We start from the raw sequence: 233056 nt of genomic DNA, 5'->3' as shown, positions 1-233056 counted from the left end.
TTGTCTTGATTCCCACTTCTCAGAGCTGTAACATGCCCATTTCATGCACAGGTGCTCCTTAGTTGCTCCCAATCACCTTGCTAATCATGCTGGTCAACAGCCACTGGGTCTGAGAGTGAGTTTTTACTTAGAGATAACTAAATAACTTGCATGATGTAAAATATGAGGGGAGCCAAGGCACTTTGTTTTTTACCTCTAGTGTAGCTAGTTGAGGTCAAACACATAATGCAGGAAATAGGATTGACCTTGACTAGTTACGTCAAGGTAAAACTGACTTGTGCCTTGTCAGCCCTGACATTTTATCTCCGTGTAAAAAGAATGAAAATATAATCAGAAACAAGTGAGGCTCAATTTTTGTATGTACCTGTGCATGGAATTCACTAGTGAACACTGTTAAAATAGTCTTATCACCAAATGTAAGTTGAGCTCCTCACTCTTCTCTTCCAACAAGAGAGAGCTTATCAGCCAGGAAACTTTCTAGAGTTTGCTGATGGAGAGTCCTCTGTTCTCCCATCACACTGCATCCATAGTACATCCGTTATCCCATTATACTCCTTCAGCCATACTCTCCATGGAGTTCTCCCTTCCTACCATATGTGCCTTCGCTGGCTCCACCAATCGTTTGCCACCATTTCTAACTCCCTAATTTTCACAGCTACTTCACTCCTCCAGGAATCGAGGCAAGATGAGTGGCTGAATCTTTGGCCGTTGTAATCTTTGGCCATGCTTATCAGGTGGCCTGCAATATGCATGCAGCTGCATCACTGGAATGTTTCAAAAAAGCAAACAATGTTAGGATTCATTAAGAAAGGAATAGAGAATAAGACAGAATATATCTTAATACCTCTATATAAATTCATGGTACGCCCATATCTTGAATACTGCGTGCAGATGTGATCACCTCATCTCAAAAAAAGATATCTTGGCAGTGGAAAAAGTTCAAAAAAGGGCAACAAAAATTATTAGGGGTATGGAATGGCTGCCATATGAGGAGAGAGTAATAAGAGTGGGACTTTTCAGTTTGGAAAAGAGAGAACTAAAATGGAATATGATAGAGGTCTATAAAATCATGACTGGTGTGGAAAAAGTAAATGAGGAAGAGATATTTACTCCATCCCATAGCACAAGAACTAGAAGCCACTAAATGAAATTAATAGGTAGCTGAAATTAAATGTGCTTCTGAAGAGTTTGGAGTTGCTCTCATTGAAGTGAAGTGAAACAGTTATTGCCAGTGTTTTGAAAGGAAAATGTAGGATGTACTTGAATAATCACTGAAATGTGTCCTTAAAAGCAATGAGAACATTTTCAAGTTGTTTGTTTATCTGTGGTGAGGTAAGCTCATGCCTTCTGGAAGGATGAGAACTACCAGAACTAGGAAGAGAATTCTTCTCTACCCACAGTGGATACGGTCAGTGCAGCTACGATTTCATTTTCTGTACCTTTGTGACTCATTCAAAGCACATTTTTAAATGAACAAAAGAGAACTGATTTCACCTCTGTGCTATGTCTCTGCTGGACTTTTATTTGAACAGAGAGTGAATTTTGTTAAAACACTGCAAAGTTAGGTTTGGCTGTGTGACATGGTCAGATGATTCTTATCAAAATGCACCAAATATCAGACTGTAAATCAGGCAGAATTAGGTCACCTAGTATGAATGTAAGATACTCTTGTCCATTCTGCTATTCATTACACAAAACCATTCACTTCAGTCATTTGTAAAGAGGAATTATAATCTGAACATTTATTTTGTAGAAATATGTATTATTTGTTCAGCACCAAGAGTGTATTTGGTACAGTCTGAAACTCTCTTAACCCGGATTCTCTGGTCCGGCATGGATGTTGCAGGACCAGAGATTCCCAGTAGAGGGCCAGCATAATGATCCCTGTGGAGCAGAAAGGCAATGGGCTGCCCACAGGGAGCTGACAGCCTGACTGCCCAGCAGGGTTGGGAAACCTGGTGTGTGGCTGGCCAGCGAATTTGGGGGTGCCAGTGTGAGGCATATGCGGAGCTGCCCAGGGAGTCCTGGCATGCGACGCATGGGGCTACTCAGGACGTCCCAATGCGTGGTGCATGCTCAGCTGCCCAGGGAGCCCTGGCGCACATGGCTCCCTGGAACCCCAGCACTGGGCTGCCCGGCAGAGCCACAGCAGTGATGGCTGCTCAGCAGGTCGTTAGAGCCAGGCCCTCTCAGAAAATGACAGAGGTCTGGGCCACATTGAGTTTAGAGGCCCCAGCACTGCCACAAGCCCCTGACATATCTAACTTCTCATCCACAGAGTCATACAAAAACCAAAAGAATATATGAAAATGAACACTCGAGACATTTATTTATTAACAATTAAGTCATTATACCTATAGGAGATATATAAAAAATGTAACGTTAATTGTGAGTTTCCACTGCAAGCAAAACTCTTCATTTTAGGAATGCTTTTCTGGCTTTGTTGTGTGCAAACTCACTTATAACTGAAGAAAAGAAAAACCTAATTGATATGCAACATCACTGTTAATGTTAAGCATTGCAAGCCCATTCAAATACTCTTGACCCATTGTGGAATGATGTTAGTTCTTTACTTGCTTTAACATGTTGAATGTGCATTCACCTGAAGCCACTGATGCAGGGAGACTGCCAAAAATACATAATGCAATTGTGATATTAGGAAATACAGTCAACAGGCCAGGGTAGAAAATTTCTTGAAGCAGTTCTTTTGGATTATCGTCCGATTTAAAGTTGATGTAATGTATACATTTCAGGAAGATGATTTTGTCACAGACATCTCTTGAATTTTCATTGTTGTAACTTTGCTGAAACTGTTCAGCCTCTGAATATAGATCTTCATCACTTAGTTTTCTGAACTACTAAAGAAATCCAAGAAGAGTACAAGTTTGTCACAATGATTCAAATCAACAATCTACAACCTATTCTGGAAAATGACCCCTCACTTTCACAGGCCTTAGGAGAAAGGCCAACTCTCACCTACAGACAGCCCCCTAACCTAAAAATAATTCTTTCCAGTAACCACGCAGCACACCTCCATCATAATCAACGAGGAACCCACTCCTGCAATCAGCCCCAGTGCAAACTCTGTCCACACATCTACACAAGCAATTTCATCACTGGACCCAACCACATCAGCCACTACATCAGGGGCTCACTTAACTGCACATCCACTAATGTGATCTATGCCATCAAATGACAGCAATGCCCCTCTGCCATGAATATTGGCCAAACTGGACAGCTTCCATGGAAAAGAATTAATGGACACAAATCACATATCTGAAAAGGCAATGCACAAAAACTTGTTGGAGAACACTTTAACCTTCTCCAGGCACTCATTAGTAGATCCCAAAGTCATCATGTTTCAGGACAATTCCACAAGCCAAATACACAGGGAAGTGTTGGAACTTAAGTTCATTTACAAGTTTGAGAGCCATCAAAAAGGTGTGAATAAAGACATTACCTGCACACTGCCTTCCACATCCTAATTACTTAACCAACTAACAATGGGTACTTAAGAACAATTTGCACCTTCTCTATCAGCTTCTTGTAACTTGAACACTCTAATTCACTATTTTTCCCCTTGCATTCTGCCCCTCCCCTCCATCCCGTATTTATTCTTGGATCTGGACTTTTTATACTCCATTCATCTGATGAAATTGGTTGTTCCCACAAAAGCTCATGATACAATCTACATGTTTTGTTAGTCTCAAAGGTGCTGCTAGACGGTTCGTTGGTTTTTAATTTTTTTTCAAAGCAACATGTAAGACCAGGTTTGATGGAGTCAATAATAACAACCACAACAAAAAAAACAACATTGACTCAATAGTGCCTTTCTGTATCAGACTGAGATGTTAGGCTGCACTTGGTGAAAAACTCAGATAAAATGTCAATATCCTGTGCTATTGATATGGAAGTGTCTCATTGATCAGAAAGGATTGCATCCCATTGTTGCTCTATCAGGAGGCTCGGATACACTCAGTGAAGCCATGCTTAGTGCATAAACATAAGAGGTTTTATTGCCAAAGCATATTACGCCTTACAGCCTTCACGCATTCCTAAATATGTGCTTCTTAGCGCAGCGAAGCAGGCAATTAAGCAAGCAAGCGAGCAAACAGTCAAGCAAGGATCCAACGCTTACGCCCCTTTGGCTACCGCCAGTCCCGGGCCCTTCTATCCGTGCTCTCGAGGGCTGGTAGCGGGTGCTGCTCCCGCACGGGGAATTCCTGGGCATCCACACAGCCTAGATCCACAGGTGGGACTGACCATTCAAGCAGTGCCTTTCAGCTGCTTTATAGCTCTTTCTTTCTGAGAAGCACAAACATTCACAGGCAGATTCTAGCAAGAAGCACCACAGCTAACCCATTCCCACACATATACTTGGTCTTAATTATCTCACAACTTGTTTATGCAGCTAAGGATGCCTTGAGCCAGCTCATCACTGGTTAGAACCAGCTCCACCGGCTCCAGCCGAGCCACCTGCAAAAAACAGCAGAAGTAACTAACGGTCACCCCTGACGCCCATTGACCACAAATCTTTTGAATATCTTTAGGAAGTTGTTCAGTGTTATCCCTCTCAACATCTAATGTAGCATAGTGTGCTTCAATTACAAGATTAGTTTCGTAGATCATTTTTAGCAGTTTCATCCACATGGATGACATTAAAATGCATTCAAATTTGAATGTATACTTCTGAATTTACTTAAGTTCAGTGTGAGCCTGTGCTGTAAGAGTAAGAGATTCAAGCTCACTTAAAGCCTTTCCCAAAGTCCAAATGCTGTGCAACTGGTTTAACGCCATCAGTTCATGCTGACCATCTCGTTGTTGACATGCCATGAAGGGAAACAGGCAGATGCTGCTTCAGAATTTCCCACATTTGAGGACTGCTATTAAAGAGGTTGTACAACTGCTGGATTGTTCCAAAGTATGTGATTGCTTCCTTGCATCATCATCATCATCATCATCAACAACCATGGGCTCAGTGCCCATTGGTGTCCGATGCCTCCCTCACTATTTCCTTCCATCTTTCCCTGTCCAGTGTGGAGTGGCTTAGTTTCTGTAGACTAGCTCCACGCCAACCTACTATATCAACTAACCATTCTCTGCGGGGTCTGCCTCTCCTATTTGGACCATCCATTATGCCGAATACCAGGGTCTTAATTTTTCGCTTGTCGTTCATTCTGCAGATATGCCCAAATAGCTGTAACTTCCATTGTATAACTTTCTGCAGTAGGTTCTCTTTCGGCTGTATCTTCCTATATAATTCCTCATTGGTAACCTTCTGCATCCATCCTATTCTCAGAATCTTTCTATAACAACTCCTCTCGGACGCCATGCTGACAAGATTTAGTGTGTGGTTGCCACAACTGGAGAAAATACAGTTGAGTTTTTTCTCAAGAAGGACTACTTGTATTCAGTTGTACTTCCCATCCATATTGGATCCACTGTCATAGGCTTGGCCAGTGCAGATTTGAAAATTTAATTTGAAGCCTTTCAGAATTTCTAATACACAAATGTTCATTTCTTTTCCATTTTTTCATGATATTAGCAAACAAAATGAATTGTTCTTCAGTTGAAACCTTTGAACTGCTTGCAATTTTAACATATTGAACAACCAAGGTAATCTGTTCTTTATGAGAACAGTCTGGAGTTGCATCAATAATAATTGAAAGGTACTTCATATATTGTATCTCTTCAAGAACTGTTGTTTGCACAAATGTCCCACACAGATCAATACACTCGTTTTGTATTCTGGTAGACAGATAGTGGACTTGCATGCATTTTCCACTCACATGTGATTCACGAACATACTTAATATGGCCTGATAAAAGTGGGTCAAACTTGCTAAGAAGCTGAAGTATACCAAGAAAGTTTCTGTTTGTAGGGTACCGATACATTGACTGGAACCAAACAAAGCTAATCCCTGTTCAGAAAGAAGAATGACATTCAGTATGTGCTCAAGGAGGTTTTTTTCTAGTTATTAGTTTCTGGGTTTATTTCACTTAGGAGTACATTTTCAACTGAACTGTCAGCTAGTGCTGCTCTACTAGTTGATTTCCATGTAACATAGTTATCTTTATGCAATTCTGAAGTTTCATCTGCAGGTATTTGGTCTTTCAACTTCCTACAACCTCTACTGAGGCTCCAACCAGGTGGATCAGATGGTATTGATGCATTTAAAGTATTACAGTTAAAAATTAAACAGAGTACACAGTGTAGAGCCTGCCTTTCCATGCTCCAGCAGAGCTACTCTCTTGTAGCTCTCTCAATTTGGAAGAGTTTTTGTCAGCAGACGAGTGGGAAAAGCATGATTTTTAGCATCTTTCGGTATATTACTTGGAATGTGAAAACAACTAACTGCAAGAAGTCCAATATCAGGTTCTGATGCCACTGTTATTACACCGTGTCCTGTGCTAGTCATAAGTTCTTTTTCTTAGGCTGTGTCTAGACTACATGGCTCCATCAACAGAGCTATGTAGATTAGGGTTGTAGGCATAGGGAAATGAAGCAGCAATTTAAATAATCACCACTTCATTTAAATTTAAATGGCTGCTGTGCTGAGCCGACAAACAGCTGATCAGCTGTTTGTCGCTCAGCATGCTAGTCTGGACATTCCGCGGTCGACATCAAAACCCTTTGTCGACCTCCCCATTATTCCTCGTGGGATGAGGTTTACCGGGGCGGTCGACAAAGGCCTTTGATGTTGACCGCGGAGCGTCCAGACTAGCGCACTGAGCCAACAAACAGCTGATCAGCTGTTTGTTGGCTCAGCGCAGCAGCCATTTAAATTTAAATGAAGCGGTGATTATTTAAATCACTGCTTCATTTCCCTTTGCCCAGTAAATAAATCTTCATGGCTCTGTCAACGGAGCTATGTAGTGTAGACATACCCTTACTGTGCAGCATCTCCGAGGTCCTCATTTTCTGCCTGAACAGTCTCAAAATTGAGCATAGATTCTGCATCTATTGCAACTGTTTAGATTTCTCTGTCTTGATTAATGACTCCTCATTTTTGAGGCAGTGGCATTGAAATGTCATTTGTAGGTACAAAGTTTTCATCATCAGATCTGGAAGTGTCACTGTCAGTATGGTCACCATCTAATGGCTGAGGCATCTTTTCGATGAGAAATGATTTTATTAGCTTTAAACTCTTAATTGCTGCTTTACTCTGTTGCTTTTGCCATCTCTTATTTGTATCACTTTCAAATCTTTACTTCATTTTTATAAAGGGGTTCTTTTAAAACAAAGTAATACACCATACATTAATTCACTAAATTCCTCTAATAACTGGTGCATTATTATCAATATGAACATGGGACAATTGCCAGATTAGAGATAAAGTTTATTAAACAACTAGAATTAAAAATTTATTATCACAAAAAAAGCCTTTAAAGGTGAACTAAACGAAGAGGTGGCTTACAGCTGAACCTGATATAGTTATTGCATATGAAGAAACATAAGAAAAAAGCAGGAATATGAAAATCTCCTATGCAGAGATAAACATCTAATTTAAAGGTTAAACTCACCCTCAGACCAAGCAAAATGACTTTATAGTAACAGAATTAATTACAACTATCAAAACCTCTAAACTATTAAAAGACTGTAAGAGTCAATGGAGACCGCAGAGGCAACTGCTGCATCAGTCACAAAAATGTTACAAAGTGCATAGTGTTTTGCAAATGTACAGTCCGAGAACCATGTGGCTGCACAGCAAATGTCCTTGAGAGGAACTCCCTTGAGGAAAGCAGTGGAGGATGCCATTGCCCTGGTAGAATGGGCCCTGATAGTATGTGGAAGGGTTTTGTTTTGTAATACATAGCACCGTGTAATGCGGGAGATGATTATCTTCGATATACATTGTGCTGATAATGGGAGACCTTTGGAACTATCGGCTATGGAAAGAAGTAGACACTGAGACTTCGGCAGGCCCGAGTTCTTTTCATGTAAAAGGCCAGTGATCAGTGGACGTCCAGGGAATGCAGTCGAGCATGCTGTTCTGAAAAATGTGGTTTTGGTTAGAATATGAGAAGGAATATGGGCTCGTTTATGTGAAATTCCAAGTTAACTTTAGGTAAAAATGCTGGTTGGGGTCATAATATGACTCCCTGAGGCATAAAGACGGTATAGGGAGGTGTCACCGATAGGGCTGCCAACTCTCCCACCCTGCGTGCTGAGGTTATTGCCAGCAAAAATATAACCTTCATGGTTAGAGTGGGTAAATCACATGTGGCTAAGGGTTCAAATGGTGGTTGCATTAAGGTATCTAGAACCAATTCCAGATTCCATGGGTCTGGGGGTTGCCTATGGCATGGGAAGATATTGGCCAACCCCTTCATGAATCTTCTTGTGATAGGGTGAGAGAAAACAGCATAGCCGTCCACAGGTTGTCGAAAAGCTGTGATTGCCGCTAAATGGACCTTCGGAGAAGAAAGTGTGAGGCCCAGGTGTTTGAGGTAGAGAATGTAGTCGAAGATGGATTGCACAGGTAGCATTGTTAGGGTCTAGCTGCCTGTCTGAGCACCAAGGCTATGTCTAGACTGCAAGTCTCTTTCGAAAGAGAGCGTCTAGACTGCACGTTGAACTTTCGAAAAAGCGGCTTGCTTTTTCGAAAGAAAGCATCCAGTGAGTCTGGATGCTCTCTTTTGAAGAAGCCCTATTTACATTGAAGAACGCCTTCTTTCGAAAGAGGAACTTTCGAAAGAAGGCGTTCTTCCTCGTGAAATGAGGTTTACCGCCATCGAAAGAAAAGCCGCGTTCTTTCGATTTAATTTCGAAAGAACGCGGCTTGAGTCTGGACGCAGGGGAAGTTTTTTCGGAAAAAGACTACTTTTCCTGAAAAAACCCCTGAGTCTGGACACAGCCCAAGAGTAGAACTGGTGCCATTTGTGTTAGTAAGTGGTACATGAGTTACATCTTCTGCAATGTAGGAGAACATACCTGACAGCCTGCGAACAACTCATTTCTCCTTGTTGGAGCCAATTAGGAGACATGCTGTCAATGTGAGGCGATTCAGCTAAGGATGTAGCAGGTGCCCGTGGTCCTGTGTCAGTAGATCGGGTCATCAGGGAAGATGAAATGGAGGATGGAGAGACATGCGGAACAGGTAAGGAAACCACGTTTGACATGGCCAGAAGGGTGCCACTAATATCACTCTGCTTTGTCTATAGCTATCTTCTCCAGAACTTTTGGAATCAAAGGAATGGGAGGAAACACGTATAAGAGGTAATGACTCCAACTGAAGAGGAAAGCATCTGCCCTGGATGCCAGACCGATGCCTGCTCTTGAACAATATTGAGGGCGCTTTGCATTGTACTGAGTGGCGAAGAGATCTATGTATGGATATCCCCAGCGGTTGAATAGCACTTGCAGCATGTGTGGATGTAGCTCCCATTCATGCTGCTGGGTAAAATACCTCCTGAGGGCATCCGATGTGGTATTGTACTCACCAGGGAGATACGCCTCCATAATGGCAACTTCGTGCCGGTTGCACCAGTTCCATAAACCTATGGCTTCTATGCACAGGGAACAGGACCGAGCTCCTCCTTGCCTGTTTATATAGTATACTTTTGTCATATTGTCCATGAGGATACGCAACACGTGGCCATGGATAAGAGGAAGGAAATGTTTGCAGACATTGAAGACAGCTCTCAATTTGAGAAGGTTTATATGTTGAATGGACTTCTGTGCAGACCACCGACCTTGGGTCTGTTTATCGTGGAGATGGGTGCCCCAGCCAAATAAGGATGCATCGGTTGTGATTTGCATGGTTGGTTGGCAGGAGCGGCCCAAGGCCGGCTGCAGCAGCTGGCGCCCTGGGCGGGGCAGCGCAATCACCGCCCTGCCTGCACGGCCGTTAATGGCCGTGATGTCATCACGGGGCGCTAGGGGCAGCGGCGCCCTAGGCAACTGCCTAGCTCACCTAGGCTCACGGGCTGCCCCTGTTGGTTGGGGTCAGTGGAAAGGTATCCCAGCCAACATATTGCAGGGAAGGGTCTGCCATGTTAGCAATTCCTTGACCATGCGTGGCACCACCACCATCCTGTGTACATTATGTTTGTGTGGCACGTACACTGTCGTCATCCAATGCTGGAGGCATCGAAAGTGCAGTCTTGCATGTGCCACAACATACGTAGCCGTCATGTGTCCCATGAGCAGGTAAGTATGGAAACCCTTGGACTAGTGGTGAGAACTTGAACAAGGTCTCAAATCACGTGGAATCTAGTGGTGGGCAAGTATGCATGTGCCGTGAGTGAATTGAGTCGAGCCCCTATAAATTCTATGGACTATTGTGGTGTCATGGATGACTTGGGAACATTGATTATAAGACCGAGTGTCTCGAATAGTGCCCTTGCCATGTTCGTGGCACGGAGTGCTTTGTCAAAAGAAGGCGCTCTGAGGAGACAATCGTCTAGGTAAGGGAATATTATGATTCCCAAATGTCGGAGGATTGCCACTACTACTGCCAGCATTTTCGAGCTAAAGAGAGGCCGAATGGTAAGACCTTGTACTGGAAATGCTCGGATCCTACTACGAAACATAGGAATCGCCTTTGTGCCGGATGGATATTCACATGGAAGTAGGCGTCCTGTAAACTGAGGGATGCAAACCAGTCCCCTTGGTCAAGTGCCGGAATAATAGTTGCTAACATCACCATCTTGAATCGTTGTTTGCAGAGGTACTGATTTAGCCGACGAAAGTCCAAAATTGGCTTCCAGCCCCCTGACTTCTTTTGAGTTAGAAAATAGTGGGAATAAAATTCCTCCCCTTTGAATTCCTCTGGTAACCTCTCCACTGCGCCAATATCCAGTAGATGAGCCACCTCTTGTCTTAGAGGGGACTCATGAGAGGGGTCTCTGAAGAGGGACGGGGAAGGAAGGGTAGGAGGAGGGGGCGAAGTGAATGGAATTGTGTAGCCTGATGTGATCAGCTGTAGGAGCCATGGGTCTGTGGTTATAGCAGCCCAACGATGTTGAAATGGCCTTAAATGATGGTGAAAGAGTCTGGTGGTGATGTCTCGGCCAGTTGAAATTGGAATGGCTTGCAATCCCTTGATTGACGTGTCAAACCTGCTGCCTGGTGTTTTGCTGATTGGATGGCTTGTTTGCTTGCGGTCTCTGTCTCTGTTGATGCTGCCTGGGACGCTGCTGTTCGTAGTGTCTGAACTGTGGTGTTGAGTAAAGGAAAGGCTTCTGTCTCTGGTAAGGTGTATATCTCTTGCGACGGTAGGGCGGCATGTACATGCCTAGCATCCTAAGTGTTGTATGGGAATCCTTATCCGAGTGTAATACCTGGTCAGTTTTCTCAGTGAACAGGCTGTGCCTATCGAAAGGCAGATCCTCTACCTTCAGTTGAAGCTCCTTTGGCACTGCTGCCATGTGGAGACATGAGGCCCTGCGCATGACCACTGATGTGGCTGTGGTCCGCGCCGCCGCATCCACGGTATCAAGGGCAATGTGCAGTGCTGATCAGGAGGCCGCGTAACTCTCTTGCACAACAGCCTTGAGTACCTGATGCTTAGTGTCCGGTAAGTGTTTGAGGAGGGGAACTAATTTTGAATAATTATCAAAATTGTGGTTGACCAATAATACTGCATAATTGGCCATTCTCAATGTTAAAAAGTGGCCAATGAATAGACCTTCCTCTCCAAGAGGTCCAGACGCTTACTATCCCTGTCTCCAGAGGTATTCTTATATTGTGGCACTTTGGCTCTTTGTTGTACCATGTCAACAACAAGGAAGTTAGGCTGTGGATGGTTAAATAAAAACTCCATGCCTTTTGTCGGTACAAAGTACTTTTTGTTGGCCTTTTTTATTTGTCGCCAGAGTGGAGGCGGTGTTTGCCATATGTCGTTGGCCACTTCTAGGATTGCCTCGTTGAGTGGCAGAGCCACCTTTGAAGTTTGTGAGGGCTGTAGATTTCTTAGGAGATGCTGCTGCTTCTGCTGGACCTCTGATAGCTGTACCTTTTGGCTGTCGGCAATCCTTCTAAACAGCTCCTGAAATTGGCGTAAGTCGTCAATGGGTGAGGAGTCTCCAGGGAAGACAGCATCATCAGGTGAAGAGGAAGAGATGTCTACAGGAGAACGGTCTCATGGTTCATCTCTGTCTGACAGCTGTCCCTCTTCTGGCTCAGACTGATGTGTTATGGTTGGCTGGTTTCCTGTGGGTGTGGATGGCCTCACCATAGAGGGAGAGGGAGAGAGTGTTTTGTCATGGGTCGTGTGTGTCCGATGATAGGACAGTGACTTGTGAGAAGTAAGATCCGGTGAGTCTGAATATGGGCTGTCATGATGACTGTGTCTATGCCAATGGTCGTAGTAGTGCGGGGAGTATCTGTGGTGATGGCTGTGTCTGTAAATCTCTCGGTACCTGAAGCTAGTGGGTGACCTTGGTGATCTGGATCTACCCAGTGAGCGCAATGGAGAAGGTGACGGATAACGGTGCCGATGGTGGTATCTTGAAGAAAGAGAGGCACTTGGTGAGTATCGGTGGCCTGAACAGACTGATGAAACTGGAAGAGGTGAAGGCGATTCAGGAGAGAAAACAGCCTGTTCCGGACTTGGTGATGGGGTTGGTAGCTTGTGCATTTTCCAATGTTCTTTGGTCAGTGCCAGAGAGTGTTGTGTTGGTGATGATGGCAGTGTCAACGTGGGAGTTGGTGCCGCCTGGGGAATTGCGCAGGATAATGGTGCTGTGGTGCCCGAAGTGCTTGGTTTGTCTCCCGTTCTCACGCGGATTGTTGGCATGAAGCGAGAGGGAGAAGGCTTTCTCTTAGAATGCGTTGCCTTTGGAGAAGATCGATGCTTGGCTGCTAGTAGCGATTGTGAAGGGCCAGGGGAGTCCATTTGTGGCTGGAGAGCCTTATCAAAAAGCAGCATTTCAACTGCATCTCCTGGTCCCGTTTCACTCGAGTGGTAAGCTTCAAGCAGTGGGGACATTTCTGGGGAATATGTCCCTCGCCAAAGCACCTTATGCACGATGCATTACCATCAGACATGGGCATCGGGTCATGGCATATGCCGCACTTTTTGAAGCCTGGTGATCCTGGCATGGTGTCATGAAGAATATCCTTGGTTTTTTGGGGGTTTTTTTTTGTTTTTTTTAAGCAAACGCACTGAACTATTATACACAAGTACTAACTAATAACTAGGTGACAACTGCTAACTATTTACAATTTTTTTGTCTCTCGATTTCTGACAGGATTAACATGAGAGGGAGTTCTCTCTGTCTGCGCCCAAAGACGGTTAGGAGGAACTGGCGGGAGCTGGACCGCATGACCAGAAACCGCGGAAAAAGCCGCGAGATGACCGATGCGCATGCGCAGTCTGGCAGACGACTGCTAAAAAATCTCTGATCTGCGGTGCTGGGACAAGCCCAACACCAACAGTGGAGCACCCATGAGGACACTACTCAAAGAAGAATTGAGAATTTCTGAAAAGCAACATCTTTTAGGAAGGGGGAATTGCTTGTCTTTAATTATGTGTGTAGAAACATTTTCTACTCCTTTCAGAGATCTGTAGATTTAAAGCATCAATTTTAATAGAACTGGCCAAACTCAATTCATGAATATTTTTGCAAAAAAAATACAGAGTTCAATTCATGGAGTGATATTTATATTTGCAGGTATTCTGGCAACCGCCATATAGCCGGTGGTTAATCATTTTCTACCCAAAAGTCATGCTGGAAAAATATTATTATTCTTTTTAAAAGGTTGTCATCCAAGCAGGAGCAAAAGCGTATAATATTACTTCAAGTGACCAACCACATGCCACAAATCATGACCCGTACAATCAATAGCTAGAAAATTATGTATCCAGGATATTCTGTAAATGTATTTAAAGAATGTCAGAATCAGTTCTGAAATTACTATTAATAGAGAAAAAAGGGGTTTCAATTGGGGCTAAATTCATAGAGGATGGCTTGCTCTGGTCCAGTTGTTTTTCCAAACCCTTATTCTTACAAGGGAAGGACAGTTATGTAATTTGACAAAGATAAAGAATTACAAAAGTTACTTTCTTCTGACACCAAACAAAGAACCTTCAGAATAAGTGCATGTTATCTCTAGCACTTCTCTCTACGGCTATGTCTAGATTGGCCAGTTTTTCCAGAAAATCAGCTGCTTTTCCGGAAAAACTTGCCAGCTGTCTACACTGGCCGCTTGAATTTCCGCAAAAGCACTGACTTCCTACTGTAAGAAATCAGTGCTTTTTGCGGAAATACTATGCTGCTCCCGTTCGGGCAAAAGTCCCTTTTGCGCAAAAGGACCAGTGTAGACAGCTGAGATTTGTTTTGAGCAAAAAAAGCCCCAATCGCGAAAATGGCGATCGGGGCTTTTTTGTGCAAAAGCGCGTCTAGATTGGGCAAGGACGCTTTTCTGCAAAAAGTGCTTTTGCAGAAAAGCGTCCGTGCCAGTCTAGATGCTCTTTTCCGAAAATGCTTTTAACGGAAAACTTTTCCATTAAAAGCATTTCCAGAAAATCATGCCAGTCTAGACGTAGCCTACTTGTTTCACTGTAGTACTTCTACCAGAATCTTCAATAGCTTCCTCCTTCCTGTTCTACCTATTTTAAAGACAACAATATGATTTCTACAATATCCCATGAAATTCTGCATATCTGAAAAGGCTTCATTTTAATGCAAGAGGACCAGGAGAAAATGAGAGATCCAATTAAATCCTAAATGTCTGTTATTCAGCTCTCATGATTCTCTTTCATCACCTTACCTGCTTACTGTATGTAGAGTGCTGAGCTACCATCTAGTCGAGGTCCCCTCCCCCCAATCAGGAAGCAGCTCAAGGAAGACATCTGAGCAAGTAAAATATTAGTGAGGTAAGGCACTTTATGACACTTCTGGGCATGGAAATTATTTTCATGTGAGCATGAAGTATCTGTTTTTACAGCAGTAAATCCAGTAACACAGAATTAAAATTAAATAATTAAACAGTCTAATTAGGAACCACACCCCATCCCCAGCATTTTCCACTTCTTAGCTTACACAGCTTGCTGCTGAGTGTGCTGGCCTTCTGGTTTGTATTCTAGGGTACTTCTTTCCCCCCATTCATTGTATAGGGACCCTTGTTACCTAACTCAAGCTTTGTGGAGCTCAGTGTTGTTCCTGTGATTATCTAGATACCTAAAAGTCCCCTTGTGGATCCCGGCCATAGATCCTGTTTCTGCTGTTGCCAGCAAGTTCTTTGTGGTTATGGTGTCCTGTGTAGGGAAAACCAGTGAGCCCCAACTGGCCGTGAACTTGCTAAAGTAAATGGATGAGAATAATGGTACCGTTACAAAATAAGTCATGGCAACACATTTTCTTTTATAAAAATTCAGTTTAGAATAGGGTTACCAGATGGTTTCAACAAAAATACCAGACACATTTGACATTACATCACAATCTACATTACATCTTATTTGGAAAATACCAGACATTTATATTTTCTCATTTTTTTCCCGAACAGAAAGCTTAAATACTGGACTGTTCAGTTCAAAACTGGACACCTGGCAGCCCTAGTTCAGAATAGTGAGCAGCACCTGAAATAGGCCTCATGGAAGTAATTTTCATGTAAAAAAATTAATGCAGTGCTTGGGCAGGATCATGCCCTTAGCTTTGACAATTAAAAATGAGTTAAAAGTACTTAATAGAGTCAAAACTGCTGCTGAAATGGCTGGCACTTTGTGAAGAGGAGGTAATTTAAATCACGCTTTTTCTTACCTCTCAGTCTTTCTTCCATATAGTCCCAAATCCTGGCCATTGATTCTGCCATTTAACCCCAATAATTGTGGTAGAGTGCTGCTATGGCATGGTTACAGATCAGCTGGAATGGGAAGAACAAAGTAACAACTCCCATGATCTGATCTGTGCCCCACTCTTTAACCAGTCTCCTGATTGCTGGACCCCAACAGTTCCCACTCTTTTACAGGAGAAGGCCTATGGCCTCCAATACTCTTGGGCCTTCGGGCCCCAGCAATCCCTGTCACTCTCTGTGGCTGTCTGTAGCTGGTCCAGCCAAGCCAGACTCCCGTGAGAGAATTTTTCCTCTCTTCAGGGTACAGTGTTCTTCAGTCTGTAACTACAGTGACATCAGGGAACAATGTATTAGCTACCTGGAATACAAAATCTGAAAGCCTTTAGGATATCATGAGAAAGGCAGACTTTGGATGGAGTTCCTGTGGGTGGAAGCTAAGACCTCGGTAAGCCCTGCTTTCTTGAGCTTCATCCTCATTCTACACCCCCCACAAGTCTCTCAGTCCCCACGGAACTGCTGTGAGTTGGCACACTCTATTTTTATCACAGGTTCCTTATGTCTCCAGTCCATTTCCCCCCCACAGCAAAACATGTTGAGTTCACATGTTCAGCTTGCCTGAGCTGTCCCCACTAATCATTTGATTATTGAAGTTTCCATTGTTTTCTGATCCTTCACTGATATGTGGAGGCGGTAGCCTGTTGCTAAGAGCAAACATTCATACTAACCCAGATACAAATGATGTGACAGAAATACCTCATGCCTTCCTCTCTGTCCTATGAGAAGTATTTTGACTCATCTGCACCCACTGAGTAGTAGTACCAAGTCACATGGGTCCAGTAACATTCATATTGTAACCCTTCTGCCAGGTAGGCCTGGCAGTAACCAGGGCTGGGTTCAATCTCTTGGGGTCCATCTCACATAGAACCGGCTCGAGCCCCCACCCAGTAATCTGGGAAATTCACGCACCCCTGGGTGCCTCTGAGAGGCAATGCTTCCCCATTCGCAAGCACTGAGTCTGAGTGTAGGAAAGAAACATTAAATGAAACAGAGAGAGAAGTCATACGGCATTAACTTGGGGAAAACACCACAAACAGAGTTCATAACCCAAACATGAGCCAAGCTCCCCTCCCCCAGCCAAGAATCACTCGAAGTGCAATGAGTCCGACACCCCAAAAGTCTCTGTCCCTGGTCCGTGCCACCCAAAGTCCCAAAGTTCACCCGCAGGTTTCACCTCCCAACCTGGGTAGAAATGGGGGTGGGGGAATAGATGGGGGCACCTTATATGAAACGCTGCCACTCTCCACCAGCTGTCTCGTCCCACACCACTGGACGCTCCGCTGGGCGCCTGCCACTGCTCCTCGTCTGCTGCCACCGCTGGTGGCCGCTCCTCGCCTTCTGCGGCTCCACGCCACGCCGCTGGTCGCCGCTCCTCGCCTTCCGCCGCTCCACGCCACGCTGCTGGTCGCCGCTCCTCGCCTTCCGCCGCTCCACGCCACGCTGCTGGTCGCCGCTCCTCGCCTTCCGCCGCTCCATGCCACGCCGCTGGTCGCCGCTCCTCGCCTGCCGCCACTCCACGCCACACCGCTGGTCGCCGCTCCTTGCCAGCCGCCGCTCCACGCCACGCCACGCCGCTGGTCGCTGCTCCTCGCCAGCCGCCGCTCCACGCCACACCGCTGGTCGCCGCTCCTCGCCAGCCACCGCTCCACGCCACACCGCTGGTCGCCACCACTTCACTGGCTGCAATAAGCCTGGCTCTCAGCCGAACCAGTGATTTCAGCTCTCAGTGATTTCAACTCTTTAGCCACCAGCTGGACTGGCAAATGAATCCAGCTTCCACTGGACTAGCAAAAGAAAAGTCTCCTCAGGGAGTCTGCTTTAGGTCTGTCCTTAAAACAAAGGAGCTGCGTCTAGATTGGCATGATTTTCTGGAAATGCTTTTAACGGAAAAGTTTTCCATTAAAAGCATTTTCAGAACAGAGTATCTAGATTGGCACGGACGCTTTTCCACAAAAGCACTTTTTGCAGAAAAGCGTCCATGCCAATCTAGACATGCTTTTCCGCAAAAAAGCCCCGATCGCCATTTTCTCAATCAGGGCTTTTTTGCAGAAAACAAATCTGAGCTGTCTACACTGGCCCTTTTGCATAAAAGGGACTTTTGCCTGAACAGGAGCAGCATAAGATTTTCACAAGAAGCACTGATTTCTTACAGTAGGAAGTCAGTGCTTTTGCAGAAATTCAATCAGTCAGTGTAGACAGCTAGCAAGTTTTTCCAGAAAAGCGGCTGATTTTCCAGAAAAATTGGCCAGTCTAGACACAGCCAGGGGGAAAGGGGCAGGCTGGGCCGGTCTTATAGCTCACACCTGGCAGGTGTGAAGCAGGCTGACTCAAGCCCTTTAAACCTTCTCCCCAGCTCACTTCACTCAACCCTGGAAGGGGGGAAGCTTGTTCTTCCGAGACCTCTTACCGTGATGGTGGTGTCTCTCCTGCAAGCACTGGTGGCATGTTTTACAGTTCTCACATTTAGGGGTAGCATGATTAGTGACCCCCAGGACAGTCCCAAATTATATGCAATTCTCCACATTCCATTCCAACACTGACCTTCCATCAGCCATGGCTGAATGGGATTTACATAGCCACACCTCGGATTCTCTCCTGAGCTGTATTTACATATCAGCAGTTAACAGTTAATTACCTTGCAGAGCTAAACAATTGTAGTGGGCACACCCACCCCTCCTTTTAGCTGGCTGATAGCAAGCAGCAGTTCAGCCCCTGCTTACATCATTGTTCATAAAAGTGTTACAAAACATTTCCTCTTTCATCAAGTCCTGCCCTACCTTTTAAATAAGCTACAGAGACATAAACTTCCGTCTCGGATGTGCCAGTGATGCCAATCTTCATCATCCCTTTAAGAAATTCTTGAACAAGCACTTTTGTACTTTCTTCAGTGCTGCCCCACATGCTTTGGAGGAGCTCCCTATAAACCCCTGCCAAGTCACTACATAGTCCTCCTTCAACTTCTTTCTTAAGATTCTTCTGTCGTGATACATATAAAAAAATGGTGGTCAGAATTTTTACCACAAAATGTGCCATCTGGAAAATGTGTTTTTGCCATTTTGAGTAAGGGTGTGTTTAGACTGCATCCCTCTGTTGGCAGAGGGATGCAGATTAGGCAGGTTGACATTGCAAATGAGACAGGGATTTAAATATCCCATGCCTAATTTGCATAAATATGACCACCATGTTTTGCCGACTCAGCACTTTGTTGGCAAAAAGTGGCAGTCTAGAGGGGGATCTGTCATGAAAGAAAGCCTTTTTCGACAGATCCTGTAAACCTCTTTGCAGGAGGCATAAGGGATCTGTCGAAAAAGGCTTTCTTTCTTGACTGATCCCCTCTAGACTGCCGCTTTTTGCCGACAAAGTGCTGATTCAGCAAAACATGGCGGCCATTTTTATGCACATTTAGGCGTGGGATATTTAAATTCCCTCCTCATTTGCAATGTCGACCTGCCTAATCTGCATCCCGCTGCCGATAGTGGGATGCAGTCTAGACATACCCTAGGGCTACGTCTACACTGGCATGATTTTCCGGAAATGCTTTTAATGGAAAAGTTTTCCGTTAAAAGCATTTTTGGAAAAGCGCGTCTAGATTGGCAGGATGCTTTTTCAGAAAAGCACTTTTTGCGGAAAAGCGTCCGTGGCCAATCTAGACGCACTTTTCCGCAAAAAAGCCCAGATCGTCATTTTTGCGATCAGGGCTTTTTTGCGGAAAACACTATTGTGCTGTCTACACTGGCCCTTTTCCAGACCAGTTTTCCGGAAAAAGACTTTTGCCCGAACGGGAGCAGCATAGTTTTTCCAGAAAAGCACGGGATGATTTTACATTAGATCGTCAGTGTTTTTCCGGAAATTCAAGCGGCCAGTGTAGACAGCTGGCAAGTTTTTCCGGAAAAGTAGCGAATTTTCCGGAATAACTTGCCAGTGTACACACAGCCTAAGTGTTTTGATTTTCCAACTGGAAAATTTAAATTGGAAAAAAATTATCTCTGATCAACATGTTAAGTGATGTGCAATTTTAAATTTCACTTCTACTTGAAACTGTGGTTTTGGAAAAGGAAAAATTGTTTTTGATTTTCTTGTTTTTAGATTTCTTCATCTCTCTCTTTCTTTTACTTCCTCCTTTGTACCTATTGTAAAAAAGGAAATTGGTATAGTGTGGGTAATTTTGTGGTATGGTAGGGAAGAGATAAGGATTGATAATGACTATAAAGGGGATTCTTTATTGAGTGTACTGACCACAGACAGGGGACAGTGTCTTATATTTTTCCAGTCTCTCTTGCGCCAATATAAGCCAAACATATAGGCTATGTCTAGATTGCATCCCTTTTTTGTAAAAGGGATGCAAATTAGACATATCGCAATTGCTAATGAAGCGGGGATTTAAATCTCCCCCGCTTCATTAGCATAAAAATGTCGGCTGCTTTTTTTCAGCATGGAGCTTTGCCGGAAAAAAGCTCCAGTCTAGAGGCGGATCTTGCAGAAAATAAAGTCTTTTCCAAAAGATCCCTTATCCCCCTTAAAATAAGGGATAAGGGATCTTTCGGAAAAGGCTTTATTTTCCACAAGATTCATGTCTAGACTGGCGCTTTTTTCCGGCAAAGCTCCGTGCTGATAAAAAGCGGCAGCCATTTTTATGCTAATGAAGCAGGGGAGATTTAAATCCCCGCTTCATTAGCAATTGCGATACGTCTAATTTGCATCCCTTTTACAAAAATGGGACGCAATCTCGACGTAGCCATAGTATCTATTGCTACCATGCAGAGTTTCCCTACATTTTGGCTCATATTCAGTAGTTCTGGAAAGGACTGTTGAATACAGTATTTTATGGTAAGACCTGAAGCCCTTGTTGACATTTGCTAGGAGCTAAGGAGGAGTATGAGGGAAAAGCTGCTAATGTTGCTTCATGTCCTAGATTCTGGTTGCTCTTGTGATATCTAGATGACTGTAACTCATATTTAATATATCATTCCTCTGTCAGTAAATGTTTTATTTTTGCACCTGGAATTAACTTGTTCTGAGTCATCTGTTTGTAGGTCCTCCCCAAGTCACCTGGCTTGTGACACATGCTGTTATATCAGTAGCACTGCGGTTATGGTGCTTCCTCAATTTAATTTGTGAGACTAATTTGTGAGGAGCTCTGACTTTTCAGGTAAGTTTTTATTTTGTCAAAAAGTGTGTGAGAGAGTGCAATGGTTTATTGTGAAGCACTCCAAGTAAGACAGAATAAAGAGTTGTGGGAAATGACATAACAGAAATAGCTAACCATTTTCAAACACAACTTTGTGTACTTGGTAAGGCGTTCCTGACTCTGTTATAGATAGAGATAGAAGCAAGATCCAAAAAACAGGTTATTTGTCTATGCTACCTTACACCAGAGAAAAAGTAGATTAGCTACTTATTTAGCCCCCACTTACATAGTAAGTGAGCACCTCATCTTGCTTAATGTATTTTTTCTCACAGGACCGCTGTGAGGTAGGGAAGACCCCATTTTTCAGACGGAGCACTGATATGCAGAAATATTAAGTGACTTGCTTATGGTCACATAGGAAGTCTGTGGTAGAACAGACACTTGAAACCAAGTATTTTAAGTCCTAGGCTAGCACCTTAATCTTTGAACCATCCTTTCTCTGGCTTGGTGGAAGCATCAACTTACTAGAATATGAGACAATCATACCAAAAGCAAAACATGCTCCTTAATAGGTCTTAGTTCTGCATAGCTAGGGGTTTTCCAGTTTGGCACAGGAAGGTGGAGTTTAATGGGAATCCACTCCTTTAAGATCTTGTTATTTAAATTATGTGACATGACATAGTTATTTTTAAGGGTGAGAAAAGAGAAAAATGTATGTACAGGTTTTATGGGTTCTAATTTATAAAAGCCAATAAAAATTAATCGCATTATGCCTGCTGTATTCTTAGTGTTTCAATGGAAAAGAATGAGTGCCTTTGATATGCTTACTATATATGGGTATGTCCAGGGCTCGACAAATAATACAATCTACTTGCCTGTGGCGAGTAGATTTCAGCCGTGCGCCCCATTAATTTGCGGCACTCGCATGCGCAATATGGCTCTTGTGCATGTGCTGTACGGGGCTGGTGAGCAGTTTTCGCCACCATTTGTCAAGCCCTGGGTATGTCTATACTACAGCATTAATTTGAGTTATCTTAATTTGAAATACTTAATTTGAATTAATCTAATTGAATTAACGCGTCTACACACAAAATGCAGCTCGAAATAGCATTTTGCTAATTCGAAATACTGCATCCACACTGACTGGATCCAGCCAGAAACAGGTCAGGCAGGGCATCAGGTCAGGAGTGTCTGTGTGTGGCTGCTGCCTGAGGCTATCTGCCTGTGTTTAAAGGGACACCTCCTCTCCCCCGCCTCCCGGGCAGCCGATTCTCAGGTGTCCCTGCTTGCTTGCCTGCCTCGATGAGGGACAGCAAAGCATTTGTGACTCTGCATGCTCTGGCTGCCTTCACTCAGGACACCACAGCACTTTGTAACATGGAGCCGGAGCTGCCCTTGGGCACTCTGGTGCTTCTCGTGGATGTGTTGCTGCAAGTCTGGCTGCACTTTCTGCAGGCTGCCATCCTGGAGGTCCGTCGGGGGGCTGTCAGTATCCAGGAGGCCCTGCAGAAGAGCTTCCACCCTGAGGAGCACTAAGAGCCTCCCTAGTGTGCCCCACTGGGGGCTTGTGCCTCATTCCTCCCTCCTTCCACTTACCCTTCCCTAACCCCCCTTCCTGATGTCAAATAAAAACACATGTCTTGCCAAAAACAAACTCTCTTTAATGATCGAAACTGGGGTAGGAATGAGGGTGGAAGAGGGGAGGGGGAAACCTGGGAGGAGGAAGCTGGAAGGGAGAGGCAAGGGGAGGAAGGAGGAGAAGAAGCTCAGGGTTGGGGGTCTTGCCGGACCAGCATGATTTTTATGCAAACCTGCTCCTGGGTTCGCATGTGGTCTTTGGTGACTACGCTGGCAGCTTTCCTGCCATAGACAGCTGCGTTCCTCTGTCTAGTGCGGAGATCATGGACCTTGGGGGCATCCCCCCAAACCTGAGTATGGTTCACCCTGATCTCCACCCTGGACCAGGAAGGCGCCCGCCTTCTCCGGGCCCTGGCAGGCTCCTGGGAGCTGGCAGACTGCTCCTGGGGTGCAGTGGAGGGCTGGCTGCCAGTGGCTTGCTGGCTCATGTTCTGGGGCCACTGGGTCGGGCCGGTGACTGCTGGCTGTGGGTCGGCAGGCTTGGAGCTGGCACAGACACTGTGGCCAGAGTCTGCCCCTTTAAGGGTTCCAGGTCTGGGGGGAGAGAGAAGAGTTTTTCTGGTTTGGCCCAGAGTGGCCACCGGGGGAAACTGGGAAGGCTGGAGGCCAGCTAATTCGGACTAAGCGTCTACACTGCACTTATTCCGAATTAGCTAATTTGAGTTTGGCGTTACTCCTCGTAGAATGAGGTTTACCAAACTCAAATTAAGCTCCCTGCTATTTTGAATTTAATTCGAAATAGCGGTTTGCTTGTGTAGACACTATGGAAGTTAATTCGGAATAACAGCCGTTATTCCGAATTAACTTTGCAGTGTAAATATACCCTATGTTACTTATTACATATATTACTTATATGCTATTATTTATGTTTATACATTTTAATCTGTGATGGGCTCCTTCCTCTCCTGGTGTTCTTCCCCCAGCTGTTCAAAAGGACACTCAGCACTTTTAAAAGCCAGGTCACTTATTCAGGTCCTAAATCTGGATTTAGGAGTCTAACTTTAGGCACACATTCTTGGAAATCATGGCCTGTATCTTGGATCTAATACATGGGCACTCACCTGAATAACTTAGCAAGGTGTCCCCAGTTAGAACCTACTGAGATTAAACATCAGAGGGGTAGCCGTGTTAGTCTGAATCTGCAAAAGCGACGAAGAGTCCTGTGGCACCTTATAGACTAACTGAAGTGTAGGAGCATAAGCTTTCGTGGGCAAAGACCCACTTCGTCAGATGCATGTAGTGGAAATTTCATTTGAGATTAAACAGACTCTTTGAATTATCATCAGTCAGAACAACCATCTGGAAACTCATAAGTCTCTGCTTTCTCTGGAAAAAACAAATTAACAAACTTGGAATACTCTCTTAAGTCACATGCACCAGCTTTTGACTCACTGCTCAAAACAGAATTATTCCATTTGGAAGACCCTCCCCACACACACAAAAGAAATACTTCCTCACACAAAATGCCTCATGCCCTTCTTTCTCTTCCAGAGGAATGTGGATGAACTTCTATCTTCATTTGTGCACATTGTGGACTTCCAAACACAACTCACTTTGGTGGAAGAGAGTGGTCTGTGTTAGACTGCCTGGATAGGGCATAAACACTCCCCTGCAACTATAAGGGGAGGAGGAAAGGGAGAGAGAGACATTGAGTATCATTCTGTTGATACTTTCTCTTCACCAGTACATATAACAGGACCAAGTTCTGCCCTGACTTAAGACTTAAAAACTAGAAATCATCACTGAGGTTGCGTGGGGTGGAGTGTTGAAGAACTCGGCTCTGGATATCCACAGGAAAAAAAGCCAGATTCTTAATCCTGATGGTCAGTCTCTGGAATCATTGAGGGCTGAGGGAAAAATAGAACCCCAAAGCATTCACCCCATTGTTAGCTTAAGAGATATACTTTCATGGAAACCACAATAACTGAGTTAATGGCAAATAAATGAATTCTTTCAAAGCTCTGCCCATCTTCATTTCTGAGAGGCGGTGTAAATAGTTTCTCTCTGTACCAGTACAATTAACCTTTGGCAAATATTGATATTGTAGGAGTGGAATCTCATAGAGAATGCAGCCATGCCAGCCAAGATGCAATGCAGATTTTTAAATGAATGGGTAGCTTAAATAAATAACAAGCAGACATTCAAACTGGGAGAGAAGGAGCCAAGTCCATCCCATGGATGATATAATTTTTATTTTTTAAAGTTAAACAACAGAGTAATTTTCTACATCATATTATGTGTTTTCACTGGCTTCTTATGGCTGCTTTTCAAGTAATCAAGCTTGCAGTTATACTATACTAGTAGATCTACCCTGAGTTTCCTGGGTCTGGCTCGGAGTGGGGGAGGAGGGTCTGGGCCTCTGCCCGCTGGCTTGATCCCAGAGACAGGACAGGGGCAGGGGGGAGAAGACAGAAGTGGCTCTCTGGGGCCACCCTGGGTTGTATGCCCAGGAGATGCTGGCATCTCCTCTGGAGGTTGGGGGTGGCAGTTCCTGCCCCCACCCACCCAATGTCTCTGGGGGTTACTGGGAGGGCTGCCAGGCCACAGTTCTTGGCCCCCACCAGTATTTTGTGGATGTGGGGGGGAAGGGGGCACTGAGCCATAGTTCCTGGTTCTCTGGAATCTAGTTGGGGCAGGGGGCTTCCAGGCAGTGGTTCCTGGGCCCCACCAGCATCTGCTCGGAGTGGGGAGATATTGGGCGGCAATTTGCAGCTTCCATAGTCATGTATTAGGGTGAGGCTCCTTGGGGCAGAATATCTGGGCCATGGTTTGTGGCTTCTCCTGGTGTCTCCTGTGGGAAGGGAACGTTAGGGGGGCTGCATTCCCCCTAGCATTTCCTGGAGGTGAGGGAGGTTACTAGGCTAAGGTTTGTGGCCCCCTCCCACAGTGGGGTGGCTGGCTGGCAAGGCTCTGCCCCTAATGTGGTTGAGTGCCTGGGGGGAGGGGTTTGAGAGAGGAGGAAAATGTACCTTGTCTGGTGGGCAGCCAACCAGAGCCCCATCCCCAACCAGCCACTCCCTGCCCTGTGTGGCTGCCCCCAGCATTATAGCTGTCCCTGTGCTCACTACCCACAGTGGTCACTCTCAGTATAGTGTCCCTCCTCTCAGAGCCTTCCCTTTCCATGTTAGAGAAAGCATTCCCATTCCAGGCTCTTCCAGTGTTCTTGGCATAAGCAAACTCTGGCCTTATTTTAAGTTAGGATGAAAGGAAGCTGCATACCAAATGTGGTGATCCTAGCTTTTTATCGTTTAGGAGGAATTCTTGAACAAACAGACTCATGGACAGACAGACAGACATTTCTAAAATATATAGATAGATTACTAGAAGATTTACCCATCATTTCCTGGGTCCTTCATGAAGGGGCTGATGGTGTGTGTGTGTGGGGGGGGAGTCAGGACAGAGCCTTGGAGCTGGGGGGGGCTGGAGGCTGGGGGCATGGGGTTGCAGTAGTCAGAGTAGGGGATTGAGGAAGGGTTCAGGGCAAGGGGCTAAGAATGTGGGGGAGGTGCGAGAATGAAGGTTGGGGAGCAAGGAGGTGCTCATAGCAAGGGGTCCCATCTGGTGAGTCTTTTTCTGCTCCCTGGCCAGCAGGGCCTTTTTTTTCGCCCTCTCCCCCGCCCCTCTGGCCAGCAGGGGAGTTCTCTTTCCCTCCAGCCCACCTGAGCCAACATGGGCCTTCTGTCTCTCCCAAGCTCCCTCCAGCTAGCAAGGGGCTTCTGTCTCCCCACAGCCATCCCAGCCACTAGGGGCCTTCTGTCTCCCACATCCTCTCAGCCAGAAGAAGCCTGTCCACCCCAGTCCCCTGGCTGGCAGGGGCCTTTTCTCTTCCAAGGACCGGGGAAGGAAAGGGTGTGGAGCAGAGGGATACTTACCGGGTCTGGTGGCAGGCAAGATAGCAAGCCCTGCTCCAGTTTGCCACTTTCTTGGTGGTGTCACTGCTCCCAATGGTAATTCTGTAGTATAGCTCTCCCCTTCATTCACTGCCTCCGGCGGCCACTCTCACAAGATCTCCCTCCTCTCTGTGCTCCCTCCCTTTCCATGCAATGGAAAATTGTCCTATTCCCGACTCTTTCCATTTTCCTGGCACAACCAAATCCTGGCCTTGCTTTAAGTTAGAATAAAAGGAGGATGCATACCAAATTTAGTGATGCTAAAAGGAGTTCTTGAACAAACGTAGACAGACAGACAGACGGATGCATATTTCTAAATATATAGATACATCCAACTTAGCCACATAGGGCCTTTCTGGCAGGCCCTTTAGTGTAATTCCTAGACTCAGGTCAGGCCAGAACTTGGAAGTGAAACCACAAATTAGAACATAGCTGCTGAAGACAATAGGTACATCTAGAATACAGAGCTTTTCTGGGATATCGGAGGTATCTGCCGCGTCCAAGGAAAAAGCAGACGTGTTTTTTCGGCCTTCCTGTATACCTTGTTCTACGAGGAAGAAGGGATGGTCTGAAAGAGGTTTTTTTCTGACATTTGGCTCCATGTAGATGGGGCAAATGTCAGAAAAGCCTCTTTCGGAAGAAAAGCAGAAAAAATACGCAAATTGAGGCTCACAATTTGCATATCTTTTTCTGATTTTTCTTTGTAGTATAGACACAGCCAATGGTGCTGAAGATATGATAAATGACTCAGGGTATGTCTACACTACCCTCCTAATTCGAACTAGGAGGGTAATGTAGGCATACCGCACTTGCAAATGAAGCCCGGGATTTGAATTTCCCGGGCCTCATTTGCATGAAGCCGGCCGGCGCCATTTTTAAATGCCGGCAGTTCGAACCCCGTGCTGCGCGGCTACATGCGGCACGGAGTAGCTAGTTCGGATTAGGCTTCCTAATCCGAACTAGCTGTACTCCTCATTCCACGAGGTGTGAGGGGTTCTGCGCTGTTTGTCAGAAATGTGAAACCAAGTTTCTGATCTGTTGTGGTTATTAAAGATACTAGTGTACTTTGCATAAGAATAGTGGTCTACTCTCCTGTTCCCTTTCTAACTTGAATGACTAAATTTGATGTACATAAATCTCTGCTGGAGTTTCACATACTTATGTGGCATTCTTCTTTTCTTCCTGTTCTAAATTGCTGGGGACTTTTGCTCCTCCACTTCATGCCAAAAGCAAATGCATTTCAGTATTAAAGATACTAGTGCACTTGAAGTGAAGCAATTTTTGAAAGTGAAGCAATTTTTGAAAGTATATTAGGAACAAAAAGAATCCTAACAATTATTAAGTGGAAATGGTAGAACTGTCAATAATAATGGAGAAAGGGCAGAATATTCAATAAATATTTCTGTTCTATATTTGGAAAACACTAGATGTACTTATATTGTATGATGATACAACACTTTCTATTATACTAGTACAGGCAGTCCCCGGGTTACGTACAAGATAGGGACTGTAGGTTTGTTCTTAAGTTGAATCTGTATGTAAGTCGGAACTGGCGTCCAGATTCAGCCGCTGCTGAAACTGACCGCCAGTTCCGACTTACATACAGAATCAACTTAGAACCCCAAGCGTCCCCAAGTCAGCTGCTGCTGAAACTGATCAGCAGCTGATTCCAGGAAGCCCGGGGCAGAGCAACTCTGCCTCGGGCTTCCTGTAGTCAGCGCTGGTCAGTTTCAGCAGCAGCTGACTTGGGGACGCCTGGGGCAGAGCAGCTGGGGTGCTGCTGGGTTGCTCCATTAGCGCCGCTCCTCGGTGCTACTGGACCAACTCAGCAGCACCCCATCTGCTCTGCCCCAGGCGTTCTGATTCAGCCGCTGCTGAAACTGACCAGCAGCGGCTGAATCAGAACGCCTGGGGCAGAGCAGCTGGGGTGCTGCCGGGTTGGTCCAGTAGCGCCCAGAGCGGCGCTGTGGGACCAACTGGCAGCGCCCCAGCTGCTCTGCCACAGGCGTCCGGAGAAAAGCCTAGTCTGCTGGGGAGGGGGGGCGTACTAGTTGCGCCCCCCCCCACCCCAGAAGACCAGGAAGACGCGGGCGGCGGACCGAGACGCACCGCGGTCCCACCGCCTGGGTCCTCCGCGGCTTTGCTTCCCATCTCCCTGGTCTGCTGGAGACCAGCAGACCAGGGAGACGGGGAGCAAAGCCTCTGAGGACGCCAGCAGCGGGACAGCCGCGGGGCGTCTGGGCTGTCCCGCTGCCGGCTTCCCCCGAGGCTTTGCAAAGCCGCGGAGGGGCTTGGGCAGCGGGGCAGCCCAGGCACGCCTGGGCTGCTCCTCTGCTGGCTTCCCCGAGGCTTTGCAAAGCCGCGGAGGGGCTCGGGCAGCGAGGCAGCCCAGGCGTGCCTGGGCTGCTCCACTGCCGGCTTCCCCGAGGCTTTGCTCCGCGTCTTCCTGATCTGCAGACCAGGGAGACGTGGAGAAAGCCCTGAAGTACACGGGCGGCAGGACCGCGAGGCCATTTTTCTGAAGAAACTTCACTTACTTCCACACTGCAATCGCATTCTTTCGAAAGAAAATCGAAAGAACAGAGGGGTTTTTCCGACATTCTCCTCTTTCTATGAGGAGAAGCCTTTTTCCGAAAGAGCTCTTTTGGAAAAAGGAGTGTGTGGACAGGGAAGAGGAAGTTCTTTCCAAAGAAGAGGAAAGGGGAAAAAAAACAGGTGCCCTGGTGGTCACTCCATCCATAATAATCACAGCTTAAATGTGAGATACCGTCCATTCAGTGTGGATGCTATCTTTTGAAAAAGCAAATTATGTTTTCGATGAGCTTTGGCAGTGTGGACGCTCTTTCAGAAGAATTTTTTTCTGAAGATCTCTTCCAGAAAAGCTTCTTTCGAAAGAAGCCTGTAGTTTAGATGTAGCCCCAATGGTTATCTGGTTTCACAAACATAATTGTTAGTGGGGCATTTAGTGCCCTGGTTGGGGTACACCATATGTTGTGATAGCCATGTGTAGGATCTACGGATTTTGAAAGGTGTCTTGTACGGGATGGGGTTGTTTCAATGGAGAGATGTCTGCTAGTTTTGATGATGAATCTGGGGAGTTATCTGAAGGCCAGAAGTGGGTATTCAAGAAATATTTCTTTCTAGTTAGGGTCCCCGTTGAATATGGATTATAGTTGCTTCATAGTATCCTGTATGGGTTCCAGTGTGAGGTGGTAGATGCCAAGTGTGATGTGCAATCAAAGGGATTTTATTTCTGTAGTGATGCCAGTTCTCTTGGGTTATTTGGGTGGCCCAGTCCATGCCTAGAGATTTTTAAGTCCTGGCTTGACAAAGCCCTGGCTGGGCTGATTTAGTTGTGGTTGGTCCTGTTTTGGGCAGGGGGTTGTACTTGATGACTCCTGAGGTCTCTTCCAGCCCTATAATTCCATGGGACTGTGGTGGCAGTGGGGCAGGAGGGCCTTCTCCACACAGTGAGTGTGGCCAATAGGAGTCTGGAAAGGATGGGGGGCAGGCAGGACAGAGAAAGCAGCCCTGCTGCCATTGGCTGAGACAGCAAGTGGGGGAAGGGCTGGGCTACAGAGGAGCCAATAGATGGCAGTCAGAGCCAGCGTAGGCACAAGTATAAATGGCTTCATAGGGGCACCTGAAAATGTGGGGACCAAAATTTTCAGGTGCGCTATTCAGCCACGTATGCGATAGGATGGCCCTGATGATGACAGTACAAATAATACATTTCCACACTGGCACAAGAGTTGGGTTGGGTCTTCTTCCCTCCTGGGGATCTCTGCTGTGAATGGGGCCAGAGATTCCTGCCTGGAGAACAATTCTAACTTCCTGACTGGTGTCTGCCACTGCTGACCTCTTCAGCAAATCCCAAAAACGTCTGAACCCAATTTTGGCAGGTGCTCGTGGTTGGCCCCACAGAGGGGTGGGGGTGAGGTACTGAGATAGGGATTTGGGGAGCTTCCCAGGGAGAGGCAGGCTCCCAGCAGAGCAGCTGGGAGATGAGACGAGATGGCTTTCGAGATGATATTGTCCACCATAAAAAAAGGGGGGCGGGGTGCACAGAGCTCCCCACAGCCCGGCTACTCGAATGGGAGCGGATTGTCGCCCCCTCCCTTCCGCTTGGGGCGGACCTTGGCCAGTAGCGACCGCGCGGAGCCACCAGGGGGCGCCGTTTGAACGCTCACGCGGCAGCGCCGCAGCAAAGGGCGCGCAGGGGCGGGGCGGGCTGCTGTTGCCTCAGTTACCGGGGAAGTTTGGGCTGAGGAGCCCGAGCGAGGCCGGCCTCAGAGCTCAGGAAAAGGGGCGCCCCTGCCGGCCAGGCCCTGGTAACTGCCCCGCCCGTTGAAGGGAGGACGGGGGCGCGAGTCGGCGGGTCATAGCAGCGCCACGGTGGTAGCGACCGGGGTACAGGAGGGTGACAGCAGTGAGAGTGGGGGCGCAGGAGGGTGATAGTGGGGGTGCGGGTGGGTACCGGTGATAATGGCTGGGGGTGCAGGAGGGTGATAGTGGGGGTGCGGGTGGGTACCGGTGATAGTGGCTGGGGGTGCAGGAGGGTGATAGTGGGGGCGCGGGTGGGTACCGGTGATAGTGGCTGGGGGTGCAGGAGGGTGATAGTGGGGGCGCGGGTGGGTACCGGTGATAGTGGCTGGGGGTGCAGGAGGGTGATAGTGGGGGCGCGGGTGGGTACCGGTGATAGTGGCTGGGGGTGCAGGAGGGTGATAGTGGGGGCGCGGGTGGGTACCGGTGATAATGGCTGGGGGTGCAGGAGGGTGATAGTGGGGGCGCGGGTGGGTACCGGTGATAATGGCTGGGGGTGCAGGGAGGGTGATAGTAGGGGCGCAGGTGACCTGCTAACCTGCATCCTACTTCAGAAGACATTCAAATCTGCACTTGAAAGGGAATCCTCTGAACTGGCATTCATGCTAAAATTCGACACTCTCCGCAGGGGAATTAACAAAGACTCCAACTATCTTACCCATTACAAAGATAGCTTCCCCAATTATCACCTCTAATAATATTAACTCACAGACATTTCCCCTTCCCCACCTCTAATATCATTAACTCTCTTGCATTGACCTTCCTTACCCCCCTCCTCCCCCCCACATCCCCCTTCTGTTCTGTAATGTGATTTGTCCTTTTCATGTGTGTTCATTTTTTTTTAAATTGTATCCTTTGGTATATATGGTTGTGACTATTTTCTTCCACTATTTGATCTGAGGAAGTGGGTCTGGCCTACGAAAGCTCATCATCTAATAAACCATCTTGTTAGTCTTTAAAGTGCTACATAGTCCTGTATTTTGTTTCAGCTACACCAGACTAACACGGCTACATCTCTATCACTATTCTAGGTGGGAGATAGGAGCGTCTCAGAGGGATAGCTATGTGAGTCTGTAACTAAAAAAAAAAAATCTTAAAAATCAACAATGGTCTTGTAGCAACTTAGAAACTAACCAGAAAACATATTGATCAGGGTTTCCCAATCTATGGGTTGGGACCCAAATATGTGGGGCCATTACATTTCAAAAGGGTCGTTGTCAAGTGTCTCCCCAGGTGGGGCTCTTAAGGAGCCATTCACACATTTGAAAAGGTCTTAGGCTGGTCAGCTCCACAGCTGGCTTAGTCTTAAGGAGCCAGTCACCTGAAGTGGTACTCAATCTAATTGGTTTAACACTGTTCATGCAGTTAAACCCATCAATTGAATTGAATACAATTTCAGTGACTCAGAGCAGAGTAAGGCAGGGGTCTCCAACCTTTTTAAGCACGAGATCACTTTTTGAATGTAAGTGCAATCTAGGATCTACCTCAAACCCAAACACCTTTGCCCTGCCTCCTTCTTGCCCCTTCTCCTAGGCCCTGCCCCTGCTCACTCCGTCCTCCCTCCCTTTCACCAGGTAGGGGCAGAGGGTTGGGGCACAGGCTCTGGTCTTGGGTTAAGGGATTTGGAGTATGAGGGGGCTCTGAGTTGAGCCTGGGGCAGGGAGTTGGGATGGAGGAGGGAGTTCAGGGTGCAGGCTCTGTAAGGGAGTTTGGGTCTGAGGGGCTCAGGACTAGGGCAGGAGCTTGGGGTATAGAGGAGAGTACATGACTGGGGGAGGGGTTTGGAGCTAGTGCCAGCTGGACATTGTTTACCACAGGTGGCTTCTGGGTGGTGGTGCAGTGGGGCTAAGGCAGGCTTACTCCTGCCCTGGCCCTGCACCACTCTCAAAAGCAGCCAGCAAACTCCTTCCATCCCAGGCCCTGTTGTCCCTCTCTCCCCATTCTGTGGAGATAGAGTACATGATGGAAAAAGGGGCACTCTGACATCCTCTCCCTTCCGTGCTCTGTACCACAAGCAGGAGGCTTCTGAGGGGTGGGAGGAAAGCTCCCAGGAAAAGGGCAGGAGGTGCTCAGCAGCAGTGGGAGGGGCAGCTGAAGTACCTACACTTGATAGCCTCTTAGCCAAACCAATCAGGATCACCTGTCAGAGGCTCCAAGATCTACCAGTAGATCCCAATATACTGGTTAGTGACCACTGGAGTAAGGAAATATGCCTGGACATGGGGGAAAATAAGCTAGAATGCTAGGGAATGCAGAAAAGAAGCAGCACCCAACTCAGGTTGGATGTCCGGGCATCCAGTTGAGAGGGCCAGGTGTCTGGGCGTCTGGTTGAGAGGTTTCCAACTGCCCTGGCCGGGATTCCCGTGGCTGGTATTGGCCGACAAGGGCAGAGTCCTGGCCAGCTTGCATCCCTGGGGGATCAGGGTGGGGGCTGGGGCTGTGTTCGGGAGCCTGAGGGGAAGAGGCTGGGACTGTGCTGGAGGGTACCACAACAATTCTGAGGATACAACAGTTAGCAAAGCAAATGCAAGCTCAGCCATCCCATTAATTTAAGTTCAGGTGAAACTGTTTGGTAAAATACTAAATTTTACTTGTTTTTTTTGAATGTGTATTATGTTTCTAATATTTTTGGAACACCTGTGAGATTCCCAGGCCCAGAGTGCGTCCCCCAGACCCTGACTCCCAGGCCCTGACTCCCAGCCCCTGAGTGTGACTCTCAGGCCCCTGAGTGAGTGTGCCCCCTAGATCCCTGACTGTGAGACTCCCAGCTCCTGTAGCCCCTGAGTGTGACTCTCAGGCTCTCCAGCCCCTGAGTGTGACTCCTCCAGTCTCTGAGTGTGGGGTTTAAGTCGGGGGGGGAGGGGTTTGGAGATGAGTGTCTTTCCCCCACCACAACCCAAATAAATGTAGTGTTGTTATTTTATTATTAATGTATTTTCAGTTTTTCTATGAAATAACTACTATGAATATATAAACAGGAGGGGCACAATTTCATATTCTTGCCTCAGGCACACAATTAGCTAGTTATGCCTCCCCCTCCCCCGTTTTTGAATTGCCTTGGGTCACCAAGTCTTCCCGAATTGCCAAAATGGGTCCCCATCTGGAAAAGGTTGGGAACCGCTGATAGAGATAGTATCATGAGCTTCCGTAGACACAACCCACTTTTTCAGATGACAAATGTGGAGCAACAGGCACAGAGGTTGAATTATGAAGCACAAAAAGAAGGTAGGAAAGGAGGAGAAAAAACACACAACCCCCACAGTCAGTTAAAGTGTCAGTGGTAAATGAGGCTAATAGAGTAGGCTGTGAGTGCCCAGTACTTAGCTTTTGATGTCATTTGGACTTTGAATAAAACAGCCCATCCAGTTCATGTCTTTGTTCAAGTTATGCGAGATAGGATCAAATTTGCATATGAAGGCATTCTGTAGACTCTCTCTAGTAATTGATTCCTGAAATTGCTTTGTAAGAGAATAACCACCTTTAAATCCATTAATGAATGCCAGGGCAAGTTAAAATGTTCCCCAACAGGTTTCTGTGTGTTACCATTTTGAACATTTGATTTGTGTCCATTCATCATGGTCATAGAGACTTGGACAGTATAGGTGGCAGAGGAGCATTGCTGGCACTTGATGGCATATATCATGTTAGTGGATGTGCAGTTGTATGCAGGAGCGGCCTGAGGCCAGCTGCAGCAGCTGGCGCCCTAGGCGGGGCGGCGCAATCGGCGCCCCTGCCTGCACAGCCGTCAATGGCTGTGATGTCATCATCGGGCACTCGGGCCAGTGGCGCCCTAGGCAGCTGCCTAGCTCGCCTAGGCTCACTGGCCGCCCCTGGTTGTATGAGCCTCTGATGTGGTGGCTTATGTGGTTAGGTCCTGTGATGATGTTGCTTGTGTAGATTTGTGGATAGAGTTGGCACTGGGGTTTATTGCAGGGGTGGGTTCCTAGGTGAGCATGTTTGAAGTGTGTTGCGTGATTGCTGGAAAGAATTTGTTTCAGGTTAGGGGGTTGTCTGTGGGTGAGGATTAGCCTGTCCCCCAAGGCCTGTGAGAGTGAGGGATGGTTTTCCAGGATAGGTTGTGGATTGTTAATGATTCACTGGAGGGGTTTAAATTGGGGGCTATAGATGTTGACCAGTGGTGTTGTGTTATTTTGTTTGTTGGGTCTGTCTTGAAGAAGCTGATGCCTGGGTACTCATCTGGCTCTGTCAGTCTGTTTTTTCACTTCCCTGGGTGGGTATTTAAGTTTTAAGAATACCTCATAGAGATCCTATAGGTGTTTGTCTGTGGGTCTGGAGCGAATACGGTTGTATATTGGGGCCTGGCTGTAAACAATTGATCGGGTAATGTGTCCTGGATGCAAGCTAGAGGCATATAGGTAAGTATAACTGCTGGTAGGTTGAAATGTGGCCATCATTGTACTGTAGTGTCAATTTCACAGGAATTTCAATAGCTTCCATCCCATCATCAACCTTAGCCTGGACTAGTCCACACAAGAGATCCACTTTCTTGGCACTATAGCTTAAGTGCTGTCCTGAGGAGGTATGGACTTTACCATGTGCTTAAGAATTTTCCTGAATTGGGGGTCATAGATCCCTACTAGCATAAAGGACCTGATCCTGAAAGCATTTACAACTGAGCCTAATGCTTACTACCATCATTTGTTCTGCGGAAGTCAGTGCAACCCCTCGTGGTACTAGCAAAAGTATATTTTTTCAGGGTTTGGCCCTTACAGGCAGTCCCCGGGTTACGTACAAGATAGGGACTGTAGGTTTGTTCTTAAGTTGAATTTGTATGTAAGTTGGAACTGGTACATATTGTAGGGGAAACTCTAGCCAAACATTTCTCCAGAGCTCAGTTTTATTCTCCCACACCTCACTTCCCTCAGTCCTTTATTCTCAAGCTGAGGTGTCTGCTGAGAAAAGCCACTCCGCGTCTCCCTGGTCTGCTGGGGGGGGGGGGGGGGGCTAGCTTTGCGTCTCCCTGGTCTGCTGGGGGGAAGCAGCTAGAGCGGGGTTGCCTCACCCCGTTTGTAAGTAGGGATCCGATGTAAGTCGGATCCATGTAACCCGGGGACTGCCTGTATTTACAACTGTGACAGTGGGCTCAGTCTTGTAAGCTTGTCCGGGTTTAGGTTGAATAAATAACCCCTTGAGGTTCTTTTGAGCTCTACTTTTCCATGATTCTACGACTGAACTGAGGTCCTAAATTTAAACTGTAAAAACAGGTGTTTTCAAAACCTAAAATAAATAGAAATATTTCAGTTTAATTATTTCTTTAAAATTATAGAATCACAGAAGTGTAGGACTGGAAGGGACCTCAAGACATCATTTAGTTCAATCCTCTCTACTCAGAACTACGTAACAACTAGACCATTTCTGATAGGCAGGGCTCGACAAATAATGCAATCTACTCGCCCATGGCGAGTAGATTGCAACCCGGAAGAGCTGGGTTCAGGCAATCTGCGCATGCGCAGATAGCCGGACAGCGTGGCTCGCGAGCGGGGCTCACTGCGGTTCGGCGAGCCCTGCTGATAGGTATTTGTCTAATCTGTTCTTAAAATCTTCCAGTGATGGAGATTCCACAACCTGTCTAGGCAATTTGTTCCATTCCTTAACTACCCTGACAGGAAGTTTTTCCTAATGTCCAACCTAAGCTTCCCTTGCTGCAATTTAAGCCATTTTTCCTCCTCCTTCTTGTGCGCCTTTTATGTTCTTGAAAACTGTTATCATGTCCTCCCTCAGACTTCTCTTTTCCAGACTAAACAAACCCAGTTATTTCAATCTTTCCTGTTTTCTAGACTTTTAATAATTTTTGGTTTTCTCCTTTGGATTCTCTCCAGTTTGTCCAAATCTTTCCTGAAATGTGGCGTCCAGAACTGGACACAGAATTATGTCTTTTCTCTTTCTTATAATACTCCTGCTAATACATTTTAAAACGGGCCGGCAACCTTTCCGAAGGGTTGTGCCAAGATTTAGCCCTCCTGCCCTGGGCTGAGCCACTCTCCTGGGAGGGGAAGGGGCTCTCTCCACAGCGTGCCCTGATTAGTCTCCTGTCCTGGGGTCTGCTCTAGCTTTTCCTGTGGGGAGGGGAGGAGCAGCGCGTGTGCACTTCCCCACAAGCCAGATCTGGCACAGAGCCTAGGGGTTTCCCAGGCCAGCCTGAACTGCTAGACTTTGGCCTTCAGTGCAAATGCATGCAGATGCCGCCTTCTTCCCCCCTCCACCATCCCCATTGGCTGCAACTGACTAGCCTGGAACATGCCTTGAAGTCATCACCCAAGTGGAGAAAGGGACAGGGCCAAACTGCTGACGTATATCTTTTCCGCTTCTGCAAGCAGAGACAACGCACACATAACGCTGTGTCACATACCCTGTGGTGTGCGAACGTGCCTAGACCCTCTTTCCCCCTTGCTTAGTCTCATGTCTGCAGGGCATGCACAATGAATGGGCTCCCGCCCCGCAGGAAGCCACCGCTGGCTCCAATCTTGTGGGAGGCACGATGCTGGATCACCTACATGAGTTCCCTATTGTGGTTGGGGGGAGTAATGGGGAGCCCGTTGATATTGTGCGTGTCACTTATGACATGGCCGCACGTTGCTGCTTCCTGTTCTAGAATGGTGTTTCCTTTTTTTTTTTTTTTTTTTGCAACTGTGTTATAATGTTGACTCCATAGTTTGTGATCCACTTTAACCCCCACATCTCTTTCTGCAGTGCTCTTTCCTAGGTATTATGTGTGATTGTTATTTCTTAAGTGGAGTACTGTGCATTTTCTTTTTTGAATTTCATCCTGTTTACTTCAGACCTTGCTGCTCCTTTGTATTCACAGGTAAGGAATTTTGTATTCTAAACTTATTTTAAACATCACCAGGTAACTTTATAATATTAGATTTTGGAGAAAATAACCAATCTGAAATTGGAAAGATTTTTTGGTAAGTGATTTGGGTTAGCCTTTGATTTAATGTTTCACTATTTCTCCCCCTCCCTCATAAAAAGATCACCTTTTCAGAGCTCACTTCAGTTAGTCTATAAGGTGCCACAGGACTCTTCGTCGCTTTTTCAGAGCTGTTTGTTGCAGGTGCCACAGCCAGGTAAGAATGTGTAGATATAGAGATCATTAATTTTCTTCATTTGTTTTTCTTAGATATGTTCTAATATCCAGAATAAATACAGCGTAAACCATGGGGAAGAAGAAGAAGAAAAAAGAGAATCAGGTTGGGCAGTTACAAGCTAGATCATCTTTCCCAGAAGCCTTGCTGGCATTTCAGTATGTTTCATTAATTTAAAATCTCAAGTTGTATAAAATGCTTGTCACATGTAAAACAGACAGCAAAAGGCACTTACCATAGCCAGTCAAAATATTTGCTGTTATAACATGGAGAAATGTGATGATTATAATTTATTTTTTTGTACTTTTTTGTGGTTTTTATGGATATTCTAGAAATATGCAAATTATAAACCTGTGCATATGGGAGAAAATGTTTAAAATGGGTCAAACATTTTAGTTTTTGCTCGGGTTAGGAATTAGGAATTCCTCTTGCTTGAATTTTCTCAAAGTTTTTTTAAAGTAACGTATCTATACACTTGTACAGAATGGGCCTTTTGTCTATTAATAATAAATATCAGACAAAAAAATTTGAAGTTGACATCTGATTCTGGTAATTGTAGATTTCTAAGATTGCCTAGATTTCACATAGATATGAAATCACTGAACAAGATACTCAGGGCTAGCAGTCTGGTCTGCTAGTGCAACTCGGGGTGGGGTGTGAAGTAGACTGAGAAATACTTTTACAACCTCCAGATCCTCATTTTGCCAGGCACTAGTTTGGTTTCAAGAAGTAACAGAGCAGCTTCAGGGCTGCTAAAAGTTATGTCACTGCCCAAGATCCTGTGGGGCCATTCTGTCAGCTGGGAATCTCATGAGTACAACGGTGCTCTCCCTATATCATCATTAGGCTACCCATCGAAAATCCCAGTGACTTAAAAATAAAAAGCAGCCTTAATAGGGTAAATATCCAGCCCACAGACATTGTTCATTGAACATAAAGGACCCAATTTTCATTTCACAACAGTGTAAATTAGAAGTTATGCCATGTAAGATCAGTAGTTATGCTGGCCCAGTGATAATGTTTTGTGAAAAGTTTCCAAGTTACCTATCTCTGAGATCGAACTGGAATTCTAGTAAGTTTAGTGTGACTTTTAAAAAAGCATTTTTAAAGTCATATTTCAGAAAGCTTATCAGGAGAAGCCAGTCTTGACATACTATGGATCCCACTACTTACTCCTTATTTTCATTAATTCAATAGGAGCAGGATCCATGCATGATATATGACCACAAAAAACCCCAAAAACAAACAAACAAAAGCTGGTGGATCCATTGGATCTTACAAATATATCTCCTGAAATAGATAATCTAGAAATGATCTCCCCAAAATCATAGACTCCATCCTTTCTTCTCCTGGATTTCTTGTCAAAGATAGATTCGGATTACTGGTTACATAGTAGTTACTGAATCATCTTTGCTTCAATGTATTAACAAAGATCAGAAACAACAACCAAATAAAAGTCAGTGTTATTTAGTATCTTTGGTAGAACTAGCACATTGGGCAAAATTGCAGCTTTAACATTTTATGTAGCTATATATAAGCATCATTGGCCTCATTCCAGGATTTGCAAACTGAATGGAAAGATGGTTACCAAAAGATAGCATCTTTGGCCTTGCTCACACAAGGACTTTCTGTCAGGTTACTAATGGATTAGTGGCACATGTGGCTAAAGGAATTATTTATTTACATTCATCATGCTGTTACTAATTTGTTACTAACTGATGTATCTTAAGCATACAATTCCCCTACTAAAAACAATGCTCAGTTCTTATAACTGGTTGGGAGCACATATTTTGTTGCCCCAACTGTATCTTTCTAACTAAGTTGAGTCCTCCCTCTTTCAATAGCTACATAATCAGATACATCACAGATTCATGTCAGAATGTAAAATCCCTGGTTATTATAAATAACACCTTCTAATGGCACAAAATCCATCAAGACCCATAGCCGATTAAGGGCCCATCCACACTACAACTTTGAATTGTATCTCTAACTGGTCACTGGGAGGGTCGTTTCTGAAGACATATCTCCATAGGATTAAAGCTTAGTTACTCCGCATGAGAGTTAACAGTATTTTGTCCCTGCTGAAGGCATATCTGGCACTTGGTTCCCTTCTTGTAAATAGTTCAGCACACTATTCTATTTTTCACTGGAGATGAGCCTCCCAAACTGTATTTAAGTAACCAGTTTGACTGGCCTATATGCAGGAATTTCTGGGGGGGGGAGGGGGGGAGGTACTTTTTTATACCTCTGAATGCACCCCCCATGGCCCTCCAAGCAAGTGGGGAAATCAGCCCCAGCCTTCCCCGGCTAGTCAGAGCATGAGGGAAGAAGGCTTTGGCAGCGCAACACTCCTGCCTTCCCCTGGCTGGCTGGAGCATTCTTGCTTGGGGGATCACGAGGAATGTTTTCACACCCCTTCACACCTCTTCTGCATATGGATCTGTTTTACTTCCTGGGGAAGGCATCCCAGCCTGTCTTGCTCTCTGTGTCTGCTTGCATGTCCTTGAGGCAGTCTGTTCTTTGTTGAGGCAACAACAGGTAAGCTGAACATGTTTCTCCAGCATGCACTTGTATGGATTCAGGCAACTTCGCTGGCAGGTGTGGCCACACAAACATAGTTGTCATGATGGTAGAAAAAGCTGCTGTGTCGACACAAACTGAACAGTGTTGTTTGGAACCAGTGTTATGGTGACTGTGTTTCTAAGTTACACAGTCACGGTTAAATATTATAGTTGTGGAAATGGCCATATGGAAAGTTCTTTCATTGTAAACTATTGGCACTGGGAAAAGCTACATGTTTGACAGTCCACTGATGACTGAAAATAATGGAGGGAAAGCCCTAAAGTGAAAAAAATGTTAAAGCAGTGGAGAAGGGAGGAAAGAGGAGAACATATCAATATGTTATTGTATAATTTGATTTACTAGCTATCTGAATTTTTTTAGCTCTGTGACTTTTATCAGACTTAATTTGGAAAGAAAAAGCCCCCAGCAGCGGGCAAATATTCAATAGTTCACATGAGCATTTGAAGGATAACAAGTACTAGCTCAGGCTATGTCTACACTACAAGGTTTTTGTGCAAAAATGGCCGTTTTTGTTCAAAAAACAGCAGAGCATACAGACCTCAGGCGCGTTTTGGCACAAAAAAAATAATACAGTAAATCGACAGGACAGGAGGCTTTTGCCGGTAGAGTTATTCCTCTCCCCATGAGGAGTAACTCCTTTTTGCGCTACAACTCTTGCGCAAAAAGTCATGTGTGGACGGTCTGCAGGGGTTACTTGTGCAAAAAGAGCCTATCTGAAAAAGCACGGGTGCTCTGATGGTCATTCTGTGAATGGCAATCAGAACTTTCTTGTACAAGAGTGTCTGTAGTGTGGACACTCTCTTGCGCAAAAGCACATTGCTTTTGCAATGTGCTTTTGAGATGTGGATGTGCCTTTGAGCAAGAAGTTTTTGCAGAAGATGTCTTCTGCAAAAAACTTTTTGCATAAAAGCCCTGCAGTGTAGACAAAGCCTCAGTGTCTGGAAAAGGAACACAAAGCCAGGCAGCAGAATAGAAGCTGCTTACAGATCAAGTGTATTTTGCCAGAGTTTTCAGGATTTTGTGTAGTGTTTCTGTAGAACTGCATAAACTTTATTTAACATTTTGCAAGAAGCACACTGTGCGCTCCCATAGAGTAATCAGATTCAGCTGAGTTAAATTAGGGATGAATATGGCTCAATAAATCAACAAAGAAAGTGATACATCATCCCATTGCAAAACAGTCAAACTGTGTTATTAAGCTGAGAAAAACAATAGCTTTCTTGTCATTTCACAGTTTTGGCAGTTCCAGCATCTCAACAGATGCCTCATTTGTCAGGAGAGTCTTCTGATGATATGGGAATTACAATAATTTATTTTTAATCTCTTAATACCATAGTGGAAGATTTGCATATCTTATTTTTTCCCTCAGGACCTCTGTAAATCTCTGTTAATGTTAATGACCTCTATTAATGTTTGCCTCAGTTTTCTTATTTGTACAAATTAGCAAAATAATACATATGAACCTATCTCTCAGGTATATTTTAAGGATTAATTTGGCAAGTACTAAAAAAACTTCCATGTCTGCTTTTTCTCTCTTGGTTTGAAATTTCCTACCATTACTGTTCATAGATTTTTTGCTAGTTTTTAAATCATTAATAGAATTTCCTAATGCAATGTTTGATAGTATAGGTTGAACCTTTAAACTCCAGGATTTCTGGTCTGGCAGACCACAGATATTGCTAGACTAGAGAATCCAGGCTGCCCAGTTTCAGAAGTGCAACCCATGCTAGACTGGTGGTGGGGAGTAGATCCTCAGGTGGGGAGTGAAGCCCATCCAGGGCTGGTGGCAAGAAGCGCAGCCCCAGCCGGGGCTAGAGGCAATGGGCCCAGCAGTCAGGAGCATAGCCTCAATGGGGCTGGCGCAGTGTGAAACACAGCCTTGGCCGGGGCTGGTACAGTGGGAGAGCGCAGCCCCAGCCGGGGCTGGAGCATCAGAGCCGGCAATAAGGAGTGCAGTCCTGGCTGGGATTGGCAGTGGAGAGCACACCCCTAGCCAGGGCTGGAGTCAGCAGTTCCGGCAGCTAGGTGTGCAGCCTGGGCTGGCGCTGTGGGGGGTGCAGTCCTGAACAAGGTTGGAGGTAGCGGGGCTGGTATGATAGGGAATGCAGCCCCAGCCAGGGCTGGCAGGGTGGGGGGCTGGAAGCAGCAGCAGGTGACAGGGAGTGCACCCCCAGCTAGGAGCAGAGCCCTACACCTGGATAGGGAGCCTTGATCTCCCCTTGTCCAGCAAACTCTGTGGTTCATAACCACTCAGGTTCCAAGGGTGCCGGACAAGGGAGGTTTGACCTTTATCAACTCATTTGTGAACTATGGTGATGTGCCACAATGAGTTATCAAATTATTTTGGTACTGGATTTTAGTCTGATTTAAATATTGCATGTGATATTCCAGAAGAAAACAGTACCGAAGAGATTGTTAATCAAGCCTGTTCATTGGCTGTTTGAATCTGACATAATTTTGATAGTGCTTTCAGGATAACGAAAATCCCTGAGAATGTATTCTATATCTATGTGCTTTTGATACTGAAAAACCAAAACCAGAGACATTAATATCATCAGATGGCTAAACCTCAGATTCCCTTGACACTTCCTTCACCCATTATGATGAAAGTTAAGATCAGCATCAATGTTCAGAGTAGCAAAATAGACCAGAAGAATTTTGATAAAATGAACGCAATTTAAATAGCAGCAAATTAGTAAACATTGGGCAAACTACTGAACCATAATGTCTTTGATCGGTAGTACATTTTTACTGTAGCCAAAGGCTCCTCCATGTCTTCAATCTATACTTTCCTCTTAATAACCTTAAAATCTTTGAGAGAATCTAAAGAATGCCTTGGAACAGATATCCAGAATGGCATATTGATAGCAGAAGATGCAACACTGATAACTTGCAACTTACATGACTAAATCCCTGCATGATCCAAAGATCAAAATTATTGAGAAAAAAAATCTCTTTTTGACTCAATTCATGCTAATAGGAATGGGGGGAAGAATGATAATTGTTGGAACAGTAGAGGAACTAACAGTAATTGGTTACATATGCCTTTATTGGGCCCCAGAATAAGATAGTTCTAGAAAGAGGTATGAAGTAGATTAAGTATGGTTTTAGAAACTGGCATAACTAGTAACCTAATATATTTAACTAGCAGATGTTCCCGGTGTTGCTTGGGTCTTTAACTGAAGTAATTTTTTTTAAATAAATGAAAAATATACATGCTTTATTTCAATGACTGTATTTTTAAAAAATGAAGGAAAATGAAGGCTGGAGTGAGTTTCGAGGTGAGGAGGGGCAGTGGGCGGGTGGCTTAGGGCAAGGGGCTGTGGTGGGGTCTTACCAGGGCTGGCGGTGAGGGTGGTGCTGCTCCAGTGGTGACTCCTGCCAGGAGGCCAGGGCTGCACTCCCCTGCCAGCGGGTCCTTTCCCGGTTGCCTCTGGAGGTTGCTGTGCCCTCTAGCACCGCCACCTGGCCTGCAGGCTATCGGGAGGACAGGTTCTGGGGCTGCCTGTTCAAGGGCCCCCCTGCAGCGTTCAGGCTGTCTGGGGGAGACCAGGTTCCAGAAGCTGTCTCCAGCCGCCCCCACTGCAGCTAGCAGGTTGTGGGGGGCAGGTTCCTGGGGTTGTTCCTGACCTGCATCATCCCTTCCAACCTGCAACCTGCAGGATGTTGAGGTGGTGATGAAGCTCTGGGGGCTGTCTCCTGCCTTCAGAGGCACTCTTGCAGCCAGTAAGCTGTGTAGAAAGAGCATGGTTCTGGGGGCTTCCGTCCCCCTAGCACCCTCCCTCGCACAGCCTGCAGGCTGTTGGGGGAGGCCAGGCTCTGTGGGCTGCCCTCGGCCTCCAGCGACCCCCCTGCAGTCTGTAAGCTTTCTGGGGAGCAGGCTCTCCTCATCCTCCTACCCCCCAGGGCCAGCAGACTGTCTGGGAAGAGGCCGGGCTTTGGAGCGTCAGAGGCTACTGCCTCCTTCAGTTGTCTCGCCCTGCGGCCTGCAAGCTGCCTGGGGGGACCAGGTCCTAGAGGCTGCTGCCCCCTCCAGGCTGTCTGAGGGGGGCAAGATTCCTAGGGCTGCCTCTGGCTTGCAGCACCCCCCCCCCCCCATGGCTTGCAGGCTGTTGAAGTGGGGGCAAGGTTCTGCAGGCTGCCCTGGCCTCAGTAGCCCCCCTGTGGCCTGCGAGTTGTGGGGGAGGGACGAGGTTCTAGGGGATGCCCTCCTCTTCAGCAGCTCCCCCTCTTGTGGCCTACAGACTGACTGGTGGGGACCGGGCTCCAGCAGCTGCTCCTGGCCTCCAGCAGCCTCTCCATAGCCTGCAGGTTGTTTGGGAGGAGCAGGCTTGAGAGGCTGCCCTTCCCAGCAGCCCTCCCTGCAGCCTGCAGGATGTTTGGGGAGGTCAGGGCTCTGAAGGCTGACCCCGGCCTCCAGCATCTTCCCCTTGTGGCCTGCATGTTTTCTGGGAGATGAGGTTCTTGGGGCCTGCCCCTGAACTCCAGCAGCTCCCCTGTGACCTGCACTGTTCACACTAGACACATTTTCCTTTTTTACCAAGGAGACAAATTTCTTCAAAATATTCCCAGGTAGGGTGTCTCGTGACAGTTTTTCTGTGGGAAAAGTGTGGGGGAATATAGGAAGTCGTGTGTGTGCTGAATAATGTCTTCCGTTTTCTTGCCAATTTACTGTATTGTTCCTTTCTATGCTGCCCCCGTCCTTTCTTATATATTATCTCTGTCTTAAGACAATATCTTAACTAACTCCACTGCTGTGCTTGACCTATGACCACTACCACATAGGCACAGAACAAAAACAATCCCATCCCGCATGTTTGTTTCTTTGCACATGTTACTTTTTAGTCTGCGGAGAAACAGATATTGAAAGTCCAGAACTTTCAGGAAGCAAGAGTTAGAACTTAGGCTGGACAGACTAGAGCAGGCCTGGGCAAAATACAGCCTGTGGGTTGGATCTGACCTGCCAAGCCACCAGATCTGGCCCGTGGAGGCAGTGGGGAGCCCCACGCAGGCTCCCCGGCTTACCCGCAGCCCTGCATGCCACTCAGAAACGCGGCTGCAGGGTGTTTTCTCTTTAAAAACCGGAAGGGAGGAGGGATGATTCAGTCGTTGCTCCCACACCCAGCACAATCCCATTGGCTGATTTCTGGTCAGAAACAGGCCAATGGAAGCTGCCTGTTTGAATAACAGGAAGCCTTTCCACACTGTTGTGGAAGCAGCCTTTCTGCAATACAATTATTAAGGGCCAGTTCCCTTTTTTTGCTGTAACAAGTTGTATGCATATGTGTGTGCACGTGCATATATTTGTGTGTTTCAGTATAGCCCACTAGCAGGGAATGCATAGTGGAAGCCAAATCTCCAGATATTTCTGTAGGGAGCAAACTCCAACCTCTGTCAGGACAATTTAGTGGAATCTGTGACTAGAGACCCATGGAATTTCCACCTCTCATTCAAAATTGTGCATTGAAGAGGCATTGGTTGACCTATCAGGGAGACAGCATGGTCCTGGAAACAGGGCAGCTGACAAAGTGGAGAGATCTGAGTTCTACTCTTGACTATGTTATTGGCTCACTGTGTGATGCTGTGCAAAGTTACTTAACTGCTTTGAGGCTTAGTTTCCCCATGTATAATATGGCAATAGCAATGCTCACTCACCTTAGCAAAGCAATTTGAGATCCATAGGCAAAAAGCATAACTAGTATTTGCATCTAAAAATAACTACTCCTTCCCTCTCTCTTCCATAGATGTATTATGACTCTTTCTTTATATGCTTCTTTCTCTTCAGAATTCAGTTAAAAGAAGAGGCAATTAATCAGCTTCTATTTGAACTAAAGCAACTAAAAGAAAAGAATGACAAATATCATGAAAGAGTAAGTAAACATGCATCTCTTTTCCATCTCATACTCTTTACCGTATTTACCTAGTAAAACTAAATAATTTATCATTGTAAACTAAACATGCTTATTGTAACTACAGTATTAGTAGCAATTAATATTTTGCAAAGCCTATTTTGCAAACATGGTTAGTGAATTATTTTATATGCTTAAGGAGATATAATTTTGTCACCTAGATTATATGTAACTTAAAGTGCTGGTCTGTTCTAAAAGCAAGTGTAAAAATGGGTTGCGTGGGAATAACAATTTGGACTGTAGTAAACAATTCTTTGGGTGCTGAACAAAAAGAAATGGAATCAATTAGCATTACTGGCTGGGCAGGGCTAAGAGGAATAAATAGCAGTATGATCTTATTTCTGTCACTTAAGTGAGCAGATAATGATTCAGAGATTTGTTGAATAAGAAGATGCCATTTAAATAATCACTTCTGATGTAGTGGGTGTTGCACTAGTGAAAATGAGGGAGGGACTAGTTTGGCCTGTGTAACCTCAAATATAGTGAAAAATGAGAAAAAGAGCCCAGCTCAACTTTGCAGGCTCAATTTGCAACATTGCCAGGTAGCAGTCTGTCTTCCAACAGTGGCCAGTGCCAGGTGGGCCAGAGGGAATGAACAGACCAGGCAATCATTCCCTGTCTCTCATTCTCAGCATCTGGCATACAGAGGCCATGGACACCATCTGCCCCCATCCTGGCTTACAGGCATTGATGTACCTATCCTCCATGAATTTAGGTAGTTTATTTTTTTGAACCCTTGACATTTGCAACATCCTCTGGCAAGAAGTTCCACAGGTTGACTGTGCATTGTGTGAAGAAATACTCACTTTTGTTTCTCTCTCGCTATACTTGAGAGAATTTGTCTGTATACTTGAGTGAGCAAGTCTGTCTGTTCGTCCATCTGTTCAGGAATCCTCCTAAAGGGTAAGAACAAAGACCACCAAATTTTGTATCCAGGCTTCTCTTATCATAACTTAAAGCAAGGTAAGGGTTTAGTTGTGTGGAGGAGGGAACTGAAGTTCCCCTCACCCCCAGTTCATACGAAGATGCATAAAAAGAACTCTTCCTAACCTGTAAGAAACTTTTAACCCTCCTTTTATTATATATCTTACTGTTGTTCCTCTCATAGAATGACTGTCTGAAGGCAGAACAGCTGGGACACATCAGGGATCTACTAAGCGATTTGAAAATACAGGAGAAAGAACTAGAGCAAAAGGAGACTGTAACCAGGGATGATGTAGAGGCAGCAATGAGGGAGAAATGGCAGTATGTTAGAGACCAAGAAATGCTTCTGAAAGGTGAGTAGTAAGTTAGTTATGGGATGCTGTTTCCCGTTTTTCATAGTTAGAGTTGAGTTCAATTTTGTACTAAAAGTAGTACTACCTATCTACCTGGTCTGATGTCAGGCTAGTGTCTCCCTAGGTTTACCTCAGTCAAGTTGCATCTCCCAAACTTTCAGTCTGGTTTGGTTGCTACAGTGATTTGGATCTCCAGCAAAGTCAGTAAAGAAAAATTCCACTCCTTCTCGAGGATCCACATTGAAAAAACATACAAGTTGTCTTCCATCCTCAACTAAGCTGGGCACAGACCCCTCCATCCTGAGGGCTTGTTGTCTTGTCTGATTTCAGAACTTTTCAGTCTGCCTTCTGGAATCAGGTTTCAGATTTTCCTGGTCTCTGCTCAGTCTGGGTATGTCTACACTACAGAGTTTTGTCGGAAAAACAGTTGTTTTTCTGACAAAACTTGCGGAACATCCACTCTGCAATTGCGTTCTTTCGAAAGTAAATCTAAAGAATGGAGGGCTTTTTCCTCTTTCTACGAGGAAGAATGCCTTTTCCGAAAGAGCTCTTTCGGAAAAAGGTGTGTGTGGACGGGGGGAGGGCTTTTTTTTTTTTTTTTTCAAAAGAAGAGGCCTCCAGGAAATAGCACAGGTGACCTGGTGGCCACTCCATACAAAGTAATCACAACTCTATAGTTCCTGTCTCTTGGTCCCCTTTCAAGCGGTAGGCATCCTGGACAAGCCTTGTGGCAGGAAGCCGGCTGTGGAGCAGCAACTCACCACTCTGCTCTCCTTGCCACAGGCCTTGCCACCCATGGCAGAGCCACAAGCCCCCCGAGACTCCTCTGGCCATTGCAGGGAGCAGTCCCAGAGGTTCCAGAATCCACCCAAGGGGACCAAGAAGCAGGCACCCTCCTGGTCCAGACTGGAGATCCTGTCCCTCCTTCAGCTGTGGGGTGAGGAGGAGACCTTGCAGGATCTCCGGTCCAAGTGCTGAAACGTGGACACTTATGGCCAGATGGCTGAGTCTCTGGCCGAGTGCGGACACCCTTCCTGGACCTTGGAACAGGTCTGGAGTAAAGTGAAGGAGCTCCGCCAGGGATATCACCTGCCTCTACTTTGACGAATGGCACCGGATCCTGGGGGGTGGGAAAATATCTTCTCCACCTGTCATTGTGGACTCCAGCCTGGAGACCCCCATCATCACCTGGCCAGAGGTCTCAGTGAAGGAGGAGAAGGAGGACCAGCGCCAACCAGAGGCGGAGGAAGAGGAGGAGACGGACATCGTGACCCTGTCCCTGGAGCCGGTGCCAGTGAGCCAGGATGTCTCCCAGGGATCTTCAGGTGAGTGGTCTCACTGTGTCTCACACACAAGGCGGGGGAGGCAGGCGCACAGGGGGCAGGAGGCGAGTGTCACTCGGGCTGGACATTGTGCTGCGGTCCGTGCCCGTGCAACCGTGTGCAGTCTTAGTATGCGGCATGTGGATGCAGCAGGCAGCCGCTGAACACGGGTGGGATCCTGCTGGCAGGCTCAGGGGAGGTCACACACATCCTGCCACAGCGGGGGAGCCACCAATGCAGGAAGCAGTCTAGCCTCAAGGGTGCAGGCACGACCCCAGACAGACTGAGGAGTGCCACACGCAGTACACTGGCATGCCACACATAGCCTTGCTCCCGGAACATCCCTCTCCTCTGCCCCAAGGACTGTTGGTTGCTGCTCACAGAGGAGGGCCTCAGGGACAGTGTCTGCATGGATGACTGACCACCTCTCCCTCTTTGTGTTCTCCATAGCCAGACCAGCTGGGACTGAGGGTTGAGCCACATTACTGCAGCCAGCCTCCAGAGTCTGGGGACCCAAAGACGCGCCAGGGTCCAAGAAGACCTCATGTGCCAGCACATCAGCATCCTGCGTGACATGGAGCAGACTCTGGTGCACAAGATCTGCGAGGACTTGGATTGTGTGGAACCATGCATGGTGCCAGCGGTCCCCGGACCCACCCAACCCCAACGAGGTCCCCACACTCGAGGTGGCACATCAAGCCACCCCCCCATGACCCTCACAACCCTGAGCCCCCCGCTCCAGGTTATGAGCCTTCCCTCCCCCCCCCACCTTTTCTTAAAGTTACATCAATACAGATTTTGTTTTTTTCAAAACCAAACAGGAGTGTTTATTGAGAGGTCAGGGAAAGGGCAAAGGGAGGGGGTGTAGTGGGGAAGAGATAGGGCTGCAAGGGCCCCTGTTGGGGAGACCCTGGGGAGAGTTACTGGGGTCCTTCAGAGAACCTCTCCCTCAGGGCCTCCTGGATGCACACTCCCACCTGATGGGCCCGTCTGATGACAGCTGTCCTCGGCTGCTTGAATGCTCACCCCTTGCCGCCAGTGTCAGTCCCCACCGCACCCCAGAAGGAATGCCTCCCCTTTCCTCTCCACAATGTTGTGGAGGACACAACATGCTGTGACCACCTCGGGGATGTTATGGTCCCCCACGTCCAGGTGGGTCAGCAGGCATTGGAAATGTGCCTTGAGGCGGCCAAAGGCACATTCGACCTGGATCTGGGCCCAGTTCAGGTGGGCATTGCAGTGGTCCCTGCTGGGGTCCAGATGGCCAGTATACGGCTTCATAAGCCATGGCATGAGGGTGTCGGGGAATTGTACCCGGATGGCCTCCGTTCGTTGTCTGACCGCAAAGAGACAGGCAACACCAGCAAGATCCAATCACAAGCTCTTTATTGAATAGTGTGCACTACAATAGAGAGCAGCCCATCTCCCAAGTGAACCAGCCCTGATTTCAGTAACAAGTAAGATTATATAGACAGTTCCGTCACGTCATAAAACATTTGCCCAAGCATCTCAGCCCCCCCTTAATTAATTAGAAGCTTCTAGTGTTAATGCATATACTTCATGGCTTTAAGCAATTCGGGTCAACAGTTTTCTTATCAGCCCAGAAGGCAAGTACCAAACAACAAGGAGACAGGGAGTTAAAACAAACAGAGGGCAGAGACAGTTCGTTAAGATCAGGGTGAGAACAAAAACAAGGAGTTACCTTATCAGTTCTCAAACTAGCTGTTCCCATCACAACCGGTATAGGAATGCAGCCTTTCACTTATTTTACTTCTGCAACTCAAGCAAGCATGTAGGGAGGTCCCCTTGCTTGAACCATATCTCTAGTTCTGCTCAGGGACTACCCAGAAACCTTTGTTAACCTCTTTCCTTGATCTGTCTTAACATAACTGCACTAGGCCCAATTCTCTGTCTTAACATAACTGCACTAGGGCCTAACAAGGGGGTGGGCACATCCCTCATGATGCACAGTGGCATCTGCACATCTCCAATGGCAAGGTCTCAGCAGGGGAAAAATGTGCCCATCTCCAGCTTGTGGTACAGGCTGGAGTTTCTGAACTCTTGGGCATCGTGTGCCCTGCCCGACGATCTGACAGAAATGTCTGTGAAGTGTCCACAGTGGTTAGGACCTGCAGCACCACTGAAAAGTAGCCCTTCCGATTTATGTACTGGGCCGCTTGATGGTCCAATGCGTGGATCGGGATGTGGGTCCCATCTATGGCTCCGCTGCAGTTTGTGAACCCCAGGGCAGCAAATCTGCCCACAATTGAGTCCAGGTCTCCCAGACTGATGACCCTCCACAGCAGGATTGAGTTGATGGCCCTCACAATCTGCAGAAGCAGACAAACACACAAAACAGAGAACGAGAAAGGGAATGCCTGAGCCCTTGAGAGATGCCCGAACCCCTCCCATCCTTCCTCCACCTCAAACACCCCAGGAGCCACCCCCTATGAGGTCCCCCCCCCCAGCAGCAGGGCTGTGTAAGGGCAGAACGGCACAAGCCCCTGGGGACAGGGCTTTCCCCCACCTCCACTCCACCCCCCACAGCCCCCAGCCCTCCTTTCCCGAGGGTCCCCCTTATGCAACACTCTCCCCACCCCTCTGCTGGGACTGCACCCCAACAGTGCCTTATGTCCATGAGGAGGGCCCTGATGGTGGACTTCCCCACACCAAACTGGTTGCCTACCAACTGGTAGCTGTCGGGGGTGGTGAGCTTCCAGAGGGCGATTGCAACCTGCTTCTCTCCAGAGGGCAGGGGCAAGCCAGGCACATAGTTCCAATAAGGTAGTCTTTCGCATGCGGAAGTTTTGGAGCCACTGCTGGTCGTCCCACCTCTCCATGACCAGCTGGTCCAGAATGGTGTCAAGCCTCCAAAAATGCCTCTCCACAGTGGGTTGCAGTTGCCAGAATGTAGCTCCTGTACCCAGGGAGAGGGTCCCCAGAATGAGCTCTGGATCCAGCTCTTGCGGGACTAGAAAGGCAACTGGCACAAAGTGCTGCAAAAACTGCAGCATGACCATGTGGGGCCATTGCATGCCCAGGGACAGCTCCGGCTCCATGGCACAAATAACAAGCATGGTTTATGGCAGGGATGCATAGGAAAGTGGGCTGTGCCCACGAAAGCTCATGATACCATCTATTCATGTTTTGTTAGTCTATAAAGTGTGACCAGACCATTTGTTGTTTTTTAAGTTTATCCTGTACAGACTAGCTCGGCTACACCCTGAAGCATCCAAATAAGGTTATTCTTTATTTAAATCATTGTTCTGGGGTAGGAGATGAGAGGTTCAGATGCAGGCTGCACTGGGGAGAGAGGACAACTCCAGCTCTCTCTCACTGTAACAGCTTCCGGCCAGGTGAGAAGTGCTGTCCAGGGCCACTGTAACTGCAGTGGGCACAGCCAGGGGAGGGATTCATGTCCCCCAGCTGGGGGACAGATAGACACAGACAAACAGAGAAATTATCTGAAAAATATAGTAGCTAGCTATCCCCTTTTCCACCCCTGCCCCTGCTGGCTAAATGGGGTTATAGATGTTTCAGTCCCATCTCTGCATCTTTGCTGCTGGTCCTAGTTCTTACCTTATAGGAGGAGTGCTTGAAAAAACGGACTCACAGATGGACAAACAGACCGGTGCAGTCACAGAAGACCCCCTTGGAAGAGCTGCTTCCCGGTGTGCTGACAAAGCCACTGACACTCACTTCCTTGCTCTCTAAGGCTATTCGCTACCCTGTCCTGATGGGCCAGATCTCCTGGTCTCTCCCAGCCAAGGCCCAGAGCTGAGATGACCGTCCCGAAGAGCAATACAGATCCTGAATTAATTCAGCTCTGAGGAGAATGCAATTTCAGGCAGGGGCGGCCCGTGAGCCTAGGTGAGCTAGGCAGCTGCCTAGGGCGCCACTGGCCCGGGCGCCCTGTGATGACATCACAGCCATTGACAGCCGTGCAGGCAGGGGCGCCGATTGCGCCGCCCCACCTAGGGTGCCAGCTGCTGCAGCCGGCCTCGGGCCGCTCCTGATTCAAGGCACAGCATCCAGGAAACCAGCCCCCAAACGGGATCAGAACCCCTTTAACAATGAAAGGAGAATGTACACACTGATTGCTCCCCCGGGTAAGAATAATTTACATGGGGCTTGATAGTAAATACAAGTAATTTTATTGCGTACAAACAGTAGGATTTAAGTGGTTGCAAGAGAAAACAGAGAGAATTACAAATTTAAAAATAAAAGAAAACAAATAGCTTGTTCTAACACACTAAAACATATTGCAGACACCCTAAAAATGTTCTTATTTCAACTAAAACTCCAAGCCAGGGAAGATCTTTTTTCCTGGGGTCTCTGGTTATTCTCTTGGGTGTGTCATGCCAGCCAAAGACCAAGAGCCTGAAAACTTTGCATCCTAAATAAACTTCCTTTTGGGCAGAAATTTTTGTTTCTATAGTCCACCCTTCCATGGAAAATTACCTGGTTAGACCCTACCAGTTAGGGTTGTCACATGGCTTCCTAAGACCAACCACTGCTTAGACTGAAAAGATAGAAGAGGCTGTTTACAGGTGATCACCCAGACATTGAGGTGGTTGAGCTTTGGAAACACCCTTGATGGCTTTTGTTTGCACATTTAAAACCATAAACCAGGGATGGGGAACCTCAGGCTGGCCCCTGCTTGCCTGGATCCATGCCCCGGAGGCTCAAAGCCCCCTCAAGTACTGGGGAGTCTGTGCTGTCATTCCAGTCTCTCTACTGCCCACCCTGGGGTTGGAGCACACAAAATCTACTAGGTGGGGCCCCCCAGGGCAATGTGGGGAGTGTCTTTCTCCTTCTTAGTTGGGGGGCCCACGTCAGCGAGAAGTGGGTTGGGTGGTTTTTTTTTCCCTTTTCACTTCTGCAGCCCCCGACTTGATTTTTCTGTGGGTGAGTGGCCCCCAACTCAAAAAAGGTTTACCACCCCTGCCATAAACCATTCTGTACCCAATACCTCTAACTTTACATACAAAAGTGATATATACATCAAAATAAGATATACAGATCCAGCAGATTATGACATTAAAATTGGTAAGTTACAAGTGGCATTTTGTTGAAAGCATCTTCAAGTTATGCATTTTTGTATACATAAGACAATTTCATACAGCAAGGGGTAGGGGGTTCCTATCACATGCATATTTCTAAAATATATAGTCAGAAGATGACGATAACAGTACAGGCATACATTATTAAGCAGAATTGAAAGCACTGTTCCATTTATTTGCCTTGGTGAAATACATATAAAGAGACTCGTTCACTACAATGTTGAACTCCTATGGTTTGGCAAATTCTCTGGTTCGGTACCAGTCAGGTGCCAAGGTGGTCGGACAAGAGAGGTTCAACCTGTAATAGCAAAAAGGACTCATGCTTCTAGTTTTGTTATTTTTTATAGAGCTGCGCTCCAAGGTAAAGGAAGTTGACCAAAAACTAGTGATAAAACAGGCTGAGAAGGATTACTGGTTAGAATACAAAAATGTGGGAAGTGGAGAACATGCCAAACAGATCAAGCTTCTAGAAGAGAATATCCGTGGACTCAAAGATGACCTTGAGCAAATGACAGGTCAGTTATGGCAAGGTCAATACAAGTACATATAGTGCACAAATAAGCTACAGTATTCATTTGCAGAAAATAATTTGTGCTTAGACTACGTCCATTTAAGCCAAAATATTTAAACTTGTATGTCTAATGTTGGGCTCTGTAATCTGTTTGTAGGCAACTAAAAAAAAGCAACTTACTGTTCTGAGGTGTTCCACAGAAGTCAAGGTGGTATTGCACGTTTGCAATAGGTTTTAAAAACAGGCTGCTTTTACATGCATCTTTAAAAACAGATTGTGGGGTCAAATTTAGCTACCTAAGTTTGCAAATGTTGGACTGTGCTACTTTGGTGAGTGCTTGCCATGTACCAAACTTCACAGTTTCCATTTGAAAGCTATGTGAATATAGGAAACATTTTAGATCATTTTTGGGATTGGTGAAATTCAGACCTAGTATAACCAGGTGCAAATGAAGCTTCATCTCGTTATGCAATAAATTAATTGAACTTAATGGTTACAAAGTCCCAGTAGTCATCCCCAATGTGCATATTAGCAAATGCAAGACACAGTTGCAGTTCTGACGAAGCAACGGATCATATGCAAGAGCTTGGATATAGGGATGACAAGTGTTTTATAAAACCATTAGATAGATTCATCTGTATAGAGGACTTCAAAATAATATGCAAATGTTATTATTTTTAAAAAGTCCCGATTTTTCCCTCTTGCAACACTTTTAGAATTCATTACCGCAGCCAAGCAGCTGCTAGTGACAGGCAGTGACACCATTGTTAGAATGGTCCCCATACAGTTGGTGCCAGCCATTGCCAAGCATCAAGTGCTGCAGATAAGAAATATTCACTTTTCCTGTTTTCCTCAGGGTAATTGTTCTGAAAACATACTTTATTTGTTTTTCCTATTGCATATCAGCCTGTCAGTGTGTATTTTAAGTAACTACCAAGGAAAGACTGGCATTTTGCACTCTGGAGTTTCCCTGTTTTAAATCTGTTCAAAACTGTATTGTGCCAAGATGTAAATCAGAAAAAAGAAGGAACATTTATATAAATTCATAGATTTTTAAGGCCAGAAGAGACCATTATGATCATCTAGTCTCTCTCTTATGCAATGATTCTTGCATTTAATGTAATAATGTGTTTGAACTAAAGCCTGCTTTCAGAAAGATTTATTATTTATATTGTTATAGCATTTCAGAGCCCTAGTCATGGGCCAGAACATTTATCTAACCTACTCTTAAATATCTCCAGAGATGGGGATTCCACAACCTCCCTGGGCAATTTATTCCAGTGTTTGACTACCCTGACAACTAGGAACTTTTTCCTAATGTCCAGCCTAAACCTCCCTTGCTGCAGTTTAAGCCCATTGCTTCTTGTTCTAGCCTCAGAAGCCAAGATGAATAAGTTTTCTCCCTCTTCTTTATGACACCCTTTTAGATACCTGAAAACTGCTATCATGTCCCCCCTCAATCTTCTCTTTTCTAAACTAAACACACCCAATTCTTTCAGCCTTCCTTCATAGGTCGTGTTCTCTAACCTTTAATCATTCTTGTTGCTCTTCTCTGGACCCTCTCCAATTTATCCACATCTTTCTGGAAACGTGGTGCCCAGAACTGGACACAATACTCCAACTGAGGCCTAACCTCAGAGTAGAGCGGAAGAATGACATCTTGTGTCATGCTCACAACACACCTGTTAATGCATCCCAGAATCATGTTTGCTTTTTTTGCAACAGCATCACACTGCTGAATCATATTCAGCTTGTGATCCACTATAACCCCAAGATTCCTTTCTGCCGTACTCCTTCCTAGACAATCACTTCCCATTCTGTATGTGCGAAACTGATTGTTCCTTCCTAAGTGGAGCACTTTGCATTTGTCTTTATTAAGCTTCATCCTGTTTACCTCAGACCATTTCTCCAATTTGTCCAGATCATTTTGAATTATGACCCTATCCTCTTGGTATCATCTGCAAACTTAATAAGCGTACTTTTTATGCCGATATCTAAATCGTTGATGAAGATATTGAACAGAGCCGGTCCCAGAACAGACCCCTGCGGAACCCCACTTGTTATACCTTTCCAGCAGGATTGTGAACCATTAATAACTACTCTCTGAGGGTATGTCTATACTACAGCACTAATTCAAACTAACTTATTTCGAATTAGTTAATTTGAACTAAGCTAATCCGAATTAGCGCATCTAGATTTAAAAAACTAGTTTGAATTAGCGTTTTGCTAATTCGAACTAGCATGTCCTCACTGAGTGGACCCTGAACCGAGGTTAAGAATGGCCGGAAGCAGTGCCGGCAGGGCATCAGATTAGGACTTAGAGCGTGGAGCTGCTGTCTCAGGCTAGCCGAGGGCTGTGCTTAGAGGACCCAACCCCCACCCCGGACAGACAGTTCTCAGGGGTTCCCCGCTTGCAAAGCAGTCCTGGCTTGGAGTGCCCTGAGTGCCCACACTCGGCACATCACAGCACTCGGCCATCAGCCCGGCTGCACTTGCCGCAGGCTGCCATCTGGAGGGGGGGGTCAATCAAGGGGCTTCAGGAGAGTTTCCACCCCGAGGAGCCCGCAGAGCCAGCCCAGTCCTCCCCATCGGGGGCTCGTACCCCATTCCTCCCTCACCTCCTTCCACTTACCCCTTCCTAGCCCCCCTTCCTGATGTGCAAAATAAAGGACACGTGTGTTCAAAAATAGAAACTCTCTTTATTGAACAAAAGTCGGGGAGACTGGGAAATGAAGGTGGGAGAGGGGAAGAGAGAGGGTGGGAGAGGGGAGGGCAACTAAAATGATCAGGGTTTTGAAACAGGTCCCATATGAAGAGAAGCTAAAGAGACTGGGACTTCTCAGCTTAGAAAAGAGGAGACTGAGGGGGGATATGATAGAGGTCTATAAAAGCACGAGTGGTGTGGAGAGGGTGCATAAAGAAAAGTTCTTCATTAGTTCCCATAAAAGAAGGACTAAAGGACACCAAATGAAATGAATGGGTAGCAGGCTTCAAACTAACAACAGAAAGTTCTTCTTCACAAAGCAAATAGTCAACCTGTGGAACTCCTTGCTGCAGGAGGCTGTGAAGGCTACAACTAGAACAGAGTTTAAAGAGAAGTGAGATAAAGTCATGGAGGTTGGGACCATGGAGTGCTATTAGCCAGGGGGTAGGAATGGTGTCTTTGGCCTCTGTTTGTGGAAGGCTGGAGATGGATGGCACGAGACAAATGGCTTGGTCATTGTCTTCGGTCCATCCCCTCCAGGGTACCTAGTATTAGCTGCTGTCGGCAGACAGGCTACTGGGCTAGAATGACCTTTGGTCTGACCCAGTATGGCCATTCTAAGCTTAGGGCTCAGGGTCGGGGGTCTCAGTGGACCACCTTGATTTTCATGCCAACCTGCTCCTGGGTGGCCAGGCTGGCAGCTATCCTGCCCTAGACGGCCACTTTCCTGTGCCTAGTGCGGAGGTCGTGGATGAGGTCCACAATGTCTGCACTAGACCAGGCGGGCACCCGCCTCTTGCGGACCTGGGCAGGCTCCCGGGAGCCGCCAGCCTGGTCCCGGGAAGAGGCGGAGGGCTGGGTGGCAATGGGTGGCCGGCTCGAGCTGTGCTAGGTGCAGGGTCTGCTGGCTGGGTGCTGGCAGGCTTGCACCTGGCACGGGCACCGTAGCCAGCCCGTGCCCCTTTAAGGGCTCCGGGGCTGGGAGGGGGGCAGAAGAGTTTCCCTGGTGTTGGCCAGAGTGGCCACCAGGGAAAGCTGGGGAGGGCTAGCCTCCCACTAGTTCGAATTAAGTGGCTACACAGCCCTTAATTCGAACTACTTAATTCGAACTAGGCGTTAGTCCTCGTAGAATGAGGTTTACCTAGTTCGAATTAAGCGCTCCGCTAGTTCGAATTAAGTTCGAACTAGCGGTTTGCATGTGTAGCGCCTACCAAAGTTAATTCGAACTAACATCTGTTAGTTCGAATTATCTTTGTAGTGTAGACATACCCTGAGTACGGTTATCCAGCCAGTTATGCACCCACCTTATAGTAGCCCCATCGAAGTTGTATTTGCCTAGTTTATTGATAAGAATAATGATGCGAGACCATATCAAACGCCTTACTAAAGTCTAGGTATACCACATCCACCGCTTCTCCCTTATCCACAAGACTAGTTGTCCTATTAAAGAAAATTATCAGATTGGTTTGACATGATTTATTCTTTACAAATCCATTCTGGCTGTTCCCTATCACCTTGCCACCTTCCAAGTGTTTACAGATGATTTCCTTAATTACTTGCTCCACTATCTTCCCTGTCACAGAAGTTAAACTAACTGGTCTGTAGTTTCCTGGGTTGTTGTTATTTCCCTTTTTATAAATGGGCACTATATTTGCCCTTTTCCAGTCTTCTGGAATCTCTCCCGTCCCCCATGATTTTCCAAAGATGATAGCTAGAGGCTCAGATACCTCCTCTATCAGCTCCTTGAGAACATGAAGACAGTCCCTGCCTGAAGGAGCTTACAATCAAAAGAGGAGATAAAAGACAAAAGATGATGGTTCTTTGAATGATTGCATGTGTCTGTTCCACTGGAGTCAGTTCAAAGAGTTACAGTCCAATAGAAAATACAAGTGTAGATTCCATTTAAGTTCTTCCATGCATTTTCCAGTGTATGCCGAATAATTATTTGGAAGATCTCCATCTTATGACTTATACTTTACCTGTTCAAAGTTTAAGCAGCCTTGCAATGAAAGGATCAGGCCTAAAGCTTTCCTTTGTAGATCTTCTAGCATGATGGAAAGGCTCCTCACACATGTTGTCACAGCAGAGCCTTCCCCCGAGAAAGAATAGGCAATGCAGATCTTTGCTTTGAAGTTAGTCTTCTAGTTCCTGTGCACACAGAAGTGAACTAGTTATATACATGCACAGAATCGACAGGCAGTGTCAGTGATTTTGGTCACAAACAGGCCACAGACCAAGGTGTCTGATGGATGCTTTCCTGTTGCCATGGACAGACAAGCTTTTGTACAACCATTTACCATTTACCCCATGTCACTCTGACCCAGACTGTTACTGAATATCAAGCAGGACCACGCTCTATTGATGCTTATAGCACCAGTGTGGCCTTTTTAATATTGGTTTTCTACTCTGTTCAGCTGCCCAAAGTCACTTAAGGGACACTACTAATATTTAGACTTCTTAATGGTTTGTATGGTGCCTAGTACAGTGTGAGACTCCTACTAATTAAGGTATTTTGGTACTGCTATAATATTAGTCAGCTGTTAAGAAGAGGACTTACCTGGTTGGTGGAATGTCAGTGAAGTATAGATCAATCTCTGGGTTGGCCAGCAGTACAACCTTTATCCCCTGCTAGCTCAGCACTGCTGGCAGAATTTACAGCACAACAGGGACACACACCTGTCCTTGAAGCTGCAACCACTAGTGGACATGATGGCTCTAGACCAAAGGAATCTGTCCCTGGTCTCTTTCCAGGGAGGGTATTGCAAGATCCCTGTAGCTGCTACTGGCCCCCGACCCTTCTTCAGCGCCCCTTCTCTCAGAATAATGGCTGCAGGGATGGTTACTCTTTAACTGTTCCTCCCACGCTCAGTGCTCCCTCCCTCAGGCAACATCCCTATGCCCTTACCTCTCCCTTTCTCTGGATATTGATTACCCTTTCCCACCCAGGCTGCAATATCCCCCCCACACTGGTCCCCTTTGCTCTCCCCTACTCATTCCCACCACAAGGAACCCTATGCTCTTCCCTTCCACTGTGGCTGACCCATTCCTTGCCTGCTCCACTCCCACAGTCCTTGCTCACTGCCCCACTGCTGTCCCTTATGAGGGTTGTCACTCTGTAGAGTCTCAGCTGCTGATTGGTGGAGGTTCTTTCCAATCCTAAGATTCTGTGATTAATAGAGCACATGTTAAATGGATTAAGAACTGGCCAACTGACAGATCTCCGAAGGTAACAGTCAATGAGGTAATAGTATCAAAATCTTAACTTTGGTACCCAAAAGGTAATAGAGCAAATAAACTAGCAATGAACTTGTAAGTATCTAGGAGATAATAACATAAGTGACAGTCAACATGGATTTGTCAAGAACAAATCATGTCAAACCAACCTAATATCTTTATAAATTTGGGTGTGACGGGGAGCAGTAGATGTGATATATTTTGACTTTCATAAGGCTTTTGATATCCTCTGTCATGACCTTCTTTTAAGCAAACTAGGGAAATATAGCCTAGACTAGTGGTTTACAACATTTTTTGTTTGTGTATCCCTAAGAAATTTTGCATAGATGTGCTGACCTGCTTGGAAATTTTAAGATGTACAGGCAGTCCCCGACTTACGCGGATCCAACTTACGTCGGATCCGCAGTTACGAACGGGGCTGCCCCAGAGTACACGGACTGCGGGACCTCGCGGTCCTGCCGCCCGTGTACTCTGGGGCTTTCTCTGCGTCTCCCTGGTCTGCAGACCAGGAAGACGCAGAGGGCAGCCGCGGAGGGGCTGCCCGGGCCCCCGCACCCACTCCCCCCCGCGGCTTTGCAAAGATACGGGGAAGCCGGCAGCGGAGTAGTCCAGGCGCACCTGGGCTGCCTCGCTGCCCGAGCCCCCCCGCAGCTTTGCAAAGCCGCGGGGAAGCCGGCAGCGGAGCAGTCCCCCCCGCAGCTTTGGGTTCAGAAAAGGGCAACTAAAATGATTAGGGGTTTGGAACGGGTCCCATATTAGGAGACGTTAAAGCGACTGGGACTTTTCAGTTTAGAAAAAAGGAGACTGAGGGGGGATATGATAGAGGTCTATAAAATCATGAGTGGTGTGGAGAGGGCCGATAAAGAAAAGTTATTTATTAATTCCCTAAATAGAAGAACTAGAGGTCACCAAATGAAATTAATGGGTAGCAGGTTTAAAATGAATAAAAGAAAGTTCTTCTTCACACAGCGTGTAGTCAACCTGTGGAACTCCTTGCCAGAGGAGGCTGTGAAGGCTAGGACTATAATAGAGTTTAAAGAGAAGCTAGATAATTTCATGGAGGTTAGGTCCATAAAAGGCTATTAGCCAGGGGATAAAATGGTGTCATTGGCCTCTGTTTGTCAGAGGCTGGAGAGAGATGGCAGGAGACAAATCGCTTGATCATTGTCTTCGGTCCACCCTCTCTGGGGCACCTGGTGCTGGCCACTGTTGGAAGACAGGATAGTGGGCTAGAAGGACCTTTGGTCTGACCCAGTACGTCCATTCTTATGTTCTTATGTATGACCCCTTAGATATAGCCTGTAGCCTCCACCCCTCTAGGGATGTGCAGACTCCTGGCTGAAAACTACTGGTTTAGATGAGTCTACTGTAATGTGAGTACGCAACAGGTTGGAAAACCATACTCAGAGGGCAGTTATCAGTGGTTTACAATTAAGCTGTAAAGTGGGCATCCTGCAGAGATGTGTTCTGGGGTGATCTTTGGATGTATAAATGAGTAGTGAGTAAGATTTGGGAGGTGATTTAACCTCTGGTTTTGGCATCAGTGAGACCAATACTGGAATACTGTATATGGTCAGTGTTCACATTTTAAAAGGATGTTGAAGAATTGGATAAAGTGTAGAAAAAGCAAAAAAATGCTGGAGAAGATGCCTTAGATTACAGTTTATAAGTATCTTCATGGAGAGAAAATTATAGAGCATTTTAAGTACTATTTAATTTAGCAAAGAAAAGCATAACAAGAAATAATTGCTGGACACAGAAGCCAGACAAAAATCAAGTTGGAAACTGCACAAATTTTAATGGTGGGAATAAACTACCTGGGGAAGTGATGGATTCTTCATTTCTCAATGTCTTCAGATCAAGGCTTGATGGCTTTCTAGAAGAGATGATTTAGCCAAATATACATTATTAGGCTCAATATAAAGATAACTAGATACAATTTAATGGCCTGGGCAGTGGAGAAGATAGAGTAGAAAATCCTATGGTCCCCCTCTGGTCTTGAACAGTGAGAAAATTATAATTTTTATTTCTTCTTCGAGCAGTGTCCCGTGGGTGCTCCACTATACATGTCGAGCTTGTCCCGGCGCCGCAGATCGGAGAACTTTTGTAGCCGTAGTCTGCCGGACCGCGCATGCGCGAAGCGCGACTTGTGCTCTTTCGCGCCGTTTGTATTCGCGCAGTCCGGCTCCCGCCTGTTCCTCCTGACCGTCCTCGGCCACGGACGGAATATACGTTTCTCCTCAGCCCTGTCAGACTGAGAGAGAGGAAGAATTCGTTACATTTGGTTTATTTAATAGTTAGTTCTCCCCAGTTAATTAGTTAATTAGTCGTAGTCATTCTAGTTTAAAAAAAAAATTTCCTCAAGTTATCTGTAAATAGTTTCTCCCCCTGACTCAGTCAGAGGAAGACAGGGGCCATCATGCCGGGTTCACCTGGATTTAAGAAGTGTGGTTCATGCCGGGAAGCAATGCCTGCCTCCGACGGTCACGCTCTCTGCATCAGGTGTCTGGGTGAGGGACACATACCCCAGAAGTGTCCTCACTGCTCTAAACTCACCGCAAGAGCGAGGAAGGACCAGGACATGAGGCTTAAAATGCTCCTGTTCGACAGGGCATTACAGCCACAGGATGGAGCAACTCCCGGATCCCTCCCTGCTCCTTCTCCCAAGCCGTCGCCACAGAGAGCCAAGAAAAGACCTTCGCCTTCTCGCTCTCTACCTCCGACGTGGGTTAGTGTGGGGGACAAACCGGGCACCTCGGGCATGCATGCCCCTTCTAAGGCGAAGCACGGCCGCAGCACTTCGGCTCCACAGCCCGCAACTATTCCTGCGCCTAAGTTGCCGTTGGCACCGAAGCCTTCCCCGGTGCCGTCTGTACATGCGGCACCGAAAACACTCGCTGCTCCGGCACCGGAAGTGACCTCGGCACGGGCTACTCTAACGGCACCGGTTCCCACCTCGACGCCGAGCGAGCCCACGGCATGGAGCGCACTGCCGTCACGGAGCGTGCCGCCGGCACCGAGTTGCCACTCGGCACCATGCCCTTCAGCGGCACTGAGCAACTCGCCGGCACCGAGTGACTCTTCGGTGCGGGAACTTACCCCGGCTCGGGAGTCTCCTCTCCCACAAGGCTCTCCGCTTCCCAGCGTGGCACCGCCGGCACCAACCCAATCTCATGCACAGCCCTCGCGACCCTCTGCAGGGCAAACTGCCACAACCAACCAGGTCCAGGAGAATCATTACACCATCTCCCACACCTGAAAACATCCAGTTTTCACCAGAACCGCCTTCTCCTTTATCAGGGCTCTCAGCCCAATCCATTAGACACATGCAGAGGTTCTACCGCTCTCCTCGTATTTCACCAAGACACCATTATCGCAGGTCACCTTCACCAGCTCCGAGATCCAGGGAACGGTCCTGATCCCCTAGGTCTCCATCAGTCTCCGGTCGCTACAGGTACTATACCTCCCACAGGACCCACTACTATAGCAGATCACCTCATCGCTCACGATATTACCATAGGTCTCCGGAACACCACCGGTATTACAGGCATTATTCTCACTCCTCCACACGTCGTTCCTCAATATCGTGCTTTCCACACCGGTCACACACACCACCCAGCAGGGAGTGCCAGCCTTTACCATCAACCAGACCACCAACTCCATCGGGTATTCCGCCTCCCCAGCCGCCCGAGCCACAGGTCCCACAACAACATACTGTTCAAGACCAACCTCAGGATGAATCTCCCACAGATCAATCCTCTTCCTCGCCGGATGATGCAGTGTTCCAGGAAGATACATCACCATCGGACGATCTCTGGCAATTTCAGGATCTTTTCAGGAGAGTGGCGGCGTCACAGAACGTGCAAATTGCAGAAGTCCAACAGAAGTCCCATCACCTCCTCAGGAACCTTCACCCTTCACATCAGGCTAAGGTGGCTCTTCCATTCGATAACGCCATTCTTGAGATTGTTGATGACATATGGCAGTTACTGGCTTCTACACCGGCCACTAACAAAAAAGCAGACAAAAAATATTATGTCCCGGCTAAAGGAATGGAGTTTCTTTTCTCTCATCCCCAACCAAATTTTCTAGGTGCCGATGCAGCCCAGCAAAGAACGAGGGGCCCGCAACAAAGATCAAATATGCCGGACAGGGATATGAAACAGCTAGACCTCTTTGGTTGAAAGGTCTACTCGTCTGCTACCCTTACGCTCCGTATGGCAAATTATTCCTCACTATTAGCTAATCATAACTTCGATAATTATGCTAAATTAGTGCCCCTTCTGGAACATCTACCTGAGAGCAAGAGGGAGGTCCTCAAATCAGTAGTCCAAGAAGGCTATGCGGCTTCCAGAACAGCTCTCCACATAGCTTTGGACACGGCAGACACTGCAGACACATCCGTGGTCATGCGCAGGGCTTCTCTGCTGCACCAGGCAGCAGTCCCTAAAGACCTTCTCACCAAGGTCCAGGACTTACCCTTTGATAGACATAATCTCTTCTCTGACAAAACCGACCAGGTTCTTCATTCGGGTAAAGATTCAAGAACCACACTCAAGACCCTAGGCATGTATACTCCTCCCTTTCATCGGAAGAGGTACACTGCCTATCAGAGACAGAGACCGTTCACCTTCCAACCATCTCAATATAGACAGCAGGACCAGCAACGCAGCCGGCAGCGCCAGCAGAAAAGACCACTTCAGCCAAAAACATCTGGCCATCTAAATGCCAAGCAACAAGTTTGACATCCCAGTCCAGGGACTGTGCACCATTCCGCTAAACACCCATCCCAACCCTCAACAGGCATTATTCCACCATCGCTTGAGACCCTTCGAATACCGATGGTCTCACATCACCACCGACAGATGGGTATTGCAGACAATCATGCTAGGGCATACCATTCCATTCACCGCTCTACCCCCACCGAACCTCCCCACCCCGTCCCTTTTCAGGGACCCATCTCATGAACCTCTCTTACAACAAGAGATCGATCGCCTCCTCACCATCGGAGCAATAGAAATAGTACCAAAAGAGTTCCGGGGACGGGGGTTCTATTCCCGATATTTCCTAACAGAGAAAAAATCAGGGGGATGGAGACCGATTCTCGACCTCAGAGGATTAAATCGGTACCTTCAGGATGGTTACCCTAGCCACTATCATTCCAGCCCTTCACAGCGGAGATTGGTTCACGTCCCTCGATTTACAGGACGCTTATTTCCATGTAACAATACACCCGGCTCACAGATGCTTTCTACGCTTTCAATTAGGCGCAGGCCATTTCCAATACAGGGTCCTGCTCTTTGGTCTCTCGTCGGATCCCAGGGTTTTCTCCAAAACGCTGGCAGTAGTAACGGCGTACCTACGACGTCTCGGCGTAATAACATTCCCCTACCTAGACGACTGCCTAATCAGGGCGCCTTCAGCGGCAGAGGCTTTACGTGTGACACACCTCACAAAAACAGTTTTCGAAACCTTGGGCCTGATCATCAACATCCCAGAGACGGCCATGACGCCGCACTAATCGATACAATTCATAAGAGCACAACTCGACTCAACCACTGCTCGTGCTCTCTTACCAATAACCAGATTTCAAGCAATCCAAGATCTTATACAGGCCATCATCACCAGTCCCAAGCCCTCAGTCCTACAATGTCTCAGGCTTATGGGGCACATGGCAACCACGACATACGTCATCGAGCATGCAAGACTGCACTTCCGTTGTCTCCAGCACTGGATAGCTACTGTTTACACTCCAAATGTTCGAGACGTCCACAAACGAGTACCATTTCCTGCTCACGTCAGAAATTCTTTAGCATGGTGGACAGTTCCCAAAAATCTGATGTCGGGTGTTCCATTTCATCGCCAACAGCCGACAACACAGCTGACCACCGATGCATCGTTACTAGGCTGGGGTGCACATCTGGAACACAATCAGGTACAAGGGCTTTGGTCCCCTCGGAGTCGATGATGCATATCAATCTCCTAGAGCTCCGAGTGGTGCGCAATGCCTGTCGTCACTTTCTCCCAAAGATTCGTACTCAAACTGTCCGACTCCTTTCCGACAACATGACCACAGTATATTATATAAACAGGCAGGGCGGGGCCCGATCCCGGTCACTTTGCGCTGAGGCAATTGCCTTATGGGATTGGTGCATCCTCCACAAAATCTCCCTGATTGCAGAATACTTACCTGGTCAGCAGAATTCTATGGCCGATGCACTGAGCAGACACTTCTCCCTGAAGCACGAATGGGAGCTCCAACCGGAAGTCCTCTCAACCATATTCCATTACTGGGGATTTCCAACAGTGGACCTATTTGCGACCCAAATGAACGCCAAATGCCCCCAATACTGTTCAAGGGCAGGAATGGGTCGGAACTCCAAGGGGGACGCATTCCTATACGATTGGAGCCATCAACTGCTGTATGCATGGCCAAGACAAACGTGGTTTCCTTACCTCCATCAAATGTCAGCGCGTCCTCCATTCCCTCTGCCCACAAGGCGCGACCTTCTTGTCCAGAACAATCAACGTCTGTTCCATCCCCAGATCGACCTACTGGCACTGACAGCGTGGTTCCTAGTTGGTTCTAACAAACAGAAATGATCTGTTTGCAGGAGGTCAAGCACATTCTCTTACATAGCAGAAAATTATCTACGAGATCCACTTACCTTCACAAATGGGCACGGTTTTCAGCATGGTGCTCGTCGGCATCCCTGGACCCCATTGTGAACTGCATAAAGGAATGCTATGCTCTAAATAGCCCATTCACCGTATCCTAGACTACCTCATGCAGCTCAAGAATTCTTCTCTCAGCTGCGCTATTAAAGTGCACGTTACCGCAATCACTGCGTTACACCACGCTGTAGATGGTTATTCAGTTTTCTCCCACCCGATGATGTGGTGCTTCATGAAAGGCTTGACTAATCTCTTCCCACACCGAACACGGCCAGCGCAGCCATGGGATCTAGAGCTAGTTCTTAACACGTTAACTCAAAAACCCTTTGAGCCCTTAGCCACATGCGACTTGCGCACTCTCACAATGAAAGTTACCTTTCTCATTGTGATAACTTCTGCAAGACGGGTTGGTGAGATAGCTGCCTTATCCGCTGTACCCCCATACACAGTGTTTACCGATCAAGGAGTCATTTTACGTCCTCAACCCACTTTCCTTCCGAAAGAGAATTCACAATTTCACATCAATGAATCAGTAGTACTTCCCACTTTCTATCCAAAGCCCCATGTCTCGGCAGAGCAAACTCGGTTACACACTCTGGATGCCAGATGTGCCCTGGCTTTCTACATAGACAGGACTAGGTCCATCAGGAAGACAAACACGCTATTCGTGTCTACAGCCGACCGCTCTAAGGGTCACCCGTTGTCAGCTCAACGCATTTTGTCAATCATTGTGAACTGCATAAAGGAATGCTATGCTCTAAATAGTAGACCACTGTTGCAGAATCCGACAGCTCATTCAACACGTTCAGTTGCTACATCAACTGCGTTCTTAAAGGGCGTCCCTTTAAAAGACATTTGCAGGGCTGCCACATGGTCGTCAAACTTCACCTTTGCCAAGCACTATGCCATTCCCAACCTTCACCTTCCAGAGGGAGCAGTGGCAACAGCGGTGCTGCCCACAGGTGCAGCACGATAGCTCCGAACCCCCCTCCTTTCAGGGGCTACTGCTGCATATTCACCTATAGTGGAGCACCCACGGGACACTGCTCGAAGAAGAAAAAGAAGTTACTCACCCTGTGCAGTAACGATGATTCTTCGAGATGCGTGTCCCGTGGGTGCTCCACGACCCGCCCTCCTCCCCTCTTACAGAAATATCATTTTGTCTTTCAGACCAAGAGGATCAGGAGGAACTGGCGGGAGCCAGACGGCATGAATACAAACGGCGCGAAAGAGCACGAGCCGCGCTTCGTGCATGTGCGGTCCGGCAGACTATGGCTACAAAAGTTCTCCGATCTGCGGCGCCGGGACAAGCCCGACACCTATAGTGGAGCACCCACGGGACACGCATCTCGAAGAATCATCGTTACTGCACAGGGTGAGTAACTTCTTTTTATCAAGACATGACTTGTTTTTCTCTGTTAGAGTTCTATTAGCAGAACAGGTTACATAATTCTTAATAGCAAGATATTCCCTACTGAAGTTTCCGTATCTGTATATTCAGCTGTTGTATTGCCAAAGGAAATATATAAGTTACTTGCACTCTGTCCTCTAGTTTTATACTTAATGCTACTATAATTTGGGCTCGAGAGAACTTTTTGTGGACTGTAGTCGGCTTGGCTTCCCGAAGGGGGATTCCTCCTCCGCATCAGTGGGCGGCCATTCTGCCCCACTACACTGTCCCTTTAAACCAAGCCCCCATGTCACAAGTCTGTGCCTGACCTTCCTTCAGGTGGGCGGCACACAACAAAGTCTGCGGGGATAGGCGGGCCCAGCCCTAGTTCAAGGAGGGCAGCAAGACCCCAGAAGTCCCCCTTTGGGGTTAGGCTAAGCCCTGGTTCTGGGCGTGGCAATTCAGCAATCAGTTTACTGGGAGGTCAGGCCCTGGTTCAGGGATGGCTGCACACAATCACAGAGTTTATAAGCTCAGAGTCAGTCTTACCGGTACGCCAGGTTCCTTGTTCAGGAGGAGTGCAGGCCAATTGCCTGTGGTAGTGACAAGAAGGGGGAGACTGCCACCCGGTAGGGAGGTGACAGGGGGGGCACAGGCCCACCGACTCCACTGCACCCCGGACCAGGGCCCTAGGAGTAGCAATGCAGGCTGCTACGGGCTCAGCGGGGGCTCCAGCCCAAAACGCACCGGCCTTGGGGCCTTTAACAGCCTCCACTAACCCCTGGGCCACTTCCTGTCTTCCCTTCAGCCGGTTCCTGGCTTTCTGGCTGGGTGCTCATGGAGTTCATGGCAAGTTCGTCCCACTGGGGTCCTGGCAGTCCGGCCCAGTCCACTGCCGCCCTCAGGTCAGCTGGGCTCAGCTGGGCTCTTAGTGCTGGCGGCATCAGGCGTCCAGGCCAGGCCACAGGGTCAAGCTCTGTCAGAGTCCCGGGCCGAGCCTTTGGCAGCCGCTTCTCTTGGTTTCTGGGCAGGGGCTGGAGCACGGGATCAGGCTGGCCCTCTGGGTCCTCCGCAAGGTTGGCGAAGGTAGGTGGGCTGGGCCAGGCCTCAGCTTCCCATGCAGGGAGTATGTAGTCAGCCTCTGGCCCCAGGAAGGTTGCTGGCTGGGCTTTTATAGCTCTGGCCCCTCCCCCTGGCTTCCAGTCAGGTGACTGGGTAGGATCAGCCTCAGCCCCAGCCCAACATGATGACCGGAGGGGCTCCTCCTCTTCCACATCAGTGGGTGACCCACTACAGGACAAAGATATCCTGAATCTGCTACTCAGGGCAGTGTATTATACAGTTAGTGTTCTTCCCATTTGTAAGACTATTGCATGCAAACCACTGCCCACAAAAGTTGGCATGGAAAGCTTGTAGAAACATTGTACTGTATTTGCCTAAAGCAAAATACCATCAGAGTGTAGGCAAGAGTAGCCTCTGTTGTACCCTTTTATAGAGCACAACATTTCCCCATGTGCACCAACCAGCGCAGGGCAACATGTCTTCTTTTTGCTATGTCTTTTCCCCACCTGTCTTGGAGAGAGTGTGGTGTTTCAGAACTAACCTTAAAGATGTTGCACTCATGGAATGAAAGGACTATAATTAGCCACAGCACAATGAGAAGAAAGTTCCTTCCATCCTTGCCTCGTGAAAGGATTGTGATTAGCCACAGCACAATGGCAAGAAGGTGTCTTCCATCCCTGCTTCTCTTACATACCAGCACAGGACAGGGTCCAGTTTGGGTGTGTCTAGACTACAGGGTTTTTTCGAAAAAACTTCCTCTGCATCTAGACTGCTGCTGTGTTCTTTCGAAAGTAAATCAAAAGAATGCGGCAGTTTTTTCGACCACGGAAAACCTCATTTTATGAGGAATAATGCCTTTTTTCGAAAGTGCTCTTTCGAAAAAAGGCACTATGTAAAGCAAACTGTTCTTTTTCCAAAGAGAGCATCCAGACTGCCTAGGTGCTCTCTTTCAAAAAAGCAGCTTGCGTTTTCCAAGGTACTGGTTGTAGTCTAGATGCTCTTTTTCGAAAGAGGCTTTTTCTAAAGTATCTTTCAAAAAAGCCTCTTTCGAAAGAGGCTTGCAGTCTAGACATAGCCTTTGAGTTATGCTTTAATGTTAGTCAGTATACACAATACACAACAATTGTGCATGAAGAGCACTTGCATAATTCACTTGAGTATACTCCCTGAATACGTAGTTTTTTGGGCATGAGACATCTTTGGGATACGGTGAAGGGGTTATTGTAGCATGGTAGGTAGGGCCGGCTCTAGGCAGCAGCAAATCAGGCAGGTGCTTGGGGCGGCACTTTGCCAGGGGCAGCATTTCAGGTAAGCAGCCGGTGCCGCCACTAGCAACGCCTAGCCCCGCCCCAGGGCCAGCCCGAGGCATTCTGGCACCCTGGGCACGGGCATGCAGTGCTGCCCCCGGGCGCACAGCGCATGCGCGGGCCCGCCCATGGGGAGCGGGCCCACCCCCCTAGGGTGCGCAGGCCCGCCACCAGGGCGCATGGGGCATGCGCGGCCCGGCTACGGCCATGTAGGGCCCTGTGGCCATGGGGGGAAGGGCGTTGCTGGCTGGCGCCGCGGGGAACCGGGCGCGAGGCGCCTGATGGCAGCTGTAAGGGACGCCGCACTCCCATTACAGCTGCCATCAGGCGCCCCCCATCAGTTGGTGCCCTAGGCAGCTGCCCGGCTCGCCCGTGCCTCCGTCCGGTCCCGCCCCGCTAAACCGATTTAAAGGGCCGCAGCCAGGAAACGCCAAGAAACGCCGCGGCTGCGCGCTGGCAGCACCAATGCGCCCCAGAGCCTGCTGGCTGCCCCTGTCTCCTCTCCTGCTCCTCCCCTTCCCTGTCAATGCCTAGCCCTGCCCTGCCCCGCCCCGCCGATTTAAAGGGCCATGGGAGATGCGGCGGCTACGCAGCCAGCACTGGCACCATGTGCACCTAGCCCCGGAGCCTGCTGGCCAGCCCTGTCTCCTAGTCCTGCTCCTCCCCGGCGGCTGCTACCTCTAAGAGCCTCTCCACTCCAAGCCATCAGCCACCCCTCTGCCTACATAGTATGGAAATCCCAGGTAAGATGCCCCCTCTCCGCCTAGGCTTGCCATGTATCCGGTATTTTCGATTCCTGTCTGATAAAAAATCAGAAAATACTGGACACCTGGCAAACCTACAAACACTCAGCCTGCTGACCCAGCCCCTGGCCTCTTCCCCAAGCCCCCGACAGCCTCAGCCCCATGGACCCTTTGAAGTCTGTTCCTAGTATATTTTTCTTGTTCATGTTTGTAGTAGAAGTAGAACCAAACAAGGATCCAGCACACAGAGAGAGAGAGAATATTAACTGTTCTACTCTCTTCAAAGAACCACACATGCTGTTTCATAGATATTTCTTTAAAGAATTAAACTTCGTTGATCTGGGTAAACTTTTGTGTTTGATGTCTCTAAGGAAAGCTTCATTCCATATATAGTTGTATTGGGCACATACAGCAAAAAATCTAGAGCCGGCCCCGATGGTAGGCATAACTATGCTAGCTTTAATCTAGCTAACAGGGGCAACAAAGTAGAGAAGGCAGCATAGGCTGGTCATCTGGGTACTTACTCTTGGGTTTGTACATGTGTTGCTAACCCAAGTTAACGCTTGTGCTGCCACATCTATACTACTTCTGTTATCCATGCTAGATAGATTTAACTGAGCCTGGTATGACTCTCTGTGCTGTACTCACATTTTCACAGCAATATTTACATGCTCTAAAACAATACTGACTCTGGTGTCACATTAGCTCAGTAACCCCAAGTTATCTCATCATCTGCAGAGGAAATCAGTGTCATCTAATGATTTCTGCTTTGCTTTTGAAAGAGTATTATAGATACACTCTGGGAGCGACAAAAGAAAAAATGGACAGATTGGCTGAGAAACAAATGAACCAAAAGAAGGAATGGGCTACTGAGGTATTTTTTCTGCTTTTATACTGAGTGCTAATCAGGTCTTGATTACAAATACTCATTCTCTTATTGATTTTAAACCAGATTTAAAAAAAAAAGGCTGATTTGGGCCTTCTTTAGTGGAATGACAGGATATTTTGTGGGTAGGAACACAATAAAATGAACTGTAAAATATTTTATTGACCAATATTGGAGTGCTGTTTATTTATATAAATATAATATACTGTGATAAAAATAACACTTAGCTGCTATATAGTGCTATTCATCAGTAGAGCTAAAAGTGCTTTTGCATAGGTCCGTACCATCATCTCTATTTTACAGTGGGGGAAACTGAGGCAGTGAAAGCTCATTCAAGAACTTTACATTTTTACTGTGAATTTAATTTTGAAAAATAAGAATTCATGTAAGATTGCGGGCTTTACAATAAAATGTTGTCTCTGTAACAAAAATACCCAGAGTGGCATGTTTTACATTTATACACAAATGTTAATATTCAGATGTTGATATATCTTTCAATTTTAAAAAGTCAAACAATAAATGTTAACATGAACATACAAAAAATGATTTTCCACAAATAGCTTTTTACATTTCAGAAAATGATGAAAAAGTATTTTCCCAAGGCTATCTTTGCAGAAACAAAACCAGCAATGATCAAAGCCTTGTTCCTGCAAACACTTACATGTGTTCTTAGTTTCAAACATGTGAATAGTCCCACTGAAGTTAAACATGTGCGTAAATGTTTGCACGTTTGAAGCTGTAGTACAGTGAAACCTTTGTTATCTGGAACTCTGTTATCCAGAAAACTTTGTTAACTGGCATTGCCCCCAACCACAATTCTGTCACATCTTCAGGTGCACAGGCCTGGCTTTACCATGATTTGCTTAAAAATTTTTATTTAAGTAGTACTAATAATCTTTAACTCAAAATAGAAATGTGAGACCAACTGCCTCACACTACAAAACTACCAATATTAAAAACTTGAGTTTTACTATTATTGTCCATTGGTTTTTCCTAGGTTGATGGGACCCTCAGATAACCAGAATTTTTAGATAACCGGAACGCCCTAATCCCTGAGCATGCCAGATAACACAGGTTTTACTGTATGTGATTTTCTTGAGATTTTATATTATATTGTTTTCTCACTCAAGAATTAAGATTGATCCAATAATGGACCAAAATGGTCAGAAAGTTAGAAAAAAGATACTTCAGTTTTCTATAGTCCAAAGACAAACTATTAGAGTTCATCAATATATATGGGATCTGATTCTTCTCATTTATACCAGTGTTAGTATTCAATCAACAAAGTGATCAGTGCTGATGGATCTATATGTCTATCACCAGAAATCCACACTTCATTAGATCCTTTCAGAGATTAGGGGTTTTGCTTCACTGACTTCAGTTAAATCACTGAGAAGAGAGTGAGATCCCTGGATTTTAAACATATGATGCTAAACAAAGGATTGCTCCTTCCTGCTAGTTCATTTCTTATTTGTGTCAATAAGGAAGACAAACCTCTGATCTTGCAATCAAATTCACTAGTACAGACCTTTGTCCCTGAAAGGAGCCCCAAAGGATCAGAGCCATAACACTAAATTTGTGGTATTACCTTCCTTCCTTTGCAAAAGTCTGATTTCACACACGTAGGCTGTGTCTACACTGTACCCCTTTTCCGGAAAAGGGATACAGATGAGACAAGTCGGAATTGCAAATGAAGCGGGGGATTTAAATATCCCCCGCTTCATTTGTATAAACATGGCTGCCGCTTTTTTCCGGCTCGGGGCTTTGATTTTATACTCTTAAAAGCAGGAATAAGGGACCTTTTGGAAAAGGCTTTATTTTCCGAAAGATCCCCATCTAGACTGGCGCTTTTTTCCGGCAAAGCCCCGAGCCGGAAAAAAGCGGCAGCCATGTTTATACAAATGAAGCGGGGGATATTTAAATCCCCCGCTTCATTTGCAATTCCGACTTGTCTCATCTGCATCCTTTTTCCGGAAAAGGGGTGCAGTGTAGACACAGCCGTAGATTGTAACATCAGTGCTGGATAAATCAGAAATAATAGATAGGAGGGAGGGACAGAGCTCTTATTTAGGGAAACTCATGTCAGAAGTAATAACTGGTGACAAATTGCATTGGACTGGAACAGCTGATGTGAGCGATAACTCCGCTTGCATCCCATGGCAGAGCCACTACACATCCCCCAAGGGAATGGTATAGGGGAATCTTTCACAGTTTCCATTTCCCTGTGTGGATATTTCCTGCCTAGAGGACTAAACAGCCTATTAGAAATGTTTTCCTCAAGAATGTGTCATTGTAAAAACCTGTCTTCAGAGAAGATCTAAAACTCTGTTTTCTCAGAATGCTGTAAAGCACATTGATAAAACCAGTCACAGGGAGATTGAAGAAAATGAATGGCTGAAAGAAGAGGTAAGAGGAGTACTAGTTTTTTTATCCAATTATAAGTTTTGAATTTAATGGTGGTCTGTAGTCATCACTATGCTTCTTATCATAGGCCTCTAAGGACTGCAGAGAGAAAGGTGACCAGGATGTTATTTTAAGTAGATCACAGTTGTGTTGGAAAAACTACTTTTCAGTTTGTGACATCAAGATACATGTCCTGTCACAATTGCAATGACAAGCCAAAACTTTGTCTCTGCTAGTTACAACACTACTCTATTCGATCGGCTGTTTAATAAGTAGAAATGTACAAGATTATCCATTATGCAATTTTACGGCTCAGTCTTTCAGGGTATGTCTACACTACAATGTTAGTTCGAACTAACGGACGTTAGTTCGAACTAACATTCATAGCCGCTACACTAGCGCTCCGTTAGTTCAAATTTGAATCGAACTAGTGGAGCGCTTAGTTCGAACTAGGAAAACCTCATTTTACGAGGATTAAGCCTAGTTCGAACTTACTAGTTCGAATTAAGGGGTGTGTAGCCCCTTAATTCGAACTAGTGGGAGGCTAGCCCTCCCCAGGTTTCCCTGGTGGCCACTCTGGCCAACACCAGGGAAACTCTATGCCCCCCTCCCGGCCCTGGACCCCTTAAAGGGGCACGGGCTGGCTACGGTGCCCGTGCCAGGTGCAAGCCTGCCAGCACCCAGCCAGCAGACCCTGCACCTGGCACGGCACAGAGCCACCCACCCGATGTCCCCCAGCCAACCCCCTCTTCCCGGGACCAGGCTGGCGGCTCCCGGGAGCTTGCCCTGGACCGCAAGAGGCGGGCACCTTCCTGGGCTAGTGCGGACACAGTGGACCTCGTCCACGATCTCCGCACTAGGCACAGGAAAGTGGCCGTCTAGGGCAGGAGAGCTGCCAGCCTGGCCACCCAGGAGCAGGTGTGCCGTCCTGGGTCAGACCAAGGGTCCATCTAGCCCAGTAGCCTGTCTGCCGACAGCGGCCAACCCTAGGGACCCTGGAGGGGATGGACCGAAGACAGTGACCAAGCCATTTGTCTCGTGCCATCCCTCTCCAGCCTTCCACAAACTTTGGGCAGGGACACCACTCCTACCCCCTGGCTAAGACTACTCCATGGACCCAACCTCCATGACTTGATCTCACTTCCCTTTAAACTCTGTTCTAGTTGTAGCCTTCACAGCCTCCTGCAGCAAGGAGTTCCACAGGTTAACTATTTGCTTTGTGAACAACAACTTTCTCTTACTAGTTTGAAGCCTGATACCCATTCCTTTCCTTTGGTGTCCTCTAGTCCTTCTTTAGGGGAACTCATGAAGAACTTTTCTGAATGCACCCTCTCCACCCAACCCCTGCTTTTAGAGACCTCTATCCTGTCCCCGCTCCATCTCCTCTTTTCTAAGGTGAACAGTCCCAGTCTCTGTAGCCTCTCTTCATCTGGGACCTGTTCCCAACCCCTGATCATGTTAGTTGCCCTCCCCTCTCCCAGCCTTTCTCTTCCCCTCTCCCACCTCCTTTTCCCAGTCTCCCCCAGTTTTGTTCAATAAAGACAGAGTCAATGTTGGAAGAAACGTTATCTTTATTTTGTACATCAATAAGAAGGGGGGCTAGGGAAGGGTAAGTGGAAGGAGGTGAGGGAGGAATGGGGTACGAGCCCCCGATGGGGAGGACTGGGCTGGCTCTGCGGGCTTCTGGGGGTGGAAGCTCTCCTGCAGCCCCCCGATTGCCCCCTCTCCCCAGATGGCAGCCTGCGGCAAGTGCAGCCGGGCTGATGGCCGAGTGGTGTGATGTGCCCAGTGTGGGTACTCCGGCACTCCAAGCCAGGACTGGTTTGCAAGCGGGGCACCCCTTAGAACTGTCTGTCCAGGGTGGGGGTCGGGACCCTTTAAGCGCAGCCCTCGGCTAGCCTGAGACAGCATCTCCACGCTCTAAGTCCTCCTCTGATGCTCTGCTGGCACTGCTTCCGGCCATCCTTAAGCCCTGTTCAGGGTCCACTCAATGTGGACTTGCTAGTTCGAATTAGCAAAACACTAATTCGAACTAGTTTTTAGTTCTAGACGCGTTAGTTCGAATTAGCTTAGTTCGAATTAACTAATTCGAACTAAGTTAGTTCGAATTAACGTTGTAGTGTAGACATACCCTCCGATATTTACAGCATAGGTCTCAAACTCATGGCCCTTGAGCCATCTACAGTTCTATGGGATATCTGTACCTTCCTCCAAGTCCAGCCCCATCTCTGCTACCATCCTGCCTCTTCCTGCCCCAGCTTCACCCTCTCCCGCAGTGCACTTCTTCTCCCAAGCCTTCAACCCCGAGGAACAAGGCCTCTAGGATTACAGGCGAGCCTGGCGTGGGGTGGCAGCAAGGGTTGGGCCCCCCCACACCCACTGCAGTGGTGTGGAGTGATGTAGCAGTCTTTGCTCTGCTGCCATCTCACAGGCCAGACTGGTTGCTCTGCTTCATCTAGGCATTGGGAAGCAAAGCACCCAGCCCCAACATGGGCAGCTTAGCAGATGACGGTGGAGTAAAGCAGATTGCCCAGGGTACTATGGACTACCCTAACCTGAGACAGGGATGTTAAATTGTCTTTGCTCAGCTAATTGAGTAGTCGAAATTTCCATCAACTACTTGATTAGTAGATAAGGGGGGAAACTGCAGAGCTGCAGCAGGGTTAGCTCCCAACCCTGGGAGCTAACTCCACGGTGGCTCTGCCATTTAAATGTATTAAGAGCCACAAGCTCTTAATTCATTTAAAAGGCAGAGGTGTAGCATCTGGGACTGGGCATGAGCCGGGACAGCTGATTCCGAGCTTGCGCCCAGTCCCCCTGGCTGCACCTCTGCCTTTTAAATGTAAAAAAGCAGAGGCAGTGTCTGGGATTGGGCATGGGCCGGGACAGCTGATTCCCGGCTCATGCCCGCTCCCCACACTAAGCCTCTGCCTCCCCTGCCCCACTGCGGAGGTGCCGCTGGGGGTGAATCGGCTTTTAAGCTGGCTCCCCCCAGCACTGACTCCTGCTCCCCCCCTTGCTGGCTTTCTCTGATAGAGGCAGCAAGGGGGGGGGGAGCGATTAGTCGAGTCATTACTTGACTGCCTGATAAGCATAGGCTAATCAGGTAGTCAACTAGCCAACTAACTGCTTACATCCCTAGTATGAGAGACCATCCCATCCATAGGATGGTTTGGGCAGCTGCTGTGGTTCCCAGAGCAGCTGCACCAAACCGTCCTATGGATGGGATGGCTCTGCACATACCTCCTAAAATCTGGCTGAATTATTGAAGTCCTCAAATCATGCTTTAAAGACTGCAAGTTACAGAAAGTTTACCATTTACATTAGTTTAAACCTGTAAAAGACCCTTTCCCATGCTTCATAGGAAAACAAAAACCCCCTAGTGTCTCTACCAATCTGACCCGGAGGAAAATTCCTTCCCTGCACCAAATACGGTAATCAGTTAAACCCTGAGCATGTGGGCAAGAGCCACCAGGCAGATACCTGGAAAAAATTCCTATTAGTAACTCAAAATCTTCCCATCTAATATCCTGTCTCCATGAACTAGCAGTTGCTAATGGGCCACATGCCTTTTAGGAAGCCTCACCATACCATCCCCTCCATAATCAAGCTCAGTCCTACAAGTTTTTTGTCCTCACTGATTCCATTGTTCCGGAACTTCATTCTTCTGATGCAGTGTTTCTCAAACTGTGCTCCACGGAGCCCCAGGGCTCCACAAGACATCTTCAGGGGCTCTGCGAGGTTGACAAACTGGAAACATCGATAGGTACAAAACGTACAATCAGTGGACCGCTGGGGCTCCACATAAATTTTTACACATGGTAAAGGGCTCTTGAGCCCAAAAAGTTTGAGAACCACTGCTCTGATGGTTAATCTCACCTAATTTTGAGCCTAAACTTGTTTCTGGCCAGTTTATATCCATTTGTTCTTGTGTTCACATTTGCACTTAATAAAATAACTCCTCTCCCTGCCTGGTATTTAGCCCTTTGATGTATTTGTAGAGAGCAATTCTATCTCCTCTCATTCTTCTTTTGGTTAGGCTAAACAAGCCAAGCTCTTTGAGCCTCCTCTCGTAAGGCAGGTTTCCATTCATTGGATCATCTTAGCAACCCTTTTTTGCACTTGTTCCATTTTGAATTTATCCTTCTTAAACCTGGGAGACCAGAAGGAGACAGTGTTCCAGATGAAGTCTCATCAGTGCCTTGTGCAATGGTATTAACACTTCTGTGTTTCTACTGGAAATACCTTTCCTGATGCACCCTAGGACTGCATTAGTCTTTTTCACAGTTGCATGTCATTGAAGGCTCATAGTCGTAGGTGCCGGGTAAAACAGGCCAGGGCAGACTAAGCATCCCCTACTGCAGCTGCAGCTGCCTGTTGTGGGGTTTGCATGGGGAAGTTTTTCCTTATTATTATGCCCCATGCAGGTTCCGGGGTGATTGAGGTATGTGCTACTTAGCTTCCTGGATTCATCAGTAATCTCCCTCAACTCCAGCCTCCTCAGCTGCCCTAGAGCCAGCATGACACATCTCACAACTCAGATTATCCATGGGGTGGCTTGTGGTCTTAAGAAAGGAGGTGTTAACTACAGGGTGGAGGGCCTCTGGCCAGCACAGGGAGTCTCGGGGCTCCAGCTGTCCTGGGGGTCCTCTGGCTGTGGGGGGGAGGAGAGAGAGCCTTCTGGTCTTCTTTAGGGAGCCCTCAGGTGGAAGAGGTGGGGGCATGGGGGTTAGCCTCTTTGAAAAGGGGCTCCACCTGCTGCCCATGATAGTTATCCTGTGTTCAACCCATCTTTTTCTTTCTAGTCTGAAAGACCAGATCAACCAGTTTTTGTTTGCTTGACCTTCTGTGTTGTTTAAGGCAACAAAGGGAGCTAGTATGAGACCGAGTAAGAACTCAGAAGCTCCTGGATCATGATCCTTTTTTCAGGTCCCCTTCTCTCAAACATTACCGCATGTCTCTCTCATCTGCCATAGGTTGAAATATACCGAACGGAAGTAAGTGACTTGGAAGAATCTGCTCAGCTACTAGAAGAAGAAAATATATATATGATAAAGAGCCTGTTTAACTGCAGACTTAAGAACCTTAAAGTATCCAGGTAAGAATGGTTCTACTTACAGATGTAGTCCCAGATCCTCAAAGGTATTTAGTTCCTAACTTCAGTGAGCATTTGAATCCTAAATGATTCTGAGACCAGAGGTGACTTGTCAGGGGCAACCCATGGGGCCACCTGTCACATCACCCCCCAGCCTAGGGAAGGGCTCGAGCAACCCCACCCAGGCCCTTCCTCTCCCTGCCTCTGCTCCACCTGCACCAGCTCACCTGCTAGTCCCTCATTGGCTGCTGGCTCGGCCCTTCCCACCCAAGCTGTGGGGAGCATGTAACCCCTTGTGCCCCACCTACATGCCACCCCGTCTGAGAATCTGGACCCTAGAAACTACTTCTGCTGCCTCCACAGTCAATCAGTGTCCCTGGGCAGCAGAACCAATACAGCTTTACCATTCAAAAGAGACAGGAATAAGGGTGTTGGGGGCATGATGTGAAGCTCTGTTCACTAGCACATAGGGATCGGGCTGTGGGGGTGGCAGAGCTGGATTATCTCCTGCTGTACAGAGTCTCCCATTCACTCCCCTTCTTTCCCCCAGGCTCACTCTTTTAGGGCTGCTATCCCATGGAGTTGGGAGGATGAATTCCTCCTTCCTGCCACCTCTCTCTTGTATCAAGCTGTGGAGGCTGGACACTAGCATATGGCTCTACCCCTTATTGTTAGTTCAAATATTTGAGAGCATGAAGGGTAACTTGCTAATTCAGTTTTTTCAGTCCCAAGTACTAAGCAGAACTAAGGAAGAGATTCCTGTATAGCCCTGTAAGAGTACATTGCACAGCATGATGTTCTTGTTCTTTCACATCTAACGGAGCTAATTTGTTTCTCACAAGGGGATTGATTGAGCACATGTGATATCATAACCCCTGGTGGTACATGCTATGTTTATCACTCCTCTCTTTACTGTCACTTTCCCGTAATTATAGCTCTGTTGTAGCAGTCACAACTTAACACAAAAGGGGGTCTTTAGCTCTCCTTGTTAGAAGAACCTTGGACTGCTGCTAAGTGCAGACTGTCAGCTGCAGTCTAGACCAGCGTTTTCCGTGGACGGGGCCCTGGGAAAAAAATACCGGGCCTCAGCATGGCTGCCGGTAGGGGAGCAAAGCGGGGTGGGCTGGGAGGAGGTGGCGGCGGGGGAAGGAAGAACCAGTTGCCGGGCTGAAGGGTTGGGAGCAGCCGGGCTGTCCTGTGAAGATCAGGGCAGGCAGGTGGGCGGTCGGTGGAAGCAGGGTTAGGGGTAGTAGGGCTGTCCCGTGGAGATCTAGGCGGGCGGGCGGCAGAAGCAGGGTTGGAGGCAGCAGCGCTGTCCCGTGGAGATCCAGGCGGGCGGGCGGCAGAAGCAGGGTTGGAGGCAGCGGAGCTGTCCCGTGGAGATCCAGGCGGGCGGGCGGCAGAAGCAGGGCTGGAGGCAACGGGGCTGTCCCGTGGAGATGGGGGGAGGAGGAGGCGAGCAGGCGGCGGAAGCAGGGTTGGGGGCAGCAGGACTGTCCTGCGGAGATGGGGTGGGGCTGGCAGGGGGTAGAAGCAAGGTTGGGGGTAGTGGGGCTGGTGGCAGATGGGAGATGGGGGGGGGGCAGACGGGCAGGCGGCGGAACCAGGGCTGGACTGGGGGCGGAGGGGCTGGCCAGGGGAGAACAGGAGGAAGAGGACGGGAGAACCAGCTGCGGGAAGCAGGGCTGGATGGGAACAGCTGGGTTGGTTGGCGGGGGGGGGGGGTTGTTGGGGGAGAAGGGCTGATGGGGGAGATTGGTGGGAGGCGGGGGGAACTGGCTGCTGGAAGCAGGGCTAGACGGGGGCAGCAGGGCTGGCCAGGGGATATCAGGAGGAGAAACTGGACACCTGGCAACCCTACCCTTCCTTGCACCCTCCCTCTTAGACATCTACCCTACCCCAAGACTGCTTCTGCTCCCACCTACTGGAGTGCCCATGCAGCGCCGGGTCCCCCAAGCCTTGGCCCAGGCTGGGTGGAGGATGCAGCCGGGTGAAAACTGAAAATGTATTCATTTTTATTCTTTTTTTAATGTGTGTTTATATTTTTGGGCTGCAAAAAACTGTACTAAAAAAACCAGGTTCCAACTAAAGTAAAAAGTTTGGGAAACCCTGATCTAGCCAGCTTTCTATCCATCTTACAGTCCATTTATCCAATCCATATTCCTTTAACTTGCTGTTAAGAATATTGTGGGTGACTGTATCAAAAGCTTTGCTAACGCTGGCACTGGGGGCTTTGGAAGGACCAGAAACAACTTATTTAAATATTTATCATTTGCTTAATGAATATGCAAATATACAAATGAATGTTACTGGTCCTCCAAATGCTCGTGAATGGATTTACTGGTCCCCGTGTCAAAAAGTTTGGAAACCCCTGGTCTAGACCATGTACTAATCTGAGACTATATTTGTATTTTTTTGTGTTTTATGGGCATTTTGAAGTAGGAATACAAAAGAGCATAGTCAGTAAGTTACCTGGCTGCCTCAATCACATTTTTAAACTCTTGCACTATTCTGAGTTTGTGGTTAAATGTCAGATAGCTTTTCGAGCATATCTTTTCTGAAAACCTGGCACAGATAATTGTTCCAGTTGCTGGGGAAATATGTACAGAACTCTAAAGTCATTTATTTATATTTTATTTTCATAGGCATTTATTTCTTACCCAGGGAGCTGGCCTGCAAGTTCAGGGAGAGGAATTGCTTAGTGAGGACTTGGAAGGACTACAATGTAGAGATTATGCAGGTAATGCACATGTCAAAAAGTCATGGAACTTTATAAGTAATTTTTCAGTAAGTACTTTTCTACGCAAAGACCTTTGGGAACATTCTACTATACATGGTGATCATTTACTCCGTCACTGAAATGTAGTTACCTCAGGTTTAGCAATCTGCACAGCAATTCCACATCACAGAGCAGGACAGGAGGAAAATAATACACTGTTGTGTTAAGTGAAATAGATATTTAGATCTGTGGAAGGTAGTTTCCCAAAATGGAACAAGGCCAGGCCAGGATGCTAGGATCAACTACATTGTACAAGAATACATCTTAGATTTTTACTGCCTATGAATTATTGTTAGGGTCCTATCAATTTCATGGTCATAGGATTTTAAAAATGGTAAATTTTATGATTTCAGCTATTTCAATCTGAAAATTCACAATGTTGTAATTGTAGGGGTCCTGATCCAAAAAGGAGTTGTGTGTTTGTGTATCAAGGTTATTGTGTGGGGGTTGTGGTATTGCTACCCTTACTTCTGCTGGCAGCAGCATTATCTTCAGAACTGCATAGCTAGAGACTGGTGACTGCTGGCCAGGAAACTAGCTCTAAAGGCAGAGCTGCCACCAGCGGCAGCATAGAAATAAGGATGGCCTGGTATGATATTGCCACCCTTACATCTGTGCTGTTCCCTGCAGGGCTGTTAGTCAGTAGCCACCACTCTCTGGCTACCCATTGATAGGCAATTTCCATGGTAAACCCTAATTTAAACTTCACAAAGCATAATCCCATTGCATATCATTGTACTTCCCCCCAAAGCAAAGACAGATGCTGGAGATGAAAGCCCCGAGAGCACAGTCCTAACCATAGAGCAGAAAGTGTTTTCAGATACTCAATCTGAGACAGAAGCTGAGAAGCAAGAATACAGCTATGAGGATCTGTGGGGACAGCCAGTGTCTCCTGTTTTCAGCTCCATACTGTATGAAGATGAAAAAGATTTCCAGGTAAAGGTTTAAAATCAATGGGGCTTCTTTCATTTACTGTGGCACTACCTTTTTGTAGTCAGGAAATGAGCTACCAGCTGCACTGGGTCAGCTTTTAGTACTGTTATGGTGAAAGGTGCCGTTGATATCCACATTTGGCAGTATAGCAGTGAGGATGAAACTCCCCATGCAAAGAGTTGAAGATGCTGCCATAGAGACACTGCACCCAGAGTGCCAGTAAGGGTACTATGAGGATTCCAGTGCTCTTCTTTGTCTGAGCCTTATATCTTTCCAAACTTTGTGTTGGGAAGGGTAAATGGCCAGGCCACCTCTTCCAGACGTCACCCTCTGTGGGGAGCCTTGGGCTATGCACAGCTCTTTTGTAGTTAAAACTTGTGTTGGTCAGGGTTGTGAAAATAAACCATACACACCTTGGACTGACAAGTTTTAATGATGAAAAATTCTGGTGTGGAGAGTACTGTGCGGCAGGAGATGCCCTCCTGCTTACGAAGCTGCTTCCCCTTGTTGGAGGTGATTTTATTTTGTTAGCAAGAGAGCGGCTACAGTGCCTGCCTTACAGCAGCAAAGCTTTTGCTGAAAGCTGTGCTGCGTAGACACAGCCTTGGACTCACGCTTTCCAGGGACCCAGAGCGTATTTCAGGCTATGGAATCCCAGCTGAGCTGGCAGTTGGAATGACAATCTTTCTTTACTTGTAAACTAAGCACATTTGATACGGAAATTGTTGAACACGGAACCCCTGGAGCACATCTTTACCATGTCTCTTTAAAAATTAAAACAGTCATCTTCCTAAGAGCCTCTCTTTTGCTATGCAATTGCTGATGAACAACAATATTCTCTCTCTCTTCTGTATCTCCAGGAATACTTAAAGCTGGGTCCCCTAGAGACGAAACTAATGAGTGCAGTGGGAACAGCCATGCCTATTCATGAAGAATTGAGAGAAATGCCAAGCAAATGCCAGTTTGAAGACAGTTTTGAAACCTATAAATCAGAGGGCCACATCACATATCGCATGGTCAAATCTGTATTTAATTAGGAACAGAAAGTCCTGTTGGTTAAAAATAGATTAATATATGTTGGTCATTTAGACATGTAATTTGCAGCTCATTAAATCTTTGATCTGTTTTCCAGGTAATTTGTGACACAGCGCTTTCTGGAAGTTCTTTTCTTAAGTACCTAAAGCATTCGGGGACTGCCTGTACTACAAACTCCCACTAACATAGATGGGATGGAGCTAATGCAGGATCAGGGTCTATATTTGTCGTCTTTGGCCCTTACTTGCAGTCTCCCAGATAAAGAATTCTAGTTTGATTAGACATTATTACACACAGATAAACATAGCGGACATAAAAAGTGGAAGTTACTACTCGGTTTAAGCAAAATACCATGGGTTGAGAATAATCCAATTTATCACCGAAATACTTGGTTTAATTATTTTCTTTTCACCTCTGGAAATAAAAGATCAGCTGCATATAAATAAAAGGCAATGTGGAAGAAAACATTGTCCTCTGCGTTTGTAAGCAACAAGTAGCTAAAAGCAGTTTTATTACAAGCTGCAGCAAGGGAAAAACTGGTTCGGGCGGGGGGGGGGGGGAACAGTTTATATACTGTCCATTAGATATAATAACAATAACAATTAGTCTCCTTCCCATTACAAACACCAATGGCTAACAGTTATTTTAGTTCCACCCAGATGCTCCTTATCTCAAGGTCCCTGCCAGAGTCAGCATTCTATCCTTATCTCTGTATGAAGCCAAGCGGCAAAGAGGGATAGCTTAGTAGTTTTGAGTATTGGCCTGCTAAACCCAGGGTTGTGAGCTCAATCCTTGAAGAGGCCATTTAGGGATTGGGGCAAAAATTGTCAGGGATGGTACTTGGTCCTGCTGTGCAGGCAGGGGACTGGACTCAATGACCTTTAAAGGTCCCTTCTAGTTCTAGAAGATAGGCAATCTCCTTTAATATCTAATTACAGATCTCACGTTGTCAGGCCACAGACTTAGCCTGACTCTTGCTCTCTTGTTAACAAGATCAAGATGGCTGCACACAAATTCCCTTTTCCTGCCTCCACAGCAACAAGTAAGCCTGTGGCACCTTAAGAGACTAACAAAAATATATATTATATAATATAGTATAAAAATACAAAAAGTATATTATGTTAGTCTTTAAGGTGCCACAGTACTACTCATTGTTTTTAAAGATCCAGACTTACATGGCTACCCTTCTGAGATATTTTAATAAATGGCATTAAATTCAACCACAACGCCAAAAGTGGATTTTAAAATATATATATTCTTCCATTAAAATATTTAAAAACATGCTAGGCATATTGTTCAGACCTCTCATAGTTATGAGGCTGGCTGTGTATCTGTCTCCTTCCTCACTCTGAACACCTTAGGTCAGTGGTCCCCAACACGGTGCCCGCAGGCGCGATGGCGCCCGCGGGGGCATTTGTGTGTGCCTGCTATGTGCTCGGGACTGGCCTGGCCCCAGACACGTAGCACATGCATGGTGCCGGAGCCGGCCCCGGGCGCATGGCGCACGGTGAGCGCCGGCCCCAGGAGCGCCGCAAATTGGCTGCCCGCACTTTGGGCGTGCGGCACTTGGGGGGGTGCGCCGCCGGCCCCGGGCACATGGCACTTGAAGGGGGCGCCGGCCCCGGGCGCACAAGTGTCCCCACCCTCTGGCGCCCGGCAGGCGAACGGCCACGCCCCCTGGCGCCCGGCAGCCTCAAATGGTTGGGGACCACTGCCTTTGGTTATGTGTGTAGTAAATTGAGGGTCAGTAACACGGAGTCAGCAGGCCTAAATAGAGGCCTGTAACATGAAAACAGCAACAGGCTTGCAATCTAGTGAGCAAGACTTTGGTTCAGTAACACAGGAGCCAAGAAAGAGGCCCTATTGGTAATTGTGTAAGTTAGGTGGAGCATGGAAGGACACAGGGAGGCACCAAGTACAGACTGTAAGCCAAAGGGGAGTAGTGGAACATCTTAATAAGAAATGTCTTGGTACAAAGACTATCCAAAAACGAATGCACATACCGACCTAGGTTCAGAACCGGGTTGAGATTGACAGCATGAAGGATAAGAAGTAAGCCCCCCTTGCATAAGGTGAGGGGTGGTAACTAGGCAACAGAGGGAGGCAACCTGGTACGTAAAGAAGTGATGTACGTTGTTTGTACCTGTCTATAAAAGGACACCGCAAAGGGTACTCTCCAACGAACAGGGGGGGCGCACTAGGCGCCTGAACAGCAGGTGTCATTGCCTACACTTACAGAATGCACAGTGGCTTAACTTTGACTAACCGCTGTTACTATCTGCTATTTGGTAATAGGCCTGCTATGTGTTGGTACATTGTCAACATGGACCAAATGTACAGTGGTGTAGCGTTGAAAATTTCTGCTACCAACTGTTAGAGCTTCACATTTGACAATAAACCTGCTAGACTAATTTCAAACCTTGCCTGCATCTGTCATTTCTGGAAGCTCTCAGAGATCTCCTGTGTTGACCAAAGTGCATGGGGTCTAACACGCTCGATAAAGGGAGCATTGTTACGCAAGCAGCTGAAAGTTTATCATCACTGACAGATTGGAAATGATACACTGAACACTGGCAGTACGGACCACTGAAGTACAACAATGTACATACTATTACTTAGGGAAAAGGTGCATAGTTATGGGATGTGAATATTCCACACACCCCACTCCAACATGCTTCACAGGCAAAAGCACTCCTGCCAACAGCTTGTAGGGCGTGGATTAATTACATGGACAGGAGAGCTCTCTACTGTTGGCATAGAGCAGATACACAAGAAATCTTACAGCAGTGCAGCTGCATTGGTACAGCTGGGCTGCTGTATGCTCTCTGGGTACGTCTAGACTGCGGGTTTTTTTCGAGATACCAGCGATATCCAGAAAAAACTGTCGCATCCAGAGAACATGTTTGCTCTTCTGCTTTTTTTTGGCAGATGAGCAGATGTGCTCTTTCCGAAGCCCCTGTCTTCCACGTTCCACGAGGAAGAAGGGCTCTTCTGAAAGAGGGTTTTTTTCTGAAATTTGGCCCAGTGTAGATGGGCCAAATTTTGGAAAAGCCTCTTCCAGAAAAAAAAGCGGAAAAAGGTTATAGTCTAGATATAGCCTCTATTATAGACATATCCTTACTGATTCATCTGCTATTTGATCAGGACATGGGTCCGGTACCTCCTATCACACTGCAGGCTTAACTCAACTTTGAACATCTGTGGTTCCTTTCTTCAGCAGCCTGTTACGCTGACCAACAGCCTGGTTAGAACAAAGTGGCTGTGTCTAGACTGGCCACTTTTTCTGGAAAAGTAGTTGCTTTTCCGGAAAAACTTGCCAGCTGTCTACACTGGCCGCTTGAATTTCCGCAAAAGCACTGACGATCTCATGTAAGATTGTCAGTGCTTTTGCGGAAATACTATGCTGCTCCCGTTCGGGCAAAAGTCTTTTTCCGAAAAACTTTTGCGCAAAAGGGCCAGTGTAGACAGCAGAGATTTGTTTTCCGCAAAAAAAAGCCCCAATCGCGAAAATGGTGATCGGGGCTTTTTTGCGCAAAAGTGCGTCTAGATTGGCCACAGATGCTTTTTTCGCAAAAAGTGCTTTTGCGGAAAAGCATCCTGCCAATCTAGACGCGCTTTTCCGAAAACGCTTTTAACGGAAAACTTTTCCGTTAAAAGCATTTCCAGAAAATCATGCCAGTCTAGACGTAGCCAGTGTGTTTTATAGTTGGAGCCAAGGACTGGAGGAAAAAGGGCTTTAAAACAACAAACAGCTGTTGTACGTATATTAGTCTGAGCTAATCTTACACTGCATGGCCAGGTAAGTTAGACAGGCTTTCCTCTTAAATTGCAGGAATAGAACCAAAGCAACCTACCACCTCACAGCCGGCGCTGAGCTTCCTATGACCTACTCTGTTTACCACTTGTGTGCCCTGCTTCCTTGTAGGCTTTTCTTCACTGCAGGTGTAACTCATACACCTGCTGGGTGCATTTCAGTGTCCCATGTTGTGACACTCAGACCACTTACATAGAAAAAGAATGAGTTTCTTCCATGGCCTTAGCTGAGAGCCAGCTGGTTTTTAGCTGAAGCTCTAGAGGCTCGTGCTAAGCTCCAGATTCAGTTCTGCCTTGTCAGTGTTACCTCCTACCTAGGCAACATTCAAAGTTAAGGGTGCAGTAGTTAGGAAGCATCACCCAAAAATCCTATCCACTGCCCTCCTACCACTGCTGGTCTTTCCTCAATGCACCAGGAGTGTCATATTAATAGGCACATTCTGATCAGGACTAAAGCTACGGAGGGAAGTGTAAACATCTTGAATCCACTAAAAGCCTCTTTATCAGTTCAGCTCCTCAATGTGGTAAGTACTTTGGCTCTCATCCAGAAAAGCCCATATGCTCATGCTTAATTGTATTGCAGCCAGCCTGCTCAGGATTGAGTCTGCTTTGTATAATTTGCCTGTTGTGGATTACACAGCTCTACAGCTGGTTTATGTAAGTAGCACTCTTTGGGAGCAAAAGTCCCAGGAGTGTCTATCACTTATTTAATTTTTGTTCTGGTTTTCCAAGGGCTTTAGACTCAACTATAACAACTGTGTTGGGTAACATTGCAGCAACACTTACATGGCCATCCCTGTGTATTTTGGGGCCATGTGCCCATTGGGCCACCTCACGTGACGGTATAAAAATACAAAAAAGGAGCAGTAGTTTTTTTCCAAAGTGATGCAGACACAGAGGCAAATTGATTTATATACTACAGTAGCAGAAAGTAGCAATAGGAGCAAGGTTAGCTCATGTCTCTCAGCATGCTAAGTCACTGGGGTGATAAAAGACAGGACTATGCTTTGAAGATAGGATTGGCTTTTGGTTTTCGTTCCTCTCTAGTAATGCTGTGTATGGAGCAGAAGTAATGTGGTTTGGGTGCACATCATGATGCACTCCCGTACTTTGTCAGTTTTTGTTTAACATAACACGGAATTCCCAGTCTAGAATTTGTTATTTTTGTAAAAAAACATTTAAAGGATTTCAGGTGCATGCTGTTTATCACCTTAATGCCTACTCAGTGCTGGGGTTTGCCTAATGTTTCTCCTGTAAGAATTACTCAGTGACAGGAATCAGTGCTACAGAGCTATCCTAGTGGGTTCCTCCCACCCTGTCCAGGGACATGGTGTGGTACCATCCCACCATGCAGCACCTTACCTCATGCTTTTGCTGTCATAGTAGGCAACGCTGCAGCATGCTATTTGGGGCTTGCTATTGAGCGAGCACTTTCTGGAACACTAGATGGGATTTCTTTCCTTCCCTTTATGCTTTTGTGTCTGTCTGTATTCATCTCTTGGCCCCTCTCCTGCCCAGTGTGAATCCTGCCCTGTGTTGTCTCTCTAGTTCTCCATGAGGAGCTCCTAAGATCGGTCCCTACTACCTCAGCTCTTTCCTCATAAAGACAATGAAGCATTCCAGCTCTGTACAGAAGCTATCATTCATAACATGGCTAACAAATTCTGCCAATAGCCCCACCAGAACTATAATCAAAAGCAGGAGTCCTTGGCAAAGGCCCCAGTTTTGGCTGAGTTTCTAGGCAAAGCCATCCTGGAGTTAGGGTGAAAAGACGCAAAGGAAAAGCTTGTAGGAGACATACAAGTGAGCCGGTAGTTGCTTGAGCAGAGATGCAGCTACATCAGCTGCAGACTTGCCAGAAAATAAAAACCATCTAGGGAACATGCAGGTGTGTTGGGTTGGCTCAGGGATGCAAGTCACCACTATTACTCCAGTCTTGTTAGTGTCTCCATGAAAACATATGGCACACATGCTGTCACTGCAGCAGCAAGACTTGGATCCTATGGTTAGAACAGAATGTAACATCAGTCCCCCAAATACACTTCTACACTGAAGTGACTAAAAATGGCATCTTGCTCACTTTATTTGGTTACATTCTGGCTTATGGATTGTTAGCACAGGTAGGTAACTCACTGGTGTGCGCGCTGTTTCCCCTTCCTACAGAGAACAGGAGTTATTACTGACACAAAGCCTGGTGTGCATCAGCTCAACCTGTGACAGCTCATGCTTTTCTTCTATAGAGTGCCAACCTGTTCACCTTTGCCCCAAGATGTTATTGTCTTTGGCCCAAGACACTGGGTGAGGCAAGGGTGCTCAGTTCTATTCTCAGCTCTATCATTGACTGGGCAAATCACTTAATCCCCATCCCTCAGTTTCCCAGTCTGTACAGTGGAACTAGTGTTTACTTGCCTTAAGTTTTTCAATCCTCAATAAAAATGCATAGCAAGCTAATACCAGGGACATCCCAGCTTCCCCCAAAGTAAATTACCTAGATATGGGGGTGTCATCCTCACAGCCTATCAGCACCAACCAAGGAGAGGCCCACTCACCAGTCTTGCCTATTTTAGTGCTAGGAAGACATACAAAGGTCAAAATACAGCCCTTCTTAACTGATGACAGGCAAGGAGAAATGGCCTGAGGTAAAAAGGATGAAGTTTGATAAGGACAAATGCAAAGTACTCCACTTGGGAAGTAACAATCCGTTTCACACATATAGAATTGGAAGCGTCTGTCTAGGAAGGAGTACTGCAGAAAAGGGTCTAGGGGTCATAGTGAACCACAAGCTAAATATGATTCAACAGTGTGACACTCTTGCAAAAAAAGCAAACATGATTCTGGGACGTATTAACAGGAGTGTTGTGAGAAAGACACAAGAAGTCATTCTTCCGCTCTACTCTGCACTGATTAGGCCTAGGTTGGAGTTTTGTGTCCAGTTCTGGGCACCACATGTCAAAAAAGATGTGGAGAAATTGGAAAAGGTCCACAGAAGAGCAACAAAAATGATTAAAGGGCTAAAACATGAGCTATGAAGAAAGACTGAAAGAACTGGACTTATTCTACGTCTACACTGCAAGCTTCTTGCGCAAAAACAGTTTTGTGCAAGAGTTCTTGTGCAAAAGTTTTTGCACAAGAGAGCATCCACACTGCCATGTGCTTTTGTGGAAGAGATGTGCTTGAATACTCAAGGAGCTGATAGAGGAGGTATCTGAGCCTCTAGCTATCATCTTTGGAAAATCATGGGAGATAGGAGAGATTCCAGAAGGCTGGAAAAGGGCAACTATAGTGCCCATTTATAAAAAGTGAAATAACAACCTAGGAAACTACAGACCAATTAGTTTAACTTCTGTGCCAGGGAAGATAATGGAGCAAGTAATTAAGGAAATCATCTGTAAACCCTATCATCTTGCCACCTTCCAAGTGAACAGCCAGCATGGATTTGTAAAGAACAAATCATGTCAAACCAATCTGATAGCTTTCTTTGATAGGATAACAAGTCTTGTGGATAAGGGAGAAGCAGTGGATGTGGTATGCCTAGACTTTGGTAAGGTGTTTGATACAGTCTCGCAGCATTATTCTTATCAATAAACTAGGCAAATACAACTTCGATGGGGCTACTATAAGGTGGGTGCATAACTGGCTGGATGACCGTACTCAGAGAGTAGTTACTAATGGTTCACAATCCTGCTGGAAAGGTATAACAAGTGGGATTCCGCAGGGGTCTGTTTTGGGACTGGCTCTGTTCAATATCTTCATCAATGATTTAGATATTGGTATAGAAAGTACGCTTATTAAGTTTGCAGATGATACCAAGCTGGGAGGGGTTGCAACTAATCTGGAGGATAGGGTCATAATTCAAAATGATCTGGACAAATTGGAGAAACAGTCTGAGGTAAACAGGATGAAGTTTAAGAAAGACAAATGCAAAGTGCTCCACTTAGGAAAGAACAATCAGTTTCACACATACAGAATGGGAAGCGACTGTCTAGAAAGGAGTATGGCAGAAAGGGATCTAGGAGTTATAGTGGACCACAAGCTGAATATGAGTCAGCAGTGTGATGCTGTTGCAAAAAAAGCAAACATGATTCTGGGATGCATTAACAGGTGTGTTGTGAGCAAGACACAAGAAGTCATTCTTCCGCTCTACTCTGCATTAGTTAGGCCTCAGTTGGAGTATTGTGTCCAGTTCTGGGCACCTCATTTCAAGAAAGATATGGAGAAATTGGAGAGGGTGCAGAGAAGAGCAACAAGAATGATTAAAGGTCTAGAGAACATGACCTATGAAGGAAGGTTGAAATAATTGGGTTTGTTTAGTTTAGAAAATAGAAGATTGAGGGGGGACATGATAGCAGTTTTCAGGTATCTAAAAGGGTGTCATAAGGAGGAGAGAGAAAACATGTTCATCTTGGTCTCTGAGGACAGAACAAGAAGCAATGGGCTTAAACTGCAACAAGGGAGGTTTAGGTTGGACATTAGGAAAAAGTTCCTAACTGTCAAGGTGGTCAAACACTGGAATAAATTGCCCAGAGAGGTTGTGGAATCTCCATCTCTGGAGATATTTAAGAATAGGTTAGATAAATGTCAATCAGGGATGGTCTAGACCCGTGGTCACCAACAGGTCGACCAGTCGATCGCGAGGCGTCCTGTCTGCCCCACCCCCATTTTCCTCCGACCACTGAGAAGCCCCACTACCTACCTCCAGTGAAAATGGAGGTAGTGTCGGCTTCCTGGGAATGGACAGAAGTCCTGCAGCTTAGCGCCACTTCCGGCAATCCCGGAAGTAGTGCTAGCTGCTCTGCCGGGTGTTCTGTGGGAGGGAGCATCGGCTCCCTGAACTGCACAGGAGGGGTGAGTCAGCCCCGGAGGAGGCGCGCGCAGGACTTCTCTGCGCCGGGAGAGGTCAGCCCCCTGGGCAGGTGCACACGTGGAGCTTCCCTGCGCAGGGGCGGGGGCTGGCCCTGGGGCAGGCGCATGCATGGCTTCCCTGCACTGCAGGGGGGGGGGGTTCGGCCCCGGGGCAGGCACGCACTGGTTTCCCTCTGGGGGGGAATCCTGGGAGGAGGCAGATGCAGGGGACTCTGCCTCCACTGGCACCCCACTCCCCAGCCACAGAACTCTGTCCCCACCTACAGAACTCTGTCCCTATTCCCATCCCCACTCCTCGAACTCTGTCCCCACTGGCACTCTGTCCCCTGCTGCAGAACCCTGTCCTCTGCTTTCCCAGCACCGTTCCCTCTCCTCTGCCCCCAGCCGCAGAACTCTGTCCCCACTGGCACCCTGTTCCCAGCTACAGAACTCTGTCCCTATTCCCATCCCCTCTCCTCGAACTCTGTCCCCACTGGCACTCTGTCCCCAGCTGAGGAACCCTGTCTTCTGCCCTCCCAGCACCTGTTCCCTCTTCCTTGCCCCCAGCTGCAGAACTCTGTCCCCACAAAATGTATAATTTTAAATGCTTCATTTTAGATTTAAATAGCATGAATAAAAAATAGACCATTTATTTCATAACTATAAACACGTGATGATTTTAATTTTATATATCGCATAATTTAAAAATAAACTGTTTATCAGAGTGTGTAAGTAAGGGCTAGGGCTAGCCAGTGATGGACAGGAGGAGAATAGAAAGAACGGGGCTTCAAGGAAGGGGTGGGGCAGTAGATCTTCGCCTACTTGGCTCTTAATACACTTTAAATGCAGAGAGGCAGCAGGGGTAAGTCCAGGACTCAGTGCAAGCCAGGACTGAGCCAGGCTCCTGGCCAGCCTGCTAAAAAAGTTTACTGGGAGGGGAGAGGGAAGGGGAAATGTCTGTAGTCTACAGCAATGGTGTGCAACCTTTTTTCATTTGCCGAATTTGGTTGAGGGGAAAAAAAAAGGAAATGGCCCCTTTAATTGTCAGGCTGCTCTCCTGCCACTCCCCCACCCTTGCCACGTGTACATCGAGCGCCAAGCCAGGAAGCCAGGAAAAGTGGCCGGCCAGATCCAAGCACTGCAACCTCTCCAGGAAAGCATCCGCAACCCCCAAGGGAGTCATGACCCATGGGTTGCACACCGCTAGTTTATAGCATTAATCAATAAGCTTTTGCTCATTGGTTAATCAACTATACTACTACATCCCTAGTCCATAGCAGTAGGGGCTTTTTGCACCTGGCAGGTTTAACCATGCTGGATGGGTCTGTGGTGGAAGGGGCCAGACAAAACAGACACTTTGATCCTCTAGCTTGGGTGTTAAACACAGGAGGATTACTAGCCCAATAAACAAAATGTGATAGAAACAGCAACCGAGAAACCGACCATTAGTTTGTGCCATGGTCTTCAGGTGTCAGTGACCTACCTGTTCCCTAGTGTCTGCATTTTCTTAAGACCTTTAGATTGATCATCATCCATGCAGAGTGCTCTAAAAGCTTAAATTTACAAATACATGTAATGTCCACTATTTCTCAAATTGACACCAGTGACTGAGGTTCTTGTGATGACTTTGGCCAAAATATATTAAAATGAGAGGGAAAGTTCCATTGCTCTGACTGCTTTGATTCTCTAATATACACCATAAGGTTTTATTTTTTTAAATTCCCCACCCTGGTTTGCTTGCTGCTTTTCCGTTTTTTCAAATAGATCGATCTCTATGATCCCTCTGCAATAAGATCTCCTCCTCCAGTGCTCATTAAAGGTGTTGCCATGATCATGAGGGTTAGCCAGCAGCCTGGAGACTAAGGGGTTAACTATGTCCCTCACCTAGCCAGGTGGAGTGGCCAATAGGAAGGAATTTCAAACTGGAACAAAGGAATTTTTGCTTTTTCCCTCTCTTTGGTCCTGGGCAGTTCTCTCCAGCTGCTGAGGGGTATAGACACTGTCTCCCTCCGAGAAAAGACCTTCTTCACTTTCTATAAGTAGGGTAAACTTTAGATAAATCTGTTTAATTGTTTTATGGTTTGGGTATGGGATCTGCTGTCTGTGCACTTTTAAAAAGATGTTTTGGCTTTTCTTTGTAATTAAGTTCTAGGCCCATAGAGTTTCTCCATGAGTATATTTTGTTACTTTTCCATCCGGGCATTATGCTTGCAACAGGAATATTGTAGTGATAAAAGTTCTCTTTTCCTTTTAGAAACCTGGTATTGGTTAATGGTGGTATCCTGCTTTTTACTTTAGGGGTGAGATTTTCCCAAATGGTCTCGGCCCGGTTTCTTTTTTAATTTGGGTGGTGGCAGCGGAAGTTTTATTCCCAAAAATCTAGGATTTTAAGATTTTGGGGGGAAGTTTTATACCAAAGCCTGGTAGATAAGGTTTTAGGGTACACGTGCTGGCTCCCACTTCTGCATTTATTGTGCCAGAGTGGGAAAGGAGCCATGACAGGTGTACAGAACAGCACAGAGAAGACAGCACCTGTGCAGGAGTTTCTGCTTTTACAAATATAACAATCCAGCCTAAGGGAATCAGGCACTCACTCATAATTGAAAATTCACAAGGTGCTTACTTTGGCTTAGGTGCCTTTGGAACTCCCAGCCTTAACAGCCTATGGACATGAGAACATGTTACTCCTGAAGGAGAGCAGCCATGTGGGGTTTTGATGCACTGGTGTGCATTGATTGCACAGCTTTAGTTGACTTGCCTTAACTTTCTTGAGTGACCCTGGCGCAGGTAGACATGGCCCAAGGAATGCCAAGTTAGGTGGTATTTTGATTGTCAGGACAAACTGCGGGGAACCCACCTACTCCTGCTAACATTAAAACTACCACTTGCCTTATCACTTGGATTAACTACACCTTTTGCATTTTACACTATGTTCTAAACCTGCATTAAAATAGCAATAAAAATATGCCAACTTCTTTTAACTCAGGTGAGCAGCTCAAGAATCCCTGTACAACATCCTAATGATGACCATGAGCTGCTCTCAGGCAGGACTAGCAACAGACTTTGCTGGGCCCTTGGCAAGGTAAGGGAGGCCTTCCCTTTAGGCCACCCTGAAGATGAAGCTAGCCTCCCCCACCCAGTTCTCAGCATCACATAGGGCTCGGGCTGCTGCTGCAGCCTGGAGCCCCCAGCTCTTTTAAATTGCCAGGCTCCAGGCCAACTGCCCCTTTGCCTCCTCATGTGTAGCCTTGCCCTCAGCTAAGCTGCTGTGTCTTCACTGTTATTTTAACCTGTTGGGTAGCTTTTGTGAGCCAACCCACTTTAACATACCTTTTATTTGCAATCAAGATGTAGCTGTGGTCCTACCAGATTCATGGTCCACTTTGGTAAAATTTCATGGTATAACACTACAGGTTGTGGGAGGAGTCGCAAGGCAACTGTAGAGGACTGCAGTATTGCCAACCTTACTCTTGTTGCTACTTGTGGTGTTGCTATCCTTTGGAGAGTGGCAACTGCTGTCGATAAGGCCAGCTCTCAAGGCAACAATGCAGAAGAGAGGATGGCATGGTATGGCATTGCAACCCTTACTTCTGTGTGAACATCAGATGTGGGTCTGACCCAGCCCCAGAAGAGGATCTCTGCAGGAAAAGAAGTCCAGTCCCTCTGCAGCCTGGCCAGGACTAGTAGCTGGAGCCCAGCACCTGGTAGGAAGCCCAGCCAGGGCACCCCAGTCCTCCTACTCCCCAGTTCTCAGAGGTAAAAGGGGCCTTGGTGGACTGTTTGAGGGATGTGGGAGCACCCACAGTGTGCTCCTTCCCCCTGACTACTCTGCCCATCCATAGAACTGGCATTGCCTGCCCATACCATGCCACCCTCACTTCTGCACTGCTGCCTTCAGAGCTGGGTACCTACCCAGGAACCACTCCTCTCCAAATGCCCAGCTGTCAAGGCAGCATAGAAGTCAGGGTGGCAATATTGCAACCCTCCTACAACAGCCTGATTTCATGGGGAAGTCTGCTATGAATTTGGTAAGGCCCTACTTATAAAACAAGGCCTTCACCACATCAGAGATTCTTCATTCTAAAGATTATAGCCCTTTGTTGGTTGCAAACATACTTTTCAAATGAATCTGCGAAGTAGAAGATAGCAGCCTGTTAGAGCATTAGTGGGGGATACAATAGGTTCCAAACCTTTTACCAACCTGTACAGACAATATGCCCATCTTACTTTCTACAGAATAGTGGCTTGGCCCTACTCTCACATTTCTTTAGACAGTCCTTAAAGTTACTTGTGTAGTTGCCATTTGACAGTGCATGCCAATATAGTCAAGTTTTAAGCATCCCAGCAAACCTCTGAACAGCTGAGAACAGCCCTACTAGATTTCCCTCATTATGAATAGGAACTTACATCCTTCTTCCTGGACTATGCGTAAGCCTTTTGCTTTCACGATGGGAAGTGTCTCAGCAAGCTGCTTCTAGCTTGTCAGGCTGGAACATATGAGGCAATCATCTAAGGGAAACTGGTACATGTCTGTTCATGTTTCTTTCTATGTTACTCAATGACAAACGCCAAGTTGCCTTCTATAAGCATTTTAAGAATGTTAGCAGACACCAGACATCAATGATTTCAAGTAACAGATCCAGCTCTTGGCAAGAGGCTAGATTCGCTTGCTTCAATAAAACCAAGATGCTGTACCACCATGGGGAGAGGCACAATACAAAACATCTAGACTGATTCACACTGGTACACTTCCTAGCATGAAATATACGCATAGACCTGGTACCCTAAGTAACAAATCCTTGCCTATTTTAAAGACAAAAAGAAAAAAGCACTTCAGACTTTTATACAGTAACAAAAGTTCTGTGGAAGCTGCATTTTATTTGAAAATCCACCCATTTCTGCTAACATACATTTTAATATTTTAAACAAAAATAGAATCTGCAGAGACAATGCAGCAAGTATGCTTAATTCATGTACAGAATTGCTTTCATATCATTGACTATCCTTCTGAAGGCCCCTTTTCACCCAAAAGTTATGATATATTTACACAAAGCACCGATCAACAGTGCTGCTTTAAATCTTCATTAACTAAATTCTTGCTAGACATGTGTAAAGATGCTACTTCCCTTATTTTTTTTTAAAAGGTATATGAACAATCATGGCATTAGCCAAATAAAAAAAAAATCAAGTCTATTTTCACATAATTCCACCGAGTTTTTTAAGAAAAGGAAAGTCTTAAAGTGAAAGCAATTCCTCACATTCATTCTGGAAAGGCCTTATGTCAAATGTAAAATAATGACATGCCAAGCACAAAGCAGTAAAGTTCCTTCCCAATTCACTAATGCTGAATGAAAAATGTAGTGCTTCCCCGTGTCAGTTAACTGTTCCCTTGCAAAATCCTAGGCACAGAATTGACTATAAGGATTAATGCATTTTTATTAACTTTCTGGATTCCCACAGACTGAGAATTCATAAGTTTCAGGCTTTTAAAATAGTTAGTGCTCTATATGTGTCAGCTGAAAAGCATTTTGAATCAGAATCATTCTTATGGATAAAAATCAGACATACTGTATACATCCATACTCATTTCCATAAGGAGTTTGATACAATATTAATATTACTTAACTTGATAATCATAAATAAATACAAACAATACATAAGGAATGTCTACTGCAAACTGAATATATAATTTTTTTTTTTTAAAGAAAAGTTAATTTTCCTTATTGTGTCTATATTTTGTGAGGACTGAAGAAAAGATAGCCACAGAACAAAGTTAGGATTTGACCCCTCCCAAAGAAAACCTTGTTTTGAGTTTTGGTAAAGGACACACATCTTTTCCCCACAGCATTTCCAATACAAATCTTACAGTTTCAGAGTAAGAGCTTCTCTTCACATGTTACTGATTATGGATATTAATAGGAGTTGAATGTACTGACGTGTTAGTCACCAGAACAAAAGCTTAAATCAGAGGAATTCTTGGCTTTATACCATGTATTGACACTTTCCTGAAGAGTTGTTCCAGTTTCCTTTGTGAGCCTTTATGATTTTCCTGCATCATTTTAAAGGAAGAGGAGAGTTAAAATACAGCAACTTGGATTTTGCTGGAAGTAGGGGGTTTGCTGTTGAGCACTTTTTTTTGGAACTGTTCCTTTCTCTTCCACCTGGCACGATTACATAAACTGAATCTAGAAAGACAAAAATATTAAAAGTTAATTTTTCTTTACCCATTATAATGAGACTAACTTACGCCTTATCCATACTTAACAGAGATTGATGCTCTGGAGATGGATCTTCCAGTGCACGATTGAACAGGTCTAATAAGGACCTGCTAAGTCAACCTCCGATGGTGTCTCTGTCAGCCCAGGTACTCTATGGGTCATGAGAAGCCAGGTAAGTTGATGACAGAGTTTCTCCCATCAACCTCCTGCAGTAATAGGGACACTGCAGAAATTCAGCTGAAGGGAAGTGGACTCGTTACGCAACTTCAGCTATGAAAATAATGCATCTTAAATCAACTCTCTCCCCTAGTATAGACCTGACCTCAGAAATAAAGGTTTCTCTGATCCCTTAGCACTTGGACATACAAATTCCTCCATATCCAGACTATCAGAAATAAAAGTTTCAAAGATGCTGATCAGGATAAAAATTTACAGCAACAATTAAGATTCATACAAGCCCTTCGGATTTCTTCTGTATATTATTGTGAACTGGTTGCACTATTTGTCCAAAAGACAAGAAAAAATGAAGTAGCCATCACAACATGGTTGCTGTCTAAGCACTGTAAAAAATTAATCCACCACTAAGGGCTTGTCTCCACGATGCAGTGGATGAATGCTACAGCAATTGATGTCTTGGCCATCAATTTAACAAGTCTACTTAAACGCGATAAATCGATCTGAATGCTCTCCCATCGACTCCAGAACTCCGGCAAGATGAGAAGAGCAGCCCCGCTGACCTTACAACACAGAACATGCCACCATAAGTATGTCAATGTCAGCTATGCTATTTACATAGCTGAAGTCATGTAGATTAGATCAATAGTGGGGGTTAGTGTAGACAAAACCTCAGACATAAAAGGAAAAGCTCGAAGTACTGTTCTCTTCGGCCCAGAAAGATAACCTAGGGAAAACAGGTAGTCCTGTAGCACCTTATAGACTAAACAGCTGTATTGGAACATAAGCTTTCATGGGCAAAGACCCACTTTGTCAGATGCATGTAGTGGGTCTTTGCCCACGAAAGCTTATACTCCAATATAGCTATTAGTCTATAAGGTGCTACAGGACTACTTGTCACTTTTGCAGATCCAGACTAACACGGCTACCCCTCTGATACAAGGGAAAACAGAATACTATGCACACTAAAATCAGTTCTTTTGCAAGGTACTAGGGTGCTGTGCCCCCTGCTCGCTACATTTGCCCACCCCCATTCTCTCTGGGGGTAGGCAGCCCCAGTGCTCCCCTCAGGCTGTGGGGAGGACCAGGCTGAGTTTGTGCCAGCCCTGGGCTTCTGGGGAGGCTCCAGGGCTGAGGCTGCAGCATGACAGCCCTGGCTCTCCGGCTCCCCCAGCCACTGGAGCTGGAGTCTGGCAGCAGATGGCAGAGCGTGGCGCTAGAGCCACTTCCCACAGCTGCTTCTCCTTTCAATTCTGCCAGGGATTGGGGGGGGAGCAATACAGAGAGACATGATGATGTCACTCTGTTGTCCCATAGGAATTTTTTTTATAGAGAGATTATTTCCAAAGTAGTTTATATTTGCACACACATTATATACATCTTTACAAACATTTAAAAGCAGAGAAATTAACATCACTGCTGATGGAAAAGAAAACTCTAATGCTATTACTGTATAGTACCAGCCACTTTGTGTGTTGTTTGAATACATATATATATACACACACACACACACACACACACACACACACACACACACACACACACACAGTATCTCACATTTCTTCAAAATTCTATTTCCCCAGAGCATACGATAGTTTATTTCTCCCATCATAATGAGGAGCGCAATTAGGTTGTATGCCACAGATGATAAATATTCACAAAACAATTGTGTACATCTGTACACAATTAAGATATCAATTGCGAGGTGGTCTCCGCTCAATGAAAACAATTGTCCCTGATTTTTTCAGCCAGGGAATTTGGTATGCGTGCTGCCAGCAGTCTAGTAAGTAGCCCAAAACAGGGAGAATAATAGGGTGTTTCCAATGGACAGAAGCAAAATTAGTAGTAATGGATTTCAGCAAGCTTTGTAACTGCACTGCTTCAGCATAATTTCTGTGAATCACTAATTTTAGAGTCACATCTTCAGACAACCCTCCGTCCCCCCGTCCCCCCAGGTTACTTAGGTGTAATTGAAAAGTTCTTTGAGATGCATGGTCCCTGTCTGTATTCCACTAAGGGATTATATGCATGTGCCTTGTGTCAGGAGCCAGAGCTTTTGAAAGTACTACTGTTTGATACTCTGCACATGTGTCCTGTGTCACCTAATGGTCTCATGTGACATGATAAAGGATGTGATGGGCTGTTGGAATTTGCAGCTCTCTCCACTGCAGAGCAGTTGACTGCAACAGATGGGAAGAATGGGTTTCAAAGACAGACAACACGCCTCAAACAATGTTCAGTTACAGATAAGTAATCTCATTTTCGTCAGTGAGTCAAAGTCCCTAATTGTATTCCACTGAGAGTGATGAAGAAACAGTACTTATGTGAGATCATGATGCAAGGAGACAGTGGAATAGAGAATTGCTGGTCTGAATGAAGCATCAGTCGCAGAATTATGCACTAGAACAGGGGTGGGCAATAATTTTTGATTGGGGGGGCACCAAGAATTTGGAAAGTGTTCAAGGCCCGTAAGCTTCCATGATATTAATGGAGGTGGTGTGGGGTCTGGGATGGAGGTTACATGCAGAAGGGAGCTTGGGGTAAGGGACGGAGTTTGGGTGAAGGAGGTAGTTGTGATCTGGAGTATTGGAATGGAGTGCAGGGGGTTGGAATGTGACCTAGGGCAGAAGGGGACTGATCTGGGGCTGGGGATTGAGGTGTTAGATATGAGGGGGGATATTGGTGTAGCAGGGGAGCAGAGGATTTGGGTACGTGGAGTTGGGGGGCAGAGGATTGGAGAAGAGAGGGCTGGGGTACCAGAGGCAGGCTCTGATCAGGAGATTTACCAGTCAGCAACCCATTCCTGAATCAGCCTGCTTGCCCTGCCCTTGCACAGGCTGCAGCCATTATGCTCTGTGAATAACGACGAGTCCCTTGTGCTTTGTGGCTGCCTGTTATCAAAACAGGTAGCTCCCACTGGCCAGCTTCTGACCAGAAGCTGGCCAATGGAATTGTACTGGGGGCAGGAGCAGCTCCTTTTCCCCATCCCTCCAGGCTCAGTTTTTAAAGTGAAATTGCCCCACAGCTGCGTTCCTCAGCAGCGTGTGGGTAGGGTGAAGCACGCAGGATCCCCACTTGCCTTACCCCACCTGCATGCCACGCAGGGGGCATGGGTCCATCTGCGGGCCAGATCCAGCGGCTTGGCAGACTGGATACAGCCCACAGGCTGTATTTTGCCCAGGCGTGCATCAGAACGTAGAAAAGCATGTATACGCTCCATGTGACCAACTTTCATGTGTCGTGTGAGGCACGTTGTGGAGTGTGGCTGTTGCTGATATTTACACTCCGTGGAAGGGGCCCAAATCCTATCAGACAGAATTTGTTCTTGATAACAGCATGGAATGCACTCTGAGACCAAATTGGAAATTCTCTAGGTGAAAATGGCTTGTCCTTCCATTCTCTCCACTGTGGCAACAAAAAAACCCTGGGAGATTTATGAAAGGGATTGCTTTCTTTGCTCAAGATAAAAAGCCAATGCTCTTTGAACATCTGATGATTGAAGCCTTCTTTCCTCTATTCAAGATGTGAGGTATGGGAATGATGTAAGTGTGTTGGTTGATTTGAGATGGAATTAGATAACCAGCTTGGGAAGGAATTTGGTTGGAATTGTAAAATGACCTTGTCTTTATAGAAAGTGGTGAGGGGGCTTAACTATCATGGCCCTGTTTGCCAACCCTCCTCACAAATGTAATGGCAACAAGGAAGGCATCTTTCATGGAAAAAAGAGATAGCGAGCACAGGTTTGAAAAAGTGATGGTCATCAGCAAGTTGAGGACTAGATTAAGATCCTACTAGCAGGTGGAAGATTGAATGGGATGCCATTTTCACAGAAGACTCTTTTGGAACTACACAGTAAAGAGGAGCAAGCATAGACTGAATGACTGTCCACTGGTGGATGAAAAGCACGTATGGCAGCTGCATGAACCTTAATGGGATTGACTGACTGTCCTGAGACTTTCAGATAAAGGAATATTCTAAGAGCAGTGGGATGCCCATCACTTCAGGGACAAAGCCCTGTCTTGTAGCTCAGGAAGTGAAACATGCCCACTTGACTTGATATGAACACCTTGTGGACATCTTGAATCACCATAGAGCACTAGCGGAAGACTCCACCCAAAAACCAAACCATAAAGTGAAGCGTATGTGGGTGGAGTGTCTAAGTTTGCCATCGTGTTGAGTCAGCAACCCTGGGAATGTTCAAAGCATACAAACGTAACAGTCAAGCTGGGTCAGACCAAAGCCCATCGAGCCCAGTATCCCATCTTTGGAGAATGGCCAGTGTCAAGTGCCTCAGGGGGAATGAACTAAACATAATCATCAAGCGATCTGTCCCAATATCCATCCTGGCTTCGGGCAAACAGAGGCTAGGCATCCTGGCTAATACCCATTGATGGATCTATTCTCCATTTATTTAGTTTTTTCGAACCCTGTTAAAATCTTGGTCTTCACAACATCTTCTAGCAAGGAGTTCCACAAGTTGACTGTGCATTGTTGAAAAAACACTTTTGTTTAATATGTGCTACCTATTAATTTCATTCGGTGACCCCTACTTGTGTTATGAGAACAAGAAAATAACACTTCCTTACTCATTTTTGTTGTCATTTTCGGAACCTTTTCCAATTCCAATGTATCTTTTTTAGATGAAATGACCACCTTTACATATAGTATTTAAGATATGGCTGTACCATGGACGTATAGAGAGGCATTTTCTGTCTTATCTATCTCTTTCTTAATGATTCCAAAACATTCTGTTTACTTTTCTGACACTGCACATTGAGTCCTCTAGTCATTTGATACAGAAGCGTATTTAAAAGATAGGTTACAAACAGTTTGTATAGTCCTACAATTTCACATTTGAGTTCCTTCAGAACTTGAGAGAATACCATGTGGTCCTGGTGACTTATTACTGTAATATGCAGAGGAGGAACAGAAACCACAATTGGTGAGGCCTGAATGGGCTATGAGGATGGTTGTTGCCGTCTATTGTTTGATCTTGTGAATCATTTGCAGTAAGAAGAGTAAGACATGATTTAGCTGGTCCAAGCAATTGAGAACTAGGGAATCCTGTGACTGGATTCCAGCTCTTATCCTCCAACAATCTTGGATGCATTTGGTTTTGTTATGCGGTGCAAAAAGATCCGTCACCAGGGGTCCTCACTGCTCTATGATCATGCAATTCCCTTTCGTGGTTGGTTGCAAAGTTTCTGCTAACAACATCAGTAAAAGTTTTTTGGCAGCCCATTCCCAGAGGTCTATAGCTTCTGCACACAAGGCTCAGGATCCTGTCTCCCCTTGTTTATGTAAAAGGCTGTGGTGGTAGCATGAGGCTCTTAGGACTGGTACCAGCAAAGAGTGATGGGGGTTCAATGGCAGAGGAGCTCTCTTCACTTGTTCAGACCAAAGTATGGGGCAGAAGGGGTCTCCCAGCCTTGACCTGGGTATCAATCCCATGGAAGCCTCTGTATGATGTTTCCTGAAGTGGTGTGTCCAGTTCTCCTAAGTAGGAGCAGGAAAGGTGAAGTAGATACTGCACCTGGAGGCAATGTGGGCTTCCCCTAAGCAATACAAACACTGCTGGTGCTCTGTGTAAGGGCAGGAAGAGGAGGTTTTGAATGCAAGAGTCTTTGGCATAACCCCAGACCCAGATCCAAGTACTAGGGGTAGGTGGAAAAGCAGAAAAAAGAGATCAGGTTTGGCAGGGAACACTGCTGAAGCCACATTCAAAGTCCTAAATTTGGTATTAAAGGAAGATTTGAACAGAAAACAAAAAAGTACATGCAGAATGCCTAAAATCTAAACTACTAACAGTAGGTAAGGATAGTTTTGAAAAGTGCATCATGGGGGCAATAAGAGCAGATGCTCTGTCTTGGACCAGGCAGCAGTGAGAAGGAATTGGAGACACTGGAGATATGCCATGTACTTTATCGCCTCAGGCAAAGCCACAAGGCACTATAAGACACATGTGAGGTCTGTCAGAGTACTATTTACAAAACCTCTGACTTGGAGTGTATGTGCATAATCCCTCAGTGGAATACAACAGAGGCCATCACTTGAAGAAATCATATTGTTAGGATTTCCAGTCACAGTGTAAAACTCCTTTGATAATAATATGGGTCAACCATATATAGTTAATTAAGCTGCTTTATAAGCTCCAAGAAATAAGCACTGCTCTGGCAAGGTTAGGGTGTGCCTGTTAAGTATCAAGTGTGATCTGTTTTTGTAACTGATTCTTCTTGGTTTTCCCCTGAAAAAGATAAGTCACATCTAACAAAAGCACCTAGCAGGAGAACACCAAACATTTGCTACTTCCACAATGCCCCCACTGTGACACAGTACCTTTCTTAATGTATTAATGAGTATCACTGAAGAGCTATATACGTTTCCCAGAAAATATAAAAAGGAACTCTTTAAATGATCTTTCACTTTATAAAAACCACCATCTCCCCAGAACAGTGAGCAATACCTAGTTGTTCTACAAGAAATCCTGGAGAGAGAGTTCTGCAAAGGGATCCTTTCCTGAGGCTCTGTGAGGACTCTGACTGGAAGGGCTGGATGCTGCAGACAGCTGGTAGAGAAGACGACAGAGAAAAGGAAAGAAAGAAAAAAAGGTCTCAGCATGACAGAATATGAAAGCAGAAAATGTAATGAAGAGGAAGGGATCTAAAAAGGCATCCTGGACAGAAATGGATCATTAAAACCAGACACCCTTGGTTGCATGGGAAGCTGAAGGCCTGTTTGATGGAATGCGTATTGTGGAAACAAGCTAGGTGTTATCCTATTAGTGGTAAAGGGGACATGTCTGGGTGCAGAGTCAACCGAGTTCAGGATACTTCACACTTATTTTTCTTCTTCAAAGCCCTTTGCAAACATTAGGTCTAATGACGCCAGCATTCTTCCTATTTTACAGCTAGGAAAGCCAAGGCAAATTATTTTCTCCCTCAAATACTCGGCTTCCAGTGTTTTGGCTGATGTCAGAATTTCATACCAGTCACCAGAATCTTGCAGGGAATAAATTATAATTTTCTAAGAAAAGGTTTGTGGTAGAGAATAGCCCCCTCTCCTGCTTTGCTTGTTTTGCTATTTCATCTAATGGTAAGATCAGTACTATTATCTAATTAAAAACAAATATTTTTGTTAATGGGCCAATAATGAGTTAGGAATATTATTCAAACAATTCATGACTGAGGGGCTTTATGGTGACTAGTTTGAAGTGATTTTCCAAGTGCTGTATAGAAAGTAAAAGCCAAAAGAGATATTTCAATCAGGGTGCTTTAAGGGAAGAGGGCTGGAGGAAGGAAGAAAGGGGTGTGGATAATGAATATACAAATGGAAAGGGAAAGCTGGGAGCAAAGTGTTCACAGCATTAGTCTAATACATCTAGTGACAGAAGACATTAGTATCACCTTCATGGCACTGTGCAGCCTAGTATGAATCAACCATCAGCTTATTTTGCAATACAGGCAGTCCCCGAGTTACGCGGATCCGACTTATGTCGGATCCGTAGTTACGAACGGGGCACTTCCTCTCCCTGGTCTCGAGCAGACCAGGGAGAGGAAGCAAAGCGGCGGCGGAACGCGCGGCCAGCTGACAGCCCAGACGCGTCTGGGCTGTCAGCTGGCCGCGCGCTCCGCTCTGCTCCCCCCCTCTGCAGACCAGGGGGAGGGGGAGCAGAGCGGAGCAGAGCAGAGCGGCGGAACGCGCAGCCAGCTGACAGCCCAGCCCGACCCCCGATTTTTGGGGGATGTTTTTTAACTTCAGAGGTCGTCTTGTACGCCGGAATATACGGTAAGCCTCACTTCAGAGCAATCTAATTGTGTAGCTCAGCTAACAAGACCACTGCCAACTTACTACAAAAAAGAATCTTACGTAAACTAAACCCAAGTAAGAAATGATCATTTCTCAATAGACAATTTTTCTAGTGTTACTGACTATTATAGTCCAACTCAGGAATAATTTAAATATCTATAGCCAACACTGTCTCTGTTTAGCATGGTGAAACAGCTCTCACAATATTCCTTTGTTTTCCTTCTAAGATTTTACTGATGTCAGACATTTAAAAACTCAGTTGCGGCAAATAAATGATCGGGCCAGTGTCAAACTCTCCTTGGTGGAACAGTAAATGCCTAACAAAAGGATGTGTTTCCAGTAAAATCAGTTTCTCTCAAGGAAGTGCAAATCCTGAAGTTTTTTCTCTATGACCCCAAAACACAAATGTAAATAAAAGATTTAATGACAAACCTATGCCTCTTCACATCTTAAGTAGTCTCAAATTAGGATGAGGTCTTTCTGCATTTATTTGATCACCATACATGCTAAGATTTCATGAAAAAGGTCAGTTAGATTCTTCAATGTTAGTCACTGAGGAAAATGAAAGTTCTACATTTCCAAGGTCTTTGGGGACCTCTTGGACTCTAAACATGTACCGAAATGCAAGTAAAACATAATAGGCAAACCTGTGCCTTTTCTTTCCTTAAGGATTCTCAAACCATGATAAAGATAACTCTTAGCATGGGTTTTGTCTGCATACCTGTTGTGATTTTAGTGTAACAAGAGTCACTCAAAAGGCTTTTAAAAAACCCAAGTGGTCCTGTAGCACCTTAGCGACTATCAAGTGCGTGTGTGTGCACATGCATGCATGAGTTTTCATGGGCACAACCTACTTCTTCCTGTGCCTTTTGTTCCACTCATCTGAAGAAGTGGGTTGTGTCCACAAAAGCTCATGATACAGGTTGGACCTCCCTGGTCCGGCACTCTCAGGACCTGACCTGTCCTCAGATGAGGGATTTTTCCAGACCAGGTGAGGTAATTTCTGGACCTCCTGCAGCTGGCTCCCCCTGCCTGGCTTGCTGGCCTTCCAGCTAGCTACTCACCTCCTGCTGGGCAGCCATCGCTGCCCTGGCTCCAGGTCCCCCAGACAGCTCTGGGTCCCACTGGGCAGCCACACACCGTGGATCCCTGCCCCACCGAGCAGTCATGCTTGTGTCTCACAACCGTGCTGGGCAGACCTGCTGCCATGTGCTGACAGCAGGCTTCCTGAAGGCATTCCACTGTCCTGCTGGCCCTGCAGGGATCCTTGCCACTGGCCCTCCACCAGGATGCTCTGATCCTGCAACATGCGACCCAGACCACAGATGTTGCCGGACCAGAGAATCCCGGTTAAGAGAGTTTCAACCTGTACTGTATATATTTTGTTAGTCTCTAAGGTGCCAAAGGACGACTCGTTTTTTAAGTTACAGACTAACATGGCTTCTCATCTGAGACTCAAAAAATTATTAGGGTCAGACCCCAGATTACATCCATCCATACAATCCCAACTATACATACAAAATGATGGGGACTAATTCAACTACAAATACTCAAGAGATCTAAGAGTCATTGTGGTTAGTTCTCTGAAAACATTCACTCAGTGTGCAGCGACATTCAAAAAAGAAAGAATAGAGAATATCTTGTTGCCTCTGTATAAAACCATGAGATGCCCACATCTTGAATACTGCGTACAGATGTGGTCTTCTCATCTCAAAAAATATATACTGGGATTAGAAAAGGTTCAGAGAAGGGCAACTAAAATAATTAGTTTGGAACGGGTCCCATATGAAGAGAGATTTGAAAGACTTGGACTTTTCAGCTTAGTCTCCTCTTTTCTAAGGGGGGATATGATAGAGGTCTATAAAATCATGACTGGTGTGGAAAAAGTGAATAAGGAAAAGTTATTTACTTGTTCCAATAATATAAGAACTAGGGGTCACCAAATGAAATTGATAGGTAGCAAGTTTAAAACAAATAAAAGGAAGTTTTTCTTCATGCAGCACATTGTCAACCTGTGGACTCCTTGCTAGAGGATGTTGAAGACGACTAGGATTTTAACAGGGTTCAAAAAAGAGCTAGATAGATTCGTGGAGGTTAGGTCCATCAATGGCTAGGAATGGTGTCCCTAGTCTCTCTTTGTCTGGAAATGGATGACAGGGGAGGGATCACGTGAGGATTATCTGTTGTGTTCATGCCCTCTGGGGCATCTGGCATTGGCTACTGTTGGCAGACAGGATACTGGGCTAAATGGACCTTTGGTCTGACCCAGTATGGCTGTTCTTAAGTTAATTAATTATGCAGGTAATTAGAGCATCAGACTGTTTTTATTTTGAGACTGCAGTTAGGATACGAGTTTATGAATCTTTCAGCACTGTCTTTACAACAGCTTCAGTAGTTTCTGGTTTTCAAAAAAGGAACCAAAAGGGTGTTGGGGACCTGTATCTGCCTCATATTTTGACCCATTATCTTAACAGACCAGCACACTGGGTTTCTCTGAATAGATTATCAAACTGATCTTCTGGGAAGTTCATGCTTGCTAAGATGAGTTTCCTGAGGAAGCCACAATTGTTGAAACTTTGTAAACTCTCACCACTTGGCAGATGTTGCTGGGGCAAAAACTCACTGTTGCATTGCACACTGCAAGTCTGAATACACATATTGTTTGGATTTTGCTCAATCACACATGGCATAATACATTTTTTAGTAAGACTGGGCCGTTTCTCAGGAACCTGGGTACCGAAATGGTCAAGACCCAGGTGCAGGTAAGGATCACTGCAGCCTTGCCTCAGAGCTCTAGGGAAGTAGTGGCTAGCACGGTGATCACTGACCCAGAGTCTGAAAAATAAGGAAAGTGTTACATATTTTCCAGAGAGGAAGACAGAAAAATATAAAAAAAAATGTGCAACGTATAAAAAACTTCCAGGGGTCAGTTAAATCCAACCCAAGTGTTGTGCAGTGTGTTTCTGAATCTAGGGACGATTTAACTTAATTTTATAGTTCACTGGTTATAATGAATCCAGTTTTAAATGAATCCATGTGTTTTCCTCCTCGCTGACATTGGGGTCTTGGAGACCCATAATATATGGAAAGAACTGCATGTGTGTAGTCCAGTATGAGGGTTAAAGGAAACCTACATATCGCCAGATTAAACACACTGCCCACTTCAACTGCACTCATTTCTCCTCACATCATCCCTATTTTATAGCCCTAGTTGGGTTTCAATCTAGTCCTACCCCCTACAGTGTCTACAGGAATGGGTGGATTGTAATTTTAAGCATTCACAATACATCTAAATGCATATTTACTCTAGAACCAAATTCAATCAAGTGACAGAATAAATATCAAGTAGTAAAGTTTGCCTCTTATTAAAAGATAGTCAATTTGAAATTTGGTGAAGTTTTCCTATATTAAATAAAGGCACTTTCTGCCCTTAATGCTGCATGGAAGATCCGTAAACTAGAGATGTTGACTAATAGGGATGTTAGCATATAGATGTTTAAATGATAAGCCTGGGCTTATTGGTTAATCCAAATGACTACACACAACCCCACTCCCCCCCTTGCTTCCTCTTTTAAGCCAGCTCCTTGCGTGTGCTGGTCCCTGTGGAGCCACCTGCCCCCGTTGCTGCCTCCCACAGAGGCAGCAAAATGGGGATAGGCAGAAGCCAGTGCATGGGGGAAGCAGGCATAAAAACCATAAAAACCCATGAGCACCAGCTCCATGGAGTTTCCCAGCGCACGGGGGGCAGGTGAGGCTGTCAGAGCAGCCTCTGTCCACGGCAGCCTAGCAGGATGATGGTGGCCCTAGAGAGAGGCCGAAGCAGCCACTGTCTGTGGGGAGCTGGGCACAGAGCTCGGAGCCCCACAGACAAAGGCTGTTGCTGCCCCTCGCTGCCGCCTCTGTATCTGAGGCAGCAGTGCAGGGGACTCTCTGGGAGTGGGGCCAGGAGCACACTGGTTGCTGGCCCCATCACTGGGGACCATTTCAATCACCAAGTAATTGTTAAAAATTGTTGCACAATCACTCACACACACAATATCTAACATCCCTACTAACTAGATGGGAGATAAGAGACAGTGATTCTACACAGAGGGCTGTTATATGCCCAAACGAAACAATGGAAAGGAAAAAAACCCCTATGTCTTCAGCTTAAAAAACATTTCTAGCTGATAGAAGACAAGATGATCTGCAAAAGATGCTATCCTGAAGTCCCCACTTTAAAGAGGTGAGGCTCAATGTGGACACAACTACTCTGATCAACCTGAGATGAGGGGCAAAGCACTGCAATATGGTGAGAGGACTTCCCACTTGATGCCTCTGCAGAGTTGTAAGCATAAGGGAGTAAGCGAACCAATACAGTCACTACATCAGCAGTATTAACACTGGCAGACCGACAGACGTCTAATAGCTTTCACTTATAAATATGGCTACTGTGTGTATATGTACATTTTATTTACACACATTTCTCTGTATATGGCCATATGTATTAACCCATGTTATACAATATAGCGCATCTATAGTTAAATGGCCCATTATGATCAAAAGTAAAAGGCAAAGCTCTCTGCAGCAAAAGGAGTATGCGATATTCCAGGGGTTGGCAACATACAGCACGTGCCATAAGTGATACACAAGATTTTGAATAGTGCATGGCTGCCTCCTGCTCTGAAAGCCACATGCAGCCAGGCTCGGCCCTCTCCCTGCCAGCCTCTGGGGGGTTGGGCCAGGCTCAGCCCTCTCTCCGCCAGCCTCCTTGCCCCAATGCTGCTCCCGGAGGGCTGCAAGTCTCAGTGCTGTTGTCTTGCCAGTTTGTGCGCTGGGGCACAGGGATGTGGGGGCTGGAGGGAGGTGAAGGAGGATGCGGTGCACACTTGAGGCTACCGAGAGAGATTAATGAAGCTGCTAAAATATAAGTAGGACTATTAGTGACTTTAAAAAGTATCGATGACACACAGATCATAAACAGAAGTGAATACATTACATCTTGGCATGCCACTTCTGAAAGGTTGCCGACCCCTGCTATAGCCCCTTTGTCACCAATACTTTCAGAAGAGAAAAACTAGCATTGACGACAAAAACCTCATTTTATTGGAATGTAAAAATTGAGGGGTCATTGTTTAATCCTATCAGCCTGTGAAGGTCAGACATCTATATATTTCGATGTCCTCTATTATGGAAATGAACATGATTTCCTCAAAGCAGTCTCTCTTGTTTTAGAGTCCTCTCAAAAGGTGGGAAAAAGAACACTGGAAAACCCCTCTCTTTAGAATCTCTCATTCAAAATTCTCTCTCAAGAGAAGACAACAAAGAAGAGAATGAAAAAGTGCTCTGGACTAAACTAAAGATGAGGCAGAGATCAGAGGAAAAAAATGTTATGAATCCAACTGCAATACCTATTGCCCGTACTCACTTTTTAAAGTGAGGCTTCCATCAAACAAGCCAATACAAACACTGAAGGGGATAATAAACTAGTTTCCTTTTCACTCAGATGTTGACAACGGAGTACAGAACATACAGAAGGCAGTATGAGAGAAACTATTAATCAGAGCCTGCCCTGACTCTACAACCCATTACTCAAAATTGAAATAATAATTATTTTTTTTACTGCCAACACTAACTAGGTATCCTTTATGTATGTACATACAATGCAACATGGATTACTTCCCCTGGGCAATGAAGGAGAACAAAACGTGGAACGATATAATGTTAGGCAAAAGATCCAGACAGACTTAAAAATGTTGTACATTAGCTCTTTGAATCCAAGGCTGGTTTACAGGTGCTGGCCAGCTTTAAACCCTGTAGGGACAGTACACTCAGGAAAGGGGTAAATATAATCTCTGGGCGGCGTGAGGGGAGTGTGGTTCCTAGAGTTTGCAAAGTCAGGACTACACGGTCATAAGATGCTGAAACCTTTCAGAAGATTTACACAGACCATACTTGGTGCCCAAATTTGACATCTGCAGGAATTACCTGCAATTTTGACATACAGTGCTATAATAAAAGGGCTTATGGCTGCATAAGCCTTGGGGTATTTTACTTTGGAAAAGTATGATTTTAGGAGTATGAGAGGTAACATTGCAATGCAATTCAGAAGTCTGGCATGAAACAAATTTGCATAATGATGTGCTTCTGGGAGAAGCTGCAAAGAACAACATGAGGGTAAGGTACAATGAAACACAAGTTTAGTGATTAAAGGGGATGCATGAATGTCAGACTAAGAACAGTCTCCCATCATTATTCAGCTAAAGCAAAAGGGAAGAAAGCCAACAACCACCTCCTCCAGGCAACTGACCCTTGAATTTGTGGGCATCAAATTGAAATAAGCAGCTGAGAACCAGTCCTTTTTCCGTCTGGCACAGTGGAAACTGACTTGACACGTCACCACATAAGATAAAACCATCATTAAAACAAACAGTGAGGGTGAAAATAAGAAAACTATTTGTAGCTTGGCAACCAACCAATTTTCAGTATCAAGTATAAATATTTTAGATTTACACTCACTTGTGCTCCTGAAACAGGGCCAAAAGGGTTTGGTGGTCTCATGATAGGTTGGCTGTATATTAATGTTGGTTGTGTCATTAATGGTACACCTCCCACCTGTGATGGCTAAAAATAAACAAAGAAAAGCACAGAATTACAAATCAGTCAACACAAACACAAAGGGGAGGATGGGTGAAAAATGACTCAAGCATTCACTTTGATCAATAACAGAAAAGGCTTCTGAAACTGGACAATAAACTAAGGGTCCCTAAAAATGACTGCTGCAAACCTTCACTTTAGAGAACATGTTTATGCTGGACGGCAGATACTGAAGCTATTTCTATGTACTATGCCCTCAAAACATTTGAGGCTTTAAGCAGCTGTTTATAATATATAAAGAACTTGAGTTAGTACCACAAACATATTGACCACAAACACTGACACTTTGATAAGATCTCTCCTCTCTATGGCTGTCTAGACTACAGGCTTTTGTCAACAGAAGTTTTGTCGACAGATACTGTCGACAAAGCTTCTGTCGACAAAAAGCGTCTAGACTACATCTAGTTCTGTCGACAATGCAAGACGCTTTGTCGACATGAAAGTGTAGACGCAAAGGACAGTGTAGATGCAATAATGCCTTCTGTTGACAGAACTGTTGACAAAAGGCATTATTCATTGTAGAATGAGGTTTACAGCTGTCGACAAAACTGCTGAGTTCTGTCAACAGAACTCAGCAGCAGTGTAGATGCAGGTATAGTTTTGTTGACAAAAATCCACTTTTGTCGACAAAACCCTGTAGTCTAGACACACCCGATATGCTGAAGGTACAAGAAAGCACAAGTTACATTACATAACATGGGTATTTAACATGCCATCGTTGTAGCTATACTATACTTTCAAGAACTGATGAAATATGCATATAAAATCAAGATAATGGCTTAATTCCTAATTGACAGAGATGTCTAGATGTTCTTAAGGAGACTGTCAGATTACTGTTGAGATTGAAGACCCATACAAGTAACACACTTAATTCAATTGTATTTCCCCTTTCCATTCCCTCTCCCAACTCTGAGTGTTTGTGAATTTCACTCAGCCCTCATAATTAAAATGTGGACCAATTTGGCTTTTTTTTTTAAATCATATTGACCCAGCTATAGAGGTTTACAGGCAGTCCCCGGGTTACGTACAAGATAGGGACTGTAGGTTTGTTCTTAAGTTGAATCTGTATGTAAGTCGGAACTGGCGTCCAGATTCAGACACTGCTGAAACTGACCGCCAGTTCTGACTTACATACAGAATCAACTTAAGAACCCCAGGCGTCCCCAAGTCAGCTGCTGCTGAAACTGATCAGCAGCTGATTCCAGGAAGCCCGGGGCAGAGCAACTCTGCCTCGGGCTTCCTGTAGTCAGCGCTGGTCAGTTTCAGCAGAAGCTGACTTGGGGACGCCTGGGGCAGAGCAGCTGGGGTGCTACTGGACCAACCCAGCAGCACCCCATCTGCTCTGCCCCAGACGTCCTGATTCAGCCGCTGCTGAAACTGAATAGCAGCGGCTGAATCAGGACCTGGGGCAGAGCAGCTGGGGTGCTGCCGGGTTGGTCCAGTAGTGCCCACGGGCGCTGCAGGACCAATCGGCAGCGCCCCAGCTGCTCTGCCCCAGAGTCCAAAACAAAAGCCTGGTCTGCTGGGGGGGGGGGGGGGGGAGCACACTAGCTGCGCCCCCCCCCCCCCAGCAGACCAGGGACACGGGGAGCAGAGCTGCAGCGGCAGCGGGGTGCCGCGCCTCTGAGGCTTTGCTCTGGCAAAGCCTCAGAGGCGAGGGACCCCGCCACGGCTGCGGCTTCAGTCTGGGTGCCTGTGGTCTGCTGGGGACGGTCCCCAGCAGACCACAGGCACCCGGACTGAAGCCGCAGCCGCGGGGGGGTCCCGCGCCTCTGAGGCTTTGCCAGAGCAAAGCCTCAGAGGCGCGGGGAACCGCCGCTGCTGCCGCTCCAGTCTGGGTGCCTGTGGTCTGCTGGGGACGGTCCCCAGCAGACCACAGGCACCCTGACTGAAGCCGCAGCCGCGGGGGGGTCCCGCGCCTCTGAGGCTTTGCCAGAGCCAAGCCTCAGAGGCGCGGCACCCCGCTGCCGCTGCGGCTCTGCTCTTCAGTCAAAGCGGCAGCAGCGGCGGTTCCCCGCGCCTCTGAGGCTTTGCTCTGGCAAAGCCTCAGAGGCGCAGGACCCCCCCGCGGCTGCGGCTTCAGTCAGGGTGCCTGTGGTCTGCTGGGGACCGTCCCCAGCAGACCACAGGCACCCAGACTGGAGCGGCAGCAGCGGCGGTTCCCCGCGCCTCTGAGGCTTTGCTCTGGCAAAGCCTCAGAAGCGCGGGAACCCGCCCGGTGCCCCTGGTCTGCTGGAGACGGTCTCCAGCAGACCAGGGGCACCGGAGCAGCTTACTAACGGGGCTTTCTCGCCCCGACTTACGGGGCGAGAAAGCTCCGTTCGTAAGTGCGGATCCGACGTAAGTCGGATCCGCGTAAGTCGGGGACTGCCTGTACATTACAGTTCAGCTACTTATTTAGTGGAAAAACCTGGTACTATTAACCTCAAATTGCAGCACAGTGCTATCCTAGATAATTTGTTTACAATGGATGTTTAACAGGGTCTGCTGGATGGCAGATACTGCTTTGTCAACAAAACCCTGTAGTCTAGACACAACCCTACATGCAATAACACCTTCTGTCGACAGAACTCTGTCGACAAAAGGTGTTATACCTCATAAAATGAGGTTTACCAGCATCGACAAAACTGCTGAGTTCACTTTTGTCGACAAAACTCTGTAGTCTAGACACAGCCTAAGTAATAGCAGCTGAATACAAGTGATGGAGAGTAGGGTCCCATACAGAATTTTTGTGCAATTCTTCCTTCTTTGGTAGGTACTTCGATACTTTGGTAACGGGAATCTTTTGGTGGAGTTCAGCAGGAATTAAATTGAGAAGGGTTAAACAAATTTTAAACCTGAATTAACAATAGTACCTTTGTAAATATAGTCATTGATTAAGTAGTGAGAAAAATGTCAACCATAACAGAAGCATTATTTTTAGATGTTTTTCCCTCCATTCAGGAACAGGCTAAGGTGCACTTAATTCTTTCCTTAAGTAACATGGTGCTCATTCCTCTTAAAATCTAGATAGAGTTATTCCATTCACAGTTAGATTAACTGGACAATTAGAAGGCTCCACATTTTACTGTTAGTTCAAGGAAGTACTTGCTATGGTAGCACTTGCACTAGCAGAGTATAAATGTAAGTTAAAGGTCTATAATAAATGCAGATTGTAAAATTTTCACCATTAGACCTTTTTGTGCCATTAATTATATGGCATGCAAGTCTTACGTAAATGGTGGGCTGAGGAAGGAGATGACCTCTCGAGGTTTCTTCCAGATCTAGTATTCTATGTTTCTATATATTTGTGTTACTACTCCAGATTTGAAGTTTTAGAAACAAAGATCTGACCTACATATAATTATATTAGTTTGCTTTCTTCATGATGTTGAGTCGTCTGAAATATAGCTCTAAAAAGTTCCTAAATAGTCATCCAATAAAATTCTTGTATGTCAATAAGGACCTTAAAAAAAGGGAAATGCTAAGTCGACCACTGCCACTGAAATTACGGAAAGATGAAAACCTGGGTGAGATTCTAGTAAGTAAGGGTATGTCTACACTGCCACCCTAGTTCGAACTAGGGTGGCTAACAGTCATTCGAACTTGCAAATGAAGCCTGCCCGCAGCTACACACGGCACGGGCTACGTAGTTTGAATTAAAGCTTCTAATTCGAACTACCGTTATTCCTCCTGCAATGAAGGTGTGGGGGGCAGAGGTAGGCTCTGGCCAGAGACTTACCAGTGAGAATCCTGGCCAGCAGCCCAGCACATTTTTCAGGCAAGAACCTTGCCTGCCCATGCACAAGCTGCAAGGCCACGTGCTCTGTGAGTAAGAGCCAGAGGGAAGTGGGGAGTGGTTTTTCAAACAGACAGCTTCCATTGACCAGAAACTGGCCAATGAGATTGTGCCATGAAGCACCACTCCACCTTCTCCTCTGGGCTCACAGTTTGGGGCACACAAACAGCCTAGCACCTGCTTTTCTGAACTGCATGTGGGGGCAGGGCATGCAAGGGGGTCTGCATGAGACTCCCCACTGCACGAGCAGGCTAGAGCTAGTGACTTGGTGGGATGGATGCAGCCCATGGCAGATGTTTTGCCCAGGCCTGTTCTAAGATGTCCAGATGTCCCATTTTTAAAAGGGCAGTCCCATATTTAAGCCCTCCTGCAAGTATCCCAACTTTTTTTTTTTTAAAGGGCATATTGTCCCATGTTTTCTGTCTCCCTTCACCATCCCATCAGTACTGGTGGGTCCAGCTGCTGGTTGGATCCCTGTTCAACCACCACGCACCCAACTGGGGCGAGGCAAGATGCAGAGCATAGAAGGCTGGCCGCTCGCTCTGCTACTCAGTACACTTCTGACCATAGGCAGAGGCTATAAGGCTTCCAGGCCACGTGCTGAGCTGTTTGTGTTTGAGACAAAGGAAGTAGAAGCCTCATGGCAAAAGGAATACAAAAGGCAGCTGCATCTTGGCCCTCCTGTCTTCATTTCTGCTTCTTACCTTTGGATTAACCTTTCTACAAACCTACCTCTGAACAAAGGTCTGAATGACTCAGTCAAGCTGCGGATGTGTTCTAGAGGGACTTCCAAGCCAGCAAACTCATCAATACTACTTGGAACCTGATATTTGGACTTTAAATTATTATGTGTGTGAGATTATCATCATTTAACATCTCTCTTCTTGTTCTTTTTTCTTTATAATAAACCTTTTCGTTTTAGATACTAAAAGATTGGCTGGCAGCATGGCATTTGGGTATATTGACCTGGAAGTGTGGCTGACCCTTTGGAGTTAGAAGAACATTTTGTACATGTGGGCAGAGTTTTAACACAACTTCTCACTGTACTGGTTCTGGGTGTTGACTGGGAACCAGAGAACTGGAATGCAATAAAGGGAGCTTTGTGATTTCTTTGTTGGCTTCTTGATAATCAGCATGGGGGATCAGAAGCACAATGTGTGACTGACTGGAAATTTAACTTCAATGTTAACTAGCAGTCGTGGGAGTATCTGCTCTCCATTTTGCATCCTGCCCTGACACTGGCATTGCCAATGAGGACTGCCCCATGCACGCCTATAGCATAACTACTTAATGCAATATGCACTAAATATCATCCAGGGGGTAGGTGAAGAAAAAAAGAGTAGAGGTGTGTTTAAGAACCATAGTTTATTTTCCTGCTGAAAAATAAGATTCAGTTATTTAGTGAAGAATGAACAAGGGGGGCTGATATTAAAGCTACTTAACATGTTCAGGTCAACTGACATATTGCTTCTACAATGCTTTATGTTTGCAACTAATTCTTAATAAAATTAATAAGGAAACCATGTTTATGGCAAATTAAGTTACAGGAAAAGTCACTAACCATTGCATATCCCATCATTCCTGTTGGTGTTGTAGCAGGATAGGCCATTACAGGTGGTGCCTAAGACAAAAAGAAATAATACTGAAATGCATGAAAGACTGATTGAGTTGTATATATGATAATAAATTGCCTTAAGGAGCATTGGCTAGACAGCATATTAATATAGCAAAAGAGATCAACTAACACCTATTAGCCTTGGTAGGTTGGTGTTAAAGTTTATCTGATTTTAGATCAACTGCAAAACTTATGCTCAAGATTTGTAGAAAGACTCGATGTGCATAATTACTGATGAGACCAAACCTGTTAGGGTTTTGGCTCAAGGTAATCTAAATGTCCACCTATAGATCTCTCAGTCTCCACTCCAAAGAATGTGTAGAGAGATAAATATATGCATGTTGAACTTAATATGAAATTCAGGAAATATTTACTTTATATACAAATAAAATCAATATTACATGATAAACGCGAATGCTTCCCAAATCCACTGAAGTACAGAACTTAGTACTTATTTTAATGAACTGTTCCCCCTCTAATTCTAAAAACTGAACCAAGTATATAGGCCATACTACTACTACTACTACTACTACTACTAGACTAAAACCACCCAAAGTTCTTTCTTTTCAAACTAGGTTACATATACACTAAAGTTTTTAGGGGAATGGGGGTCTCCATTACCTCAGCACTAATACAGCTGTGCCAGACCTACCAATGGTGGAAGTTCTAGAGCAGGATGAATTTCAGTGTTTTACCACCCAGTTGTCTAACCCCATTCATAGTGAGTCTACATGACATAGTACGTCAGTGGCTGATCACTGGTGGAGCAGCACCTATGCTAGAGCAATGGTAGGAGATAGCTCTAAAATCTCAGTGTGCAGACACGGTCCCACAATATTTACAGAACATTGATCAGCCACAAAGTTTGTTTCTCTAAAACTGTTAGGAATATCCTAGTTACTACAATGAATTAAAAAAGTGGTAAGTCACTACTATTATTCAATACATATAAACTAAAGTCACTACATGACAGCTTTTGTGAAATGGAAGAGTGAGACTAGCATCCCTGCTCTAGGCTTTAGCTCCATCAACAGAAAACAGACAATATATCCCCTATTGTTTATAAAATGCAATGCATATATAAAAGAGCCTCTGATACCACTTCATCTTTCCACACTCCTGATCCAATTCATTAGGACAGACTTTTTGCATGGAGACAAGAACTGTATCTAGCTGAGTACTTAAGTATCAATTGACTGATATCTAGGGATCTTTATCAGCTCCACTTCCTGTTATTCCCTCACTTAAAATTAATAATGCTTTGCTTGTGATAGCCTAGTTGTTTTCTGTGAAAATTGTAATTCATGATACTACAGACAACTGAAGCAAACTTCAAGATCATGGATTCATACACGTCGCTTGCATTAAAGGTTTTATTTTGCAAGAGTATCTCAAAGACAGTGATGGAATCAGTATTACTTATGATATTTAGAAGATAACTGGAGAAAAGATATGTTGTAGGGAACCATATTTCACATACAGGTCATTTCACCTTCAATCAAGTCTTAAAATCTTGATGTAAGGAGGTCTATTTCTAAATAGAACCTTTCTTTGAGGTATCAGCTGCTCTTTAATATGCACTAGCCAATGGTAGTCAGCACTCTAGCAGCTATTATAACAGATCACTATTTTAAAGAATTAGCTAGATTGTTATTACTTACAGTTCAAGAAGCTCTGAACATTCTTTTAGTCATTCACATTATATGTATGCACACACATACATATACATACAAAAACTGGATAACTATTTTTGCAGTGCTTCAGTACAAACTTTATATTTGCTATTGTTAAAATTATCCCCCAATGAAAACTGAATAAAGGGAAAGACCAATATTGTTGAAATACAAAAAGATGATCTGTGAGTAAGATTGCATTCCTCTAAGAAAACAATGCACAAGTTATGGCTTGCCCTTTATAAACTTAAGCATGAACTGAGATTTTCTCTTTGTTTAGTTGAATATTAATATACTGGTCTCTCCCTACTTGAAAACAAGATCTACAATAAAAGTGAATAAAGTGCCAATTATAACAGAAGCCTGTGAGATATCATGCAGTTATTCAAACACAAACAACTTATCTTCATTCAAACTGTACCAGATGCATTGAAGGCAGCACAAACACAGACCCAGCTATCTGGCAGCAAATGGCACAATTTAAAGCAAGGAAAAAAATCTCCATATTTCCCATGCCATCCATCGATTCAAGAGCCTGCAGAACACCCATGAGAATTGAATATGCTAGGAAAAGCTCAAATTTTCTGCACACCAAAGATCTTAATATGAGAAATGTGTAATAGCAGGAAGGTTATGAGATTCTGCTACAGCAGTGGTTAATACAGCATGCCAATTGATTGCAAAAAGGCTGGGTTTTTTCACTTACGTATTGTGGAAAATGCATGCCATTCTGTATTTCCCAGGGAGAACAATTATATAATGCAATAACACTGAATTAGAAACAAGTATTTACATAACAGAATATATATATATAAAGAACATTTTAGTTCACAAGTACACTTCATGTTTGCCCTAAAATAAAAATTATTTTTATCCAAGTGATTAAACTATACTGTCACAGCTTATGGGTTTCATACTTGTCCACATAATCCATTTATTTTTGTGCATTTATTTTCCAAAAACACATTCTTCCTTTTTTTCAAAAGCTTATGAAGCAGCAGCACAGCACTTGGTTTACTATGTGGACAAGAATCTGATGAACAAACCAATTTCATCCTAGTTTTTTCCAAACAATAGTGAAAAAGGTTTTCTATACAGCAATATGCCTTGATGTTGTCTTTAAATATTAATAAAAGAACTATTTACAAATGCAATGTTATATTACAAGCTGCATACAAAGATCTCACATATTTTGCTATGAGAACAATTAAGTATCTTCAAGCACAGGAGAAATCATTCAGGTACTAGATTACTACTACAGCAACTATCATCCACAACAACTTTGACCTGCATATAAGACCTGAGTTGGCAGCTGCCACCCAAAATGACAGCAGGCAGATGACCTGAAAAGACATACTGTTTCTCTGTCCAAATCTGTAACAAATCATGTGTTACATTATTAAATCATGAAATCATGTAATACTGTTTGACATAAGAGATCAAAACACTTGCTTTGTTAAGTTTATTACACTTGTATGTCATTATCCAATTTACGTTAAAAGAGTAGGATTTAGTGATGTTAGAAAGCACATAATTTGGTAATCATGTAGCAGACAAAAGTTTTGTCCTTTACACAATTAACCCAATAAGCAGCTCTGCATTTAAAGGAAGTTGATGACTCAATCCTGCCTTGCACCAGGTCCTGGCAGCTACCCCACCTGATGCTCTAGATTTAATGCAGAGCAGCAGCAGGGGTAAGATGCTGGACCAAGTGCGAGCCAGGACTGAGGCAGTGTGCCAGTCTACCAGCTCTCGAGCCACAGGTGGGGGGGGGTGTGGGGGTGGTGTGTGTGTGGTGTGTGTGGGTGTGTGTGTGTGTGTGTGTGTGTGTGTGTGTGTGTGTGTGTGTGTGTGTGTGTGTGTGTGTGTGTGTGTGTAACTGATGCACCTTTAGGACCCAGGGGATGCCGGATTATCAGATATGCCAGAGTACCGGAAGGGGAGCTATGAGGGGTCTGGGGTGGGGGAAGAGGGGGGGGAAAAAAAAATCGGCAGGGAACTGAGCAGCGTGGGAGAGGATGGCACTGCAGGACCAACCTGGCAGCACCCCAGCTGCTCTGCCTCTGGCTTCCCCAAGTCAGCTGCTGGTCAGTTTCAGCAGCGGTGGACTTGGGGAAGCCGGGGGCAGAGCAGCTCCAATTGTCCAGCTGGCCGAAGCATTTCTGGGTTCCAGTTGGTGCCGGACTATCAGGAGTGCTGGACCACTGGATGCTGGACAGTTGGAGTTGTACTGTAGCTCCCACCAGTATTATTAGGAGCTACTTAAGTATAGCTCCCTCTCTCAGACACATTAATGGATGGGAGAACAAACTACTTTGATATACAACCCAAAACGCATGCTATCTGTAATGGAGCTGCAAACTAGAGAAAAATCTGATTGGTCACTGAAGGTTTTAAGTTAGACCTATTAAAAGCAAGCATACACTTCAGGCTGTGTCTGTACTAGTTGTAAACATTTCTAGGACATCTCTATCTCTGTAATATCCTTCCCGCATCCCTGGGTAGCCAAAGGTGCACTACTTGCTGCCTCATGTCAGGAAGTAGTCTCAGTGCTGTGGTCTATACCAGTAATTTTCAACCTGGGGTTTGCAGACTATATCTAAGGCAGCGGTTCCCAACCTTTTGCAGATGGGGACCCATTTTGACAATTCAGGAAGACTTGGTGACCCAGGGCAATTAAAAAAAATGTGAATGGCTCCGTAAGAGCCACCTGGGGAGACACCTGGCGACCCTTTTGAAATGTAATGGTGACTCATCCTGACCCATAAGTTAGGAAACCTTGGTCTAAGGGGTCAATGAAAGGTGTTTGTTACCATAGAACAATGGTTTTCAACCTGTGGGTCTGTAGACTTGTCTAAGAATTTCAGGAAGATCCTCACCGTAATTTGAAAAGGTTTAAACTGACTCAAATAGGTTCACCACACAGTATTGTATCAAGAATATTTCCACACTTTCAACAGAATTCAACAGTCCCAACAATCACCACCATTTTTAAAATGTCAAGTCACTCTACTCAAATAACGACTCAGAGTTTGATGTTCTACAACCTAAGATTCTGCTCTAGCAATACTTTCAGTTTACAGTATTAATTCACAATCATATTACAAAAGATGTCATATACAATGAAAAAAGTGCATCTGACAAGGGGAAAATGTAAATGACATTGGCCACCCAGTTACTGTTACAACAGCAATACTCATTCTCAAATTAACCATTCATTTATCATTCAATCTTCATAGCCTATCCAATGTAATGACTCATCACCTCCACAACTTTTTATTACATTTGTTTATATTTTATATTACACACGTCTCACTACTTCACTTACAATTGTTGGAGCATTCCATGCAGTTGTAGGTGCAACCTTGGGCTGCCAGTTGGAACCACCAGTTAATTTCTTTTCGCCTGGCTGAGTCCAATTTACATCACTTCAAATAAATTTTTAAAGAAACATCAGAAAACAGATTTTCTTTGCACCATCCTCAGATATAGTACATTAGTCAATTAAGCTTGTCTATTTCCATAACCTTTATGCGTTTAGTCATCAAATCAACCTGTACAGTCATAATATGCCTGGTCTGTAAAATGTAGATCTGATTCAGCTAACAAACTAGCTAAGAGTGACTTAAACACAACTACTTCTCTTTGCATAGACACACTGTGATACTCTTAGCTCATTTTTTGCAGGTCAAATTATAGCCTGGGCATGAGCAGATATGTGTAAGTTTCTGGATGGTTTCAAGGCTAGAACAGTGTTTGTGTACAAAATGCACTACAGCAGCTCTGCTTGCATTGACAGGATTCTTTTGTTTGAAGTGGTGCTGGAGTTGCTGAAACATACCGTGCTTGTTAAATACAATAATAAAGCTGATTATAATTATTCTGGATAAAGAGTTCACTTTTCTCCTACTGGCCCATTACAACCCAGATTTCAACATCATGGAATAGTACAAAGATAATTTTATTTCACATCTTTGGAAAAAGGATGTGCTGAGGTCTGTTATGGGGCTGCTTGTTATTGCTGGCATGTACTGTAATACTAAAAAAGCCACATACTGAATGACCAATAAATTATGTATTTTGTGAAGATCATTCACTAAATAAGATTAACAGGCAGCAGGATCCAGAGGAATTAACACAGCAACAACAGGATTTAGCCCTGAACTCTAATCCCCGGTTTGTTGCTGCTGCTGATCTGCTCCTATGCCATACGCAGCTGTGGGTCAAGTCACTTCACCTATATTTCAGATTGCTCCCCTATAAAATGGTGATAATACAGATTGAACCTCTCTAGTCCACAGCACTCTCTGGTCTGGCATGATTTTAGTTAGCTGGATGTCCACTTATCATGGGTGTGGCCAAGATTCCTGTGGTCCTATAAAGTTTGTTTATGGCCACCAGTCATAGCTCTCAGTGTTCTGTGCTGTTTAGTTCTAATTTATCCCTAAATGTCTTCTAAGAGCCCAGTAAACAATGAAAGTGTTGGCAATTCTGCTAGACAATAGTGACCTCCTGCGCATGGTTTGGTAAATTCTCTGGGCTGGCACTGGTCAGGTCCTGGGGGTGCTGGACTAGAGAGGTTCAGCCTGTACTGATTTCCTGTAAAGATTAGCATGCACACAATGGTTATGAACATGAAGTGCTAAGTACTATCAACAAAAGCTATTAAAAATCCAAGATTTGCAAAGTTTGATAAACTCACTTTTTAGTAGTTCCATTTCCAATGCCCAAATCTGTCATAGAATGATAAAAACATTATTTACTAACTAGCCTGTTCATTTCATAGAATTAAACTCACATTTATCTTGAAAATTTCCAAATACTTACTTCCTACAAGATTGGCTAAGGATGAATCCAAATCATCTGATACTAACTTGTTAGGTGGCAGCTTGGCAACCAGAAGATTCTGGTTTTGAGAGGTTATTGTTGGTTTTAGGAGTCCGCCTAATTCATCAAAGCCTTAAAATGATAAAACATATAAAACAGGTCTTAAATTTGAGGCTCCCACTGAGGGTCAGATTACACACTTACACCGGGGGAGGAGGGAAGGAGTCCAATCAAACATTGGTTAAAAATATGGAAGACTGAATCAAGTGTTGCATAAAACTGCAGTAATTTAAGGGAATAAAGCCATTATACCTCAACTGAACACACAGATATTAATGACACATGAGAATAGCTGCTTTGGAGAGGTTTGCTTCAAATGCAATGAAAATTTCAAGTATGGAAGGTTTTCAGGATAACATGTACAATTTTAAAAGTCAAGATGCCTCTAGATTTTCCAGTTGCAGAAAAAAAATATTTTTAAAAGCACAGGAATGCTAACCCAAATCTGTATAAAATCCATCAAGCAGAAAAGGCTTAACTTCTGGGTGGTCAGAAGAATTAAAGCTACTCAATATAAGCCTAATTTATCTGTGAAGTGTGTGCATAATGGGGCTTTGGCAATTTACTATCCTGAACTTGAAACAATCAAACCCTAAAGAGAAGATTAAGCTCCAAATTATTTCAACAAAAATAAAAAAAATCAGGAATTAAAACTTTATCCTAACTATTAAAAAAAGTGTACAAAGGAGCTGTGACCCCCTCAAGAAAGAAACTTTGGTGTCATTGTGGATAGCTCTCTGAAAACATCTGCACAATGTGCAGCAACAGTAAAAAAGGCTAATAGAATATTATGAACTATCAGGAAAGGGATAAATATGACAGTAAATATCATAATGGTACACCCAAATGTTGAATATTACATACAGTTCTGGTTGCCCCAACTCCAATTATAACCTATCTTTTCCAAAAGTAGTACAGCAACACAAATGAAGAGGAATAGGGAAGGATTTCCATAGGAGGAGAGATTAAAAAGACTGGGACTTTTCATCTTAGAAAAGAGACAACCAAGAGAGTTTATGATAGAAGTCTAATAAAATAATGAAAGGTAAGGTAATTTACCCCTTCACATAAGAACCAGGGGTCACCTAAAAAAATTAAAAGGCAGCAGATTTAAAATCAATGTAAAGAAGTACTTCTTTACAAAATCCAGACAGCCAGTAGAACTTGTTGCTAGAAGAAGCTGTGAAGGCCAAAGGTATAACTGGGTTCAAAAAAATAATTAGGTGAATTCCTGGAGAACAGGTCCATCAATGACTATTCGCTAAGATGGGATGTAAACCCACGTTCCAGGTGTCCTTAAGTTTCTGACTGCCGTAAACTGGAATTGGAAAAACAGGGGAAACCTCACTTGATAACTGTCTTATGTTAATTCCTTCTGAAACATCTGGAATCAGCCACTGTTTGAAGACAGGATACTGGGTAGACAGACTCACTGGTTAATAGACACACTAAATAAACGATGTAGAAAAAAGCCTTTTAATTTCACAGCATTACACAGTAAAGACAGAACTTTACTTGATATTTCATGTAATATATTAAATCGTCATATATCGTTGTGATCAGGTAAGTGATTAAAGCCAGTTGTGCAAATATTTAAAAACAACAGTATGGGCTTAGTCCCACTGAAGTTAGTAAAAAAATAATCTGGGTGAAGTTACTTGCATGTGTAAGTGTTTGCAGGATCAGAGTCTCAATAAAAGGAGTGATCCAAAAATACTATACAGCAATTCCATCAGAAATATTCATTAGAAAGGAAAAGCCTTTTAGCAAAATACAAAGATGATATACAAAGGAAGTAAAAGATGCTGCTATTATTAGTTTAACTCCCCTTTGCTTTTACCAGCAGGAGTCTCACCCTAACAATTTGCATTTCATAGAATCACAGAATATTAGGACTGGAAGGGACCTCGAGAGGTCATCGAGTCCAGTCCCCTGCCCTCATGGCAGGACCAAGTATTGTCTAGACCAGGGGTCCCCAACCTTTTTGTGACCGTGAGCCCGAGGCGGGGGCTGCACCGTGCATGTGCTATGCAGCCAGGGGCGCACATATGCTCCGGTGGGCACCATGGCGCCCATGGGCACCACAGGTCTAGACCATGCCTGACAGACATTTATCTAATCTACTCTTAAATATCTCCACAGATGGAGATTCCCCAACCGCCCCGGGCAATTTTTTCCAGTGTTCACCCCAAGAACAAATGTGCCTAACCTCTGTTTGCCAGACTCTGGAAATGGGCAACAGGGGGTGGAACACCTGATGATTACTTGTTCTGTTCATTCCCTCTCCGGCACTGGCATTAGCCACAGTCAGAAGACAGACTACTGATCTAGATGGACCTTTGGCCTGACCCAGTATAACCACTCTTATATTCTTCTGAGATCTACCTTCCACAAATGCCAAATGATTAAAGCACATTTGTTGCCTACATTAATGATAGTCCGTCTTACCACCAGAATCTACGACGACATTAGAAGATTTGTTTCCAAACACAGACTCAAAGTCAACATTAAGGCCAGCTGAGGACTGTGGTTGAGCAACAGGAGAAGGAGTGAACCCTGAACAAAACAGAGAATAAAAATGGATTATATAACACTTGTTCCACAAATCCACTCTGAAATATATACCAAACCATGTGTACAGATTGCAGCTATTCAATAATACTCAAACGACTGAATAAGTGAGTATATGAAAAAAGGCCCAGATCACTCCCTGAAGTAGAAATGCACACAAGATACAATTTGCTTCAATTAGTCTTTTTCCAAATCCATTTTCCTTCTTATCCCAAACAAATCCACAAGAGACAAGGTCAACAATATTTAGACACAGAATCTCAAGATACTGTTAACTCTTTTTTGGTGAGACTTAGAGCACGTTTCCATTAGGGGCACTATAGCAGCACCACTGTAACATACAAATGCTTTCCTACATCTATGGAAGGGGCTTTTCAAGGTAAGTAATCCACCCCCAACGAAGAGCATCATTTAATTCCTTGTGTAAAATATGACTAAACTATGGGGATCAAGGATGTGAATATTTCACTACCCTGTGCAACACAGCTAGATCCATCTAACATTTTTAGTGTAGATCAGGGCTAAACAATATGCCTTTTTCATACCCAATGCTCACAAGGTGTGCCACTATCACACCTTCACAAAAAAGGAAGATGGGCTCCTGAAACTTAAATCTGTGCATATAATCTTCCCTGCAAATTCTCCCATGCCTTTATGCTAACAGGTGGAGTGCTGCTACTTAATTACTTATTTTTATTGCAGCATATCACAAACCTAGGACAGATGTCTCACCAATGTACAAAGACGATCTTCTGAGAGGTAACTGAAGCTACTTAGACATTTTAACTACCAATATTTTTATAATGCCTGTTCAGTATAATTCTATGGGGAATGCATTAGTAGTATGTCCGGTAATTGAGGCATGGGACAAGGACTCAGACAAGTTCTAACATTCAGTTCTTTCACTAATTGTTGGCTTGTCAGAAGTTGTACCACCTTATTTTCTGTGCATCTGTAGAACAGACAGGCAGTCACCATTTCACTGGTTGCAAGAATTACTGAATGCACACCACCATTCTGGAAGTATAATATATTATTAAATACTAGATAAGTGAAAGTTTATGACCCAGTTCATTATATTAAATAAAATAAAGCCAAAATTAATACTGTATATTATTTGCAGTATATATTGCAAATGTTGCCATTTTACTTGAGCAGATAAATTAAGAACATTAAATTATTTTATTTTGCCTATCATATAATAGAACATTTTAAAACTGGTTTTCCTGATCAGTGAAACAGTAGCAGCTCTGTTTTTTATATCACTGAGTGAAGAAGTAGTGATTAAACAAGATCAAGTTCACCTGGAAATAAAGGTATCTTAATCAAAATAAACAAATGATTAAAGACCAAACTTTTTCTTTTCTTTCTTCTGTTTGCTAAAATGTTTTCCTACCATGGAAAACCATTTTACCTCAAGAAAATAAAGTTCTTTTTAACGGAGACAAAATACAAACCCCTTGGCAATAACAATTGTATTTCTTCAATCACACACTTAAATGTCATAAAGTAACAGTTGAGCTGAAGCAAAGCCACTAACGATGAGCCAAAAGCCTGCAAGACAGCTAATTATTATTCCTTTTTGTTACACAGAAACTTTGAGTAATGGGTTAATGGCAAGATAAGGGATGCAAGTGCATTTCAGAGATTTCAAATTTACTGAGGAATCCATCTGGTAGGATATAATGTGGCTTTTTAAAAATAATCATTGCATAAACAGAAAGATTGATTTACATCAGAGTCTATGCTTTCCTCAAAAAGTCTGCTTCTGAAACCAAGCCTCCTGTTCTCATACTTTTGTTTTCTACATCTGAAAAATCCTAATCAAGAGAACAGCATTACGGACTCATCCGTTTGTAACTGTGTAGCGGGGGAGGACAGATTTACTCCTGGGTTTTTGTCACCAACCCAGGCAATTATTCAGCCACAGGTTTATTCCAAAGATTTTAACCAGTGAGGAGGGGGGGGAAAAACCCTTTAAGTTCTTAAGTGAGTTTGTGCCTGGCAAATAATTGATTTGGAAGATGAGAAAACAGGAGTGAAGAACCAATGATTATGCATGTTTTTCCTCGAAAGAGTAAGCTTCTTTGTTTTCCATTGCTTTTTCATCAGTCTTGAGATGTGCATAGAAGAATTCTAATTAAATGGATGAGGGAATACATACTGGGAAGCAGTGACTGAAAAAGATTTGGGGGCCAGAGGGGATAAACTGAAAATGAGCTTCCAGTGTGATGCTGCAAGAGCCAACATGATCCATAGATGGATAAACAAGGGAATGTCAACTAGGAGTATCGAGACTATTTTACCTCTGTACAGGTTGCACCTCTATAAACCAGGACTCTATGGTCCAGGAACATCTTTGGTCCGGCAGGAGACTGATGTTCCAGGATCAGTGTCCTGGCATGCTGTGGGAACTTGGCGCACAGCTCAGCAGGACTGCCGAGGAGAGGGAGTACAGGAAGCCCATCACACAGCACTGCTGGGCTGCCAGCGAGAGCCAAGAAGCCTGGTGGGGCAGCAGGGCATGGGTAGGGGCAGAAGAGGGGATCTCTCCTGGTCCAGCAAAATCCCTCATCTAGGATCAGTCAGATCCAATCAGTATTTGGCACTGGTGGTACTAGCTAAGTGATTTGTGGATGCAGTATTCCAGCAGCTAGTGCCACCAGTACCAAATACAGATAAAAATGAAGAGGGTTCACAGAAGAGCTAGAAGAATAATTACAGGTTTAGAAAATTTGCCTCATAGCGATGGAACTCCAGGAGCTCAATTTATTTAGCTTAACAAAGGAATGATAAGGGATGACTTGATCACAGTTTAAGTATCTACATAGAGAACAAGACTCTTCAGACTAGCAGAAAAAGGTACGACAATCTAATAGCTATGAGTTGAAGTTAGACAATTCAGACTAGAAATAAGGCATATATTTTAATGGAGAATAACCAACCACTGGAACAATTTACCAAGGGTTATGGTGAATTTTCCATCACTGGCAATTTTTAAATCAAGACTGATTTGTTAAAATATGCTCTAGGAATTATTTTTTTTTTTTAAAGATTTATGGATTGTGGTTCATAGGTCAGATGAGATTATGTAGCCAGACAGCCACCCCCCATATCATCCATCTTATTTGCCTCTCTGAAGCATACAGGGCAGAGAAGGAGCAGTAAAATCAGCATAGTCTATGCTGGCTCATCTGATCCTGAGAAGCTGAAAAAACAGATATGTGGAGAGAGAGCGATTAAGGCAATCAGCATAGCCATTAAGCTTTGATCTGCTTTGATGCGAGATCAGGATATGCGAGAGTGCCCGTCTGGCACCTATGTTGATTTGAACACACACAGAGTCCCTGGGAGAGGAATTTCCCACTGAGAAAAGAATGCCCAGTACTTCCAATTTAGTTCTCTCTCTTACAAGTGTAAATTAAGTTCACAACTCCCTTGTAAGAACTGGTCTCACAAAAGACAGACCAGCCCCATTTGGCATGACAGATAAGCAAGAGAAATACGTGACCCCATGAGTATAAGATAGGTCCAGCACACACTCACTTTGAGTGTCATTCTACCCTCTACCTGCTGGTCGGGTTAGGTGTTTGACCTCCCGAGGTTCTATGGGGACGCCCACCTCGTATTTTCGTCTTTCCTAGGAATTGAGGGACCGGCCCTGGCCTGACATGCTGGAGTCGAGAGGCACAGAAGGGGGTAAAAATTGTACCTGGATGTGGTCCTCTGTCTTAAGTGTACACATAGAAAGAGTAAGCTGTTACTTGGTACCATTATTTTTATTTTTCTATCTTTATCTTCTTTGTAACCATTTTTAAGATCTATATTTTGCTAGTAGTTAAGAAATAGAACAATAGCCATTGCAACCATATGATTTATAAGCTTCCTCAAATAAACCTGTAAGGGTATGTCTACACTACCCCGCTAGTTCGAACTAGCGGGGTAATGTATGCATACCGCACTTGCTAATGAAGCCCGGGATTTGAATTTCCCGGGCTTCATTAGCATAAGCGGGGAGCCGCCATTTTTAAATCCCCGCTGCTTCGAACCCCGTGTAGCGCGGCTACACGGGGCTCGAACTAGGTAGTTCCGACTAGGGTCCTATTCCGAACTACCGGTACTCCTCGTGAAACGAGGTGTACCGGTAGTTCGGAATAGGCACCCTAGTCCGAACTACCTAGTTCGAGCCCCGTGTAGCCGCGCTACACGGGGTTCGAAGCAGCGGGGATTTAAAAATGGCGGCTCCCCGCTTATGCTAATGAAGCCCGGGAAATTCAAATCCCGGGCTTCATTAGCAAGTGCGGTATGCATACATTACCCCGCTAGTTCGAACTAGCGGGGTAGTGTAGACATACCCTAACTGTTTAAACTTTAACCTGACTCCTTCAGTTGCTGTAATAGAACCAAGCACAATTTAAAAGAACTTCAGCTGGTCATTAGGGACAGATATAGGGAGAGCTTGGGCGTTTGGATTTGTGTCACACCCAGGTGGCAAAATTCATTGGGGCGCTTCTCAGCCTCCCCGAGGCTGCCCGCTGTGAAGGAATTGTGAATTCTAGCAGCTGAAATCTGAAGTGTAATAAGCTCTCTCTGTACACTCATTGGGGCGCCCTTCAACCTCTTCCAGGTTGCCCACTGCAAGGGACCCCGGTCTCGGGTGTATAGTATACACACACACACACACACACACACACCACTCACTGACCTGACCGTCGGCTGACAGATTATCACAATGGTCCTTTCTGGCCTTGAAATCTATGAACTAGATTTAGTTGACTAACCGCATGAATTCTCAGCAGCTAGTAGACTATTCTATAGTCTCCAAGGGGCAGGGCCAGCAGACAGTGTGCTCTGAGCCCAATCCCGGGGAGCCCCCGCCACAACACACTGCTGCCTCTGTATCAGAGGCAGCAGCATGGGGTGCCAGGTAAGAGCCAGTCTGCAAGGGAAGCCAGTTAAAAAACCAGCAACCCGCGCGGACCAGATGCCTGCCACCCTGAACACGGAGGTCCGAGATCCCCCCAGACAGAGATATGGGTGGGGGTGGGGAGAGAGGAGGCAAGGGAGGCTGCTCTGGCAGCAGTCCCTGTCTGTGGGGGTCCAAGCACCCCACAGACAGAGGCTGCTGCCACAAAGCAGCCTCTGCCCGTGGTGGGCCCATGCTCACCTCAGGCAGAGGCTGCTTTGCGGCAGCCTCCCCTGCTCCCGCCATACTGCTGCCTCTGATAAAGCTGGTGCAGGGGGAACCGGCTTTTAAGCTAGCAATGGCTCTTGCTTCCCCCAGCTTGCTGCCTCTGATACAGAGGCAGCAGGGGGAGAGGGAGGAATGGGAGTAGTCAAACAGATTGGTTAATAGTCTAGTTGACATCCCTAATTACCACTGAAGAGATTAGTTTAACTTTAGCAATTCCTGTAAACTTAACTGAAAAACAATTTCATAGTGTCTTCAAACACTAACTCCTCTATAAATTACAGAAAATACTCCTTAACAGCAACAGGGCTACTAATGTATATCCACACCAGACTATGTAGTGACTTGCAGATACACTATATCACTGTTGGGGCTGCACAAGTATCAAGTTGCTGTGCTGATATACCAACCCTGCAAGCCCAAGTGGAGAAACCAATAATTTCATACAAAAGATGTCCTTATGCAGTGGATTCACCTAGCCCAGAAGGGTCCACATGACAGAAACAAAAACAAAACAAAACAAAAATTGAGGAAAACAGAGATGCCAATAATTACATCAATCAGCAGAAGACAAAAAGACATCTTACCAAAATTAATTGTAAATTACCAAATTACCCTTCCTCATCTACCTTAGAACTCTGGGGTAGGGTAAGATCATTTATGAATAGGGCTCTATGTAAATCGCTTCATTTTTTAGAAAACATTGTAAATGGAAAAGTATTGGATTTCATGGAGTTGTGCAGAATGACTTACACAACTATATTTAATTAAATTTACAACTAAAATCAGCAGTAAACACAAACACATGAAGTTCACTAAATGTTTACTTCTTTCTATCGCATGCACACAGCAATTTAGTGTTCCACACAAGTTTATACAATTTACTCCATCTTTGAATTTGAGGTCATTTTTCATATTAAAAGACTTTATTGTAGACATTCTTGCCTTTTTTTTTTTTACACTACACAAAAGGCATTTTCACAGTTCCTCTGTCCTCTCTGAAATCATGATTTACACAGGGCCCTGCTTAAGAACAAACTAAATTAGATCCTGCTGTAACAGTTGCTTTTCATAAGGAACTGTTCAGTGTAAGATGTAGCAATGTTAGAATATTAGGAACAGAGGAGTGTCCTTGAAACAGAGGAGTTTATTGCACATTACTTCAAATAAACATGCAGCACAAATTTAAAACATAAGGTCTTGTCATTCACTTGACTATCTGCATTGATGCAATTAAGTAATTGGAAATTTTAAACCAATGTATCAAAATAATGCAGTTTTGTAAGCCAACTAATGCACCAAGAGGTTCTCTTTTTTCTAGGCGCATATCAAATTAATTCAAGTTGCTGTGTGTGACAAAGCCATATCATACCACCTACCTCCAAATAGACCGGCTACAGTAGAGGGCTCATTGCGGAAATGAGAAGCATTAGGGTAAGCTTGAGGACCACAAAATGAATCTGATAAGTCATATCACACAATAGAAAGAGCAGAGAAAGAATAAGAGAGTTACAGAAAAGAAAAGAGCCAAAGCATACTATTTATTTTGCCAAATACTTAGAACTGAAATTAAAAAGACTACACCCGTCCATAATCTAATCATAAAATGGAACCAAAAGTGGCAACATAATGTATCAAACACTTTAAAAAGGGAAACATAAGTTTGATATTATCTAGAACATGAAGAGAAAGACATTGTTGCAAAATTATAACTAAAACATACATTTTTTGCTCAAATATCATTTTTTACATCTTTGCAAGACAAAAATGAGTGTAAAAACCTTAAGTGTCAACTATTTATGCTAAACAATCTGATCTACCTTTCATTTTGCTGCAATATTGGAAGTTGTATTTTTAATTCTTTTAAATAGTTAACTGCATTCTCCACTTGGAGAAATAATCCAATTACTATGTACTTCCGCTAACACAAGTTTTAGGAGGATTTTAACATGGCAATCCTGATGTTTCATCTACAGTAGCTAAAGTTGAGTTGGGGGAGGGGTGAGTGAGTAGCGAGCGAGCGAGTTTAAGTAAGTTATCAATGATAAGTATCAATGGTAATTTACAAAGTTAGAGTACCAAAATATTGTAGATCAATGTTGTCAATATTAATGTTATCACTACAATTAAAAATTATAATTTCTAAACAAAAACTCCATGCCACCAAAGAAATTCAGATTAAACTGCCATGTTTACAAGCTCATGACAATCAACAAAAACAAGTGGCATTTTCATCTGTTCTCATTCTTGCATGCCTACAAATTATATTAAATATGGCCCTTAAATATATTTATTACGCAGCCCTTCATTACATAAATATACTTTTATTGTGCAAACAAAAGATCAGCCAATCTGTTAAGGCAGTCTCTTCAATTGCTTTAAACTGAAGCATGCTTCAACTACTTTGAAATGTCTGACAACTACTTTTGTAAATTAAGCAATGACTTAATATAGCTATGATAGAGATAGAAGTACTAGAAGTTAACATAAAATAGTGAGCTCACACCAATAATTAAAACTAGAACAGATTTTAATTTGCTTCTGGAAAAATATGTACTTGCTTAAACAATGCAATTTTTGAAATATCTTACAGCAGTTATTTAGCTAAAAGGTACATTACCAACAAATATTTCATGGGTGGGTGTCCTACTGGTGAAAGTAGACACATCAGAAGAAACAGACAGATGAACAGCATCATTAGTTTTGGTGAGGAAAGGATTTAGGCTTGGAATGGCATCATCAACAGCATCAACAGTAGCAGAAAATGGATCTGTGTAATGCCAGTGAGTAAGAATAAGAAGAAAGGGGAACTGAATTAGTAAAGAATTAAGGGTTAGAAACAGCAGAAGAGATAACAATTCACATTGTTTTATTCAGTGGGCAGCAACTGTTTTAGTCTGTAGTGCATCTTGAACAACAAACAGATCCTGGTTCTGAAAAGATAGTCCAATGTGTTACCATAATACAAATTATTAGTTTACAAAGCAGAATTGTTATCCAGTAAACCGATAAGAAGAACCTAAGACATGTTTATAGCCTTATACCAGTCTCTGAACACCATGTCCTTTTCTAAGAAGGATGTATTTAGGGACAGGATCAAAAATACCATACAAATCTATGATGCTTCCTGTTTCTAGGAAAGAGTCTCCCCATTGCTTGGAACAAAGACAGTAATTAGCTCAGTAGGAACATAGCATTGGCCACAAAGCAAAGGCTGGCTGCTTCTGCTTCAAGCAGCAGCAACCAAATTTGAGACTGCCCGCCAAAAATATCCAAGCTAGGACTGGAGTCTGAAAGTAACAAATATATCTGGCTAATAGAGGTCAGAAATGGACAGGAGAGAGCTCCTATTCCTCCTGAGGTGGGCTGGTAAACTAGCGTATTCTCCTTTTTACCACTAACAGCAAGAAAAAAGAAAGGCAGGCGATCTAGTCAGCACCAATCCCATGGATCAGCAGATGACAGAAGGCTCATCATAGTGGGCTTGATTCACTGCTGCCTCAACCCTGTGTGCCACTGAAATGAGGGGAGAGTTAAACTTGGCTCTTTAAGCATGACAACTATACGAGTGGACCTCACACCAGCCGAAGCAGCCTGTGGGCCAGGGGACAAGCTGCCCAAAAGGCTGCGGCCAGGACCCTTAGGAGGCAGAATCTGCCCAGGCTGAGCTGCCAGGCCGCTTTGCTGTTCCTGAACAGTGTCCAGACAAGAAACATCACTCTGTTTCTCATTTTATTTTTTTTATAATAAAAAAGAAGAGAAAGAGAATGAGAAAGAAAACAGTTGCAGTTCTGCTATTTGAATAGTCATGTTCAATTTCTGGCATTTTTACACTTGCTGAACAGAGAAACTGATTTCATACCAAGATCAAACTAAGACTTGTAATGTTTCAAATGCAACTTGCAAAATATTATATATTCAACACAAATATGAATTAATTCATGTCAATTTGCCATAACAAGTACTGCACAAGATAGGGCTAAGTCATAGCTTTCAGTCTCACCTTAGCCCTGAGCAGTATGAAACTTCAGAACAGTGGCTGCAATTTTTCTTAGAGGCATTTGGCTTTAGATATGAACTATTGTACATAAAAAAACATATAATCTTCATTTGCCCCAGATTCAGTTTGGCTCATGTGCAACAGTGGAGTAGCTCAGAGAAAATGCAAAAAGAAAATGAGTAGCAAAAAGAAAATGTTTTTAGACCAACTACTTGACAAACCATGCTTTAGTAAAAGATAAACACTATTAAACAAGACCATGATTGTTATAAAATGGTAATAAGAAATCCTGTGCCCACATATCTTACCCACAATTAAGGCTTTAACATTACAGCCTTGTAATTATGGTCTACAATGAGGGCTATACAAGAAAATTTGAGCACACCGATTAAAACAGTGTAAATGAAACTGGATTTTCATTTGACATTCTGCCCTTCCAAGTTTTATCCTCTCTTGGTTGTATTTTCTTCCCTTGTAATACACAGAAAATAGTACAATTAAGACAAGTATGGTTAATTCCATATTTAGGGACATTTCAAAAATACAGTTGGCTTAAGGTACAAATTGACACTTGGCAAACAAAGCACACACACAAATCAAGTATCAGAGGGGTAGCTGTGTTAGTCCGAATCTGAAAAGCGGCGAGGAGTCCAATGGCACCTTATAGACTAAATGACGTGTTGGAGCATAAGCTTTCATGGGCAAAGACCCACTTCGTCAGATGCATGCATCTTAAAACCTGAGGGGAACAAAGACCCCACTCCCAAGTAGCCCCCTGCCACTCCACGTTGCTGCCTCTGTAACAGAGGCAGCAGCAGGGGGTGCAAGGCAGGAGCTGGTCCATGAGGGAAACCAGTTTAAAAACCAGCTGCCCAGACTGGCAGCCTGTCACCACCTTGTGCTGCTGCCTCCAATACATGACCTGGAACTGAGCCAGGCTGCCTGCCCACCTGGCTCCTACTACACTTTAAATGCAGAGCTGCAGTGGTGGTAGGTCCCAGACCTGGTGTGAGCCAGGACTGAGCCATGCTGCTGGCTAGCCTGCTAAAAATTTACTGTCAAGGGTGGGAGGAAATGCATATAGTTGATAGCAAAAGCTTATCGGTTAATCGACTGCACAATTACATCCCTAAGAGGAAATACAGATTAATTATCCTATTTTTGAAACCATCATCACTAGTTAGCGAAGCACCAAAGAATAAAGAAAAACTTCTAGAGATCTCTGTGAAACCTGAAATCTTAGGACTTAAATAAGCCACAGCAACTATTCAGTAGCAGATCCACCAGGTACTACCTGGAATTTTCTGTAAAGCTTTACTGCTCACAAATGTAAATTGTCAAGGTTATACAGAAAGTGCACACATGCATGCCCACAGAGAATAGCAAGTAACATATATACAGTATCTCATGAAAATTTACTCAAGCAGGTGGAAAAATTAGTTGAAGTAGACCGAAGCTCACAAAATGAAGAATGAGGTAAGTTGAGTGATTTCAACCTGTCAAAGAAAAACCAGGAAATAACACTGTTCTAATGCCTTTATTTTCATTAATCCAAAAGTATTCACATAAAATATTCCGACTGTTTTGAAACCAAGTTCTTTTCTCAATTTTAAGTGAGAGTTTAGTACTCAGGGTTCATTTGGAAAGATAATGTGTATTTATTAGATGGTTTTATGGAGTTAAAATGTTACATCAGATAGCTCACCATTGTACTTAATCCAACATCTTTATATACAAACAAAAGAATATATACCACTTCCTTGAAGTTTCTAGTGCTCTCCTGATACCCACAAATCCAACAGTGAGTTTATATATCAATTACATGTTTCACCATGATCTGCAAAATCCTAGAACACTCTTAAAGGAATAGGTGAAGAAACATGGAAGGTGCAGCAAACCAAGAAATGTTTAAATATGCTTATACCATATTGCTAAGCATCTCAGAACTGAATACTCATGAAGGAAAATGGTTTAATGTGTTTAATTGTGGAATGGTGTTGGCTAGTCAGGAAAAAAAATTGATGTGCACAAGTTTACAACATAATATGCATCAGAAAAGGCTTCTCATGGGTCCAGACCACCCTATGCAATGGAGTGAAGGGATAATTTTACTATTAAACAAAACTTAAGATCAAGTCAGTTCTAATATTCATTAGCTTCAAAGTGCTCCAACACTCCCATGCAGTTTTTTTCTATTTCTTAACTGTTCTTTAGTTAAACATTTTGTTAATATTCACCCAAAATTCTCTGCTCCAAAATTGTAAGCATGTGCCTTTGTAGTTTGTATTCCTTGCCTAACTGGAATCCTTGTTTTATATTACAGACTGCACTGTCTTATTTCAGCGTTCTCTCTCTAGAGAAGATGCCCAATTCATGGTTATCTCAGATCTTAGTTTCAAATATTTTAAATAATTTGAACTGATCTTTTCTGCACTATTTCAAATTCATTCATTCATTCACCTGTGCTCAAAACTGAGCGTCTCTTATATTGGGATGTTTAGCACCAAAAAATTTGACAACTATCTGGAAGATTCCTCCCAGCTGTGGATGAAGCATCTCTTCAATCTCTGGACTGCTGGATGCCCTGGACATAAAAGTATTACAGTGCTGACATGCAATTTGTCATACTAAATTATTTTACCAGTAGCTCCCTTAGATTCTGCATCCTTCTAATTTCAGTGAGTGTCACAACCACCCACAACTGAAGAGGGCCAAAACCCTATTTTAATGGGGCCACTAGAGCTGGTGTTAGACTTGCTGGTGCTCAGGACCAAAGCAGAATCCTGAGCCCCATTGCTGTGGGCTGAGCACTTCATCTCTGAGTGACAGGGCTGAAGTTACAGATCCCTTGCTTGAGCAGAAGCCCTTTGGTTTCTTCTTTGGCCCTCTACCTAGGGCTATGGTACTCAGGCTTTGGTCTCCCCTCCTGGGCTTGTGTAGTAACTTTTGTTGTCAGAAGGGGGTCACACTGCAGTGAAGTATGAGAACCCATGCTCTAGTTTGTACCTATGTTTGCTCCTTCCATCACATATAGCTCTTACATTTAACCTTGCTGAATTCACTTTAAAGATTTCAGAGAGTTTCCATATTTTAGCAAGGAGGACAGTCTAAACTCTGGAGAATATCAGTGATGGGAGAGTAGCTATACAGAAATTAGAAGCATGATATATTTTAGAATTCTTACCTCCCCACGTACCTCCTACTTGTGGCCCAGTGGACACAGGAAGTACAGATGGATGAAAGGTTGGCTGCAAATCAAGGAGATCATTTGGTAGCTTTGATGTGCTGCAGAGACAAATTAGGACAACTGTTTCAACTGTGTCAAATAGTTTTCAGTACAAGGTAGTGTTTCAGCTATTATGAACTATTAGATTAAACAAACATTAAGGGGGCACAGCTCTAGAAGTTTGTTTTTAATTTGATGTGGAATATCTTTGGATTGTAAACATAGCAAGCTCAATTCTCTGCTATGCTAAAGCCCTTCTGTGCCAATCCATCATATAGCAAGCATAAGCCTGGTGGTCTTAACCTACCAATTTTTCACTCTTTCCTCAGACCCTAATGTCTAAGTGTAGTCAGAGCAATGCCTTCAATTATGCCAAGCATATAAAATGGCCTCCCAGAAGCTACTGGTAGCCAGTGGCAGCTCTAAACGTGACAGAAAATCCAACAGACAGGGAACTTGTCCCAGACTAGAACTAAAAATAGCTCCTCTGATCACTCAGCTACACTACTGAGCCAAATTCTCCGCTGTATTAAAGGACGGTAATAATGATATACTTTGTTAAAGCAAGTTCTTTAAACACTGGCCAGAGCTGTACTGTTGTCAGTAATGCTGATGCATAAAAAAGGTACATTTATTTACCTCTGCACTGGAAACAGATCCAAACCCAAAGCACCAAATCTCATTGAGAGGAAGAGGTAAAATTTCCATGGATTAACATATGGAAACGGGGGGAGAAGGACACAAGTCATTACAGCATTTGTGTTTGTCAAGTATCTTTCAACAATGGTGAGGAAAAAAAACCAAGATTTAAAAGTTATAGAAGATGTCTTCAAAATCTGGAGTATTGTGTCATTATATTTTTATAGATAGTACATCAAGTTATATAGTCCTTTAATCACCAGCAATATAGAGGACAGCCTCATACTATATATTTTAGAAATGGGAGGGAGTCAATTTGTTCAAGAATTCCTCCTAAAGAGTAAGAGCCAGGACCACCAAAATTTGTTATGCAGCTTCCTCTTATAACACAGCAAGGTCAGGGTTTGGTTATGCCATGACAATAGAAAGTGCCTGAAATTTGATTGTTTCTCATAAAATGGAAAGGGGAGGGGTGTAGCAAGAGGAACAGTTATACTGCAGAATGACCACAGAGGTCCAGAGATGGGGACTGAGACAGCTATAATTCCATTGGGATAGCATGGGGCAGGAGGTAGAAGAAAGGGACAGGTATCTACTTATATTTCTAAGAGTTTGAGTGTCTGTCTGTCACCCCCTTCTCCAGATGTGCCCACTGTAGCTGCCTCAGCCATGGACAGGCGCTTCTTAACCTTGCCCCAAGCTGCAGCAGTGAGAAAGGGGTGGGGTTGTCCTTTTTCGCTGGGGAAGCTTGTATACTGATTCCCACATCCCCAGACCCACCCCAGAGTAACGATTTAAATGAAGAAAATCCAATATTTATTTGAGTTATGGACCTGAGCAACACTGGGTTAATCTTCTAGTAATAAATACTTCATACCCAGTGCAGAAAAATCTCTTAAATTCAAGTTATGTTGGAGGTGAAAAGGTTAATATAACTTATGTGTTGGTGCCCATCACTGTAGGATCTCAGGCTGTCTAGACTATACCTCTCTGTCGACAGAGAGATGTAGATTAGGCACGTCAAAATTGCTAATGAAGCAGGGATTTAAATATCCAGCGTTTCATTAGCATAAACATGGCCACCGCTTGAAGACCCTGAAAGTATCAGCATAAAAAAGCAGGAATGGCATTAGCACCAGGAAGAGGACTTGGCTGATAGGAGTGATGTTTCCTCAGTCTGACACGCCCGTTCATCTTGCATCTCTTCGTAACCAATGAAGTAGATGCTGCCAGAGGATGGTTTCTCAGAAAATGATGTGGCACCAGCAGATGTTGAGTCATCTTTTTGGCTGGTACCCTAAAAAACTGTTCACAAGAGTGTCCCCAGAAGATCCAATAAACCCCACTGAGGAGGTGGCTAGGGAAAATGTCCCAAAGTGTATTTACACTGCTAGATCTAGGATGTCTAGGGGACTCTAAGATGACTTCTTCTGTATAAGGCAGGAGTGGGAAACCACACTGTGTATGGAAATTGTGTGGAGAGCCAGAGAGGGAATGCTAGAGGAGGCTCTGTCTCCCCAATAGCCAGGCATGGCCCAGCCCCTGCTCCCTACCTCATATCCAATCCCACACCACTCCCCTTCCTTTGACCAACCCAAACCCCCACTCCCTGCCTCTTCACCTCTCCCCCAAGATCCCTGGCCTCTGATCACAGTGCCAGAGCAGAGGGACTGGCAGCGCTATAGCCACACAGCCCATTGTTGCAGCCACGACGCCTGGAGCATTGGGGCTAGCAGCACAGTGACTGTACCTCCCAGGTGCTGGGAGATCTGAGACTATAAGAGAAGTAGATAAAAGGGGAGGGGTCAGGGACTAGCCCCTCTTATTCACAACATTGCCCTGAGGCTGTGCTGATGCCTCCTGGCAAGGCTGTCCTAACCTTGTTCCTTGCCAGGAACTCAGGAGCCAGACTGAAGGGCCTGATAGTTCAGATGTGGCATATGGACTGCAATTTGTCTCCCTCTCTGGGCAGCCCATCAGCTGGGAGCCAGGAGCCCCAAGTGTAGGTGGGGGGCAGCTTGTCTCTAGCAGGAGCCTCACACCCATCCCAAGGTAATAGCCTGAGCTGTGACTGGCCTTCCTGACAATGACTGCCAAAAGCCAATGTAAGTAATCTGTAGTGTCTGTACAGACACTACATGCATCTGACGAAGTGGGTCTTTGCCCATGAAAGCTTATGCTCCTACACTTCAGTTAGTCTATAAGGTGCCACAGGACTCCTCGTCGCTTGTACAGACATTGTTTCACCCCAAGTCTTAACCCTCTTGTGGAGGCAGTTAAGTCAGTATAAGGGGCACTTATATCGGTGGGAATAACGCTGTAGTGTGTACACTGTCAATTAGGTTTACATAGGTTGCTGTATGTCCATCTAACTCTATTGTGTAAGCCAGACCTAACAGTATGTTTTCAAATGAAGCCCAGAACTGAAAGAGCAGAACTGTTGGTATGGGAGGTCAGGACTGGCATCAAGTAATTCACAGAATTTGCATAGCTCCCACACAGAAGAGAGATTAAATTAAGCACCATCCTCTGGACCTAGTAGTGATAATATGATATCTCTCACCTTTGCCAATCTATTTAGTAAGGTCCTTGAGGGCAGAAAGTATATGTGCTGGGCATAATTAGCATTTAGACTAAGAACAATGCAAGGTAATTATGCAACTTCATCTAAGAGAGGAAGGACTATTCTTTCTAATGTCATGCTTATACAAATGGACTATTCTCAGTGAAAGGACTATAAAAAAAAATCGCTTCTTACGTATGGACTTTAGGTAAGAGTAAGTTTTTCCAAACACACAATGGCAGAGCAGCTGGAGCGAACTACTAACTTAAGTGAAACTACTGAAGCATACCTATTTGAAGAGCTAGGGGTGGAAAAAATATCAATGCCTGGGGTGGTCATTATGCTTCCCGCTACAGTAGACACAGGAGAGGCTGCTGTCGTTAAAGAGGTATGAGGTTTCTTTGCAAGTTCTTTTAGACGTTGTTCCTGTTGGAAAAGTGAGCTGGCATAAGAAATCCAGAAACATGAATTGTTTATATGGCTTCTGAGATAAGTAAAACCTTTAAAAATTCTCTTGACTTCTTTCATACAATACGATGGCAGTCACATATGAATGTTTATTTTATATATAGAAAACTTGGTACATTTATACATATTTATTTTAAAAGCCCTTCATAACTGATGAAGGGACCATCCACAACTTTTATGACATACATGAACAGGGTGACCATATTTCCCTATGTAGGGCTGGATTAAGGGGGGGGGGGCTAGCCAGGCAGCTGCCCAGGGCCCCAACCCAGGGGGGGCACCCTTCAGGTGCGGCGTGGCCCTCGGCCCCAGGAGTGCGGCGCTCCTTAGAGCTGCAATTAGGTGCCGCACACCCAATTGCAGCTATAAGGTGTGCTGCGTGTCACAGGGCGGGGCCATGCATGCACCGTGCACCCGGGGGCGGAGCCGTGCATGTGTTGTGCGCCTACTGCCCGGGGCACATGAATGGCTCGAGCTGGCCCTTTCCTCCTATGCCATACAGGACATCTGGTAAAACCGTTCGAGTTTAAACAAGTTCAACAGAAATCAAGGAGAACATTTGTACTGCATAGATAATATGAAGTTGATTAAGCAACCATTAAAAAGAAATACTGCATGACTATGATTAATAGGAGGTAAAAATCTCACACACACACACACACACACACACACACACACACACACACACACACACACCCCCCCCCCCCCCCCGAGGACCAGTCCTGGCTATGCTGCTGGCTCAGCCCAGAAGACACAGCTGCTTGTCAGCAGTGTCAGTAAATGCAACCAAGAGGCAGGGTGTGGAGGAGTGTGTGTCTAAAGGGCCCTGGTGGTAGCTGAACTGTAAGGTGGCAGGAAAGATGTGTGTGTTGGGAGACTAAGGAGTGAGGGTTCTGGGAAGTTGTAGTGGAGCTGTGGGCAGGTGGGTACTGGGCAGGCGTGCTGTGTTTCTGGAAGGGCTGTAAGGTGCGGAAGAGACTGGCAATAGGGAGTTAGGGGGCACGTTGAGTCAGGAAGCTGTGGGACATGACATGGCCCTGCCCTCAAGGGAAAGGCTCATGTTGGTAGCACAGGGCCAGGTGGCCCACTTTGTCTGACAACTACCAATTTGTAAATAATGTCCTAACACTGGCCTTGACAGAGTAGACCTGTCCCTGCCATGACATGGCCCTTTGCCTCTAGCTGGCCCCTTCCTCTGTGGACTGACCTCTCTGCATCATGCTTCATTTCCCCCTGAGGGCCCCACAAAGTTAATCCAGACCAGACTCTGCCCAGAGAGTACTGGGCATGCAGGATTAAGCCCCGCTGCTCCAAACTTGAGCCCCACCACTCCTGACTTAGGGTGTGGGAAGAAGTATGGATCCAGTAGGTTATAGTGAGTGTGTATGATGGCCATTCAAGGGGCACTGCAAATCAGGGCATCAGCCAGGAAGGGGGCATTTAGCCCCACAGGTGTGTGGTGAGGGGGGAATTTCGGCTTCGCCCCCTTTCCGCCCCCGGAGAGGGGGGTGGGAAGGCACTGCAGCTGTTCTGACTGCAGCCTGATCAGACCAGCAGGAGGAGTAGAAAATAAGGGACAATTTGCCTGGTTTTTTTAAAGAAGGCAAGACACCTGCAAGAGGGCTTAAATAAGTCACTGTCCTGTTAAAAACAGGACTTATGGGCACCCCTATAAATGCATGTAAATAAGAGTTCTATATTATGAGGCCTGTAGCCTTTGTAAACATTGCACATTTAATACGAAGTCACTGATCACTGTTTTTCTGAAGACTGTAAGACACTAACAAGATGCATACACACAATGTGTGAGTACAAAAAAGTGACCTTTACTTTTTACAAACAGTAAAACACCTACCTTTAAAGCTTTTAAACGAGCTTGCTCTTCCTCTAATGCAGCTTGTTTTTCCCTTTCATCCACTTTAGTGAGAGACAGGCCAGTGCTTGCAAGGGAAGAGACTGCATTGGAAAGTGTGGTAGCCCTGATAATTGGACAGGGGAAAATTAACCGGTTGTTAATATACATGTCACATGAGGCGAACAGCTGATATAATACTTTGCTTGCTTTTTCTCAATCCCTTTATAGAATATGTAATCTTAGCCTGTCTGACACACAAATCTGAAATTATATAAACCAATGTTACTTAAATAAAACTATGTTAAATAAAATACTGCAGTGCAAAATTTAAGTGCCTATACTGCAAAGCAGGAACATCGAAAAATGGTGCTGTCTACTTGCTTGTACACTGGCTCTCATCACACCCCTTGCCTATGCCCCTTCCAAGCTGCTTCATACGAATTGATGCTGATTTTTTTTTCTGGTCCTCTGTTAATTTCTGGAAATTGAACTGAAAATGAGAACTTGTACATTCTGTGGAGGAATAGAACTTCTGGTAAGTAATTTAACTGTATTTTAAAGTAGCACATAAAACAAGCCATCTGGCTCAAGCACTTGATTCAATTACATTCCCAGGGAAAAGAGTTTTCACAGTTACAATGCAAAAAAGTCTTTTTTGATCATTTAGGGTAACTTCCTGTTTAACACAAGCCATAGAAGTTATATTCCAGAAATTATTTTGGGTATTTTAGAAAAACATCCAATCATGAATTAAAAATCATCAGATATAGAGAATCCACTCTTGATAAATTGTTCAAAAATCAATTACTCTCACCAATCGGAAAGAGGAACATCTTTCCAATCTTGATTTCTCCAGATTCAACTTCCAGCCACTGGACTATGTTTACCTCTTTTCACTACACCGAAGTGCCCATTATTACCTATCTGTTACCCATGCAGATTCTTATCAACTGTAATCAAGCCACCATTTGTTAAGATGAATAGATTGAGCTCTGAATCTCTCACTGTAAGGCATGTTTTCTATCTTTAATCAATCCTGTGGCTCTTTCAAATGTGTGATCACATTTTAGAAACATGAGAAAATAAACAACCTTTAGAAAAAAATCTGCATAGACAAATCTGCTTTAATTTTAATTTAAAATAAGAAAATGTTATTTTAGTCTAAGTACTCAGTAAAAAAATTAACCTGTTTGATTTACTTTACATTATTATACTTTTGATAACACAAGTACAGTAAGAGAAAAAAATCATTCAAGACTGGCACTATCCCACTAAAATTTAGTTTTAAAAGTTAGTCTTATATTTTAATGTCAATGTGTTACATGGAAATGTATTTTTAATTAAGTTTTTCTTAATTTTTAGTAGCAAAACAATCACAAGTGGATATCATGATTTTAAAACCAGGGACATTCCCAAATAAATCTCTAATTCCAGGACTTGATTTTGCATTTTAGTGCCTGATCCAACTTATGTATTTTGACTCTATTTCAGACTTTTCTGAGAAACAAAAGAACAACATGAGATATTAGAAGACTAAATGAAGAACATGCATATTGTTAAGCCTTCTCCCTGGGAGCTGGGCCAGCAGGAGCTGGGGGCCTCGCTCCTGGAGAGGCTTTGCAACAAAGCTTTATACTGCAGAACCCACAGCACATGTAACCACTAAGATTTTTAGCGAATACACTGTTACCATATTAAACACTTTTTAATATCCTACTTATGATAACAGACTGTGCAAGCATAGCCCAGAACAAGCTGTAGTAATGCTGATATCAATAAGAAGATTGCTTGGGGGATGCAAGGGAAGGGGTACAATAGAGACCAGAGCAGTGCTGTGTGAAAGCCAAGGAACTGAAGCAGACATACCAGAAGTCCAATGACGTCAAAGTCGACTTGATGCTGAGCTACAGACCTACCTACCACTTTTATACTGAACTGTACGTCATATTTGGCCGACACCCCATCATCACCCTGCATACCACTGGGAATACCTCCTAGAAGCATAAGTTACAGGCCCATGCAGTGACCAGCACTGTGGATCCAAATCTGCTATGAATCAGGACCCATTTTTTATTTCATTGTGATTTAGTCAGGCCTAGCAGGCGAGCCAGATACAAGAGAAAGAACCTTGGGTAACTGTAAATGCATTTTCCATTACAGCAGTGGGACTCCCAAATTAGCAAGCCACAACTATCAATTTTTAATTAATTTACTTGCACTAGAAGTAGTAGTACAACAAAAAGTGAACTTGCTATCTGCTTTACATTCCTCTCTAGAATTAGGCAGGGCAGTTTGTTACGTACACATTGATATCCTTTAAATCAGTTTGAAAGATGGTGATGAAACTTCCATAACTTACACTGCTATCTGCTCTTGAAGATTTCTAGGGATGGCAGACTTATTTCTTCCTCCACAAAAGAAAGTTTTCCTGCAGCAATTACTGCAATGGAGCCTACAGACGTTAACAGGTTACTGGCATAAGAGGACGGACCTCATGTGATAATTGTTGTGTCTGGCTGTTCAAGTTCAGCAGACAGCCATTGCACTCCATCTTTCACCCCTTTGACAAATTTTCTCCTGTGGCTTCACAAATATGCAGGACATAACAGGTAACTATAGCCACGGGAATATATTTTTCACACTAAGATCCAATTTAATGAGTGAACAATGCCAATAACCCTTCCATCTGCCAAAAGCTCATTTAACTATCATTCTTCACTGGCTGAGCCTTGAATCTTTCCTTGCCTCTGTCCAGGTGGCTGGTGTATGGCTTCATAAGCCAGGAGAGTTAAGGGATCGGGTGGAGGATTAAGGAGGAAAGCAGCAGACTCGAGGAGCCAAGTACGCACACAGAGAAGCAATACAGTAACAGAAGCAGCTGTCTGCTGATGTAAGGAATCTAACATTTGATTCTTAACATAACTGTATAAGAGGACTAAGGCACATATACCTGCTTGCAGCTGTGGAGTCTTTGATTTTCTTTCCTTCTAAAGAGGCTAAATGTTGTTCCAAAGCATCAAGAAGACTGCTTGGTGCCTACAAAAGGGCATAGATATGAAAAATCCAAGACAAAAATCAGGCACCAGCTAAAAAGATAAAAAAGAAAAGTAAGATTCTGTCACCACAGTGCCAGAGAATGCAATTGAGGGTAACTGGACACCACAGTATTTTGGTGCTAGGAACATAATAAACTGAGCAAAATATTTTACATCATCAGGTGATACAATATCATCCACTACCATACCAGTTCTATTACTCATCTATTACCCATCAAAAAAGCAATCCATGAAAATATTGGAAAAATAAAGATTCAGAAAAGGTATAAAGAAAATGCACAATTGAAATGAGTAGTTTAAGTTTAGATTGAGATTAAAAAGGAAGCTGTATGCATCTGAAACAATACACCGACATGCTCTCAAAATGACATTAATTTGACAACTAATATATTGCAACTGTAATTAGTTTGCATTTTCATAAAGTAGGATCTTGGAATTTGAGAGTGAAAGTCTTCCTGGTTGGAGTTCAATTTAGTGACAACTCATCTAATAATTTAAGAATACGGTAATAATGTATGCAAGAAAACCAATATACGACTCCCAATTTTCTAAACATGTAACAAGAACGGAACAACATGCATTCACAAATGCATAACAGTTTTATTTACCTGAGAAAGATCTGGTATGTCTCCTCTGTCAATTCCAACTTGCTGTAACAAAACAGATTCATGAGCTTTAGAGGTGACCACATATGCTTATTTAAATATTACATTGCTAAAAAGGAGAATTCATGAAAAATCGTGTATATACTTTTTAGATTATATCAATTAGTTAAGTTTTTAGAATAAAACAAATATAAATGAAAAGAGAAGTTACTCACCTTGTGCAGCAATGACAGTTCCAAATGTGTCCCCCCCTTAGGTGCTCCATTTTTGGTGTTGGGCTTGTCCCGCACTGCATATCAGAAACTTTCTAGCAGTGTCTAGTCAGGCTGCACATGCGCGAGAGTGGCAAGTGTCATTCGTGCCTTTGGAGTTCGTGTGTGTGGCCTGACTTTCCTCAGTTTCTTCATGAACGCCCTCTTACGTGAATGTCAAACCGAAGAAGAGGGTGGCTAGTGGAGCACCCATGAGGACACACACATCTAGAAGAACTTTTGTTACTACTCAAGGTAAATAACTTCACTTTCTTCTTCGAGTGATGTCCCCATGGGTGCTACACTGTTGGTGACTACCTAGCAGTACCCCAAAGATGAAAGGTGGGCTTTGGCTAGGTTTCTTTATGCAGGTGAAAGGATTACACAGGTGTTCACTTGTGCAGAAATTGCATAATGCCTCATGAAAGTGTGGTTAAAGGATCAGGTAGCAGCATCGCAAATTTCCTTAAGCGGAACTCCCTTCAGTAAGGCTACTAATGTTGCCATTGCTTGAGTGTGCCTTAAGGCACATATGAAGATGTGTGCCATTGAGGGAGTAACGTTGGCAAATACAGGATGTTACCAGTTTTGAGACCTGGTGCCACAGAAGTGGCATTCCCCGGAACGCTCTACTAGTGAAATGAATAGGGTCTGTGATTTCCAGAAAGGCCATGTACAGTCTATGTAAAATGAGAATGCCTTTCGGAAATTCAGGGAATGTAGAATAGCCACTTCTTGAGAAGCATGAGGTTTTGGGCAGAAGGCCAGAAGGATGACAGGCTCGATATGGAAATCAGAGTAAACTTTAGGCAGGAATGAAGGGTGGGAGCAGAGAATGACTTTGCTGCTCTCACATCTCCTCCCTACACAGTATTTCACAGAGACAATTTCACTAACTTGTCTTGCAGAAGTGATGGCTGTTAGAAACATCCTCTTTAGTGTTAGGAGGTAGAGCGAGCATTTGGCCATGGGCTTGAATGGTGGTCTGGAAAGTGCACTGAGTACTAATTCCAGATCCCACATGGGAGAACAGGTCTACACAGTGGATTATGCTTATGTAGCCCTTTGAGGAATCTCTCTGAAATAGGGCGAGCAAAAATGGAGAAGCCATCAATTGGAGGGTGGAATACAACAAGCACAGCTAGGTGAACTCTGACGGATGAAATGGATACACCTTGTTGCAAAATGTAGTCGAGGATAGTGTGGCGAGGTATGGACAAGGGTTGATGATCTCTGGGACCCAGCAGTCTGTGATAACTGCCGCCCACTGGCTGTAAAAAGGGCGCAAATGATATTGGATTATGGAGTGTTGGGAAGGCACTGGTGGAGGGGAGAGGTAATGCAGGCCCTCAACCAAAGCCTCAAACCTGCTACTTGGAGTCTTGATGCGTGGACGAGTGAGTGCTATGGCTTGTCGGTGCTGGTTTCTTGGCCTGAAGCAATTGTTGTTCAATGGACTTTGATGTTGTTGCCTGCCAAATGTAAAGTTTCTATGTCTCTGGTAGGGAGTATACCATCTCCGACGATATAGGAGTATATACATCCCCGAAGTGCATAAGGCAGCATTTCTTAAACTATGTTCCACGGAACACCAGTATTCAGTGAACAACTCGCGTGTGTGCCGCAACCTTTTATTTGTTTTTGTTACTTCTTTTTTTGTCTGATTTTTTTTTTTTAAAGAAAACTTTCATAGGTGTTCTGCATAAAAAAAAATATTATCATTTGGTGTTCTGTGGTCTCAAAGTTTAAGAAACACTGGTGTAAGGTGTTCCATGAGTCCTTACTGGAGTGAAGGACTTCCATTTTCACCACAAAGAGCTTATTTTTGTCAAATGTTAGGTCCTCTACTTTGGTCTGGAGCTCTTTGGGGACCCCTGCTGCTTGTAACCATTACATGCATCTCATGACAATAGATGTTGCAGATGCTCTTGCAGCTGTGTAAGAGGAGTCGAGAGCCACTTGCAGCACTGTGCAAGATGTAGTATAGCCTTCCTCTACTATACATTTTAATATAGGTCTTTTATCATCAGGAAGGTGTTGCATTAATTCTGTCAGTTTAGAATAGTTATCAAAGTCGTGTTTGGCTCACAGTTCTGTATAGTTGGCTATGTCAAGCTACAGCATTGAGGAGGAATACATTTTCCCATCAAACAGATCTAAGCACTTATAATCCTTGTTCTGTGTAGCAGATCTGTATTATGGGGTCTTAGATCTGTGTTACGCTGCATCAACAAATGGAGAATTTGGTTGCAACTGAAGGAATAAAAAGCCCTATTTTGGAGGGGACAAAATATTTCTTGCCTGCCCTCTTGTTGGTTGGCGGATCTAGGTTGGTGTCTGCCAGACCTCGTGCACTGCTCCCATAATTGCCTCATCTATGGGTAGTGCGATCCTTGACTTAGTAGGAGGAGGAAGTTTCTTCAAAAGTTTGTGTTGTTCTTCTGGCACCTCTAATAATACCACTTCTTGGCTGGTAACAACTCTTTTTAACAAGTCCTGGAATTGATTCAGGTCATCTGTTGCTGACAGGTCATCAGGGATAACTACCTCATCTGGTGATGAGGAGGATTTTTCAGTTGGTGATACATCAGGTTGGTCGGCATTAGGGCCATTGATAATTTGTCCTTCCTCTGTGTCCAGATCCACCATTGGAGAAGAGAGGCATGAGGACATGAAGGAGGTACAGGCCTGTGGGCCAACGTTGACAGTCCAGTAGACCAGTACTGTGTGGGTGCTCAATGACTGTATGGAGATCAATGGGATGGGTAATGTGGGAGATATGACCACTCAGGATACCACAGAGGATGGTGCGAATAGTATGATTGGTCTATAGTGTAGGATGAACAAGCTCTGGTAGGAGATGACTGTTGGGATGAGAATACACTTCGATGAGCCCCTTTGTAGTTGCCATACTGTCACATTATAGCAACTGTGATGGAGAAGGACAGCCATGAACTGAGCAGGAGGATCGGGATCAATGCCTCAAGGAGGAAGCAGATGGGGATCTAGATCTCAGTTCCATATGTGGCACCATTGTGCATTGTATTCTTGTCTGCATGCAGCAGGATAATGACAGCTCGGTGCAGGTTCCTGAGGTGCCATGGAGTGCAGTGCTGATGGAGGTGGCATTGGCGACGATGGTGATGGCACCAACTTTGGGCTTGGCGTACGTAGCACTAATTTTACTGATTTTGATCTACCCTTTGGCGGTGCCAAAGTCTTATCCTGTTCCCTGGCACTGGTCTCTTTGGTGCCGAAGTAGTGGATGCCGCAGATTGTGATTTCAGGTCTGTCACCAACGCGGCATGGGGGCGTGCGGTGCCTGGCTTGTCTCCTGTACTAACCCTTGGCGGGAGGGAGCAGGTTGGAGATGCCCTTTTTTTGGTCAAGGGCTTATGTGAGGCAGAGCTTAAAGTTTTCTTCTGCTTAGTAGAAGACTTCGACTGATTGGTGTCATCACTGTCTGCGAATTGAGCACCTTATCAAATAGCTATATGCATAGCCTGAGCTCTCTGTCCTTGCAAGCTCTGACTGTAAGGCTACAGCAATGGATGCACTTCTGGGAGACATGTGCTTCCACTAGGCAATGAATACAAGACCTATGGCCAGCTGAAGAGGGCACTGGGTGTCAGCAGTTTCCACATTTCTTAAAATCAAACGAGCCTCGCATTTTGCTGTTCCGCCACTTTTGTCCAATCCTTTTTTTTTTTTTTTTTTTTTTTTAAAGACATGTCTGTAGCTATACACCTAGCAGGTCTTATTCTCTGAAATTTTTCCAAGATAATCAGTTTATTCTGTTTGTCTTTTCTGTTTGTTCTTTTAGTTCTCTCTCTCGACAAAGTCGAGGTCTGAGGGTAGCAGCGCACTGTCACTCAGGGGCTGTGCCTTAATTATTTACAATAATTATGAAGAGATTTTTTTTTCTTTTTTAAAGTAACTAATACTAAATATAAAATTAACAAAGAACTAACACCTTTAACTAAGTACAATTAAAATCCTATCTACAGAGAACTGAAGAGGAGAGGAGAGGGATTGAGCTCCATCTGCAATCGAGGGTGGTCAAGAAGGAACTGAGGGAAGTCAGGCTGCATACGCAAACTCCAAAGGTGCAACCAGCGTGCACCATTCTCGAGCATGCGCAGCATGACTAGACACTGCTAGAAAAAGTCCTGACCTTCAGTGTGGGACAAGCCTGACCCAACTGTGGAATACCCATGAGGACATCACTCGAAGAAGAATAAAAAGAAATCCATGTACAATATGTGTATATACAGTGAGTTTCAAATGTTAGCACACCTAAGTTTGGAGTGTCCTCCTTGATGGTGCAGAGAAGAATTGAGAATCAAGCAGGTAATGATTTGTGTTAGGAAGGGAGATTCATAAGATCATTTCTCTTACAAAATAGTTTATAGACTGTTTACTGACATAGTCTGTATCTAGAAGTACAAAAATAATATATTACATTGATACAGCCCTTTTTATCTTCCACATTCCAAATCACTCTACAAGCTATACAATACAGACATACCAGAATTGGTACCAAATGAGAAAGGGCTAGACATTGTCTCGTGGAAAGAAAATAAAGACAGCCTCACACACGCTTTTTGTCTGCATAAGTTTACTTTTTAAAGAAGGCGTGGTGCAGCTACATTTTATGCATGTATATACTAAGGATGTTAAATTGTAGTTAATTTACTAGTCGAGTAGTTGATGGAATTTCCATCGACTACTCAACTGGTCAACAGTAACTTCCACATTCCTCCTTTGAAATGTACAAGAGCCCCCGCTGGGGATATACTGTATAGTTCAAAGCTGGCTCACCCACATGCAGCCCGGAGTCACTGCTGGGCCTGGGCTACACGTGGTGTTCCGCAGTCGTCCAGGTGGCATTTCAAAGGGGCAGCGCCACAGAGCTGAGCCCAGGATCAGCTATCAGCTGTGTAGTGCTGCCCCTTTGAATGCCACTTGGGTGTTTCAAAGGGGCAGCATCGCACAGCTGAGCCAGCTCAGCTGTGCGGCACTGCCCTTTGAAGTACCCCCTTTTCCCCCCACTCCTTTGCTGCCTATCTAATAAAGGCAGCAACGGTGAGGGGGAATTGACTAGTCGACTGACCATCTGATAAGCACTAGCCTTTAACATCCTTAGTATATACACTAACATGTAATGCTTCTCTAGACCACAGCAACCACTAGCCTCTTCTACAGTAGGACATTTTTAAGTTTGTTCTTATAAGCTTCTTCTCAACAAAAAGCAGCTATTGTCAACTCAAAAAAATGTTTTTCAACCATCAGGTCCTTAATAAGCTGGTCCACTTCATATTAAATTCTGATAAAATGCTACTTGATGGAAATTAAATGTGCCAAATGGAAAGGAAACAATAGCTGCTTTGTAAGCCTTAAGTATTTTATAAATTATTTGAACATGAGGGCAATTTTGACTCCAGTAAGGTTTACCTCTGCAACTTTGAGGAACTCTGAGATCCTTGTCATTCTAGTGAGGAACTTCTTATAAATGTCAAGGCCTTCTTTGCACTGGTTTTTTTTCATGTCAAAGTATTTTTCTGCAAATGGGAAAGTATTCAAATCACATAAGAAATAAATACACTATATACACATGCTATAAACAGAGAGTGCAAGTAATTATATCATGCAAGACTAAAGTTACTTCATTCATTACTGAGGAAAAAAAGTTCTCTTCATTCAATTTTCCATGTTCACAGCAGAGATTCTATGATACTACATCATAGAACCTTCCTACAGATGGATCCTTCTGACATACCCAGACTCCAACTGCATCTTGCTCCCAGAGCCCCCACAGAGCCTCCACCTCCTATCTCTCCACACCTAGACACCCCTCTCCATTGAGCACCAATCTCCATCACCTGGATTCTCTGCAGAGACCCAGATTCCTCCAAAGAGTCCCATGCACTCAAATCTCCCACTGAAATGCCTGCAACAATATTACCCCACACAGAAGCTCTCTCTCCCCCACCCAATACTTGGATCGCCACACATTAAACCCCTCCACGCTTGGACTCTGCTGTTCTGAACCTACCTAACCACACTTGATGCACTTAGCATAGAGGGGTAAGGCCCTGGCCTTGCACTGTGTCAGGGACAGGTGCAGCCTCATTGCTAAGTCCCTGTAGCGTGAAAAGTGGGGGTTTCAGGGTGATCTCCCACCTCCATGTGGCCAACAGCCTGTGCTCCCCACTGCCATGCTGGAGCCACATTTATTGACAAATAACATTTACAGAATTTTGCAGAATATTAAACAGTATGTATAATAACTTATGACACAGAATTCTCTTGGAGTAAATACTGTTACCTTTACTTCTGTGCTCCTGCAGGTAGTGTTACTGTCTTCAGGGCCAGGCAGCTGGAGAGCAGTGGCTACTGATGGGGAGCCCACCTCTGAAGACAGCAACACTATCAGCAGCAGCACAGAAGTAAGGGTAGCATGATACTGCTGGCGGGGAGCTGCCTTCAAAACTGAGCACTTGGCCAACAGCCACGGCTCTCTGGCCGTACACCTCTGAAGGCAGCACAGAAATAAGGGTGGCATACGGCAATCCCCCTAAAATATCCCATCCCGTCATAACTCCCTTTCAGGTCAGAACTGAGTTTGAGAAATGACCATCTTCACCATAAAATCTGTACAGTATAGACAAAAGCACACACAAGACTAGATTTCATGGGGGGAGGGAAGCCTGGATTTCACAGTCTGATTCATTTTTCATGGTTGAGATGACCCTATCTATGTGACATCATGCTACAGTTGAAACCACATACTCATTTCACAGAGATTGGCACCAACATAAAAACCTTCGTAGCCAGTCAAATATCCAAATATAATACATATAAAAAGATTAGCAACTTGTTAGAATTAAGTTCTAGCTACAAAAACAAAACTCTCTGTGCTTCTGTAACAATTTTACTATCTGACTTTGAGCAACGGTTCAGTGACAAGCAAAAAAAAAAAAAAAAAGACAGTTCAAGGAAAAACAGTTCTCCGTGCCAAAAATTCTTGGACTTCATTTTTAGGAAATTGCATACTTTTGATTACATGTAAGGAAAGTACTAACTAGGCAAAAGAATTTTTGGTAACAAAACTGCTGCAAAAAATGAAGATTTTCTTGAAGCAGTCCATGAAGATGGAAGTTTTTATCCTACTTCTTTAAGAGCCAAACTGCACACAGCTAATGCTGTAGAATAATATTTACCCAAAAGGTTAATAATTCCTTCATTATATGCTGCAAAGAGTCTAATGGTATCTTTGAAGAGGAGCATGAAGGCGGCATTTATTACACCATTTGTAAGCTCATTGCTATTGACCTAGGGAGATAAGAAGAGAAAGTTAGCTCATCAGTATTGACATCTTATTAGAAAACTTCCAGTTAATAACTAAGTTTCAATATTCATACCCCAAAACATGATTTCCACTGACAAGAGGACTATGCATATAATATGGCAGCCTTCAAAGTTAATTGGAAGCTCCATCAGCAAAGATGACACATTTAATATATAAAAGAAAAGCAGATCAACAAAAATACATGACTAATATATCACAGACTAAGAAGGGACAAAAGAATGAACGGAATACATTTGGTTTATTTAAAAAAAATCTTAAACACATGTATCCCTAAAAATGAACAATGGTCGTCTTATTGTGGCATCAGTACTTCATGTTAAATTTGAGTATACCAGATAGATATAAAGCAATATGCCTGGTATATTTTGCTCCTCAAACTAATTATATAAGACAGTTAAAAATATAGAAGGGAGTTTTATTTTATACATATTGTATCACTTGTCTTCTAAGATTTTCACAAGCTATGAAAACAAGTCCAGTTGTTTTAAAGGACAGACTCTGATGGGTGCAGAAATTAAACTTACATTGAAGTCAAGAAGTGCATCCATCTGATTTTGTATAATTGGTACAGTTTTGAGGAGTTTTTCTGTGTTCATTGTCCTCATGACTCCATCAGCCCTATTATGCAAACAAAAGAGAAAAACCACCAACTGGATTATGAAAGAATCTTTTTATTAGTTAATATGAAATTAGTTAATATGAAGCATGCGAAACAGATCAAAAGAATAGCAATGCCAGAGGCAGCATATTCAGATGACTGATGCAGGGGCACACCTTATGATACTCAAGTTGTCTGGCCAAACGAATAGCGATTGTCCAGAAGAGGCACATTCAGCTCTTCTTGCCTAGAAAATAGTGCCTGTGACGGGATCTTCAAGGATTGGTGTTTATTCTCTAAGAAACTGAAATGGCCATGCTCAAAACTATTACACTTTCATCTATGATGCAGAAGATGGTTATAGAAGTATTAGCAATTTAAAAAGCATGTTTCAAAGATAGATTTTCTAAAATTCTAAAAATCCTTTTCAAATAAACTTTTGAAATCTATTTCTGAAACAGAAGTTGCCTAAGCTTTTCCAACTGCCTAAATGTAATTTTAACTATAAATCTAGAGTTATTAGTAAAACCTAAAACAGTAGTCAAATCAGTATGACAAGATCTTTTAAAGCTTGTGTCTCTCATGAACAAAAGCTGGTCCAATGAAAGATACTTCCTCGCCCACCTCATCTCCCTAAGATCTTTTAAAAGTATTTGTAAAAATATACTGTATGTGGAAATCTGTAGTTACAGGAATACCGAACATGAATTTACAATTATATTTGACAAGGCTTTTTTTTTTTTTTTTTTTTTTTTTTTAATAAAATTGGAATTTTTTTTTTGACAAATAATGTTAGTTATCTAGATCTAACTTTCACATTTGGTTGATGTGTTCAACTAGATGTCCAGAGAAGACACAAAGGATAACACAAAATGAAGGTGCCCTAGGAGGAAATAAACAATCAACAAAAATTACTGACATTAAACATTTGCTTTCTACACATGTAAAAATACTTGATACCCAAGTAAAAACTTCAACTTCTTAGAACCTCTTGTTTGTTGAAACTAAAAACTTGACACACTGTAGCACAAAAAGCTAAGGATTCTTACAGATGGAAAAGGAAGATGTTCAGGAAAGACCACCAGCAATACCTTCCTCCTGTTAACATAATTATTTACAATTAAGTATGAACCTTTTGACTCTCTATAAGAGGCTCTCTTGGAGAAGATTGGTCAGGTGGTGAAAGAAAGCTTAATACTCTTAAAGCAGATGTTTTTCTTCAAGAGCAGTGTCCACGTGGATCCCACTCTTGGTGTACCTATGCCTCAGGTGGTCAAGAGTGGGTTCTTTTCACTAGTAGTGTGGTTGGGAGCCACAGCTGTACCACAGATATACTTGCCCACCCCAAGGACATAAAGGACTGATCAGGACCAAATGTCCCTCAGTTCTTTCACCAATACAGAATTCCAGAGGAGTACAACTTCATAATAATAGGAAAGGAGCACCTGAGAGCAGGTCATGGAATCCACATAGACAACAACACATCCCTAAAAATCACAGGTGCTGTAAGTAATCATTCTCTCAAAGTAACTGTCTATAGTGATTCCACCATAATACTATTAGATAAAGTGCATGAATTTTAGCTTTTTCAGAGCTTAAGTGCAGCTTGTGGAAGAAAACAGGGAAATGAACCAACTTTTTTCATATGAAACATGAAAAAAAGCTTTGGCCAGGAATATAGGAAGAGGCTTGGGAGTGACCCTTTGCTTGTGGAACCCTGAAAAAGGGAAATCTGTCCTGAGTGCCTTGAATCTCTTCTACTCTTCAAGCTGATAATGACAGTATTCATTGAGGTTACAGATGAAACAAAGGAACAGGGAGTAAAGATCTCAAAGTGGAGGAACCAAGAACCCTGACAATACTGCAACTGAGGACCCAGAGGTGGGGACTACAAGCTAAGGGAGAAACATGAATAATGCACTTAAAGGATCTAGCCCATTTGGAGCAAGAAAATACACTGCAGTCCTGGAAAAAGGTAATTCTCAGATAGTGCTACCAGATGAAGTCTTATGAAACAAACAAAGTCCACATTATTTCAGGACTAGTGTCTAGTCCAATACTGCTGAATGGATGTTGACGGAGACAGCTAGTGACAAGATGCTCAACTAAAAAGACTTTTATTTATGAAGCTAAATCAGACTAATTTGAGGGTAGGTTTTTTTGTTTGTTTGGTTTTTTTTGCTTTGGAACGCAATAGTCTAAATTTCAGGTCAACAAATTCTTTTGGGGGTATGTCAGTCAGGTAGGATCTAGGCTTTTAGATATCACAATTGGCCAAGCTGTAGAATTGGATGGTTCTGCAAGGCTACTGGGCAGAGAAGGCAAAGTGAGTGCAGGCTACAATGAGAGGTTCATCAGATCAAAATGACAGAATTGCTGGCTGCCATTATAATCATCAATCCTGCATCTTGCCTTACGACCTCATGACTCTGACACGCAGGGTTAAAAGAAAGGCATACATCAGTCTTGGTGCCTGGGGATAAAAAAAGACCTAGGACAGGGAGCCTGCACTGGAAACCCCCTGTAGAGCGGAACATTTAGCATTGCTTGTTTGGTCTGTTGTGAGTTTAGATATCCCCACTTGCGAAAGCTGCTCTCCAATGCTGGGTCCTTCACCAACTGCTTGTGGTTGTCTGAGAACTGTGTGTTGAAGAGACCTGCTAGCAAACTCTGAACAACTGAAAGATGCAGGGCCAGTGGCACAATGCAGTGATGAACACATGGAACCCAAAGCCAAATGGTCTGTCGACTGACAAAATATATAGTTGTGGTGTTTTATCAGTCCTCAGATGGTAGATCTACACTGTTGGAACAGAAATGCCCTGCATGGAAAGTGAATGGCTCAATTATAGAAGGTTTATGTGCAGATGAACTCCTGGAAGTGACCACAGGCCCTATGTTTGAAAGGGATCTAAATGAGCCTCTCCTAGAGGTGCAGAGACAAGAACTACACTGAACACCTGCAGTGGGTCTTTCCCAGTTAATGAGGACAGAACTTCTTGTGGAATCTTGACCATCATGGCTATAAGGGGATCTGCTACATGGATTTCAATTGCCCCTGCCTGGAGACTAGGCAAAATATGTCAAGCTGCCTCAGCAGTGTAAAGTTCACAGACGATACCAAGCTGGGAGGGGTTGCAAGTGGTTTGAAGGATAGGATTATAATTCAAAATGATATGGACAAACTAGAGGAAAAAGTCTAAGGTAAACAGGATGAAATTCAATAAAGACAAATCAGGGTCCTCTCCTTAAGGAGGAACAATCAAGTTGCACACATACAAAGTGGGAAATGACTATGTAGGAAGGAGTACTGCAAAAAGAGCTCTATGGAGCATAATGGACCACAAGCTAAATATGAGCCAACAAAAGCAATCATAATTCTGGGTTGTATTAAGAGAATGTTGTAAGCAAGACACAAGTAGTAAATCTTCCATTCTAGTCCATGCTGATTAGGTCTCAATTGGAGTTGTCCGAGACAGAACATCAGAAATGGCTGCCCGTCGCAGGGAGCCATAGCCTGTAATACCTCTGAGGCTGGTATAGGGGGCTCTGTCTGTGAGGTGGAGTGTTTTCCATATAAGGGCATGTAAATTAATAATCTTCCCCTGCTCGCTCCACCCATTGCAGTAACAGATCAGCCAGTGGGCTGACTGGTGCTCAGTCCTGCTACTCCACCCACTGCAGCAAAAACCAACCTATGGGGTGATAAGTTCACAGGCAATAAAACAGGCAGGCAGCCCCTCTCTCACTGGGGATTCGCACTGAGTGAACGCCTGGCCTGATCACCCAGACGCCTTGCACCCCCCGCTCTTGAGTCTTACTGAGCGTACTCCAAGTTGGTCGACCCGAGTGGAGACAGTTTATGAGCGTGTGACCGGTACTTGTGTTCCTGCTGTCTCCAGAACTGGTATAACACCCCCCCCCCCCCCCCATCATCCCTATCCTAATTGATTTTTTAGTTGTCCTTATTGCTTGCCAAGTGACAGTGGCTAAAAAGTTACTAAGTTAGTTTATAAATAGTTGTGGTTTAGGTTTTTTACTGTTTCCTTGTATAAAGTTGTGTAAATAATCAGCCCTATGGATAATACCAGTGTTAATTCAACTGTTCCTAACCCCTGGGCAGTTATTGGGAATTATTGTGATTTAGAAAAGCCTCAGGGAATTGTTTTGTGTTGTCTGGCAATCTGTTTAATTTTTGTTCTGATGATTGTCTGGCGCCATCAAAATAAAATCAGTTTGTGCTTTTTGAAACCCCCAGTTGTGGTCTCATCCTTTCCGGCATCCCTTCGAACCTCATGTATTACGGGGACTGACAGGAGTTGTGCCCAGTTCTGGGTGCCACAATTCAGGAAAGATATGGACAAATTGCAGAAGGTCTAGAGAAGAACAATACAAATTAAGAAAGATCTAGCAATCATGGCCTTCGAGGGAAGACTGAAAGAACTGGGTCTGTTTATTCTGTAAAGACAAGAATGAGATGAGCTTTCAAATACCTAAAACAGTAGTGGCCCACATGTGGCCCACTGGGGTGTCACCTGCAGCCCACAGATCCCTGTTTGCCCAATGTAGTAAGGTGAGAGCCTGAAACATAATCCCAGGTATCACAGGCTTGGTGTAAGGCCTGAGGCCTAGACAGCAATGGTGAAGACTTTGCTAATATAATGCAAAGTGAAACTGAACAAGAAGCAGGCCCCTGCTCATAGAAGTTGGCAAGAACAGGGCTGATATTACAGAAACTCATACCTAAGAAGTACTAGGCATTCCATAGCGGCTGTAACAGAACACCTTGGAAGAAACAATATATACCTCATATATAACAGGAACATACCCACCCTGGTTCAGGACAGGGTCTAAATTGACATCATGAATGATAATGACTGAACCCCCATATACAAGATAATGGGTCAATCTAGGGGTGTCAGAAAATGGCAACCTGATATGTCAGGAGTGATGCGTAACTTGTTTATACCTGTGTATAAAAAACGTACCCCAAAGACCTGTCTTTGGTCCAGCCAAGAGGACAGTGTCGCATTTCTGGCACTGACTAAGCTGAGTCCGCTGTCAATATGTGTAATGGTTTGGTAGAGTTGACTGACAACTATTATTGTACTTCATTTGACAATAAACTTGACCTGGTACCTTCTATCCTTATCTTTTGGAGCTCCCCTGGAGTCTGCTTTGTCAACTACTTGTGCAAAGTCAACAGCGCATACATACAGGAGGAGCATATACACACAGATGAATGGTTTATCACTGACTGAGCAGGAGACCACAAATGGTGACATCTGACTACTACACCTTCCTCAAAGTGGCAGCGCTGCGTGAAGCCCAGGTTCTGGCCCTGGGTTCCATGCAGCATTGTTGCTTTGAAGCACTCCTTCCTCTCCCCCACTCTTGCCTGCCTCTTTCTGATAGAGATAGCAAGGGAGAGGGGGAAGGAAGCGACTAGTCCATGAGTGTGTCGACTATCCGGTAAACATTTGTTTAGAGTCAACTAGCCATTTACATCCCTATTCCTCCCCCACGCGTGTCTCGTGCACTTGGCTACTGGACTCCTGCACTTCCTACTCCTCCCTCTCTTTCCCTCAATGCTCTTTTGGAGCACCAGATTCGGGCTCTGTCCCTGCTCCTCCCCCACTCTCCCAGAGCTGGAACGCTGCACATCAGCTGTTTGCAGCTATTCAAGCTCTGGAGGGGTGTGGGAGAAGGAGCAGCACCGTGTGTAAATCAGGCAATTTGTGGCATTCAAAGTGCTGGGGGGGGGGGGGAGGGAGTAGGGAGTGTGGTGCTCTGGTACCCCAGTGTACATGGGGAACATGGTGGTGGGAGGCAGACAGGAGGACCGCAGGTCTACAGGTGGTACACACAGTGTGCCACGGGCTGCTGCGGCCTAGTAAGACAAAGGAGAGCCACTCATGTGGCCCACTCACTGTCCTTGGTTGCCCACTGCTGACCTAAAAGGTTATAACAAGGAGGAGGGAGAAAAAAATGATGTCTGATAAGTCAGAATTACAGCAAGAGCTGTTCAGGTTGGATATTAGGAAAAACTTATTAGCTGTTAGGGTGGTTAAGCACTTAGGAATGTTGTGGAATCTCCATCATTGAAGATAGTTAAGAGCAAGTTAGACAAATACCTGTTCGGGTGGTCTAGGTGGTGCTTGCTCCTGCCAAGAGTGCAGGGGGATTGGATTTGACTTCTCAAGGTTCCTTCCAGTTTTGAGATTCTAAGTATGAGGCCATATGTGCCAGAAGTTTGAGTCATGGTCTAACTGAAGTCTTTGACTGAGATTGTAGTTCATGAGGTCCACTATGGACTGAAGTTTTGTAGAAGGTAAGTTCTTACTGACACTACTTCTATGACCTCTAAGTGTTGAGAAAAATAAGTGTGGGTATTTCTCTATTGATTTTGAGGCCCAACGTGGCAAAGAGTTTTAAGATCACATACAGAGACAATACTCCCTGGATCATTCCATTGTTGAAGTAAGAGTAGACTTGGAATCCTTGTCTCCTTAAGCAAGCTGCTACCATTGCCAAATACTTAGTAAACACACTTGATGCTACAGGGAAGACCAGTGTCACCATCCTGAGCGTGAAATGATGAACAAACCTGTTGAGACGAATGCCCAGAATGGGACACCAACCTTTTTTTCTCTTTGGTATGGAGAGTTCACGATCAAGGAATTTTATTCTCATTATTTTAAGGAAAAGTCCACCACTTGCCTCAATATTATCTTGGGTGATTGAAGAAAGAAGGTGATGCATACCAATCATGAAAAGTTAATTAAAAGGGTAGTCATTTTTTCTTCTTTAAAGCCTACAGGCAAACTAAAAGTTAACTATTTAAGAGCTACACTAGTTGCTAACATCAACTGTAAGTCACAGAGAAGCAAGGCTTTCTTTTTGCCACTGTTGAAAGAAAAAAAACCTGAGGAATGGCTGGTCCCATCCTTTATACCATGAGGGTGGGAGTACAAAGACATTTGTGGAGTAGAGAGGGTCCCAGCAAGTACTGCTAGCCAACAGAACCAAAACTTGAGGAAACAGGGAACATCACCAATGGCAGAAGTCACATTAAACATTCATTTAAAGAACGTTCATTTTATTGCTTCAATATTAGAGCCACTATAACTTTAATGTATGCCATATCTAAAGAAGTTGCTTAGCGAGCAGTTACCCACTGAATGCCATAGATGCATAAAGTGATTATGTAACTTCCACTACTCTCCATCCCAAAATGGACATGATGGTCATTCTAATTACCCCAGTGCATTACAGTACAATGGGCTGTAAACACAGCCACTCTGAGAACAGCACAAAGGAGGACGATAAAGTACAGTAAGGTATTTCACATAAACGCCTATCCCCGTAACTTTCTTAAATGAGAAACATATTTAAACACCAATGGTGCCAAACAAAAGAATAGCTTTCTGGAATATCAAGGAAAAGCTTATTGGCCAGATTAGGTAGCTACCACCAGTTGCCTCACAGATTTATTTCCATTTAATATTTTTCAAAAGACAAGGTGTTCCCCAAAATTTCTGAAATACAACACATTATAACTCAACTGCACTGACATTTTTAGTGCATAATGCACAGAGTATATTGATCAATACAAGTGAAAAGACATCCAACATGGTTATTTGAGCATAGCTTGTTAGTATGTACTGCAAGCCAGATGCTAAAAATAAAAATAAGTACAGCTCTTACCCTCTTTTTACTTTTGTGAAGTCAAAAGCCACTTGTCTGTAAGAAACTGCTTTTTCATTCAGATACCTACTATACCGTTTGATAAATGTGGACATGTCATACCCTACAAGAGAAAAGGTTAACAGCTTATCCCTCGTCCAGTCAATTCCTGTACAAAAAACAATTATTTTGAGTAGGCAATGAGATATACACTTAGGCTGTGTCTACACTGGCGTCCCTTTCCGGAAAAGGGATGCTAATGAGACACATCGCAATTGCAAATCCGCGGGGGATTTAAATATCCCCCGCGGCATTTGCATTTACATGGCTGCCGCTTTTTTCCGGCTTGGGGATAAGCTGGAAAAAAGCGCCAGTCTAGACGTGATTCTCCAGAAAATAAGCCTACTTTCAAGTAGGAATAAGAGATCCTCCGGAAAAGGGTTTATTTTCCGGAGAATCACGTCTAGACTGGCGCTTTTCTCCGGCTTATCCCCAAGCCAGAAAAAAGCGGCAGCCATGTAAACGCCGTGGGGGATTTGCAATTGCGATGTGTCTCATTAACATCCCTTTTCCGGAAAGGGACGCCAATGTAGACACAGCCTTACAGATAGCTTGTAAACAAAAACAAACATTCTCCTGACCCACCAATATACAGAAATGGTTACAAAAGACTGGTCTCAATTTTTTGACAGTCAAAAAGTTTGGAATGTAAAGAGCTATACATTGTACTGTAAACATCCTGAAAATATGATGCAACATATATCCAGAGATGTCACAGGAGCTGTGAAATTTCTTTTCTTATCTGAAATTAATAATCTCCTGGAAGTCAGTGAGCAGATTAAGTATTTTTATATAACGTTGTGGATACCACCATATAAAGTGCCTATTTATGCTTACTGATTTATCTGTAGTAAGATTTCTTAACTAGCATACAAGTATGTACAAAAGTCTTATGTTTCCAGAGCCAATCTCACAATTCACATGTACTCTTTTGGGTGTTAATACAGCAAAATGCACTAAATTAAAATTAATCAGTGGCAGTTTGCACATTCGAAGACAATAAAATTAGGCTGACATCTTAATCACATCCAAAAATATTTCCTACAGGTGCAGATCAAGAAATCCTATCTTCCACTTTATTCTCAAGAAATAACAGAGCTAGAATATGGAAATAGTGGCGTTAGATGGTGACTGTCTCTTTCCGTATTCTATTACCAGCCTACCTTTGAAAATTAAGTTTCAGCTTGACAATTTGGCATCATTTACCACAATGAAAACTGCAGTTCATAGCCATCAGCAGAGTATGTATACTACAATTATGGCAAAACAAAATTTAAACAGCTATAAAAGTGCAAAGTTGGAGACAAAAACTGCTATTTCAGTACAGGCAAATTAGTAACTTGAGAATAGGTCAATGCATCAACAATGCGCTACAGGGGGAACTGTGTAATAAGGATCAGAATCTTGCCTCATGCCTACTCCAACAAAGCCAGACATCTAATTGAAACTTCTGTTTCAAGTAATTGGTCCCTACTACAGCACGTACAAGAGTTAGATTTTGTCCTTGTATTTTGTTATGCTTCTCCCAGACTTAAAGAATACACAAAAAGTGAACAGCTCAAGCACAAAGCTGTGTCTCTCCACCCTTTACCATGACAACAGATAATCATTATTTTCTTGTTCATTCCCATCCCCCTGGGGTATGTCTACACTACCACCCTAGTTTGAACTAGGGTGGTAGTGTAGACATACCCCTGCTTTCTTTGTAATGCGTCAAGAAGAATTTTGCAAGATAGAATTTAATCATTTTCAAATAAAATAATAATAATAATAAAATGAAGACCCCAGTGTGTGATGCTGGAGCTGTGAAGTTTGTTGTAGAAAACACAATATATTCTGAGCTGATAAAATCATTATCTTTGGAGTATGACCAGTCTCCTACTATATGCTTGTATACAGTGCTTAACACAATAAGATTCCCATCTCAGTTACACCTCTATGCGGCACTAATATTAGTTTTTTTAATTGATTTCTTCCTTGGTAGAATACATTTCCAACATAGAAATTGAAAATTTTATTTTGTATGCATTCATTTAATTAATCCTACATAGGACCAGGGGTAGGCTGGATGACCACCAACTTAAATAAAAATTAAGTGCTACCTGCCCCTCTGTTTCAACTAATAGCAGCCAGTATCAAGAACAAATCTCTTCTGACCAATGATAAAACTGAAACGCATCATGAGAGCTTTAGCCTAATTTTATCTGGTATCTGCAACTGTTGGAAACTTGTTCAGAACTAGAATAAATAGCATTATTAAAACCAAAAGCATCTTATGTAAGATACAAAATTGTATTTGTTTTTTTTTCATGTGGCAATATTTTCTACATTGCCGCAAATGTAGTCAGTTGGAAGATTTTGAATGACATCCACGAAAAATGTACTAAAATTCACTTCTTGGAATTATATGTAACTTTAACTACTGCAGTGAGGAAGCTCACTATAACTTGTGAAAATACAATGTTAATTATTTGCTAAAATACTAAGTTAGGTTTTTATAACGAAAATACCTTACCTTGCAATCCACTTTTGTCTAGGAAATTGCTCAAATTAAACAATGTGTTTCTGGAAGCCAGATACTGGATAAAACGCTACATGGAATAAAAGAACATTTTGAATCAGATTTTTCATCAACAACTTATTGCTTTGCTAGAATTTTATTTAATTCAGCATGCAAACAGTTTAGTTACTTAATTCAATGCTATCAAATTTTTTTAAAAAATTGGAGCATAACTTGCAAATAGGCAAATAACCCATATATTTCTAAGCAAAGTCATACAGCTTGCATTCATATTATTTGGACTCAGATACTCAGTGCCCCTCAAAATCAAGCCTTTAATTATGACAAATACAGGTTGGAGCTCCCTGGTCCAGCACCCTTGGAACCTGACCTGGTCCTGGGGATGTCATTTCTGGACTCCCTGCTGCTCATCACCTGATGGCCCCATTGCTCTGCTGGGCAGCAGCATGCAAAACACTGGGGTTCCGGGTCCCACCAGGAGCTCTGGGTCCCAGCAGGCAGCCACATACCACAGATCCCTGAGCCACCAAGCTACAGCAGCTCGCAACCCCACCAGGCAGCCATGCGCATGTTTTCAGACTTGCTTCCACATGCTAACAGCAGCCCACTGCCCTGCCAGCCCTACAGAGATCCTTGCCACTGGCCCTCCACCAGGACTCTCTAGTCCTGCAACATCAATGCCGGACGATGGACATTGCCGGGCAAGAGAATCCTGGTTAAGAGAGTTTCAACCTGTAGCAGAAGTGCATATCTTAACAATACATAATCCTGTGCTTTCCTGCTTTAGTAGAAATGACTCAGCAGTAAATGTATCAGACATTAACTCTTCAGTTTCTCAGTTGCTTTGACTCATTTTCTGCACAAGGAATTCTGGTTCACAAGACAAGACCTCTCCCCCATCTCCACACAAACAATGCCAGATGTCCTGAAACTACAGTTTGTGCCTCCCTTAACCGGACTCTCCAGTCTGGCAACAAATGTGGTCCGGCATGGACCATGAATGTTCCTGGACCATAGAGCCCAGGAAAAGGGGGGTTTGGCGGAAGGGAAGGAGCGCATTAGGGAGTACTGGCAACCTTGTGGGGTGGGGAGGGGAGGGAATGAACAGCACAGCAGGGAGTTTTGGCCCCAGCAGTGGCCGGGGGAGCTCTGTCCCTGACCCTTCACAACTCCAGCCTTGGTCCCAGAGTCAGACGGCTGCTGAGCTGCTTTACTCTGGCTACATAGCTCCGGATCCAGCCACAGAACCAGGCAGCTGTGCAGCTATGCCGCAGCTGCGGAGCTCTGGCCGTGGCACTCCAGGCTGGCAGCAGAAGAGCCAGCATTTAGACAGCCCCGGGAGGCTGGGGCAGCAGTGGGTGCAGGCTGGAGCCCTAATTTTGTGGCAAACACAGGTCATGAGGCGAGGGACCTTCCCTGGTCCAGTAAATCCCCTCATTTGGGACCAATCAGGTCCCAAGGGTGCTGGACCAGCAAGGTCCAACCTATAGTAGGGAAGGATACTATTTCTCTACCAGATCAAATTAGCAGTAGTCACTCCATGTAATATAAAATCAACTGGAAGTGAGTGTCTGTATTTTAAGACATTATTTAGATGTAATCATGCTGCTCTGTTCTAGCTGAAAAAAGGGAGTCTTTCATTTTCCAGTGTGCACATTGTAGTTTGGGAGGGATAGAGATCATACCTCTGTAGAACTCAGGGTTTTTTCTCTCTCTTTGATGGTGTACAGTGTCCGTCCACAGCCATCTGTTTCAAAATTTCTTAATCGGTTATTTCTCACATGCAGTGGTTCCCAGGACTGACTGTACTACAAAAACTTTCTTCGCTTATAGTGCCTACATCACCACATTGGCATTTGTCATCAGGATATCAGTAGATTACAAGGAAATGATGGCTACCAGTACCAAAAAGTGAAGTGGGAGTTGACAAACTTTACTTCTAGTTATCTAATATAATTATCCATAAATACAATTCTGGGATTTTATTTAAGTGGTATTTAGCTGCATGAAGATTTACTATTAATTCTACATAAAGATTTTTATCCATATAAAAATAAATTCAATAACCTAAAGGAGATTGAAAGGTTTCATCCTGTCTAATCTGTATCTCATACTTCAGGTTTTTTTCCTTCCAGATTGAGGCTATTCATTATAGACCTTTTGTTGATTAAAAAAAGGCAAATAGATGCAAGAGCAGATGGTCTGATACAGGCTCAAATACATTTATCATAAGCATCAAAAGCAAGAAATGCCCTAAGAGTTCTGCTTTTTGAGGTTTATACTACTATTTCCAGGTAAATAAAAAGTATTCTCAAAGTCTCTGACACTGACCATGTTTCCCAGACCTGAAGGAAAGCTCTGTATAAACTCAAAAGCATGTCTCTCTCACCAACAGAAAAGTGGGTCCAATAAAAGATACAACTTCTCCCTCCCTGTGTGTCTGGAATTCTAGGCACAATATGATTACACTAGACTTCTATAATATTTCTGAGTTATCTCCAAATGTAAAGTTTAAGTGGTCAAGTGTAAAAATGGGAGCTCACTGAGAATTTGGGTTTTACCAATCTCTGGCCAAGTTTTAATGTTTTATATGCAACTGCAATTTTTAATGGGTATATAAAATGTTTGCCCTCCTGTGGCTAACTATCTTAAAAGAAATCTCAACTGAAAACGTGGCTCAGACCCTCCACATGCACCCTGCGTACAGGCCTGAAATCTTATGGGGTTCCAGAAGCTTCAGTATAGATTAACCTATCTCCCCAATGGGACTCAGTGCTGTGTTAAAACAGAGGTGGGGAATCTCTGACCTGTGGGCTGCATCTGCCCCCCCCCCCCAAACAATTTAATCCAGCCCCAAGGGATCCAGTAGTTGTGTAATGCTGCCGGGAGGGGGGAGGAGGGGTCGGTCAGGGGCTATGTATAGAGATCTCACCCCAATCTCACCTGCAGTACCAGCCAGAAACTTCTGGCTCCTCCTCCTGAACATAGGAGAAGAAGAGCATGCAGGTAAGGTGGCCAGAAGGGGAAGCCATACAGCATCAAATGCTGGAGATCCTTCCCTGCACCAGGGGGCCAGGCAGCAGCGCAGAAACAGGAGCTAGTTCCCCACCTGAGCACTTGCCACCCTTTTCCACACCGGGTGGCCACATGTCAGCTGGGCAGCCACTTCCTTCATTATCCAGCCTCAACCAGATGCTGCCAGCAACTCCTCCTGCAAATAAGGTGTGCCCCTATTTTTCCTTCTCACTTGTAGGACCCCAAACTGATTCTGCTGTGGGCTAGTGACCTCCAACCAACAAAAGGTTCCCCACCCCAGTCTAGAAGATACCATTAGAGAGGTTTAGTTTTGCAGTTCTCAAACTATGGATTTGTGTCTCCAGAGATAACATGATTGATAAATAGCAAAAAATTTTTGAAGTAAATATACAGAAGTGAGAAATTAACAGATCTCAACCCTATTGTTTAAATTTAAATTAAATTTTAAATTAATGGAGATTGCCTATCTCCTAGAACTGGAAGGGAACTTGGAAAGGTCACTGAGTCCAGTCCCCTGCCTTCATAGCAGGACCAAGTACCATCCCTGACAAATTTTTGCCCCAAATCCTTAAATGGCCTCTGCAAGGATTGAACTCACAACCCTGGGTTTAGCAGGCCAATGCTCAAACCACTGAGCTATCCCCCCCGTCCCTCTGCAAATTTGGGTACACCAATTCAGTCCCTTACCTGACTGTAAAAGTGCAATGTTTCAAAAACTTCAATCAACAGAAGATTGCTGGGGTGGAATAGATCTGGACAAACAGAAGACGTCTGGAGATAAATGTCAGAAGTGAGATATAGGCAGTAGAAAGAGAAGTGAATCTGTTTGAGCAGCATATTTCAGAAGTCTTGAGGTCTTTGAGTGTAGCCATGATTGATTTGAGATCAACCATACTATTCTCTCCTTGGAAAGGAAAACCTATAATGGCAGCAGGTCATAAAAGACTCATTTTGGAAATATTTTAAGGAAGTTCCTTTGCCTATAGGTAAGATAGGCAAGCACACTAAATGCAAAGAAAGAAATGAAAGATTGCCCCAGTTGCCCGAATGAAACAACATCACGAGAAGTGTTATCAGGAGGCTGCTGCGCTGAAGATGATGAAAAGAACATGTCTGAACATGCAAGATCTTCAGACTGGTAAACTTTTTTACTTCATACTTCTTTCTTAAGGACTGCCTGTCCTCCTTCTGGTTTATTTCTGAATTCTCACGTTTGAGCAAAAAATATAGTTGTTACTCTATGGTACTGTCATTTGTGATGCAGTTGTGATAAAAACACATCGCTGAGATGGACAGATCTACCTTTTACAATTTCACCTTTAAAGTAATACTGAGTATCAGTGAATGGAACAAGTAATACTAAGTGAGCAGTATGGTAATAGTAATTATATAACTTGACTTATTTTGTTTAGGAGAATCCATCCTCAACATACTGAATTCTGAAGACAATCCACCTTCAAAATCACCATCATTTCCTATAGTTTGAGTTATCTGTCAATGATAGGGTTTCAGTCACATCATGTATGTCACATAACTATCACCTGTAGCAAAAAAACCCCAAAATCTCCAACATACAGAAATAAGCAGAAGTTTTTAAAAAAGAACCAGTAGATTTCAAAAAGAGGTAATTAATGAAAAAAATGCCCAGTTTGTTTATTCAACAAACTCTCCTTCCCGCATGCTTGAGAGCCCATACTTCATTAACATGATTCAGTCATTAAAGACCAGGATACAGTACACCCAAAATAGCAGATGTTGCAGGTAAACTGCTGGATAAAGCGTATGAAAGAGAAATAGAGAAGTGTGCAAAAAGTCTAGAGGATAAAACAACTTGAGTTTGATGGGTGGAGCAATGTCCACAATGATTCTATTATATGTGCTTGTGTGACAACAGAAGGGAATGTCTTCCTCACAAAAACAATTGATGCATCAGGAAATGCACACACAGCAGAATACTTACAAGTAGCAGCAATAAAAGCTGTAAGAAACTGTGTGTGTGTGTGGGGGGATCAAATGTCTAGCATGCAGCTTGGTCACAATGCTGCAAATATATCCAAGATGAGAAGGAATTTAGAAGAGCATCCCAATCTAATAACATATAGTTGCAGTGCTCATCTGATGTACCTCCTAGCTAAACACTTCAGTGTTACAGAAATAAAGGTAAACGCTGTTGAAATTTCAAAATAATTCCCTAACAACCACTTTGCAGCAGTTTCTCTGAAAAAAGTGGGAGGGACCAAGTTAACTCTCCTACAAGATGTAAAATGGACCTCAGCAGTGGACTGATTTGTGCACTGTATCAAGAACTGGCCTAATTTGATGGAAGTTTGTAAACAAAATCGTGAAAAAAGATGGCACTATCACAGCCAAAATTCTCAACATTGGGCTTAAGAAAAACACTGAACATACAATGTGTAACCAGAAGCCTATTTCTGTAGTCTTGAACAAAATGCAGGGAAACAGCTGATGCTGCTGAAACCTGGAAGGAACTGAGATCTTAAAGAGAGAAATATGTAATGACAGTTAAATTACAAGTATTAAAAAAAATGGGACAAGCACCATCTCCAACTCATTTTCATGCAAATTTTTTCAAAACTCGGTAGCAGGGTCAAACTTTAATTGCTGAAGATGAAGAGTTGGCTACGATGTGTGCATCCAGCAATCATCCTTCCATAATGCAAAAAGTAAAACTTTAGAGCTAAGGGTGAACCACTCAAGAAATATATGTTCATTGCTGATATTTTAAAAGAAAGTCACACCAGTGAACTGGTGGAAATCATTTAAAGCACTTCTATTCAAAGACTGTTGAAGAGATCATCTCACTTTTAATAGCAGTAGCTTCTTCTGCTGGTGTAGAAATTATATTTTCTTCCTTTGGACTAACTCATTTCTAATTGAGAAATTGTTTGGGACCTGAAAAATCAGGAGAGTTTAAAAACATAACATAAGAATGGCCATACTGGATCAGATCAAAGGTCCATCCAGCCCAGTATCCTGTCTGCCAACAGTGGCCAATGCCAGGTGCCTCAGAGGGGATGGACTGAAGACAATGATCAAGTGATCTGTCTCTTGCCATCCTTCTCCAGCCTTTGACAAACAGCGGCCGGGGCACCATTCTTTACCCCCCGGCTAATAGCCTATTATGCACTTAACCTCCATGAATTTATCTAGCTCTTTTTTAAACTCTGTTATAATCCTAGCCTTCACACTCTGGCAAGGAGTACCATGGGTTGACTGTGCGCTGTTTGAAGAACTTTTTTTTTTTATTAGTTTTAAACCTGCTACCCTTTAATTTGGTGTCCTCTAGTTCCTATATTATGAGAACAAGTAAATACCTTTTCTTTATTCACCCTCTCCACACCACTCATGATTTTATATACCTCTATCATATTCCCCCCCTCAGTCTCCTCTTTCTTAAACTGAAAAGTCCCAGTCTCCTCATATGGGACCCATTCCAAACCCCTAATCATTTTAGTTGCTCTTTTCTGAACTTTTCCTAATGCCAAAATATCTTTATTGAGGTGAACAGACCACATCTGTATACAGTATTCAAGATGTGGGTGTACTATAGTTTTATATAGGGGCAGTAAGATATTCTTCATCTTATTTTCTATGCCTTTTAAAATAATTATTAGCATCCTATTTGCTTTTTGACTGTTGCTGCACACTGCGTGGACTTTTCAGAGAACTATCCACAGTAACTTCAAGACCTCGTTCCTGATTAGTTGTAGCTAAATTAGCCTCCATCATATTGTATGTATAGTTGTGGTTATTTCTTCCAATGTGCATTACTTTACACTTATCCACATTACATTTCATTTTCCATTTTGTTGCCCAGTCACTCAGTTTGTTGAGATCTTTGTGAAAGTCAAGACCAAAGCAGACTGTGAAGAACATCTTGAACAGCTTAGTATCGTCCGCAAACTTTGCTACCTCACTGCTTATCCCTTTCTCTAGATCGTTTAAGAATAAGTTAAATAAGATTGGTCCTAGGACTGACCCTTGGGGAACACTAGTTACACCACTCCATTCTGAAAATGTACCATTTATATCTACCCATTGTTTCCTGTTTTTTAACCAGTTCTCAATCCATGAAAGGATCTTCCCTCCTATCCCATGACAACCTAATTTACACAAGAGCCTTTGGTGAGGGACCTTGTCAAAGGCTTTCTGGAAATCTAAGTATACTATATCTACTGGATCTCCCTTGTCCGCATGTTTAACCTCTTCAAAGAGCTCTAATACATTAGTAAGACATGATTTCCCTTTACAGAAACCATGTTGACTTTTGCCCAGCAAATTATGTTCTTCCACATGTCTGACAATTTTATTCTTTACTATTGTTTCAACTAATTTGTCCAGTACTGATGTTAGACTTACTGGTCTGTAATTGCCAGGGTCACCTCTAGAGCCCTTTTTAAATATTGGTGTTATGTTGCCTGTCTTCCAATCCTTGGGTACAGAAGCTAATTTAAAGGATAGGTTACAAATCACAATTAATAGTTCCGCAATTTCACATTTGAGTTTTCAGAACCCTTGGGTGAATGCCATCTGGTCCCAGTGATCTGTTACTGTTAAGTTTTTCAATTTGTTCCAAAACCTCCTTTGATGACACTTCAATCCAGGACAGTTCCTCAGATTCATTACCCACAAAGAATGGTGCAAGTTTGGGAATCTCCCTAACATCCTCAGCAGTGAAGACAGAAGCAAAGAAATCATTTAGTCTCTCTGCAATGACTTTATCATGCTTGATAGCTCCTTTTGTGTCTCAATTGTCCAGGGGCCCAACTGGATTTTAAGCAGGCTTCCTGCTTCTACTGTACTTAAAAAACATTTTGCTATTTCTTTGAGTTTTTGGCTAGCTGTTCCTCAAAATCTTTTTTGATTTTCTTATTACATTTTTACACTTGATTTGACAGTATTTATGTTCCTTTCTATTTACCTCACTAGGATCTGACTTCCACGTTTTAAAAGATGCCTTTTTATCTCACTGCTTCTTTTACATGGTGCTCAAGCCACGGTGGCTCTTTTTTTTAGGTCTTTTACTATGTTTTTTAATTTGAGGTATACATTCAAGTTGGGTCTCTATTATGGTGTCTTTGAAAAGTGTCCATGTAGCTTGCAGGGATTTTACTCTGGTCACTGTACCTTTTAATTTCTGTTAAACTATCCTCCTCATTTTTACATAATTCCCCTTTTTGAAATTAAATGTCATAGTGTTGGACTGCTGAAGCGTTCGTCCCACCAAAGGAATGTTAAATGTTATTATATTATGGTCACTATTCCCAAGTGGTCCTGTAATAGTTACCTCCTGGACCAGATCCTGCACTCCACTCAGGACTAAATCAAGAATTGCCTCTCCCTTTGTGGGTTCCTGTACCAGCTTGTTTTTCTTTTCCAGATTATGAACAAACAGAAAAATGGAAGGTGAAGACAATTAAGTTAGCTGCAGAAGCCAATATTTTAAGTTTTTCATGATGGCCTGGCTGACAAGAGTTGATTTTTTTAACGTTTTATTAAATGGTTTTTAGCTAAAATAGTTAAATAAAAACAAACCTGATTTCTAAAAAAACTTGAATGTTTACCTAAATTCAAAAAATTTATATTCTTGTTTTGTTAAATATTACATTTGCTGTTGAAAAAAAGTCTAGAATATAGAAAATTGTTGTTATAATTAAATAAAGCAATTTAAATGTCTGTCTGGTGATGTCTCCTCTAAAACAGCAGGGCAAGAAAATCCTCCAAATATTAATCATTAACCTCTTCAATTGGATATAAGTGAACTATGACTTCATAAATATAGGCTTCAATTACCTTTGGTAAATGAAATAGCAAATAATTCATTTTCTGCTATAGCTATAAAACTAAATGTGAAAAGTTTTCAAAATAAATCACCGTTTAAAAAAACGTATAGCGTGTACCTTCTAAAAATGAAACCTACAGGTTTGACCTCCCTGGTCCAGCACCATTGAGACCTGACCTGTCCTGAACGAGAGAATTTGCTGGAACAGGGGAGGTCCCCTGCCACAGGCCCCCAAACCGATCGCCTGCTGCCAGCAGACTGCCCCACAGCAGGCATCCTGCCTTGCCCTCCTACAACCTGGCTGGGCTCCAGCAATCCGAGGGGAAGGGGGGGGGGGAAGACAGTGGCTCCAGCCCCATGGTCCGGGAGGCTGTGGCATTCTAGCCCCGCTCTCCCAGATGGGGGGAGGGCTTCAGACCCGTGCTTCCGAGTGGGGCGGAGGCAGGGTAACTCCTGAGGGGAGAGGGAAGGGAACTCTGGCCCCCGCACTTGGCGGCGGGAGGGCCAACACCAGCATCCAGGCTCCTGGGGAACGCCAGTCCCGGCCCCCCGCCACCAGGCTCCAGCCACTTGCTGCTGTGTGGCCCCACATTGCTAGCTGGGCTGCTGACCCTGTTGCGCTCAGCCCAGGCCTACCCTCCTGCCTTAGGCTCCTGGGCTTTCTGGTCCAAAACCATCCATGGTCATACCAGATCCCAGATGTTGCAGTACCAGAGTGCTGTTTTTCAGAGGTACAAACTGTACATCTCTCTGAGTTGTGAAGAATATGTATTAAAGTTGTAACAACTAACAAGAATGCCCTCTTACATAGAAAAACATGATTAAATTGATTTAAATCACTAATCGGGAACATTCAATTTCATTTAAAATCAAATCCACCCTGAAATGAGGAACTCTGCAGTACAGGCAGTCCCCGAGTTACGTACAAGATAGGGACTGTAGGTTTGTTCTTAAGTTGAATCTGTATGTAAGTCGGAACTGGCGTCAGCCACTGCTGAAACTGATCAGTTTCAACCGCGGCTGAATCTGGATGCCAGTTCTGACTTACATACAGATTCAACTTAAGAAACCCAGGCATCCCCAAGTCAGCTGCTGCTGAAACTGATCAGCGGCTGATTCCAGGAAGCGTGCGCCGCGGCTTTTCTCCTGTCCCCCTGGTCTGCTGGGGGGGGTCCAGCAAAGCCGCTGGCCCCCCCCCCCCAGAAGACCAGTGACACCAGAGCAAAGCCGCCGCCTGGGCGGCTTTGCCCGTTTGCCCGGGAGCAAAGCCGCCCAGGCAGCGGCTTTGCTCGGGTGTCCCTGGTCTGCTGGGGGGGGGGGGGTCCAGTGGCTTTGCTGGACCCTCCCCAGCAGACCAGGGGGACAGGAGCAAAGCCGCCCAGGCAGCGGGACTCCCCCCACCTGGTCGGCTTTGCTCGGGAGTCCCTGGTCTGCTGTGGGGGTCCAGCGGCTTTGCTGGAACCCCCCCCCCCCCCAGCAGACCAGGGAGACCGGGAGAAGCTTTTCTCGCCCTGGTGGACATGGGTGGCGATCCACCGCCCGTGAGCTCCGGGGCGAGAAAAGCCCCGTTCGTAAGTGCGGATCCGACATAAGTCAGATCCGCGTAAGTCGGGGGACTGCCTGTATCTGTCTATCTTTTTTAATTAAAAAAATTTAACAGACTCTTTTACTAAGTTAAGACTGCTGTTGCAATGTGAAACAGTATTTTGCATGTGCACATTTACTTCAGGAATTGATGAATTGTAAGTATATTTGTTACCTGCTTTTCCTTAACTATTCACTCATGCTTAAAAAACAAACCTCAAAGCATTTCATACACAACTGGCTATAAATGTAAGTTAAGATTGACAAGATAATTTTAATATCTTCCAGCTAAGCTTTAAAACATTTTTACTGAAAGGATTTTAATAAAAGCTCTGTGCACAGACAAAATTTGTTAATGAAAACACAGACTGCTGGGGCATTACTACTTTTTAAAAAAAATTAGTTATGTTCATTTTGTCATTTTGGACTACTAGGTCATAATTATTGCAAACTTAACTACTGGGTACCTATTGGTCACCTGTAAGCATTACATATTTTAAAATCAAATATAAAAAGATTATTGGTCCCCAACTAAAAAGTTTGGAGAAAATCATACAATTTATGAACAATTCTGCCTCTAAAGAAAAAGCCTGTTTTGGTAGAGACATGTCTCGGTGACCTAGTAAGTCTCTCACCTTTGGCTCTTATGATCCTATAACAATTTTATTTCTTCAAATTCATATAATAATAAAAAAAACGGTACTGGCATATAAAAATAACCCTCTCTTATAGCCCTCTTACTTCCTATTAAGTACAAAGGCAGAAATACTGAACATTTTCTTATAAAGGTAATTAGTCAAAGCCATCTCCATGATGTATCTTTATAGCAAAGATACAATTTTTTGAATACAAAAGCTGTATTACCTCATTTCCATACACCATTAGATGGTGGGTTGTGATGAGAGATTTGAAAACCACTACCCAGCTACTGTTTGTAGTTCTTTCAAACAAACTGTCTGCCAGCTGTGGGATGTTCACATTCATCTCATTTGTGCACTGGATTAAATCTGTAATCAAGAAAATTAATTGTTATTTTACTTATACATTTAGTTTTCTTGAAACTTGGTTAGCATGATGATATACATTTCAGTTTTTCATTCTATGGAGATTATGCAGTCTTTCCTACCTCCGATTTAGCTATCAAGGGTCACACTGTAGTTCACTAGGAAGATCTCAGAGCTGCAGTTTGAGAGTCATTAAAAAGTGTCATTCAGCCACAGAATACATAGTATAATTAAAAATATGCTTCTCAATTTCATTCTAAAAATGGCTTTCTACAGTTAAGAGTCACTTTCTATGCTTATTTAATCTTTGGTGTTTGCTCATACTTTACTATACCATTAGTTAATCATGAAAATTGCCATTGCAGTTAACACTTGTCTATTACAAACTAAACTGACACTATTTCCTACAGACCACTGAAAAGCCATGCAACGGTAGGGTAACATTATCACCACTGACATTGGTCAAACTCAAATTAGTGAGCTAGATATGAAAGTCCTCCTATCCTGTTAATCAGATCTCTGAGTCATGTAGTCCCATTTCTAGCCCTCCTCTATGTTATTTCTCAATAAAGAGTACTTTTTCCATGCACACTATTGACTTTTTCAATTTTAAGCCATTCTAAAATGAACAAATGAATCATCCATCTTTCCTATGTGAGAGAACCACTCTTGCACAAAATGTAATTGCTGCATATAATTTATCTGGGAAAATAATATTTACTTCCAACTTCTCTCTCAGCCCATTAAAGGGCAGCAAAAACAGGGTCTTAAAATATTTCAGTCACCATATCACATAGAAGTGTCCTTATACTCTTTGGACTGAATGATTTTTATTTTTATTTTTTGGTTAAGTGGCATCAGAATGTGTGCCCATATGATTATTTTAGATAGATGGGGAAAGCAAGCATACAAGCAACCTTAATTTCAGAAATGTAATTATGCTGAATGCAAAAAAAATGAGCATGAATGCAACAACTTAAGGAATCAAGTTAACCACTTCAGATTAGAGGTTGAAAAGTCTGACTAACTCTGGCCTTTGTGCAAAGAAAGCCATCTTCAGATAGGTTTGATTTTTCTAAAATCTTAAAATGGGACTTATTAAAATACTAGCCAATTAATCCGTCATAAGACAGGATTTTCAGGGCTTCTCTCCTGAGTGCGCACTCTCTCTCTCTCTCCCCTGCCTACCTCCTTCTCTCTCAGCTCTGCTCCACCTCCTGCCTCTCTCTGTCTTTCTCTTCGCCTTCTCCTGCCTCTCTCTCTCCCCCCCCCCCCCGTCTTTCCCCATCCCCCTTCGCTCCCACCGTGGTGCTTGGCTGAGTGCTGCCTGCTCAGCCAGGCTGCCACGAGGGAGGGGGGCTGGGTGGTGATGTACACGGCCCCGCCCCCTGGCCATGTACATCACCACCCCGCCCCTCTTCCTGTCCCACCAGGCTCACCTGAGTGGTGCTCAGCTGGGCCCCGGCAGGGAAGCAAGCGACGGCAAGTGGCCCCTTGGGGTCCCCGCTCCCCACGCGTGGGAAGCGCGGACCACAAAGGGCCGCTTCCACCTCCGCCGGGGTCCGGTGGTAGCGCTGCTCAGCTGGGAGCGGCGCAGCGTGCCACAGCGCACCAGACAGGAAGGGAAAGGGGGCGGGGCTGGCAGGTGGAAAGCAGAGCTGAGGGGGGAGATTGGGGGCTGTGGGGATGGAGGGGAGGATGGGGGGGAGGGGGAAGGGGGGAGGGAAGCAGCGCTGGCGGGGGGAGGGATGTCCAGGGGGGCCGTGTGGCCCGAACCACCATGGAGCGAGGGGAAGGGGGGCATGGCGCTGACATACATGGCCAGGGGGTGTGGCTGTGTACGTCAGCGTTACAGACGCACAGACACTGGGCTACTATATATGTGATGTCAATTTTGAACAAAATACAGTTTTACAGTAATTCATTTTTAAATTGATCTGATTTAAACATAGTATCTAGAAAACGCATTCAAGAGACAATTTTCTATAGCAAGAAATGCACTTGAAGTTACACTGGTCCAGAATTTGCTACATTCAGGAGTAGTACCAAAAAAAAAAAAAAATGTCAGGACAAGAAAACAGCGCCCAAAATAATCACAAAATGTACTGAACTACCATTTACAAAATTCAATGTTTTGCACCATTGAGAAGCTGGGCTTTGTAATGAAGTAAGTGGCTAGAGACCTGCAATGGAAGAATTGCCATCGAAACTCAAATGAGTACAATTTAACCAGCCACAAATCAGAAGAAAGGGAAAGGGAGATCACACAATTTTCTCTCTCAAGAACTATCATAGCATGTTATCAATGGATTGATAAGGCTTCCAAATTTTCTGCTATTATGTCACCAATATTTACATATGAATGAACTGACTTTACTTAACTCTAGCTAATAAAATATTTTTGGATAGCTACATTTGACTTCTATTAGCAATTATCACACCAGCAGTGAGGCAAAGAACAGAGTGCAGAAGCATGGTATGCAAGGTGCTGTCAGCTCAGACAGACCTTGCTACATACATAAGCAGCTCTTGCAGATTAGTCCTGCACATACATACATACATACATACAACTGTCAATAGGGAACAAGGATAACAGTTACAACAGTTTTGTTTTTAAATCTTCCACTTCCTGCACTTAACAAGAGACTGTTACAGATTCCCATCACATCACCAGATAAGAGTCTGGAGAAAGTATAGGTTGCTGGTGGGCACTTAGACATTCTAATATAAATTTCACTGCTGTGTTTAATTCCTACTATGTGAATATACAGGCAGTCCCCGGGTTACGTACAAGATAGGGACTGTAGGTTTGTTCTTAAGTTGAATTTGTATGTAAGTTGGAACTGGTACATATTGTACCCGAGGTGTCCCCGATTCAGCTGCTACTGAAACTGACCAGCGGCTGACTACAGGAAGCCCGAGGCACAGCTGCTTTGCCCCGGGCTTCCTGGAATCAGCCGCTGATCAGTTTCAGCAGCAGCTGACTTGGGGACACCTGGGGTAGAGCATCTGGGTTGCTGCCAGGTTGGCCCCCGCAGCACCGATGTGCAGCGCTGCGGGGACCAACCCAGCAGCGCCCCAGCTGCTCTGTCCCAGGCATCCAGATTCAGCCACTGTTGAAACTGACCAGCTGCTCTGCCCCAGGCTTCCTGGAATCAGCCGCTGATCAGTTTCAACAGCAGCTGAATCTGGACACCTGGGACAGAGCAGCTGGGGGCTGCTGGGTTGGTCCAGTAGCGCCGCACCTTGGCACTGTGGGACCAACCCATCAGACCCCCAGCCGCTCTACCCCAGGCGTCCTGATTCAGCCGGTGCTGAAACTGACCAGCGGCAAGAAAAGCCTGGTCTGCTGGGGGGAGAGGGGGGAGCACTAGCTGCGCCCCCCCCCCCCCCCAGCAGACCAGGGAGACGTGGAGCAGCTTTTCTCGCCGCGGAGGACGTGGGCGGCGGGATCACGGCGCGTCTCAACGGTCCCGCCACCCACGTCCTACGCATCGAGAAAAGCCGCTCCGTGTCTCCCTGGTCTGCTGGAGGGGACGGGGGGGGGGGGGGGGGGCTAGCTCCGCATCTCCTTGGTCTGCTGGAGAGAAGTGCCCCCCGCGCCGCCGGAGGCGGCGACAGTGCGGGAGGCACCCCGCACTAGCTGCGGCCCCCCCCCCCCCCCCCCCGTTCGTAACTAGGGGTCAGACTTAAGTTGGACTGACATAACCCAGGGACTACCTGTACTGTTTTTTGTATAGTTAGCTGGAACATATATTTCACAATTTTAGTTTACATACAGAGGCATGAGAGGGCAAACACCTACCCACGAAGATTAAACCTACTGATCAGGGGTAAATATGAAAGATGAGGGTGAGGCCCTCACTAGCAATACCGAAAGCAAGGCACTATAGAGCAGTGGTCCCCAACCTTTTGTGGTTGTCGGGCGCCAGGGGGCGTGGCCGTTCGCCCGCCGGGCGGGGACACTTGCACACCCGGGGGCAGCCCCCCCCGCAAGCACCGCGCCATGTACCCGGGGCCAGGCCAGCTCCAAGAACCTGGCGGGCGCATGCAAATGCCCCCGCGGGCGCCATGGCGCCTGCGGGCACCGTGTTGGGGACCACGGCTATAGAGAATCACTGCAATGCTTACTAGGCAAGGCAAGAGTGCTAGGATTTCTATCATACTATCCTTAGATCGGAATCTACTGGTAGATTTTGTAGCCTCTGACAGGTGATCCTAACTTGTTTGGCCAAGAGGCTAGTCCTAGTCCTGAGTCCCCTGGACCCAACTGTCTTACACAGCCTGTATCCTGAACCCCATCATGCACCCTAACTCTCTGTCCCAGGCTTAGCTCAGAGTCCATCTCGCTCTTCAAATCCCTTAGCCTAAGACCAGAGCCTGTGCCCCAACCCTCTGATCTTGCCTGGTGAAAGGAAGGGAGGACGGAGTGAGCAGGGACAGGAGCTCAGAGAAGAGGCATGAAGGACACGAGGCAAGGGTATTTGGGACAGAGGTAGATCCTGGGTTGCACTTAAATTCAAAAAGTGATCTTGTGCTTAAAAAGGTCAGAGACTACTGCCTTAGACCATCTGTGGGAGTTCCATCTTCCTTTTTTATTACAAGAAATCTTATATATTAGTCCACTTTCCAGTAGCTACAAGAGGTGGAGACTCTTCCCTACCCCTCCAGCTAGCAAGAAGGAGGTGTTCTGCCTTACAATCCTTCTCAAAGTCTCCTGGCTACTGTGAGAGTGGGAGTTCTCCATCAAAAGCAAACCAACATACTCAAGGCAGTGCTCAAGCAAGGATAACACTGTCTACTCATGAAAACACCAGAACAAATTCCTGGCAGTTCTTGCATCCCTTCTTAATAATATGGAGATATACCTATCTCTCAGAACTGGAAGGGACCTTGAGAGGTCATTGAGTCCGGTCCCCTGCCTTCACAGCAAGACCAAGTATCATTCTTGACAGATTTGCCCCAGATCCTTAAATGGCCCCCTCAAGCACTGAACTCACAACCGTGGGTTTAGCAGGCCAATATTCAAACCACTGAGCAATCTCTTCCCCCCCTTCTTATATGTACTATTTCAATACAAAGCCATACAAAAGTATGGTTTCTAAAAATTATGATGAACATTTCAAATTCTGATTTGAAAATGAAAACTTATTTTTAGTTCAAACCTTTTGGTTTACGTCATTAGCACTGACTGGACATACTGCAAGCTGAACATATGCGAAAACTGTACATATGGTGTATTAATATTTCCTAAGTGTTTAAGCTATAACCTGCACTCTGCACAATGTTCCTATTCATAAATGGCAGTCTGAAAATGTTTCCAAAACTCAGATATACCACTCCGGAAAAAAAGTGTTTCCCACACCTCTGACCACACCTAAGGAGATCAGTCAAAATTCAATAACTCAAGACTGCTACCATAACTGCTGCTTTCATCTTTCAGTTTAGATAATACCTTCTCTGTAATAAAAACTGTAGTCAGCCTTCTCCCACCTGTTAGTGAAGGAGGGTTACTGTAATTTTTCCCAACCTGAAAAAACATGGACAAGCCCACTAAGATTTTACGAAGACAGACAAAACACATACTATGTCATTTAACCACATTTATTCCTCAGTGTAAAACTGAATACTGCTAAAATAGAAAACTTTCCATTCCGCATGAAGGAGACCTGTACACCATGTGTACCCAGTTTGTTAACTAGCTGAACAGATAAATATATTCCAAAGCCACAAGAAAGAGACCACTGTGATCATCTAGTCTGACCGTCTGTGTAAAACAAGTCACAGAATTTCCTCCAAAAAATGTCTAGAGCAAATCTTTTAGAATAAACACAATAGTTCATTTATCACAAATGTGCACAAATTTGTACTTCAAGCCATTGGATTGTGTTATACAAGTAGTTTTCAACCATTTTTTATTTCTGGACCCCTAAAAATTTCAAATGGAGAAGCAGACCCCCGTAGAAATCAGAAACATATTTGGTTAATCACAGGTAGAAAACCCTGATGCTATACAATCTGCTATGCTGAAGAGCCCAACAAGTATTTGTTCTAAACATAGGCCAAAGGACTTACTGACTATTCAAGTCACCTCTTAACTTTCTCTGAAGCTAAATGGATGGAGCTCCTTGAGTCTCCTTCCCTAAGCATATCTTCTAATCTTTTAATCATTCTGGTAGCATTTCTCTGAACATTCTCCATTTACTCAACATCAGTCTTTAATTGTCAACACAAGAACTAGACGTAGTATTCAAGCAGCAATCATACCAATGCTGAACAGAGGTAAAATAACCTCTGTTCCTACTTGTGATCCTTGTATGCATAAACAGGAATCACATTAGCCTTTTTGGCCACTGTGTCAGAGCACATATTCAGTAAATCTTTATGTAACATGGTAATTATGTTCCTAGAAAACTACGTTACAATATGAAAACATATTATAGAACTAAAGAATAAAATGGGGAAAATAGGGTTACATTCCCAGACATGACAATTCTAGACACTATAATCAAATAAACAGGATTATTCTGTACTCATTACTCTAACACAAAGGAGTAATTATTCTTTGCCATGTAAGCTTTATGTATACCTAGAGGGAAACAGGACCAAGATTTGAAGTGGAAGTACTGCAGACCTAGGAAGTAGCCAGTTTATAGATATCTAGTGGATTTTAGGAAATCTTCCAACCAAAGGAGCAGTAAGAAGAGGAAGATGGAACTATACCACAAGCTATCAGTCTTGAAACAAACCCAAGGAAATTAAGGTCATGACCATTATCCCGGTTTTTATTTATTCTAATTACATATTTCATCATAAAGAGCATCAAAGCAAGAACTCCACAAGCCTGTGGAACTAATTATTAATGTTGCTTAATATATCCAATTTTCATATTGCAGCGATCCAGTATGTAAACAAATGGCATTTTGGCTTGGCTGGCTTGTTTTTTGGTTTTTCCTATTGTAATTCAAGTATTGGCATTCTAACAAAGGCTGCCTGTCCGCTCCCCCACACCACCAGTTTCTCCTAGAAGTCCAAGTGAACTCATATTCCTGGGTTTGATACTAATCTGTTGCCACATACTTAAACTGATGCTGTGCATTCTGCATTATGACTTCACTGAAGTATTAAACAGAAAACTGGCTAGAGGAGCTTTATGTAGCATGACTGTACACTCTGCTTTGGCTGAAACAGCCTCTTTTTAAGCCTTGTTGAGGCCATTTTCACTTTTTTTGGCCTAAGTGGACATTTGCACTGTTCACTCTTGCTGACATGTAATTCATGGCAAAAGCAGATGGAACAAATATCCACTTTTATAAAAAAAAAAGTAGAATGTGGTATGGAGGAACATTTTGTGGGTGAGCAGAGATGCCATCCCCATACAGAGGGACAAGGCACAGCCTGCCAGGAGGGTTCAAGCGATAGTCTTGCAGAGGGGTCCAGCAGGGTTAAAAAGATATCCTTGGGGCGAGGGGGCAGCAGGGTTGGAATGACCAGTGACTGTCTCATGAAGCGTGCATGCACTCAGCTGGGTGCACACCTTGGGGGGGCAATCCTCAAGCCAGCCCCAAACGGTATCCCATTTTCTCTCTGGGAAATAAGATCTCCCAAGCAATATGGCATAAATATTTCTTACATGCTCGAACAAACTGATGGCAAAAAAATGCACAAACACATTGCTACAGGAAAGATGCTCTAGTCGTTCTGAATAAATTCACAAAATTTACTGAGCAGAGTACACTTAATACAGGTTGAAACTCTCTGGTTCTCCAGGACCAGAGAGACGGGGTGGAGAGCTAGTGCCTGGCAGCCCTGAAGGGCTGTCAGGGCAGTGAGAGCTTCAGGCACAGTAATGGAACTCCCAGCACAGCAGTGGGAGCCCTACATGCAGGACTGGGGCTGCCCCGCAGGGGCCTAGCACTCAAGGCAGCAGGACTACCCAGTGGATCAGCAGGAATAAGGGCGCAAAGGTGGCAGGGCTGCTAGGCCCTGCAGCTGTAGCTTGGCTTGCAAAGGCAGAGAAGCTGCCGGGCACTGTAGCAGGCCCCAGTGCGTGGAAGCAGCAAGGCTGCTGGGCACTGCAGTGGGAGTCCAAGTGTGTGTGGAGCTGCGTGGCAGGGCACTGGGGGCCGACAGGGCAACGGGGGCCAGCGAAAGAGGGGAGCCAGCCACGATGCCGGCGGTGGGGTCAGGTCTGGAGGCGGCTGGTTGCAGGGGGGCCAGAAACGACCTCCCCGGTCCAACAAAATCCATCATCTGGGACCAGTCAGGTACCAAGGGTGCTGGAACAGAGAGGTCTAACCTGCATAATAAAAAAATATATATATTTGGCTGCAAGTCCAATGCAATTTCCAAAAATTCTTGCTTTTACTAACTAGGTATGTTAAAATGAGCTTAATTTGCTAATTGAGTAGTCAATAGAAATTTTAGTCAAGTACTTGATTAGTTGATAGGGACCTCAGCTCATTCTCATCTCGTAGCAGGTCTGGGACAAAATCCCACTGCAGCTCTGCATTTAAAAACATAGTAGAAGCCAGGGAGCAGACTCTCCAGCTCCTACTGCCTTTTAAATTGCAGAGCCTATGTGGGGTTTGGTCCTAGACCCGCTGCGAGATGGGAATGAGCTGAGGTCCCTATCGACGGTGCTGGGGGGAAAACCAGCTTTTAAGATGGCTCAACCAACCCAGCACAGGATCCTGCTTTCACCGCCCCTTGCTGATACAAAGACGGCAAGGGACAGAGACAGCAAGGGGAAAAGGGGAAATGTGAGTAGTCGACTCGACTAATCAATAAGCGTAGGCTTATCAGCTAGTCAACTATTCACTTAGATCTCTACTACTTACTATAGAAGTAGACCTATCATAAATGTATGCTGAAAGCACAAAAGCTGTGAATGATCTATATGAAAGTAAGCCCTAAATTAAACAATTAAAATTTGTGGATTGTAGCATCACAGTGAAACAGATTTCAATATGAAAAAGTTAATGTAAAATTTTCAACTAAGCACATGGCAGTATAAAAAAAGATAAAAAAGATTTACAATCAAAATAATGTAAAGTGAGCACTGTATAATTTCTATTCTATACAACTGAAAATGTAGAAAAACATCCAAAATTGTTTAAATGGATGGTTTGTTATTAACACAATTAAAATTACAATTATTTTTTAACCTCATGATTAATCACAATTTTTTAAAATCATTTGAGAGTCCTAATTATTAGCCCTATCACAAAAGTGTGCATACTGATGTGCTGAATCCTTTACAAATATCATGCATTATGGTGGCTCAGAAAAAACAACACACACAAAAAAGCTAAGGAAAATGCTACAATTTTGCTTATCATATGTAGCTGTATTTTTTTTTAACACTACAAAGAGAAAAAGCTTTTGATAAAAATGCATGTTGGTTTCAACATTGCAGGGATACAAAGTTGTGAACTGCTGACAACGAAGCCTGCTGGATTTCACAAAGCAGTTAATTTATTTTAAACTTCACACTTGTAGGTAAACGAATTCTGATAAGTAAATGGTTAAATTCATAACAATTGTGGTCAAGAAAAAGTGGATTTCTTCTTTCAAACATGGGTATGTGGATCCATTCCACAGAACTTAATATACCGGATTAAGTTCGCATATTTTTGGCAGAAAAAGCCCTTGAGACTAAAACACAACTAGTGATTTTAACTAGTGATTTTTTTTAAATAGTTTTGGTTATTTTGCCTATGAAACTGTTCTAATATTAATAAATTCTACAGAGCACACATGGCCAATAAAGCATTCTTTTGCAGTAACATGGATTATCTTCAAATGAGCTGAAGAGAAAGATGACACGATCGTTAACTATACTGCAAAGCAGATGTTATGTGCTTGACCATTCAAGGCCAAGCACACAGCAACAACTATAATGAATGTAGCATTTTCTAATAATCTGAGCACAGTCCAGTAAGTTTCACATTGGAGAGGAGGTATTTATTATTACATAACAGTCTTCATAGCTCCAGTTTGTGGTAGTACTCTAATATTCATCATTGATCATTCTAGACCCTAAGCTTAAAACATGGTTTTAGGTGACCTGATGAAAGGGTTTAGATTCTGCCATGTACTGGAACAAAGTCAGTTTTAAAGCAGAAAACAAATAAAACTAAACTATACACAAAATAATCCACCAAAACAAAGACTTTATGCATGGTCATTGATTTTAAAAAAGTTTATAGAAGTCCCACCATAGTTTATTGGAAGTACATGCATGTAGATACAAGATTTCTCATTTCACTGTAAATGGATGAAGAATGTAACAGTGAAGACAGTATTTAGACAAAAATAATGTACGAATGAACTAGTATACCTCCCTGCAACATTCACTGTGCATCAACCAATAATCACCTAAATGAAGCAGAGGTCCCCCCCCTCCAAAAAAGGAGAAAATTGTGACTATAACACTAAATACTGTATTATCCATGTGTTCACACCAGACACAAAATTAAGGTTACATAGGCAGTTTGACTTGGAACCAGGTAAGACCTGGTTTACCTAAAGCAGGGTGGAACCAGACTGCTGGCACTAAACATTAAAAAGACCGTAGAGCAGTTTTTAAACGAAGAGACGGGGGAAAGCCGATTGGTGCGGAGAAACACACAAATCAGATGGAGACTTCCTTAGAGGAGAATCCATTGATAGAGATTCTCTAGGCTGTAGTCAGAAAGAGGAGGGGAGAGGACAAAAAATGGGCCAGAGCACACAACCAACCGCATATAAAGGAATCCAATGCATCAGGGAAGGGCAGACAAATAAACAGTGGCAATTTTTAAAGTACTTGTACACAAATGCTACAAGTCTGACTAATAAGATGGGTGAACTAGAATACCTCATATTAAAGAAGGAGATTGACATAATAGGCATAATGTCACCTCAGGAAGAAAGCAGAGATTAAATGTCTCAATGGTTTAAATGACTGCTTCGTGGAGCAGCTGGTACAGGAACCCACAAGGGGAGAGACAATTCTCGATTTAGTCCTGAGTGGAGCACAGGACCCGGTCCAGGAGAGCACGATTACAGGACAACTTGGGAATAGTGACCATAACATAACATTTAACATTCCTGTGGTGGGAAGAACACCTCAGCAGTCCAGCACCCTGGCATTTAATTTCAAAAAGGGGAATTACACAAAAAAAATGTTAGTTAAACAGAAGTTAAAAGGCACAGTGACTAGAGCCAAATCCCTGCAAGCTGCATGGAAACTTTTTAAAGACACCATAACAGAGGCCCAACTTAAATGTATATCCCAAATTAAAAAAAAAACATAGTAAGAGACTTGAGCCACCGTGGCTTAACAACCATGTAAAAGCAGCAGTGAGGGACAAAAAGGCATCTTTTAAGAAGTGGAAGTCCAATACTAGTGAGATAAATAGAAAGGAACATAAACACTGTCAAATCAAGTGTAAAAATGTAATAAGAAAAGCAAAAAAAGATTGAGAAACAGCTAGCCAAAAACTCAAAAAGAAATAGAAAAATGTTTTTTAAGTACACTAGAAGCAAAAAGCCTGCTAAAAAACCAGTGGGTCCCCTAGACGATCAAGATATAAAAGGAGCAATCAAGGACGAAAAAGCCATTGCAGAGAGATTAATGATTTCTTTGCTTCCGTCTTCATGGCTGAAGATGCTAGGGAGATTCCCAAATCTGCACCATCCTTTGTGGGTGATGAATCTGAGGAACTGTCCCGGATTGAAGTGTCATTAGAGGAAATTTTGAAACAAATAGAAAAACTTGATGTCAACAAATCTCCGGGACCGGATGGCATTCATCTAAGGGTTCTAAAATAACTCAAATGGAAAATTGCTGAGCTATTATCTGTGGTTTGTAACCTATCCTTTAAATCAGCTTCTGTAACTAATGACTGGAAGGTAGCTAACATGACACCAATATTTAAAAAGGGCTCTAGAGGCGATCCTGGCAATTATAGACTGGTAAGACTAACTTCAGTACCGGGCAAATTAGTCGAAACAATAGTAAAGAATAAAATTGTCAGGCACGTAGAAGAACAATTTGTTGGACAAAAGTCAACATGGTTTCTGTAAAGGGAAATCATGTCTTACTAATCTGTTAGAGTTCTTTGAAGGGGTTAACAAACATGCAGACAAGGGGGATCCAGCAGATACAGTATACTTAGATTTTCAGAAAGCCTTTGACAAGGACCTCCCTGTAGCCTCTATCAGCCGGGTGTTATGGCTCAGCAGCCTAGCCTGTAGTGCCTCAATCAGTAAGGTCCGGCAGCCTAGTTTCTAGCAACCTATTAGCAGGGTTGTAAGGCCCAGGGGCCAAGTTTATAGTCTCCCCAGGCAGGGGGGCAGTAAGGCCTAGTGGCCTAATCTATAGCACTCCAATCTGCATGGCAATAAGGCCCAGTGGCTAAGTCTCTATTGCAATAGGTTCTCTTCCCTCCCCCCACCCCCCAACCTCACCCTCCCGGGTGTAAAGAGAAGTGGGGGTAGGGAAGCCCAGGCCCTCCCAGTGGGAGGTACCCCCTAAACACGCCAAGCTTGCCGGGAGGCCTCCAGCTCCCCTTCTTGGGCTACTTCCTACCCCAGCTGTTGGCCAGTATATTCCCCACCTGTGTCCTCCTGGTTAATAGCTCTCCCAGTCATCCACTTGCCACAGTGGCTACTGCTGCAGCAGTGAGGACTGCACAGACGTTGGGCCAACAGAGGTGGCTGCTCCGGGGGTACTGTCAGAAGCTCTTTCCTCTGCTGTGGTCAGCCCAAACTGGTTAATCCCTCAAGCCAGCGTGGGGTTGATACACTCCATCATACCCAGTCAAATTAAAATGTTCCCTGACAGGTTTGTGTGTGTTACCATTTTGAATATCTGATTTGTGTTCAGGATGTTATAGACAAGTTGACTATCCGATAAGCATTTGCCCCGCTGGGGCTCTTGTACATTTCAAAGGAAGAATGCAGAACTCCACATAAAGCACGGGGCCAGCAGGAAGTCCCACTGACTCTGGGCTGCATGTGGGTGCCTTCTTTGAAATGCACAAGAGTCCCCAGCAGGGGCTCTTGTGCATTTCAAAGCCATGGAGCCCAGGATCACCCACATGCAGCCCGGAGTCAGTGGGACTTCCTACTGGCCCCGGGCTGTATGCGGAGTTCTCCGTATGTCATTTCAAGAGTTAGGGTCCAAAGGATGCAGAGGAAAGGCCTCAAAAATGTGAATGGAAATCAAGTTTAAGGGGCCCCTACAGAAAACAAATACAGCCCAAAATCTTCCAGAATTTAACAGGCAAGATAAGATTCAGCCTCCCCCCCCCCCCCCCCCGGCTCATTATTTAACCAAACTCGTTTTATATTAAAGTTACTTTTATGACTGATAAGTTGTTGGCTGTATATTAGAGATGTTAATGGTTAACTAGCAGGGACTAAAGCAGCCCTCTGCCTGCCATAGGCAGGAACACTCCAGCCCAGTCAAAGCAGCCTTTCCTCAGCAGGCAGGGGCAGGCTGCTCCACAACCTCCCATTGAACTGGTTAACCAATTAAAAGGGATTTTATATCCCTACTGTATACCCAATCGGTTTTCATTGGGTGATTACATACTTTGTATCTTGATTGTTTTTCTTTTGAATGAAGGAGGAAGAATGTTGTCTAATCTAAAATTTTATGTTTCATACTATTATTTATACGTGAAAACACTCATTTAGATGAAATCAGAGCACGTTTCAGTGGACACAAAAATTAATGCTCGATTTAGCTATAACTTCTAAAGACATACCCACTCTACACTCACTAAAGTGACACAGATATGGCACTGCAGCTTTGCCACTGAAGATGGAGTAAATACTTCCTACATAGATGGAAAAGCTCCTTCTATCAATGTAATTTGTAATTTGCTGAGAGCCTGTGATGATATCAACTGAAGAATATTTCCATTAGCTAGGAAAATTTATATCCAATGGTCAACTTAATTACGTTTCTCACGGTGATAAATTTTTCCCAGTCCAGATTGATGTAGCAAGGCTAGTCTTAATTTTTAAGTGTGCCATGCCTAATTGTTAACATGTACTTCAATGGGAACTTTTTGAACAAGCCTTTAGTACTCTACGATGTTAGCCACTGTAAAATAACATCTACTCTACACTACAAACTTACATCAGGATAACTATGCCGCTCAGAGTGAAAAATCCAACCCCCTCAATTACAGAGTTAGAGGCCTATCCTCCCATACAGACAACTCTATGTCAGCAAGAAAGATCCTCCCAGCAATTCAGTCATCTCTCAGAGGCATGTTCATTGAACTGCTATAGGACTACAGCATACCTGCACTAATGCAGTGTGTTAAGTGTACTATTTAATAAAATAGTAAATTCAGCACACCTAAAAATCTCATGCCATATTTACTATAGAGGGGTTTGAAGGTCAGTTCCCTGGGTGATTCCTTGATTGGGCAGGAAAACTGGCATTTCCCAAATGCCACCACTTTTATTACCAAAATAATACATTACACAATAAAATGATTACAGATCTATGATCCTCCCTCTATTACATAAGGAATCAGAGTTAATTTTGACATTCACTCTTTAATTTAATCTACTGGCTCTCACTTTCTCTACTATACCAAACTGCTCATTTTACTTTCAAAGCTCTTCACAGCCTATCCTATCATCCCTCGTTCACTATCAAAATATCAACTTTGTGCCAGTCGTGTCATCACGCTCTCGCTAATTTTTTTTAACATCTCTGTGCTTTGTTCCATGTCAACTTCATCATATCTGAGAGAAGATACCTGTGAATATCTACAAAGGTAGTCTTACCTTCCTCATACAGACCGTCCTTGGTATACAGTCCAAGATACATCCCAAAAAACTTGGACTTATAGCAAAACAACTGAAAGCAAGGAATTTTTTCCCGTGGTTGATTTCCATTTGCGCAATTTTTTTTTTGAGGGATTTAAAAGCGGGGAATGGGAGGACTTGAAATGCAAGTGTCAATGACTTTAGTGCAAAATGGATGTATCCGGGGTGACTTACAGCGGGGACACCCTGTATCCACATTTGCTGTGATGCTGCGAGTTAGGCTGCTGATGAGCTGAAACCACAGGCTATCCTGCTGAACATTATCCTCTCATGTTTCCTTGTACTCCTCCATTTGTTTGTCTGTGCCATTGCAAAAATTGTAAACTTTTGGGTCAGACTTTTTTGGACTCTAGCACAATGGAATCCTCATCACCAAAACTAGAACCTGAAGCTCCTGAGAACAAATATGAGAGGTTTAGAAAAGGGCCAGCATAACACATGAGTGCATGCAAGCAGTTTCCAAGCCCTGTTAGGGTCAATAATGGCTGCTTGAATTAGTTTAGTATTCCCACATTACAATCTGAACTATATGACAACAAGGCAAATATGGTCTACCTGCAAATCAAATAAATAAAGTGAGATTTCTAATTCATAAAACATCTGTTTGAAAGTAGAGTGCTGACCACTATGTTTACAATAGGGACAAATGGTGTTAGTTGCCCATAAGGCAAAAGAACATGCCCAAAATTGAGTGTTAGCCAATACAGAGGCAATGGAAAAATTATGTCACCAGACAGATTCCAAAAATAAGGAATAGAATTAGCTAGCAAGATGCAGCATTAAGTACTGGGTGGCATTTCCAGCTAAAGGTTTGAGACACCCAACTACATGCCACCTGCAGCTACAATTCAAGAATCAGGATGTTTGACGTGTCATAACTTTTATAGCACGCAGCATTTCAAAGCGGCAGCACCGCATGGAACCCAGGGTCAGTAGGGTAGTCCCCAGCTGATTCCGGGCTCAATACAGCGCTGCTGCTTTGAAATACCACAGAGAGCACAGGGTCAGTGGGGACTGCTTAATACCCCTACTGGCCCTGTGATCCCTGCAGCACTGTCTCCTTTGAAGCATAGCAACAGTCCTGGAGCTGTTGCTACACTTCAAAGGCAGAAATGCCTTTATCGACTAATGGAATAATGGATGCAAATTGCATTGACTATTCGATTAGCCAAACAGAAATTTTACATCCATAGTGTTCAGTAACATATACGTCAAAGAATGGTGTAAAACCCCACATGAAGGACAATTATCCAGTTGTCTCGAAACAGGAATTTATATACCTTAGAAGTGTTGACTGTAACTACGTACAATTCATACATGTCTAATCCTTTTGAACTCTGGAAAACTCTCAGCCAGAAATTGAGTCAGTGAGGTTGCCAGTTTAATTATTCAATATGGATACCTTTCCCAAAGACTCCAAGGTCACACAGATGCCTAAATGCCACTGTTTCAAGGGGACAAACTCCTAAATCACTTTTGACACTGAAGAAAAAATGTTTTTCCACAGAGTACATTTTTCAAAAATTCTCATATGCATTCCCTTTCAATTTCATTGGTGACTCTTTAATTAAGAATTACATCTCACGTCTTAGCTTCCCAGCAGTGTTATTTTGGAGAGAAATAAGTTTCTGTGGCAGGCAAATGTAAAAAGCTTACTCCCATCTCACTATTTGAGAGAAGCTGCTCCAAGTAAACAAGAGCACCCAAATAACTTGATATCTTGACTACTTGTCTGCATCTCCAATCTGACCCCAGATAAAGCAGTCTTAATCATTTAAGGCTATGTGTACTGCACACCACAGGTGGCATGTGTAATACATGGGGAAAAATGCAGGACATTGCAGCAAAAACAGACTGATCCCATACATCAGTGAAAGGCCCTGGTGGTAGAGGAGAGTCAGAGCCTTTCCCCAGTGCTCGAATCTCTTTTCTTGTGGCAAAAAAGACTTCAGGAACTCTCTGAACTACAGAAAGGCTCCAGCAGCCGGGTGTTGCCTTAGCCTTTCCTGGATACCTCTCCATCCAGGAGCCTTCCCTATGGCATACTGGCATACTTCCCTATGGAAGGGAATAATGATGTTAAATTTAAATTAATTGGCCAATCTAATAAATGATGCGGGAAACAGAGGGCCAGCAGGGTGACTCAAGCAGGAAATGCTGTGCTCTCCACGGCATTTCAAAGCAGCAGTGCCACATGGAGCCTGGGCTCCAGCCCATGCCCTGGGCTCCATGTGGCACTTCCACTTTGAAGCCTTCCCCCGCCCCCATTTTTCTCCATTGCTGCCTCTTTCAGATAGAGGAACAGTCATTTGCTTTCATTTGCTTATCAGTCAACTAGTCATTCACATTCCTAGAAAGGAAGGATTTTGGCAGTGGGGAAGCAGCAGGACTCTACAGAAAGGCACTGTTTGGTTGTGTAGAGAGCTATGTAGGTAACCTACCAAGCCTCACTGTCTACACTGCCATTTATATCCATTCTAAACGGTGTGCAGTGCACACCTACCCCAAACAACTAAGCACATACAGGTCTTCTCACAGCTCTAGTTTTAGTCATCCTTCACAGGATACTTTACTTCTACTATGTTGCTTTACAGATGGGATGATCCAAACTGAATAATATTTAAAGTGAGTGTGACCATCAATCGATGTCATGGCAGAACTTTCTATACTAGTGCGTATACATCTTACAATTGATTTTTTTTATTTTTACCACTTCTCACTAAACACAGATTTTCACAGAACTGTCTAAAATGCTGTCTAGATCTTTCTGCTGATAATGTAGTTAGTTTAGAACTAATCATTACCTATGTGCAGTTCAAATTATTCTGTCCATTCAGCATGATCTTGATTTCCTCTACCTTGGCTTTCACTTGCTACCATACTGTCTCTTCACTCCATTTCCTATCTCAGTAATAAACACTAGCCCTGTTTGGGGGATCTTATGTTAACCTTCCATATTAACGGATCATTTAACACATTTTCCTCTGTCAACTAATATGTAATCCAGAATAGAACTTGATGTCTTAGTTTCCTTTCAAAATTACTGGAGGAAAGATACGTTTTGGAAGTAGCTGAATTAAAAAGGTTTGCTCTGGGCTTACTATTTGAAACAAATTGCGATTTTTGTTTCAGACCAAGACCCTTAAGCATATGCCCTGCCAAGTGGCATATTAGTCCCTGGACCAACAGAAGCCATGCCCAAGGCCTTGGCCAACTAGGTGCCCCTGCTCACTTCACCTCATGCACCTACCGGGAGACAGGGTTCTAGTGCAGGTACTTACTCGATGCCACCCACCTAGTGCTCCTGCTGGGATCAAGCTTCCCTTCTCCCTGCTAGCTACACTGGGCAAGCAGAGAGAATCAAGCCCTCATACCCTGACCCTGTTCCCTGGCAGAAGCATGCATTTGGGGAGTAGACGGCAAGAGGAAGAGATGGGGAGAGGTCACCACTTCCTCCCACCCAGAGCCCCACAAAAGCTTCACCTGCCTCTGGATCTGCATCTCCTATGAAAAAACACATCTTGGAGACAGCTGATCAAGTTATGCCCTTCACTATGCTAGTAGGGCTTTCTTTCCATTAGTGTCCCCCATCTCTTTCAGTAAACCTATTCGTTCATTTTTATTTGATTTAGGAGGAGAATTATAGTTATTTCAATTTGCATTTTGTTTTACAAAAACGGAAAAGGCTTGGCAAAGGGGAACTTCATAAACATACTGTGTCCAAACATCTCAAATAACCCTATCACTGACATTGCAATGGTTTTTATATATATTTATTTATTTATACACACACACACACACACACACACACACACACACACACACACACGGATGGATTTTACTTGTGTCTTGTAATTGAGGTGGGTTGCGGCACTCTTCCAAGCAAGCTATAATGAACTATTTACATTTAATTTTAAAAAGATAAACCAAGATCCTAGATTTAGTTCTTGCATTAGGCACCATTAAAGCACCCCTATAGATTCAGCATTTCAGTTTCTGAAAACACTCATGCTGAAAGGCTCTTTCTACTACAAAGTAACTAAGGACTTTCAACATATATGGCAGTGCTGCTCTGAAGTCTGCATGAAATTGGACATTACATGGCAAAGTTAGCTTACTACAAGTTTACATTAACTTTCAATTTTATTGAAATGATTAAAACATCTGCCAGTGAGAAAAATATAACTATTGAATGCACTGTAGTGAGCAAAACTTCTTGGCAGCTGCCATTCACTAAGGTTTACTCTATATGAGAAAAAACTGTCAGTATTGCTTGTGGAGTAAAATCAAAAGAGGCTGTAAATGGGGAAAATTCAAGGGACATGAAACAAATAAGACAGTCTCAGAAACACACCTTAAAAACAGCAGATAACAATGGTTGGGTCCTCAGTGAGGGAAGAAGCTATCTGGATAGATCCATCAAGGCTAGAATGGTTTACTCTTTCCAGGGCTGTAAGTCTGGGATAAAACAAGATTCTAAAACCTCAAAGCCCTAGAAAAGGAAGGAGAACTAGCAACCCGACCCAGACATTCAAACTTTCAGCTAGGTTATCTGCTTCTCCCAACTCATGAGTTAGCTGGACAAATGATGATTTACCAAAGTGTAAAAATTACTTTTATGTAGCCTGCTATTGTTTTTATTCTTTGCTTAAATGTTTTGTACCAATGAAGAATGAATAAATAAAAGTTACTTAGCCTATCCTGAGTCTTAAAATACTTACACTGTACTTTTAAATGGTTCATTAATTTATTGAAAAAGGGTTTTCTGAGCTATATTCTTTTATTTTCTGAATAAAGAAGTCTGAAATCCGTGGTGTGTGATCATGAACAGTGGAGTATATGCAAAACAAATTTTAAGCTCCAGTTGCCAACATTAAGCAGAGAAATGCTAGATTATACCTCAGCTTCTACAACTCTCCCCCTGTCTCCAAAATTACACACCCATGTACTAAGTACTCTGTGTTCTTCCAATGGTTATGGATCTACTAACCCTGGCTCTAATTTTTTGCATTAGATGGTACAAACCAAGAAGAGAAAGAGCTACTGTGCATTTCAAATACTTGATAAGAAAAAGAAAAAAATTCTCCAGAACAGTAATTTAAACTGAAGGTGAATGCACACTTAAGTGTGAATACTATGCCCCTATTTATAAACAAATCCAGGTTTTTTGTAACATTAGATATTAGATTTCCAGTACTATCGCATCCATAACTGAAATTCAGCCATTTCTAGGAGAAATTCAGAATTAGCTAGTTATACAGCAGTGCAATATACAATAGTTTAGGGATGGCAGAATAATGCATACATTTGCAATTGCAATAAAGTATTTAGAAAAAAAATCACTATCCAAATTAAAATTACTGTCTTTCACCACTATAGACAAGTGGCATGGATTGTCATTTGAAAGACTAACCAATTTTTAATTAAAGTAAAAGATGACATTTTACAAATCATGGCACAGAAATTCAAACCCAAAAGCTGTCCATTAAAAAGGTGTCCCTATCTGAGACTAGCTAACACAGAATTAACACTGAAGTTAGAGGGGGAAATAATGACATTAAGAGCTAAAAAATACATTTTCATCTTGTTGAATGAAATAGTAATTCCCATACTTCCCAAACAGCTAGCTGTACTTTTTAAAAGTTAGTGTTACTTAGAATAAAAAAAAGGTTTTCATCCTTAATACACAAAGACAACAAATCATATGAATCATAAACCTGCAAAATGAATCCCAGGGGAAAAAGCATAGTCTAGTTCATTATTACATCAGCTTTTATACCAATGTAAAGTTAGTTTGAACAAATATTAGTGCAAGAAAGAATTAGGAATGCCCTGTTAGTGTGCAATATAGTCAGCCATATATGTAAACAACATGTACCCACATGATTCTTTCTAGTTTAAAATAAGAATGAGCTATAAACAGTATTTTTTTAAACTCACAGCTACACTGCCTTTACTCTTGGTTTAATTATGCAGACACAACATCAATTTGCATTAAATAAATATTATGGCAGAAAGTAAAGCCAAGGAAACTGGGAAACTGGAAATCTATCTTATGGAACAGTTGGTTGACATTTACAGCCATAAGTGTAGCTCATGACTATTTCTCTTGGCAGTTAACATGTTTGGAAAATAAAAGTGATTCTAATTTAATAATGAACCACTTATTCGTCAGTGAAAATGCGGATATCAATTTGTAATTTAATCAGTTACTCCTACGGCAAAAAAGAAAAACATGCAATACAAAACCATGTACTAAATCCTTACACATATATGCTACAGTTACATCAAAGAAGAAATCTTTAACATAGTGAAGCAAAGTACAAGCTTTACTCCACTGGAAACTGCAAAGAAGAGTCTGCAGTTGCATAATTTTGCAAATAACTATACTGTACTACAAATGTATAAATGGGGTTTTTAACATAAATGGGACTATAAATGGGGTTTTTAACATAGCAGCTTTACTTTAGTATCAAAATATGAATTTGTCTGTCTAGATATTCTGAATGTAAACATTAATAAGCTAATGAAATATTACAGAAATTGCTGCTGAATTATGGTCATTTATGGGGCATTCCATTTCAGTAGATGTTTCATATTTATTTGTGTGTGTAATCTGAAATTTAGTAAAACTTTTTTGTATCTTTCATTGTGGGCTCTGAAAGTTTTACTGTCATGTTCTCAAAGCAGCAATATTTGGGATGTAAACATCACAGCACAATCTTTAGCTCAGAACAAATCAGTTGCTTTATTGGATTTTGTTTAAAGTTTAATGAAAACATTTTTCATATACATTTTGTAAAAATTAGATCATTTGAGTCATGAACATTAAATGCCAAAAATCGTTAGCAAACATGTTCGATAATATAAAACAAAAACATCATTTTAATAATGTTTACATCAAATACATAGAATAAATGCAAATTTTCATTAAAACTGATACAAAATACAGGACTATGTAGCACTTTAAAGACTAACAAGATGGTTTATTAGATGATGAGCTTTCGTGGGCCAGACCCTCTTCCTCAGATCAAATACAGGCAGTCGCCGGGTTACATGGATCCGACTTACATCGGATCCCTACTTACAAACAGGGTGAGGCAACCCCGTACTAGCTGCTTCCCCCCAGCAGATCAGGAAGATGCAAAGCTAGCGCCCCCTCCCCCCCCCCAGCAGACCAGGGAGACGCGGAGCGGCTTTTCTCAGCAGACACCTCAGCTTGAGAATAAAGGACTGAGGGAAGTGAGGTGTGGGAGAATAAAACTGAGCTCTGGAGAAATGTTTGGCTAGAGTTTCCCCCTACAATATGTACCAGTTCCGACTTACATACAAATTCAACTTAAGAACAAACCTACAGTCCCTATCTTGTACGTAACCCGCGGACTGCCTGTAGTGAAAGAAAATAGTCACAACCATATATACCAAAGGATATAATTAAAAAAAAATGAACACATATGAAAAGGACAAATCACATTTCAGAACAGAAGGGGGTGCGGGGTGGGGAAGGAAAGGGAAGGTAAATGTCTGGGAGCTAATGGTATTAGAGGTGATAATTGGGGAAGCTATCTTTGTAATGGGTAAGATAGTTAGTGTCTTTGCTGAGACCGACGCGTAGAGTGTCGAATTTTAGCTCCCAAACATTTACCTTTCCCCACCTCTAATACCATTAGCTCACAGACATTTACCTTCCCACCCACCCCACCCCCCGCATCCCCGTTCTGTTCTGAAATGTGATTTGTCCTTTTCATATGTGTTCATTTTTTTTTAATTGTATCCTTTGGTATATATGGTTGTGACTATTTTCTTCCACTATTTGATCTGAGGAAGTGGGTCTGGCCCACGAAAGCTCATCATCTAATAAACCATCTTGTTAGTCTTTAAAGTGCTACATAGTCCTGTATTTTGTTTCAGCTACACCAGACTAACACGGCTACATTTCTATCACTATTAAAACTGATGTTTCACAATTTGCATTAAAATTCCTCTAATTTCTAGCCAAATAGGAATAATGCTGTTGCTAAGTTTGTATGCTGTGCTGATTTTAATGCTGAAAAAGTAGTTTTCTTACCTCAACATGGGTAAATTGACAAAACAGGATTATAGCTTGTCACGCAAGTAAGGGTTATCATGTTTGGATGTTGTTTTCACTAACAAAAGATTCTGTTCTCATAAAACAAATGCTAACTGATTATGCGGATTAGAAGCCAACAATATTAATTATATTTGTGAAATTCCATCATGTTCAAACTAAATCCATTACAATGATGTTAGGGGAAAAAACCTAGTGCGTGCATGCGTACATAAATTAATACTGTAACTGTGTAACCATTAAAAATCCTAGCAGTTACATGCACTACAGGCTCTGCCGTATAAAACTTATTTATAAGCTTTATACTGCAGAACGTGCAGCACACCAACTCCTGGCCCCCCTTCCAGGGAGCCAGCTGCGCTGAGGGCTCTATTGTGTAACTTTATACTACAAAGCCTGCAGCACAGGATGATAGCAGGCTCCTCAGTAACAGAAACCAATAAGCTATGCTTATCAGTTAACCATTTAAATAGTTACACTTTTGCAACCCTAACAAGTACTAGAGTTTGTTTCAGACTACAGAATTGCTTCTTGAGCACATATCACCTTGCTGTGGTTCCTGTCACACAATGGTTGCTAATGACAGCTATCCACTGACACTGTGGGCGCCCTTAGACATTTGGAACATGTAGTAGCTAAACTGGAAACTACCCCCAAGTACCATAGTAAATATACATACAGAGAATACCAGAGAGTGTTTTTAAAAGACGTTAACTTTAGCACTTCCAATACTACAGTAAAACTTCATTGGTCCAGCATCTGAGGGTCCGGCACCATCAGGAACCATCAGGAACAAGTGCTCTGCTCCCGACTTCCCCGTTTCAGCTGCTGCTGAAACTGACCAGCAGCTGAATCGGGGAAGCCAGGGGCAAAGCAGCTGAAGTGCTGCCGGTAGGTCCCGTAGCGCTGCCCCTTGGCACTGTGGGACCAACCCGGTAGCACCCCAGCTGTTCTGCCGCAGGCGTCCCGATTCAGCTGCTGCTGAAACTGTCCAGCAACGGCTGAATCGGGGACGCCTGGGGCAGAGCCGGACTATCGGAAGGGGGGGCTATGAGAGGTCTGGGGTGGCATCCTCCCCACGCCACCCTAGACCCCTCAGAGCCCCCCCCTTCCGATAGTCCGGCATATCTGATAATCCGGCACCCCCTGGGTCCTAAAGGTGCTGTATTATTGGAAGTTTACTGTAGAAAGCAAAACAGGTGCTTATCTATTTTTAGAAATGTGCATCTGTCTGTCTGTGAGTCCATTTGTTCAAGAACTCCTCCTGCACAGTAAGAGCTAGGACCACCAAATTTGGTATGCAGCTTCCTCTTCTCCTAACTTAAAGCAAGGTCAGGGTTTCTTTATGTCAGGAAAATGGCAAATACAGGGAATGAGATTGTTTTCCAAAATATGGAAAGGAAGGGAAGAGAGAGAGAGGAGGGACACAGTATTCACAGTCACCACCGGGGGCAGAGAGCACAGGGGAGAGCTATATTGCAGAGTGATCGCTGCAGGCAGATGTATCATCAAGAGAGTGGAAAGGTAGGGCTCACCATCTTGTCTACCACCAGACCAGGTAAGTGGGGGCCCCCCTACCCAGGAGACAGCCACCACTGCCCTCCTGCACTGGAATGAGAGAGTGGGGAGGGAGGGAGAAAAGCCTCCTTGTGGCCCTCCACCCCCGGGCCAAGAGGGGAGGGAGGGAGTCATGGGCAAGCACCTCCAGAACCCCCCCCCCCCCACTGCCAGTCTCCTGCCCTGAGCTCCCAAAATCCCAAGGCCCTGACTCCTGCATCCCCCCACACTGCCAGCTCCCTTTCCTGAAGGACCCAGACAATGCCTGGTAAGTCTTCTATGTCTAAAGATCTAAAAGTTCTGGACATCCAACACTCTGGTCATCTGAAGAAGTGGGCTGTGCCCACAAAAACTCATGATACCATCTACATGTTTTGTCAGTCTTTAAAGTGCTACCAGACTATTTGTTGTTTTTTAAGTTTATCCTGCACAGACTAACTTGTCTACCCCCTGAAGCGTCTGAGTAGGGACTGCAGGGTGAAGACAAACCTGGACCTGCCCCAGCCAGGAGACATGCACCCATCACAGCTGTGCCCGCTGGAAGAGCAGCAGCCATGGAGAGGCACTTCAGTGGTTACACGTTTACCTGCAGGATAAGGCAGCTCCCAGAGAGCCGGTGCTTATGGAGAGCCTGCTTACAAGTTTGCTCAACCACAAGCACCAACTCTGCCTGCCCTCCCTTACCCACTGTCTTGGTCTGTATCGGGGAAGAGGAGGCTGAATGTAAGCATGAAGGTTAACCGATGTGCCCAGGCTCATCACTTAATAGTTTGCACTTTTACACCATCACAAGCTGCAACAATGAGAGATGGCTAGCATAACCCTCTTTCCCAAGAGCAGCTTGCATACTAAACCTCTAATTCCCAACCTCACCCCAAAGCAATTATTCAAATGAAGCATGTTCATTTTATTTTCCAAAAAACAAAAATTGAGTTAAGGACACAAGCAATGCTGGGTAAAGCTTCCTGTATGTACACGAAGGCTGTGTTTAGACTACATCCCTCATTCAACAGAGGGATGTAAATGAGACACTTCAAAAGTGAAAATGAAGCGGTGATTTAAATATCCCGCACTCCATTTGCATAATTGCATCATGGCGCTCCTTCGAATAAGCGCCATTTTGAAAGTAAAACCGCAGTCTAGATGCGGTTCTTTTGAAAAATCGCAGGCAGGCTTTTTCAAAAGATCCTGTAAACCTGTTGACAGAGGGATGTAATCTAGATGTAGCCTAAGAGTTTCTGGGGTAAGAAAAACTGAAGTCTTTTCTTTTGGTGAGGATGAAGCACATAGAAGTAAAAAGGGAAAAGTTACAAAAAGCTCAGTCCAAAAAAGCAATGCTGCCAGAAAATCTAATCCTGGTATCAGAAAGTGAAAGTTTTATGGGAGAACCAAATCATCTGAATTTAGATTCAAGATGGAACCCCCTTTCTAAAAGTTTTGACCTTTCTGTGTCATTTGCAGGACAGTAACTAAGGTCCCTTGTTCATCAAGGAAGTCATGAATTCTGTGAGTTCCGTAACTTTTGCAGCAGAGGTTGTGCCTGGCCTGAGTGCCACCTGATAGTTGAACAGCCCCTGGGCCAGCTGCAGCCACTGCTCATAGTGCAGTTCACTGCCCCCGTCTCCTTACCCGGCTTGGTGCAGAGCAGAGGCAGCAAGTAGAGCTAGGAGCTGAAGACTGCTATTTCCCAGGAGCCAGATAAGGAAACTGCCCCAGTCCCTTGCACACTCCCTGCCCTAGAGCACCTGCAGCAGCACCCAAGGCATGCCCCTGAGTTACTTCCTCCCCTCCAAGTTTTAGTCAGGGGAACATAATCCACTATCTTTACTAGAAATACCCATGACTAAATTGTAGCCTTAACTGTGACCAATCTGAAAACATTTCTGATACTAATTGCAAAATAAAAACCACAGGAGTTAGAGATTGAGGGCACCTAGTAAGCCTTTTACGCCATCTTCCAGCTGCTGCAGCATTGTTCCCTCTGGTATATATTCTAATACTATGCTCTACAAACTGAGGGGCTGAGTTATTTTTGGAGTAGCAGAACCAGTCACTTCAGGCCTTAGGTTTCTACAAGCTGTCATTTTCATTAAAGAAGAAATATTTTCATTGGGTTTAATACAGCTAATGGTCCATATGGACATTACTCAGGAAAATAACTATAGGGAGGGTTAATCAAAGGTATATTCGGTGTATATTTTTCCTGTGTGTGTTACATTAGTTTGTGAAAAGCTTGCCTAAATAAAATTCAGTTAAAAAAAGCACATTAATTACTTCAAAGTGACTGTTCTATACTTCCAATAGCAAACCTGATGCAAACATCCTGTAACATGAATTTTCTATTAACAGACTTGAGTACCACATTAACAACACTAAAACGGTTCAGAGACAATGCTGGTTGACCACTAGTCATAACAGACCAAAGAGAAAAATATGCACTGAGACACTATCTCTAAGAACACTTCTATAAAACAAAATGTCAGAGCATGGCAATCAATATTCAACCACCACCTAACATACAATGTCAGTCACAATCACAAAAATGTATTACAGATTCCATCAGAATTGCTTGAACTATGTTTTACAATTCACACAACACATGCGAAATATCAAGAAAAAACTGAAAACAATGTGATGCCAAGTTAACTTTGACTAATTTATTTTTATGCTGTACTGTAGCCATGCATTCATCTATATTTAGCTAAACATTCATTGCTTAGCTATTTCTTTCAAATCTGATATTATCGTGACTTTAAACTTTTAGAGATCTCCCTGTGCTATGCCAGTAAGATATTTTGTCCCAAATTATTATTCCTCTTAAGAAAAAATGTAAATTAGTAGGAAACTGGAGGGATCTTGATAACATCATGCGTAAGAATGGATATAGTAAATCATTCTTAAAACACAAAGTTAACATGCTATCACAAAAGAGGAGATTCACAAAGTAAGTACTGTAACACAGGCAAAGTATTTTGCCTTTTTTAAATAGTTGGCAGCTTAATGGATTGTAGCAAGGTAAAGGGGGATGTGATTCTTAAACTGGAACCATTTGGAAATGGTAAACAATATAACATCTGTTATTTAACTACTAGGGGACTTCCAAGATTCCTAACAAGCACACTGTACTAGAGCTAGTACACATATACAGAGTACCTGCACAATTTAAACAAATTTAAGAGGACTACATTGGGACAGGTTAGTCTAACTTTTGTTATGATTTATGCATAAATTGACCAACTGCTGATAAAAGATCAAACTTTTAAAGAAATACTAAGCATTCAAATACTATCTCCGTGTGTGCTTTAGAAAAAGCATACCATTTGTGGGTAGACTAAATTCTCAAGTTTTTTAGTAACGGAATGCACCTATGAACTCTCCAACATTTTACTAATATAATTTGGTAGTATCTGTCACTGATGAGCTCCAACATGGAGTTTTTATAAAATGCAACATTTCAGATGGGAAAGAGCATACCTTTTGTAATGTGTCATAGAAAGTACAGTTACCTAGTGCTCCAAATATAAAATTGATTCAAAACAAGCTCATTAAATCTAAACTTTTACTTATCATATAAATTAACATACAAGAAACAGTTCTCAATCAGGAGCTACCGATGGACTTAGGCATGTAGTCTAAGCTGCAAAGGAATGTGGGAAACCTTTCCTTAGCAGCTTTGCTTGAACAGCACAATATATTAAAGTTGATGATGACCCTACTAAAAGTTAGACCATGTTGTAGCTCAAAGACAAAGGTCAGTGAAGGAGACATCAGAAGTCTGAAGGCACCTGGCATAAACACAGCTGTGTTCTACAGATGAAGTAAGATGCACAAAATCAAAAGAAGCTGAGAACTGATACAAGATAAAGACAACAGCTGCAGAACCAAATAACCCATTGGTGATTTGAGCAAGAAAGCCAGTTCTTGTACTGTGATGAAGGCAAGACTTGATGACCCTGAAAAAGTCCACAAAAAATCTAGAAAGAGTGATACAAAGCTAGCATCATATAAGAATCCAGAAAAGATCGAAGAGTAGCTCAAAAAAGTCAACAATGCAAATTACCTAGACTTGCATAATAATCAACTATAATAACAATTCATCTTCAGAAATCTTTGAATGAACTACACTGAAAAATGAAGCTGGTAAAGTACTTTACCATCACCAAAAATAATCTGTCAGAACAAAACAACAAACCAGTTACTGACGCATTAAAACTGACCAATTTCTTTGCTGCTCTATTTCAGAAAGGTTGGTGTTATATTTATGGCAGTGGACTAGAACTCATGAAATAGATACTATTTCCAGCTCTTCCACGGACTTCCCATAGGACCCTGAGCAAGCCACTTCATCTCTGTACCTCAGATCTTCATCTTTATAATGGAGAAAATATTTCTTCTCTCCCCCACTATACTTAAAATGTAATATATCCCACATTTATATTGTCTTTGTTTGTATGGAGCGCACAAGATTTTATTATGTGTGTTATTGCACTATCGAGGATCTGAACTGAGATGCCTAGTATGAAGTTACAATGAACTGCTTAGTCTATCAAATTCAGTTAATATTACAGCTTTGGAAGAAGAATGCTCCCTCCACAAATGGCTATACAGTATCACAAGTATATGGTAGGAAGGAGAGGACTTATTAGGGACATACCTATCATTCTTGGTGTATCTCTTGTGGGCCTACGCTTTTATGAATTGAGGTGAAGGGAGAGGGCTGAGCTATTCAAAGTTTGCACTAAGGATGCTAAATTGAGAATACAGAAAACCCGCGCCTTACGACGGCCTAAGTTGTGATCCCCTGCACTTACGACCATTTTTGTAAGTGCAGAAGGGGCCCAAACCCCCCAACTTATGTCCTCGGCCCACATTTATGATGGTACACAGCACCTATCGTAAATGCAGGTTCAAGTTATGATGCCCCTGACTTGCAACGCTTCCCCAGGAACCAATCGCATTGCAAGTTGGGGGCCACCTGTAATCAGCTAGTCGAGTAGTCAATGGAATTTCCATCGACTACTCAATTAGACAATGGGAGAGGGACACCTCGCTGCACCTCTTCCTTTTGAATGTAGTAAGAGCCAGGCAGCTCTTAATACATTTAAAAGGCTTGCCCTCCCCTCCCCCCCCCAAAGATGGTAGTGTGGGGAAGGCTTTTAAGCCAGCTCCCCCCAGCACTGGCTCCTGCTTCCCCCGCCCCTTGCTCTGATATAGATATTGCTGCCTCTGATACAGAGGAAGCAAGGGCGGGAGCAAGAAGTGAGAGATGTCCCTAGTATGCATGCTGTACTTCCACTGAATAACCAGTGGGTGATTTCAGGAATGGATGCTGTTGGCCAGAGCTGTCTCATCCATAGGATGATTCAGGGCAGCCACTCGAAGCCCCATGCTGTCCCAACTGTTCTACGGACAGGACAATCCCCCATATTGATGGGAATCCATAGGGCCCAGGGTGGCCTGGGGTATGATCTGAGGAGCTAGCATCCCCCACTCCTTTGCACTCACTGCAGCGGTGGGAACCCGGAAAGCAGAACACTACATGTAGCAGCTTGTGCCACTTCGCTCTAATTCACTGTGCCAGCGGGAAGTAACAGTGCCCCAGTCCACTGCGCTCTACTCCACTCCCCTAGGTATTCACAATATAGATGAGTTTTCTTAGTCACCATGGCCTCATGGGAAAGTAGAGGCAGGGAGAGAAGGAGGAGGAACTTTTGGGAGAGAAGAATCCACTTCTCAGGCACTCAATACATATGACCCCTTTATTGGGTGGGATTTAGGGAATGTACTGCAAGAGTGACAGAGGAAATGGGCCCTTCCAACAAGCTGTGTAGGTAAGGAAACTCCCTTGTACATTCAGACTATTTGCTTTTTCTTGGCTCCAAATATCCTGAGAGGAAAGTTGGGGACAGAACGTCCTTCCAGTAGATAAAAAACAATGCATGGTCCTGCAGCACCTTAGAGACTAACAAAAAATAATATGAGTTTTCGTGGGCACAACCCATTTCTTCAGATGACAAATATGAGTAAGTGGGTTGTGCTCACAAAAGCTATATTTCTATATTAATATTATCTATATTTCTGTTAGCCTCTAAGGTGCTGCAGGACCATTCATTGTTTAAGTTTCTTTAGTTACAGACTAACACAACTACCCCTTTGAGATTTCCAGTAGATAGGAGCTGATCTCTCAGCTACTAACACATTTATAGGCCACAACTCATATTCTGCTTGTGTGAAAAGGGGCTATGAAGAACCATTTTACTGTCATCTTGGAGGACACAACCCCACAGGTTCTCAAAGTCCCCGTAGCCCTAGGGTGGAAGAGAGTGGAGGACAGAGCCATAGACATCCTTACCCTCTCAGTAACCATCAGCATGAGGTCTTAACTAGTAATGTAATAGTGTAGTCTATTAACCAATAAGCAAAAGCTTATAGGTTAATGTTATAGACTACACATTTTCCCACCCACACACTTGCCACTAAATCTTTTAGCAGGCTGCCCAGCAACCAGGCTCAGTCCTGGCTTGTGACAGGTCCGGGACCTACCCCTTGCTGCAGCTCTGCATTTAAAGCATATTAGGAGCCAGGCAGGCAGGCAGCCCAGCTCAGTTCTAGCTCACGCTGGGTCCGGGAGCTCAGGCCACCCCACGCCACTGCCTCTTTATCATAGGCAGCAGCACAGGGCAACAAGCCGCCGTCCATAAGAGGAGCTGGTTTTTAAACTGGCTCCCCATGTGGGCCAGCTCCCATCAGAGACCTCGCGCTGCTGTCTCTGATACAGTGGCAGCAGTGCAGAGTGGCAAGGGTCTTCTTGGGAGTGAGGCCAGAGTGCACTGGCTGCCGGCTCTGCCCCCAGGGATGACAAAATAGTCGACTGATCAATAAGAATGCATAAGGTTATTTGACTATTCAATTAAACAATGTTCAACATCCCTACTCTAAACAGAGGGGGAAAACAGACAGCATGACACCCCAGCTGACAAAGCACTTGCAGAAGAATCATGGGGGAGCCTCCCAGATACTATCAGTTGCCACAATCCCAAGAAACATGGGGTATATGGTTCCTAGGAGGACAGCCACAGATACTCATCATTCACATGTCCTGAGCAATGGGGGAGAGGAGGAAGTCCCTGCAGGACTGAAGGAAAGTCTGCCAAATATTTACAGCCTCAAGGTGTCAGGGGAAGAATCCCTTGAAGCAAGCCCAGTCTCAGTACACTCAGGCCTATGAATCTATGGGAAAAGGTGCCTCAAGAGAATGAAAAAGTTAAAAAACAATAAATAGACTAGTAGCACCTTAAAGATTAACAAAATGTGTAGATGATATCATGAGCTTTCATGGGCAAAACCTTCTTCTTCAGATGAGGTGGCCCTGGCAGGGCAGGAATCACTCTCCCCCCTCCCCTGATACTTTGTGTTCCCACACCACCTAGAGAGAAAACATTCCCCTTCCTCCCCATATTATTCACAGTCCTCACAGGTCCCTAGCAGGGAACATCTTTCCTGCCCCTCTCAAGCTCCCCATGACCCCTGGGGAGGAATCTCCTCTGACCCACTTCTACTCTCAAACTCCAAGGCCCTTGGGGGAGCCTTTCCTATGCCCTCCTATTCCCCCCACGGGAGTCCTGAGGATTGTGGTATCTCCTGCCTCCCCTCCCTCTCCCCATGGCAGAACCTCTCCTACCCCCTTCCCGACAGTACTCAGCCCCCAGGGAACACCTCTCTTCCCCGCCAGCCCCCAGGGGAAAGCTCTCCTGCTCCCTGTCCCCACGGTCCCTGGAGGGGCCGCCTTGTACTCACTGTCCCCCGGCAGCCCTGGGAAACAGCTCGCCTGCCCCCTACTCACGACCCCACGGAGGGGACCTCCCCCCGCCCGCCGCCACCCCGCACTCACAGTCCAGGTGCTTCTTCTTGGGCCCCATCACCTCGTGGGTGGTGGCTTTGCAGACGGTCTTGGAGACGGCGGAGCCGGTCACGCTGTGCTGCGCCGCCGTGATGCGGTCGGTGAGGCTCTGGCCGGACATGGTGCTGCGGGGCCGCGCGGCGCCGGGCTGGGACGGGACAGGGGGACGGACCCGCTCGGACAAGTCGCTCTGCCCCGCGGCGGGCAGCTGCGCGGGGCTCCGCCCCCGGGGACGGCCCTGTCAGCCGGGCAGGGCCCCCTCCTCCTGCCCTCGGCCCCAGCCCCCGCCCCCGCCCCTCGCTCCTTCCGCTCTGCCGGGGTCGGGGGACACACGCACACTGGGCGCCGCAGGAAAATGGCGGCCACGCAGCGCCTCTCGGATCACTCCGGGCCGCCGAAATCACGTGACTGCCCCCCCCCCTCCCCCCTCTTTTCACAAAGCCGGGCCCCGCCCGCGCGGATCATATAGCGCTCGCTGCTCCTCCTCCTGCCCCGCCCACATCACGTGATGCTCCCCCAGTCCCGGCGTAATAAGGGGGAGCCGCTGTACAAGGTCCCGGGTGGGGGGGTCGGCGCCAGGTTACGCGTCCTGGCTCCTAAGGGGCTAGTTGGCACCGGCATGCAGGACTCCTGGGTTCAGTCTCTAGCTCTGCTGCTGATTGGCTGGGCCGGGGACAGGCCCCTGGGTGTTGGGGTACTTTCGTTTGCCGAAGTGGGGTGTCAGCGCGATCCCTGTCTGCAAGTGTGAGTGAGCCAGGGCCTGCCCTTGCTGCGCTGGTGGGCACCTGCCAGCCTCTGGGCAGCGGTGCTTGTCTGAATTCAGCGCACTGGCTCTATCTGCAGCGTGCCCTAAATGCCCTTCCTAACTTCCCAGAAGAAGCGACAGGAGGGAGTTGATTGTAAACGCACAATGGTGCAGCCATGGGCAGCAGCTTTGTACAATTTTTGGTGGTGCCCCATTAGCCACGCCCCACCCCACCAGCCATGCCTCTGGAGGTAACACACTCCGGGCAAGATGGACACCTGACCAGAAGTAAAAGGTGTCATGTCACCCCTCTAGAAGGACTTTTCCCACCATCCACCTTCCAACAGTGAATAGTTTGGCCCCACTAAACCCCCCCCCCCCCCTGTGCAGCTATCCTGCAGTTGCATTAACCCAATGTGTGTGACATTAACTCTGGGGCAGAGAGGCTGGGGGAAGTGTTTCCTCTAAGGCTATGTCTACACTTGCAGCTTCTTGTGCAAGTACAGCTGTTCTTGTGCAAGAACCCAGAGAGCATCCACACTGCCCACCTGCTCTTGCACAAGGAAATTTACAGTACGGCGTGGTAAGAGAGGGCATCTTGCACAGGAGCTATGCTCTTTCCTAACAGGTGTAAGCTCTCTTGTGCAAGAAAGCAGTGTGGAGAGCTTTCTTGGGCAAGAGAGCATCCACACTGCCATGGATGCTCTTGTGCAAAAGCACAGCTCGCACATGGCAGTGTGGACGTGTTCTTGTGCAAGACTTCTTGCACAAGATTTGTTGTGCAAGATGTTCTTGCACAAGAAACTGCCAGTGTAGACATAGCCTAAGAGCTTCCTCCCATGAGCAGAATGAATTTTGTGTTGTGCACCATTCCTGTGTTCATGTTGCTTGTTTGGATGTGCCATTGTGGCACCCAAGTTATTTATAAATATTTTGAAACCTTTACCTTTTCTTTCTGCTGCCATGTCTCCTCCCCTTGTTCCATCAGCTCCCCTGGTGCCTGCTGCCGCCCCCCCCCCCAACTCCTCACCCTCCTCTGCTGTCCTGACTCCTGCCTTTCTCACTGCCCTCAGCCCTCCTGCAGCCTGTCCCCCTCCACCAGCCCTTCTCTTCCCCTTGTGTCCACTCCTCCAGTAGTCCCACTCTGATCATGTGAGCTACCCCTTCTCATCCCCTCTTCTAACACCTCCTTCTACAAACCTCCCCTGCCTCTCTCTAGTGCTGGTCCCTCCCCTGCAGGTGTCTGCCCTTCTGCTTCACCACCAGAATCCCCTGGCACCTGCACCTTCCCTTAGCCCTGCACCCTCTGGTGCCTCCCCCTTCCCTCACTGCCCCTGCCCCCTTTTCCCCTGATGCCCCTCCCCTCACCACCCTCTGCCCCTATTCCCCTCTCGTCCCTCTGTGCCCTCACACATGACTTGCTCCATCCACACCTTTCTCATGCCCACCCCTTCTTTCAAGCCTTCTCCCAGCACTGCACCCTCCCCCTCTAATCCCCAGTGCTCTTACCCTCTCCTCTCCCATCATCACCCTGTCCCCCTCCCCCTGACACCTCCCCTCCTGCCCTTTTCCTCATTCACTCCCCCCCCACACATTTGTCTCTCTTCCACGCAGACCCTTGATGCCTGCCCCTTTCTTCTCCTGACCTGCCTCCTTCCCCTCCTACTCCTTCCCCCTATTTTTCCCCCTCCCCTACCTTCTGCCTTCCAGTTTGCGGGGCTGGAGTCTGTGATCAGGCCCTGACACCCCTCTGTCCGTCGAAGGGGTATAGGCCGCTCTGGCATCCACTGGCCATTCATTCTGGGGCTGCAGAGTCTGAGCGTCCACCCCGCGGGGTTGCCTGCTGGGTTCCGGCTGTTGCAGGAGTGTGGGAGCTTCCCCAAGCTCACCGCCCAGGCCCCGGGTAGACTCCCTCTCCCTTGCCTGCCGAGCTGCCAGCATTTAAAATACCTAGTGTGTGGCATGAGCATGTGCTGCAAGAGTGCGGGGGCAGGGCTGGCCCACGGTTCCAAATATTGGCTCCAAATATTGCTGAAGCAGGGCCCCCAGCTCTGAATATTGGTGGAGCACGGGCACCACGAGCCCATATAACTCGCCGCCCATGGGTGCAGAAGCAGCATTTAGGTGAGGCTCCCAGCTCTAATGTCTCTCACAAATGAGATCTGCACCAGGATGAAAGAAAGCTGGCAAAAACAAGCAAGACTAAGGCTATAGGGGTAGGTAGCAGGAAACTCTTAAAAAGAATTTGCCTCCTCTGCTTCTCCCCACATCTTCAAGAGACACTCTATGATATCATCCCCAGACCTCAAGGAACTCACTCCATGGGAATTCTACATACTTCTCAAGATACACAAGCAACCAGAGCAGACCCATCAGCTCTGGGTAGGGCACTCTTAGGGTACATCTACAGTGCAACACTATTTCAAAATAACTAGCGCTATTCCAAAATAAATTTGTCTGTGTCTGCACAGCAGGCAATTATTTCAAAATAGTGTCAAAATATTGTTGAACTGGAGGACTTCTTACTCCGACTTCTGTAACCCTCATTATGCGAGGAATAAGGGAAGTTGGAGGAAGAGTGCTCTATTTCGATATATAAGTCCTGTATAGACGCTCCCTATTTCAAAGCAATTGACGTAGCTCAATTCGTTTAGCTTATTTTGAGTTAAGCCCTGCAGTGTAGATGCACCCTTATTGAAGACTGCCAGGCCTTTTAGAAATCATCCTCAAACCACTCACTGTGTACAAAGCACCAGTTTTTTCTAGAACACAACTACCTCCAGAAAATCCACAGTATTAACAACCTTCCTCAGAACATTGTCCTTAATCCACATACTTACCACCTCCCTATTTAGCATTTCTTGATGACAGAATCACTGTGTACCTTAAATAGCCGATATCCATTGTTCATTTTTGTGGATATGAATATGGATGTGGATACCAATTTTTTATCCACACAGGGCTCTGTATATCTGACCCCATCTCCTTTCAGTCCTCTCCATTCAGGGTCCCACTGCCCTTTTTAGGGCAGTGTGGATTCAGACCACATACAACCCTAGATCAGCTTTTCTCATATGGTTTCTTTTTATTTAGGCCTAAACCTCCTAAACATATTTAGACTTTAATTTATAACCCTAAATACCTTTGGAAATCCAGGCCCTAGGTCCTTACATTCCTGACCTAGGAGAGCAGTTCTTCTCGGTTATGAGGAAAGAGGCATATTATACACTGCCCTCTTTTGCAGAGCTTATCCTAGTTGCTGGGCAAGAGGTAACCCTTACCTCATCATACTCTAAAAGGCTCCTGGTCCCAACTCCTTAGACAGCCAATAATCTATGTTTTCTTCAAACACGTACTATTTGCTGTGACTGCTTCCTCTTTCCTAACTCCTGCCTCTGTTTTTCCCTAGATCTTCATCTGCGCCACAAGTTTAGAAACCTTAAAGGGTCATGCAGTCAAATTGGGGTTGACTGACCTTCTATAGTCTCTACTGCCCTAACGGGTACATCTGTAAAAACTCCATGTAACCCTACTCAATCCCAATGATAAATGGCCTGATTAACACCTTATAGGTAGCTACAGATAAGACTACCTCCAAAGGCAAAGCAATTCATCTATTCCCAACTAATGAAACCGCCTACAACCTTTTCCCTCCTCCCCTAGTTGTGCCCACTCTCAGCCACCAAATGCAACCAACCCTTTTTTCTCTATCGTCCCAGGCTGGCTGTATTCTTGGGACTTGGCAGGAGCACAAAGTAGATAAGGCTCCTTCTATGAGCACTTCATACTGGGCCACAGTTAACAAATTTCACTCCCTTACCAGCTCACTAGGACTAAGGCAGGGGTGGGGAACCTAAAGCCCAGGGAGTCTGGGTTGCGCTCCACCCACCTTGTTGTCCCCTCATGAGACTAGAACACACAAAATCTACTAGCCTGGGCCCCTTTAGCCTCTGGCGTGTGAGGAGAATGTGGGGAGTGTCTTTCTGCTTCTCATTTGGAGGCCACATCGGTAATGGGATTTTTTTTCTTTGTGTCCCTGGCTGATTTTTCTGTGGGTCAGCGGCCCCCAACTCAAAAAGTTTCCCCATTCCTGGATTAAGGCATCAGGGAGAGCTCTGAAGGGACTGCATTCCTTTCAATCTCATTTACCTTGGAAATAGCTCCTATCATATTTTTCAATCACCTTTGAGCCAAGAGCAAAGGTAACAAATTCCAGCCCCAAAGGAATACTTTTAAAGAAAGATATAGGCAATTGGAAGTAGAGAATTAGAATAGAACAGCCACTTCAACCTATTGCCACTCTATAAATAATATAAATGTAGCTAATGGGATGATTCCTGTTAAAAACTCTCTCAAGCTATGTCTACACTACCAAGTTTTTTTGGAAAAACAGTTGTTTTTCTGAAAAAAAACTTCATTTATATCCACACTGCCATCGCATTCTTTCAAAAAAAAAAATCAAAAGAACAGGGTTTTTTCCGACATTGGTAAACCTTTTTCTACAAGGAAGAAGCCTTTTCCGAAAGAGCTCTTTCAGAAAAAGTTGTCCGTGGACAGGGAAAAGAGAGTTCTTTTGAAAGAAGAGATAAGAGGAAAAAGCACAGGTGCCCTGGTGGCCACTCCATCCATAGTAATCACAACTTAAATGCTAGATAGTGTCCATTCAGTGTGGACGCTATCTTTCAAAAAAGCAGATTGCTTTTTCGATGCACTTTGGCAGCGTGGACGTTCTCTTTTGGAAGAAGTTTTTTTGGAAGATCTCTTCCGGTAAAAGCTTCTTCCAAAAGAAGCCTGCAGTCTAGACGTAGCCTCAGGGACTAACTGTACTGGCAGCAGACCCCCCAGCCATCAGGCTGGCAACTGGGATCCTGGGGCAGGGTTGGCAGTGGAGACAATGGGCCCTAAACCTGGGGTGCTGCAGTACCCCCCACACCTGTACTTCCCACACCTATGCTTGGCCCACCAATGGGCCCCAATCTCAATTAAGAGAGTTTGTCCCTACAGATGAACAGATCACTTGTTCTCCGTGCCCATTCAATAATTGTTCTGTCTGCTAATATTGCAAACAAATCTCTCACCAAAGTGACCCTGGGTGTAGAGGGTGTCAGTACAAGATGCCTGTGATGGAGGTTTTGTGATATGGACTCCTGAATATTGGCAACTGGTCAGTGACCACCAAACTCATTGTACACGGGCCACCAAATGACCAGCAGATAACTTTCATTCATCACCAGGATGGTCTTTATTTGAACCTGTGACCTAAGAGTTTAAGGGGCTCTGCATCTCATCACCAATAAATACAGCAAACCATTTCCACTCTTAGGAACCACTTTTTTAAATGTATTTAAAATTCTTAATAATAAACTACTCCTCTACTTGACACTGTTTCATAACCCTTGCAGCATTCATGTCACATAGCGCATTGGTATCCAGCCCAGTCTGGGGAAGCTAATGAGCCAACCAGTGGACCAAATTTTGTGATGACTCTTGGTTACATGCCAGCTGAGGCATTGCACATATAACAAGCTGCTTTTTTTAGTGGGAAAGCTAGACAAGTGGATGGTGCTTATCATTATAGGAATGAAGGAGCATGATCCATACAAATGGGATATAGTTGCTGAACTGCATTGAGATGTCATTAAGTTAGACAATAATCCAGCATGTATTGTATCCTTTTTTAAACTTTCTTTTAACCATCTGCTTAATAATGCTTGTTCATTGCAAAACAAGTCTGAATGCAGATTTACTGTTGGAGCTGTACTATTGAGCTTTGTGTGCTGTATAATTTTATTAGCCACCAGAGCCCATAAAACAGTAAAAGATAATAGTTTTTTTATTCTTTTATCTGAGCTGTACTTGTTCATATTATATAACCCAGCTGTAGAGAAAGTAGAAGATAAGTAACTTGTGAAACAGTCTGTTGACATAAAAGTTCAGATGCTCAAAAGAACATCTCAGCAAGAACAGTTCTAAATAAAAGAGAATAAAATAGGCAGCTAAAACTACAAATCTGATATTTTGTAGGTATATTTTGTTATGTACACATTATTTTCAGAGGCTAAATCCCAGTCCTGTTGATCAATGGCAAAATTCCCATTGAATACAGAGAAGAATTTGTCTGAGTTGAGAGCATGCAAATTATTATTGATAGAGTATCTGCAGAAAAAGGTGCCCTGGATGTGGAATAAACACTACGGCTGCGTCTAGACTGGCAAGTTTTTCCGCAAAAGCTTGCCAGATGTCTACACTAGCCGCTTGAATTTGCGCAAGAACACTGACGATCTAATGTAAGATTGTCAGTGTTCTTGTGCAAATACTGTGCTGCTCCCGTTCGGGAAAAAGCCCTCTTGCGCAAATGTATTTGCGCAAGAGGGCCAGTGTAGACAGCTAAAAACTGTTTTGCGCAAAAAAGCCCCGATGGCGAAAATGGCGATCGGGGCTTTCTTGTGCAAAACTGCGTCTAGATTGGCACGGACGCTTTTCCGCAAAAAGTGCTTTTGCGCAAAAGCATCCGTGCCAATCTAGATGCTCTTTTCTGCAAATACTTTTAATGGAAAAACTTTTCCGTTAAAAGCATTTGCGGAAAATCATGCCAGTCTAGACGCATCCTACAAGTTTGGCATCTTGACTTTCTTCACACTCTATCCCCAAATTAACAAAGACAAAGTATGTTTTGCTGATCTTACATTTTTAAAATACTAAATATCTTAAAGTCTGACTGCAAACATGTTTAATGCTAGTAAACTTTGATTAGTGGTTTACTTTAGCAAATCTAAAAATTGGTTAAGCAAAAAAAAATTAACTTTAAAGCAGAAATTTGACAGCAATTGTTGCCCATCAAGTCTTATAAAAGCTCAGTACTCATTCTCCGTTTTTTCTTGGCCCCAATCAGTGACGTTATCAGAACAGAGATGCTATCAGAATGTACATTCTTAGGGCTTGATTCTGCAAATGGATCTTCATAAATGGACCCTTGCACTCACACGGAATCCCTTATTATGGCATGGCTGGGGTGGAGGTGGCAAAAATAGCTTTTAAAAAATTAAGTAATTGTGCACCAAAATAGATGTGTTTGTTCATCTCTCTAATATATTAAAATAGAATAAAATAGTGCTGTTATAATGAGCAGTTTAAAGATAGCCAAATCAGCCTTGGACACAGCAGTTATCCCGTTTTTTCATTTCCCACACAATCAGAACAAAGTAATACTTGGCACACAAAAGAAATGTTAACCAAAAATACCGTTGAAAAATAACTAAATTATTGTTGCCTTACTAGGGGGAATACTCTGTACTTTCTAACAAACTGACAGAGCAGACAACTAAACTTTTTTCTCTATCATATCAGGCTGGCTGTATTCTTGTGACTTGGCAGGAGCACAAAGTAGATAAGACTCCTTCTCTGAGTACTTCATACTGGGCCACAGTTAACAAATTTCACTCCCTTACCAGCTCACAAAGACTAAGGCAGCGAACCTAAGGCCCAGGGAGTCTGGGTTGCGTGCCCCCCCCCCATGAGACTAGAACACACAAAATCTACTAGCCTGGGCCCCTTTAGCCTCTGGCGTGTGAGGAGAATATGGGGAGTGTCTTTCTGCTTCTAATTCGGAGGACACCTCAGTGAGGGGATTTTTTTCTTTGTGTCCCTGGCTGATTTTTCTGTGGGTCAGTGGCCCCCAACCCAAAAAGTTTCCCCATTCCTGGACTAAGGCATCAGGGAGAGCTCTGAAGGGACTGCATTCCTTTCAATCTCATTTACCTTGGAAATAGCTCCTATCAGATATTCCATGCTTAGCCTCATTTGTGTTTTACTTAAAAGAAGTAGTCGGGATCTTTTTCAGGGGGATAAGGCAACACGCCACATTTATTGAACACACATAGAATAATCAATACTTATCATATGCATATGACACATCACACTCATGCACACACACACACTCACACACACACAACCACACTCCATCTTGTTGTTACCAAAAGTTGCTCCCCCTCACTGCACTGGCCAGGTGAGTCAGATGGTGGAGGGGTGGAGCCAGGCTTCTGCCGATTGGGATCGATGCTCCCATGTTGACAAGACGAAAACCCGGGGTCCCTCTGCAAGATGCCTCCTATTTATCCCTCTCATTCAGCCAATTAGTCATCACCTCGCCTTTCCTAATGCTGCTTCAAAGAGAGTTCTTCCAAGGGCAGGCACTTGCTGCTGGACTCCCAAGGCATCTGTATGTCCAGTCTTCTTAATGAGCTCACTGCACAGGGACTGGCTTGGATCTGGCTCCCAGACCTTCTCCACCCTTGCAACTGCTGCTGGAGGTGCTTCCCTTTCAGTCTCCATTCACACCTCATTCATTTCAACAGGGCAATTGAGGAAAGGGGAGAGCTCAAAAGACATTTTTTCTTACAAGATCTATATATCTTAATAAAAGTTCTAGGAGAAATGTTACAGAGATTCTATAAGAACACCTAACAAAGATATATCTAAAAGGACAAGATCTTAATACAAAATATAATATTACAGGGATTTATCCACATTTGCATATCTCTGGCACAAGATCGCACCAGTGTAGACATAGCCTGTGTGTACTGTGCCACTGCAAACCTCGTTTGGGTGGACTTTCTGCTGCCAGAGCCCCTTAGTGTTCTCGGCAATGTCTGAAGGGGCTTCCCTTAGAGATGGTCCCTCCGGGGTAGAGTTAAGACAGTATGGTAGAGTGGCATTGTGAAGAGCTGCTGTCCATACTATCCTTGCATACATGGACCTTATTATCTAGGAATGAGCAGAAATTTTACCTAAAATGATTTCTAATGCCCACAGCTGCGAGTTGTGAAAAAAAAAAGTTGTGTTGACATCTTAACAGGTTTATTATTTACTGGACTTGTCTGTATTTAGAAATGCTTACCATTTCCCACCAAGAACTTAATTATGTGGCTGTTTCTTCTTGCTTATGGACGTGACATTGAATAGCCCTGATTTAGAGGAAGAGATTAGTTGAACTTCTCCACTGTGCATTGAAGGAACATAGCTTTATGTGCTTCTCCTCTCTGGAGCGTTCTACTTTTCCTTGAAAGGATGACTCACTGTTTCACAGGCATTTCTGCAAGAATATTCTTCCTCTGTTGGGATAGGATGCCAGTTAAAAATACAACCTTCTGAAGCTGAAGTGTAGCATGCATACCCTGCCTGAATCCTGATCTATATTACACAGATTTACCAGCAAAATTCCCCTTTTGTCAGCAAAGCCTGATGTATGTCCTTAATTTTTTGTTCCACCAGTGCAGACAAACATGGAATGTCCCCTTGAAATGTATCTCATTTGTTGTGGGAGGATAGAACTTATAAAGGTGCAGACCAACTTTGAGGACCTTTGTGTCTCTGAATAAATTGCTTTTGGATGTGCTTATTCCTTGTGATTTATCCTACTGTCCTCAGGCCAGAGCCTGAGATGCTGAGCACCCAAATCTCCTATTGAAGTCTATAGGATTACAGGTCCTCAGTATTGCTCCACAGACCTGATGGCCCTGCTTGGGTTAGAGCTCACAAGAGAGGGATAAGAGGAAGGAAGATCCCTATGAAGAATTTCTCCCCAAGTGTTCAGTGGAAGATGAGGTTTCTCTCTCTGGAAACCCCAATGAAGAGGCCATCTATGTACAAACTCTTGTTGAATCCGTTCCCTCTGTGTCCCCTTTTCCTCACTCTCTGGCTCAGACAAAGTTATACACCAGGGATTCCCTATCCCTAGTCACACCTACCCACCTGGCAGAAACTTTCCCCAGAGACAAACGATGACAGTTATAGCCACTGATTCATTTTGCAGCCTACCCCACACAGCTGCTGTGGCCTCCCCATATAAGGGGTATTTTACCACCTTTGACCACCATAATTAGAGATCCACAGGCCTCTTCTCTACATCATCTGGGAATGAAATCCCATTTGTATTACTCTGCATGAAGCTTCAGCATTGCTGTAAGGCATTGGGGGTGGAGTATTCAGAATCCCTGCACATGCTACTCACCATTTCCTTCTGACACACAGGAAGACTACACTAATGCTACTTCAGCCAATGCCTTCTGAACCAAGAGAGTAGGGGGGGTGCATTTACCACTAAGTGATTTTCCCAAGGATCTACAGGGACCCAGTGGCGGAGCTGAGAACACAGTCCTATCTCCCAGTCCCCTGTAATAAGCCCTGAACAATACTGCCTCTTTTTTTTTTAAATAAAGAAAACAGGAACATAAACATGTTGGCAAACCAAACTGCAGCCACATGAATATACAGCCAATTAAGGAGCAACTATGTGATGATTATTTATTGGAGGGGTTTTTCTACGTGTATGAAACATTTTATAAGATTATTTACATCTAGCCAGTCCAGGAGCTGGAGTAATGTCTTCTGCTTCAGAGCCATGCTGATACTTCACTGAGACCAAAAAGGTGTCTGGATTTTTGTGCCTAACTGGGAGAGCAGGAGTTCTGAAGATTGAGACTGGAAGATTGGGGTTGAAACAATTTGTTTAATTAAAATATTGTATCAGTCAGAACATTTGAGTTGCTGGCTTCAGACTCTGGGTGGCCGACCACCAAAATAGGAAGAAAAACATGGCCTCCCAGACTGTCCCCCTAGCCCTCTTATTATCCTAAATACTGCTGTAAAAATCCGGATATGTCTTTACAACTTTCCCAGGCATGATCAGCCCCTCTTCAGATACCTTCCACTTCATATCTAAACTCCTTGTTTTCCGCTTCATGGCCTGCTCAACTGTATGCTGTCATTTTTTTTCTCCCTTATCGAGGCTGTTCCCCACTCTGGCACTTTGAGTGCAGAAGGTGGAGGCCCATGAGAGGGTGTGTCTACACAGCAAAGTTATTTCTTAATAATGCCCATTATTCTGAAATAACTACGTAAGTGTCTACACAGCAATTCCATTATTTTGAAATAACGGACAGCTTATTCCAACTTCTGTAAACCTCATTCTATGAAGAATGTCTATTCCGAAATAGCATGTGTAGGCACTCCACTTCTGCTATTTCGAAATAGTCCCTCACCAGGGCCATTCTAAGTTATTCCTCCTGGGCTCTAAATTAAGATAGTATGTCTACATTAGGGATGCCTGCCTTGGACTAATTTTGAGGCTTCCCTGCAGTGTAGACATGCTATTCCAAAATATTTTATTTCAAAATAACTCTTCCAGAATAGCTTATTCTAAAATAACTGTGTAGTGTAGATGTAGCCTCTAGAGACTTTAAAATACCCTGCTGCTAAAGGCTTCTGTTTAAAAACTCCTTAAGGTCACAGATTTCCTGACCTTGGATGGTACACTGCCACCACCCAAATTCAAAAAACCCATTTGACAACCCAGAAAAACACATTTGGGAATTTCTTCATGTAGGATACCCTCACACTTTTTAACCCTCCCTCTGAAGAGAGCTTGAAAAAACCCTCTTTAAATTCTTTAATAGCTGACCTTGTAGTTTTAGGCACATGCACACAGAACATCCTGCCTTCTACAACATAGAAATCAGATCATAGTCTTAAAAAGATGATTTTATTAACAAAACAAGACATACTTGGTAAAACATTACTTGGTTACTAGATATTACAGAGCAACTGAAAAAAAAGGATGGTTTGTAACAGATAATTTCTTCCCTGGGATTCAGTTTAAAAGTTACAGTGAAGGCAGTGGGAGGACAGAGTACATGGGCTCAGCACAGAAAAGTCCAACAAACCCCAAAATAAAGAAAATAACCTGATCAGTCTGACTAAACATTCCCTGTTCTACTCACATATCTGTTGTTCCAAGATTTAGTCCTTCCCTAGACATGGATATTGCTCAATCCATTTCTTCCAGCTCTGTTCTGGTCACACAAGGACTGCCGCGGGAAGTTCCTGCTTCCAATTAAAAAAAACAAACAAACTCTGTTTTCTTATCAATAAACTAGGATAGGTTCATGGAGGGGACCCTGTAGGAGAAATGACTGAGGTGTCCACAGGCCACCATTCCCCGAGCACCATGACCTGGGATATTACCATGGGGCCTAGCCCTGGCAGTAAGGATCTGGATCCCCCTCATTCGCTGCAGTGGGAAATGGAGTGACCCAGACCCAGACCTCTGTTCTCTGCTAAGCCATCTCCCGGCCATGTCACTTGGGGGAGTGTAGTAAGCTGGGGCCGAGACACGCTGCTTCCATCACCACCATAAAGCAGAGTGACCCAACTGGGAGATGGTTGGGCTTTGCAAGCTGGGGCCAGATCACTCTCCTTCTTGTGGCTTTCCTCCCTCCCCCCGGGTTTCCCAAAGCATTGAACCAGAGGCAACTACCCCAAACTTCTCTACCTGGATGTGGAGCTGCAAATGTCAGCTTTCTAACTATGTAACTGTCTGCACCAAAAGATAATCTGGTCTCGGCCATTTTGAATATTTGCCCCACAAGGCGTTGTCCCTGGCTAACATGATTTCCTCATGCCTTTGATATCCAGCCAAATGATGCTGAATGAAAGACATGCAACTCTCAAAGTCCAGTTTCCAGCTTAACACGGCTAAGAAGAGATAATTACAATTGCGTGGCATTTTGCATGTTCAAAGTACTATACTAATATCTACAAACTGGGACATACAGTGACTTTCCAAAAGGCCAGGCATCAAAGTCCTGTGTTTTAGTAGTATCAAGCTCTTGCAGCTCCTACCGATTTCTCTGGGGTTTGTGGTCGCAAATCTGAGCCAGGGTCAGGAACAGGATTAGAATTTGCTGGCATTTTGGTCTGCTCCAGGAAATTTGCTTATCACCTATTATAAACACTTAACTTTGTTTTATTGGAGCCTACTGAAAAGCTCAGCTGGCTGGAATAGGTCTTTTGAAAGTTCTCTCCTGGTCTTGGTTTACACCATAGAGAAGTTCTCCAAGGAATGTTTAGGGAACATTCTGGGTATTTTCACTTTTCACTGTATACAGCAATTTAAAAAAAAAAAAAAAAGCAGATCCTGTCTTGCAGGTAGCACAAATGTCCAACTGGGAGTAACACAGCTTGTAATCAGTTCTGAGCAAGCCTCTACTTAAGTGTTGGCTGTCATACAGTAATACCTTTGACACGGATGTGGGAGTCACCAGAAAGAAGGGTGAGGAGAGCCAATCCACTTTTAGTTATTCAAATGCCAGTGTGGAGGTGTGACTGCAACTATTTTTAAATTTAATTATGGGATAGGTAGAAATCATTGACATTCAGGCTACTTGAGCTCCTCACCTACTCTTTTTATTTTTGCATAGTGTAAATATTGCTATTTATGTAACAGGAAAGGAGTTATTCACATCAGTGCTTGAGAAGTCTTCTAGTCCAGGCCCCTGCATTCAAGGCAGGACTGAGTATTATACAAGAAAATGGAAAAAAATTAAACCCTAGCACAGTGTTAAGGCAAATCTACGTTTATTCTATTATAAGGACTGTTGCACTAGTTTAGCTGGAGTAAAGGAGCCCAAAGAATCAAAGGGCATGTCTAGACAGCCTGGATATTTAGGGATACTGGAGGTATCCTGAAATAGCTACCCCGCATCTTTTAAATGCGCCTTTTATTTTGAAATATTTTTCAAAATAACGATCATGCTATTTCAGCATCCTTGTAACCCTCATTCCATGAGGGTTAAGGGATGTGTTGAAATAGCATATTATTTCAAAATTTAGCGCTGTGTAGATGCACCAAATAAGCTATTTTGAAATACAGTCAAAATAAGATATGCAATTTGCACAGCGCAAATTGCATTTATTTCAAGTTTAGGATGCTGTGTAGACGCACCCAAAGGTATTAACATGACCTGTAATGGTCTCATACTGAACAATTTTAAACATTTGGAGTTTAGACACCCGAGGGTTCATAGTATCATGGCAAATACCATCACACTAGGGCTGTGTCTAGACTGGCAAGATTTTCCGCAAAAGCAATTGCTTTTGCGGAAAAAACTTGCTAGCTGTCTACACTGGCCGCTTGAATTTCTGCAAGAACACCGACAATCTCGTGTAAGAAATCAGTGCTTCTTGCGGAAATACTATGCTGCTCCCGTTCGGGCAAAAGTCCCTTTGCACAAAAGGGCCAGTGTAGACAGCTGAGATTTGTTTTGAGCAAAAAAGCCCCGATCGCGAAAATGGCAATCGGGGCTTTTTTGCGGAAAAGCGCGTCTAGATTGGCATGGACGCTTTTCCGCAAAAAAGTGCTTTTGTGGAAAAGCGTTCATGCCAATCTAGACGCGTTTTTCCGCAAATACTTTTCCGTTAAAAGCATTTTCGGAAAATCATGCCAGTCTAGATGTATCCAATGTGTTTATTAAAGATACAGAAAAAGAAGGGAAAATTTAAGGCATTTGAAAAGTAAAGTATTAAATAAGGCTTTCTTTTTAACACTCAGGCTTATTCCCTTTAGCTAGAGAGGCTCCCTGCACTGAAAGACTCTATCAGAGATGATAACCATTCTAATGTCTTTTCAAACGAAGAGTAAGGTTGCTCCGTACACTGTGCATCCCAACAATGCCTGCTAGTCTGCACTTCCTGTAATATTAAAATTGCAGTAAGAATTACCCATTGCTATTTTAAGTGGCTACTTTACAGTAAGGCTTCAGCTAAATCATTGCTTTGACTTGAAGTAGGATTTCTTTTTATTATGCTGCTTGTGCATTTCCCAGTAAAATGTGTAGCAGTTACAAAGAGCTCCTGATAAAAATTTATTTTCCGCACCTGCCTGAGAGGTAGGCAAGTGTGTATTCTTAACTCCTTTTTACAGATGAGGAAATTGAGCCACAGATTAAGGGCAATATTCTCTCCTTTGTTTCCCCATTTGTTAGATCCTGGCTGGGGCAGGGGCATGTTGGATAGCCAGGGGGCAGGAATAGCTCTGTGACATACTCCCTCCATTGCTAGGAGCCTGGTGGAAGATTCTTTACTATCACTCATGGAGTGCTGTATGCCATAAGAACTTGGGGGTAGTAAGTACACATCTTTAGGGTGCCTCCTGTGTTTGGACAAAATATCAGAGGATCCTCATCTCTGGAATCCATTATTTGGCTCCCATCCAGGCCTGCAATGGACCTTTTTCAGCTTGTATCTTTTCTCAACTCCCACACTGAGTGTTGTGTACTGGCCAGAGGGCCAAACCACAGAAGGGTACAAATCCCTCCTCATTCCACAAGGAGTAACGGTAGTTCGAACTAGGAAGCCTAGTTCGAACTACCTAGTTCGTGCCGCGTGTAGCCACACGGCACGGGGTTCGAACGAGCGGGGATTTAAAAATGGCGGCGCCCTGCTTATGCAAATGAAGCCCGGGAAATTCAAATCCCGGGCTTCATTTGCAATTGCGGTATGCCTACATTACCCCGCTAGTTCGAACTAGCGGGGTAGTGTAGACATACCCTTATACCATTACTACTCCAAACCCCTAACCATTTTAGTTGCTCTTTTCTGAACTTTTTCCAATGCCAAGATATTTTTTTGAGATGAGTTGTCCATACCTGCATGCAGTATTCAAAATGCGGGGGTATCATGGATTTATATAGAGACAATAAGATATTCTTGATCCCTTTTAAAATTATCCCCAACATTCTATTTTTTTTGGCTGCTGCTGCAGTTTGAGTGGTTGTTTTCAGAGAACTATCCCCAATGACTTCAAGAGCTCTCTCTTGAGTGGTAATAGCTAATTTAGTCCCTGTCATTTTGTACATGTAATTGGGATTATTTTTTGCCAATATGCATTAAACAACATTAAAATTCATTTGCCAGTTTGTTGCCCAGTCACCTAGTTTTATGAAATCCACTTTAAGGTCTTCACAGTCTGCTTGGACTTTACTATCTTGAGCAGTTTATGGTCTGCAGATTTTACCACCTCACTGTTTACCCCTTTTTCCAAATCATGGAGATTCAGAATTTGAGATTTGCACTCCATTCCTACTGGGTCAAAATACCAGGAGCTCTGTCACTTGAACTAAATGAGACCTTATATTGGAGTGCCTATGGCACACAGTGGGGCTGGTTTGGCTTCACCCTGCATAAGGCAGTGATGCTTACATGCTCACTCAAAACAGTATCACCTTGTTCACCTCCTGGTCTTACAGCATTTTCATAACCCCTGTGTGTAAGAGGTGTGTGTATACCTCTTAATAAAGCAAATAGAGATAGAAAAGTTTTAGAGACAGTTATCCAAGGCAGTGTTTCCCAATTTGATTTGGCCACGGAACCCTTTTAAACTCAGAAGAATTTCAAGGAACCCCTACAGCCAGGGGGAAAATTTGACACTGGGGGCAGAGTGGCAGCGGGAGAGGGGAGGTGTCTGAAAGCCAGCTCCTCTGTCTCTTTAAGGTGGAGAAGCGGGCCGGGGGAGCCCTCTCACCACACTGGTGGAGAATGTGGGCAACCCGGTAGGGGACCCCAAAAGAGAGAGAGTGAGAGAGTGGAAAAAAAAAAAGAGGGAAGAAAAGTCTTTCTGGATTAAGATGGAGGTGGGAGAGCTGCTGAAATGGCTGGTGGAGAATCAGCAGCAGCAGCAGCAGACGCAGTTGCTGCAGCAACTTACCGACCAGCAGCAGCTAGTGCGAGAGGTCTTAGGACAGCAACGACAGCAGCCGGAGGCGGGGGCCGGGGAGACTACCGCCCAAGGGGGGGCCCGTAGGCACGGCCCTGCCGCTGCCGCTGCGGTTGGTAAAAATGACAGCGGACGACGACCCGGAGGCCTTCCTAGTTACCTTTGAAAGGGTGGCCACGGCCGCTCATTGGCCAGAGGAACAATGGGCAACTCTGTTGGCACCCTATCTGACGGGCTCCGCCCAGGGGGCATATAGGGGGTTGCCTGCACGAGACGCCCTACATTACCACAAGGTAAAAGAGGCTATACTAGACCAAGCAGGGGTGACGCCTGACACCCACAGGCAAAAATTTCAGGCCGAGAGGTACCGACCCGGGGAGCGCTCGAGGGCAGTGGTGCGGCAGCTAAAAGAGGCCGCCACCCGTTGGCTGGATCCTGAGCGGCGCTCGGCCACTCAAGTGGTGGACATGATTATCTTGGACCAATTTCTGCAGATACTACCACCCGAGGGGTGAACGTGGGTGAGGCGCCACCAACCCACAACACTGGGAGAGGCCGTGGCTATCATGGAAAACTACCTGGCAGCCAAGGAGGAGGAAAGAAACCGCCAGGGTGCCAAGCCCTCAGGGCGGGGACCCACACTGCCAGGGCGGGTGCGCCCTGCCAGAAGCCAGGGGGCAGGGGTAGCCCCACCCATCCCATGGGCTCACTGGGAGAAAAATACCGGGCCCGGAGGCTCAGGAAATCCGGAGCCAGCGCCCCAGAACGAAGCCACGGAACCCCCACCCCGGCAAACGGAGAGCGCCAAGTGGGGCGCGTGCTTCGAGTATGGCCAGGAGGGGCATTTCCGCTGAGAATGCCCCTTTATGGACTGTTCATTGGGGCGGGCCGCACTCACCAAGAGGGGACCTCAGCGACCTAAACCTACCCGAATTACTATTCAGGTAAGCCTCGACGGACGGGCAACCTGGGCCCTCGTGGACTCAGGCTGTAATCAAACTTTGGTACGGGAAGAGGGGACCCCAAGGGGTGGCGACGGGGGCCCACCCATAGTGGTGCGATGCATCCACGGCGAAACCCGACAGTACCCTACTCGCTGGGCACATATCCGGGACGAGGCATGCCAAGCCCGCTGCTGGGTAGTGGTGGCCCCGAGACTAGCCTACCCGGTAATCCTGGGAAGGGATTGGCCGGGGTTCCGGCGGGCCGTGCAGCATTGAGGCCAGACCCCTAGGGGCGAGACAGTGGTCGCATCCTGGGATCCTTGGGGACCGAGCGGCCTCACCGAAACTCAGGCGGGCGAGACCGCAACATGAAGTAACCGGGCGGAGGAGATGAGCGGAAGTGAGGACTTCCTATGGGAGCAGCGAGAGGACAACACCCTCGCCCACGCCTGGGAACAGGCGGAGACAAGCCCAACAGATGGACCTCAGCCCCAAGGGAACCCCCGTTTCGAGGTAAGAGCAGACCGACTCTATCGGGTGGCCACTCGGCCGGGGGAGCCGGGAGAGACCCGGCAGCTACTAGTCCCGGCGCAATTCAGGTGGCGGGTATTAGAACTAGCCCACGCTAGTCCGTGGGCCGGCTACTTGGGGATCGAAAAGACTTCACAAAGAGTACTCCAGCGATTCTATTGGCCGGGGGTGCACAGGGAAATCAAAGACTTTTGTGTCTCTTGCCCGGAGTGCCAGCACGCCGGGGATAAGAGGGTACCCTGGGCCCCACTCGTACCCCTCCCGGTGGTGGATACCCCGTTTGAATGGGTGGCTTTCGACCTGGTAGGACCCCTCGAACGATCGAAAAGAGGTAACCGGTATATACTGGTCCTCATAGACTATGCCGCGTGCTACCCCAAGGCGGTGCCCCTGTGTAACACCAAGGCCTCGGGGCTGACCGCTGAGTTGGTGAAGATTTTTGCTCGCGTGGGGGTCCCCCCGCGAAATCCTGACAGACCAGGGCCCAAACGTGTCGGGACGGGTCAGGGCTGAACTAGGGAAGCTGCTCCAGATAAAAAGGCTTAGGACGTCCGTCTACCACCCCCAGACGGACGGCCTTGTGGAGCGTTTCAATAGGACACTAAAAGCAATGCTGAAAAAGTTCGTGGGAGTGGACCCTCGAGACTGGGACCTCTTCCTGCCTGCCCTGCTGTTCGCGGTGCGGGAAGTGCTGCAAGCGTCCACCGGCTTCTCACCCTTTGAACTTTTATATGGACGACAACCCAGGGGTGTCCTGAACCTCCTGAAAGAGGAGTGGGAGGAGCAGGACTCTCGCACCATGGGGACGATCCGTTACATCCTCGAACTACAAAAAAAACTGAAAGTGGCAGGAGAGCTCGCCTGCGTCAACCTCCGGGAAGCACAAGCGAGGCAGACCCAATGGTACAACCAAGGGGCCAGGAGCCGAATCTTCGTCCCGGGGGATAGAGTGCTACTGCTCCTGCTGACCACGGACTCCAAACTGTTGACGAGATGGCAGGGCCACTATGAGATCCTGCGCCAGGTGGGTCCTGTGGACTATGAGGTCCGGCTGATGGGCAAACGCAAATCCACACAGGTTTACCATGTCAACTTGTTAAAAAAATGGAACACACGCGAAAGCCTGTTGGCGACCACACGACGGACGGACCCAGAGTTAGGACCCTGGGGTGGAGACCTGGGCCCCACAAAAGAGGAGCCAGCCCTCGGGCCCGCACTGACGGGGAGGCAGAAGGGGGAAATACAGGCGCTCCTTCATGAGTTCGAGGCGGTCTTGTTGACGCAGCCAGGGCGCACCACAGTTATTTACCACCATGTACAAACAACCCCCAGACGGAAAGTCCGGGAACCCCTTCGACCCCACCCTAGGAAGCTGTGGGGGACAGTGCAAGAAGAGGTGCAAAAGATGCTGCGGATGGGGGTGATTCAGAAATCCAGGAGCGCATGGCGCAGTCCCATAGTTCTAGTACCCAAGAAGGATGGGACTCTTCGGTTCTGTATAGAATTCAGGAAGGTCAACGCAATCTCGAAATTCGATGCCTACCCGATGCCCCAGATGGAAGAGCTGCTGGAGAG

The 233056-nt window shown here is 44.5% G+C and overlaps 2 protein-coding genes across 11 annotated transcripts; one reads left to right on the top strand and one right to left on the bottom strand.

Annotated features, from left to right (window-relative positions):
* Nucleotides 1–30627: 30627 nt before the first annotated feature.
* Nucleotides 30628–87212, top strand: CCDC83 (coiled-coil domain containing 83). 2 transcript variants are annotated; one of them, XM_075919413.2, is made up of 11 exons: nt 30628–30785; nt 37919–38041; nt 46252–46336; nt 47484–47652; nt 54385–54552; nt 72446–72537; nt 74887–74955; nt 79929–80050; nt 82693–82787; nt 83578–83762; nt 84620–87212. In XM_075919413.2, exons 2-11 carry the CDS (start codon nt 37956–37958, stop codon nt 84794–84796), a joined length of 1248 nt encoding a protein of 415 aa, XP_075775528.1. In that variant the 5' UTR covers nt 30628–30785; nt 37919–37955; the 3' UTR covers nt 84797–87212. The 2 variants fall into 2 exon arrangements, with proteins under 2 accessions (XP_075775528.1, XP_075775529.1); XM_075919414.2 differs by lacking the exon at nt 30628–30785 and adding an exon at nt 30842–30864.
* An 11095-nt stretch (nt 87213–98307) lies between these two features.
* PICALM (phosphatidylinositol binding clathrin assembly protein) lies at nt 98308–213144 on the bottom strand. 9 transcript variants are annotated; one of them, XM_075919405.2, is made up of 23 exons: nt 212704–213144; nt 180186–180328; nt 168893–168968; nt 166339–166441; nt 158558–158651; nt 157885–157996; nt 156116–156222; nt 150414–150455; nt 149700–149785; nt 146750–146873; nt 144716–144852; nt 141195–141283; nt 136619–136768; nt 135378–135458; nt 128685–128792; nt 126177–126308; nt 126052–126082; nt 124678–124777; nt 122056–122079; nt 119623–119682; nt 114146–114250; nt 106305–106406; nt 98308–99634 (listed from the first exon to the last, which is right to left on the bottom strand). In XM_075919405.2, the coding sequence occupies exons 1-22, from the start codon at nt 212831–212833 to the stop codon at nt 106314–106316; spliced, it is 2127 nt and encodes a 708-aa protein (XP_075775520.1). In that variant the 5' UTR covers nt 212834–213144; the 3' UTR covers nt 98308–99634; nt 106305–106313. The 9 variants fall into 9 exon arrangements, with proteins under 9 accessions (XP_075775520.1, XP_075775519.1, XP_075775521.1 ...); XM_075919404.2 differs by having other exon boundaries at nt 141183–141283; nt 212704–213143; XM_075919406.2 differs by lacking the exon at nt 122056–122079 and having other exon boundaries at nt 141183–141283.
* Between the last annotated feature and the right edge of the window lie 19912 nt (nt 213145–233056).

This window comes from Pelodiscus sinensis, chromosome 1 (assembly GCF_052426305.1).
Source record: "Pelodiscus sinensis isolate ZL-2025 chromosome 1, ASM5242630v1, whole genome shotgun sequence".
NCBI lineage: Eukaryota > Metazoa > Chordata > Testudines > Trionychidae > Pelodiscus > Pelodiscus sinensis.
The sequence above is the reverse complement of the archived record's forward strand: the minus strand, read 5'-3'. Positions and strand labels throughout refer to the sequence as shown.

What these genes read in the sequence shown, in the direction of transcription:
- CCDC83 (XM_075919413.2), top strand. Translation starts at nt 37,956, where the DNA reads ATGGGGAAGAAGAAGAAGAAAAAAGAGAATCAGGTTGGGCAGTTACAA. An exon ending in GAAGCCTTGCTGGCATTTCA is followed by an intron (nt 38,042 to 46,251) that starts GTATGTTTCATT and finishes CTTTCTCTTCAG; the next exon opens with AATTCAGTTAAAAGAAGAGG. An exon ending in TGACCTTGAGCAAATGACAG is followed by an intron (nt 54,553 to 72,445) that starts GTCAGTTATGGC and finishes TGCTTTTGAAAG; the next exon opens with AGTATTATAGATACACTCTG.
- PICALM (XM_075919404.2), bottom strand. Translation starts at nt 212,833, where the DNA reads ATGTCCGGCCAGAGCCTCACCGACCGCATCACGGCGGCGCAGCACAGC. An exon ending in ACCCCTAGCTCTTCAAATAG is followed by an intron (nt 141,284 to 144,715) that starts GTATGCTTCAGT and finishes TTGTCTCTGCAG; the next exon opens with CACATCAAAGCTACCAAATG. An exon ending in GCATGCATTTTCCACAATAC is followed by an intron (nt 119,683 to 122,055) that starts GTAAGTGAAAAA and finishes TTTTTGTCTTAG; the next exon opens with GCACCACCTGTAATGGCCTA.